This window comes from Wyeomyia smithii, chromosome 3 (assembly GCF_029784165.1).
Source record: "Wyeomyia smithii strain HCP4-BCI-WySm-NY-G18 chromosome 3, ASM2978416v1, whole genome shotgun sequence".
Lineage (NCBI taxonomy): Eukaryota > Metazoa > Arthropoda > Insecta > Diptera > Culicidae > Wyeomyia > Wyeomyia smithii.
The window spans coordinates 219,754,588-219,998,380 of NC_073696.1; the positions used below are offsets into that span (position 1 = coordinate 219,754,588).

Here is a 243,793-nt window from a genome sequence, read left to right on the forward strand (position 1 = left end):
TTATCCAATATTCTGGCCGGTCTTACATCACCTCCCTGGTGTCTCATTGTTGAGGTTTGCAGGAAATTATACGCAGTCGAGACCGGAAGATTTTCTCCTTCAAAATGGTTTACCGTGAACCGTGAATTTTTATGCAGTTCAGTTAGAACTATACAATGTGCTTGCGCAACGTCCTGTTCCGACGGCATTTACGCCATAGAACTGTGCATGTATGTACAACAGAGAGAGAGAGAGAGAGAGAGAGAGAGAGAGAGATAGAGAGAGAGTGAGAGAGAGAGATAGGGAGAGAGAGAGATAGGGAGAGAGAGAGAGAGAGAGAGAGAGAGAGAGAGAGAGAGAGAGAGAGAGAGAGAGAGAGTGAGAGAGAGAGAAGAGTCAATCTCTGTTTATTAAAATAGTTTAGATGCGGGGAGTTTGGCGGCCATTTATTTTTATCCAGAAAATCCGTCCAATTGTCTCTTCACCAGCTTGGAACGAAGTTCGCCTTATGCGCTCATGCACCGTCTCGCTGGAACACATAGCGGTAATCGCCGAAGAGTTTTCGAGGACTTGGAGTAACAATTTTCTCCAAAGCTCCCAGTTTCTAATAAACAGCCTTGAGGTGTAACGTTGTTGCCGATGAAAACCAGTGGAAGCTTACCTCGCTTACAAACCGGTCCTAAACTATCACTGAAGCTGCACTGTGGAATCAAGGAACACTCCATTGGGACTCCGAAATATTGTCTCTTACTGCTGCACCCAATCGATTATTTTGTGCATTGTACAGGGTGACAAAAAAGTCCGGTCACACAGGAAAATCTCAATATTTCAAAGAACAAGAAGATAATCTAAATCTGGCTTTCATAGCTTTATTCAGTAACTCATAAAGATACTTCACAGACGATATCTCGGAAATACTCCACCTTTCTCTGATCGAACCAGCTTCAGACGTCTCGGAAAGTCGTCGCAAGCGGCGCGCACGTGCTCCATCGGCATCTCGTCCCAGATTTTCGTGATAACTCGCTTGAATTGCTCCAAATTTGTTAATTTACAGTCGTTCAGCTTCGACATCATGTATCCCCACACGTAATAATCCAGTGGATTCAGATCCGGAGACGACGGAGGCCATTCACTCTTCGAAATGAAATCGGTCAAGTTTTCCTCACACCACGCCTGAAAAACCCTTGCGGTGTGATGGGGCGCCATCTTGCTGGAAGCAGTAGTAATCGTCTCTAAACAATAGTTCAGCTTGAGACAGAACATTTTTATTCAAAACCGTGTCCAGGTAGTACGCTGCGTTGATTTTGATCCCTTTATCGATAAAAATAACAGGCAGTTTACCTCTCTTGCAAATAGCTCCCCAAACCATCACTGACGTCTTATTTTGAAACCGGGAAACGTTCAGCTTGTCCGCAGGAGCTTGCTGGAGGCTCACACTCCAAACTCGATCATTTTGGCGATTGACTGTTTGCTCCAAAACGAACAGCTTCTCGTCCGAAAAAATAATCTCGTCATCTGCGCGCCAACCGAGCAACTCCCGCAACTGTTGGTACCTCTTGTCCTTTGTAGCTTTGGTAACCCCATGAGCCACCTGTTTTTTGTACGGTGTAAGTTTTAAATCCTTGCGCAGAAGCAGGCGGATTGATTCTCGGTTCATTTTAAGGTTCCTGGCCAGCTTCCGTGCAGATTGGGCGGGATTCCGGCGAATCCGGTCTCGTATAATCTTTTTCAGCCTTGGAGTTCTCACAGACCTTGGTCGTCCAGATCGTGCCTTGTCTCGGTGCCTCCGGTCTCTAGGTGCCGATTTATGGTCCGGTACACGAGTTTCCGGTTGATTCCGAGCGGTTTTAGGTGTTTGAATATGTGTTCGGGTTTGTACCCTTTCACATATTCAGCGATAACAGCTGCTCTTAACTCTGCCATGGTTCACAACTCAATGTAAACAAACTGCACAGAAACGAAACTCTGCCACTTTGGCAGCAAAGTTAACCCTTTCATTTGACATATAGATGGCACCAGAGAGATGCAACGTGTAGGCTACAGGCGACCCCAAAAAAGTGTGACCGGACTTTTTTGTCACCGTGTATGTACGTCCAGGACAAATAGTTTCTCATCAGGAAAATTAACTCGCGTCCAGTGTGCCGTGAAAGTATCATTTTCGGTCTATCGCAGGTCTTTTTCTGAGAGGACTTGAAAACGCTGTGAACTTTACGCCAGTTGCCAAAATATTGTGGTCAAATAGATATATTCAGATCGGTGGCAAGTTTTCGAACTGAACGTTGCCTTTTCGCCGGGTACTCTCCCTCACAACTTTTACGACTTCAGGTGTCCTTGCAGATCGTGCTCGACCGGTTCTTTTAGAGTCATCCAAAAAGGATGTTTGTTGGTACCTTTTTATCGTTTTATGTACGAAATATCGCTTCCCACACGGTTTCAAACGTGTAGCTGGCCCACAGGCCGCGATGTGTTTCCGTCTACTAAATACCTTCCAGGACGTATAAACGAGTAGCTTAAGCGCCACCTCCAGAGAGGGCTACTCGTCGTGTTAAATTTTGCCCAGCACGAAACCTAAACCTCAGGGCAGGTTGTGGAAGAATTGTCCCGAAACGACATAAAGAAACGGTAGCAATTGTTGAATGAAGAATTACTCCGCCGCGCGTACGATGAAACCACTACTCCGCTTAGCCAAAAACAACCGTCTTATCGAAACACGGAAAACACGAGTGTCCGAAAAATAAGCGTTATCATCACAGGCGGAACACCAAAACCAAATCTTTCTGTTCGATTCAGCGGCAATAGTGGGGCTGTTTCCCGAGAGCCACCCGGAGTAAAATAAGAACGAACAACGACAAAAAACTACACGTACGCGAATGTGAGAATTCTCCTAGACAAGATTTACCTGTTTGGGAAGCATAAAATCGAGCATAGTATATAGTATTTACAACGATTTACATTTATTGTATGAAGCGGGATTTACTTAAGTCTAACGGGTTAGTGGCGTGTACAGTCAATTATCACATTTTATTTCCTCGCTTCTGTGCGCTTCCCTACTTTACTCCTACAGTGCGGTTAAAAGAACTCGTCCAACAGACGGCTGGACGGCGAAAGCTTTCTATCAAGAAGGGTTTTTTTGTGTGTCTTTATCGGGCCCGGCTCATAGAGCTATTTTTACTCACGGTAGATAAAGAAGTCCCGTCGGTGCTATTAATAGCCCTACCGTCGATGACTTGTTGCGTCCACTGCTGTTCTGCTTGGCGTCGTTGGCGTCGATCGATGAGCTGCGATGGCGTCACTCGATGATAAGCGATGGCGTCGATCAATGGGACGGGATGGCGTCGATCGGACGGTATCGACGGCGTTGTTTGCCGGCTGATCTCAAGGGCCGACGTTTAACCAGAGCAGCAACTTCCAATTCCGTCGTGGGTCAGCAGCGTGAGGGTGGCAGCGTCGCGCTGGTGCAGCGGCTAGTAAAGGGCGAAAAGAAAGCCCAAAAAAGAAGCCGACAACGGCTGATTTGGGTTTTCAGCATTTTCTGTCGTACACACATTTAAAACCTCTTACCTTCTTTTTGTAACAATAACGCACGAAAAAGCGTCCGTAGACCGCACTTCTAACTTAACCGCACTAGCTAAACCCTAACGAAACGGAAAAACTTGACTAAAAAGGACACTCACATTTAACAAAAGACTTACTATAAAACGCACGCGAAATAAACTAATCGCACTGCTGCCTCGTTCACGATCAGAATTGAAATGGACGAGTAGTAGTTCCGAAAACCCTCAGATAAGTTGCGCGGTATTCGGTTTCCGCGATCGGAAGTAATGAACCACTTCAACACGATCATTTATGGCTTAAGCGTGAATGATTTTATCTCCTTCTTTCTTCCGTTCTTCCAATCGCAGATTTGCTTCCCCACCCGCTTCGGTATTTAGTGAGACGGAAAATTCTAAGAAAAGGGAATTTGAAACTGCTGAATTCAATATAGTGGAGCATTGTATACAAGCGTCTGATTTTCAATTCTATCATGCAACATTGAACAGTGAAACTAAGTGAAATTGAATGATTTAAATTCGTATAACAGTAACCATGCTACAAACGTTTCAATGTTGTCACCGGCCAAAAACCGCTTTGTTATTTATGCTATTTATGAGTGCATACATAGAGTTAGAACTCTCACTATACTTTCATATAACATACGAAAGGAATGGGAAAGACAACCGATTTCTGATCGTTCTTAAAAAACTTACCTGGTAACAGAATTGTTTTCTTTTCCCGAAAATTACAGAAAAAAAAAAACGCAAAAACACAAGATTACATCAAGAGCGTTAATTGGTATTTAATTAGTTCAATCGTTTCAAGGTCTAGTCGTGATCAAAAAAGTTGGTTTGAGAAACTACTCTGCTAGCTTTTCACTAGGTTTTTCAAAATTTTTAGCATTAAAAATAATAAAGAAAAATAATTCGCAGTACAAAAAAAAACATTTTAAAATTTAAATGAATATTATTGTCATTAACTCTCTGGTGCCCAGTGCTGCCTTTAGACGGCCTTCATCGGAAACTTAATATCACTTCATCAAAACCTCTGTTCATACTTTTTTCTCATAAAATGAACTGACATCACTTTTTTCTATGTTTATATGTGGTTTCATGATCATCCGAATCGCATGATAGCAACCATCAAACTTTTAATGTGCATAAATGACCAAATCGGGAAAATTAATTATTTTGTGCTTTACCCTGCAGTGATATTTCAAATAGAAAGATTATTAGTGAGAAATTTGATTCAAAATAATTATGAGTGGCTATTCAATTGCTTTATATTTCAGGTTTATATAAGTTATGTTTCTATTCAACTTTAGAATATTGAAATATTACCAAAAAAGCGCTGCCGACATAAAAAATTTTCGCTGATGTCAAACCATGTTTTTTTGATCTGTTTTTTGTTCAGTCATGAAACGACGATAGGAATCGAAATTTTCATCGTTTTCTGACCGACAGATTACTGAGCTGATGATGCAGAAGCTTGACAGTGATAAGTATCTGAGATAGAAAATTTTGTTGAAGACGCGAATTTGCCGGAACGTTTTGGGTCAGAATTCGTGAAACGGATCACTGAAAATCGCGATGTCTAATTTCTTCAAATAGGTAATAAAAACTTCGAGAGTTTCACTCGGGAAGTTGATTTTCCAATTTTTATTGAATTTGAGTAAGTTTTCAAGTTTTTAATGCCATTTGAAATTTAGGTCAAAATTGTTTTTAAACAGACATAGCTTCAAAAATATTGCATCGAATTTGATGAAATTTTCACAGCAGATGCAGTTTACGAAAATATTTTTTTTGGAGGAATTTTTTTTTCAATAGTAACTATTTAGAACAATATGTTGAAAATCTATGTTCTGGGGCACTGAAAAATCTGAAAAAAATCACATTTATTTTTGACGAAATTTCGCAACTACCCTGAAAATTTCGTGGTGGTGTTATATTTTCATCTAAAGATATGGGCTTTCAAAGTTAGTGCCGAACGCATTTTCAAGCGAGAAGCGAGTGAGCAGTACTACTATTGGCAATCCCAGTTTCAGTTATATGCAAAAATTCTGTAAGGTTTGTAAAATTAGTTTAATAGAAATGATTTTTAGTCGCAAAACAGTCAAAATATGCTTAGTCTGTTACCCAACTTAATGATAAAGACAGTATACTTTATGCCCTTAACAACTCGCAAGCCTACCTAAACATTTTACTAAAATGCAAAATTCAGTTAGGGGACAACCGTACAGAACGCATCAGCGGGGAAAGATCACCCGTGTTATTACTTTTAGACATTATGGTGCACCTTTTGGTATGAGAACTGAAGAAAACTGGGTTTAGGAGCATTTCTCGCTTGAAAATGCGTTGCGGCATCAACTTTGAAGGCCCATATCTTTTGATTAAAAAATAACACCACGGCGAAATTTTCAGGGTAGTTTCGAAATTTCGTCAAAAATACTTGTGATTTTTTTCAGATTTTTCAGTGCCCCAGAACATAGATTTTCAGCATATTGTTTTAAATAGTTACTATTGAAAAAATATTTTTTTCTCCAAAAAAAATATTTTCGTAAACTACAACTTAGAATGCATCTGCTGTGAAAATTTCATCAAAATCGATGCAATGTTTTTGAAGTTATGTCTGTTTAAAAACAATTTTGACTTAAATTGCAAATGACAATAACAACTTGAAAACTTACTCAAATTCAATAAAAATTGGAACATCAACTTCCCGAGTGAAACTCTTGATGTTTTTAATACCTATTTAAAAAAATTAGACATCGCGATTTTTAGTGATCCGTTTCACGAATCCTGACCCTTTTATATTTTACGGTGGCAGGGTCAATTTTTGTATAATAGGCAGATAAAGGTGATAGGTAATATAAAACTAGTAATGTAGAAGCAGTGGAGGTCAAAATCAATCAATAAAATGCACGGAAGTTTACGAGATTTGGAGTTTGACTAGGTGAGACCCTATTAAAACTTTGTTCTTATAGTTTTTTTTAATGTATGTCATATTCAGGACAATCGGAGGAATATAAATGAAGCATAATTCAGGAAATTAATCGACATGGGAATAAGGAAGCTGTAACGATAAACACCCATGTCTTATTCACTTTCGAATTTTTCTATCAAAACCGTAAAACCCGTAAAAACAAAACCAAGGAGTGGAAAAGGTCAAAATGCTGGACGAAAAAAGATGTTGTTGTTCCAAAATAGTTTATTTAATAAAAAAATATATAGAGTTGAGAAACCAAAATCATCATTCAACTTAAAAAAAAACCTTCACATTTTACTTATTCCTAATCGATTGGACCTATTTAAGAATTATATTCATTCACAGTAAATTCCTAATGTTGAAAATAATTATCGATTCATTCATCACCCGATTACAAGAACGACCTGGGTTCTCAAGAATTCCGTTTCAGATTATCTACAGATTATACTGGCCGAAATCTAATTATCTACTGCTACCACAACCAGTGTTATGAAAACGACTGCAAGACAATGACGGCAAATTTTCAACCAATCCGGCTCTCATTGTATTGCACAGCTTTTTCTGCTCCCCACACGTTCGGTAAACAGTCCGACAGCCACTGACAACAGCACACATGCAACTCCTAACGGCCTGTTATTATAATTATCATCTCCTTATGAATGTTGGTTCTTCCAAGCTGTCGCAAATGACAGTCTATAATCTTCCTTCAGCACGAATCCGAGCGGGACGTCAGGTGATTATGATTCACGACAGTAAGGCCGATGAAAGAATGAAAGTGAGATGGTGCGAAGCACGTTTTTTCTTACGTGGGGAATAATTTCAACAATGGAAACGGTTTGCTTTGTATTCAATATGCCACCGGCCTGTGAAAAAGGAGAAACGAAAAAATGCGAGTCGATGACAGCCGCAGCCGATCGTTTTTCTAATAAAAGTTACTTTTTTACAATGAAAAGTAATTTTGTTACGATGAACAGTTTGTAATTTACTTACGTTCTACTTCCTCGAACTCAAAAACTGAAAACAGCACCTATTATAGTTAACATTATTATTTTATCGACTTGAAGCGGAAACGAATATGAATGGACTGTTGTTATATGAAAATTTGCTAGCTGTCACTTAGCGACCTTTCGTCTCCATCCCTCCAGCGCAAAAAAAACTACCTCACCGCGCGCCTAGTATTTGATCAAACCGTAACATCATGTTCTACTCATCATGAGCAAAGCCTTGGTGCTGAGTTATCCTAGCCAGGGTTGATAATTGTTGACACTCTTGAGTGAAAGTGAAAAAAAGCATTCATAAAAGTTATTTTTTTACAATCCTTTCAGAGTTCTCCCTTCCCGCTTCTTGCATGGAAGTGAACTGACAAAACACCTCATTACATTTCATGCGATGAAAGCAAGACAACAAAATCAGTTTATCAGTTAACGAAGATTGTCAAGGCATCGGTCAGTGACAGTGAAAAAGTGTTTCGGTGAGGTTAATTTGGTTGAGTGGACTATTTGTTTTTCTTTTTCGCTTTGAAGTGAAGATCATTTGGTTGGATTTGTCGTCAAATTTTATTCCGTAATCGTGAACGATGTGTGCGATCTATTTCATCTGAGTATAACAGCACGTTACAAGGACGAAAATCTAGTGTATCTGAAAGAGTGCTGCGATCATTGGAAGTGAAAATTGAAAATGATTGGCTGTAATTTTCGAAGAATTTTGCTGGGGAAAATGGCTTTTATCAGCACTGATCCTAGCATTCGTTAAAATTGGATTGAGTATGCATTAGAAGTAGCGAACCTATACATGAGAGAAATGACAAGACACTCACCGTTGAGGCAACTGTCAACATCAAAACGGATTACGGCAATGCAAAATGATACAACTCGCCCGTTTTGATGTTGACAGTTGCCTTAACGGTGAGTGTCTTGTCATTTCTCTAATGTATAGGTTCGCTAATTAGAAGCAATCCAAGAAACCATGCCGAAATATCGTTTCGAGCAATATATTTAAATATCAGCTTTAACGACAAGCGTGCAGTTTCTAGTGAAGCACCTTCTGGATACGATAAGCTATAAAAAATCGACCAATAATTAACTATTTCAACCAAACCTTGCATTCAGTTCCAATGAAGCAGCACCGTCAATTAGCAGTTGTGCTCCACCCGGAATGAAACCTTTTTGAAACAATGTATGCCAGACAAAATACATAAATGGGACATAAAATCCTGCAAATCCTTTTACAATTTGTACGAAATTCAGTGCCAGATTGAGAAATGTGACAAGGACAATCATTTTTATCAATAGTGATATGTCTGCCAAGAGCAGCGTTGCCAAGTCGATTTCGTTGATATCTGGAAAAAAACCTGGCAGTCATTTTTTGGATGAGTTTCTTGAGGTACGCAGAAACTTGGAACCTATATAAGGAGCCTAAAAACGTTTGCGTAACGTTGATTTCTACAATGAGTTCTGGTTAATAACAAGGTATTGAACAGATTGTGCTTATTTAGAATCCGGAACAAATGGAGTAGCTCTATCTTGGAGTTGGTTGGATCATTTTCTGCACACAAACCTGGTTCATCTCAGCGGCAAGTTTCTTCCGATTTCTCACCATTTGTGCAGTAATCTGCATCACCTTTCCAATCTTCTTCATATTACTCTTGATTATGGTCCAGTTTTTCGTTTGAGCGAAATTGGGAATGAAAAGGTGGGTTGATATCCTTTGTGATGAAATGCACCTTGTTGTCATGGTACCATTAAACTAACTGCCGGTTGTAGTGGCAGCTTGCCAATCTGGCCAAAACCTAACAGGGCCTTTGCGTGCCCTAATAAACGGTAGAACTTGGTCTCTAGGGCACTTTTGTTTGTATACCGTTGAGTCTTGTTTATGATAAAAACCTTAGTTTTCCGTTTATAGATGCACCTCAACGAAAACAAACTAGAACTTGGCGAGGATTTCTCCCCTTGCTGTGGCGATGTCAAATTTCAAAAAAAGCTGTCCAAAATCCATGTTCACTAGGGTGCCAGTTACTTGGATGGGCAAAAACTGATCGGAAATTTAAAAAAAAACCTAAATTAATCCACCTAGCGGTCAGACCCAGCCTTTCTCATTCAAACTTTTATTTGTAAAAATAGATTTACATGAACGCTTCAATCCAATAAGGCGTCGTACACAAATTACGTAACGATAAAAATCTAGATTTCAGACTCCCTCCCCCCCTATGTAACGATAGGTAACGTTTGACATGACTCCCCCCTAAAATTACGTAACGCTGATCAGCCTGACCCCCCTCCGAAGTTTTCAATTTCGAGCAAACATCACAGTTACGTAACTGTCTCCACTACCCCCCCCCCCTCTCCCCCCTACGTAACAATAAGTAACGCAGACTCAACCCCCCTCCCCCCCTTACATGCGTTACGTAATTTGTGTACGACGCCTAAATGTATATTCACTCTTTAGGTTCTAAAATATTGATGTTGTAATCTACACCGATCGTCGTGAAAATTTGTATGTAGGGGTTTTTGGTCCCGATAAAGGTACCTATGATAGTTTGAGACCCCTCCCTCTTCTGGAAAGGAGGGGTCCAATACAAATGAAACATACATTTCTGCACTTCGAGGAACAAACCAAACAAATGAAACCGAATTTGGCATGTGGATGTTTTAAAGGGTAATAAATATGTCCATAACGGTTCGACGCCCCTCCCTCTTATGGAAGCACATGTTTCTGCACAAATTTCTGCACATCTCGTGAACCAATCAACTAAATGGAACCATATTTGGCAGATCAATGTTTTTAGTGGTAACAAATATGTTCCATAATCGACCTCAGGCAACATTTTGGATTGTAAGATGGCAACTTCCGGTTTCTGGAAAACAGCCAAAAATGGACGATTTCCACCCAATATAATAATATCCGGATACAGAAAGAAACACAGGAGTTAAATTCGACCACAGATACCATTTTGAATTCTGAGATGGTGACTTCCGGTTTCGGAAAAACAGCGGCAAACGACCAAATACCTCCCAATATGGGTATTTTCGGAATCGTAATGATGCACTGGAGCCACAAATCGACTTCAGACACCATTATGAATTGTGGAATGGCAACTTGTGGTTTCTGGAAAACAGCCAAAAATGGCCGATTTCCGTCTAACATGAGTATCTCCGGATCTAGAATGATACACAGCAGCTGAAATCGACCACAGAACCAATTTTGGATTCTTGGTTGGCGACTTCCGGTTCCTGGGAAACAGCGGAAAATGATCGAATTACACCCAATATGGGTGTTTCTTCAACCAGAATGACGCTCAGAGGCCAGAAATTATTTTAAATACCATTTTGAAATCCATGATGGCGACTTCCGGTTTGTGAAAAACAGCCTAAAATAACCAAATACCATCCAATATGAGTATCTCTGGAACCAGAATGATGCAATGAGCTAACAATTGACCTCAGGCACCATTTTGAATCGCTAAATGGCAACTTATAGGAAACAGTCGAAAATGACCAAATAATACTCAACATGGATATTTCCGTAATCGAGATGATGCATAGAAACCAAACATTGACCCTTGACACCATTTTGAATTTAAAGACGACGTTTCTGGAAAACAACCAAAATAACTAAATACCTCCCAATATGAGTATTTCCGGTGTCAGATTGATGCCAGAAAATTTGCTGAAAATGACCGAATACCACCCAATATGAATATATTCAGAATTAGGGCGATGTACAGAAGCCAAAAGTCGAGGATGTTGTCATTTGGATAAAACCAATCATTTCAAACGATTTGTCTTTTGACTTTGATCATATCCATTGGCCATAAGTCATCAGTTAACCCTTAACTAGCCCGCTTATTTGATAACAATATCGATCAAATCGGTTGTGTAGTTTCTGAGATAATGAAGTTTCGTGATTTTCACATTTTGGTACTTTACAGACGAAGTTACAGTCCGATTACAGTAAAATTCAGTAGGGTGTTACGAGGCAGCTAGACTTATTAGTTGACACTAATTTTGTGGAAATCGGGGATCTTTATGACGTTTTATGCATTCTAAAGGGCAAACTTCAATTGCTTTGAGTCACCCTATTTTAGGTCCGACTGAGCCGAAGTTTTGCACAGAGTGTTTTTTACGGGCAGGTAACCATTTTTTTTATAAAGTTCACATAAGTCTCGTCGTCCATAAGCAAGCATTCTTCGAACTTCGTCAGAACCTAATGTAAGAACTTTAATGTCAATTTGGTTTCTCTCTGCTGGCGAGTTTTGTTAGTAATCGCCCGAAGTGTCCGACTGGAAAAAAAAAATTCAGTCACTAAATGAAAATGAGGTTTTAGTGGAGGAGTCGACTTACCGACAAACCGTTTTACTAAGTTTACTATTTCTTGTGTTTTCGCTGTTGCTTAAAGTAATGGGTAATAGTCCCAATGACCATAAATATTTTTGTCCTAAGGATAATCATAGTCATTTGGATGGAAATACAGACAATAGGACTAGTCGTGGGCATTTTATGTAAAAGATGAAAGTAATAGAGGATATAACTGGTAAAGAGAATAGAAACTCGCTTCTGGCAGGTTACCTAAGAGAAAATAAACGTAACCTAAACGAAACATTTAGAAATTGAGGAATTAAAACTAGTTTTTAATATAATTTTAAAACGTTTTTATTATTTCTACTGAATCGTGAAGCAGCAAAGGCAGCTTCACGCTACCGAAGAAAAAACCTCTATTCTCAACACATAAGCTGACGCTCTTGAAACGAATAGTATGAACAACAGTATCGGGAAACCAGCGATTCCGGTATCAATTAAAAATTAATTATATGGCGAAAATGACTCCACGCTTCTGCCAACCCGTGATCACTGTCGTTTTAGTCAATTCGGTGATTACCGTGCTCAGCAGCATTCGCATTGCATTCCTACAAAGTATCGTTATAACACACAGAAAACCGTCCGACTGCAAGTACGATGCTAGGAGAGCCAGAAAGCCAAACTGCAGTGCAGCAACCACCCAGTCTGCAAGGCCAGACCAGACCAGGCCAGGACCAGAGTGTGTGTTTGCTGCTGAATCCGTGTTGTTTGTATTTACGCCTGCGTGATCATCCTATTTTATTGACAGGTCCAAGTGGGAAACAGGATTTCGATTACATTTGTGATTAGAAGTGGATTGTGTTGTGTGCTAGCACTAGCACATTCCGCACTGTTGGTTCAAATGGAAATTGTACTAAATGGGGAAACCTTTGGGCTGGCTGGGGTCTGGGCGGGGCCGAGCAAGGAAGTGCAGGTGCCGCTTTGCTGCGGCAATGCTCGGTTTGAATGCGCGGTCGGAGCACTTCGATTTAATTACGTTGAACGTTCTCAGCCCGTGTGAGGAGACGGAATATGTCACTTGTTTTATGATGCGTCGGAATGAAGTAGTATTTTTCCGGTTTGTTTCAGCGAATTACGAACGGAACTGCATTCTAACCTCTTCATGGAAAGTGTTTTTTTTTTTCATTACGTAACCAGATGATGTCATTCATGTTTAGATTTTTTCTAGAATGTTAGCTATAGGCTTACTAATAAAAATTTAATTCCACATTGACACACAATGGCCAACGACCAAACAACACTAGATATTATTTCTAAACGTCCGATAAATTGAACATTGAACAGCAAATTACATTTACTTTGAACTTTGATAAGTATTGACGCTCCAAACGAACCTGAAATATAGGAGGTATTTTTTTCAATAAACATTTATGCTTAACAAAACTGAAACGTAAAATGTTCGTAAAAGTTAAGCTCAATATTTGAATACGTCAATTTTGATTCGAACTTTTTCAGAAGCGTGTGAGATTTGTTTGCAACTCATTGATGTGTTTATGTACATGAGTAGTAGTAAAGTTTTACTTCGGATATGAGGTTGAGGTGCATTGATCAATAATTTGGAGATAGAGAGTTATCATCCTTTCATTTTGTTTCAAGTTTTGAATCACACTGGAGCATAGAAAAATAACCATCATCTGACCAATCTTTTGGACCACAATTCTAGGTTTTGAGGCATTTTCATAATAATATTGGAGAGGATTTGAATGTTTTCTTTAGGTTTTCACAGCTGTCCAGAAATCGGAAGTCGCCATCTTGTATATCAAAATGGCATCAGACTGCGATTTTTACTCAATTGTCAATTCGAGAACAACATTAGAATTGTTGTTTAACGCATGTGCCAATGGAAATCGACTTTTCGAATTTCGGTTTGTGAAAGGTCTCAAGGTTTCGCTTCCTCGAAAAAAGTCCCAATGCGAAATTCCAGCTCAATCGTGAAGCAGCTTTTTTTCCAGATCCAGATATAGATACAAACTTCAATTTTCACAGAAAGACAAACATACGATGCAAGTGAATGGAAATATGACTGACGCCGCTACAACGGTAGTGTTGGCAGAAAAATTGATTTTCTGCATTTAATTTGATATTCTTCACTTGGAACAGTTATAACACTTTTGAGGACATGCTAGTATATAATAGTGTAATTCCACTCATGAGAAACTTTTGATTGCACTTTACTGAACATTTTTGACATTCAAAATGAGTTTGTATTTTGTCCGTTTTGTTTGCAGGCCGCCACAGTGCGACAGGTAAAGTACTCTAAACTGAACGACTCAAGAGGAACATACAGGCTGAAAGAATTCCGTATGAAAATATTTTGATACCTGACAGTAGGTTCCTGGTAATATAGATTTAAGAAACTTATAACTACAATCCTTCGATAGCAAAACGATCGAACGTGATAAAAATAAAGCCCCATAAATCAACGCAGTTTCCATTATCTATCAACGGCATTTGACTTCACTGTTATGTGCTTTTCCGAAGACATTTATTGTGTTTCAAACCGACAGAGGAAAATATCCTCTAATCGTCTTCAATGGGTCAAAGTGGCACTTGTTACGTTGAATTCTTGAGCACGCCAAAACAGACAGTAACTTTCTGTTTCTTTGCGTTACTCGAGCAAGACGAAAGTCCAGTCTTTCAAACCATCGTTAGAAACAAAAACTTGCTCCTTTATGTGGCATACGAGGGAGTGAAGCCCACCTGATACCCAGTCCTTTTTCCCTTTGATGGGATTCTATCGCTGCCAAAAGGTTCGAACATTATTATCTGTTCGCAGCAAAAGGCAGGAGTGTCGAGTCGGGTCGGGTTGAGCCTGTTCGGGCCAAAGAACGAAACGATAGACAACCGACCCACAATTTTTGTGCCAGCATAACATTTAATAATTCATCCGGACTAAGCCACATCATAGCCAAAACCGACCCACAAATATATACATATGCATATCAGCACTATTGCCTTCACATCGATAGGATCGCAGCTCAGACCATTCATAGCCCTAGCACAGACAGGGTGATGGCAGAGTCAAAAAAGGGTAGCGGGTTAAAATTATGTCAGATGTATCGATTCGTGCGGACGGTGGAATATTCGTTCGTCCGGATGGCCGCAATCCTCCAACTCACCATTAGTGGGGGTCTAGGGAGTACAAATACATTATTCAATTTCCTCGAAAGACGATGGAGGATGAAAACAAAAAGCTACGAGTGCGAGGATATCCTGCATGATGGAGTGATCGCTAATGAAACAATTCTTTCAGCGTTTTTTTTTTTCGGCTATTGATAACAAGCGACACGCGAAAAATATAAAAGCATAAAAAGATAATTTATTTTATGTTCGTTCACTGCGTGCTCGGCTACCAAGTATAGATTTATTGTTTTTCTTTCTCGAACAACACTGTCATAAAAATAGCCTAGAATGATTCCGATTTTTCAATACCTTTTTTTGCTTACTAAGTGTACACGTTCGCTCTTTTTTTGCCTTACAAATACTAGTGAAACTAAACCGTTCGCCCTCATAACATTGAAAACATTGTACGTAGATTATGTTTATGCAAATCGATTGGGGCTCTGGACATCGCTTTCTGGCTGCAAAGGCGAAACTGGTGGACAACAAAGTTTTATTGCTAATAACAAGGCGTGTTTATATTTATATCGGAGAAAGTTTGTTTGAAATTCATGGCCGAATCACTATGGGAATGCCATTCGTAGAATTAATTTTATCCTGTTCAGGAGGATTTGTTTTTAATTTATTTTCTGTTGGCTTGCTATATTTTCTAGCACATTCTACATGCAATACTGTTGGGTATAACTCTCAGGGTATAACTACTCTGCAATCTATTTTTTTTGTGATGAGAGTATAATGAAGAATTTTTTATCACTAAAACTAAATAACTCTTTCGTTTTTTTTTGCTTTGACTTCTCTGTTTTCAAATGTCAACCCTAATTTTGTTTTGAACGATTTGGCTTTGGCTGACTCCAAATATATTAGGATACAAAAAAAAGAACATTTTTTGGTTTAATTTACTTTGTTATGATGCAAGGTGCTTGCCTTTCAGGGCGATTCAACTTTTCAATATCATTTCGGTGGCCTCAAAATTGGTTTGGTGATTACTTTCTCATCAGTGCTTTTTCCAGCGAGCATCCTTTTGAGGTATGAGAACTAAAAAATCGCTTGCAGCCGCATCATGGAAATAAATTGCATGGAGATGCAATATGAGCGTGTGGAATCTTTTTTTATCTACTCCGTCAAGCAAATGAAAACTACATACAATATTTCATTACATTTGTTACTAACTTATAATGTTTACGATGTTTTTCTTGTGTGCTAAGCATTATTTCTAATGTAGGTATTTTAGACAGTTGTCGATTTGTTCTTTTGATGCCAATGGTTTCGCAATGTAGATTATACTGACGCATCATGCGATTTATTGGACATCTGTAATGTTTTTCCGAAAAAATTCTTCTTTTAAGATACCGTCAGGATGGATATAAAAGCTAAGTTGTGAGAATAATGCAGCTGAGTTTATACGATTTGAAATAATTTCATTGACGAAGAATAGCATTGAAAATATGCAGTGCTGTTTGAGTGTTTGCAAAAGAAAGCTTGGTGTCTAGGATCACCCCTATGTCCCTAACAATCTTGCCTTTTTCTACAGTTTCATTTCCTAGAGATGTTAAAATATGTGGTGTTTAATTTTTTTGACTAAATATTATTGCGTTATATTTTTTGACATTGAGTTGGACCTTCATTGCACCAAGTGTAGAAAAAATTGACTATTTCCTGGAATTTTTCTGCGTCGCTAGAGTCGGTGATTTCTATGAAAATCACAATATTTTTAAGTATGAGAGAAATGTCATTTACTTACAAAACGAAAAGAAGTGGATCCAAATGCGAAATCTGGGGCACCCTAGAGGTGGTTTAAAAGGGTTTTGAGAGTTTGTTTTGAAAGCGTACTATTTTTTACGATTTGCTAGATTTCACTGGGACCAACACAGAAGTTGAGAAGCCAATCCAATTTTTTGTAGTTTGAAGAGTAATAATGGTATGTCGATTTAGTAAAATGCTTCACTAAAGTCAGTGTAAAAGGCTTCTACGTGCCTATCATTATCCATTGTGTTGAAAATAAAAGTTACAAACTCCAAAAGATTCGAGGTTTTCGAAGCCATGCTGTTTACTAGTGATACGGTTTTTTACTTGCAGAACAATTTTATCATTCACAAATGATTCAAAAAGTTTGGAATGCAAGAGATAATGGCATTTCCACCATAGTTACGATAGTCAGATTTCGCACCCGATTTAAAAATTGGCACGAAATAAGAACATTTCCAGGTTTCGGAGAGTTTCCCATGTTTCATAGATACATTGGAAAGGTGTTCTAATGGGACTGTAAGTTCTTCAGAAAGATTCTTCAAAAACATGAGAGTAATTCCGGCAAATCCAGGCCTTTTTGATGCGCCTAAGCTTTAAAGTATTTTCAAGACTTATCGCTTCTCGGCCTTAAGGCTAAGATCAAAGTGTAGTATCTGTTCTTATCAGCTTAACTTTCAAGACTTCGTGTTGAGAAATTTGATTGACAGATACATGGTTAGAAATTTCGGGAATATACACAAAGCAGTAACGGTCGCGGTCTTTTTCGGAGAATATAATATAAACTTTCTGAAAGAAATTCGTAAAAAGATTATAAATCTCGGATGAGTTTTCACCTAAATTGTTAAACACAATGTTCTAGCCGAAGAGCCACTTCACAGGAAAATGGTCCTCTCGGTAATGATATATTTTATGTGTATAATTTACCTGTTTCTAAAAAAAAATTAGTCTTAATTCACTTGTTGAGCCTCGATAAAGAATATAGATTATATATATTTTTTTGATATTCCAGACAATCGAGTCCGACCTGTAGTTTAGTGTGCTGTGTTCTTCTTCTTCTTTTCATTGGTACAGTTTCTGAAATTATGTTCTGCAGAATTGTATGAAATTTAGCTACCTCAATGTCGACATTTCTTTCAGTATTAGCTGCATTCTGCAAATTTATTGTGAAAGCCCCCTTTTTTGTTCATAGTCTGCTTTACCGAGTTGCACGGAAGATCAATTTTATCTATTTTTAATACTTCAATTTTCCATATAGATGATAATGACGTGCACACACAGAAGTCATCCGTACAGTTTGTAAATAAGAGGTCCAGATATAAATTTGTTGATTTTTACATGGTTCATTTCATGTAGACCAAAAAGTAAAGTTTTATCTAAGAGAATAGTAAAGTTTCGTTCTCTCCTACGAATGGGAGTGTTTTTTTGAAGTAGAATACTTCTCTCAGGAAGTTCGGCTACATAGGGATGTGAAATGAAAATCTAAAACCGAAAAAAGTGAAAAATATGTCCAATTTCAAATGCTAATAAATCGGTTAGTATTCGATGGATTTCCTTCGTTCTTGCAGCAATAGATTGGAAAATCTTCTAAGATTCTTCCCAAAAGAAGACAATTGTAATTTTATTATTCACACTATTGTACTATTGAAAATAGTGGAGCCTTGGAGTGGAGTCAAAACGGAAAATTCGACCTCTGATTGGTCGTTATATGATTGCTTCCCAAGCACGGTCGACAGAATCATATCATGCTATTTGGCCTATATAAGAGCCTGTTTCAGCCGAAGCCGCTCATAATAGTTCTAGACAGCGACAACAGCAGTCGTCCTTCCTTAGCAGCAGCACTAGCCCTGTGGTTGGTCACCACGTCTCAGGGCATCGCGGTTCTTCTCAGCGTGTGTCGCCAGACTGCCATTATTCCCCCCGTGTTGGGGCAGCATGAAGATTGCCATCAGGAAATCCAATTTTGAACAGCAAAATGCCTTTTTCAAGGCAAATAAACAAGTCATTGAAAGTTAATAATTTTTGACAACGCAAGCAAGCATTCTGTGTTGGATCTTAGCAATTTAACTCTGTCGCACCCTTCTAATGTACTGAATGTGAAATAGCTTACACAGTGCATGTTGTCCGTGTATCTTAATTCCCCCACTGTTAGGGCAGCTCAAAGGTTGCGATCAGCCAGATGAACCGCAAAGTGCCTTTTTCAAGGCAAATAAACAAGTAATTGAAGGTTAATAATTTTCTGGCATCAACACAAGCAGACATTCTGTGCGGGATGCAATCAAATTCTGTTGTAGTTGTCTAATTTTTACTTTATTTAGTAAACACCCCGCTGTGGAGACAGCGCGAAGGCTGTGATCAGCATAACCGACTTTGAATAACAAACTGCCCTGTTAGAACGCATTCACAAAGACAGTTAGGTCTCTGCCATGGTGAATGCGAACGCGAGCGATGGGGCGAGAAACTTGCTGTAGGTAAATAAACGACTCTCTTTACGGCTGTTCGGCATTCGGGATTTTGGCAATCAAAACTTCTGCTGACTGTCTGATTTTCAGTGTGAAAACAGCCTTCACCTTTGTTATCAGAGTGCCTGACTACGATTTGGTAATATTGTTTGAGTTAAATGTTCACAAAATTTTACAATATTCCTGTTTCTCCCATTTAATAAAACAGGTAATACGATGCCTTTAGAGCGGGGGCCTAGTGTGGTTGGTAACGTCTCCGCCAACCACGCTCGACGCCTGGGTTCGAATCCCACCGCCGACATAGGTGTCGATGGTTGTGAGGTGGCGTGATCCACTCACAACCAACCTAACTGGTCTAGATTCAATCCTAGCCGACACCGGGAGATTTTCTGAGGCGAAAAATCTCTGGGATCACGCCTTCCATCGCATGAGGAAGTAAAGCCGTTGGCGCCGGTCCGTTAATAATAAACGGGTGGTGAGTTAGGGTCCTGGGTGTGGAGTCGTCTCCCTGGGCGTCGGTGATTGGCCACAACAGTGGCGGAACTAGACCGACGGAAAATAAGCGAGAATAAAAAAAAAATACGATGCCTTCGTTTCAACTTGCGTACCCACAACTCCCGCTATCGGTGTAACACAGAGATGCAATCAGCGTCATATCCGATTTTAAATTCAACAACAAACTGTCTTTTTCAGGACAACCAAACAAATTAATTGAAGATTTAATATTTTCTCGTTCTGAGCTTCAACCAAAAGTTAATTATCTTAATTTGAATTCACATGTACATATACTCTGACTGTTGAAACTTGTTTGCGCCGCAAAGAGTTTCAGTGAGGTCGCATTTATATGTGCAAACTTAAATTGAGTAGTACTTCAACTTCATTTGCACAGAATTTTCAATACTGCCAATGAGCGGTCAACATTTATTTGCTTGGAAAAATGACTGACACGCAAGCAGCCGGGTTATCTTTCTTGTAAAAGTACTCTACTTCAACCTTACGGTCGTGGCTTTGCACTCAACCCTCTTGTGATTTTTCATCCTAGATTACTTTCCGTCGATCTAGTTCCGTCATTCCACCCAGGACCCTAACTTACGACCCGTTGATTAACAGACTGGCGCCAACGGCTTTACTTCCTCATGTAAAGGAAGGCGTGAGATATTTTGCTTCAGAAAATTTCCCAGTGAAAGTTGGATTAAATCTAGGGCAGTGGGATTGGTTGTGAGAGGATCACGCCACCCTTCAACGACTGGGAGTTATAAAGATTCGTTCTGAACGTCTGGGATGAAGTCAGTATTTTTTTTTTATTAAAGTCGCCGTATCTGTGTAGCTTAACTTCTGGTTCCATACTGGATACAACAGTTTCGGCGATTTGAGGGAATAATTCGAAAGATTGTACGTCAGCATGTTCCGGTGGAAACTAAGGCCTGTACTCGAAAAACCTAAATCAATCCACCTAGCGGTCAGACCCAGTCTTTCTCATTCAAACTTATTATTTGTATAGATAGATTAACATGAACGCTTCAATCCAATAAATGTGTATTCACTTTTTGGGTTCTAAAATAATGATGTTGTAATTGAAGTATAAAATATGAAATTTGAAGTAATGTTAATGCTCAAGCAATAGCGAAATAAAAGAAATGACTCCTAATTTGGAACAATTCAATCACGAGCGATACCTGGAACATTCAAATGGTACGATACCACATTTAAATTATATTGAGGCCACATATATTCATCAAAGCAGGTATAGTTTAAAATAGCCTTTAATTTTCTTTTCTTTCCATAACTTTTGAACCACATATCAAATTGTTATGAAGAATGTTATTTGTAAGTTTGAGAGATGACTCGTTCGTATGACACAAGTTATGTTCAAATAAGTCGTGTAAACTTTGAGATAATAGACTTTCGTTGTTTTATTAACAATTTAATACATAACGGTTGCTTAGTTCGATTATAATCAAATGAAATGGGAACGTATAGGGCAGCCAAACTTTGAAACCACGTGTTAAATCATAATTCATCAGTTAACCCTTAACTAGCCCGTTCATCTGATAATACTATTGATCAAATCGGTTGTGTACTTCTGAGATAATGAAGTTTCGTGATTTTCACAATTCGGTACATTACAGACGAAGTTATAGTTCGGTTACAGCAAAATTCAATAGGGTGTCATGAGGCAGCTGGACCTTTCATTCGACACTAATATCGTGAAAATCGGTTCAGCCATCTCTGAGAAAAAAGAGTGAGTTTATGTGATCTTCGGAATATGTTTCTCTTCATAGCTAGGTTTCACATTTTTGAACATAACAGGCAAAGTAATAGTCCGATTGCAAAAAAATCAATAGGGTCTTATGGGGTAACCAGACCTTTCATATGACACTGATTTTGTGGAAATCGGTCCAGCCATCTCTGAGAAACATGAGTGAGATTAACCAGTCTTCAGAACACGTTTCTTTTCATAATTTTTGAACCACATGTTCAATCTATATAAAATTCAAAAGTTAAGGGTTTTTAAGATAGCACGTTCATTTGATACCAATTTTTTTAAAATCGGTTGTGTGGTTTCTGAGATATTGATGTTTCGTGATTTTTACATTTTTAAACATAACCTCTAAAATAAAAATCCAATTACAATGAAATTCAATACTGTCTTATGGGGCAACTATAACTTTCATTTGCATATAATTTCATTAAAATCCAGCCGGTCCAGCCATCTCTGAGAAAAGTGAGTGAAAATAAAAATCTGCACACACACACACACACACACATACATACAGAAAATGCTCAGCTCATCGAACTGAGTCGAGTGACATATGCCATTCGGCCTTTTGGAGCACTTTCATTCCTTCGGTTTCGGTTTTTGGTTTTTTGATTGCTATACCTTTCTAGGAGAAAGCTTAAAAGTTAAAAAAATTTTAATTAGTAGTAAAATATTTGTGCTGAGGAAATAGCGAAATAAAAGAAACGACTATGAATTTCGTACACTTAAATCACGAGCAATACCGGGAACGTACGAATAGCACAATACCAAATTTAAATTTTGTTGAGGCCATATGTTTCGATCAAAGCAGTTACAGTTTCAAATAGTCTTTGAATTTCGTTTCTTTTCATAACTTTTGAACCATATATCAAATTGCTATGAAATTTCTTACTTGTGAGTTTGACAGACAACCCGTTCAAATGACACTTGATATGTTCAAATAAGTCGTGTGATCTTTGAGATAATAAACTTTCGTTGTTTTTATAATTTAATACATAACGGTTGGAATAAAAATACGATTATAGTCAAATAAAATGGGAACCTATAGGAAAGCCAAACTTTTCATTTGACACTAAGATTGTTGAAGTCCAGCCATTTTTGGGAAAGCGAGTAAATTTGAAAAGTCAGCGAAACATGTTTCTTTTCACAATTTTTGAACCACGTGTTTAATCACTATAAAATTCATCAATTAACCTTTATCTAGCCCGTTTATTTGATACCAATACTGTTCAAATCGGTTGTGTACTTTCTGAGATAATGAAGTTTCGTGATTTTCATATTTTAATACATTACAGACAAAGTAACAGACCGATTACAGCAAAATTCAATAGGGTGTTATGAAGCAGCTAGACCTCTCATTTGACACTAATTTAGTAGAAATCGGTTCAACCATCTCTGAGAAAAGTGAGTGAGTTTATGTAGTCTTCGGAATATGTTCCTTTTCATAGCTGGATTTCACATTTTAAACATAACAGGCAAAGTAATAATCCGTTTGCAAAAAAAATCAATAGGATCTTATGGGGTAATTGGACCTTCCAAATGACACAGGTTTTGTGGAAATCGGTTCAGCCATCTCTGAGAAACATGAGTGAGATTAAACACTCTCCAGAACACGTTTCTTCAAATAACTTCTGAACCACACGTTCAATCTTCATGAAACTCAAAAGTTAAGGGTGTTTTAAGAGGTTCGTTCATTTAAAACCAATTTTTTTAAAATCGGTTGTGTAGTTTCTGAGATAATGATGTTTCGTGATTTTCACATTTTTAAACATAACCTCTAAACTTAAAATCCGATTGCAATGAAATTTAATTGGGTCTTATGGGGCAACTAGACCTCTCATTTGCAATTAATTTAATGAAGATCGGTCCAGCCATCTCTGAGAAAATCGAGTGAGATTGGGAGAGCGTTACACACACACACACATAAACACACACATACGCACACACACACATACAGAAAATGCTCGGCTTGTCAAACTAAGTCGATTGATATACGAGATTCGACCCTTTGGAGCACTTTTATACCTTTGGTTTTTCCAGTGATTGCTATACCTTCCTAGTAGAAAGGCAAAAATCACTCATACAACTGTGTCTCGGATGGTAGAGTCGTTTATGGAGTCCCAGACGACCGAGCGGCGGGCTGGAAGTGGAAGAAAATCGAAAACAGCTGACCCTGTGAAGGCCCGGAAGGTGTTGGATTATTTCAAGCATAATCTGAACCTTACGATTCACGACGCAGCTCTAAAGGCAGAGTGATCCGCCTGGTTCGTTCAGCAAACCATGAAACGAGCTGGGCCTTGTATATTCAGGGTCCGGAAGGCACCAAACCGGCGTGAAACCTATTTCAAGGCAGACGCAAAGCAGATACCGGGGCTAGAGTTTGTAACTCTCTATTTCCTCCCTCCCTACGCTCACGGGTTAAATGTAGTGAGAGCGATCTCGAGGTCGTTCTTCATATGCTAGCGGGACAAACCACAGACGGCGTTATAAACAGATACGCAAAGAGTGAGGTCGAAAACTCCAAGTGAACCGTCGAATCGAGGCTCCAAGTGTGTAAAGTAAACAAACTCATGTGTGTTACTTTTTGTACAGAATGTGTGTTCAACTTTTTATGTAATATAAATTCTCATAATATAAATTCTCATCAGCTACTCTTGTTGGAGGCCAGGATCAGAAGAAAGACATCTCCCCTTAGGCCAAGCTTAAGAAACTAAAAGTTATTAGATGGGAGCTTACCTCGACAGCAAAACCGAAGTTTGACATTTCCTCCGCATCCGCTGATGTGAAACGGGTTCCGGGGGACGCGGTTAGAGAATGTCCCTTGAGATATTTCGGGGTATGTTCACACCAACCAGTAGGAGCAGGTATGACAGTTGGTACGCAGCCTTAGAAGTATACCGCTATCAATCATTTGGCAGTGGTAGTATTTCTGTTGCTACTCGGATCGAACTGTCAGCATGATTCACAGGGCTGAACGCAGGAGAACGACTGTCATAAGTAAATTTGACCAATTTCTTGGGTTGGAGACCCAAGACAATTTTTTTTGGAACCGGTGGTTACAAGCTCTACGTTGCCAAAGCACGGAGGCGAGACATTATTTTGGCCGAACCTGGAATCATGCCTAACGCGTGATTGACGTTGGATTGGTACAGAGACAATAACGGTATGAGCATGATGAACACATTTTTCGTTAAAACCATAATTGCACGTGATTTACAGAATCCATCGCAGAAAACCCGCCAACCCTCAAAATTCACCAGAGATTCGTCCGGTGGGAAGATTCTGAGCCATGTTGAAAGATTCATAGCAATGATCAAAGTTCGAAAATCGTCCATGGTGTTTAAGAACGAGTTGGAGTTGAAGAAAGAATGGATGAAAGTGATCGAAAAGGTCGGCTCCATTGCACAAAATGTAATGAGGGGTCTTATAGTGAAACGGTATTGAAGCAAAAAATGGCCGACTTTGAGTCACCACTTCGAATTTTCCGGAGCACAAGACTCGGGAATACCTCTCTATTTTTAGAGCGTACCTTTGTAGGGCAGCAATCAAGGTAAGTTTGTTGAATCAAATTTGATAGATGTTTGGAGAATTCTTCCAACTCTCAGTATGATGTGGAACATCCTTCGAAGCTGTTCAAAGCAACCATTAGCTTTGAACTATTAAGCTCCCAGTCTGTTTTCCTGGGATCTCTTATGAACTCAGTGCGTTCTTGAATAGCTTCATAATCAAATAAGATTTGCTTGTGGTCAGATAAAGATTGTTCATCTGATACGTGCCATTTTTTTATTCTGCTGGAGATCACCAGACTACATAGTGTTAAGTCAAGAACTTCTTGTTGTTCATCCCTTTTATTACATATACCTTATCTATGTGATGATATAAAGTCTAAAAAGTACTCACCTCTTTTGTTGATGTCTGTGCTGGCCCAAATCGTGCGATGAGCGTTTTGTTCCTTACAATAAGAAACCAATCTGGTGGAGGAAATTTTCCCAAGTCACCTGGAAAATATGCTGATGCAATACAAATTTCAGTTTTGCCGTGGATTGTTGGTGTCTCCAATGTGATCGCTGTCAAGTCTCTCGAAATGAATTCTGTAATTGGAAAAAAATAGCTCTCCCGTTTACTAGGATTGCAGCTCTCGGCGAGGGCTGGCAATCGTCATTAATTAGCTTACATACATTTGAAGGAAACTCTTGTATCCTACTCAGGCATGCCAATGGCACACTGTTTTTTTAACTGTCTGCTAAGGGGTTTCTTCCCTGTTGTTGTTTGTTCGTGATACCTTCAGTGCTGGCAGTCCGATAGTTATATTGAGAACGTATTGGCAACAGAGCATCACAAAAGGAAACGAAAAATGTACTCCATGTTTCGATTCGGCATTATTTGAAGGATGTCTTCGGGATTGCGAATGTAGAAAAAAAAAGAAGCTGTTTTTTATACAGACGGTCGTGTCCATACTACACAAACAGCGCGTGTCGGTAACAGCCCGAATTCACCGGAGACATTTTCCCTCTCTTTTTTTATTTGCCTATGTGGATGTCGGGTGACGGCTTTTTAAAAAAGGCTGTGGAAAGAGAAGCGTAAGGACTGCTCGGCACCTTGCCTTCGTGCAAAGAAAAGCAAACTCGACAATCGAGCGTCTGTGCACTGAAGGATGTGTGTATCGCATATCGAATGTTATATGCAACCATACATGCTATCGTCGACATGGGAATAAGGCCTCTGCCATGGTGAACGCGAACGCGAGCGATGAGGCGAGAAACTTGCCGTAAGTAAATGAACAGCCGTAAAGAGAGCTGTTTATTTACCTACGGCAAGTTTCTTGCCCCATCGCTCGCGTTCGCGTTCACCATGACAGAGGCCTAAGCCGAACAGCAAAGAAAAAAACATTCGTGTATGGGGTGTAGTTTGCATTTTGTGTGGTACGATCGGTTTGCTCCGAGTTACGTCTCATGGCTTAACTCCAGTTGGTCCTGGGCTTTGGCTTTGAACGTATATTTGTCCCAGCATCTCCAGTTTCCTTGTGGGTTTTTACGATAATGAGACCGCTCGTGAGCTCAGGCCGTGAGTAAAGTCCTTTGTCCTAGCGCACACATGTTCGAATTCTTTGTGCTTGGTTGTCAAAAGACTTTTTGAGATGTATGTAAGTTATGGTAGTTTGCAAACTCGCACAAAACTAGCACTGTATAGGACGCTGATACTCCCGGTGGCCCTTTACGGACATGAAGCATGGACGCTGAAGGAAGCTGATCGACGACTGCTCGGAGTTTTTGAGCGTAAAGTTCTGCGATCGATACTTGGCGGTAAACTAGAAGATGGTGTCTGGCGTAGACGCATGAACCACGAGTTGTACCAAGTATACAAACATGCTGATATAGTGAAGGTAATACAGCGGGGCAGGCTTCAGTGGGCTGGACATGTGGCCAGAATGCCTGACGAGAGAGCCGCCAAAACTACTCCGTGGTAGACCTCGCACGCGGTGGATGTGCGCGGTGGAAGAAGATGCACGATCTGCTGGTGTACGAGGAGACTGAAGAACGGCTGCCCAAGACAGAAGAAGCTGGACATCTCTAATTCGTTCGGCCCTAGACCGGTGAACCGGTCCGTTAGCCAACAAAGTAAAAGTAAGTAAGTAAGTTATGGTCGTACCAGAATACATTGAAATTATTTCAATTATATTCATTTCTTTATATTTTTGAAGGCGGATGACAATCCACTTAAGTTAGAAAATGTAGCCATCTTTTTTGGATGATTTGTGGCGTGGTGCATATTTTTTATCAAACGGCAATTTTTCTTCGATCTATCGCTCAAACAAAGTCGGGTAGTTTTTTCTTTTACGGGAGTACAATTTGGTGCGAATCCTAGCAGACCCAAGTCCTGTCCATATTCTCTATCGCCGGGATCTTTTCAGCCCAATTCTCCATTTTATTTCAGATCCATTTAAATTTAAATATTTTTATACAGTCAATTTAATTTAATTTAATTCTTAACATTTTTTGAATTTTTGTAACAAAAACTTTTCGATTGTTAGTACCTACGTAGATTCCAATTGAAGGTACCTACGTGAAATCCATCATTATATCAAGCACGGACAAAGTGAAGCGGTGATGTCTCAGAAGCTGTTTTCGTTTCGATATCCGCATTCCACTTACATTTGACATATAGATGGCACTTGAGAGATGCAACGTGTAGGCTACAGGCGACATGCTAACTTTAATTGGTCGGCGTGCGACCAGACCGAGCCAAGCGCCATTTTCTTTAAAATTGAGTTATTAGCACCAGTGGATGTGCAAACTGATAATCTATGTTCCATTAAAGAATGAAATCATTTGAACAGTTTTTAGGCGTGTTATAATAAAAAAAATCTCTGTAGCACTTTGTGAAAAGAACGAAATTGCGTTCGACCAGAGTGAACCGCAAACCTAGACATGGCATCTAAAGAAAGTGATTGTTTGTGATTTGAACGCAAACTTCGCGATTTATTTCAACCAGTAACTTATTTCTCCGCTCCGGACAGCTCGTTAGTACGACTGTCATCAGAACAGCCAGGTGGTTTTCGTAGAGCCGAACTTCGTCTCGATGGGCACATCACTATTTTTCAAGATCTTGTTGAGCCAGACCGAACCAAGTGCATTTTTCAAATTTATTTTATTTTTCAAATAAAATTAAATTTTTTCTTGTAACAAACGTCAGGACTGGGTTAATATGCGTTAAATCAATAAAATTAGATAATACCCGCTTCAAAATACCAGAGCATTTCATATTGATACTATCTTAACAATTACCACTTGGTGCGCTTTGGTACCAGCTTAATAAAGCTTTGCTTGTCTATCAGTTGTATAATTTTTGATATAGATTGGACTGAGAGTTAAAGCAGCGTTGGTATCTATGTATTACATTTGACTAGTGAGAAATTATTAGCTTGTTTAATAGTCAAGTTGATATGTTGTAGTAAATACGTTGGACCAGACCGAACTGAAGAACATTTTTTAAAATTTTTGTTCGACCAGAGGGAACTGAGTGCATAAGTGTCAAAAATAAAAACCAAATATTTTATCAATTATTGCTATTTTTCGTGTGTTTATGATAACAGGACGTTCATTAGGCCAAAAAAAAAACAAAAACAAAAGAAAACCATCAAGGACAACGAAAGGAACCAGCTCTTTCCAGTCAATTATGAGTCATTTCACACGCACTGAGTGTGACAAAGCAATCTAACGGGAAGACATTTTTCGAACTAATGATGATCGTTTGTTGTGTAAAGTAATCAAGTCAGACAATAGCTTTAAAAGGAACTGAAAAAAACAAGTGAAGTGGAATGTCCATTTTTTTATGTTCTTCCTTGAATAGCACAACAAACAGAGTTACCTCAACCACCCAAAGTGAATTACGAATGCCCACCGAGAAGGACAGGAAGTAGGTGCCGACGCTACACCACTTACCTTCCTATCTACGAGAAAAAGGTTCCGAATGCCTTCGACTTATCTTCTTAGCATTACGGCGGCGGCGGCGTGATTGCGCTTCTGATACCGCCGGGCTTCGCTTTGTTGCCCTACTTCTGTTGCTCTATAGCAGCAGATAAAGTTGTAATAGTTGCCCATAATAAATGTCCCAATAGAGACACATACGATTTAAACATTCGCTGCCTCTGATACGTTGTTCCGCAGGCTGCTGGTATTGCTCGCTTGGCACAAGCTTTCATAGTTGGTAGTGGAAAGTTTGCTTTTGTAATTCATGTAGGTATTCAAGTTAGATACAGGAAAACTGCCCTTTTCAAACTGGTTAAATTTTAATTGTAATTACGGCAGTTTGTTTTATCGTCTCGCAAATAAGGCATCGATATTTCAAACAAATCATGAACTCAACAGTAAGAATAGCTTCTATACTGTTGGCTTACCGTGAACAAGAAAACCTGTACCTTCTTGTTCATTCTTTATATTAGTCTGTTTCCCCTTGCACTAATGAGTGCATCATGAAATCATTCATGATTAACAATGCAGCATCTTCACTCTAAATAGTAGGAGGGTGGTATTCAAGACACGACCGCATGACGTTGACTACCGTATTCTTATATTCCATTGAAGCAAATAGTAGAGGGAATTGCAACGCTTCTTTTACAAAACTTCTGTAACAAAATTTCGAGGCACCAAAAGGTACCAGTTGCCGATTATTCTCGTTTACTGGTTAGTCCGTCCAGAATTCCAGCCATTTTAGTATTTTGCAGTAGCCATTTATTACTAACAGCCACCAGCATAACGGGTGAAACCGGCACGAGATGACCGGTACTATTTTGTCTTTCCTCCTTTCAGCTGCTAACACCTAGCGCTGTCGTGAAATTAACATCAACACAAACATGCATTTTTGCAAGGTTTTTTCCGCTAGCAGCATCATTTTGTAAAACAGAAAATTCAACTAACCGCTTCTATTATAAAACTGCGAGGCACCAAAAGGTGCCAGTTGCCGATTTCTTGTTTACTGGTTTCCGTCCAGAATTCCAGCCATTTTAGTATTTTGCAGTAGCCACCAGCATTACGGGTGAAACCGGCACGAGATGACCGGTACTATTTTGTTTTTCCTCCTTTTAGCTGCTAACACCGAGCGTTCGTATGTATCCGGTACGGTTTAATAATGAAACTGATGGGGTGAAATGTTCGAACGATACGTTTTATACCAAGGCTTCGTCAGATAATTAGAAAGAAGGAGGGGCTACATAAATGATGGAATGGTAGAGACAAATGTTTCTTGAAAGCTGCGCCGGCCGCTGTCATAACGTGAAATGAACATCAACACAAACATGCATTTTTGCAAGGTTTTTTCCGCTAGCAGCAGCATTTGGTAAAACAGAAAATTCAATTAGCCGCTTCTGTACCAAAATTTCGAGGCACCAAAAGGTGCCAGTTGCCGATTATAGTTTCCCGGTTAGTCCGTCCAGAATTCCAGCCATTTAAGTGTTTTGCAGTAGCCATTTACTATTAAAGCCACCAGCATTACGGGTGAAACCGGCACGAGATGAGCGGTACTCTTTTGTATTTCCTCCTTTCAGCTGCTATCACCTAGCGTCCGCATGTCACTGGTGCGTTTTGGAATCATAATGATGGGGCGCCGGCCGCTGTCGTAAAATTAACACCAACAAAAAGATGCATATTTGCAAGGTTTTTTCCGCTAGCAGCAGTATAAACATCGGAAACAGAAATTGACAACAACAATAACAACAAAGTCAGATCGATTGTATCCGTTAGTGTCGACTGTGCTTGGGAAGAGAGGTAGTGATTGGCTGCGCGGTATGATTTAGACAATCGATATTAATAACCAATTTTTCAATAGTGTATCTCAAACAATAGTTTGTTTTTGTTACATAAATTTAACCGTGAAAGAATTTCTGATCGTTTAATGCCAAAACCTCGAAAACCTGATTATAGATGACTGCAAAATAAGCGCTCAAAACCTGACCACTTTTCTCTGGTTTTCGCTGGTTGAAATACTAGATTTTCAAATTCAGGGGCCTAACTTCGATATAGATGTTAGTCAACGTCAAAAAACTTTATAGCCAATTTGGCAGTATCAGTTTCAAGCCACGCGTTAAGCAACGCGTTCAATTTGCGGCCTCTTCTTGGCACATTAGTGGTACGCCGATGGTCTTAGATTTGATAGAATGTCACAAGTAGAATCTTACCGACTTTCTTTTCAAACTTTTGAGATATTATTATTTGATGGCACAAGTGAGTTTATCGGTGACAATCGTTACAGAGCGCACGCACGCAAAAACCTGACTGTGCATTTTTTAATCTTTATCTTTTGTTTGAGAGTGAAATTTTCATAAATTACCGTCTGCCGGGGTGGGATAAAGCCACGGGGGTGAGATTGAGCCAAAACGGGAAATGTTTGTATGTTAAATTAATTGAGATTTCTAAAACCTAATACCTCAAATTCAATACTTTATGACACATATTTATTCACAACTTCAAATGGAATATAGACAATATCAGTGAACTCTTTAACTTAAATAATGTTTCAAAGTACAGGGTGAAAAACATGCGTTAATAACGTTATCCAAAAATTTCCCAGCCAAACCAATCCGATCAAGAAATCACATCAACTTACTACTGAGTTGGTACGTCAGGATGTCGTCTCTAATGTGTTGAGGAAATATTATGCATTAAACTTGTATTGGCTCAGAAAATATTGTTTTTTCAAACTGTACACTTTTCGAGCCCTTTTGGGGTGAGATTGTGCCAAGCTATAATGAATGGTACAGTGTGTGGAATTCACATTCACGACAAATTTATATCAGTATACACCAAAACACTTGCATTGTTTACATAGGGTGTGTTGTCTAGCTATGGTATTATTTGAAATAATGACTAAAAGCATGAGAACAGTAAGCTAACAACTGTTAGAAGGAAGTTTACTGTGATTGATATTACTTATGGTTACTTATGGAATGTAACGAAATTTTGTACACTTATTGTATATAATCTAATGACGTTTAAAGCGAGGAATGAGGGTTGTGGGTACGTTCACAGCGGTTTTGAGATCAGATTTGAGAATATACAGTGGTCAATGACATAAAATAATTGAAACGAAAAATCTTCTCAGGCTGTATGTTCTAACGTTTTCCCTTTCTAAGCTACCTGGAGACGCCACTATGTATATAGAGACTGTCTATAAGCCACGTTCTCATAACTGGTTACTCCAGATATCGATTTGATCCAGTCATACATTTTTCTATATTTCATATGAAACGTAGTTTCTGGTCAACCCCCTACATCCCTTTAATAGTCCACGTTGTTTATGGTCGTCCCTATACTTACTGTTTTATCATGTTATTCATGTGAATTATTCGTAGATACACTACTGTTCATTTAACAGGTATTAAATTCAACTTTTTGTTTTTGGCACAATCTCACCCCATAGAAGGGGTGAGATTAGGACAAAGTTCATTTAATTTTAGCAAAATTATAGTTTATTGTAACTTAACCATATTTGCGGCAGTCGTTAACTGAACATTTTAGTGTGCATTGATGTGATTTGGATCACATGTGTGGATCAAATGTGTGCATTACAAGCTAAGGAACAAAAACGTATCCTTTTTTGGTACAATCTCACCCCGGCAGACGGTACATTCATTGTCCTACAACTATTTTTAATCGTATTTTTGATTCAAATTGCATTTTAAAAAAAATGATACGTTTTTCTTCTCCTTTTGTGAAGTTGGTTTTGATGGAAATTAAAAAAAATGATTGGAAAATTCAACCCCGGATTTTTCTATTAACACGGTTTTGGAACCAAAAACGTCTAATTGTTTTTGAAATAAAAGAAATACACCGGATTGGGGTTAATCAATTTAATGGTGTGAAGCGGTAAACTTCAGGGATAATTCTCTTTCAACTCTCATATTTTGAAAATTGATTTGGGGGAGAATTATGGGGAGGAAACTAATAGAATAGTTCATTTAAATATTTTACAATATTTTTTTTGCACAGCCACACTGCGAAATAATAAAAAAAAGATACAGATGAAGAATAAATAAGGATGATCAACATGGCATGTTTTTATTGTTTGATGATAAGTATTATTGGTTGTTGCTCAGACTCTTGAATTTCAATTATCCTTTAGTGCTTTGCTTATTATCTCTACCCTGCCACAGATTATTTATCTCAACCTGCTTGTAACGCGCCGCTCCTGTAATAAGGAACCTGCCTAATACGCGTCTTTCTGAAATTTCAAAACAGGCACAGATAACCTTTAGCTTAGCTGTACGTTTTCTAAAAGCCTGAAGGTTCATACATCAGGAAAGTTACCACGCGGTATGCCAGTTGGGTCTTGTGTGTATTTAGGGAATATAACCTCTATCAGACAACGGTGAAATATCGCGCAAACACGCTTTGTTCTGTTCTGCACACCATCGCATTCTTTGGCTAATGCAATCAGCTTTGTCCTACGCCTCGGTGATTATTCCACTGACAAGCAGACTACACTCTACGCGAAATCCTCGCCGTATCACGCCGCACCATCAAAGCATGGGACGACGGGACACTTTCGCCCGTGATGGGGCTCTGTTTGCTTCTTTGCCCCCTATTCTCCCTTGAGCTCACATGTGTGTGACACATGCGGCACTAAGGTGGAAGTGATTAAAACAACAGCAGCGCTGCATACGGTGTGCCCCAGGTTTTGCTGTTAGTCTGCGGTAATTTGGATTTGCACCTTGCAAGATAAACACCGGGGGAGCACTTTGAACAGACAATCACTGCATCGTGTTCACTTGCATTTGTTGGTTTGCCTACGCCAGAGACAATGTTGCAATGAGCATCTCCAGACATTTTTCTTGAAAAGTTTTGTCCAAACTTTGAAGTTAGAACAGAATACGTTCGAATAGTAATATTGTCATTTTGACACTATAGAGAGAAATGGATTATTTTGTATTTATGAAATAGTTAATCTTATTCACATGTTTCAATTTGCAGTCATGGTTTCAAATAAAACTGTTAAAGTCACGTCGGCTTGTCAGTGAATGTACATTAGGGTGGGGAAAAATGATCGATTTTCCAGAATCAAGCTTTTTTGGTTTCTTATGGAGCCCCAAACAACCCTAAACTTACCGGAAGTCAATTGGTTTTGTCTCCGCTTGGCGCATTGCATTTCAAATTTGTATGGAAATTTATATGGGAAAACCTACTTTTTTGCATTTACCTTTTTAGAGAGCTCAACAACACTCTAATAATGCACTACATTATGTTAAAGTATAGTATTTTAGATGCCTAACAACTTTGCCGAAGACACTGAAGAGCTATAGCTGTTCAAAGTTGAGTATGTCGATTTAAATGCAGAAAATCTTCTTTTCTGCCAACATTACCAATGTACCGGTGTCAGCAGGATTCCCATCAGAAGTAACCTGTCGTAACGAGTTTATACACTCAGCTGGATCAAGCAAACAAATTTAGGTCAACATTCTAGGCGTAGGTAGAATCTACAACGTGTTTCTGAGGTCACTTCTGATGGAAATTTGACTGACGCCGGTACACGGGCAGTGTTGGCAGAAAAAATGATTTGCAACATAAATTTCGACATACTCAACTTTGAACAGCTCTAGTATTTTTTTGGGACACCCTAGCTCTTTAGTGTCTTTGGCCAAGTTGTTAGGCATCGAAAAACCTACCATATGAAGTCATGAAACCTTTGGTTTGAGCCATTTAGAGCTCTTTAGAATGGAAAATGCAAAAAAGTTGGTTTTTCCATACAAATCTTCATATAAATTTAAAATGCAATGCGCCAAGCGGAGACAAAACCAATCGACTTTCGATAAATTTAGGATTGTTGGAGGCCCCAAAAAGAACAAAAAAACTTGGTTCTGGCCTTCTGCTATCAAGTTTCGTTTTTTCCATATAACGATTCCCCACCCTAATGTACATCCTTAAAAAACGAACTTGGTGACTGGATGGTTTTCACATAGTTCCGGTTCCTCTGGATTGTAGTTATCTTATATGAGTTATGCAACTACATATTTGACATACGAGTATGTAAAACTTCTGGAGTGCACATTTCTTTTGCTTACAAATCCCATGAAACATTTTAGGTCTCCGATAATTGAGCCGTTGCGGAACAGAGTGGCCTAAAGACCATTATTTTCAAAAATTAGTTTTTTACATAAACCGCATCTACTGAAGAAGCTAGAGAAAAATTTTGAAAAATCGAACTTTAAAGCTGATATACCTTGTTGAAATTTCGTCCGAAACAGAATGGCCATTCTGTTTCGGAACAGAGTGGTCTATGTACATAAATCGAGGTAATACCATCATGTAACATGTGACATGCAATATATTACATGTGAGATGTAACTTGTCATTTGTCCTATAACATATTACACGTGGTTTGTAACATGTTACACGTAATGTAACACGAAAAATTTAACATGTCAAATATCATGTAATATGTAACATGTTGTGTTACATGTAATGTTACACGTCACTTGTTACATGAGACATGCCATGTACATCATATATCATGTGACACTAGCCATTTTATACGAGTTAACGTCATTTTTATTTATGTTTATGTACATAGGTTTTGGACGAGAAGAACGTAGCGCGGGCAACAATGCTGCGTAGAGCCACCCGTCAAAATGTGAAGCGATATAGACTGAAACGGAGGCAGCAAGTCCAACTCTTCAAGGAAAAAAAGCGTCGCCAGGAAGAGGAGGAATGTGAAGAACTCGAGCAGCTGCACCGCACACACGAAACACGAAAGTTCTACCAAAAACTCAACGCATCCTGCAGAGGCTTTGTCCCACGAGCCGAAATGTGTAGGGATATGAATGGAGGCATTTTGACGGATGATCGTGAGGTGATCGAAAGGTGGAAGCAGCACTACGATGAACACCTGAATGGCGTGCAAGCATGAGACCACAACAGGAGCGGAGAAGACGTGGTCGGTGCAACGAACGACGAAGATGTGCCACCCCCAACAATAAGCGAAGTTAAGGATGCAATCCGGCAGCTCAAGAGCAACAAAGCGGCCGGAAAAGACGGCATCGGAGCTGAGCTTATTAAGATGGACCCCGACAAACTGGCTAACTCGCTGCATCGGCTGATCGTCGAGATCTGTGAAACAGAGCAGCTACCGGAGGAGTGGAAAGAAGGGGTTATCTGCCCCATATACAAAAAGGGCGACAAACTAGACTGCGAGAACTATCGAGCGGTCACAGTCCTGAATGCCGTCTGCAAAGTGTTTTCCCAGGTCATCCTCCAACGCCTAGAGGATGGGTCTACGACTACGTCTACGAGGGACGGTCTACGACCGACCAAATCTTTACACTGCAGCAGATCCTCCAAAAGTGCCGCGAGTTTAGAGTCCCTACACACCATCTTTTCGTCGATTTTTAAGCCGCATACGATACAATAAACCGACAAGAGCTATGGAAAATTTTCGACGAAAACGGCTTCCCGGGGAAGCTGACAAGACTGATTAAGGCTACGATGGAGGATGTGAAGTGTTGTGTGAGAATTTCGGGTGGAACGTCGGACCCATTCGAGTCTCACAGGGGGCTCCGACAAGGTGTTGGTCTCTCCTGCTTATTGTTTAACGTCGCGCTAGAGGGTGTTATGAGACAAGAAGGGTTTGACATGCGGGGCACGATTTTCAACAGATCAGGTCGATTTATTTGCTTTGCAGATGACGTGGATATTGTCGGCAGAAAATTTGAGACGGTGGCAGACCAGTATACCCGACTGAAACGTGAAGCAGATAGGATCGGACTGAAGACTAATACGTCAAAAACTAAGTATATGCTTGGTCCGAGCACGACAGGGCACGCCTAGGCAATACGGTAACAATCGACGGGGATGAGTTCGAGGTGGTCGACGAGTTTGTGTACCTCGGCTCTCTGGTAACTGAGAACAACGATACCAGCCGGGAGATAAGGAGACGTATTATCAGTGGAAGTCGTGCCTACTATGGGCTCCATAAAAAACTACGCACCAAGTGTATCCTGTACAAAACGCTAATAAGACCGGTCGTTCTCTACGGGCATGAGACGTGGACAATGCTCGAGGAGGACTTGAGAGCACTCGGAGTGTTTGAACGTCGGGTGTTAAGAACCATCTTTGGCGGTGTGCAGGAGAACGGAGTGTGGAGGCGTAGGATGAACCACGAGCTTGCGCGCCTCTACGGTGAACCCAGTATTCAGAAAGTGGCTAAAGCTGGAAGGATACGCTGGCAGGGCATGTAGCTAGAATGCCGGATAGCTACCCTGCAAAATTGGTGTTCGCTTCAAATCCGGCGGGAACGAGAAGGCGAGGGGCGCAACGAGCGAGATGGGTGGACCAGATGGAGCACGATCTGCAGAGTACCGGGTGCCCGCGCAACTGGAGGCAGGCAGCCATGGACCGAGTAAATTGGCGGAACCACGTTATGCAGGCCATGTCTTAGGACGTACGGCCATCTAAGTAAGTAAGTAAGTCTTGTTCAAAAAAATTCACAGTTTTTTGTTGTTAATACTGAAAATTTAATATAATAATATTGCATTTTGGCCTTTCGACTAACCATTATCATAATCAATGTTTAAACGTTTTGGGACAGTCTTGGTTTGGGGATCATGTGCTTCAGTCCATCTAACGTTACGAACGAGACTGATTTTTCACCAGTTATCCGCACGTCACGCCACTCAGTTTAATTAGTTTTGTCGGGAAACCGTGTTCCAGCATAGTCTGCCACAGCAGACGTTATACTCCCGGAACTCATCGAGGATCTGTTGAAGGGTGAAAATTTGATCCATCGTGGAACGCTCCTGTCGAAAACCAGCCTGGTATTCACCGATACGAGAGAGCACTTTTTATGCGCAACGTAATGCCTCGATAGTTGCAACAATCCGGTCGATGTGCATTCTTGAAGATTGAGCATATGACTCCTCCCAACCAGTGTTCGGGATTTGTTTATCCATCCAGAACCTCAGCATGATATGGTGTATCGCACAATATAACCGCTCGCTTTCCGCACTATTAGAAATTCGGCCGTGGATATCATGCTTCCCAGTTGGCCTTGCTATTTTTTAGCTCAATAATCGCCTTTTTTAGTTCCTCCTTTGTTGGTGGTTACACAGCTTCCAGAGTTGCCATGTTCACAGATTTTTCTGTGAAATCACAGATTTTTTTCCTTTTACAAGTCACAGAATCTGTGATCACAGACGATCATAGATTTTCACAGACTTTTCCCATAAATGCCGGAAATAAAAAATTACTTACATTTTTTCTACAGGTCAAACTCATTAATTCGAAGGTACGATTTTCCGGAAGCTCGAATAATCATCCGTAGAAATTAGTTCGGCTATCCGGAGTCATTCTTCTCTCAAATTTCGAATTCGTTTACAATTCGGACATTTGCCTTTTTATCGATTCCATCTAGGAATGCTAGTCTCAGTTAACTCAATGAAGTGTGAAGAGAGGTGACCTGATTGAATCACTTCATTATGAAGCATTTCAATCAATCTCGTTTTGTCTTTAACAAATATTCATATCCCAGATATGATCACAGATTTTTTTTCTCTGGTCACAGATTTCCACAGATTTTTGTCGTCAAAACACAGATTTCGAAACGGCAACTCTGCTGTTCCTCGCTCATAATTCACATCCTTTTCCTGTTTCGCTCGTCCTGCTCCTCACCGCTAGTGCCTGAAAGTGCTCCTTCAACCTGCAATCGTCGGTTCATTCGTAAGCAGGTCGCCGTCCTTGTCGTTACACATCACTAGCACAGGGAAATTCCTGCTTCTGACTCCGCTAACTGTTCTATAGAAGCTTCGAATGTCGTTTCCAGTAAAGTTATCGCCTACGCTGGTCATCAGCATCTGTTCCTCGTGCTTGCGCTTCTTCCGACGGTGGACTCTATTTTCGGCAGCTCTTGCATTCCTGTATCTATCTTGTAAGCTGCTCTGCGTTGCTGTTCGCGGACTGCGGAACCATTTCGCCTAAAAAAATAGCAAGAAACAAAAAAATAAGTGTTTCGGTTAGTTTATGTAGGAATAGGATTATGGGAAGCAAAGAAGGGATAATTTAAGGAATGAAATAAAGGAAAAATTTAAGCTACTTACCTGAAAGCATACCGTCATGATGCCGTTCAGTTCACTATTAAACACGAACGGGGAAGTCAAAACAAACCAGCAATCAATGAAAGATGGCCGACGATCGATCGATACTTAGATCACTTTCAAACTATCCGTCTTGCTCGAAATGAACCCAGTCGATGAAGGTTGAGAGGAAGTTAAAAGGAGATAACTGCTGATAACGCATACACCGCTTGGCACAATGGAAATTGATGGTTAAAGAGTAATCCCTGATTTCAGCTCTGAAAGAGTTTCCGTTTTGAAATTTGAATGCGAAAAAGAAGAGATTGGCGCTATATAAGCGATTGGAAAGCGTCGTCGTTTTTTTTTGGAGAAACTGAAGTCTAAAGCTGGCGGATGCAAAAGTATAGCCAATCAAGTAAACAAAAAATATATTTTTTGAAAGTCTGTGGAACGTAGAAGGGAGAAGTGTATCTCAAATAGAAGTTTGATAGTAAGGTGTGAAGTAATTGAATATCAAAATTTAAACCAACATCTAAAGGCAGTGTATCCCACAGGACGGGAGGTTTTGGTATTGTTGCTGGAGTTGAGCGTCATCGCTGCGATCCCGGTGAGTCAAGCTTGATGCGGATAGTGTGTGCACATACTGCGACGAGGGAAATTGATGCATAAGAAGATTCGCGAATTGTACAAATTGTAAATAATGTAAATAGTAGTCTTAGGAATTAGAAATTATAGAAATTAGGAATTAGAACTAACGATATATTATTTTTTCTTTGCGTAAGTTGATAAGTCCCTGGGTTCCTATTCTCGGGGTGGTTCCAAGGGATCGATTAAATTTAGACGCGCACCGAATCCCTGAGATTCAAAGGGGGAGTCTTATTCTCGTAACCTTATAATCTTTGCTCTGACGCGTTGCCTCAATAAGCATGCGGCTCCTGGCACGGTTCTTCTCTTTCGTCGCGCTCTGACACGCACGTCGTACCTACTACTCCACAGCCCATTCATATTTTCCACTCGTTCTTCCTGTTCTGCGATGCGTTGATGCAGCTGTCTTGCGTAATATTCTGCCACGTCTTAGCTTTAAACCGCTGGGCATCGTCCTCTCTGTGCGAGATTTTAATTCGACAACCATGCGCGAATCTTACAAACGACGAGATAATGGTCAGAGTCCATCTTTGGTTCCCGAAAAGACATAAGTAACATCCAAAAAGTGCCGACTGTGAATCAATACGTGATCGATCTGGGAGTAGGCTCCATTTCTTCATTTGGATGTCTCCAGGTGTGTTTCCGAATATTCAAAAGTGGAAATAGGAGTTAAGTTCGGCCACTCCTCTAGCCGCGGCAAAATGTATCAGGTCGTTTTCATTGGTTCTCACGAGTGAAGACTATACCTTCTAATGATGGGACGGAAGAATTACTTTGTCCCCAATCAGTGCGTTTTCATCACCGATGACGACTTTTACTTCGTGTTTTGGGCACTCGTGTCCAAGCTTTTCATGGAACTCATCCTTGACGTCATCGGATTAGATTAAACTGTAGTTGAAGAATTTGCCTTTAATGCTCAACACGCATATACGGTCATCTACGGGCCTCCACCGGATGACTCTTGTTTTCTGATTTCCCAGCGCCCCGAAATTGACGCCCCGTTCCGCTGCTTTGCTGCCACGGTAGTAGATAAGGTACTTGGAAGAGGTGTGTGCAAGAGGGTCTACTGTACGAAATTTCTTTTTTTTCGGTTTGCCGCTTATTCCATTCTGTATATGTTCGAGTCAGACGTTGTTGTAACCACCCCTAACATGGGGACGCAAGCACGTACAATTTCCTTTCCCAGCAAGCAAGCGAACAAAGTTTTTACCTGGAGTTGGTAACCCGACCTCCGCAGCTAAGCTTACTCGCATCCCGGTTCTGCACCTCGTAGAGGTTGGGATAGGAGTTGCTGGACAGAGGTTAACGTGTGCAGCCATTTACCATTTAGGTTATATCCGAGCTTAAAATTTTTTCTCAACTTTCACCACTTGCCAAGCAAGTGAAAGTGATGATAACTGTCATATCATTAAAATCTCGTACATCTTAACTATCCAACGACGGATGAATTATTACAATCGGTACAGTTGTATTTAAATTTTCCACCTCAAATGGCACATGAACGTTGCTGTTTTTACTGAATTTAACCTAATGTAAGGAAAAGAGACGTAGTGTTATGTCAAAACCTTTGAGCTCATAAGCTAGTTTATTTTTGCCGAAAAATACTTTTTTTTTAGTCTTATCTGAACAATCATTTTGAATATGTTTCGTTTTGCCACTCGTGAGTTTTCAACTTTTTTGCGCAAATACAGACCCGGATTTAAGGGGGGCAAATGCCCAGGGCCTTTCGACACGAGGGGCCGAGTCCTGGACCGGGCGTGACGTCCACGTAACCTTCCAGGGAAGCGGTAAATCATTTCAAAGTTTAAAATTTTCTTACCTCTAATTTTTTTTCAAGGAAAGAGAGCCTCATGAAAATATCTGCCCCGGGCCCCCAAGCAGCCGGATTCAACCCTGCGCGAATTATCTTTGTTTCTACTCATAATACCAAAGATACATTTATCAATCTCTTCCTACTCTTTTAATTGTAGTGAGGAGTCATGGACGATGAGACGTACATTGAAGCGGACGCAAAGACCTCTGCCTGGAGTTTTTCTTGGGCATGTCCGGATGTTCCGGAGAAGTTCTGGGCGATCTGTGGGTGTGGTGATTTTAGCAAACCGTACATAAAGACCGGCATCATCAACGGCCAAATATATAAAGATGAAAGCCTTCAGAATCGTCTGCTGGTCTTCACATAGGCCACACTGTTTTGGCTGGAACTGGCATTCTTCCATTGCGCGAAATCGGTGATGGAGTGGTACGAAGTCAACGATGTTGTTTTTGTGCCGAAGAAGGCAAATCCGACAAACTTGCCAAAACTACAACCAATAGAAAAATGTTTGGTGATCATGAAAGGCAAATTTCCGAAAAACAGGAAAGGTTTTCAAAAACGACTAGAATTTGAAGAAAGAGTGCATGAAGGTGAGTAAGAACGGTGGTGCAAGTGTTTAACAAAATTTTATGGGTAGCGTTAAGTCCAAGGTGTGGCCATTTAGCCTAGGAAAGGAGACTGAATAAAGCAATTTTGCAAAAACATAGCTAATATGAGGTTATTAATTCCCTGAGAGTTTCAAAAGTATCAAAATGAATTTTTGGTGATTATTTTTCTGCTGCTTTTTTGAATTCGGCTACTTGTGTTTTTTTTTTTGTGAACAAGAAGTTCTTTCATTGGAATGAGTGTAACAAAGGACAAATTTTAGTCAGAACTTGATTACATAAACGTTTACATACATAAATTAGACCATGAAAATCTAGTTAAAAATGTAACCACATGGTATAGAAACCACCGTTATCTGTTGACAGGAATTCCAACATATTCTCATTTCATCGAGTTCACAATATTTTCAATTAAAAGCTATTACATGACTTGTTGTACGGTAATCGTTGCATCATTGCAAAAGATGCTACCTGGGATGCTAATTGCAAAATTCTTCTACTGCAATCTATTTATATTTTCATTCCAAATAACCGTTCGCGATTTCGCTGTTGTTCGGTCGTACCTCCAAAGCACTTTCCACAGCGAAAAGCTGGATGATTGAATGAAATTTTCGATCCAAATTGCTACTATGTGTACTGCAGCGAGCTCACGAGACCCCGTTGTTCTAGCTTTCTGTTAGTTACCGCCAGTCCTTGCATCCTTAGGGATTCATAGCCGTACTACGGGCGGTCAAAACCGCAACGAAACTGTACACTGCTGGTACGTTGGAAAATCAAATTGTGGGGTAATTGCTAGGAAGGCGAGTCAGAAGGCACGGTTTCGATTGCAATGTAGATTCGCGATTTATCATCGAGCCGAATCCGTCATTTGAACGTCAATTTGCAGTATTATTTTGCGAGTTTTGATATGTGGTTTCGCGAAAGAGCTCTCGTCATGCTGATGGAAAACCATCTCGATTTTTATTTGATTTTCCCTTCATTCCATTTGAAATTCTCGTTTCATAATTTAATTTCGTTCTAGTGCCTAAGCGTATTGTCCGGTATAACGAAGTAAAGCGATTAAAAACGCAATTTTCCAGTGCTTCCCTAATCCACATCTCGCCTTTCACGGAATGCGCGTTAAAACGGTGCCATATTTCACTTCAATGATCTGAGCGATAATTCTTCTTGCACGAAAGTTTAAAACCTTTTGCTAAACCGTCTTCCGGCCATAATTTATCTTACTTCCTCTAACTTGTTCTGACAGCTGTTTACGGAACCATTTAGGATAATCAACACAATGGAGAGCGTTCGGTTGGCTGGATTTCGGACGCAAAACACGCGCAGGAGAAAAAAACGCACTCGGCCGTCCTCAAAACATTTTCCCAAGTAATCTACCCCATTGCAACTTTTCCTCCACCTCCTAATTCATCTCAGGGATAAACTTTATAATTCGACCGTAACGTGATCCTTTTTGGGGAGCGCGAATGACCACAAGTCAGACCGCACTGAAGATAGGCAACCAGCCAGTGTCTTAACTCCACTGCTTTGGTAGCCACGCGCATTCTCATATTTTATTATTTTATTCAAGAAACGTACGAAAATAACCGGCGGACTATTTTCAGATGATGTCTTTCATTTTTGAGGCTCATCTTGTGACTTCACAGTCGACCACAGTCGGTTCTTTACTTTCCAACAGTTATTGCGTTGAGAAGCACGATAAGACAGGTTATGCGGCGATGACTAACGAACTAGTTCGTAGCTTTATGGCTCTTGATGGTTTTCCGACAGTCAGTCAAGACAGATAGTGAACATGCTTCTGTGCTTACAATTCCATCCCATGCCGTATGGATACACGTGAAATCAAACAAGCACAGTCACAGTTTTCGGAGATCCGTGATTCATCGTCAACTTAGGATCAGAGGGGAAGTGCGGCACGAAATGCAGCCCCGGTATGCTATCGCATAGGTACCTTAGCTATCAAACTGTCTGTCTGTTCTCCGTCTATCTGTCTGCACATACATTTGACAGAAAGTCGAAAATTAGGTTATCACACATTATACGTCCTAGTTCTGGCCATAACCATTATATTCATGTTTGTCACAGGAGCGATTCCGGAATCTGATATAGAGAAATATATTTTAGGAAGGCAATGCACGAGAGGTGTTCATGTGTTTTTTCGGTTCAAATTTCAGTAAAAATATATAGAAACCTGAGTTTATCAATCATGAATATTGTTCCTGGAGAACATTCGGCTTTTTTCCTGACATGAAATTTTTTTCTAAACCCAAATGCATTCTACAAAAGACTAGCCACTAATCTCCTTGTGATACAAAAATGAAACCTGCATCCTCGACCATCCCTATTCCTAGTTTAGCGGTAAAGAACCGGAGACAAATCCGCATTCCGCATTCGCCAGACAAGCGAACACAGCAGGAGACAGAAATACGTACGTTTGTTGCTCCATTTCAACCACCTTGGGTTTGGCCGGCTTCCTAGCAGGCATCGCGCTGCCGCTGGCCACTACGATGTGGAAACGAAACGACAGGCAGCAAAAGTTTATCCTCTGATCCCAAATCCGCTGCGTTTCATTGTCCTTTCTTGGCTCCTCGTAGCATACCCGCGCCACGCCACTCGCCGCACTAGTTTTGAACCGGAATGTGACTTTATCTTTCTAATAGAGACATCGTTAGGCACATTTCGGAGCTAAATGAAATTTGAACTGCGGTTTTCGGTTGTTTTTCTATATTTTTTCCTTCAGTTACCTATCCTTGTTTCAATCCAGCAATAAATACATTCCAACTGGGGTTTTCACATAGATGGAATTGCTTTGGAAAAACGAACTCGGAACGTTTCTGCTAAGGGGTGGGGAGGTAATTGTTTTGAGAAAATCATTCGCCCGGCATTAGGAGATGAAGATTGTGAAGTGGATTAATACGAACCTCAACACATTTTTATAACGTTAACGATATCCCCAATTTGAATGGAATGGCTGAACTGTAAAATTTAAGCATGAACACAATTTGCAAATTGAAACATAACTTTTGTTCATTTATTAATGCTTTGCTTTCATATCTGCTTTTCTGCATTTCTCTTTCGATTTAGACACATAGTTGAAGCAAATAACAAAAGTTTACTGAAATAATCTGTAACTTATCCAGCCTGTGATTTTGCTGGCTTTTGATATCGCCGAGTTATGGCCTTTCCCCAGCTAACAATTTGGTCCGTATATTTCAGCTTTTCTTGAGATATAAGCACCCTTGTACAATCTGATAAAGTTGTATATAACGTTCTATATGAGCTTATAAGTACCAAAGTGGAGGCAATATACGTACCAAAATAGTTCGCGCAGTAAAAGATATACAACTTTTTATTTCATTTTTTACAATTCAATAACAATTACCTTTTGCTTTAAATCTAGGGTATGAACAACTCTGTTTGTAACTTTGTACAATTTTTATTGCCATAATTTAAGCATACATACAATTCCGTTTCACCCGTATTATGATTCTACTACTATGCTCTACGAACTAAAACGCAGCAGTGTGTAACATGTACCGCGAATAAATTTTGCATTATATACAACCTAAATTTTCCAAATAATAAAAAACATAGAATTTGTGTAGCAACAATTTCATTTATAATTTTTTCTCAATGACAAGTACGCGTTTACTTTAGTACAGTCTTTGGTATGTCATAATCATTGTGGTTGGATGCGGCATTTTTCTTTATTATATTTTACGAGGCTGTGTTCAGCCTTGAACCCCCAACTTTCCGATCACTGCTCCTATCCTCTATCCTCAGAGTCATTTTACGATGCTGCGTGTCATCGAATTTTATCTAGTACTGTTGAACGCCTTAAATCGTATGAACCTTTAAATCGTATATGATGTCACTTATCTCAATGTTGACCCAAATCTATTTATAGACTCTGATGTCAATATGTAACTCAATATTGCCTCATATACGAAGGAATAATAACATGTGATCCGCATTGACCATCTTTTCAACTGTTGGGCAATTCAAGCAACTAAAATCAGCAAACATGAAAAAAATCTTTCAAGGCGTTGCCCATGTTTTTGTAAAACCCGACTGTATATGCCATTTTTTTGATGATTTTTCTTTTAGTCAAAACTGCAGTGTTCATGTTCAATACCTATTTTTTTTAATCTTTCAGGAACTAGATTAAATCAGAGTTGCTGAAAGGAAAATTTAAATTTGAATTAAATTCGACATAAATATGGTATTATTCTTTACCACTCTAGGATTTCTTGTTCAAAATAGACGATTTAACTGTCACGAAAAAGTAAATTGTATTTCATTCATTATGCAATCCTCCTACAACTCTTATAGGAGTTTTCAAGGAATATCAATGTCAACGTGGATCACACAAATTGGAGATTCTACAGTTTTGCACTGCAATTAGGCTTAGCACTGTAGGCAACACTACTGCGATGAAACCTGATTTTTTTGTGCGTTTATACGAGGAACAATATGCAGTCATATATCACGGACTGTACGACCCATTTATGATGAAAAATAACTTGAACTGGTAATAACATGAACTTTATACAATTTCAATTGAAACTAGATGTTTATACAATTTTGTATTGCCATTTTTATACGATTTCTGGTTATCTGGGTCCGTAGAATATTTCTACCTTTTTTAGCTTATTCACGTTATTCACAGTATCGTAGAAGTACTGCTTCATTGTTGAAACAGTTTGTAAAAAAAAATCTGGCAGCAAAATTGCCAGAAGAATAGAGCAATTCCTTAAAGAATGTTGCACAGGTGTTCTTTTGGGCTTAAGCTGTCATTTTGGGCTATTGGTGTTTTTTTACATATTTTTAGAGCCAGAACGTTTTGTTTGATTGTTGTGACATCTGAAAAAAAGATATAGACAATTATTTAGTCTTTCCTAAAATAATATACACCGTAGAAAAATACTTTTGTTCAACAAAAAAAAAAGTTAAAAAATGATTATCTTGAAAAGCTTAATTTCTGTATGTGTATGTGTATGTGCTTTTCATTCTCACTCACTTTTCTCAGAGATGGCTGGACCGATTTTCATGAAATTAATGGCAAATGAATGGTCTAGATGCCCCATAAAATCCTGTTGAATATAATTGTAATCGGATTTTTAGTTTATAAGTTATGTATCAAAATGTAAGAATCACGAAACATTATTATCTCAGAAACCACACAACCGATTTGAACAAAATTTGATTCAAATGAACGGGCTTCCCAAAAAACCTTTAACTTTTTAATTTTATAAAGATTGAAAACGTAGTTTCAAAGTTATGGAAAAATAACGTGTTCTGCAGACTGTTTGACCTGACTCATGTTTCTCAGAGATGGACCGATTTTCACAAAATTAGTGTCATATGAAAGATCTAGTAGCCCCATAAGACCTTATTGATTTTTTTGTAATCGGACTATTACTTTTACTGTTATCTTAAAAAAATGTGAAATCCAGCATTGAAAAGGAACTGGTGCTGGTGTTTTGACTGCTACAATACATGTTTATTCTACCTGCAGAATATATGTTTATTCTACGTACGTATCTTTTACCTATTGTATCTGTTGTGATATGTATGCACGTTACGAACCTGTTTAAAAGCTTGATAAAATAACAACGCTACTCAATCAACTTATAGCAATTATTGTGAAGAGAAGTTCGACTAAGTTTTGTTATCATGGATCAAAAGGATATATCACGGCTGAAATATTCGAAATGCTGTGCAAATGTTGGCAATAAGAAGTGCAGCCGTAAGGGTTCACGCAGTTTATCTTCAACGATAATAGAAAAAATACGGTCCATGGGTTATGACCAAAAACTGGATGAATCGCTGCACACTTGTGTTTCTTGTCAAGCTGTAATATCGCATAGCAGAAGTGTTCCACAAAAAAGCGACGAACGGATGAATACGAAGCAACGCAAGATTTCGAAGATCAACAACCATAAACAAGTAAAAGTCTGCAAGAATCAACATGTGAAAATCCGCAACCACCAACAATTGATGCTGAGCAGCCATTAACAAGTTGTGAAGAGATTATTGACATGCTAGGTAAGAACGTTATTACTTTAAAAAAAATAATTACAAATGCAATAAGTTAATTTTTAACGCACCATAATATGCACGTATTATTATATAAATATTTTTTAAACTCATTTTTTGCAGAAGCAGTACCGTCAGTTCCATTATTACAGTTAATCGCGTCAATGGATCAGCTGCAGGGTTCGTACAATGTGGAAAAAATGAAACAGAAAATTATTTTCTCAAAAATTTTTTTTATGTCAGATGGAGCAGCTGCTCATTATAAAAACAAAAAAAAATTGCGAGCCTGTGTGATTTCAATTTAAGGCATAAATTAGAAGCAGAGTGGCACTTTTTCGCAACATCACATGGGAAAGGACCCTGTGACGCAATCGGAGGTACTCTCAAACGAATGGCAAAGAGAGCAAGTCTTGCCCGAGATTACGGAAATACAATTAAAACTCCAAGAGAACCTTACGACTGGGCAGTTCAACAAACAGACAAATGTATAACTAAATTAAATATCTGCTACATATGCAAAGAACAGTACACAAAAATGTCAGAAGAACTAGAAGAACTATTCAGTCAAGTAAAACCTATACATAGAACACAAAAATTTCATAGTTTTGTATCTTTAAGTAATAATCAAATAGCAGTTAAAAGATATTCTAGTTCAGAAGATGACCCAAAAATATTTACTGTATTTAGTAGTGGTAAGAAATAGATGCTAAATGTTTATGTTTGAAAATAAAACATTTGAATTATAAAGTAAAAAAATCGATGTTTTCTTCCACATTAACACCATTTTCATAGGTAAATTTATCAGGTAGGTTCATAAAATGTGAGAAGCATTCGCATCTGTAATACCATGAACTTTAGGTACATGCATACACATAATATATTGAAATTAGGCATTGAGTTTTACTTGTTTTAAATTTTTTTAAATTAAAATAATTAAAACATAACAAGTATTACATTCTATCAGGTTGTTTTACACTGAAAAAAAAATACTTAAGTTTTAGTTTGCATTTTAATTTTTTATTTTTGAGAATAACTTTTTTTCCTTAAATATGCTCAAGTTGCGATGTATGAACAATATGTAGCCAACAATGTTGTCTCTCACCAAAAAAATTTTCAGCCAGTTCGGAGATGACCATTTTTTTTAAATCGATGTTTTGTGTTTAAATTGCATTTTTTTTTCAGTGTAGGACTTAATATATAATTTATTCAATATTTTTTAATGAAAATTCAGACAATTTCCTAAAAGTTACTTTTAGAACACTTTTTTGTGGAATTTACCGTTTTTGAATTAAATTGATTTACAAAAAATCGGCAAAAAAAGTATCGCCCTTTTCAGAAGACAGTCTAGTCTCATTTTGGAAAAAGTAAGTATGCAGAGATGCTTAATTAGATGATGTCTTCACACCCAAAAAGTTTCAACCAATTCGGAGAGGGTGCTGCCAATCCTTGAGACGATTTGGGATGAAATCCGTCATTTTATACATCAATTATTACTTTAAATACAGCATCAATATTCTAAAACCCAAGAATGAATCTACCTTTATTGGATTGTAATTGGCAATTTTAGGAAGTTATAGGATTTGGCAACTATAGGATGAATGAAAATTAGAAAAAAACCTTAAAAAAATCTACGTCATTTATGGATGTTTCCATACTCCTTTTACCGATAATTTACGGTACTTAAAAAAACCTGTTTTGATTTAAATGAAATTTCTAGCAAATAAGTGTTGGTCATTCATCGGCAGTATTTTTTTCTTGATGAATAAATATTGGCTGTAGAAGTTTAAATCGCTCCTGCACAGTCCAATTATTCAACCGTGTTCGTTTAGGCGTTCCAATATTCTTAATGAAGTGTTAATAAATAAATGAGATAATACTGAATCTTGGAATAATACCCACTATAGCTACCCACACACGTGCTACATACATACGAACGAATAAGAAATTTAACTCGAAGGCATGCGCTTCCAAAAGTGACCAACATTTGCTACTCCAGAAAGAACTGGCCGCTTTGCCGGCCAACGCAAAAATGAAAAATTCAATTCAAAGCTGTGCGCTTTTGTAAGCGACCAATATATGCCACCACCAGCTTTCCACCGGTATGATTTAGGCAATAGATGTTATTTAACAATTTTTCAATAGTGTATCTCAAACAATAGGTTGTTTTTGTTACATAAATTTAACCGTTAAAATTTTTTTTGATCGGTTGATGCCAAAACCTCGATATTCTGAACCTGACCACTTTTCCCTGGTTTTCCCTGATTGAATTACTAGATTTTCAAATTCAGGTGCCTAACTTCAATATAGACGTTAGTCCAACGTCAAAAAAAAATTCAAAAATATTTGAAAATAAATAAAAAAAAAAAAAATAGATAGGTAGTTCTCTCTTATTTATTATAAAATTTTCTAATTTCATAAATCAATTAGGGAATGTCCATTGAATACGCAGAACAAAAATACATATTTTAGAAATCCTCTTCTCGTGTATTGACCCTCAAAAAAATTTGCATGGGTTGCAACACTTTGTCAGAAAGCTTTACGTCCCTTCTCCTCAAGCGTTACGTATTTTATGGACATTTCCTTACGACATTTCAGCTTTAGATAAGCCATATTTGAAATAGAAAAAAAGTCCTACTATAAATAGTGGAATCTAAAATCATAAATAATCGAGTCCAACCCATATATAAGTACAGTGACGTTTCGATTATACCACGATAAAAAAAATCGCGTCATAAATTTCAAACATATTTATTTCATGTTATTTGCATGTGTATGTGGTAGTGTATGTTCATGTGTGTGAATGTTATGTTTAAAATGTTCGGTACAGTTGTGCTTTTGGCTACCAGAAATTCGTTATTTAGAGTAAAAAATAAATCCAGCAGAAATTATCAATGTGTATTTTTCTTCTATAAGATGAGGTGTTCGTGGAAATCTATTAAAACAAATAATAGGCACGGTTGAGAAAAAATGAGCCTTACCGCTAGGTGGATTAATTTGGGTTTTTTATTTTTATTTTTATTTGCCATGCAAAATACAAAAGATTAGATTAACATTTATGGTTGTCTGATCACAAAGAAATAAGAAACAACAGAGTTCAATTTTTCTTAGTGCCCCGAAATCATATTTTGATGTAGTTTTTTTCTGCCACTCGTCAAAACGTTGCGAATGGAAAATGACAAAGAAATGTTTCGTTTTATTTTCCATAACACCGTCTGCGAAGCTCCGCCTCCACTGAGAGTTTCGCTTGATATTCGGATTTGTTTTCAGCTCTGATTGGTCGAAATATGCGTTCCATAAGGCCGTACATTTTTCAATAGAACGATTGTTAAGGTGCCGCCACGGACGCTAATACACCACTGCAATAGTTTCTAAGCCATAGTTGATCGCATAAAGTAATTTTTCATCGTGAACCGATTAGTTCAGAGTCTCTATGTTTCAGCTTTTGACAGTACAATCCCGCGCTATACCGTTACAACGCATACTTTTGAGCCATAGGTGTCATAGGTAACTATGTCATAGTTTTCGTGCTTCGTGTGGTAGCACCTTTAGCACCATAAAATTTTATTTTTTTTGAATTTTTCAATTGACTGTTGCAAAAAATCCGATGAAAACTGACTCAATTCGTACCTCAGTATGTAACCGCAAGACGTAATTCTACGCCAAAATTTGAGGCAGAACGGTTTGTTTGATTGGTAGAATGTCTTCGGTAAAGCTTCATACAGTACATAGTTTTGTCCTTCCAGAAAAAATATACACCGTAAGACAAGAAAAAAATATAGAAAAAACCTAAATTAATCCACCAGCGGTCAGACTCAGCCTTTCTCATTCAAACTTGTTATTTGTAAAAATAGATTTACACGAATGCTTAAATCCAATAAAGGTACATTCACCCATTGGGTTCTAAAATATTGATGTTGTAATTGGAGTATAAAATATGGAATTTGGCGTAATGTTAGTGCTCAAGAAATAGCGAAATAAAAGAAATGACTCTTAATTTCGAACAATTTAATCACGAGCGATACTGGGAACGTTCAAATAGTACGATATCACATTTAAATGATGTTGAGGCCATATATATTGATCAAAGCAGGTATAGTTGTGAATAGCCTTTGATTTTTTTTCCAAAACGTTTGAACCACACAGCAAATTGATATGAAGTTTGTTATTTGTAAGTTTGAGAGATGACGCGTTCGTGTGACACTAGTTATTGGGGTGGGGAATCGTTATATGGAAAAAACGAAATTTGATAGCAGAAAGCCAGAACCAAGTTTTTTTGTTCTATTTGGAGCCCCAAACAATCCTGAATTTATTGGAAGTCGATTGGTTTTGTCTCCGCTTGGCGCATTGCATTTTAAATTCATATGGAGATTTGTATGGAAAAACCAACTGTTTTGCATTTTTCATTCTAAAGATCTCAAAATGGCTCAAACCATAGGTTTCATGACTTCATATGGTAGGTTTTTTGATGCCTAACAACTTGGCCGAAGACACTAAAGAGCTAGGGTGTGCCAAAAAATACTAGAGCTATTCAAAGTTGAGTATGTCGAAATTTATGTTGCAAATCATTTTTCTGCCAACACTGCCAGTGTACCTGCGTCAGTCAGATTTCCATCATAAGTATCCTCTGAAACACGTTGTAGATTCTATTTACGCCTAGAATATTGACCTAAATTTGTTTGCTTGTTCCAGCTGAGTGTATAAACTCGTTACGACAGGGTACTTCTGGTGGGAATCCAACTGTCGCCGGTACATTGGTAATGTTGGCAGAAAACAAGATTTTTTGCGTTTAAATCGACATACTCAACTTTGAACAGCTATGGCTCTTCTTAGGGACATTCTAGCTCTTCAGTGTCTTTTGCAAAGTTGTTAGGCATCTAAAATACTATACTTTAACATAATGTAGTGCATTATTAGGGCATTATTGAGCTCTCTAGAAAGGTAAATGCAAAAAAGTAGGTTTTCTCATACGAATTTTCATACAAATTTGAAATGCAATGCGCCAAGCGGAGACAAAACCAATCGACTTCAAGTAAGTTTGGGGTTGTATGGGACCCCAAAAGAAACCAAAAAAACTTGGTTCTGGAAAATCGATCATTTTCCCCCACCCTACTAGTTTTGTTCAAATAAGTCGTGTAATACTTGAGATAATAGGCTTCCGTTGTTTTAACAATTTAATGCATAACGGTTGCTTTAGTTCGATTGTAATCAAATGAAAAGGGAACGTATAGGGCAACCAAACTTTGAAACCACGTGTTCAATGATAATTCATCAGTTAAACCTTAACTAGCCCGTCCATCTGATATCAAAATTGTTCAAATCGGTTGTGTAGTTTCTGAAATAATGAAGTTTCGTGATTTTCACATTTCGATACATCACAGACGAAGTTACAGTCCGATTGCAGCAAAATTCAATGGGGTGTTATGAAGCAGCTAGACCTCTCATTTGACACTAATTTTGTAGAAATCGGTTCAACCATCTCTGAGAAAAGTGAGTGAGTTTATGTAGTCTTCGGAATATGTTTCTTTTCATAGCTGGATTTCACATTTTAAACATAACAGGCAAAGTAATAATCCGTTTGCAGAGAAAATCAATAGGATCTTATGGGGCAACAAGACCTTCCATATGACACTGATTTTATGAAAATCGGTCCAGTCATCTCTGAGAAACATGACTGAGATTAAATAGTCTCCAGAACACGTTTCTTTCTATAACTTCTGAACCACAAGTTCAATCTTCATGAAATTCAAAAGTTGAGGGTTTTTAAGGTAGCCCGTTCATTTGAAATCTATTTTGTTCAAATCGGTTGTGTAATTTCTGAGATATTGATGTTCCAAGATATTTATATTTTGATACATAACCTCTCAACTAAAAATCCGATTACAATAAAATTCATTAGGGTCTTATGGGGCAACTAGACCTTTCATTTGCAATTAATTTCATTGAAATCGGTTCAGCCATCTCTGAGAAAATCGAGTGAGATTGGGAGAGCGTTACACCCACACATACAAACACACACACACATACACACACACATACACACACACATAGACACACACATACACACACATACACACACACACATACAGAAAATGCTCAGCTCGTCGAACTGAGTCGAGTGATATACGGCATTCGGCCCTTTTGAGCACTTTTATACCCTTAGTTTTTGCAGTGATTGCTATACCTTTCTAGGAGAAAGGCAAAACAACGCAAAATATAATTATAATTTAAATGTCTCAAAAAACTCATTTTTCAAAAATCTGAAACTCCACACTGTATGCTACCCAATTTTTGTTTTTACCTTTGATGAACCTGCCTTATTCTGTACCGCAATATACTTACATGACTAATAATCGAACTGCTTAACCACTCATTGTTCTACAATGTGTATTACTGCTGAATAATAAATTAAGTTTAGAGTTTATATTAACGTAAGCCGCCATCTATCCTAACCGTCGAGTGAAAATTTTCCATCCGCATAAAGCTCCATAATTTTCACAACACTTTTTCCCTGTTGTTCTAAATTGATGTGTCATGGAGAGACGATTATATGAATAGTACAATAGCACAATCGCCTCATTGTACTGGTATAATCCTCGTGAACCATGCGTAAGATACATAACCGTATAATATCCAGTGTTCTGAATAGAATTTTTTGCGTGATACCAGCGGCACTTGTTTCAGTAATCTTTCCCCCGCTCAGTACAGTTGCTCCGAGTTTGCGGTTTGGGCATACCAACATTCATTAGTTTTATGCTGTTCTATACCAGACCGGACCACCACGATATTGTTTTGCAAATATGTAGTTTCGCCGTCAGGACAAAGTTAATGCGACTGGGTGTTTGTGGCTAGAGTTGGCCTTCAGTAACAAATGGACGGATGGGAAGGCATAGCAAAGAGGGTCCTGTAAACTCATCAAAACAATGGAACAGGTTTTTTTCATAAAAATTATTTAGCAAATGTGTAATGTGACAAAACCGTGTGTTGGAAATCACCTCGAAAACTCGAGAATTTGATAAGTGTAAAACAAACCGCAGTAAAAAGCTTTTATGTGATTGATATTGTTCAAGTCAGTAAAATAGACTAAAATAATGCAAAAACCTATTCTACCAAAGCGCCCATGTGATATCAGCAAAACTCAGCCTAATGGCATCTCTAGAATTGAAATGAATGAAAACCTTACATGCTGCTGCTGTTTCTCGACCTACATATTCCAGTCGCTTTTAATTGCTTTTCTGAATTGTTGTTGTTTATGCTAAGGGAGGCACGAAACGATGAGGTAATAAAAACTCTGTTCCTAATCTTTCTGCAATGACCCAACAAAAAACATAATAAATACATTCGAGAGTTTGCGTGGATATGAAATTGTAGATTGATTCGATATGTTTTACTCGTACAGGTGTTTCAGATAACAATTACGAAGCTTCTTTTGGGAAAACTAACCTGTTCATACTGTTTCGTGCACTTACGTCAGTTTATCTTGAAGCAGCTGTTATTTTCAAAGCCTGCAGCCGATTGTAGCCGGGTTGCTTTGGGGAAAATAATTGCTCACGACTATGATTGATTATTCCGAACATTAGGCAATGCGCTTATGGAAAATTAATCGTCCCAAATTTCCCCTATTATTATTATCTCGAATATTGTTGCGAACACTATCGTTGAGATAGTTGACGTTCGCAGGAAAGGGGTCATTTCTAAACCACGCGGTTACTAAGAAGTTGAGTGTAGGGTGGACGAACCAGACATGTGCACCAGTTATGGTATAGCCGCATAAGCGCAGTGGTATCATGGATTTATTCCATTGGAACTTTATAGGCCCTAACTGGTCATTTTTAGGTCTTATTTGAATGGTAAATGGCTGGACGCGTGTCACTTGAAATCCTATTGTGGACATCCACCTCGGTTTATTTAATATAGTTTATTTTATCACATGGTTAGTAATGTTATAAGGGGCCATCCGCATACCACGTGGACAGCCTTGGGGGGGTGGTATGTGTAATGTCCACATACAAAATTTTTTAGAATTTATATGAGCAGTTGTCCACGGGGGGGGGGAGGGGGGTGGGGGTATCAAAATAGTTTAAAATCTGTCCACGTGGTATGTGGATGGCCCCTAAAACAAAATTAATTTTCTAGACTTGAAACAAAGTCTATGATGATGAGCTCATCTACATCAAAACTACCGTTAACATTTATATTTACACTAGCTGAATGTACTCGGCCTTTCTCGTGTAAAAATTTCTGCTTTTTCTATAATTTTCGATATTTCATATATTTTTTTCAACCCATCATTTCAAATCATATTTCTATTTTAGTTATAAACTTGCTTATATTGGTATTTGTTGTTGATTAACAATCGATGCGGAGGCATTTCAGCTGGGTCGAGTGAGTTCAAAAATTCCGTTGGAAAATGGATTGTCTCATCAGCATCTTCGACGGTATCGATTAACTTACAATAAACTCAAATTAGACTGAAATTACATAATCAATAGCCTAAGCTCACCTCTGATAATTATAATTATTGCTTGCTATGTCCTCTCGTTTCACTTTTTCGTGTAAGCAATATCAATATCATCCTTATAGTTGAACATCAGTCTTCATGAATTAATTAACAATTTGGAGATACGGAGACTATCTCCACATTTTCCTCAAGTTTTGAATAACTTCCAATGAAGAAAAACAACCCTCACTGTATCAATCGTTCGGACACCAATTTTCGGTTTGGGGAGACAGCTCTTACCTATGAACCTGATATCAGGGAGTATTTGAATATTTTTCTTCTTGAATTTGAAAATAAAGTTGGACGCCCGTTGTCATTTTCTGATCATAGTTCTCTGTCTAGAAATATTGACATTATTTAACCATTTTACTCAGTTTTACATAGCTTAACAGAAAGCAGAAATCGCGGAATTAATTTCAAAACAACGTTTCAATATTACGTCCAAGCCTTCTTCTCTATTTTAGTAACCTTTCCAGAAAATGTAAGTCGCCATGTACGATTTAAAAATTTGAGCCGGACATGAAGATTTGGATTGTGGACGTCATCTTGATATCGGAAATATACATATTGCAGAGCATATATTCGTTTTCCACAAAATTCTGAAACCGGAAGTCGCCATATTGAATTTGAAAAATGTCATTGGACTTTTATTTCTGGTTTCTAAAGGTCATCCTGGTTCCGGAAATACCAATGTTTGGAGGTTTGTAAACGTTTTCTACAGTTGTATACAGCTTTCCAGAAACCAAAAGTCGCCATTTTTGTTTTAGAAAAACATCGGACATCATATTCCGGTCCCTAGACATCAACTTCTGGCCATGACCGACCGAGGGCATGAAAGTTATCGTACTTTTTCAAAAAGTTCCCACTAAAAGACCTGACTTTTTTATAAATTAGGACCCCCTCCCTCTTTGATAGCTGCCCTTTTCTTTTTTCGTCATCATGTTTCGGTCTCTGGAAATCAATTTCCGGTCTCCAGACATGACCAAAGGCCTAAAAACTATCGTATTCGTTCAGAAAGTTCCCATAATGCATGAAAAAACTTGATTTTCTGACCAATTAAGACCCCCTCCTCCTTTGGGATTTGCTCCTTCCTCTTCCCAATATTTCAAGTTTGGTTGAAACCAGAACAGTCATTCGAGAGTTATACTGGAACATACATCCAAAACCTTTTTTTTAATAAATAGCTGAATTTTAGAAGCTCTTAACTAATTAATCGATGCTCTTAATCATATTTTAATTCGGTAATAGTTGAGCTCCACCAACTTTTCCAAACTTTTTTTTTATCCAAAATTTTAATTGAACTCTCCGTTATCAAATTATGCAAGAAATATGTCAAGAAATCATTCCAAAAACGGATCAAATCAGGTTGAATGTTTTGAAACACTTCTCTAGAAACATTTGCAAGAAAGCCGATTTTCGGCTGCAAACAGACGTCACTACGTTTCAAAAAAGGCCAATATTTGGAAATATATGATCGATTTTCGTATGACGACGTCATTCCGATACCAAAAATAGTCATATTGCCGCGTATATTATTCAATTATTAATTTTCGCAGATTTCCAGCAACCGGAAATCGGCAACCCAAGTTCCAAAGTATCGTCAGACACCGATAACCGGTTTTTAAGAGTCATTTTTGCTCCGAAAATACCAACATTGGGAGGTTTGTGAGCGTTTTCCACTGTTTTAAATGGCTTCCCAGAAACCGGAAGTCGCCATCTTGGATTGAAAATAGCATCGAACATCATGTTTCGGTCTCTGGACATCAACTTCCGGCCTCCAAATATGACCAAAAACCCGAAAATCATCAAATTTCAATGGAAGGTTTTCATTATGTAGGAAAATTCATTACTTTTGACCCCCTACTTCTTTAAGGGTGACCCCTCCCTCTATACAATATTTCTATGACCACTTCCTTTGTACAAAGAACAAGTATGCCAAGTTTGGTTGAAATCGGTCCAGGCCTTCGAAAGTTATGCTGGAATATACATATATACATACATACAAAACTTCTCTTTTATATAAATAGAAGATAGAAGATAGATAGATAGATAGATAGATAGATAGATAGATAGAAGATAGTTGATGTTCATTAGTTTCCAGTGTTCCGTCTTCTCATTCACAAGTAGGCAGAGGTTAATGCGTTGGCCCGATGTTAGTCATTTGGAAGAGACTTTCTCCAGATATACTCCCAGTCAATGCCTGTTCAGCAACTCCTATCCCAACCTCCACGAGGTGCTGACCGGAAAACTTTGATCATTTCCTGACTGGTAAGAGGGGCCGTTTTAACTCCGCCTGTGACGGTTCTCTTTAGTTTAGTGTAGCCTGTACGAATAGACTTAAATTATTGAGAACTGGCGCAGAGGGTCCAAAGCCCCTGGAAAGGAGGATGGTTGTAACAGCTCTTAACCATGGCTGTTACGTAAAATAATGGTTAAACCCCTAAGCTAAGGTGTGACGCGACCCGTGCCGAGAGATGAATGGTGGGGGGGGGGGGTTTATAAATTCCCAGCCGCTAACGGAGCCTGTGGAATACCTGGCGCCCTTCCACAGTAACCTAGCCTTCTGCGTTAGGCTATCGTGACACGCAGATGACCCCTTCTTTCGTGGCAAACTCGTGGGACTAAAAACTGGAGTTTAACAAATTTTCAAAAAAGGGCCCCGGCAACCTCAACCTGTCGGAACAAATGGAGCCAACACACTCCATGGCGTGCAGCCCCACAAGGCTGCACGCTACAGGCAGAACCGAGGAGATGGAACTGGAGATGGATTTCAACCTCGACAGCGAATCGCTGGACGAAGGACCTTCAGTTTCATCACTAATCCTCGGTTCGCCAAGCGGGAAAGAAGAGAGCCCGACGGACAGTCTTCCCGATCCGGAGACACAGCCGATTGACAAGGGGAAACCTAAGTCACCTCGTGCTGATGTCAAACGGCTCTCCCAATCGCAACGGCGGCGTCTTAAAAGACTGCTAAGCCTGGGTCACTCACGCGAGGAGGCCATAGGCATAGTTCGTCAACCAGTCGACCAAGCTGACCGCTCAGGTCAGGTCGCAACCAAGCTACAGCGGTCGACTGAGACAGCGTCGCCAAACACAAGCGCTAAGGGCCCGAGCAGCAAAAAGCCCCGGGACTTGGCTTGCGCGGAGCCCCCTGCACCGCGACAAACGTCAGGGGTAACATATAGGGAGATGCTGGAGGCCACGAGCCTGTCTATCACAACGATAGACTATCCAGCCTCCCTACTTACCCCTGAACAGTTAAAAACTGTTCGAGATGCCATTCTGGACTGCATTGCGGACCAGGAGTCACCGGCCATCAGGCCCAAGTTTAGGAGCTGCCGCCTAAAAAACGGTACCCTACAACTTGACTGTGCCGACAACGACACAGTTAGATGGCTGGAGACCACGGCGTCTTCTCTCATACCGTGGGAGGGAGCACACCTTAGTGTCTTTCGCACGAAGGACCTGCCGAAGGCCCTAAAATTTGTAGGGTACTTCCAGGACAGTGTGGACACCACAAATGAGAGAATTCTCCGTCTTCTCCAAAATCAGAACGACGGTTTCTCCACACGTGCATGGCGAGTATGTCATCGCAACGTTACTGGAAAGACTGTCGAATTGATGGTGGAGCTGGACCAACAGTCTGCTAACCTCATAGCGGCACAGAGCTTCCTGCTGAACTACAAGTACGGCAAAGCACGCATGCGGCAGGTTGGCAGAAAGTCCTCAAACACAGGCGCGAAAGGTTCTGGTGCGAAGGCAGGAGACTTCGGTACGTTCGGAGACTCCCTCAGGGAGTGTACCGCTACCACCTGCTCGACGCACTCCCGCGATAGCGAAGAAGGTTCCGCCGAAAAATCGAAAGAGGAGTAAGCGTGAGCATCTGAACAGTCGCGACCCTCAGGGCCAAATTCCGCCGCCTAAACGTGAGAGTAGCACTTCTGTCGCCTACTGTCTGCTGCAACGGGAGCCTGTTGCTGAGGGTATGCAGACTACCCATCCCAGCGTCACCGCTGATGGCAACCGTCCGCCAATCGTATCTCAACCAGATCCGACGAAGGACGCGCTGCCAACAAAATGAGCAGCATACGCTGCGTTCAGGTGAACCTCCATCACGCAAAGGGCGCCTCTGGTGTTCTTTGCCGGAGGTTCACCATGGATCAGCTATCTGTGGCGCTGATCCAGGAACCATGGGTCCACGACACCAGGATCCTTGGCTTAGCCAACACAAACAGTAAGTTGGTCTATTGTAATCAACAGTCAAATCCCAGGACTGCAATTCTACTGAACAGAAACATTAAATTTGTTCCCATTACAGAGTTCATCCAACGGGATTTGGTTGCCATTGCGGTGGAAGTCCCGACAACCAACGGCACTCAAGAAGTGGTTGATGCCTCCGCTTACTTCCCGGGGGACGAGGACGATATACCGCCATCCGAAGTCGCAGCACTTGTGCGATACTGCCGAAGCATCAACAAGCCACTCATCGTCGGCTGCGATGCCAACGCGCATCACACAGTCTGGGGCAGCTCGGATGTCAACACTCGAGGTGAGTACCTACTTGAATACCTTACTTCTAACAATGTTAATGTATGCAATGTGGGAAACGAGCCAACTTTCAGTAATGCTATTAGACAAGAGGTCCTAGATCTCACTCTATGTAGCGCCTCGATAACGGAGAAAGTCAAGAACTGGCATGTCTCTGATGAACCCAGTTTATCAGACCATAGACACATCAGATTTGACGTCGAGGCTACTCCTCTGAGAAGAGAACATTTCAGGAATCCTAAGAAAACCAACTGGAACTCTTTGAAGAAACATTTGGTCAATTCGAGAACATCCTGCCACCAAAATATTCGAACTCCAGGTGAACTGGACATCGCAGCAAGTGACCTACAGCACAGGATCACGGAAGCTTTTATGTCAAACTGTCCGTTAACAAATCGAACAGTCTGCCGTGATGTGCCCTGGTGGAATGAAACTCTCAGCAACCTTCGTCGGGAAGCTAGACGCTTGTTCAACAGGGCTAAAATCACGTCCAACTGGGAAGCCTATAGAGCATCCCTTACAAAATACAACGCTGAGCTACTCAAAGCCAAACGGAGGTCTAGAATTCGATTCTGTGAAGACATTCAGACTCTACCTGAGGCAACGCGACTGCAAAAAGCGATGTCCAAAGATCACACGAATGGTCTTGGGCAGTTGAAAAAGGAAGATGGTAGTCTGACTGTCACCACCAAGGAAACGCTGGATGTTCTTATGAACATTCACTTTCCTGGATCGACAGCAATCTCCGGTTCGAACGTCGAAGAGTTACAGAGCCTCGAATCCAGACGCATAACGTCACGTGACACCGCAGCGCTCGCTCGTAGAATTTTCACGGAGACTTCTATCAACTGGGCACTAAGCTCTTTTGAGCCTATGAAGTCACCAGGACCGGATGGCATTCTACCAATCTTTCTACAAAAATCGGACGGAGTCGTTATGTCCGAACTCATCAGCCTCTTTTGAGCCAGCCATACTATGGGACATATCCCGGTCAACTGGCGGAACGGTGATTATACCAAAGCCGGGCAAAAAAGACAAAACATTGCCCAAAGCTTTCAGACCTATAAGTCTGACGTCAACTCTTCTCAAGTTGATGGAGAAAATTACGGACAACTACATCCGCAGTGAGTTTCTGAAGGAGTTACCCTTACACAAGCATCAATATGCTTATCAACAGGGTAAATCTACTGAAACCGTTTTGCATTGCCTAGTGACGAAGATCGAGAAGTCCTTGAAATATAAAGAGACAGCGGTCTGCGCTTTTCTTGATATTGAGAGAGCTTTCGATAACACGTCCTTTGCATCAATTTACACGGCTCTACAAAATAAAAGAGTCGATGATAATACAATGAGCTGGATCCAAGCAATGCTTTCGAGCAGGAAGATCACAGCTGCATTGGGGGATACGTCTGTCACAGTAGGGGCAGTGAAAGAGTGTCCTCAAGGAGGAGTTCTCTCTCCACTGCTATGGTCACTGGTGGTAGACGTTCTCCTAACCAAGCTATCACAGCTGGACTTCGAAGTCATTGGATATGCTGATGATATAGTCCTTATTGTTCGTGGAAAATGTGATGCAACTCTATCTAGTCGTATGCAAACGGCACTTAACACCACCTCTCAGTGGTGCTCAGAAGAAGGGCTGAACATTAACCCCGCTAAAACGGTCATTATACCATTTACCAAGCGAAGAATGCACACAATCATTCCTCCGCTACTGAATGGGGTAAGACTATGTTTCAGCAATGAGACCAAATATCTTGGAATCATTCTGGATAAGAAGCTGAACTGGACTGCTCACCTAGACTACGCTATCAAGAAGGCAACTTCAGCTATCTGGGCTTGCAGTACACTGTTTGGCAAGACCTGGGGGCTAAAACCACAATTAGCGCTCTGGTCTTACATCACCATTGCTCGGCCACGTATAACCTACGCAGCCCTCGCATGGTGGCCTAAAGTAAATGAAAAGACAGCTCAGGCGAAACTTACCAAAGTCCAACGATTGGCCTGTCTCTCAGTTACCAGTGCCCTGCGCACAACACCGACAGCAGCCTTGGAGGCTTTGCTTTGCTTACTTCCTCTACATCTCCATGTGAAGAAGGAAGCAGAGCTTGGCGCACTAAGGCTGCAAAGAAATACAACGATGCTCGAAGGTGACCTAACGGGTCACCTAAGCATCCTAAAGGAGTTTAAGCTGACACCTTTAGTAACAACAGTCTCGGACTGGATGGAAGCGAAGCCAAACATGGACGTTCCATATATAGTGATCGACACAGATCGCTCCATGTGGAACAATGGAGGGCCGAGTCTTCCATCGGGCACAATCTGCTTCTACACGGATGGCTCAAAAATCGGACCCCAGACTGGTTCAGGGATCTACGGACCAGGTATAAAGGCCACTATCTCAATGGGTAAGTGGCCAACCGTCTTTCAGGCGGAGGTATACGCAATATATATCTGTGCTATAACATGTCTACATCGCAAATATAGACATGCGAAAATCGGAATCTTTTCGGACAGTCAGGCGGCACTAAAGGCATTAAAGTCTGCTACATGTGTCTCCAGACTAGTCTGGGAGTGCATCGCAACACTCAGGGAACTCTCCCGCCTCAAAAAAGTTATGCTACTTTGGGTACCCGGTCACTGCGGAATCGAGGGAAATGAACATGCCGACAGCCTCGCAAGACAAGGATCTGCTCAGCAATTCATTGGACCGGAACCGTTTTTGGGTACTTCCACATCCGCCATTAAAGGCGAACTAAGTACATGGGAAAAGCTAAAGATAGCATCTCAATGGCAACATGCGCAGGGTTGCTGGCAAGCTAAACAGTTTATCTACCCTAACCCTACGGTTACCAAACGGCTACTTAGTTTAACTCGTAGTGAACTACGCATCATCACGGGACTTCTCACTGGACACTGTCCTGCTCTTTATCATTTAAAGAAAATCGGCAAAGTCCTAACCGACTATTGTCGCTTTTGCAACGCTGAACCTGAGAGCTCAGCGCATTTGCTTTGCTTTTGCGGGGCTCTTGCTTCATCGAGGTTTAACTTCTTTGGAAGTTACCTCTCAACTCCATACCAGGTATGGAGCACCAATCCCAAAACGGTCACAGGTTTCATCAACCATGTAGTTCCGGATTGGGGCACAGGCTTACAACCAACTAGCTCAACTCCATCAATGAGTTCGAGCATCTTGTAATCTGTGTAAAGTAATCTGGACCAGCCACAAAAGACAAACATTCCTGTCGCAGTGGCGCTTTCTACCCAATGCCCTTCATGCATACAAAAAAAGAGGGGCCGTACGCGACTGTTTCCCCATATCAGAGGCGGCGTACAACAGCGTCTGACCCAGAGCGGGCGGCTGAATCATTAAATGCGGTGCCTCGCCAGCTATATCTAGGACGGTGGCCCTGTCGCGAGACTGAGACGTACAACGAGTGCCCAGGACACGACATCAAGATCGTCATCGGGGCTGCAAATGCGCAGGTCGGGCAGAAGAACTTCTTCCGCCACATAATTGGTGGAGGCAGCTTCCACTCTACTACGAACGATAATGGCCTGAGGTTCATCAATTTGACTGCAGCCAGAGGCATCTTTATCTGTAGCACTTATTTTGCACGCCGGAACACTCGGAAGCACACATAGATGCACCCAAATGGGGTAGACTGCTCTCAAATCGACCATGTTCTAATCGGTGTTCTGCAATTTTCAGACGTTATAGACGCAAGGTCGTTCAGAGGACCAAATGATGACTTGGAGCAATATCTCGTGATATGCAAGATCCGCGCCCGATGGTTTTTTTTTTTTTTTTTTTTTTTTTTTTTTTTTTTTTTTTAAAGGTGGCGGGGAAATCTGCAAACAGACACCTGAGAAGAGAACTCAGGGTGTGGGGATGAGACTAGGGGAGAGATGCTGGGGTAGTTACACTCCCCCAGACACCTACTTATCCCTGTCCCGACCCACTAAAACCCCTCCAGTCTCCAGCCCTGGTCTTCCCGGAACGACGGTTAAGTATTACGTCGGGAAGTGGCTTTTGTGCGTGATGCACCCTCTTTACTCTTATAACCTCCTAGCTAACTACCTGGAGACTGGTAATTAGCTACCACTGGCGTGTTGGTGGTTGACCCGCCACACACGTTGCAGCTCCAGAACAATCTGAGAGGCGGCCGCACAGACCGCGTTCCAGATGTCCGGGTCGTCGCACATCCTCCGGACTAGATTGTCCGGAGTAGTGCCAGGCCCGCTCACAGCCATCATGTTGCTCCTCGCTCTTACGAAACGGGGGCATACGAAGAAGACGTGCTCAGCAGTCTCCTCCTCCTCCACGCACTCGGGACACATGGGGGACACCGCGTGTCCGAACCTGTGCAGATATTGCCTGAAACAACCATGGCCTGACAGGATTTGTGTCAGGTGGAAGTTCACTTCGCCATGTCGTCTCCCGACCCAGCCGGATATCTCCGGTATGAGTCGGTGCGTCCATCTGCCCTTTGTGGAATTAGACCATTCCCTCTGCCAACGGAGCATCGAGAATGACCTTCTGGTACCTCGTATGCCCCTTGTGTCACGTTGGTCGAAACACTCTCTGTCCTCCTTGATGGCGATGCTGATAGGCATCATGCCGGACAAGACACATATTGCATCGTATGACACCGTACGATACGCACTCGCAACTCTCAGGCACATGAGCCTGTAGGTACTTTCCAGTTTGCCACGGTAACTGTTAGTACCTAGCGCTCTGGACCACACTGGCCCACCATACCTAAGTATGGACGAAACCACGCTGGCAAGAAGTCTTCGCTTGCTGCCATAAACCGCTGAGCTATTGGACATCATACGAGATAGTGCTGCAATAGCCGATGAGGCCCTCTTACAGGCATAGTCGACGTGACTCCCGAACGTGAGCTTGTCGTCCACCATAACCCCCAAGAGCTTCAGGGATCGCTTCGAGGTGATGGTGCAGTCTCCGACTCTGACCACCGCCTGTTGCTCCGATTTACGGTTGTTCACAACCATGACCTCCGTCTTATGATGCGCGAGCTCCAGTTTCCTGGAGCGCATCCAGTCCTCGACCTTGCGTATACAGTGCGCGGCCGTCAACTCGACCTCCTCGATAGACTCGCCGTAAACCTCCAGCGTTATGTCGTCTGCAAAGCCGACGATCACAACCCCTACAGGGAACTTGAGTTTTAACACTCCGTCATACATGACATTCCACAACACCGGGCCCAGGATAGAACCTTGCGGGACTCCTGCGGTAATTGGGACGCACTTCTGACCCTCCTCTGTGTCGTAAACAAGTACTCGATTCTGGAAATAATTTTCCAGAATCTTGTACAGCGACACCGGTACATGGATGCTCCTGAGCGCGAGCGCTATGGAGTCCCAACTGGCACTATTGAACGCATTCTTCACGTCGAGCGTGACGATTGCGCAGTAGCGTATTCCCCTTCTCTTGCGCTGGATTGCTACCTCCGCCGTCTTGATGACGGAAGAGATTGCGTCCAGCGTGGACCTGCCCTTCCGGAAGCCGAACTGGTTACTTGCCAGACCGTGTACACCCTCCGTGTACCTCACCAGTCTGTTGAGGATGATCCTCTCAAGCACCTTGCCCGCGGTGTCCAGCAGGCAGATAGGCCTATATGCCGATGGGTCCCCTGGCGGTTTCCCAGCCTTCGGCAATAAGACCAGTCTCTGCCGCTTCCACCTGTCCGGAAAGAGACAGTCATCCAGGCACCTCTGCATGACTGCCCTGAACAGCCCGGGGGCCGTTTTTATCGCCAGCCTGATCGCCAGGTTAGGGATACCATCCGGTCCCGGTGCCTTGCTCACCTTTAGGGATTTGGCGATCACGATGAGTTCCTCATTCGTAACCCTTGCCTCCTCCCCTGCCTCGACACGGCTGTCGTCGCTCACGGATTGGATGCTCGGCAGGTTGGCCGACCATCTCTGGTCTATGTCTGAGATACTGGAACGTCGGACGTGAGACTCGACCGCCGGAGGCCAAGGACTTGGCTCGTGGCGTGGAAAGAGTCCCTCGATGATACGCTCCAGCATCGCTGGTGATCGCTCTGCAGGCGCCAGCGCGCCTTTAGTCTTGGCCATTACGATCCTGTAGGCGTCACCCCACGGATTTGTATTGGCACTCGCACATAGCCTATCGAAGCAGGCCCTCTTGCTGGCCTTTATCGCACTCTTTAGCATCGATCTTGCCGAACTGAATGCTGCGCGGCGCTCTGTCCTCTCTTCTTCGTTTCGCGCACGCTGCATCCTCCGTCTTGCACGGAGGCACGCACTGCGAAGGTCGGCTATCGCGTCCGTCCACCAGTAGACCGGTGGCTTTCCATTCCTAGGTTGGCGAGTCCTAGGCATGGTGGCGTCGCACGCCCGCGATAGCATAGCAACTAGTTGGTCAGCAGTCGGGCGAAGCCAACTGCCCCCCTCGCGCTCCCTTCTCATTGCCTCTTCGAATACCTCGGCATCAAAGTGCGATGTCTTCCACCCGCGAACGGTCGGAGTGTTGGCTCTACCCGTCGCTTGCCCCCTCTCGTTGTTGTCTACACTAAAACAGACCGCCTGGTGGTCGCTATTAGTGTAGCCATCGTCTACCCTCCAGTTCTTGATCAGTCCTGGGCTGGAGAACGTCACGTCGATGATCGACTCCGCACCATTTCTGCTAAATGTACTTTTGTTCCCAACGTTGGCCAGATCTAGGTTGAGCTTTGCAAAAGCCTCCAACAGGATCTGGCCCCTCTGGTTTGTGAAGCAACTTCCCCACTCAACAGCCCAAGCGTTGAAGTCGCCCGCCACCACCAACGGCGTTAGGCCCGTTAGCTCCATGGATAGGAGGTCGACCATCCGGATGAACCTTTCGGTAGACCAACGTGGCGGAGCATAGCAACTGCAGTAGAACACTCCGTTCACCTTAGCAACTACGTACCCTTCTTCTGAGGTTGAGACAACCTCCTGAACCGGGAACTTGCTCGTCGTACATATGGCCGCCAATCTGGACTCATCCGCAACCCAGTTACCGTTTCCGGGAGGGATGCGGTAGGGGTCCGATATGACGGCGATGTCCGACAACGACTCAGTGGCTGCTTGGTGTAGCAGCTGCTGAGCCGCGAAGCAATGGTTCAGGTTCAGTTGCGTCACCCTTACGCCCGTGGTTTCGCAGCCGGCTTACCGGCTGGGCACCTGGGGCCTCCCATAAAGTGTTTGGCGTCCCGTTTCCCGGAACATACCATGCACTTGGGAGACTCCCCACAGTCCTTTGCTTTATGGCCTGCACCTCCACATCGCCTGCACAGCTGGCTCCTATCGGGCCCCTTGCAGGTCCAGGACTTATGTCCGCCCTCGAAGCACCGGAAGCAAATGTCTGGTTGCTGTAGTATGCCCAGAGGACATACCGACCAGCCGACCTTCAACTTGCCCTCTTTCAGGGCCAGGTTAGCGTCCGCCGACGGTAGTCGGAAGGTAGCTACCTGGGTCCCCGCCGGACCTTTGCGGAGGCGGATTGACTCCTTAGCCACCTCCACCCCGCACTTTGCTTTAAGGGCTTGTGCAATGTCGCACCCCTCAGTGATTTCGTCCAGGTTTTTAAGCTGGAGAGTCACTTCTGAGGTGAGTGCCCGCACTTGCACCTCCTTCCCTAGGACCTTTTCGGCTACCGTTTTGTAGGTAGCCCCCTTGTTCTTGGCGTCCTTCCGGAGCTCAAGTATCATCTCGCCAGTGCGAGATCGGCGGATACTCCGCACATCCGCCCCCAGATCCTTGAGCTGGGTTTCCCCCCTCATCTTCTTCAAGACTTCTGAGTACTTCGACCCATCCGTCTTGAGTATGAGGGCATCACCCCTACTCCGCGCCTTTTTGACCTTTTTTGGTCCTCTGGCTGCTCCGCCATCATGACGCGTCGCACCTTCCCGACGCTTCCTACCCTCTACGGTAGTCCAAGGATTGCCCGTAGCCTCCACCTGTGCCTTTTCCGCGGTGGACCTTGAACCGGTTGGCGTGTGTTCCCGTGGGAGTAGCACGACCAATCGTTTCTTGGTGTTCCCGGGGGCCGTTTCCCCCGGGGACTGCCTCGTTCGCTTAGCGACCTGCCCCGTGGAGCAGACCGACGCGAACGAGGGGGCGTCTGTCTGCACCTCTTTAGATGCAGTCGCCCTCCCGGTCCTGGCCGCTTTCTCGGCCGCCTTCACCCGAGCTACGAGTTCTTCGTGCTCCTTTCTGGCTTCATCAATGGTGCTCCGAAGCAGGAGGAGGCTCTGCTTCAGGTCGCCAGCGATGTTTCGCCTATTCGCCGAGAACTCGATTATGGCATCGAGTTGTTCAGACAGCGCCGCCACTCTTGGCCGCGTGTCCATGCACCTTTCGACGGCCTTGACTAGCAAGGGACCGTCCACCGAGATGTCTGGTGTGGACACCGACGGATTCGCCGTTTTTCCACCTCCAGACTTCGCCGCATTCGTCTCCGCCTTCTTCTGCGGAGACCGCTGGATGCCACCTCGTGCGAAGGGATTTGGTAACCCCTCCGCACCCGTCTCTTTTTGGTTCTTCGAGCTCATTTTTGTTAATTGGGTCCCCCTTCCAGCCGCTATCCTTGTCCATAGATGAGAAGTCGCTTGTATGGTCCCATGGTAATCTATGCCGAAGCAGTGAGGCCATGGGTAAGGGGGGTCGCCATAGTACCTTATGAGCACTATCACGCCCCCGCCCGCGTAAGTCAGGAAAGGGGCATCTTGTCCTAGGACTAGTTCCCCCCCATCTGATCCTTCTCTGCCTGATTCCCACCAGGCAATGGACGCGGAACGTACTGGAAGGCCTGCCAGGTTTTACGGGACGGAGACCCCTGCACCGGGTACCATCTCGCCGTTTCAAGCCGCTGTCACGCGACTTTACTAAGGGAGCTCGATGCAGGTGCCAGCCCTTGGTCTTGGTTCCTTAGCGTATCCGACTCGAATCCGTTTCGTTCGCTGCCAGTTGCCATAATTGGGACCTTACTGGTGTCGGCCCCAATGGGCGGGGGAGTGCATTTGGTTGATGGGAGCGGCACTACTCGCTCCGTCAGAGATGCTTCCGGGTAATTGTGGCATTTACGAGGAGTCGACGGCCCAGTGTCCGACCCTCACCACCCCTAAGCAATCTCCCGCTGCTGGTCCAGGGCTGTTAGGTACTGTCAGCGGTCGCCCTCATATAACGTGACCTCGGCGGTCGCCACGCGCCGACCCGTGGTGGCATGCAGCTCTGCAAGCGCCCGATGGTTTAACATATTGGATTAGCTGCATAGTACTTCCAGAAAGTGAATGTGATGTGAGCAAGTTGTAGGGTGTCTGAACTGATTAGCACCCCAGCGTGAGAAGTGTTGGGTACAACTGCGACTGACAGGAAGCCGCTGAAATGGTTAATGATTGGATCGAAAGTGCAAAACAGTTTCCATTAGTGATTCTCAGCCTTTCAGCTATCAAACCGCTACCTTTTCGCCGTACCAACTGATGCGTGAGTAACTAGTGGAAAGACAGGGTAATCAACCCCGGTGGGATTGCTGGTCACAGGCTGACAGGGGGCGGGGCTCCTTCCTCGAAAGGTAATTTCTTGAGATCGACACCGATGGAAGCGTTATAAGTAAAACAGTGTTTATCCCATGTCCTGATAGTGCCCGAGACTTTAAACAATGGCACTACGATGGTCCTCCTGCGACATGCTGGGGTTGGTCGCTGGCCTTGCAAGCCTGCACCGTTGAAAAACAACAGCAACGAACGCAAAAACGATTGGATACTTGAAACATGGAACTACCGATTTCTCAACTTTCTAGGAAGTACCCGCGTGCTTTCCAAGGAATTAAAGATCCGCAAGTTCAACATCGTAGCGCTGCAAGAGGTATGCTGGAAAGGGACGTTGTTGCGTACGTACAGGAATGGTCATACCATCTACCAGAGTTGCGGAAGCATACATGATCTGGAAACGGCTTTTATAGTGATGGGCGAGATGCAGAAGCGAGTGTCCGGGTGGTGGCCGATCAGTCCTGGAATGTGCAGGTTGAGGATTAAAGGCCGTTACTTGAACATTAGCATTCTTAACGTGCATTGCCCACACCTCGGAAGTACCGATGACGACAAAGACGAATTTTACGCGCAGTTGGAGAGTGAATTCAACCGCTTCCCGAAACATGATGTTAAGATCATTATCGGGGACTATAATGCTCAGGTAGCCAGGAGTAGGAGTATTGTATTAACCGGTGTGCGGACGTTTTAGTGCATACCAACTGACGAATAAAAATGGCCTCAGCCTAATCGACTTTGCGACCTTCAAGCACATGGCTATACGTAGCACCTTCTTCCAGCATAGCCTCCGCTATAGATTCACGTCTTGATAGATGATCGGCTCTTCTCGGACATTATCAACGTCAGAGCACATCGAGACACTGACATCGATCCGAACCACTATCTAGTGGTGGTCTAGATACGCCAAAAACTATTCGTTATAAATAGCATACGGTACTTTTGCTCACCAAAGTAAAATTTTCGCGCGACTGAAGCAACACAACGTAGCAGCACAGTACGCGTCATCACTCAAAGCTGCGCTGCCAGAAGGGGGTGAACCTGAAGAAGCCCCTCCAGATGATCGCTGGAACGCCGTTAAAACAGCTATCAGCAGTGCCGCAGACGACACGTGCAACCGAATCGACGTAACTGTGGTTTGGCGTAAAGCCACCAGTCAAAATGTGGAGCGATATAAACTGAAACGGAGGCTGCAAGCAAGTCCAATTTTTCAACGAACAAAAGCGCCGCCAAGAAGAGGAGGAATGCACCGAACACACGAAACACGCAAAGTCTACCAAAAACTCAACGCATCCCGCCGAGGCTTTGTCTCATGAGCCGAGGATGGAAGAATTTTGATCGTGAGGTGATCGAAAGGTGGAATCAGCACTACGATGAACAACTGAGCGCCGTGCAAGCAGGAGACCACAACAGAAGCGGAGGCGACGTGGTCGGTGCAACGAACATCGAAGATGTACCAAACCTAACAATAAGTGAAGTTAAGGATGAGATCCGGCAGCTCAAGAACAACAAATCTGCCGGAAAAAGGACGGTGTCAGAGAGGAACTTATAAAAATGGGCCCCGACAAATCGGCCAGCTCGCTGCATTGGCTGATCGTCGAGATCTGGGAGACAGAACAGCTACCGGAGGAGTGGAAAGAAAATGGGTTATCTACCCCATCTACAAAATGGGCGTCAAATTAGACTACGAAAACTATCAAGTGATCACAGTCCTAAATCCCACCTACAAAATGTTCTCCCAGGTCATCTTCTAACGCCTACAATCATTAGCCAGCAGATTTGTAGGAAGTTACCAGGCCGGCTTTATGGAAGGACGGTCTACGAATAACCAAATCTTTACACTGCGGCAGATCCTCAAGAAGTACCGCGACTTTAGAGTCCCTACACACCATCTTTTCGTCGTATTTAAAGCCGCATACAGCCGACCGACAAGAGCCATGGAAAATTCTTGACGAAAACGGCTTTCCGGGAGAAGCTGACAAGACTGATTGTAGCTACGATGAAAATTTTTAAGTGTTGTGTGAGGATTTCGGGTGGGACGTCGGACTTCTTCGAGTCCCACAGGGGGCTTCGACAAGGTGCTGGTTTTTCCTGCCTAATGTTTGAGGTCGCGCTGGAGGATGCTATGGGACGGGCGGGGTTTGACATGCGGGGCACGATTTTCAAAAGATCAGGTCAATTTGCTTGCTTTGCGGATGTCGCTGATATTTTCAGTAGAAAATTTGATACAGTGGCAGACCAGTAAAGGGTGTCCACGATGAAATTGCCACACACAAAATTGATTCGCCAAATTCGAGTTTTCATCCGATTGCCATCAAATTTTCAGGAATTGAAAAATAACTATTAAACTTCATTTTACTATTTTACTCGTATTTTATTTACAGTCCATACGCAAATGCCCGCACCTTGGCCTTAACCCCGGCCATAAGATTGTGCACAACCTGTGAATCAACCGTTTTTTGCATGTAAACCCATACTTTCTTCAGTTCCTCGACTGTCTTCACTACCTTAGGTTGTTTAAGAAGGTGCTGCTTCATAATCGCCTAGTACTTTTCGATGGGGCGGAGCTCCGGAGTGTTGGGAGGGTTGAACATTTTTGGCACGAAATCGACCTTATTTTCCGCATACCACTTCAGTACGTCCTTGGAGTAGTGGCATGAGGCCAAATCCGGCCAGAAGATTGTTGGGACGTTGTGGACCTTTAGGAGAGGAAGCAGCCGCTTTTGGAGGCATTCTTTCATGTACACCTGTCCGTTCATCGTGTCCCGGGTCACGAAAGGTGCACTCTGCTTCCCGCACGTGCAGATGGCTTGCCAAACCAGGAATTTCTTCGCAAATTTGGACATCTTTTGAGTGCGGACATGCTTTGGAACGCTGAACTTATCCTTGGCCGTGAATAACAGGTTGCCGGGGATCTGTTTGAAGTCGGCCTTCACATATGTTTCGTCGTCCATGATGCAGCATTCAACTTTCGTCAGCATGTTGAGGTACAACTTCCTGGCACGGGTTTTGGTGGACTTGTTCTGTTTCTCGTCGCGATTAGGGGCCTTTATACCTTGAACGTTCGAAGCCCAGCCTTAGTTTTGGCCTTCTGGACAAAACTTCGGCTTAGGTGCAGCTTTTTAGCCACATCCCGAACGGAGGCGTTCGGGTTTCGGTTGAAGGCCCCAACTACGCGGTTGTGATTTTTGGTGTTGTACGGAATACTTTTTCCTTCACTTTTGGGCTTCCGATCGGTGGTCAATCGTTCCTCGAACCGCTTAATCACTCGCGACACCGTGGAATTCGCGATTCCCAACGTTTAAGCGATGGAAAGATGCGAGAGATCCTTGTTCTCGTGATGAACGCGCAAGATTTTATCACGCACGAGCTGTTCTTTCGACTCCATTTCCGCGAGTTTTGATCACAGGACTTTAAAACATGCAGGAAGTAAATAATGCACTATGAACTAAATCCACCCAAATTTCCATTAAATTCTACCCAACGGTTAAAAAGTTAGAGCAATGTCATGGTGTGGCAATTTCATTGTGGACACCCTTTATACCCGACTAAAATGTGAAGCAGATAGGATCGGATTGAAGATTAATACGTCTAAAATAAAGTATATGCTTGTGAGCGAGTCCGAGCACTACAGGACACGACTAGACAATACGGCAATAATCGACGAGGATGAGTTCGAGGTAGTCAACGAGTCTGTGTACCCCGGCTCTCTGGTAACTAAGAACAACGATACCAGAGGGGGGATAAAAAGGTGTATTATCAAAGGAAGTCGTGCGTGGGATCCATGAAAAAATACGGTCGCGAAATGTGGGTCTCCACACCAAGCGTGCTTTGTACAAAACGCTAATAAGACCGGTCGTTCTCAACGGGCTTGAGACGTAACAATGCTCGAGGAGGACTTGCAAGCGCTCGGAATTTTTGAACGTCAGGTGCAAAAAACCATTTTTGGCGGTAAGCAGAGAAGCATTTTCTAAGTCGGGAGCGAACAGCTGTATCGTGCAAACCATCGGATCATGCTGGAAGTGGGGGCTGACGAACAATTGTCCTCGGACTGGTAAGAGGGTCTCCCGCGTAAAAAGTGACTTTAGTGTACCAATGTGGCTTTCGAGGGGATTGCTCCACTACGGACAAAATGTTCACCTTGCGATAAACCCTCTATAAATTTCGAGAATTCAACTTGCAGACTCTTTCTGTTCATAGACTTCAGGGCAGCGTGCGACTCAGTGATTATAAATGAGTTATGGCAGATAAAGTTCGAACATGGTTTTCCAACAAAACAAATTAGACTGATCCGTGCCACCCTTGATAGTTACCAACTGAGGATTGTTGGTGTTTTTGAGCGTAAAATCTTTCTTTCAATCCTAGGCGGCAAACTGGAAAATGGTGTTTGGCGCAGAGGAACGAACCATAAAGTTTACCAGGTATATAAATAGCTGGAGAAACGAGAAATGCTGAAGAATGTGTACTGTCGACGAGCGTAATACGTGTGGAGAATAGCAGCCTAAGACCGAATGACACGGCGATGTATTCTGGATTCGCCACTGCATCGATAGTCGGTATGTCGCCGCAGACGTGAGTAAAAGTATATTAAACATGGTTGGCGTGGTGGCCAAGTTGTTTAGAGAGCGAACCCCATGGTCTTCTTTTTCTTGACTAGCTGCAAATTGAATACTTAAAATGAAATATGGGACTCAGAAAAAATGCGACACTTTGTTCTGGGTGTAACTTTTTATCGCGTGAGTAAGAATTAACGAAATTTTGAGTAATACTAGTTCAGAGTGTTATGTTTATGTGTGCAAAATTTTATCGCGATCTGTCAAATAGTTTGCGAGATTCATGCAAAACAAGAAGAGCTACACCAGAAATCTTGACCGATAATCCTGGTCATTCGCACAGATGGTTCGGTGAAAGGCTTAGAATCTACCATTCCACAGTGTCCCGCAATGTAAAGGGAGACGGAGATCATCGGGCGGCGCGCCGGAAGCGGATGAAAACCGAAAACGGAATACCCAGAGAATGCGCGGAAGATAAGGCAGTACCAAACCTTTCCACCAGAGACGTGGCCCAAAAGGTCAATTCGTCGAAGTGTTTCGTCCAAAGATGGACAAATTCGCAAAGCCTCACCCAAGATTCCATGAGCAGTGTCAAGAGAAATGTACGAGCATTCAGCTTGGGGAAGAAAATTCAATAAATAAATTATGCAAAAACATAGCTAATATATAGTTATTTAATCCCTCAAAATTTGAGAAGTATCTGATTTGAACTAAATTTTTGGTGATCATTTTTGTGTGTCTCATTTTTTCGAGTCCAATCTTTATGGGATTTCTATATGAACATGAATTATCGGCAGCATCTTCCAATCAATTTCATCTTTGTTCTGCATGTTTCGCTTTTATTTTAACTAAATATTAAGAATTTTAACAATACTCGGACTCTTTCGATGGCTCCTTCAGCTTGACGCTAGTTGTAGATTTGATCAGATTTGTTTTTGTTTTTTTTTTCACACAACATTTATTTGACACGGCACAATACAATCAGATTTGTTTTGTTACCCTTTTTAACGTTATTTTTTGAGTAAAAATTAAGTGAGAATCACGAAATATGAGTGCAGTTTCATTCAGATCGGAGACCGTCATGTCCAGTCATCTCACCATTGATATCTGCTCTTACACAATTTTTTAACATCACAAAAGATCAACTGTTTTTCAATGTTAAAGCTCATGCAACAACATTTACTTCATTCATAGCGAGAAGCCGGCAGTTATTTTTATTTTTAGACTGCATGTCATATGATACATGCTGATGAATATACAAGTGGGAGTACGTTTTCCATTCTCGTCCTGTTTTTGTGCTCGTTTTTCTCCTTCTAAGAAAAGTTTTTTTAAACTTTACATTGAAAAATAAAAACTGCCGCTGCCGAAATGAGCAATTGCACGTCAAATCGACAGATCAATAAACTTAATCAGCATATGAAGATTATCGTTAGTTATGGTTTAGTTATATGCTTCAGTTCGAATACCTCTAGCCGTAAAAACGCTAGACAGCGAGTTGTGGGCGACGGTTATAATTTAGGAACGACCCCATTAGCTTAAACCTTTGTTCTACCGACGTCCGACGTAAAAGGGATGTAAAAAGCGTGGTAGGTATAAGGGCTATTCCCACTGCTTCCGTTCCGGGACCGGGCCGGACCCGGGCTCGTCCGGGACTTTTCATGCATTCACACTGCGCCGTGCTTGAACCGTGCCTGCGCTGCGCTCTGGCTGAGAAATGTTGATGTGTGTATGTGAAAGAACGTCTTTCTCTTTTTTTCATACCGCAGCTCACTCCGCGCGAAATATGTCACTACAACATACACGCATCCACCCGAGTGCCTTCCGTGCACTCTCCGGCCAACACAAAGTATCGTCGGCAACGATAGTTTTTCTCTCGCACTGCGGCAGCACGACGGCAACTCAACGCTGCCCCGGTCGGGGCACGGCGCGTCGGTGTGAATGCGTTCATAAGAACGCATGCAATCAATCTCAAACGAGCCCGGACGACACGCGGAACAGCCACGGCCCGGTCCCGGCCCGGTCCCGGAACGGAAGCAGTGGGAATAGCCCTATAATCCTGCACCGTGTTTTGCAGAACTTCTGCCGCACAGTCTACATCATAAAATTATTATCTTCGAGAAAGAAAAAAAGTGTAATAGTTAAATAACGTTAATCTCCGTATGCAAATAGGTGGACAGAGGCAGGTTTTTACTAAGGAAAGGCAGCTAGAAATAGTTCAACAAAAAACTTTGGTTATTGAACATAAACAAATATACTTTTTCGTTCCTAAACACCTAAACATAAAAAAAGGAAAAAAAACTTCACAAATTTTCTCCGATATAATTCCTCTTGAATCACTCCCCTGGTCTGGTATTTTTATATCTGAGCCCCGCATTTAATAACACATTTCTTGGTTCTTTTGTTTTGTGTGATTAGATCAGATTCCGAGCATTTTTCTCTATAATCAGTTTCTTGTTCCACCATTAAATCTGCTGCTTGCATCCGTGGAGTGAAAGCGAGAATCTTTCCTTTCTTTTGTATTCGAGGATGTTCAACGTCGTGCAGCTATCCGCGTAATCGCCCAGCACCCGGCTCGGCCAGGGATACGCAGGTTAGTGTGATCCCCTTATTCTAACGCGGGATACCGGAGTGGAGCAGCTGCAACGGCATCCAGCAATCATTCCGTATACCTTTCCCTTTCTTCTCGAATCGTACTTCTGCTGTCCAAGTTGGCCGACGTCGGTATAAAGCATCATTTTTCCGTCTTTTAATTTTCCTCCGTACTCCATCATTCCACAGTGACTAACCGACCGACCGACCATGCAGCGCGCTGTATCCGTGCCCGTGTGCTGACACCGTTGTAATGCTCCATTCCCTCTTTCCCCTAGAGTAAACCGTTTCCCCTTTCTCCGCAAGAAACCTTTTTTTCGTCCCCATACATCCATTCCGGTGAATCCGGACCCGTAAGCTTGTAGCATCCAGTTTTTTTTTGTCTCTGTATTCGCGTGATTTTTTTGCTATGTGTTTGTTAACCAGAGTACTGAGAGAGGTTCATAAAGAGTATCATTTTCATTTTTTACATCCCTTCTTTTTTGTTTAATTTAATTTCATTTTCCAGTTGTATTTAATACGAGCCGGTCTCTACCTTAACCCTGCGATGCCCGCAGGCCGGAAGCCTCGGTTTGTGCTCATATGTTGGACAAGGGTTAAGGCTTGTTCTACAAAGTGGTTATCTAAATCAATTATAAAGCAGGAGTACCTTTATAAACCTCAACAACAATGCAAGAAATTATAATCCTACTTTTGAATTTTACATTTCGAGGATGCTGCTATTAGCGAGGCTATTAGCGTTCAAACGTTCAAATCTTCCACTGATCCACCGTCATCAATGTTCCACTGATTTCTACATAAAATGTCTCATTATAGTGGAGAAAGACGTATTTATGCGCTAAAACTTCATTCGACGATTTCGAAATTCAATTTATTGGAATTAAGGACCACCAGAAATTCAAGATTGTAGCTGAAACTCTGATATGTTTTCCAAAACAAATAAAACCAAACATTGACAGGAAAAGAAACAGCCATGCCAATGAAAAAGTTTAAGTTACACATTTTTGCAATTAAATTTGAAAGCTCAGTTCTACTGCTAGTTACTTTTCTCGAAGAAAATAAAAGAATAATAATATAAGAATTGTGAAAAAGTATTCTAAAGTACAAATAATTTCAAGCAAAGCAACTGCTCAAACTGACAGGAACCTCTTATTTTTCGATTTTTTACCTAAAGTAGGTACATTGCGTTCGAAGATTGATGCAAAAATCAAAGCTCAAAAAATAAAACGGATGGAACCGCAAGTTATTCATTTCACGACACAATGAAGTGAAAAGCAGGTCCACTCTCGATATATGTTTCTTTTCATGCTACAAATTCAAGATCAAAAAATGATGTATTTGAATAAATTTACCGATATATGTTTCTTTTCATGGTACAAATTCAAGATCAAAAAATGATGTATTTGAATAAATTTACCATCGCATAAGCCATTTTTTCATTGCGCTGAAATTCTGGATCGTAGTTGGACTATTTTTAACGTCGCAGGTAGTGCCTAAATGGTAAATACCTACCCGAAAAAGTTTCGTCACAGTGAAACAGTTTTGTACGTTAACAGCTTATTTTTATAAAATATTTTGGGAGCTATAACCCCTTTCAAACAAAAATCTTGTCCGCGGGTATGCAGTGTGCTAAGCCCGTTTTAGTTTTATACATTGTACACGTACAGTTGACTGCGAGGTCTGGGTAAAATGAAGGTAACCTTTTGTTGAAGCGGCAACCACGCGACGATTGGGAACTGAAGGGTTAACTCTGCCGCTGCACGGGATTCATCTTGGTACTCGCCCAGCCGCACAGGTGAAGGATTGCGATGATGTGCACAGGGGGAAAATTCCGGCTGAATCTCGTGTGCATTAGTTACCGCGACTTTCTGCTTTTTATTGTGGAATAAATATTTAGTGCGACTAAATTACGAACATTCACATTTGTAAAGTACAAGCGCACACACTGCACCGCCGCTCGCAGCGGAGGCATGCAAATCTGGTTTACCTCCGCACGTAGCGGTGAAATCCACGGATAAATTTCGAGGCGAGATAGCAGGATAATTTTACACAGCGAATTGCATCAGTCTTCTGTGTGCGCTGCTTTCATTATCACACACCATAAAATGACGTCAGTGAACTGAGCTGAGCACACGATTAGCCAGCATTTGCCGCCATCCCATTGAGGAGAAAGAGGGTCACCATGGATTGGGATAATTTACAGACCCGCGTAGAATTGGGTACTCACACCGTAAGCACCTATCTGCCGGCGGAATGGATTATTCGCATCGGGCGTTCAAGGCATGGCGCATTGGCGCATTCATGCGGTTGGTAATTGAGTCATATAAATAAATTGACTAGCTGAATTGCGTCTAGCGAGTGGCTGCTAATTGGCTGATTTTTAATATTATTCTTTACGATATTATCGTTTGAAAGATAAAATCAACAGGGTCTTTTTTCTATACAGCAGCGCTCATAACCAATAGATTCAACTTAACGGTTGACTTGAAAAGCTAGTTTTGGTTTATCTAATGGTTGACGCCAGAGAGGAAAAAGCTTAGTGTCTACATTTTAAAAATTCATTATCCAACTGGTAAGAATCTGATAGACAACGGTACCTATTCTTGACTATATAATATTTTATTTTGGCTGGGCTTATAAAACAAGGAATCCTTGTTTAACATAATTTTATGCATATATAACTAAAGCCTTTTCTACGCGGGGAATACGTAGCGTGTGATAAAACCTCGTTGATTCCGAAATCTGCAGACCGAGTAAATTCTGAAATCCGAGTAAAAAACTTTATTTGCTAAAAGGTTTCTAATCATTTCTGCTAAAAACGTTCGTAAAAGATTCAATAACGGTTCTATTTACACCTGAGAATCAATCTGAAAATCAAGAAAAAATATGAAAAAGTTAGGCCAAATCAGTGAATATTCAGTAATTGGATTGAGTAAATTTATCGAACACTCTAAATCAGCGGTTCTCAACCTTTTTTTGTTCGCGTACCCCTTGGAGATATTTTTCAATCGGTTGTACCCCCTGGCTTGGAATGTTTTCGCAGAGTGGGAGAGAGTAGTGGTAGATCATGTTGTGGTAGTTTTGTTTAGGTTTCAAATTAAATTATGGTTTGTTTGATTGCTGCAGTCAGGTTTTAAGAGCAAGATTGAAAACAAACGAAGTATTTTAGATAAAAATTGCTTTGTCCGCCATTACCGATTTTTCTTTCGCGTACCCCCTGAGGGCTTTCGAGTACCCCCAGGGGTACGCGTACCCCAGGTTGAGAACCGCTGCTCTAAATAAACGATTTGAAACTGAAAGACCAATGAAAACATGCCGCGTGACAAACGACATCTGGGAAATCCGCGTAAATTTCAAAATCCGCGCAAGTAACTACCCACTAGAGTGGTCTTTTTTGCAACATCATGCGATTTCGATGAGCGCCGAGCGGAAAAAGTTTAATTTTTACTACAATAATAAGCAATGAAAATTTGAAGTTTATCCATGGCCATTTAATGGGCCCACAAAACGCTTATATTTGAAAAAATTGAATCTCATAAAAAATGCTGGTTTTTTACCACTTTTTGCAGTTTTTTGCCTTTGTTTCTTAAAATAGTTGTATAGTTTGCGTCGAAAAACTCTTTAATTATAAAAGTATATGATCAGGGACATTCACATATTACGTAACGGAAAATTTTGACAATTTTGAGTACCTCCCACCCCTAAGAAACGTAATTTTGCATGGGGGCCCCGGCAATCGAACGCTTCGTTGAATTCCTGCCTCGTTATGTTACGTGATAAATGAATGATCTCTTATACACGTTAGAGGGTTTGAAGCTGCCATTCAGTGATTATACTCTAAATCGTACTTCATTGCAGCAAATCCGTGAAGTGAACCGTTAAAATCGAAATGGTGAAGCAAATTTTTACTTCATTGGCAATGTAGTATGCTGGAAATTATTATTTGGAACTTTTCGTATAAAACTAATGTTATTCTATTTCATAAGGACGGTAAAATTGTAACAAATATAGTCGGTCGACCTTACGTTAATCGAATTGCAATTCTTGTGAGTTACGATGGAACAGCAAAGCTCTTGGGCGCGCTTAAAATTGATTCAAGCTCCGACAAAAACATCTCCAAGGTAGTTCATAATACGCTAGTGGATTGAAGTATTTCGGACAAGTTTGTGTTGCTGTTTTCTTTTAAGTGATTTGTTCGGTCGAAAGCTAACCAATCTTACTCGTCTTCTTCATATCTATGAACTTACATGCAATAATATAATATAATATACGGCAAAAGCAGCAACCCTTAAATACTTGTCTTCAACCGTTTTACAAAAGCATCAAACGAAACCAATTCATTCATAGCCAATCAATTATCCAATAGTTCGCTTAAACCGGCTCAAACGCAATCAAGTTCGCGGCGATTATAAAGAGCTATTTTTTCTATATGGACCCCCGCACTGCGACCAGAATAGTTGACCTATTCTGAGATATACCCGGGTACCTGCTGTATCCTGCACTTCTGTTATTAGCAATACCGCTATTGAGAGGTGGCATGCTTATTTTAATTTTATCCCTGCTTGTGTGTAAAGATTTTACCCGCTGACTTGCTGTAATATACCAAGCCTCGTTCCTCCTGTCAAATATCACCAATTATAATTCCCTGGAGAAGTTTCATTGTGCGTCCTTCTGGTTAGTTTGTTATGAGAGGGACTTATTTCGTTCAATAATAAAATAAACCCAACTGTTGGAGACAAAACAGCCTGAACAACCCTGCCAATAGTCGGTATATGCCATCACCGTCTTATGAATCCATTGAACTGAATTCGGCTGTCACCCCGGCATATCAACAAGGCGGAACGTCAATGCCAATGAGAAGACAAATTCATCCAGATCAGTGCGCGTGTGAAAATTAAAACTACAGCAGGAGATTAACCTGAAATTTATTAATTTGCTACTGAATTGATAAGTAATTACAGCCTAAGAGCGATAGCTTGTAAGTAAATACAAAATCTCTTGAAATGTTTTATTGAAATTTGCCTAAAATAAATGCAGGAAAAGATAGCTTAGAAGGGAGAGAAAGAGAAGTTGGATAGCGTCAATAAGCAGAAGAAAACTTGAAAATTTGTAAGTAATATTAATACTAAACCTTAACCTAAACTTAATGAATAAAATTTGCAGTTGAGCTGCATAGATCGTGCTGCTACAAAAACCGAGTTTTCATAACAACATTCTCAAAAATTGTCAATGCCAATAATCCGCACACCGCCGAATCCTAACCTCAATAGTGAGGAGAGCAACTGTGTTGCCGGCAAGCGGCCAGATACCGCAGACGATTTCGTCCAGTGTGACGCTTGTGATGCCTGGTGGCATTATTCTTGTGCGGGAGTCACCGATTCAATTGCTGAACGGGCTTGGACGTGTGCCAATTGCTCTGCTGTTCCGAGTGTGACCTCCAGAAGTACCGTGTCGGGACGTGCGTCTTTGTTACGAGACACTATGAATCGGTTGAAGGAGAAGCAGGAGCTAGAAAAGCAGCGGATGGAATTAGAATTGCAACGGAAATTCCTGCATGAACAGCAAGAACTCTGGAATGCGACCCTGGCCGATGATAATAGAAGCCAGAGAAGTCGCGTGAGCTGGCGTGACGCATTAAAGCGTGTGAATGAATGGCTGGGACCAGAAGAAGGCACGGTGGGTAACCTTGGTGGACCACCAGCGGCCTCTCAGATCCAACAGAATTCTACAAAGCCAACGGCGAGTACACCATTGCTCGGAAATGCATCCGATCCACTGAAACTGCTAGAAGAAAAGCTGGATATCTGCAAGACCAGCCGGCGCCGTCGCGTGAGGATATTATCCAGCTGCAACATCAACTACAACAGTGCAAAGAGATGCTAGCAGAAATGCGTATATCAAGTACGGCTACAAGACCAACCGGAACTATTCCCAAACATCGACCGGAAGTTATTGATACAGGTAAGCGTCATGCCAATACGATGAATAATGATCGCGATCTGCAATTCAATTGATAATAGAATCGAGCAGCAGCGTAACAATAACGCGCGCTCTGATCAAGTTACCGTTAATGAAAATTATTTTTTACGATCCCTTTACCCGTCCGATACGCAACAAAAACAAGATGGTCCCGTAAAGACTGTGCCAGTGGCACAGTTAAATAGGTAAATCACCCTTATTCCGATCAGTTCTTACAGCAATTACCTCCAGTGAATCACGTATCGAGTCCGCCTACCAATAGTATCAATCCGCAGTATATACCTTTAGCAAACCGAAAGGGTACTCAACAGCAAGAATGTCCCGGTCATGCGGTCTCAGATCAACATGTTTTAGCACCGAATCAGCAGCAGGTAGTGTCGGTTAACCACGGTCCAACTCCACAGCAGCTTTCAGCCCGACAGTCATTGGGTCGCGATCTACCGTGTTTCTCAGGAAACCCGCCTGAGTGGCCGATATTTATTTCGAACTACGAGAACACGACAGCCGCGTGTGGGTACACTAACGGCGAGAACATGCTGCGGCTTCAGCGATGTTTAAAGGGGCAAGCGATGGAAACCGTCCGCAGTCGGTTGGTGCTGCCACAAGCGGTACCCCACATCATAGAAACGCTTCGTATGAGATATGGGCGACCGGAGCTGCTTATCAATGCTATGTTACGTGACGTGAGAGCGATGCCGATTCTTAGATCTGAGAAGCTCGAAGGTCTTATTGAGTACGGACTGGCGGTGCAGGGCTTGTGTGATCACATTATAGCAGCAAATGAGCAGGCTCATCTCACTAATCCCACACTGTTGCAAGAGCTGGTTGGAAAGCTGCCTGAGAATCAGAAACTTATGTGGGCCGGTTTCAAGCGAAATGTTCCGAATGCTGATCTGAGCGCGTTTTGCGAATATATGGCTGGTATTGTGCGCGATGCATCGACTGTCGTGGTCAGTGAGCCTGAGGAAAGAAAGGTAATGAATAAAGAAAGACGAGCAAAGGCCTATGTGAATTCGCATACTCCTGTAGGTGATGCAACCTCACTGCCGTCGAAAGAGGTGAAATCGTTTCGCTGTCTATTTTGTGATAGGCCTGGTCATCGTATGCGTGAGTGTGCGGCGTTTCAAAACCTCAGCGTTGAGGATCGGTGGCGAAAGGTACGTTCACTTGGGCTCTGCCAAAATTGTCTCTTCGGTCATGGTAGGCGTTCCTGTCGCAGCAGTAGCCGATGTGGAATTGAGGGGTGTCAGTATCGTCATCATTCTCTACTACACAACCCAAAAAGGGTGCAGTATGAATCCAAGCTCGACAGTGCAGAGAACCACGCTCATGATTACCTGGGCTCGTGCGTTTTATTCAGAATTTTTCCGGTAACCATCTACGGTGAGTCTGGCAAAGCTGATGTCTATGCGTTTTTGGATGAAGGGTCTTCACTTACGCTAGTGGAACGTGATCTTGCGGCACAAATTGGTCTAAAGGGCTCACCGCAACCACTGTGTTTGTATTGGACTGGCAACACATCCAGAACGGAGGAAACATCGCAGAAGGTGTCTTTCGATATAGCGGGTGTGGGAAAGAGCCGTCGCTACAAAGTTGAAGGAGCACGAACGGTTGCAAAACTCAATTTACCCAGTCAGAGTTTCAAGGCGGAAACAGCAGTGCAGCGTTTCGAACACCTGCAGAATTTACCTGTGCATGGCTACGAGAACGCTGTTCCAAAACTTTTTATAGGAGTAGACAATCTGCATTTGGCAGTACCATTAAAAACGAAGGAAGGTGAAGCCGGTCCCGTAGCCGTTAAAACTCGTCTTGGATGGTGCGTGTATGGCAAACAGCGTGACAATACTTGCAACGCGTATAGTTTCCACATTTGTGAGTGTACGACGTATGAACAGTTGCATGAGACGATGAAGCAGTTTTTTGCACTTGAGCAAGCGAGCATCGGGCCTGCCGTCGTTGTTTCGGAAGAGGAAGAGCGAGCACAGAGAATCCTGGAGAGCACAACAAGACGCATAGGAGACCGCTTCGAAACAGGATTACTGTGGAAACAAGACGACATCACATTGCCGGACAGCTACGGTATGGCAGTCCGACGGCTGGAATGCCTCGAGCGGAGAATGGTTCGAAATCCAGAGCTCAAAGAAAATCTCCACCGCCAAATTGCAGAGTATGAGGCTAAAGGATACGCGCATAAGGCAACAGAAGCGGAGATGGAGAATGCCGACCCACGTAGGATTTGATATCTCCCATTAGGAGCGGTCACCAACGCGAAGAAGCCGGGGAAAGTGCGTGTCATTTGGGATGCTGCGGCAAAGGTCGATGGTGTGTGTCTGAATTCGGTACTACTGAAAGGCCCCGATCAGTTAAGCTCCCTCCCTGGTGTACTTTTCCGATTCCGTCGATTCCAGGTGGCAGTGAATGCGGACATTCGAGAGATGTTTCATCAGATCCGCATTCGTGAGGCTGACAAACATTCGCAGCGGTTTTTGTGGCGCCCCAATCCATCGAAACAACCAGAGGTTTACCAGAGGATGTTGCAACATTCGGCTCCACCTGCTCACCGGCATCCGCTCAATATGTCAAGAATTTGAACGCAAGGAATCACTCACAAATATATCCTCGCGCCGCGCAAGGTATCATCGACTGTCATTACGTCGATGACTATTTAGACACCTTTGGGAGTTCGGCGGAAGCACAGCAAGTTGCAAAAGAAGTGCGTTTAGTACACAGTAAAGGGGGATTTACTCTGCGTGGCTGGCGTTCTAACAGTCGTCGTGTGCTCAAGGAACTGGGAGAATCCGATATCGTAACATGCAAAAGCCTGGCCCTGGGAAGTGATGATCGTACCGAACGAGTTTTAGGGATGCTCTGGACCCCGCATACAGACGAACTCAGTTTTTCGACACAGATGAGCACTGAAGTACAAACGTTACTCCTCAGAAAGAATCGGCCAACGAAGCGGCAAACACTGCGCTGCGTTATGACCCTGTTCGATCCACTAGGACTGCTGTCACCGTTCGTAGTACATGGGAAAATACTCATACAAAACCTTTGGCGGACAGGAGCGGAGTGGGATAAGGAGGTTGATGATAATTCGTTCGACCTTTGGCAGAAGTGGATCAAGATGATAGGTTTCATTGGTACTGTTCGTATTCCGAGGTGCTATTTCACTCGAGCTACTGCTGAGACTTACAATGCTGCGCAAATGCACGTCTTTGTTGACGCCAGCGAGAAAGTTTATGCGTGTGCTGTGTACATCCGCACCATGAATAACAGTGCCAAAGGTCAGTGCGCTTTGCTGGCAGGTAAAGCTAGAGTAGCGCCAGTTAAACCGATGTCAGTGCTCGGGTTGGAGCTCAAAGGATGTGTGATTGGGGCGAGGCTAGCAAAGCACGTTCAGGAACATCACCGTATTCCGATCGACAGGCGCTTCTATTGGACAGATTCGACCACAGCGTTGTCGTGGATCCGAGGTGACCCACGCAACTATCGACCATACGTTGCCCACCGAATTGGGGAAATTCTGGAGGTGTCCAGCGTAGCCGAATGGAGATGGGTTCCATCAAAACTTAACCCAGCAGATGAAGCCACCAAATGGGGTAAAGGACCGTATTTTAGCGATGAGAGCAAATGGTTTGCTGGGCCAACTTTCCTGCAGCTGCCCGAAGAAGAGTGGCCACATCAAGTAGAGGCAACTGTAGCTACAACTGAAGAAGTCCGAATGACAGTTCTACTTCATACGACTAAAAAATTTACGGTTTTCTGTGAGCCGTTCAGCCATTGGGAAAGTTTACTTGGAGTAATACGATGCGTGCTTCGCTTTATCAACAACATTCGGCGTGGACGTACAAGGTTTGCTGAACAACTGGAGCAAAACGAACTGCGAGCTGCCAGAGATGCAGTCTTCAACCAAGTACAATACGAAATATATACCGAAGAGATAATGGTTCTGGCCAAAATCGACACACTGCCTTCAACCACCCAGGAACGATCAATAAGGACAGTAGCCTGTACCAATTTATGCCGGTTATAGACGATAACGGGGTGATTCGACAAGGTAGTCGCGCAAGGAAGGCAGAGCATTTACCTTTCGACACAAGATACCCCATATTGCTCCCAAGAGACCATCCCGCTACGAGACTGCTTATCGATTATTACCATCGTATGCCAATGCCAATCCTGAAACGGTGGTCAATGAAATGCGACAGCTATATCCTAGCTAAGATCCCAAGACTTCGGACGATGGTGGAATTGGTATCACGAACGTGTCAATTCTGCAAACTACGCAGAGCTAAGCCTCAAATACCACCAATGGCACCGCTGCCATCGGCACGTCTGGCGCACCATGTCCGCCCCTTCAGTTACGTGGGGATTGATTATTTTGGCCCAGTACTGGTAAAAGTGGGTAGATCGAACGTAAAACGGTGGATTGCTCTGTTCACTTGTTTAACAGTTCGAGCAGTGCATCTGGAAGTAGCATATAGCTTATCAACAGCTTCTTGCATTTCGTGCGTTAGAAGATTTGTCAGCCGCAGAGGGTCTCCGGTGGAATTCTACAGTGACAACGGGACAAACTTCCAGGGTGCAGATCGGATTCTTCGCGAGCAAATTAACCAAGGACTTTCGGCGACCTTTACTAACGCAGAAACTAAATGGAACTCCAATCCACCTGAAGCTCCACACATGGGAGGAGCGTGGGAGCGTTTAGTTCGATCCGTTAAAGCCGCGATGGGGGAAGCGTATTCGGACGGGAAGTTGGACGATGAAGGGTTGCAAACTTTGGTCGTGGAGGCGGAGAGCTTGGTAAACTCGAGGCCTCTGACGTATCTACCACTAGACTCTGAAGAGTCCGAAGCGCTCACTCCGAACCATTTTTTGCTTGGTAGCTCGGGAGGAGTGAAGCAACCTGTGTCCGTTATCGATTCTGCCAAACCGCAATTTTTGAAAGCTTCGTGGGAGCAGATCCAGAAGCAGCTCACCGTCTTTTGGAAGCGCTGGCTGGACGAATATTTGCCGTTTATTCGCAGACAGCCAAAATGGTTTGACGAGAGTCGGCCATTGAGAGAAGGGGATTTGGTTTTGATCGTGGATGAAAGAAAGCGCAGTTGGTGGACACGAGGCCGAATTGTCGAGGTGATGCCAGACGGAGAAGGGAGGGTCCGTCAAGCGCTTGTGCAAACAACGAGCGGTTTGATACGACGTCCGACGACGAAATTAGCACTTTTAGACGTAGGAGAAGGTGCAGTCTTGGCCAACAGCAAGATGCACTGGGGAGAGGATGTTGGAGACAAAACAGTCTGAACTACCCTGCCAATAGTCGGTATATGCCATCACCGTCTTATGAATCCATTGAACTGAATTCGGCTGTCACCCCGGCATATCAACAAGGCGAAACGTCAATGCCAATGAGAAGACAAATTCATCCAGATCAGTGCGCGTGTGAAAATTAAAACTACAGCAGGAGATTAACCTTAAATTTAATAATTTGCTACTGAATTGATAAGTAATTACAGCCTAAGAGCGATAGCTTGTAAGTAAATACAGAATCTCTTGAAATGTTTTATTAAAAATTGCCTAAAATAAATGCAGGAAAAGATAGCTTAGAAGGGAGAGAAAGAGAAGTTGGATAGCGTCAATAAGCAGAAGAAAACTTGAAAATTTGTAAGTAATATTAATACTAAACCTAAACCTAAACTTAATGAATAAAATTTGCAGTTGAGCTGCATAGATCGTGCTGCTACAAAACCGAGTTTTCATAACAACACCAACCTTAAGTCCTTTGTGACAACGAAAGGCCAGATTCTACTAGGATTCGAACCTACGATCATTCGCTTGGCAAATCGGACTCTGTAAACTTGCAGCCACGCAGCTCTCTTAAAGAGCTCATGGAGTTGGCATTCATATTTCTTGGTTGTAAAGCGACCCCTTTTCACTCATCCTACGCAATATTCATAGCAACAAACGTTTATCGCCTGAAAATAAATTTGCTCTGATCATTGACCACAGAAGAATTAAATTGCATTTCTGTTTCATTTCTGTTTAACATTTCAGTTTTTATAGTCAAACTTTACATTCAGGTACTTTTCCGATGTACGAAGCCTTTTCAGTGTCCTAATCGAGCTACGAATTTTCTACATGATTCTTTCGCATGTGCCGAGATTAATAAAGTAGTTTCAGACGCTGTAACTGAAATGATGAGGAATCACTTGAGGTATTTTATCCCAGGATAAGTTGGATTGGCTTTTTTAGACTCAGATGTCCCGCTTGAAATCAAAAGAAAAATGATCAGGCGATTGAAAGCGAGGGATCCTTTTGTAGTTTTTGTCGTGTATCTCAAGCATTCAAATCTTGAACCGTTACTAGTATGTGATCCCATCTCGTTTCATACAAAACCGATGATTTCTTTCCGAGTTTTGAACTAAATATTGATTTTTTAGACCATAACCCAGCCAAAAGAAAAATAATAAGGAATAACAAACTTCTGTCAAAAAATTACTCGATGTAAATTATGAAAGATTATAACCGTGTTTTGATACATAATGGATTCATACCGAAAAAATATCCATCTCATTCAAAATTCGCACTTTTTAACAAACATCAAAAGTTTTAGATTATTTTAAACTTAAGAATAACAAAATTATTATTTTATAAAAAATATAAGTATTTTTGAATACGTTTGCCGAGAGATATGCTAAAAAAATTTAAAAAAAAACCGTACAAGTTTCATGTAAATCGATTTCTAAACTATAAGCGCTTTGTGGGTCTATTAAATAAACTCCGATCAACTTCAAACTTTCATGGCTTATTGTAGAGGTCAAAAGGAAACTTTTTCAGCCCGGCGCTCTTCGAGATCGATAGTTTCAAAAACGGCCATATAAAATATGGCCACTCTACTACACACGTTAAGAAAACAATACCCAAGACCAACATTTACACTGCGAGGCCTTATTCAGTAAAATTTTTATTTATCCAAAAATTAACTAAATCAAGTGGTGAAGATTGGTACTTAAACCGTCAGAACTCTATTTGGACCGGCACTCATGGACATATTGTGTTCCATTTCTCTATCCTGAATTTTTACCAAAAGTTTTGTTATAACATCTAATTTATTTTAAAAAAAGGAACAAACCTAACTCAATTTTTTGTGAACAATATTTTTTGGTATTTTGAACGAATATTGTAGTAAAAAAATCTTTTTTGAAAAAATTATTTATACAACCTTACCTTACTAATCAGACGAGGTTTTAGGCTGGGTTTCACCAGTTCTTCAGACGTCTCTTAACCCATAAGTCTCCTTAAATCTGGTCGAGCCACCATTCACGCTGCGCCCCTCTATTTCTGGTGCCGGCAGAGTTGCTGAAAAGAAGTGATTTCACAGAGCTGTCGTCCGGCATCTTTACGAGGTGACCGGCCCTCCGCAACCTATTGACTTCCGGCAAGTGTGCAATGGAGTTCTCTCCAAGTGCCACGTGCAGCTCGTGGTTCATGCGCCGTTGCCAGTCTCCGTCGTCCGTCTATACTCCACCGTAGATAACCTACAGCACCTTCCGTTCGAAAACTTAAGGTCCTCAGCGAGAAGCATTGTTGTCTCGATTCCGTAGAGGACTACCGGTCTTAGCTGGGTTTTGTACAGCGTCAACTTCGTGTGTCGTCGCACTCGACTCGATCGAAGTGTTTTCTGGAGTGAAAAGTAGGCACGATTTCCAGCCTGGATGGGTCTCTGGATCTCTTTGCTGGTGTTTTTGCCAGTGGTCACCAGTGACCCCAAATACACGAACTCGTCGACCACCTTAAACTCATCTACAGAGACTTGAGACGCATTTAGTCGCAGTCCGATTCTTCTGACTTCGGCTTCCAGTCGGGCGTAAGTTTTCTCCGTCGTCGTAAAGTTACGTGTTATGGTGTCAAAGTCATCCGCGAAGCCTAGAAGCTAAACAGACCTAGACCGCTGTGAAGTCGATGAAGATGTGATGTGTGGGCACGTTGTACTCACGATATGTCTGTAAGAGTTTACATTTCGTAAAGTGACAAAGCTATTCTTTTGTGATATTTACCTGCGTATAGTAAAGTGTACCTGTTAAATTACCCGAACGTTGTGAAATATCGTTGAATCACTAGTTTGCTGCCACCAACGAACAATTGTATTGTGTGGATTAAGATAATAAGCCTTCTTCCTCCATGGGCTATTTCGCAGCTACGTGCACTAAAGCGTATACGTAATGCTTGGCAGCGTAAATACCGAATCATTAAAACAAATGAGACAAAAAGTAATTTTAAACGAGCAAGTACAGATTTTCGTCGATTGAACGCCAGATTATACAAAAGCTATGTAATTCGGGTACAAACTGATCTCCGTCGAAACCCTAAACAGAACTGTAACTGAGAACTTCGTAAATTCGAAAGTGTTCGGTAATTCCTTCTAATGTTTACCTCGATGGAACAGAAGCAACATGTTTCCTGGATTCATATGAGTTGTTTGCTAAATTTTTCGCTTCTGTTTTCGCCGACAGCACTGCTTCCGAATCGGATGCTGAGATTGCTTCGGCAGATGTACCGCTAAAGTTAGTTGATCTAAGTACATTTGTAATTACTGCGGATATGATACTGGGAGCTGCGAAAAGACTTAATACTTCATTTTCTGTGGGGCCCGATGGAATCCCAGCAGTAGTCTATACCCGTTGTGCAACCGTTTTAGCTGAACCCTTATCTCGCTTTTTCAATCGATCATTTGAGCAAGGAAAATTCCCGCAGATTTGGAAGCAGTCGCACATGTTTCTTGTATTTAAAAGTGGAGATCGGCGTAACATTAGGAATTATCGGGGCATTACCAGTCTTTCTGCCTCGTCTAAATTGTTTGAAATTGTGGTTAGCTCGAGAATCTTATCTTGCCCGAAAAACTACATTTCTAGCGAACAACACGGGTTCATGCCAGGACGTTCTGTTACCATAAATCTATTGGACTTCACTACGACTTGCATATCGCACATGAAGCAAAAGGCCCAGATCGACGTCATATACACTGATTTAAAGGCAGCTTTTGACCGAATTGATCACCGCATACTTTTACGAAAGCTTTTGAGACTTGGTGCGTCGCATCAATTTGTTGGTTGGCTAAGATCCTACTTATGCGGTTGGACACTATGCGTGATGTTGAGCTCCTGTTTATCCTCCACGTTCTCCAATACATCTGAAATACCACAAGGTAGTAATATAGGGCCGCTCCTTTTCTTACTTTATTTAGACGATGTGACATTGCTATTAGGTGCTGGATGTAAGCTGGTGTATGCTGATGATCTGAAGCTGTATTTGGCTGTGCCATTGATGATTGTCGTGAGTTACAAAGATTGTTGGGTATTTTTAGAAGTTGGTGCCGCAGAAACTGGCTCATAGTCAGTATTGCGAAATGTCAGATCATGACATTCCATCGTATTGCGAATCCTGTCCTGTTCGACTATAAGATTGATGGTCATGTGATCGAAAGAGTGGATCAAGTAAACGACCTTGGTGTTTTACTCGATGCCAAGCTCAACTTTAATCTGAACCGCTCATTTATCATTTCTAAGGCAACTCGACAACTCGGCTTCATTGGTAAATAGGACGTGATTTTAATGATCCATACTGTTTGAAGGCTTTATACTGTTCACCCGTGAGACCAATATTGGAAAATGCGTGTTTGATTTGGTCTCCTTATCAGCTTAGTTGGATTCTGAGGATTGAACGAGTACAAAAAAGATTTATCCGCTTAGCTTTGAGAAATCTTCCCTGGCGTGATCCCGCTAACCTACCACCGTATTACGAGCGGTGTCGCCTTGTTGGCCTTGACACGCTTGTACGACGCAGGAGAATCCAGCAAGCCGGATTTGTGGCCAAGTTATTGAATGGCGAAATTGACTCACCGAAAACCCTATCTTTGATGAATTTTCGCGCTCCGCAACGCTCACTAAGGTCCGCTGGATTGCTACAATCCAGAGTGCATCGCACAATGTTCGGTTACAATGAACCTGTCACTGCATGTGTTCGAGCATTCACTACAGTTGAAGAGATCTTCGAATTCGGTGAACCGTCGAACAAATTCCTCCGAAAAGTGACTATGTCTAATATTTTTTAATTGACCATATAGAATAATATTAGGACCTATGTTTTATATGCTGACTCGGGGAAACCCAATGTATTATTTGTTGAATTTAATGTTAGTTCGTAATGTTTGTAGTTTTATTATTGACAAATTGTAAATGTGTAATATTGTAGATGTGTAAAATTGTAAATGTGTAAAATTGTAAATGTATTCCTAACAAAAGATGATGGGGTTTTTATGCCTCCATGACGATGGCCTCAAAAGGCTTTTCCCCATCCACTAACTTTCATGGAGACCAATATGGTCAGATGAAAATAGATAATAAATAAATTAATAAATAAATAAATAAATAAATCTGTCGGATTGAGAAGATCTGGTCCGCGGTGGCACGGGCTCCCATGAAGCCCGCTCGGTATTGGCCCACGAATCTCCTGGTTAAAGGTGATAGACGACGGAACAGGATCTGTTAAAGTGTTTTGTAGGCGGCATTGATAAGTGAGATACCGCGGTAGTTACGACACACCAGCTTGTCGTCCTTCTTGTAGATAGGGTAGACGACTCCCTCCATCCACTAGCCTGTCAGTCCCACTGCAGCGCTCTCGCCAGCGCCTCTCTCCCATGTTTGAAGAGCTTGCTCGGCAGTCCGTCTCTGCCTGCGGCTTTGTTGTTCTTCAGCTTCCCGATCTCACAAAAAGCTTCATGAACATCGGGGGCTGGTACTCGGTCATCTGCTGCTGGTACATCTGGGTCAGTTCCTGCTCCACTTCTGTTTACTGTATCGCCAATCAGGTGTCCATCAAAGTACTCCTTTCACCTATCGACCACCTTCGCTGGCATCCGGGAGAAATGTCCCATCCGCGTCGTTGCACATGTCGGCTTGCGGCACGTAACCTCAGCGAGACTGGTTTACCTTCTCATAGAACTTCCGCGTCTCTCTGGCACGGTACAGCTGTTCCAGCTTTCTATGTTCACGATCCTCTTGCTGGCGCTTCTTTTGTCTGAGAATCGTGGTCATGTCGTTCCGTGCCCGTTTGTAATTGACCTTGTTCTCTCTAGTTGACCTGCCCAGGTATATCGCACAGGTCAGGTTCTTTTCATTCACCGTTGCCTTGTACTCCCCGTTATATCAGTCGTTTTTGCCACTCGGTGCTTCCACTCCGTCTCGAGTGGCGATGCGCCAGGCCCCTCCGCCTTGTGTAGTACCGCTTCGAGCTGTTGCGCGTATTCCTCCGCAGCCTGGAGGTCCCGGAGCTGCTTGATGTTGAGCCGCGGGGTTCGGCGATGTCGGGCGTGGTATACGGTTGACAGTTTTGAGCGCAGAGATCCACAACTAGGTAATAGTCCCAGGCAATATCCGCACAGCGTTTGGTTCGTACGTTTGTAATGTCTGAGCAGAACCAGCCGTCGATGAAAACATGATCAATTTGGTTTGCTGTACGTTGATAAGGTGATCTCCAGGTGGTTTTGTGGATGCCTGTATTTTTTAGGAAAGAAGGTACTTCGAAATGCCAGTCCTCGGGTAGCTGCGAAGCTGACGCATCGCTAGCCATTGTCGTTCGTAACAGTGTGCAGCCTGTACGGGCCGATCATCGGCTTGTATATGGCTTCCCTACCGATCTCATGTCCCCGATGACGATCTTGATGTCTCTACGCGAGCAGCTATCGTAGAGTTTCTTCTACTGTGCGTAGAACGCTCCTTTCTCTACATCGGGTCTTCATTCGTAAGCAGTGCACATTGAACCGGCCTTTTATTCTCAACAAACACAATCTGTCGCTGATCGCCTACCACTTGATCACACGACTGTGCATCCTGCCCAGCACTATAATTCTGGGACCCAAATCATTGGTTGTACCGCCGCTCTGGTAGTACTGGACCCTGCGGCCACAAATCCTTGTCTCCTTTCCGGCAAAGCTCCTGGAGCGCAACGATGTCGAAGTGGCAGGGTTCTTGCAGAAACCGGTCGCCACCCGGGACCTTTAGCGATCTACAGTTCCATGTGAGCTTCCAATCGTCGTCCTTATCTCGTCGCCTAGGTCGTTGCCGATTCTTCCGTTTCGTATTCATTTCTTGATTATTCGTAGTATTTCAATTTTTCGGCATGTAGACTTACTACGGCTGTGGATGCCTTGTCTCGCGACAGAGCTGCCTTCTTGGGTGTAGCTGGCGAGACACCGCATTTCATAATTCAGCCGGATCAGATGCTGTTTGAGCCACCCCTAACATGGGAAACAGACGCTCAGGCGAGCTGCCCTCCTAGGAGAACAGCTCCCCCTTCTCTGTCAGCATACGTCCAAGTTCTCACTGGTTCACCGATCTTCCTTGGTTGTTCGTATCCCAGTTGGTACCACTTGGAGGTAGGGATAGGAGTTGCTGGGCATTCTGCTTTGGACCACACTGGGGTCTATTTTATGCTAACTAGTATGGGTGTACTGCAGAGCCGTAGCTACTCCGTTTCGCGTTGCAGAGAATTTTTATTTAATAAAACGTTATTTTTTGTGGAGTAAGCAGTTTGAAACCGTTATGTGCTCGACAAAAAAGGATCTTTACGCGTACAACGGAGTTCTCGGGTACTCACAAATTAAAATTCTTATACCGTTTGCAGTTTTCGTCCCATTTCGATTGCTTTAGCACCTAAAGATTCAGAAGCTCATTTATTTTCAAATAAGAGTTAGGGGTGTCCCGTCACATCCATGTCACGAACGTCATTCCCATACATTTTGCTTGAAGCCAATTTTCTCTGGCTCTCTGGCTCGATTTTACGTCAAAAGGCTGTCAGTGCTTTCGAAACAGCCGATTAAGCTTCGTTCATGCGAGATCAGCTTTTGCTGCAAGTAGTGTGTAGAAATGTAAAAAGCGAAGAACGTTTTTTTTTTGTTTCGTTAGTTCTCTAGATGTTGTGCAGGACATAAATGAATATGTCCAGACATGTTTCAACACGTTCTGGACCATAAATTCAATATTCATATTGATATGTATTCATTAGAACTTTTCACGCAAAAAAAAACGTGCAACAGCCTATGCGGCACAATGAACGGAGCTTAAGACCATATCATTAACAGTAGCGCCATCATCATCGGTGGCGGCTTCAGGAAACAGTCGCCGTGACATGGGTCTGTGTCCCGTAAGAATTTTCTTATTCCCGAAAATCCGGTTTTCCGGGTTTATATTCCCGGAATTTCCCGGAAATAAAGCAGGGATATAAACTTTATCATTTCTGTCTTAAAGTGGCGAGCCAGCTTGTGGTAAAAAACCTCCTTATTAAAGAAAAATAAAAACTACAAATTGTTAACTTAAATGAGCAGGTTTACATTGTGTAATTGAGTTTCAGAGGACCAATTTTTTACGCAGGTTCAGCTAGTTTTACTCTAACTGAGTAAGAGCTTCGTACATTTACTTCATATTCATATCGAGCTTGTATTCAAATACCCAGCCGTAAAAAAACTCACCTCAATTGACGAGTAATGGAAGATATACAGTAGGGCGCCAGTGAGTGTATGAAAAAAGGTCATTCGAATATCGTTTAGCGATAGGGTTCAAAAGTCCTCATGCAAAATTTCAGCTTAATCGGCCTTTGGGAACACGTCCCTCAAAGCGATCAATGTTTCAACTTTCTGACTGATAAAATGCACAGGTAAAAGTTCATGATATCGTCGGTATCGAATTTTTTTATGCCAAATGTCTAAAAGACGCATGAAACGTCGAGATCTGGTGTACCTTATCGGAAAAAAAATGTTGTGGATGATTTTTTTCGAGAAGACGAATCTTTTGAGCCCTATCGTTAAACGAAATTAAAATAAATCCAGCTTCGAGAGTCGCCGACCGATGTCAACCAACGATACTGAGAGAATCTATTCGCGAAGAAATACTGAGAGAATGGAGCGATTCAACGTCAGCCCAAATTTTAAATTTTACGATAGGCTTTGTTTGATCAGTGTTTACCATCAGACCAGGTAGAGTGTGGAATGCCTAGTTCAAAGTCCGGTCAGTCTACAATTTTTATTGTCTGATTTTATTTCGGACCGAACCGGAACAGAGTTGTTCGGGCCAGGTAACGGTCTGGGTTATGCTTCCGAGATGTGGAAAAGTCTGGCCAAAATATATTGAACTGAACATGAACATGAGTCACAAGATCATGTTGCAGGAAGTTAGGATACTGGCTCACAAAAAAATTAAAGAACTTATCCTTTTTGGCATATTTGCTCGACCAAAAAAATTGACTGATACCGTTAACATTAAAAAAAACTGGTGACTATTCAATAATGCTTATTGCTAATATTTCAGATTTTTCTTTTGGATTTTTTCACCTAATATCAATCACATAGGGTATCGAACGTCTTCGTCAGTGGTTTTCTTCGGCCCCCTTTTGCATAAGATTGCTGCAGAAAAACTGCCGAAGAAAACCACTGACGAAGACGTTCGATACCCTACATGAGAAAATTGCGTGGTGGGGCAATACAAACGCGTGAGGGGGCTTATCCCCTCCTAGCCCCCCCGGTACCTACGGGCCTGGTGTACTGCTGGTACGCACTGCCCAGCCATTTACCAACCTTTAGTTTTTCATGGCATCAATTGTAGGGATACAATACATTCTGGGACAGTTTTTCTATGCAACTGAGGGTTTTAGAACTGCAATGCCTTGAATAAAGTCCATGTCAAAATGCATACGCCGTTCTAGAAAATCTCTCTCGAATATAGAAAACTGTTTCCACCCATGGAAAATACTCAGTTTACTAAGTCGAACACATGTTCAAAATTTCGAATGAAAAATGGTCGGATAAATTTCTTTCATTTTGTTTTCATTTTTCTCATATTCTTTCATTGAAATGCTGAAATGTTGGTTACTCTGTCCCCGACCCTTACAACCCCAGATTCGGTCCTGCTGTCCTCCAAGTGCCTAATATGTTCCGGAAAACGGGACGCAACTCAAGCAGCCTCTGAGTCGTAGTCGGACATCTTCATTGTATCAGACCCCTTGGCCTCCGGCGGTCGAGTCTCATGTCCGACGCACCAGTATCTCAGGCATAGAGCAGGGATAGTCGGCCGACCTGCCGACGCGGTTGTCTAGATTGAGAAGCAGGCAAGAGTTACGCATGAGGAACTCATCGCGATCGCCAACTCCCTAAAGATGAGCAAAGTACCGGGAATTTACCTAACCTGGCAATCAGGATGGCGATAAAAACTACCCGCGGGCTGTTTCGGATAGTCATGCAGAGGTGCCTGGATAACTGCCTCTTCTCGGATAGGTGAAAGCGACAGAAATTGGCCTTACTGCCGAAGTTTGGGAAATCGTCAAGGAAACCATCGGCGTATAGGCCTATTATACTCAACCGACTGGTTAAGTACACGGAGGGTGTAAACGGTCTGGCGAGTAACCAGTTTGGTTTCCTATTGCGAAATGGTCCAATTCCACGAAGAGTAGATGAACGCACCGACTTAGCACGTCTTCTACCTAAGTCCACGTTTTGTAAGTACGAGGAGCGACATGATGGCAGTGAGCGGGCCAGGTCAACCTAGTCCGGAGAATTTGCGACGACCCGAACTTCTGAAGCGCGGTTTGCGCAGCCACCTCTCAGATTGTCCTGAATCTACAACGTGTGTGGCGGGCCAACCACCATACGCCAGTGATAGCTAATTACCAGTTCCCAGGTAGTTAGCTAGGAGGTTCTAAGAGTAAATGGGGGGAGCTGCGTAGCCGCAAGGTTACAGAGTCCGCTTTGTCAAGCGGATGGTCGAGGGTTTGAATCTTAGTAGAATCAGGCCATTCGATGTCAAAAAGCACTATAAGTATGAGTTTATTCTCAGCCTCCCCACCACTTACCCTTGCTTTACGCTGAATTCTATAATACCTTTGCGTGACTTCCTCTTAACAAACATAAGTCCCTCTTATCAATAAAACTGGCCAGAAGGACGCACGAAGAAACTTCTCCAGGGAATTATAATTGGCGATTTTTGGCAGGAGGAAGGAGGCTCGGTATAGAAGAACAGGGTAAGCGTGTAAAACGAGGGGAAGTACATTACTCACAAGCACTGATCAAAAATAATAATAAGCATGCCACTTCTCAATAGCGGTATTGCTAAAAATAGAAGCGCGGGATACAGCAGACACCCGGGCATATCTTACAATAGATCAACGATTCTGGTCGCAGTGAAGAGTCCATACAGGAAAAAAAACAAAATTAGAGTAAATGGGGTGCATCAAGCACAAAAACTAGGACTGGAAACTGAAGGAGTTTCACTGGGTCCGGAATAGGCCGAGTAGGTGTCTGTGGGAGTGTAATTACTCCAGTATAACTCTTATATTTTCATCCCCACACCCTGAGTTCTCTTCTCTATTATCAGATTTCCCCACCACCTTGGAAAAAACACCTTTTGACTGTTACAGTGTTTTAGTTCAAAACAGTGATAGAAATAACTGATATTTTCTGATCTTTTATCAGTGAATTTATTATTTTAAATTATTATTTTTGAAAAAAAAACGACAGGTATCTTAAAAATGGTTGTAGGTGAATCTGAAGCAAAATCGATTGTAAAGGTTCAGTCGATAATTATCGTATTGTATTGTAATAATTCCTTTTCGTCCTTCGTCTTTCCTTTCTGTCTTTCAAAGTTCACGCTTCATCATATAGCCAAAGTGGTCTCGATCGGACAGAGTTTCAGACAGTGGGTGGGTTTATGTCCTTCGGTACAAAAACCGTGTAATTAGTGTAGTTCAAAAGCACGCGTAATGTCAGCACTATGCTGACTTTCATCTCGTTTTAGGAAGCTCTACACCTTTCTAGTTTTCAATCCAAATTCATTTGAAATCGGTCATTTGCTATTGGCAATAAATACAACACAAGATATTATGTTTGAACAGTTTATTTATTCAGTATGAAATTCAAATAGTTTCCTTGAATAAATCATTGATTCTCTTTGAGATTTTTGCATTTATAAAGTAAGTTAAGCGAAGGTCAGCGTGGCATAAAATTGCTTTACGTGACAATATTTTTCTCGAATATTTGATTTTCGTCAGAGGACTGTTGTACCTTTCGTCGTAACGGAATCTTGATAGCGGCTATTTGCTGATGTTCTACTGCACAACGTTCTGCACCTGCTGCCAAGTGCATTATTTAGTGCATTACATCTACATGATTTATGTATTGTCAAATTAAGCTTAAAAAATTAAACCAACCCCCTTTTTGATAACTGCCACTAATCTACTTATTAAGTTGCTTAATTTTACATCAGCATTGCAGCCATTCGACTGATTGTTTGCATACCATCAATCGTACGTTTCAAACTCCTTTTAAGTCGCTGACACTAAAGCAAACTAATCCTTCTTTTTGTCATATTCAACCTTGATGCTGCCGTGTTTGAGTGACGTCGTCTTCATACGTTCTAGAACTTCACTGTAAGCCGGAGCCAGAGGCTTTTGTACGACATCTCGATACTCGTAGTCTTTCTCAGGATCCAGCTAGAAGTGAATTTTAAAGCGTAAAAAATAAGCTCAAATCACGCGCGTTAAAGCTCAACTTACATTCAAACTGTAAGACATGTCGGAATCAAAGCAACGCAAATCACCGCACACGATGAATGGGATAATAGAGCGGTTAACTTCCGACTCGGTTTCGGTAGCGATTTTCTGCACATCGTCCAGCATTGGATTTATCATCTGCGGGATGTACCCTTCGGGTGGTTTATAGTTCTGACAGACGACGAACGCCTCAATACTGGAATTTCGAGAGCTGGCTGGCTTGGCAATGGAAACTTTTTCGAAAAAGATTCTCAACTGCGAATACAGTAAGGTAGTGTCTTTTCCGCGGAAAATTTTAGCTACAAAAGTGCCACCGAGTGTGAGAACGTGCGTGGTTATATTAAGAGCGGCTAGCAGTAGTTGAGACTGGATGTATTCATCAATATCGTGCAAACCTGTTACATCCGGTGCACCGTCACAGATTACAAGCTGAGCTTTCTGTCCATTTCCAAATTGCTCGATAATAGCATTGGCTGTGCTTGTTTTAGTGATATCTCCCTGAAGCTGTGTTACACCCGGCAGGGGAGCCATAGCTTGCAAATCTACGGCAATTATTTTTACATCGTCAGCTTCCTTATCCCGGTTCTCGTAAAGCTTTTTAGACAAGACTTGGCTCCAGCTGCCCGGTGCCGCACACAAATCTACTGCCCTGGTTACACCTGTATGAAGATTAGGAATCGTATAAAAGAAGCGCTCGATTGAAAAGTACACACGTAAATATTACCTTCGAAAATATTGAATACCTCATTGATATGGATTAGTTTAAAGGCGCTCCTTGCTCGCCAACCTTCCTCCTTAGCCAACCGGTAGTAGACATCACGTTTGTCCTTACTTGTTTTGCCCATTTAGTGAATTTTAAACTTTTTCCAAAATATTCATTAAACAGGAGGAAAATGCCAGTGCCTGCGTGTGCGTTGTTTTGGTTTGATATTGATTTTTTGACATTTTCCCTTTGCATTATTCGTGCTCAGAGATGCCAGATTGTCTTGTAACAGAAATTTGTCAGGAGCTGCTCGAAACGTGAAAATAAATATGTATTACACTGTTTTCTTATTTGATATGTCAGCTTAATAGTGTAATTTTCTGAGTAAAACGTCATTGGTAAAATATATCGTTGTCCTTCGATTTTTAGATCGAGAATAAAAATTGTTCGAAATCTGTTGAATCACAGTTGGTGCATGGAGAAGAGTGAATTTTTAACCTACACACACTAGTAAACTAGGGAAAAAATGACGAGACACTCACCGTTAAGGCAACTGTCAACATCAAAACGGGCGAGCTGTATAATTTTGCATTGCCGTTATCCGTTTCGATGTTGACAGTTGCCTTAACGGTGAGTGTCTTGTCATTTCTCTAATATACAGGTTCCCTATAGTAAACGTGTAAGGCCGTGTAAAGTTGCTTTCGTTTCCTCCAAACTGTAATTCATCGCCTCTCGTTGTATTAGTTAGCCTATACACCAGAGAGACGCCGAGACACTCACCGTTAAGGCAACTGTCAACATCAAAACGGGCGATCTGTATAATTTTGCATTGCCGTTATCCGTTTTGATGTTGACAGTTGCCTTAACGGTGAGTGTATTGTCATTTCTCTAATATATAGGTTCCCTACGTTGTATCGACTTTTTATCACTTTTTGCATTTTTGGACGATTAGGTTCCGCAGCTTCTGCCGATTACTGGTCACAAATGAGAAGTTTATTCAAAACCAAGTTTAAAACATACACTCAAAATATTTTTCACGTTATTGTTACGTAAAAAACCCTGTAATGGTTCATTTTCTGTCATTTTGCATGATTTATGTGACAAACATAACATCTACGTGAAAATCACATGCATAATATGTCTATCACATGCCATCTACGTGAACTTGACAACGTCAAACAAAATGTTCTAGAAGAAGTACCGCGTCAATTCTCTGTGCGAAAATATCCAGAAATCAAAATGGCGTAGTCTGATACAGTTTCAGAAGATGAAACAGAAGTTCTCGTTGATATGTCAATAAGTGAGTTTCTGGAAAACCATATTAATTTGATATCGAGTTTCGAGCTTACAGATTCAACAGAGATTCAGTCCAGGAGACGAGAAATTACCTAAACATGCAGCTAACAATAATTATCGCCAGCAAATGCCATTCTATCTACCAGTTTTTACATCGTTCAATTTATTTACGAATTGACGAATTTACATACCTGGTCGATTTATTATGCAAAATATTCGATAATTTCTGAAAACCATGGGCGCAACTACGGGGGGGGGCTAAGGGGGGCTACAGCCCCCCTAGCAAGTTTTAAGCCCCCCTAGAATTTCCCAGAGAATAATTGTGGTCAATATAAATACATCCCACACTTCCTATCAGAGCATCAAAATCAACACAAATTGGCTGAGAACTAGTACTGTGCCCAGGATCGATTCTCAAACCTAGCTTTTTTACTTTCCTTACTAATAAGACGAGTGCCGTGGTGGCTCGTGCTGTATCAAGGAGTTGTTGCCATGCTGCTCGGTTTTGGGCTGTGTTTCGCCAGTTCCTCAGACGTCTCATCACCCGCAAGTCTCTTTCGATCTGGTCGAGCCATCGCGCACGCTGCGCCCCCTAGTCCACAGGGTTGCTGAAGAGAAGTGATTTCACAGGATCATCGTCCGGCATCCTTACGACACGACCGGCCCACCGCAACCTATTGACTTTCACCAGCTGTGCAACGGGGTTCTCTCCAAGCAGCGAGTGCAGCTCATGGTTCATGCACTGTCGCCATTATCCATCGTCTGTCTGTACTCCACAATAGATAGTCCGCAGCACCTTCTTTTCGAAAACTCCAAGAGCGTTGAGGCCAGAAGCGTTGATGTATCGATTCCGTAGAGAACTACCGGTCGTATCAGCTACATCGTCAACTTTTTACTACGTCGCACTAGACTCGATCGAAGTGGTCATGCCAATATCCCCACCACAATTGGTGCGTACGTTTGTATGTCTGAGAAAAAAGAGTCGTCGATTAGAACATGGTCAATTTGGTGTGTTGTACGTTGGTCAGGTGATCTCCAGTAGTTTCGTGGATGTCTTTTTGGGGAAAGCAGGTTCTTCGGACTGCAAGTCTGCGGGGAGCTGCGAAGTGCTTATATATGTTTTCCCTACCGACCTGAGCGTTCATGTCCCCAATGACGATCTTGATGTCTCTACGCGAGCAGCTATCGTGAAGTTTCCCCAGCTGTGCGTAGAGCGTTTCTTTCTCTATATCGGGACGTCCTTCGAGAGAGCAGTAGGCATTGAGGATAGTGTAGTTGTAGAACCGGCCTTTTATTCTCAACAAACACAACGTGTCGCTGAACGCCTGCCAGTTGATCGCACGACTCTGCATCCTGCCCAGCACTATAAAACCGGTACCCAGCTCATTGTTTGTGCCGCCGCTCTGGTAAAATTGTGCCCTGCGGCCGCAAATTCCGTACCTTCTCTCCTTTTCGGTAAATCTCCTGGAGCGTAACGATGCCGAACTGGTGAAGTTCTAGCTGATCCAGCAGGATCCGGTCGGCATCCGAGGCGTTCAGCGATCTACTGTTACATTTACCGTGCTTCTGATCGTCGTCCTTATTTCGTCACTAGATCATTGCGGGTAATTCCGGTTCGTTTTCAATTCTTGATTGTTCGTAGTATGTTTATTTTGGCATGCTGCTTTACTAGGGCTGCGATACCTAGTCTCGCGACGGGGCCGCCGTCTTGGGTGTAGAGGCGAGACACCGCATTTCATAGTTCACCGTCCACTTCGGATCAGTCGCTGTTCGAGCCGCCCCCATCCTGGAAAACAGACGCTCAGACAAGCTGCTCTCCAAGGAGAACAACTACCGCTTCCCTGTCAGCATACGACCAAGTTCCCACCGGTTCCCCAATCTTCTCATGGTTGCTCGTATTCCAGTCGGTTCCACGTGGAGTTAAGAATATGGCATTATGCCTTGGACCACACTGGGATCTATTTTATGCCGACTAGCACGGATGTACTGCTGGTATGCACTGCCCAGCCGTTTACCAAACCTAGTTCGCCTCAATATCGAAACAGTGTCAGCTGAAAGAGATGGTCAAGATATTCAATACATCTTCGGAGATTTATTCCCGGTTGAAGTGATTTTGTCTTCTATTACGACACTACTTTATGCGTTTTTAAATTGGCGCATTGTAACTCTTTTTCCTATTTTTTTAAATGAAGTGTATGAAAACTAGCACCCCTAGAAATTTTCCTTAGTTGCGCCCATGCTGAAAACCATCTCCTGTATCTTAAAAATTAGAAAAATTATACGTTGTATAGAACTTTATAGATATAAGATACTAAAATGCTTTACACTTTACCGGTAGGTAAATTCTACGTGAAACTCACATGAAATGCATATGTCAATTGCATAAAATTCACAGGACAATTCATCTAACCAGGCCATGATGAACTCAAATGAAAATGAGTTTACTTGAAAATGACAGTGGAAAATATTCACATAACTTTTCCGGTAACTATAACGTGAAAATTATTTTGAGTATAGAATAAGGTCGGTACAATTTTTTTTCCATTTTATGTCATCCCTCCCCACTCTCTAAATGGGTCTTAAAGCTATACCAGTTTTTATATCTCATTTGAAAAAGTCGCGTTTTCTGAGCAAAATGTGATTTTTAAAAAATGTTTATCGTTTTCCTTCGATTTTAAAATGGAGAGTAAAAAAACTGCTCGAAAGGTCTAAGTTGACGTTTCGCCCATGTACGGTATACAGGGGGCTCTTGTGGCTGTCGAACTCCATACATTTTCCATCTACCACTCATTGATTCTGGTACCAGCGTTTCTGGTACCCACTTTTTGGTTGGTTTGCCCTAAAACAAGTGAAATAGAGTAAACGTCCCATTTTTTCGGTAGTCTTATTCTTGAGTAAATGTCGTTTTAGATGGAAAAAACAAGAATTCAACATTTGTTTTCAGTAAAATGTGCACTTTCAATGAATAAGATAAGTTTTGTAAGTATTTGAAATGAAATATCACCGCCGTGATGAATATATGATTGGTAGGCAAAATGTTGACGTTTATAGGCCCCTGACGGTATATGAGAGAACTGTCATTTAAGGCATTTCGAGCAGTTTTTTATTTTTCATTTAAAAATCGAAGGGAAACGATAAAAAAGTTTTAAAAATCACGTATTGCTCAGAAAATTGCACTCTTTCAGCTGATATATAAAAATCAGAAAACCATTTTAAACTTTAGGACCCAATTGGGTTGTTTAGCTATTCAGGAATTTCCGATTTTTATATATCATCTGAAAGAGTGTAATTTTCAGGGTAAAACGTGATTTTTTAAAACTTTATCTCATCATCCTTCGATTTTCAAATGGAGAATAAAAATTCGTTCTAAATCGCTACAATGACAGTTGGTATATGTACGAACCTTGAAGCCTTAAAGCATTCTGACAACGGGATTCACCCACCTCTATTTCGCCTTAAAGCATTCTGACAACGAGATACGCCCACATTTCTTTCGCCTTGTTTTTATTTTTTCTTCATTTGCGCCTCGTCATATGCGCCTTTATTTTTAAAACAATGTTGATCGGCCCTTTACTGTCGCCTGTTTACGAAATATTTCGCAAATAAGCCCGTTGCTTCAAAACGATGTAAAGGACCTAGTTCCAAAGTATCTTATGTTTTGGATAAACTGTTTTGTCGCCCTTCACTAAAAGCTCGATTTAAATAATTTTATCGATTTATACAAAAGAAAGAAAGTTTGGCCATGATTTTTATAAGTCTTTTCAAAACCAATGGTATAATTAAACGATTCATTTACATTTTGTTAGTTGCGCCTTAATCCGGAGTTTAAAATCATGATAAAAACAAAGCACAACGTTAAAATTACCCGAAAAAAATAACATCAAAAAACCCATAAAAGTTGCTGTGATAGTTACATAGTAATACTATAATTTAACTATATTCTCCATTGTAAATACATCAATTTTACATTGAATATTATTGTCCAAAACAATAAAAAACATTTTTTTTTGAAGGGGGGATTTGTTAGTAGCTTAAGAATTTATGATAAATATTAGTAAATAATGAGTTTGTGTGTCCAATCACAAATGGTGACTTCTCAACACTGTTAGTAATTTGTAATTTTAATTGTTAGGATTTGTTTGCTTTCGCAATTAGGACTTATCATTCGTAGGGATTTAAACCTACTTGTCAGAAAAGGGAAAGTAAACTTACAACTAATTTATTTGCTAACTTATTGGCTATAAAGAGAGCTTATCGTAGCAATTGAGGATTGCAACGATTTTTGTCGAAAATTGTTAATAATTTTATTTGACATAGCTTCTAATGGTTCAACACCAGTAAGTCTATGTAATTCGAGTGTACCAAACCAAGGAGGACGCTTCAAAATCATTTTCAGAATTTTATTCTGAATCCTTTGGAGCGTTTTCTTCCTTGTTGAACAGCAACTTGACCAGATCGGTACAGCATAAAGCATTGCTGGTCTAAAAATTTGTTTGTAAATCAAAAGTTTGTTCTTTAAACAAAGTTTAGAATTCCTGTTAATGAGAGGATATAAACATCTCGTATATTTGATGCACTTGGCTTGTATACTCTCAATGTGCTCTTTGAAAATAAGTTTTTTATCATAAATTAGTCCCAAGTACTTAACCTTGTCGGACCAACTTAAAATAACCCCATTCATTTTGACAACGTGATTATTGTTTGGATTGAGGAAAGAAGCCCTAGGCTTATGCGGAAAAATTATCATTTGAGTTTTAGAAGCATTGGGAGAGATTTTCCACTTTTGCAAGTAGAAGGAAAAAATATCTAAACTTTTCTGCAATCGACTGCATATGACACGAAGACTTTTTCCTTTTACGGAAATGCTTGTGCCATCGCAGAACAATGTCTTTGTGCATCCTGGAGGCAAATCAGGAAGATCTGAAGTGAATAGGTTGTACAGGACTGAACCTTGAGGTGCACCTGCTCTGACAGGAAATCTATCAGATTTTGAATTCTGATAGACAACCTGCAGAGTTCGATCAGTAAGATAATTTTTTAAAATTTTGATTAGGAAAATAGGAAAATTAAAAGTTTGCAATTTCGCAATCAAACCTTCATGCCAAACACTGTCGAATGCTTTTTCTATGTCTAAAAGAGCAGCTCCAGCGGAATAACCTTCAGATTTGTTAGCTCGTATCATATTAGTAACTCTGAGCAATTGATGAGTTGTGGAATGCCCATGGCGAAATCCAAACTGTTCATTTGCAAAAATTGAATTTTCGTTGATGTGTGACATCATTCTGTTAAGCATAATTCTCTCAAACAGTTTACTTATTGAAGAAAGCAAACTGATTGGTCGATAACTTGAAACTTCAGCTGGGTTCTTATCCGGTTTTAAAATTGGAGTAATTTTTGCATTTTTCCATAATTTGGGAAAATATGCAATTTTGAAGCAGCAATTGGAAATTTTCACTAAAAATTCCATTGTGCTCTCAGGAAGATGTTTGATTAGTATATTAAAGATTCCATCGTCACCAGGTGCTTTCATATTTTTGAAATTTTTAATAATTGATTTAATCTCATTCAAGTTAGTTTCAATTATTTCTGCAGGTAAAAAATTCTGGGAAGAAATTAAATCAAATTGACGTGTGACTTCATTTTCAATTGGACTCACAAAATTCAAATTTGAGTTATGAACACTCTCAAACTGCTGAGCAAGTCTTTGAGCCTTTTGTTCATTGGATACAAGAAAACGTTCACCATCTTTTGAAACTGGAATAGGCTTTGAAGGTTTCTTAAGAATCTTCGACAGCTTCCAAAAAGGTTTTGAATATGGTTTCAATTTTTCAACTTTAGTCTCAAAATTTTGACTTCTCAGAAGAGTCAATCTATGTTTAATCTCTTTCTGTAAATCTTTATAAATAGTTTTAAAAACAGGGTCGCGAGAACGTTGATATTGACGTCTGTGGACATTTTTCAAACGAATTAGAAGTTGAAGATTTTCGTCAATTATTGGTGAATCAAATTTCATTTGTGCCTTTGGAACAGAATAATTCCTGGCATCAACAGTTGCACATTTTAATGCTTCCAAAGCGGAATCAATATTCACTTCGTTTTGCAAATCAAGCTCATTATTGAAATTTCTCTCAATATGAGTTTTGTATCTTTCCCAATTAGCCTTGTTATAATTAAAAACAGAGCTCATAGGGTTTAAAACTGATTTATGTGATAAAGAAAAAGTTATTGGAAGATGGTCAGAATCAAAGTCAGCATGTGTGATCAAATCACTACATACATGACTTTGATCTGTTAGCACCAAATCAATTGTTGAAGGGTTTCTTACAGAAGAAAAGCATGTAGGACTATTCGGAGACAAAATAGATTAGTATCCAGAAGAACAATCATTGAATAAAATGTTGCCATTGGAATTAATTTGAGAATTATTCCATGAACGATGTTTAGCGTTAAAATCGCCGATTATAAAAAATTTCGAACGATTTCTGGTGAGTGTTTGTAAATCACCTTTAAAATAATTTTTGTGCTCGCGTGTGCATTGAAATGGTAAATATGCTGCGGCAATAAATAACATCCCAAGTTCAGTTCGAACTTCAATTCCCAAAGTTTCAATAACTTCCGTCTCAAGATGGGGAAGAGCACGATGTTTGATTCGGCGATGAAGAACAATTGCAACTCCACCGCCGGAACCCTGAATCCTATCATATCTATGAACCACGTAATTGGGATCATATTTTAATTTTATGTTAGGTTTCAAAAATGTTTTAGTAATAATTGCAATATGCACATTATTTACTGTTAAAAAATTAAAAAGCTCATTCTCATTGGCCTTCAATGAGCGAGCATTCCAATCTAATATTTTAATTGTTTTATTTAAAACCATTGCTAAATTTTAATTTAGAAACAATTTTAATAGTAAAATTTGTGCCTATTTGAATGGCTTCAAACATTAATTTTGCCTGCAACATGGCGTTCATAAGATCGAACATTGCCAGTTGCAAAAAAGAAAGTTTACCTGCCGTAATAGGCCCCAGGCAGTTAACATTAGAAAAAATATTTTCGGCAGCAATATTAGCTGGAGTAATAGGTGTACAATTATTTTCTAGCGAGTTTTGCTTACCCATAGTAACGGTCATTTTCGAACTACCAACACTAGGCGGTATAATGTTCGAACTACCTGTAACCTGTGCATAAGATAAACGGGTATGCAAAGGAGTAGCTAAACTATGCGTCACTGGTACGCTTGGAGAATTTTGTTTTGAATTTTGTTTATCTTGCCTTGCCTTAACAATTGCTAAACAGGCTGGGCATTGATAAAAATTCGACATATGGTTGCCGTTACAATTCGCACAGCGAAAATTTTTACTCTCTTTCACAGGACATGTGTCCTTTTTGTGAGAAGAGTCTCCACAAATGAGGCATTTTTGGTCCGTGTTACAAAACTTTGAACCATGGCCATAACGTTGGCAAACGCGGCATTGGGTGATATGCTTTTCACCTCCGCCAAACTTTCGATATGATTCCCATTTTACACGCACGTTATATAAAGCAATTGCTTTTTCAAAAAATTTTAAGTTATTAACCTCACTGCGGTTAAAATGAATTAAATAATTCACAAGGGAAATTCCAGTTCGCGGACTGTATTCGCCTCGTGATTTTTGTTTCATCAGAATTACTTGGGTAGGGGCTATGCCAAGTAATTCTGTCAAAGTAATTTTGATCTCATCAACAGTTTGATCGTTGGTGAGACCTTTCAATACGACCTTGAACGGCTTGGCGCTCTTCGTATCGTATGTAATTAATTTATACATCTTTTCAGTTAAATACTGAATAAGACGATTCTAATCTTTCAAAGTTTGGGCCAGTAAACGGCATTCGCCTCTTCGGCCAATTTGATAAGTAACTTTGACGTCGGAGAGAAACGTAGAAAGTTCTCTTTTAAAAATATTAAATTCAGAAGCAATAGTTACCACAATAGGTGGAACTTTCTCCTTTTTTTACAGAAATTTCACTTTGAATAGTTTTACTTTCGAACATTTCAATTTCGCCGGCTTCTTGCTCAGGCAGAATATCATATAAATTTTCACTGCATAAGCTAGTTTCAGAAAGAAATGCCTCTCTTTTCCTCCCCGTAGCTATGCGTGGTTTCTTTTTTCGTCCTGCCATTTCAGGTGATACGAAAAAAGTTCAAAAATAATATCAAATTGCAAGTATTGAGAAAGGAAGAAATAGGTAGTCTTGAGAAAGACTGATGTAAGTTAACTTCCAGGTAATCTTTAAAAGACACACTGACAAAACACAAACTTTGAAGCTATCGGCAGTCAAAGACCAGTCCACAAGCAACCGAAAATACGTCTGATCTGTCGGGCAGCTCAAGACGCACTCCAATAAAAAACATTGTTTTTATCATTTTTACCATGAAAAAGGGGTGTTGTTATGTATCTTATTAGCATTTTTTCAGGCATTTTCCCCATACATTCAGAAGTCACTGACAAGGTTTTTCATGGTAAAATTATTGTCGGTGGAAAGTTCAACAACAAAAAAGGATGTTAAAACATGATAATGACAATAACCGTTTGCAAGCTTACAGTAGAAATATCATGTTTTTATGGTTACAATAATTTATTGTTCTCACTGCGAAATACATCGTAAATTTTTTCGGGTAGTAACAACATACCATGCGAATTTCGCCAGACTATAGTAATACAGTGGCTATAATGAGAACTGCTTTATCGACTTTTATCATTTTGTGCATCTGACATTTCGCCTATCAGCTGTTCTTTGTTGTTTTTTGGACAAAAGTATCAATAGCTTTGTACCGTTGCAGCGACGTTGTTTAGTATGTAATTGTTTTTGTTACTCATCCAGCTTTATTTTTTCAATACAAAATTCGTTGAAAATGGACACAAATAATGTATCATTCACTAAGGAAATGCGTTTAGCTACAAGAGAAATCCACAACATTAGTGATGCACTGGTTAATGCTAAATTGGCATTTGGTAAGTTCAAAGCCGTGAATTTGTTTGTTAAAGATTCTAGTTAAAGTAACATATCTTTCAGCTCTTTATGATAATAGCGTGTGGGCAGAAGGTTTACTGATATTCTACGAAATTTTCAAGTTCCTAGAGCAAAATGTTAGTCATGAATATCTCCCAGAAGAATTCCATCGAACGCACCAGTTCGAACTGGATCTGCAGTTTTATTTAGGTAATAGCTGGAACCAAAATTACCAACCACGGAAGGAAGTTCGGAGTTATTTAGAACATTTGACCAAGATACAGCGGGAAAAGCCCATTTTGCTAGTGGCTTATGTCTATCACCTCTACATGGGTCTATTATCCGGAGGGCAAATTCTACAGAAACGGAAAAATATTTCTCGAAAGCTAAACCCTTTTGCCGGTAAAGGTAGCACCGAAGGTGCTGCATTAACTACATTCGAGGGGCACAGTATACATCAGTTGAAAAAAACTATGAGGAAACTTATTGATGAGCTTGGGGATCGATTGGACGATGAAACCCGACAGCAGATGGTGGTCGAGAGTAGAAAAGTTTTTGACTTGAATAACGGCGTTATTCGTACCGTTAGTGGTGTAAATCGGGCTAATGTCAAAATAGTTATTTTCGTGCTTATGGTCATACTGGCTTATTTTGCCTTGAGGATCGTGTTTTAATGTATGATACGGATGGAGCCGTTTTGCATGTAGACATAGTGCTTTTAAGATAATAGACTGTAAAACAACTACTGCTGCTTATCATTTATTTTAAAAAAGAATATCAATGGTATAGCTCGCGTCTTGTGGTTCTAAAGAAAGAATTTTTGGTTCTTATACACAAAGGGGATTATTGGGATGAAAGTTATATTACTACAAACTACGAACGAGCTGGAATGTGCCGAGCTGGAGTGAAAGCATTTCGGGCAATCTCAATTCCGTTATCGAAAACATATTGAATCGACCCTAGCACCACATCCCAGTAGGACCAAAAAAACCATAGCAACAACGCGTAGAATATGATCTGCGTTATTTTATCGAGAATGTATAACCTGAAACGAGCGACAAATATATAAACATTGGAACGATGCGGTAATGAGCTATGACTCCTACTTCTGCAATAGTCTACGAGCTTTTGGCAGTGATTCCGGTGGTTCCTTCAGCACGTAGTGTCGAACGCCTAGAAAGTAGTTGGCGAAGTACGTTGGCCAGTGGATATGGGACATGTCAAAGTAAAACTTCGTACGGTCTTCTTCGGACAGTCTGCTGTACATTGCCCGCATGTTATCATTTTTGAAAACCCACACTTTGGTAGTATAGTACTGCAGGATTTCTATCCCTTGTGTTATTCGCTTTTGAACTTTTACCATGCTGTTGAGAGAAATAAAATTAGTCAACTATTAACCATAAACGAGAATCATCCTTACTTACAATGGCTTTTTTCGTAGTACAATAAGCAGAAAGTCAATCAGAAAAGCTGGTAAATATTGAAATAATATCACGCACAGCATGTGATAGTAATAGCTGGTCTTCAACGATCCGTCTGGATACCACAATGCGAAACACAGTGGAGCCTTAAAAAGCTGCTTCCTTCCGGTCTCCAGTGCGGTTCCCCATGTAAGCGGATTAGTATTCGAATTGGACACGTTGCAAAACATAACTTCTCGGTTGGTGCTGTTGATACGTTCTGCCGCTAGCACAATTATTGCGTTCATTGTTATATCGACCGGCACGAGTTCGGCGTCGTATTCTGGGTTGCAGTGCATACTGCGAATGACACCTCGAGCAGCGCCAATCATTAGTCCCGTTGGACCGTTGGTCCCTTCGACCCATCCGGGGATAGGCTCTTTGCAAGCAGCAACTACGATCGTGGGACGGGCGATAGCAATCGGAAACCGGTCTTGGTAGCTGCACACCAGATCCTCCGTTAGAGCCTTTGTGTAGGCATAAGTGTTGGGTAGATTACACAGCAAACTAGAAAAAAGAAAAAAAAAATGCAGTTCAAATGTACCTGACTCAATTCAAGTAATCTTACCTCGGAGTAACAAGTCCTAGAACGTCACTGTTGATCAACTCGGTGAGCTTGGAAATCCCCAAGGGATTGTGCGGAGCTGGATAATATTTCTCTTCCACCACCTCCTCGTTGCACTGGCAGTACGAGGTGGACACGTGCACGAAGGCTACCAGTCGCTTCATTTGCTCGGCCAGACCCAACACTCGCATCGCTCCATTGGTGTTGAAATTTACTGCCTGTTTTAGTTCCATATCAAACCGCACATTCGCGGCACAATGGAACACTACCTCGACCTTGTCCACCAGTAGGGCTCGGTCCTCGTCACTTATGCCCAATCCGTCGCTTAAAATATCCCCTCGGATACACTTGATCTTATCCAGTTGAGCCTTGTTTGTTTCACGCACACGATCGAAGACGGTGTGCCGGAGATAGTCGTCTCGCCGCTGGCCGGCATCCACGCCCTTTTTCGTACGAATCAAGAGGTAAATACACTTGATTTCACCACAATCGCGAAGCAGCTTTTCCACAAGGACTTTGCCCATGAAACCCGTCGCACCGGTTATAAATAGAGTCCGGTTGGCATACGTATCCGCTACGCTGCGGTAAGGCGGGGAGAAGCGTTGTGAAGATGAAATCGATTCCATGACCGTTTCGTGTTGCGGTGGTAGGAGCTAAAGTAGTGCGCGATTTAAAAGTAGGTCACCACACAAGGACGAGTGCTGCAAGCAGAGATAGTAAAGAAAAATGGTATCATTACCCTTACTGAAAGTTTGAAAGTAAATGCGGCTTCAAGTTCACGCACTGGATTGAAACTTCTCTGGGCGTGGGGGAGCTGCATGTCTTCGTTTATTGGCCTGATCGTAACTGAGTTTTCATTCCAAGGATGCGATGTAATGACGATTTGAATGGTTTTTAAATCGAAATTAACTATAGCATGTCACATATCATAACTTACAAATGGTTGCAGTAGTATTTATATTATGCATAAGTATTTGATACGATCTGTTTTAATGAGCACGTAAAGCATACATTTTTTCATTCGATGTGAATTTCTTTTCTTACTCATTTATTATTGTTGATTTGATTTTCATTTATTGCTCAATTAGCGTCTATTGTGCCCATATTTATCCAAAAAATAAGAATTTCTCTATTGAAAATTCTTCTAATTATATCTGCGTATCGATCATAAGTTATTATGAGGTTGATTCATAGCTATCTGATCTGTTGAAACGCTGATACGTTGACGAGTAAAATTACCGCGAACATGTAAATAGGTTCACATATCAACGGACTCGATCCAATAGACAGAAAAAAGGAAAGTTACACATTTCGCTGAAGAAAATTTGTATGTACCTATACAGATTTCGCGACTAACTGTTAAGTGTGCAACAGGACAACAATTGCGAGGCTAGGTATCATTCTCATACTGCGTAGGGCGCTCAGGGCAAAGAGTGGCTGGTTATACTGCGCGAGGCCACCATACAAAACTGTGTTACGTGGAATTGGGGACTATTGGAATTTGCCAAATTCCACGTTACGTAATATATCAATGTTCGCCTAGGGCGCATCATGATTATTTATTATAACAGCTGTTCAAATTTGTTTAACGATGGCCTTGTGCTTAGAGATTTCGCTCGCAGTATTTTTACTTTGCCAATACATCTCGAGTGAATAATTCAGCCTCTAGAGAAAAAATACCAACGCAAAATTAGTACAAAATTATTAGAATTAGGTTGATTTAAGAACATGTGCATCAGTGCGCCTTGAGCTGTTCTTCAGATCAGACGTATTTTCAATTGCTTGTGGATTGATCTTGAACTAACTATAGCTTCGGAGCTTGTGATTTGTGGCAGTGTGTCTTATAGAAACTAACTGAAAGTTGGTTTACATCAGTCTTTCTCAAGAAAACCTATTTGCAATTTGACATTAATTGTCAACTTTTTTCGTATCACCTGAAATGCATGGCGAAAAAAGAAACCACGCATCGCTACGAAAGGGAAACACCTTTTTCAGACACTAGTGTATGAAGTGAGAATTTATTTGATATTCTGCTTGAGCAAGAAGCCGGAGAACTTCCAACGTTTGATTCCGACGTTAAAGATACCTATCGAGTTAACCGAAGAGGCGAATGTCGCTTACTGGCCAAAACATTGAGGGGTTAGATCGCAGTATTTAACTCAGTAATCAACTGAAAAGATGTACGAAAAGGTCTCACTAACGATCAAACTTACTTTAACCGAATTACTTGGCAAAGCCCCTACCCAAATTATTCTAATGAAACAAAAATAACTAGGCGAAAACAGTCAGAGAACTGGAATTCCCCTTGTTGATTATCTGATTTATTTTAACCGCACTGAATTGAACAATTTTTTTTTTTTTAAAAAAAGCACATGCTATCTATGAAGTGCGGGTAAAGTGAGAGTTGTATACGAAATTTGGCGGCGGTGAAAAGCATATCACTCAATGCCGTGTTTTCCAACGATATGGCCATGGATCTAAATTCTGTAACATGAACCAGAAATGCCTTATTTGTGGAAACTCTCCTCACAAAAAGAACACAAGTCCTGTGAAAGAGATAGAAATTCTCGCTGTACCAATTGTGACCATATGTCAATTTATTACCGATTCCCACTCTGTTTAGCAAGGCAAGGTAGACAAAATTCAATTCTCAAATCAGAGCATATTGCTGATTCACCAATTGTACCGCCAAATTTTTCTACTCATTTAGAGGAGCGTCTATCATCTGCAAAGGTTTTAGGTAGTTCGAACGTAACGCCTGCAACTCCGCCTGCTTGGATCCTATAGTGCTCGTACGAATGGATTTGAACCAAAGCAGGACTCCAAAGCTCCTGTAAAGGAGGATGGTAGTAATAGCTACTATCCATGGCTATTACATAAAAAGAATGGATAAACCCCTAATCTAAGGTGTCATGCGACCCGTGGCAAGAGATTATTAGAAAAGGACAAGGGGTGGGGGGGGGGGGGTTAACAAATTATGCCCTAGCCGCAAACGGAGCCAGTGGGGTACCAGGGGACCCTCCACTGTACCTCTGCCCTTACTGCGTTAGGCGGGGCTCTGACCCGCGGACCTATATTTCCTTAGCTTCTCGTGGGATTCACATGGACCATATTAACAATACAAATAATTTCGACTAAAACAGTCAACAGAAGTCGAAGGAAGTGGTCGAACGAACACTTTTTGATCAGGAAATGGAGGCAGGATTTAACCTTGAGAGTGTTTCGCTACAAGGATGCTCATCTGCCCGCTCTATGATCCTCGATTTACCAGAAGAAACAGAAGCAAACGCACCTTCTAGTCTGCCTGCTCATCATAAGGAAGGTACATGCAGAACGATCAGTTCAGTCATCACCGCACCTGCTCAATGCAAACCTACAATTGAAGCTAAAGTTCAGCAGTCCCCATTTGCAACCCCGCGAGTGAAAACAAGGTTCGGCAGAAAACTCCAAGGAGCTCACTGTCTCAACCATCTTCAGCTCACAAACCTAGAAACCTCCTTCTTCTCAGAACACACCTTCCGGTTCTTGGCCCCGCGGACTACAAAGGGAGGTTAATCTACTCCAACACTCAGCCTAAACCTAGAACTGCACTTCTGTTGAGCAGAGTAATCAAATGCACTCCATTTGAAGAACGTAACGTCGATGCATTAATAGCGAAAGTCCCGACTACCATCGGGAAACAAGACATCGTCATCATATTCGCTTACTTCCCCGGTGACCTGGACGATATTCCGCCTCCCTAGGTCGTGCAGTACTGCAAAGCAGTCAATGAGCCGTTCATCATCGAATCATGAATACCAACCACACGCTCGGATACCAACAACAGGGGTGAGTACCTTCTTGATCTTACCTCCAACGAGGTCAATATATGCAATACAGGGAATAGCCTCACTTTTACTAACACCATTAGAGACGAGGTCCTCGATTTCACTCTCTGCAGCGCAAACACTGCCGAGAAAGTCAAAAAGGCATGTCTCTGACGAACCAAGCTTGTCATATCACCGATATATTTTCTTTGACATCGAAGCTGATCCTTTGAAAAGCGAAAAATTCAGGGAGACTAACTGGTCCTCGTTCAGGGAACACTTAGTCAACTCCCGGTCTTCCTACTCAATCGATATACGCACACCCGACGATCTGGATATTGCACGATCACGTGACACGTGATCTTGAATGCAGGACCACTGATGCCTACATGGCCAACTGTCCCTTAAAGGAGAGGTTTGTGTGTAGTGACGTGTCCTGGTGGAATGAAAGGCTGAGCGTCACTCACCAAGTACAACGCTTGTAAGATCAAGTTCAACGAGGGCATCCAAATGATGCCCGAAGTCACACTACTCTAGAAAGCGATGTCCATAGACCACACCAACGGCCTAGGGCTGCTAAAAAAAGAGAACGGCAGTCTCACCGTTGCACCCACATGTATAACCGAACAACCAACGTCGAAGCAACAGGGTCCGAGGCCAAGGCGAACAGCGCCCAACGATTCAATTCTGCTCTCTCAAAGGTAGTTCACGGAAGCTTCAATCAATTGGGCATGAAGCTCCCTTGAATCAATAAAGTCTCCAGGACCAGATGGCATTCTACCCATCTTTATACAAAAATCAGATTACCTACTCCTAGCCTTCAGGCTCATAAGCCTCACATCTACACTCCTTAAGGTAATGGAGAAAATTTCAGATAGTCATATTCGCACTGAGTTCCTCAAAGACTCGCCACTACTCGCCGCAGGCTTGCCAACCTAGTGAATCGACGGAAAATGCTCTGCATAGTGACTCTTATTGAAAAGTCGCTGAAGTATCAAGAGACGGCGCTATGCGCCTTTCTTGATATAGAAGGCGCTTTTGACATTACATCCTATGGTCTCCTGAAGAGGAGAGTTGATAACTGAATTCAGAACATGCTTTCGAGCAAAGAAGACAAAGATACTTTGGGTCATGCTTCAATCACCGTCCCAGCGACAAAAAGCTGCCAAAAAAATTATTTCTAAATTGTTTGAGCTTGTTGTTATGACTCCTTTGCTGTCGCACTGCAAACAATACCTGAGCGAGGATCAACACGGTTTCGTCTCGGGTAGATCAACAGCTTCAAATCTCTTGTGTCTCACATCGTATGTTGCGGAAAGCATGGCAGATAGCGCTCAAACGGACGTCATTTACACTGATTTGTCCGCGGCATTTGACAAAATCAATCACGCTATTACGATTGCCAAACTCGAAAGACTCGGCATCAGTGGCTGTATATTACGTTGGTGCCATTCCTACCTTGTCGGTCGGAAACTGATTGTGACAATTGATGATTTTCAGGCGAATGCTTTTTTGGCCTCATCCGGTATCCCACAAGGAAGCCACCTGGGACCGTTAATCTTCTTGTTGTACTTCAATGATGTTAACTACGTACTTAAATGCCCTCGCTTATCCTTCGCTGACGATTTGAAGATTTACATGAAAATCCGTTCCATGGTGGATGCAATTTGCCTCCAGTGTGAATTTGACGCCTTCATAAATTGGTGCAACCTTAACTGTATGGTTGTTAATCCTGAGAAATGTTCTGTAATTTCCTTCGCTCGCATTCGCCATCCTGTCATCTTCAACTATAAGCTCTGTGGTACCGAAATTCAACGTGTCAACCATGTTAAGGATCTCGGCCTTATCTTGGATAGCCAACTATCGTTTAAACGGCAGGTCTCATACATCGCAAAGGACTTTACGAGCGTGTATTGCCTCAAGGCATTATATTGTTCGCTCGTCCGTTCCACTCTCGAATACTGTTCCGTTGTCTGGCACCCATATTACCAAAACGGGATGGTAAGGATTGAATCGATTCAACGGCGCTTTTTACGCTTTGCTTTGCGTCGGCTACCTTGGCAAAACCAGTATCGTTTACCGGATTATGAGAGCCGATGCCGACTGATTCACTTGGAGACTCTCCACGCACGAAGAAACATCGCAAGGGCTTTGTTTGCTGCCGATATGTTGCAGGGAAAAATCGATTGCCCTGCTATTCTGAGGGAAATCAATTTGAACGTACGACCTAGGGCACTGCGGAATAATGCTATGCACTAACTACGCACAAAACAGCGCTATAGTCGGTATACAGCGAGCCTTCAACAGAGTAGCGGCCGTCTTTGATTTTAATTTATCACGTGTTGCAATCCGCCGTCATTTTTCTGTGTTTTTTACTACTAACGACGACTAAGAGAATTGTTATTGTAATATTGTGTATTGTATTGTATTGTATTGTATTGTATTGTATTGTATTAAAGCGATCGTGACTGTATTTAGTTTAAGATAATTAGCCATCATTGGGACATTTGTTGTCTGTTGATGTAGATTATAATGAATAAATGAATAAAGGGGACTCTCCCCCTGCTTTGGTCGTTGACAAGCTAACCCAGCTTGGCTATGAGATTCTTGGCTAAGCAGATGAAGTAGTCCTCTTAGTTCGCGGAAAATGTGACGCAACAATATCGAACCGCTTTCAGACGGCACTAGACACTAGCCTTAACATAAATCCCGCTAAAACAGTCATTGCACCCTTCACCAAACGGAGGAAACACACTATGTCTCCTCCTTCACTGAATGGGTGTTAACTGACCTTTCGTATAGAAGTTAAATACCTGGGAGTTATTCTGGACGGTTAGCTGAATTGGACGCAAACAAAAAACTATATCGGCAACTTGGGCTTGCAGCACACTATTTGGCAAAATCTGGGGATTGAAGCCACTATTGGATTCCTGGTCCTATGTAACCATTGCACGGCCAAAAATGACCTACGCCACTCTCGTGTGGTGGTCAAACGTAAATGAAGTGACAGCCCAAGCAAAGCAAAGTGAAGAACCCGGGTTTTCGAACGGGTGGTGCTGCGTACGATCTACGGTGGGGTGGAGATGGAAGATGGGATGTGGAGACGATGAATGAACATAGTCCATACGGCTAAAATCGATGGGCTGGGCATGTCATAAGGATGACGGACGTAAGCCCAGTCATAATGGTTCTGGATAACGACCCAACAGAACGCGGCGTCGTGGCGCGCAACGTACACAGTGCATCGACTAATTGTAGGAGACCTTAGTGGTCTACGCAGAGTAGCGACGAGAAGCCATGGATCGAGTACAATGATGTCGGTTCTTAGATACAGCAAAGGCCGCACATGCCTTCGTCTGATTGGTAAGGTAAGAAGGATCACGAGGTAAAATGATTCTAACAAGTCTGTAGTCGTATGTTCAAAACTCGGCTGGCAGCGATCATTAGCATCAAATAAGGATCGTAGCACTAGCCCGACAATTGACTTCCAAAGTAGTCTGTGTCGAAATTTCAAAACGGAGGATAGGTAGCACCAGGACAGGAGACAAACAAAAATATGCTAATTTGTTCACTGGGCACCCATTAAAAATGAATATATAAAACACATATCGCTTCATTTCATTTCTCCTGAGAGCGAACAACGTACGAGCAAAGCTTTTGATTCGGTAAACATATCGTCAAGGCTACGCGTGCCCCCAATTTGTATAAGATAACGATTGGCTTAGTGAAATTAATAATATAAAACTCCAAAAGAGGAACTTCATCCAGACAGATATTTCAGCCCTATAGAATAAGACAGAAGATGTTAGTTTCATCATCTATGGTCGTAATAATATCCACTTAATTATACCTCATGTTCATGGTGAGAATGAAAGGTGACATACGAAGCGATGTCACACAACCGTTAAATTGGCATGTTATTGCGATGATATATTTTTAGTCAACAGCTTCATCAAACTAATACGAAAACGTGAAAAAAATATTAGCATGATTAGTCTCTAGGTCTACTGACAAAACTAATCACCTTGGAGAGAATCCTAGCACCAGAGCGCTGTTTTTTTTGGCTATCGTTGACCTTTTTAGCCAGCAACTGATTTACTGCATTCGGCGTAAAATCATAAAATCGTCACTTTTTCGCATTAATTTCAATATTTGATTAGGTAAGTAGCGATATTCAATCAGTATAAAGATGTTGATACGAGTTCGTGTTGACATACTTAGAAATTATTGTTTAGTTAATCAGTTAATCATCTCGCAAAAATTTTCAAAATGCTACACGAAGGGTAATATAAATGAAAATTTTAAAAAAACAGAACCACGAAGATTAGGAGTGGACAAATTTCTAAAGCAATCGTAGCTAGTAGAGATTTGCAATTTTGATTGGATAGTTTCAGGTCACTGCGAGAAGGTACGAATTCTTAAACCGGGTTCCTCACACTTCAAGTTTTGGTGTCTGACAATCATTTCTCATCACTTTAAAATATTGCAACGTTGATCAGAAACCCGAAAACTAGAATAGAAGGTGATCACAGTTACAAACTTAAAGTTAAAAAAAAGTTGAGCGCCGGCGGGTTGTAATCTGATTAATGAATACTGCCAAACACCATTTGGAAACCGTTTTGTTTTTTGCATTTTGTGATGACAATCGAAGACAAATGAAGAACACGATCGTTTAGTGGGCCGAAATGGAAGATTGAATTAATTAACTATTAATCGGCTTTATGCTAAATAAACGGTACCGCTTACAATCTGTAACGAACCAAAATCTGCCTATAGACCAGTTAATCCCCGTGTGAAGGGTGGGGTATTTGGAAATGAGGCAATATGATGATCAGGACTTCCTGAGGGCTCACTAACTGCCTCATGATAGGTGGAAATAAAATAGCCTTTTTAGTTGTTGGGAGCTGGTTCAAAACTTGATAAGTTATTATTTAACTTTTTTTTCCAGATATTTAAGCTCTCTTAACGAAGTTGATATTTTTTTTCACAAACTGTCTGGGCGCTTATCTAGTAAACACGATTTTTTTATGAACGGATAATTTACGGAAAATTTTGTTGATGAAAAATTTGCGTATTGCTGCAATGGATATTGAATCATTGCTTACATAACTGAAATTATTTTCCGAAATCTGTAGCGCTTAATATTTTTTGACCGAATACTGTATTTTTGCAACTGGTCTCACATGTTAATTTAAAAGTTCACTCACACGCACTGAACTTCTCAGATCGTCCCAGCATTCAATTGTACTTAATACTCGTTACTGGCAAATACCTTTCAAATCAATTATTAGATGAATAAATTGGTGACAGTATTCGGCAACAATTGCTTCGTTACAACCATGCTTTATCTGCTTTTTATCAAACCACTATTAACCATGGCTCCACTCGCGGATATTATGTCCCTTAATCAATAGAAGAACGGCCTGCTATCGAACCAAACGAAACTACTTCGAACGTCTTGTCGCCAAGACGTACGACACAAACTGGTCAAATCTAGGCGATTAATCCCTAACAGATAACCCACACAGAGGCGGTTTCGGCAGCTTTCTAATTTTGCAAAATAATATATCACTTCTATATAGTTTTTTCTTCGAATTTTGCCTGCATACACAATGTTGTGGCGCGTATTCACTGATTTCTATCATGACTAACTAATATGTTGATACGGCACCACGTGTTCTATCTAAAAAAACCTAAATTAATCCACCTATCGGTCAGACTCAGCCTTTCTCATTCAAACTTATTATTTGTAAAAATAGATTTACATAAATGCTTAAATCCAAAAGGTATATTCACTCTTTGGGTTCTTAAATATTGATGTTGTAATTAAAGTATAAAATATGAAATTTGACGTAATGTTAGTGCTTCAGAAATAGCGAAATATAAGAAATGACTCTTAATTTCGAACAATATAATCACGAGCGATACCGGGAACGTTCAAATAGTACGATACCACATTTAAATCATGTTTAGGCCATTTATATTGATCAAAGCAGCTATAGTATTGAATAGTCTTTGAATTTCTTTTCTTTACAAAACTTTTGAACAGTATATCAATTTTTTATGAAGTTTGTTATTTGTAAGTTTGAGAGATGACTCGTTTGTATGACACTAGTTATGTTCAAATAAGTCGTGTAATTCTTGAGATAATAGACTTTCGTTGTTTTACAAATTAAAACATAACGGTTGCTTAAATTTGATTACAATCAAATGAAAAGGGAACGTATGGGGGAGCCAAACTTTGAAACCAAGTGTTCAATCATAATTCATCAGTTAACTCTTAACTATCCCGTTCATTCGATATCAATATTGTTCAAATCTGTTGTGTAGTTTCTAAGATAATGAAGTTTAGTGATTTGTTTATGATTGATATGTTTCTTTTCATAGCTGGATTTCACATTTTTAAACATAACAGGAAAAGTAATAATCCGTTCGCAAAAAAAGTCATTAGGATCTTATGGGCCAACAAGACTTTCCATATGACACTGATTTTATGAAAATCGGTCCAGCCATCTCTGAGAAACATGAGTGAGATAGAACACGTTTCTTTCTGTAACTTCTGAACCATATATTCAAATTTCATAAAGTTCAAAAGTTGAGGGTTTTTAGGTAGCCCGTTCATTTGGAACCAATTTTGTTCAAATCGGTTGTGTAGTTTCTGAGATATTGATGTTTCGTGATTTTTACATTTTGATACATAACCTCTAAACTAGAAATCAGATTACAATAAAATTCAATAGAGTCTTATAGAGCAACTAGATCTTTCATTTGCAATTGATTTCATTGAAATCGATTCAGCCATCTCTGAGAAAATCGAGTGAGATTGGGAGAGCGTTACACACAAACATACAGAAAATGCTCAGCTCGTCGAACTGAGTCGAGTGGTATACGACATTCGGCCCTTTTGAGCACTTTTATACCTCTAGTTTTTGCAGTGATTGCTATACCTTTCTAGGAGAAAGGCAAAAAGTGAAATGATAGAAATGACTTTTAATTTCAACTTCAATCCCGAGTAAGGCCGCAAACATTAAAATAGTACAATATTAAATTTGAATGATGTTGAGGCCACATATTTTGATCGTAGCTATAGTTTTAAACAGCCTGCGGGTTTCGTTTCTTTCTATAACTTTCAAACCACATGTTTAAACATTATGAAATTCATTGTTTAAGGGTTTGAAAGCCCATTTATTTGAATTCGACTATGCTCATAGCTTCTGAGATATAAGAGCGTTTTTCACATTCTGACGCAGCGCCAAAACTAAAAGTTTGATTACAATGAAATTCAATAGCAACCTAAGCGGCAAATAGACCCTTCATTTGACACCAAGATAGAAAGAATCGGTCAGACCATCTCTGAGAAAAGTGAGTGCGAAAGAAAGGTGCACATACACACGTACACACCCACACACAAACATATACACCTATACATGCATATATGCAGAAAATGCTCGATTCGTCGAACTGAGTTGAGTAGTATATGACATTCGGCCATTTCAATCATTTTTCTACCTTTTAATTAGCCAGTGATCGTTAGGAGAAAGTCAATATGTTTACTTTCATTATGTGATTTCACATTTTTATGAACAACGGACACAGTTGCAATCCGATTGCAATGAAATTCAATCGCAACCTATGGGGCAACTAGACCTTTCATTTGACACTGATTTTGTGAAAATCGGTTCAGCCATCACTGAGAAAAATGAGTGAGTTTAAACAACCTCAGGATAACTTTTCTTTACATAACTTTTGAACCATATGTTCAATCATAACGAAATTCAAAAGTTAAGGGTTCTGGAGACAGCCCAATCATTTGAAACCAGTTTTATTGAAATCGGTTGTGTGGTTTCTGAGATATTGATGTTTCGTGATTTTTACATTTTGATACATAACCTCTAAACTAAAAATACGATTACAATGAAATTCAATAGCAACCTATGGCGCAACTAGACCTTTCATTTGCAATTAATTTCATGGAAATCGGTCCAGTCATCTCTGAGAAAAGTGAGTGAGAAAAAAAAGTTGCACATACACACACACATACACACATACATACATACATACAGAAAATGCTCAGTTCGTCGAAAGGGGTCGAGTGGTATATGACATTCGGCCATTGGGACCACTTTTATACCTTCGGTTTTTCCAGTGGTTGCTATACCTTTCTAGGAGAAAGGCAAAAAGTTTAAAACTAGGTACATTTTTCTAATTAGAAAAAAAAATTATTTCAAGTTGTCTGATTTCAATTACCTTTGCATATATATTTGAAAAATTGAGTATTTTCCACTCGTTAGTAATAATTTAAATTTTGGCGGAGCCCGAGGGCCGGGAATGTCTTTTTTAATTCGATGATGTAATATGATTCTAGTGGTCATTCAAAATCATTAGCAAATGGCGAGCAACTCTTAAATATTATCTCGAGTTATTTTAAAAACCCTAAATATTCGAGTTATTTTAAAAACCCTAAATATTCGAGTTATTTTAAAAACCCTAAATATACAATAATTTGTGATTTTTCTGCAACAATCGTAAGTTCATTGAACTGTTGAACTTTCCGTATTCTATTATACACTCTTTGGCAGTAGGCAGTGGGTGGATAGTTTACATGAAATAGTGTTCAATGAGTAAAATGATAATTTATTTAAATTTTTTAAATTATTATTGTTTATATTCCAGCACATATTAAATGATGATATGGATCTTTTCATTGAACTCGCCCAAGCAGCAAAATTTGTTTCGTTAATGCACTTTGTGCATCTCAGCAACAAATTCTTATGCGAAATTAAGTTGCAGTTACATCTCAGTTTCATACACAATGACAAAAAAAGCGCAGGAGGTGGAGCCAATTGCAACATTTTCGTTGTTTCAACACAAGTTTCAAGAATGAAACCGCAATGTGTATGAACTTATGCATGGAATTTGATAACAACATGGTAAATGCTGCATTGCAAGTTCATGGCTCAGTTTTAAATATTGCTTCCCTTATCATGCCAATGCAATGGTCATTACCAGTTTTTAATTTTGCTTCTTCAATCCATCAGTACCTTAGCGTGATAATGAAATTCATAGCAATTTATCATATCGTTTAGAGACCCACACTTTTTGGACGACTTCTAGTCCAAGCACCCAAGAGTTACAACGCAGTGAATAACCTCATCTCAAAAACAAATATAAGGCGAACGATTGAGCAAAAGTTGCTGTTACATGGCTTCAGAACATGACAGCAACTTTTAGAAGTATTTTTGTGTGTTTGTTTTTTGAAACTCGCAAGCATCACGTTGGCAACATGTATGCTCCACCCACTAGATCTATTCAGTGAAGGTTAGGTTTTCAAATGCCATTTATACGTTTCAACAACAAATCTAACCTCGCGAATTACGTTGTTGGTGTGAAGATTTTTTAAGCAGCGATGCAACTTTAGTTGTTGCTTGTTTCTTTACAATTTCATCGTAGTAACAAAAAATGTTTCTTAAAACCTCGGAATTTCATTAGTGCAACAATTGATCACAATTTATTTTTTTATTATGTTTCAATTGTTGCTTATATACCGATATACCGTTGATTCTAGATATACCGATATACCGTTGACTTCTAGCATGCGTGCGCCAAATTGTGGTTTTGAATGCAAAATAATCTTGTCATAGCCTTTCGCCTGATCATCTTATCTGCGACAAAAAAAATGGTATTGGTGGTATTCAAGACACGACCGCATGACGTTGGACTACGGTATTCTTATTTTCCATTAAAACAAATAATAGAGAGAATTGCAACTCTAGTATTTGCTGCAATTTTATCTAGTGCATTTCTGAATGCTGAGACGTTAAAACGTTATAAATAATAATATATAGGGTAGGGAACGGCTTAAGCAGTAGCACCTATTTTAATCAGTCGAAGAAAACAGGCCTCAAACTCCTGCATTTCGACCACTATCGACAATTTCAATGATGGAAACGAAAACTTTGATTGTCTAGCTGTCTTACGAACATAAGAAATACCGTTAATCACAAAGAAATCTGTGAACAATTGCAATTGAAACAAATCGACCTATATTGCAGCCATTCAGGAGCCACTTCAGGCGCTGAAAAAAAAACGCCTGCAAAACAGAAGGAAACTGCTTAAAATAGGTTCGGGGTGATTGGAATAGTGTCCCTCGATTGGTAACTTTGATTGATGATTGTCAAAGTTTGCTAACTTAGTTTTACAATCCGAAAACAAGTTCTGACAGAGGAAACGATAGAGAGCTGATTGATATACTACTGTTTGAGTTCCACCCAGCACATTTCGAGTATTTCGTCTGAATACACAGGCGGTTCCTAAAGCTGCTTAGAATATGTTTCCTACCCTACTAAAAGAATGGATATCTTTTATTTAATCGCTGTCATTTCATACATATTCGAATCAAACCTTTGTTCGTAGCTGCACCAGCAAGACAATCATTTAATTGAGCGAATTGGTAAAATTTTCCTATCTAAGCAAAAAGCAAACTTAACGAAACTATCTGAAATTGGAGCCCAGAACGATTCAAACGAAAATTTTAAATTTAAAAATTGTTTGACATTAAATTGGTAAAACTCATGCTCGGTTAGCTCCAGCCCAGCATATAACTTCCTGTATTTAAACAAAAAATACGTTTATTTCAATAACTTAATACAGCAAGAGCTCAATTACACGTTTTTCGGTAGTTGTTATCAAGGTTTTGGCGAGTGACAGGAAAATATCTTAACTTCTTCAATTGTGATTTAGAGCATTTCTAATTGTTTTGTTATTTTTCACGATAGCGACAAGTTTGTTACTTTCTCTGTGTGCGAGAAACAAAATCAAAACCGCGGACCGAGAAACAAAAATGAAAATTTAATGAATGCTTTTTGAGAAAACTTGCAACTCTTTTTACCAATAATTTATGACACTCAAAAGAACCTGTTTTGATCTAAATGAAATTTTTAGTAAATAAGTGTTGATCATTCATAGGCAGTAATTTTTTCTCGATGACTAAAGACTGGCTGAAGAAGTTAAAATCGCTGCTGTAAAATCAAATTCACAACTGTGTTCGTTAAGACGTTTTAATATTTTTAATGACAATAATAATCTTCGATAAACACCCGCTATAGTTATCCACACACATGCTATAACTATCTATACACACGTTAAAACTATTCATACACACGCTGTAGCTATAGTTTTTTATACAAACATGCTAAAGTTATCCATACACACGCTATTCCTATCCATACATCCGATACAACTATCTATAAACACGCATAAGCTATCCAACCATGTGCTATTACTATCCATACATACGCCATAAGTAATCATTACACACGCAGCAGCTATCCACACACACGCTATAACTATCCGTACACACGCTGAAGATATATATACACGCTATAGCCATAATATGCTACACATGCTATATCTTACACACGCTATAGCTAGCCATACACACGCAACAGCTCTAGCTATCGAACAGAATGAAGAAATGCAGCTGCCCACTACCTCCGCCGCTGCTGCCTGATACCACCGCTCTGGTTCTGCAGCAGCTCAGTTTCGCCACTGGAATCAGCCACCGCTGCTGATTATTCAAGACCGTTCTAGTGGCCTCCCACTTGTTGACTGATGACTACTATGAGACGACGCAGGTTATTATATAGCCCAAAGCAAAAATTCATTCGCGAGCAAAGGGGAAGCGAGCTTGTGATTGGTTGAATGTGCACGACTTTTAACACAACTTTTAGCTAGTTTAGTATCGAAAACATATTTAAATTAGTATATGACAATCTTGCGCAATATTTCCCCTATCAATCAAGCCATTCCTGTTTAGAATCTGTTCAGTGGTAATGATAAAAGAAGCATTTTAAAATGGTGTTGAAACACCTGTTGCAGCTACCGAAAGCGAGCTCGTTATTGGTTGAAAGCTGCGAGACTGTTTACAAAGTCAGATCGGTTGTATCCGTTAGTGTCGACTGTGCTTGTGAAGAGAGGTGGTGATTGGTTGCTCGGTATGATTTAGACAATCGATGTGATTTATCAATTTTTCAATAGTGTATCTCGAACAATAGGTTATTTTTGTTACATAAATTCAACCGTAAAAGAATTTCTGATCGGTTGATGCCAAAACCTCGAAATTCTGAAAAGTAATGACTGATATATAAGCGCTCAAAACCTGACCACTCAGAATCGTCCAGTCAACGGTGAGTCGTGTGGTTAAACGTTACTACGAAACCCTGAGCATCGAACAGAAAGAGAAATGCGATCAGAATATATGTTCATTTAGTGATCAGAATTACAAACGTGTTACGAAAGCGTTTATGCAGAATCCTATTGCTTCGGTCATGGATAGGTGGTCAAGTAGTGGAATCTGTCCAAGTTTTTCGATCAGAAAGCCAACGACCGGGCGGGACTGCTTAAGTACAAAGTGCAGGAGCACCGAATCGTGACGAACAGCAAAAAAAATGTGTGAATGCCACGGGCCCGAAAACTGTAAACCCAGATGCTGACAAAGCCTCATTATCGTTGTCATGATCAAGGCGGACTTTCGGCAGCTTCTGGGGCTACTGTTTTTCAGTGCCCAGTACAAGTATGATGTTTCGAAGGAAATAAGGAAGCAGAAACTTTCAAAGTATGCCAAGAAATACCTGCTTTGGCAAGCGATCTGCTCATGGGCCAGAAGGAGTGCGTGTTCGTGACTACCGGGACTGTAAACGAGGAGATCTACCTCAAAGAGTGTCAACAGAAGCGTCTGCTTTCTCTGTTGAAGATCTATAAATCTCTGGCTAAATCTAGCTGTTGAGAGATCTATAATCTTCTGGCCGGTTCTAGCTTCGTTCCACAATTCAAATTATGTCCTGGAGTGGTACGAAGCCAACGGGGTCACTTTCGTACCCAAGGACATGAACCCCCCGAAACACCGGAACGACGTTGGATTGGTACAGAGGCATTAACGTTGTTTGTGTACAAAAAACCGCCAAATTCACCAGAGATTCGTCCGGTGGAAAGATTTTGGGCCATAATGAAGGCCAAAGTTCGAAAATTGTCCAAGGTATTCAATAACGAGTTCAAGTTGAAGAAAGAATGGATGATTGTGACCAAAAAGGTCGGCTCCACCATTGCACAAAATGTGAAAATTTTAGGAAATCTTGGAACTATATTTAAGGGGATTAGTTGATCTAAGTTTTGGAGTAAGGTACCACCGCTTTGGACCCCTCCCTGTTTTTGTGAAACGCAAATATGTCTGTGTTTTTTCTACTTTTTCAAACAGATCAAGCAAATGCCGGGAATTTTCATACGAATCAATTGTTTCATATATCAAATATTTTTGTACAAAATCCCGAAACTACGTATTTAAAAAAAAATCAATAAACATAGTCGTCCTTGAAATTTTTAGTTCTACATTTTTAGAACGAGGTTTCCTGAATCTCTACACGATGAAATATTTATTGTAGCATGTACAGATTTTGAGAAAAATGAGTTTGATTTTACTAAAGAACGAGTTTTTATGAAAAATTGATTTTCGAAAAAACTGTGCATGCAAGAATAAATATTTCATCCTGTATGGATTCAGAAAACCTTATTCTAAAAATATAGAACTAAAAGCTATAAAGACGACCATGTTTTTTGATTTATTTTGAAAATACGTAGTTCGGTGATATTGTACTGAAATAAATCTGGAAACTTCAAAATTCACTCTGATTTATCATATTTCATCTATCTGAAATGACTTGATACATGGAGCAATTGATGTGTATGAAAATTCTCATCATTTGCCCAATCTGTTTGGAAACGTAGAAAAAGCACAGATATATTTGCGTTTCACGATAACGGGGAGGGGTCCAGAGGGATGGTATCTTTATCAAAACTTAGAGCAACTATTCCCCTTCAATAATATTCCAAGTTTTCCCAAATCGACCGCGCCAGTGCAAACAACGACTATTTTCAAAAAGTTCCGTCTCGCGGGTTAATTTGGAATCGCATACAAAGAACTGCCTCCATCGCTATGATAGAAAATTCCATAATATTTCACGCAAATTTATGTGATATTGCACACAATGATCAAACGAAATCGTGGTTTACGCCAGAAGCAATTGAAATTTAAATAATATCGCACATAATTTTCAAACAAAATCATGGTTCAAGGGAAGATATTGAACGTAACGTGTAAAATTCAGATTTTTTTACTGTGCAGACTATATGCACTCACAAAACGCATTGGGTTGTGTCAGTTTTGTTTTCGATGCGCAATTAAGCAATTTCGAGAGGTGGCAGTGAAGCGGTTTTTGGCTGGAGACCGCCCTTGTACAATATTCAACCGCCTGAAATCGTGTGGGATTGAACGAGATTTTGTTAAAAAAAACTATCAAAAAGTACAAGGGACATCATCTTTGGAGAACCGTAGAGGTTCCGGTCGCTCACGATCTGCAAGGATACCGTTAAACTTGTAAGGGGAACAGGCAACGATCTATTCGAAAACTTGCCATCGATTTTAATATATTTTGGATCTGCCCACAATATTTTGGCAGCTGACCTTGGAAGGCCTACAAGAAGTGCGAAGTTCAAGGCGTTTTCAAGTCCTCAGAAAAACGCTGGCCATGAGTTATTTTTTTTCTAATGAGAAACTTTTTGTCCTGAAAAAAAAAAGCTTTTACTTCATCGACAAAGGCGTTAAAGTCAGTGCTATTTATTATAGTAACAATAGTTTTGGAGAACATTGTTGCCGTCTGCGAAAATTCTTTGGAGACGACCACTATGTGCTCCAAAAAGACCAGCGCATATTGCGAACTTGGTTCAAGACAGGTGTAAGGACAATTTGACGGATTTTCTGAGTGGAAATGAAGGGTCGTCAAGCTCCCCAGATCTAAGGCCAAGGATTTTCTGTATGGCCCTACAAAGCTTACTAATTAAAAGATCTCCAACTTGGAACACTTCGAAGCGTTTATCCAGAAAATCTACGAGAAATACCCATGGATAGTTTCAAAAAGCATTTCAAGTCAGTGGAGGTCACTTATTCCAAAATATCTGCTGTAGATGTTCATTCCCAACTGCCGTCGATTGAATGTTACTGCAAAGTTGTAAAGAGCGTTTCCATGCCAAATGATCAGCAAATACGCAGAAAAAAAAATTCACCATTTTTTCACGTAGACTTAACAAATTGAGTATTTTCCGCAGGTGGACAATTTTTTCAGACTCCAGAGTACTTTTCTATAAGGGTGTAAGCATTTTTGCATAAGTTTCATTCAAAGCATTGTAGCTCAGAAACCTTTGGTTGTACAAAACGATTGTCTGGGAATGAATTGTAGAAAACTTTTCCAATCCTACTTTTGAAATATCACAAATACAAATGCGTCCAGAAAGTTAGTCACTAAGAGCCTTATGATTTGAAATGGCTATTAGAATCATATTGCTTCATTGAAATGTTGTTATTCTTTTAAAAGTTGAAATTGAAAAAAATCTTTAAACCATAATTTATAAGTAAAAAATTGTCTTACATTTCTCCATCCTGCACTTTTTACCAAAAGTTATAAACCAAAAAACATACAGATCAGAAGGAAGCTGTTTGATCAGATTATTTGTATACAGGAGCATCAAACGACTCGAGGGAACTGACACGGTTGTCCCCAAGTAGAAACCGGACACAAAACGGAGTGTGCGGACTGCAGCGGTGATCAAAGCGGTAGAAGAAAGTATCCGACGGAATCCAGCCCGGTCAGCAAGAAAAATGGATCGTAAAATAAATTTAAAACTGCCAAATTTCGCCGTACGTAACATACGAATGTTCCATTGTGATAATTTTGAAAAGTGTTTGCGGGCCGTAATCAAATGCAAAGGCGAAAGATTTGAATTAAACTGATTCAACGGTAACTTTACTACTCTACCATAATAATAAAAAAACCAGAGAAGAAATATTTGTTGATTTCATGGCGAAAAGTGTATCACTTTCACGGTGACACCCTGTACAACCTAAGGTATCTTAGCTACAGAGAAAAAAACTATGCTAAAATGCTTAAGCCCCTCTAGAAAATTACTCTTGAGTCTGAAAAATTGGTCCGCCCTTGGAAAACACTCAGTTTGCTAAATAAAACACGTGTGCGAAGTACCATACAAATAAAAAATCGATATTCGACGATAGATCATTTGGTATGAAAACGCTCTATAGCGCACCAAAAAGAAAAGTACAGTATCCCGGGAATTGGCAGACTTCAAGAAGAGGTCAGCACTAAGACTACTGTGCAGAGTTTGATGAAAGACGACTAGTTTTCGACTACTTTTCGTGACACTCCTCAATTCTTTAAGTAATTCCATTGGTAAAATTTTGATTAATGATTGTTTCGTGTTTTAGAAGTAGAATACTTCTCTCAGGAAGTTTGGCTACTCAGGGATGTGAAAAGAAAATCTAAAACCGAAAAAAGTGAAAAATATGTCCAATTTCAAATGCTAATAAATCGGCTAAAATTCGATGGATTTCCTTCGTTCTTGCAGCAATATATTGGAAAATCTTCTAAGATTCTCCCCAAATGAAGATAATTGTAATTTTATTATTCAAACTATTGTACTATTGAAAATAGTCAAGCCTTGTCAAAACGAAAAAAACGACCTCTGATTGGTCGTTATATGATTGCTTCCAAAGCACGGTCGACAGAATAATATACTTTGCAATTGAAAATATGCTATTTGGCCTATATAAGAGCCTGTTTCAGCCGGAGCCGCTCATAATAGTTCTAGACAGCGACAACGGTAGTCATCCCTTAGCAGCAGCAGTAGCAGTGCAGTGGATACTAGCGATAGCGGGCCAGCTGTGGCGTAGCAATGGATAGCGCACTAGTTGCAGCGGATCTCAGCATCGATAGCAGCTGGGCCAGCTGATGCAAGGACAGCGGATAACAATGGCAGCAAATAGCGGCCACAACTGTGGCATGGCTACGAATAGCGTAGCAGTTGCCGCGGGTATATCTGACCATGAAGCATTTGTGCAATAACTGATTGAAAATTGCAATCGCAGCAATCGGCCTTTTTCAAGGCTACTAAATGTTTTTGGAAGAGCATAATGAATGGTTATTAATAAACTGCAACTGAGGTTTGATGCTGCAAATACACAGCAGTGTGATGTTTATTACGATTTGTTGATACTGTACATAACAAGCGGTATAGATATACGAAACAAATTCGATTTCAAACAGAAAAGTTCGGCACGTTCTGCTCACGATGCTGAGTCTGTTTTAGAAAATTCACAACACTTCATTAACAAGGATGTAACGCCTTGAAGACGGTTATGGTTAGACATCACAGCAGAATTTCGACCTTCATACTCATGTCTACCGTCGTCGGCAATATCAAACACGCAACAATCAGCTTCCATGCGACACAGGGATGGGAACATTTTTTCTTTCCAAGCCGCGCAACACGACACAATAAATGTTATTTCGTTGCCCTTCGGTCCGGCTCGACAGAATGTTCACAAGAAATCATTTTTGTACATCCGTGTAACGAAACTGAGAAAATCTGTAGGAACTAAAAATAAATGTGGGGTTTATCGAAAGATCGCTCTGAGCCAGAATGAGTGAGATGTATTTTTCGTACATTAGTATTACGAAATACGATATAAAATTTTTCGAACGTTGTAAAATGGTATAACTGGAAATAATTCAGTCACACCTATTTTTCCAGTTATTCCATTCCACAACGTTCGAAAAATTTCTTATGTCAGAGCGGATATCGCGCGCTATCTGACCATGAAGCATTTATGCGATAATTGAATGAAAATTGCAATTGCAGCAACCAGCCTTTTTCTAAATGTATTTAGAAGAGCATAATGAATGGTTATTACTGGACCGCAACTGTGGTTTGATGCTGCTGCAATTGCGCAGCAGTGTGATGTTTATTACGATTCGTTGATACTGTGCATCACAAGCGGTATATATGAAACAAATCCGATTTCAAACAGAAAAGTTCGGCAGGTTTCGCTCACGGTGGTGAGTCCGTTTTAGAAAATTTATAACACTTCATGAACAAGGATGTAACGTCTCGAAGAAGACGGTTATACACTGTTCGTTCGCTAACTGGGCTGAGGGCCTAGCCCAGTTATCGAATGTCGCTCGCTAACTGGGCTGACATTTCAAATGTCGTCAAATACCGAGGGGGATTTCGATGTATTGGCGCTAGGCAAAACTCCCTCAGCGAATATTGGAAAATGTTTTAAAACAAATACACTAAAAATTCTGATTGATGAACAGTAACTGAGAAATAATAAATTGTCTTTAGCTATGCGTGTGCTTTATTTGCACTAACCGTTGCTTGGAAACATTTTCTTCCAACAAAATATTTATTTGACCTGGAAACGAGTAGATGGATATCTGGTGGATCGCATGTGTGATGACAACCAAAATCCATTGAACTGAAAAAATCAATTTCAATTTACTATTCATGTGCCCCTATCTCGTTTTGACATCGATATGCCAAACGCTGATTTTTGACGTTCATCTGCTTTTTAACTGGGCTATAGCCCAGTTAGCGAACGCCCAGTTAAAAAGCAGCCCAGTTAAACAGCACCCAGTTAGCGAACAGTTACTGTAGTTAGACATCACTGCAGAATTTCCACCTTCATACTAATGTCTACCGTCGGCAATATCAAACACGCAACAATTTGCTTCCATGCGACACGGGGACCGGAACATTTTCTTCTTTCAAGCCGCGCAACACGACACAATACATGTTATTTTGTTGCCTTAATGAGTTCTCTAAATGAATCGAAGATTTGATATTTTCTCGTTTTGAGCTTTAAACAACAGTTAATTATCTTAATTTGAATTCACATGTATACTCTGACTGTTGAAACTTGTTTGCGCCGCAAAGAGTTTGTTCTTTTCCTGTTCAATGAGGTCGTATTTATATGTGCAAACTGAAATTAAGTAGTACTTCAACTTCATTTGCACAGATTTTTCAATACTGCCAATGAACGGTCAACATTTATTTACTAGGAAAAATGACTAACACGCAAGCAGCGGTCGTTGCCTTGCACACAACCCTCCTGTTATTTCTGTAAGAAATTCATTTATGATCGATTCAATATTAATATATCAAAGAAATATATGCAGTAAATTAATCACACATGTTGATTTTGATTGCGAGCATCCTTTTATAACATTCTCTATATCTCAGTAATCAGTTTTAAACACTAAAATTCATATAAGGAATAACTTTTAAAGTTAGTAAGATTTACGAAATGAAGTCTAATACCAAAAATTTACGAGTGTCTCGAGTAATTGGAGATGCTGATCAGTTTTCTTGTATCTAATACATGTTGTAACCAGCGATGGAAAAAAATCACTTCTAGCGATTTTGAATACATATAAAGCAGGCCTAAGATGCGTTGAGATCGTTGTCAGTATGCGAATAACAAAGTATCGGTGTTGGTTCACTCTCTTTGCTTTCCTTTTTACGATATATTGCTTGTCGTTAGTGTACACCACAACATATGGTTCTCAATGTGCACAACTCGGTGTATGAAGTTATTCGTCTCTGTTACACAGAGCGATCAGATCTTGTTATGTTCTTACCCATGAATATGATTTTTTGTCAGAAAAAGAAAGAAAATGACAATGTATGCTCTCCTACTCTCGCTCATGTCAACCGCTGCCACTGCCCTTCCCCCACACTTTCCCTCTCACCGCACCACACCTCTGCTGCTGCTCAGGCGACATGATATTCTTCTGCTGCTATTCTTTGTTCCCCTAACGACCGGCATATGGAGAGACAAACGCAACGAGCGAATCGCTTCTCAGAGCAGATGTAGTCTAGTCATGTGTTTATTTTCTCCCAGAAACCTACGCACCATATCATCATTTCATTATGTGTTGAGAGGATTCAAGTTTAGTCGCGGTCTGTACACTTCATGATGTGTACATGTGGAGATTAAACGATGATTGCATCATATTCATTTCGTTTCCATCACTGGTTGTAACGCCATTGGATTAGATGAACAGTTTGGATTTCGCTCAGAGTTATAAAAATGATACGGGCTAACAAACCTGAAAGCGTTTCATTGGAGTGCCTCTATTAGATAAAAAAACGCATTTGACAATTTCGCTTAAAAATTTGATTGCAAAACTTCCTACTTCAAATTTTCTAAATTTTAAAAACAAAGTTTTCTCCGCCGGTTGTCTACTCAGAATTTATAATCTTATAGTTTTCATGTCAGGCACGCTTCAAGGTTCACCAAATGATTAAATGATAAAACACCAAATATTCACGAAATCATTGAACAAATAAACAAAATACGCTTGCGTGCTCTTATGGAATCGTTCAGCATTGTATATTAAGTAAACTTAGCCATATTTATCCTGTATTTTGTGAAACAAACCATTTTTCACAACGCTCCCATATCCATCTCAAAACTTAAATCACTGCTCAAATTATTCATCTCATGGCGCCCCCATATTCATCACACTGTTAATCATGAATGAATAACATTATCATGAATGAACGTAGCGGCAGCCCGTCGTAGTAGGTACCTAGATATCCGCTGTAGTTGTTTACGAGCAAAATTGGTAACCTAGGTTATCATTGCAGTGCTGTCGATTTATGTCAATTATGTCGCAATAATTTGACATTTTGGTATGATTTTTTCGTATTAACAGAAACTGATTTGGCAACTTTGATTTTCTTGAAAACAGATGAAGATACATTCATTTGAAATTTAGGAATTGTAGAAATTCATCTCATATATTTCTACTAATTCTAGCTTGTTCTAGGGAATTTGACGTGAACATTTAAAATATTAAAGTATTTTTAGTGTAGTGAGTGATTGTGTTTAGTGATTAACAAAATTGGTTCGCCAGTGATGAAAAAAACTTTGGTTGGCTGCTGAACGAGTCCCGTTGTAGCCGTATGGAACGATGCGCGGATTTGGTTTTTTGAGGTAGGTGATTGAATTAAATGAGTTTTCGCGTGCAGATGCCCGGCTATAATATCAAATTCAGAGCTTTTAAGTGAGTTTTTGAGGATTCTACTTTATGAGAAATCTTAAGTGAACTAAGAAGAATCTATTCCATTCAATTGTGTTTTCATGTAGGTACCTCCAAATGAACAAAGTGATTCGTGTAAAAGGAAAAAGTTTTCGTCTCATATGTTTTCATTTCTTATTTGCGAGAATGGAATTCTTTTTCGGATGCTTTTGAAATTCAATTGGTCATCATTCCTCATAAGCCTAGAGAGATTGTTTCTAGACTGGTCTAACAAGGTTGAATATATGAGACATGAGTTTATATGTTCTCGTTAAAGAATCAATTATTTTTGATTTACGAATAAGTTTGAGATCGATCTGGTCAAGGTGTTGTTTACAAGGAAACAAGCGCTTCAAAAGATTTAAAATAAAATTCTTAAAATGATTTTAAAGCGCCTCGATTAACATAGGCTTACTAGTTGAATAAAAAAAAACAAGTTAATTTCAAACAATCCAAAAGCATGCCCAACATTCCTTTGCAACTCATAGTTCACGTATCTGTTGGTAAATTACTCAAATCGTGAAAGCTTCAAATCTGTGACAGTCTGTACAATAATTACCTACCCAACCGACACAGTTCCCGCTTTCATCTGCAAAAATGTGTCGCAATTTATTGCACTGTGCTTTGAATCATTCCATTGCATCGGTCATCAAGAAGCGACTGTTAGCATCTAGGAGCAGAAAAAAAACTCTGTGCTTGTGGTGGACGTGCAAAAATCTTCACCAAGGGCCACAGTGCCAATACTGCACACCGTACCCGCTGCTCTCGTACGCTTTTGCAATCGCATCTGAATGTTATTAAATTTTAACCCCAATATGACGATGATGGTGGATGCCGTCGACGGCGGCTGCAACTCATCACTGCAAACTGCAGCGCTGCACTACTGCTACAAATATGCAGTAAAGTCTGTCGTGGGTGCATTTTAATCCCCTCCGTGTCGCCGTAAAACAAAACACAAAAAAACGAGAATATACGTACCCTCGGTAGACACTGGCAGGGGTCCTAGGGCCACGGTAAATCGTATGCTGCATGTAGGTCACCGTTTTAATAACTTACTCATGCATTCTCGCCTCCGGCGGTTGCAATTGTAGTTTAACGAATACATATCAGTGTAAACTACTAGTTTACAACGTATAAAGGCCAAAAACGATCGTCTTTAAAATACGCAGTATAAAATTTTTGAGGTCTTCAACGTAAATCAAAACCCTTAACATATGACAGAAATTAATTGGAATTCTATGGGATTTGTGTGTCGAAATCCATAACGAATCCTGTTTTGTTAAAACTTCCAATCTCGTGTATCAAGAGTAAAGTAGTTGAAAAATAAACCCAAATAAATAGCAACTTGAGAAGATATCTCACCCAACTGCCGTGAGATGACATTGTGACGTAGATCCAAGTGATCAGTTTTTCAGTACGGCCCAAAAACGAAACAATTCTTCGTCACTTTTGTATGGAAATGTGTGCCAACGTCACTTTGTTTTTTTGATTTTATGCAACGTACAAATAAGTAACAACGGAAAGGAAGATACCAAAAGATAGGTCTTCGAATAATGAACAAATTGGTATCAAAAACTCATATTCGAGAAAGTGGCACTTACGTCACTTTGTCATCTCACGGTAGCCAAGTTGACATTCAAATGCCACTTTAGTCATTTATCTGTGCTTTTATAGTAATTGTTTCTGCGAAGTTTTTGTGTGCAACGATACCGGTCGTGTGCTTTTTAAGAGACAATCTTGGCTGAAAGTCGAGATATGATGGGGATTCAGCAAAAAAATTGATATTAAACTGAAATTCTACTGTGCGAGTTTGTGATTTTAAGTAGTTGAACTGCTGTCTGATCTATTTAGTAACAAATCTAGAGAAGCTTGTTTTTATTTAACTCTTTTAGCGGTGTTATTGCAGCTAGAAACTTATTGTCAACTTGAGACTTAGAATAAAATTCATCCAACCTGAATTTGAAAAGTTTTCTGAGCAAACACTTTTTAAGAACACGTTTTCAAAAAAATAATATCTTTGGACAACTTTAATTCAATAACTAAAAATTTAATTAAATACAGATAAACCTAATGACCAATAATTATTTTTACCAATAAAAAACGCATAGAAATTTGAATGTGTTATGGAAAATCTAAAAATGAATATTTATTTAAAAATTCCACGGATCACGGATGTCTGCTTGAAACTTTATCAAAAGACGTTTTTAACAATTTTTCATTCAGTAAAACGATGCCTTGTCCAGTTTTCATCTATAAAGTGTTCTACCGTTAAGGTTATTTTATGTGCTAAACATACAATATGGAATTGGCTCTAGTCACTCAGACGCACTTTATTTCGAACTTCATTAATACCACAAAAATTCGAAAACGTAATTTCGAAATTATAACCGATGAGTTATAAAACTGCTTCAAGTAATTTATTAAAAAAATACGCGCGCACGCTCCACTGGAAAAAAAAGTTCTGCATCTTGTAGTGTCGTGTGTAAAATAGCTTAAGACGCAGAGATATTTTGATAGCCATCTGTACTCGCCTTATAACGTGTATTAAAGTGACATTCAAAGACCGTAATTGCGATGACAGCAGCAACTGATTTACATCCCATAAGTTTGAGAAAAAAACATCAACGAAGTAGTAGACTTTTTTACGATCAGCCAAACTTATTGTTTCAAAAAAGGTAAGAATTTAGTCATTCTTTACCATAAAATCCGAAAAAAAAAATAGTTGAATACCCTTTTCGGTAACAGCAAAGGCCACTTGTTCAAATGAAAAAGTATGTGAATAAATTTTTATACGCCACTTCTCCATTCGTCACATCGTTATAACAGAAAGTCACTTATTCATAATCGCTTTTGCCTGAACACATTCTTTAATAAATTACGTGATTAACATTTAAATCATAACTCGAGTTAATTATTACTGGTTCCCCATACAAAACCGTTCCACTCAACGTGATGTGAATTGATATTACATTCATCGTGATTAACAAAAACGTCACCGGTGCAGTAGAATGTGATAGTTAACTTATTTCTTCTGAAGTGCAAATATCTTTTAAAATTATTTAAAAAAAAAAAACAAACAACACTATTTCCAGAAAACACTCACTTTGTACTAGTCCCCGAGGAACCTGCTATCCGCAAAAGGCCTTGCGGCAAACCACGTGCACCACTTGCTGATTAAGTAATCCCGACAAAACAAACAGCCCAATAACGGTCGCCTCCAGCGTTGTACCCTCGGGAGAAGGTCTGCCAGATGCACAGTCACAATTGTTTACCGTAGATCCCCGCGTCCGCGTCGCTCGAAAGATGATCACCGACTGAATATCGACTTAGTACAACGGCTGCCTTACTTAGTATGATTAAAATCTGCCTGGCCCCGCGCAAGTCTGTCTGTCTAGCTGTCTGTTCGACCCGAACTTGTTGTTCATTGAAAGTTCCTTCCATACGTACTTAGCTTGCAATGCAAGTGAGCCACTGTCTTCATCATCGCGTGTTTCGTCGGCATTCTACCGGTGTGGTGAGAACCGCGGTGCACGCTTGCAAGCAGTGGGAAGTGAGTTGCTTGCTGCTGCTGCACGCTATGAGAAGACAATCCGCGACCGTGCAGAGAGCGTTTGGTTATGTTTATGGAGACGCCTTGTAATCGATCGTTCCCGATGAAACAGGCGGTCTTTTATAAAATTATCTAGAATTTTTCTTATTTTTATCGACTATAATGCAAGTCAGTTTTTTTTAATTTCTATTTCAAGCAGTAAATGTGGAGTTGACGATTGAAAAATATACTAACTGGGGGAATAATTGATTAGAGATTTTCGAAAAATATAGTTCAGCAGGTGAGACTTGAACCCACAACTTCTAATCAACTCCATATTTACTGCTTGCAATGGAAATTATCTGGAATGCTAGATCAGTGACGTATCTACCTAGGTTCTTCGTTTACACATTAGTCACCACTATGACGGAAGTGGTATGTGGAATAATTATACGTTGTATGGGAATTTGGTTGTATCAAAAATGGCAACGTAGAATCATTGTTGCCAAATAATATTCTGTCTATACGAAACAGATAGTGTCATGTCATGGAATTCGCAATCGACGTATTAATCTATTCGCCATAAGTACCAACGACAGGCAGATTTTATTTGGATGTAAAGCCTAGGATATAATATTAAAAGTTTCATTTATAGATTGAAGTTCAAGTTTCAGCGAAATTGGCAGTGTATTTAATGTTTGTTAGACAGTTGGTTAAATTTAGCTAATCAAGATTAACAATTTTATCAAAGATTTCAACAATCTGAATTCAGACAAATGCCTACTTGGTCGTAATCACGTGTTTCTGTCTCATCAAACAGAGAATATTTAAAACCATTCCTAATTATTTATCTCAATCTGAAAATATACCTCTATGCTCCGTTTTGCTGATTGAAAAGACCCTACAAAATTTTGAGTCCAAAATCTGCTGAAAACGAAAAAAAACTGTAACTTTGATTGCACTCAATTGATTTCTTTCAGAATTGACATATTGGGTTGGGGGAAAAGAAATGTCGTATTTCTGATCGAAGTTTGACGCTTTATTTCACATACCTAGAATTATCCGATTTAAGTCAAATATGCGCCATTTTGTTCGCAAACTTGTTGCCATTTAGAAAGCAACTTCATCATTCCCCCTTTATAACCCCCTCCCTCCTTATTTGCAAAAAAAACTCAGACAGCCAGTTTTCGCAAGCCTCTTTTGAGGCCAACTTAGAAGGCCTGGCCATAGTTGAGCAGTTCATAGTGGATTCCCTTCCAATCCCATCAAACACACAGCAAAACTTTCCTGGCCGTCAATCCGGGCTTGGCGATGGTTTGGGCCGGATCACCGCACTTCGACCACGATTTTTTTCGCTTGAAGTTGTTGTACGTGATCCACTTTTCATCACCAGACGCCATCCGCTTCAAAAATGGGTCGAGTTCGTTCCGTTTCAGCAGTGCATCGCAAGCGTTGATTCGGTTTAAGAGGTTTTTTTGCGTCAACTCGTGTGGCACCCAAACATCCAGCTTTTTTTGGAATCCAATCTTCTGCAAATGGTTTCAAACAATTTTATGGCCTATATCCAGTTCCTGGCCAATGGAGCGAATGCTCACATGCCGGTCTACTTGGATGATTTCCACGATTTTATCGGTTTCTAAGACGATTGTCCTACCAGTACGGGGTGTATCTTCGACAGCCACTACACCAGGACGAAATCGATCATACCAACGCTGTGCTGTGCGAATCGCGACAATATCGAACCCATAAACTTCACAATTTTTTTTGGTAGCCTTCGTTGCATTTTTACCTCTCAGGTAGTAAAAACGTAAAACATGACGATTTTCTTGCTTGGTGGACGTACGATCAAAAAAAAAAATGTTTTCTCGGTCATTTTTAAAACGGCGCATTTTTTTAATTCGTCAAATGGAAGCTCTTGAGTTGCTCTATGAAACGTATCGTTCAGATTTGAGACCTAGTGCTATTGACAAGAGAAAAAATGCTCTAAAAATCAATTTGTTCATTGACATGACATTTTGTTCTTTGTATAGGATAGAAACACCATATTAGTTTTTAGAGAAATCGATTGGGTGTACTCAAAGCAATAGCACAAAAACAACAAATTTTGTGCAGAAGGGTCTTTTTTACCTCACTTAACCTTTTTATAAAATGTTAAATTACGCAAAACATTGTTCCATGATATCAAAAAACAAATCCTAAATGTTTCAGTACGATCGGAGCCCATTAATAACCCTTCATAGTCTCGAAACATGTTATTTATTCCCAATTTCAATACCTTTCAAACTACAAAAAAAATCCGAAAAAAAAATATTCTCAACCCGCCGATAGAACATTTAAATTTTGGTAGCATATCAAAGGGGCACCTTAAGCTTTCGAATGAGGAGTATTAGAGCAAGACTAACTTTATTGACATAAGATCCTCCACCAGAGACACCGTGAAGTGTAGAGCAACATGTCAAAAGGATCTATCTGCTTTGATCGATTTTTTGATCTTTTTTTTAGAGGGGGATTTGTTAGTAGCTTAAGTATTTATGATAAATATTAGTAAATAATGAGTATGTGTGTCCAATCACAAATGGTGACTTCTCAACACTGTTAGAAATTTGTAATTTTAATTGTTAGGATTTGTTTGCTTTCGCAATTAGGACTTATCATTCGTAGGGATTTAAACCTAATTGTCAGAAAAGGGGAAGTAAATTTATAACTAACTTAATTGCCAACTTATTTGCTATAAAGAGAGCTTATCGTAGCAATTGAGGATTGCAACGATTTTCGTCAAAAATTGTTAATAATTTTATTTGACATAGCCTCTAATGGTTCAACACCAGTAAGTCCATGTAATTCGAGTGTACCAAACCAAGGAGGACGCTTCAAAATCATTTTTAGAATTTTATTCTGAATCCTTTGGAGCGTTTTCTTCCTTGTTTAACAGCAACTTGACCAGATCAGTACTGCATAAAGCATCAGAACAATGACTTTGTGCATCCTGGAGGCAAATCAGGAAGATCTGAAGTGAATATGTTGAACATGACTGCGTCCAATACTGAACCTTGGGGCACACCTGCTCTGACAGGAAATCTATCAGATTTTGTATTCTGATAGACAACCTGCAGAGTTCGATCAGTAAGATAATTTTTCAAAATTTTGATTAGGAAAATTGGAAAATTAAATGTTTGCAATTTCGCAGTCAAACCTTTATGCCAAACACTGTCGAATGCTTTTTCTATGTCTAAAAGAGCAGCTCCAGTGGAATAACCTTCAGATTTGTTAGCTCGTATCACATTAAGAAATCCAAACTGTTCATCTGCAAAAATTGAATTTTCGTTGATGTGTGACATCATTCTGTTAAGAATAATTCTCTCAAACAGTTTACTTATTGAAGAAAGCAAACTGATTGGTCGATAACTTGAAACTTCAGCTGGATTCTTATCCGGCTTTAAAATTAGAGTTATTTTTGCATTTTTCCATAATTTGGGAAAATATGCAATTTTGAAGCAGCAATTGAAAATTTTCACTAAAAATTCCATTGTGCTCTCAGGAAGATGTTTGATTAATATATTGAAGATTCCATCGTCACCAGGTGCTTTCATATTCTTGAAATTTTTAATAATTGATTTAATCTCATTCAAGTTAGTTTCAATTATTTCTGCAGGTAAAAAATTCTGGGAAAAAATTAAATCAAATTGACGTGTGACTTCATTTTCAATTGGACTCACAAAATTCAAATTTGAGTTATGAACACTCTCAAACTGCTGAGCAAGTCTTTGAGCCTTTTGTTCATTGGATACAAGAAAACGTTCACCATCTTTTAAAACTGGAATGGGCTTTGAAGGTTTCTTAAGAATCTTCGACAGCTTCCAGAATGGTTTTGAATATGGTTTCAATTTTTCAACTTTAGTCTCAAAATTTTGATTTCTCAGAAGAGTAAATCTATGTTTAATCTCTTTCTGTAAATCTTTATAAATAGTTTTAAAAACAGGGTCACGAGAACGTTGATATTGACGTCTGTGGAATTTTTCAAACGAATTAGAAGTTGAAGATTTTCGTCAATTATTGGTGAATCAAATTTCACTTGAGCCTTTGGAACAGAATAATTCCTGGCATCAACAATTGCACATTTTATTGCTTCCAAAGCGGAATCAATATTAACTTCGTTTTGCAAATCAAGCTCATTATTGAAATTTCTCTCAATATGAGTTTTGTATCTTTCCCAATTAGCCTTGTTATAATTAAAAACAGAGCTCATAGGGTTTAAAACTGATTCATGTGATAAAGAAAAAGTTATTGGAAAATGGTCAGAATCAAAGTCAGCTTGTGTGATTAAATCACTACATACATGACTTTGATCTTACTTACCTTACCAGTCAGCTCCAGGCCGAAGTGTCCCTTGCTGTTCGAAGAAGTCGTCTCCATTCAACTCGGTCCATGGCTGCAGCTCGCCAGCCATGTCGTCTGCGGAGGCCCCGCAAGTCGTCTTCCACTTGATCGAGCCACCTTGCTCGCTGCGCACCTCGTCGCCTTGTTCCAGTCGGGTTGTTATCAAGAACCATTTTCACCGGGTTGTCGTCCGACATCCTAACGACATGCCCAGCCCACCGTAGTCTCCCGATTTTCGCCGTTTGAACGATGAGTGGTTCTCCCAGCAGCTGATGCAGCTCGTGGTTCATCCGCCTCTGCCATGATCCATCTTCCATCTGCACTCCACCACAGATGGTACGCAACACCTTTCGTTCGGAAACCCCAAGGGCGCGTTGGTCCTCCACGAGCATAGTCCAGGTTTCGTGGTAGTAGAGGACTACCGGTCTGATCAGTGTTTTGTAGATGGTTAACTTCGTGCGGCGGCGGGTTTTATTCGAGCGGAGTGTCCTCCGGAGTCCAAAGTAGGCACGATTTCCTGCCATAAGGCGTCGACGAATTTCTCTGCTGGCGTCGTTGTCAGCAGTCACCAGTGAGCCCAGGTACACGAACTCGTCTACCACCTCGATTTCATCACCGCTAATATGAATTCGTGGCGGGAGGTTGACACTCTCTTCTATGGAACCTGTTCCTCTCATGTACTTGGTCTTCGATGCGTTTATGGCCAGTCCAATTCGTCCGGCTCCAGCCTTCAGTCTGATGTACGTCTCCGTCATCTTTTCAAGGGTTCGTGCTACAATAGCAATGTCATCGGCGAAGCCAATGAGCTGAAAAGACCTTCTAAAAATCGTGCCACTAGGGTCGATACCAGCCCTACGTATCACACCTTCCAGAGCGATGTTGAATAGCAAGCACGATAATCCATCACCTTGCCGTAACCCTCTTCGAGATTCGAAGGGACTCGAGAGTGTCCCCGAAACACGAACTACGCACATCACCCGATCCATCGTCGACTTGACCAACCGTGTCAGTTTATCCGGAAAGCCGTAATCGTGCATAATCTGCCATAGCTGGTCTTGAACGATTGTGTCGTATGCCGATTTAAAATCGATGAACAAGTGATGTGTGGGCACGTGATACTCACGGCACTTCTGTAGGACCTGCCATACGTCGGATATTTGGTCCGTGGTGGCGCGGGCACCCATAAATCCCGCTTGGTATTGCCCCACGAATTTCCCTTGCAACCGGTGATAGTCGACGGCACAAAATTTGAGAGAGTACCTTGTAGGCGGCGTTCAGCAACGTGATTGCGCGGTAGTTGCAGCAATCCAACTTGTCGCCTTTTTTGTAGATGGGACACACTGTACCCTCCATCCACCCCTCCGGTACTACCTTCTCCTCCCAAAACTTGGCAATAACCCAGTGTAGCGGCTTAGCCTGTGATTCACCACCGTGTTTTAACAGCTCGCTGGGAGTTGGTCAGCTCCAGCGGCTTTATTGTTTTTCAGACGGCCGATCTCCTCTCTATCCTTCTGGAGGTCAGGGGCTGGGATTCTGTCGTCATCTGCGCGTACACCGAGATCTACTACCACTCCGTCGTCGTCCTCTGCTACATCGCCATTAAGGTGCTCATCGTAGTACTGCTTCCACCTGTCAATCACCTCACACTTGTTCGTGAGAAGGTTGTTGCCCAGGTCCCTGCACATGTCGGCTTGTGGCACATAGCCTTTGCGGGAACAGTTCAGCTTCTCGTAGAACTTTCGTGTGTCATTCGCACAGTACAGTGCCTCCATCGCCTCGCGATCTCGATCTTCCTCCTGGCGCTTCTTCTTCCGTAAGACCGAGTTTTGCCTGTTCCGTGCGCGTCGGTAGCGCTTCACGTTCGCCCTCGTTTTGTGTTGCAGCATTCTCGCTCGTGCTGCATTCTTCTCTTCCACTAACTGTTTGCACTCGTCGTCAAACCAGTCGTTTCTCCTGTTCGGAGCCATAGTACCAAACGCCGCTACAGCAGTACTACCTATGGCTGATCGAATGTCCCTCCAGCCATCTTCAAGAGTAGCTGCGCCAAGCTGCTCTTCCGTTGGTAATGCTGCTTCCAGCTGCTGCGCGTACTCCCGTGCAACCTCGGCGTCCCGTAGTTGCCCGATGTTTGGTCGCGGTGGGCGACTTTGACGCGTGTTTCGCAACGTCGAAAGTTTTGAGCGCATGCATACTGCAACAAGGTAATGGTCCGAATCAATATTCGTACTGCGGTAGGTGCGAACGTTGATGACGTCAGAGAAGAATTTACCATCGATTAGAACGTGGTCGATTTGGTTCTCCACTTGTAAGTCAGGTGATCTCCAGGTGGCTTTGTGGATGTCTTTGCGGGGAAGAAGGTACTTCTGACTACCATACCGCGGAAGGCATCGTTGGCCGTTATCATTTGATGCGGCGTGCAGGCTATTCGGCCCTATCACCGGTCTGTACATTGCCTCCCGTCCTATCTGAGCGTTCATATCACCGATGACGATCTTAACGTCCCGTTGCGGACAGCTATCATACACCTGCTCCAGCTGCGCATAAAACGCTTCTTTCTCATCGTCGGCTCTTCCTTCGTGAGGGACAGTGCACGTTAATGATGCTGTAGTTGAAGAACCGGCCCTTAATTCTCAACTTACACATCCTCGCACTGATCGGCTGCCACCCGATCACGCGTTGGCGCATCCTACCCAGCACTATAAAGCCCGTTCCAAGCTCGTTGGTAGTGCCACAGCTCTGATAAAAGGAAGCCTCTCGATGTCCGCTTCTCCATACCTTCTGTCCCGACCAGCAAAGTTCCTGCAGTGCTACGATTTCGAAGTTGCGAGGATTTAGTTCATGAAAGACTAACGATCTGCAGTTCCATGTCGGATGTCGGATGGCAGCCCGGTGAAAGTTGTTATCGAAAACGACCCGACTGGAACACGGCGACGAGGCGCGCAGCGAGCAGGGAGGCTCGATCAAGTGGATCGCAGACAGAATAGTAATCTCTTTCAAGCTCTTTCCGATGCCACCTGGAATGCGTTGGGGAGATCAGGTAACCAGCCTTACAACTTTTACTTACTTTTGCCGCATGCTTATTGAGAAAGAGGACATACGTATCTGTATACATATATTAGGGGCAGCGTAGTGCATCTACGCCACTGAATTCTGCGAATATGTTCTCGTCTTTCTTCCAGAGTGTACTTGTCACATTCATAACTCATATAACTCACCACCTTTGACTGAAACATACTTGACCAGTATTCCGCAGTTCGACTTAAATTTGCCTCGGATGAACTTTTCGCCCAATGATGTTCTGCTCAAACTTCAATCCATCGACGGATCAAAAGGCCCTGGACCCGATAAATTGCCACCATTCGTTGTCAAAAACTGTGCAAGTGCTCTAGCCTTGTTTGTAAGTATACTCTTCAACCGTTCTTTGAGTGAAAAATGCTCTCCCACCGTTTGGAAATCCGCTTCGATCATACCGATTCATAAATCAGGTTCGCTCAACGATGTAGAAAATTATCGCGGAATTTCTATATTAGGTTGTTTGCCGAAAGTTCTTGAAAGCATGGTACACGATGTGCTCTACCAATCTGTTAAACACGTTATCCCTGCTGATCAGCACGGATTTGTTCATAGGTGTTCTACTACGACAAATTTGATGAGTTATGTTTCGACCCTTGTAAATCGGATGGAGAAACGGCAGCAAATTGACGCGATTTACATTGACTTTGCCAAAGCATTCGACAAGGTGCCACATACTTCAGCTGTCGAAAAATTCAATGGATTTCGTCTTACCTTACCGGACGTAATTCTTCGGTGAAGGTAGGTGAAACGTATTCTACACCTTTTGAAATTCTTTCAGGAGTACCTCAAGGCAGTATTCTGGGCCCTATGTTGTTCATACTGTTTATAAACGATCTCTGCACGAAGCTGAAATCTCCAAAATTATTGTTCGCTGACGACCTCAAGTTTTACCGTGCGCTCCAAATAGATATTGACATGCTTCTGGAATGGTGTGGCTTGAACGGAATGGAAGTCAATGTGACCAAATGTTGCGTGATCTCATTCAGCCACTTGCGTGCACCGATTGTCTTCGAGTACAAAATGGCGTCAACGAGCTTGACCCGCACGACCACAGTAAAAGATTTGGGAGTGCTTGTCGATAGCAAATTAAGGTTTGCGGAGCACATTTCTGCAGTCACGGCTAAAGCTTACTCCCTATTGAGTTTTTTGACCCGAAATTCGAAATTCTTCGACAATATTTACACGCTAAAGATACTGTATTCCTCGTTCGTGCGCAGTGTCCTGGAATATGTGGTGCAAGTGTGGGTGCCGTATCATGCAATACACATCAACCGGTTAGAACAAGTTCAGTAACAATTTCTCCGATATGCTCTTCGATCTCTAAACATTAGGGACAGAACTAACCTACCATCGTATGAAAGCCGCTGTATGTTGATCGATTTGCCCACATTGTCGAGTAGACGAGTTTTCCTCCAATATTTGATGTGCTAACAGATCGAATAGATAGCACGGACATTCTTGGAAAATTGCGATTCAACACACTCCTTCGATTGCTACGTCAACCTGAGTTTTTCCGCCGACCAAATCACCGCACTCTCTATGGAATGAATAACCCATTGGATGTCTGTTGTAATTATTTTAATGATGTGATAAACATGTTTGATTCTGGTGTGTCGAAATATGTGTTTAGACTAAGAATTAGTACATAAGTTAAATTGTCTGTTCGATGTTTATGTCGAAGATGAAATATAATATATAACTACGTCTGACCTGAATTGGCCGGTTGAGTTGTAGATAATAATTTTGTCTCTAAAAAAGATATAGAAAAGAAAATTAAAAAAAAAACTCTAGAGTATTTTAATTACTTTGGTTTTTACTTCTCCAAGTTCAAACAACCACGAATGTTCAGCTAACATTGAGTAATTTTCATGGAAAGAAAATTTGATTTTTGAAAAGTTGGGGTTTTAAATAACATAAAACATTTTAGAGACATAACATAAACCAAACAAACCGTTCAGGCTCTTAAAAGGTATTTATTAGAAAAATGTCAATTTTGGGTTTTAAACAGCCAGCAATTTTTAGCTAACCTTTGCTAGATTTTAATACTATCTAAAACTTCAAAGATGTCACACTAATCAAACGAACCGTTCTGGCACTAACAATATTTTCAATCAACAAAATTTCAAACAGTTTCATCTGCTAGCTACTAGAATATATTATCATCAATAGTCTCTATTGTTTTTTCAGCTTTAAAACAATTATTAAAAAAAAGCGTAATGAATACAATCCTTACGTTTGATAGGGTTCTTGCAATTACAAGTGATGCATTACCCTTTTTTTCGAGTCTTGTGCCTTTGAAAATTCGAATTCGGTTATTTCTGGTTCCTATACCGTTTCACCTAGAAAATTATAAAATTGGCACATTTGTTTCGGAACTGGTCATTACAAGAATTCAAAGTATTTTGAAAAAAAAGGGGTATGATCTGAAATTGAACCACGTACGCAACATAAGTCAGGAAGTTAAGAGAGAAGCTGAATTGTTATTGTCATGTTTATGCGCATTATTACGAAGTAGCGATATAATCATAAAGGCACAATTTCAAGTCAAATTAGTGTTGGAAAATTGCTGTTATTTTCGGTGTATTAACATTAAATAAACTAGTGAACCAGTGTCTACTATTATCCCATCGAATATTTGATAAAAACTACTCTTTGCCTCTGTTCCATTTTGTTATCTTTAATCTGCAGGAGGAACAATTGCAACACGCCATGATTGAAAAAGTGGTTTAATACTTCGAATAGAGTTCTAGTCACGAAGCCCACTAATTACGATATCGTACTAGTGTGTAGTTTAGGTTAAACTTTCATGAGCAATATTCGAGCTAGTTACGAACATGCCGCTTGAACCGCTTGGAGAAAATGTAATAATGGGACTGAAACACGACATGACACCAAATCACCCGAACGCAAAACTTAAACAGCGACATTGACGATCGATAAGGCGAGAAACCTTGAGAGCAATTATATATTGTGCAAAAATACTCATTGTGGTGTATTACATTTATCGCCCGTTAAGGTACACTCTGTTGGGCAAATATCAACAGCCTACATTACCTTCGCTTAACCTGTCATAAAGCCGTCATGAACGTTAACAAAACCTATTGGTAGCCAAATGTTCCCAAGCGGCGGTAGGTGAAATCTGCTATCATCGAGTTGGAAGACAATTAAAACAGATTGTACCACGCGCACAGACCGCAAGACACAGACGGATGCAATTTGCACCGCGCGCAGGCACTTTTGTTATTTAATTATGTATGAGAAATTTATGCTTGTGTGAGGTTCTGTTTTGTTTTCATTTTTGCTAAACTGTGTTACCGTTGGTGCACGAGTTGTGATTAATAATAATTGCAAACCATAAAACAGTAACGACAAACGGCCTCTTGGTTGATGAGCCACGTGCGTACGCTGTGGGTTAAAATCCGACGGTGGTTGCTGTTGGGCTTTTACGCTGGCGCTAATGGAACAAATGAATGAAACTCTGCGGTAGCATAACGCAGGGCGCTGTTAAAGAGAAACGCGTCCGGTCGGCAACAATGTAAAACCTCAGTAAAGTTGGAATGGTAATAGTTGTATTTTTTTTTTAAATTTTTAGAACATTTTTTTTGAGAATTTATTTTCAAGAAAATTCACCAAACCGATAATCCATCATTGCACCGTTTGTTGCGCAAATCCACGAATCAAAAGTAAAAAAGCAAATAGCAATAGATAAAGACAGATGGGCGTGCATTCAGTCATTGCTGTAGCATGATTGTTTCCAAGACCTGGGCTGGGTGTAGAATTGCAACCATAACAAATCATTAGCATTTTGTGATCGCATCTAATCCACCTCCGCAAGTAACAGATGTTAATCAATGCATGGCAGTTGTTTTCGAATTTGTGCAGTTCGGAGAAATCATGTTTTGTGCGCTTATTGCCGTCGAGAGGTAATTGAGTGTCTTGAAACCAGTACCAGTCCAGCACCATGGGTACAGTGTTTCTTTTTTCTTTTTTCATGTGAATGTATGTATCACTTACGATGACTATTCGGAATTGCACTAAGCACGAGAGGCTTTGTTCCAGCCGCTAGAGATCGACCGATGACAGGTGTCGATTGTGTCATAACAGAACTAAACACTGTCAGACTTCATTTATTTATAAGTTAGTAATCGGTGATGGGGAATGTAGGTGGGAGTGGTAGGTTGTCGCTACCAGCTAGTGAACAGCGGTGAAATTGCAATATCGAGTTTTAGCTTCGCACTAGCCACTTGCAACCGGTTATGCGCCTCCATCCTGCTCTCGGGAGGATTCTGTCGCAATTCATTTTCTAGGTGCCGATCTTCTGATTCAAACGCGAGAATTGATTTTTAATGAGCGTGTGCAATTATACGTCATGTGCTGTATTGAAAACAAACACCTATAAACCTGTATACATTTTTTTTTGTTCGTATCATATGTAGCCTTTTTTTTTAAATTATCGGACTCATCAGAATCAAATCATTTGCAATATATATAAGCACTCAAAAGTGCTCGGATAGCAGCATTCATTCGTATTTGCCATCTGTCAGAAGTCTTCATTAAATGTTGCTTGCTTAAAAGTATTATTGATTAAAAATTAATTATTTTTTAGCGAGACAGCCATATAGGGTGACAACCGGAATAAAGGTATGTTGAGTTTCTGCAAGCAAATAAATCGTGGAATTTAATAGTATAATTCAGTTTTTTCTGCGTGGTACTGAATATTTAACAGAGCTAATGTTGGTTGTATTTGGACTAGTATTTACTGAATAGCATCGAACAAAATGTTCGAACATGCATTCGCTTGAAGTATGAATGAGATTGGCAAAAAATGTACTCAGTTACACAATTTTTTTATCGAACTCAGTAACCTTTTTATCGAGTTTTCATAAGCTCTGCCTCTAGTACCTAAGTGGTTTGGTAATTAGTTTGCTCAGAGCATTACCCACATTAAACAACAGAGAATCAATAGGCAGTGTCTGGCACTATCCCACTAATTAACGACAAGAAATTTCAGCGCAGATTTAGCGATTTAGCGAAACTCTCTCTAAACGAAATTTGAAGGTAAATTTTTCGTCATACATCCCATTGTCATCATAGAGCAGGAATTCCCAGATCTTACTTAAGCCAAAAAATTTTGTGGAACACCTGCGTTTTTGAATCAATGAGTAAATCGAGGAAGCCATTTTCATTGATTCAAAAATGTGAGTGCTTCGTTAAATATTTTGATTCACAAATGTGTTCCGCTAAGTAAAAGATCTAGAAAGCCGACAAAAAAATCTGTTTTCTTATGTTGGTCTATGTTTTTATGAAAAACGCCGCGGAGCACAATCTGGGAAACCTTGCCTTAGTGTATATAAACTGTTTGAAAGTGTTTTTTTTTTCTTCATCTATAATTTATTTGACACGGCACAAATACAATTTAATGTTTAACGGCGCCAATTATATCTGGTAACTTACTTTCTAAAGTATCTTAATAACTAAAAGCAAATTTTTTATCCTCGCTGCCGACTACGAGCTGAAACTAAATCTAACTTAAAGCTAGAATGTTTTGCATTAAAAGCACTGATTTGTTGTTTGATGGTTTTCCATCGCCATAGGTAAGCAGCATATTGAATATGTTCCGCTGCTGGGCCAAGATATTACGGACTGGCATATTGGGTTGCTGTTTCCGGATCCGGGGTCTTAACGTGTTCTTGTCGTTTGGTTGGATGTAGGCGGAAGGGAATAGGATTAAACTGGGGCGTGGATGGATTTCAGGAAAACGTATATAAGGGACATGTAGGATAGGTCACGGCTCGCCAAGACATCACGAACAGGAACAGCCGGCTGCCTACTTTCGGCCTGCAGGGAAGCTATTAATTTAGACCTGGCGTCACGGTGTACAGGGCATGACCAAACCACATGCTCTATGTCGTGATAACCCTCACCACAGGCACAGATACCACTTTCCCCGAGCCCAACACGACGGAGATGCGCGTCAAATCTATAGTGATTGGACATAAGCCGGTACATCACGCAAATGAAATCCCGACCTACATCCAACCCCTTGAACCACGGGTTCGTCGATACTTTGGGGATTATGGAATGTAACCACCTTCCCAATTCCCCTCTGGTCCAAGCATTTTGCCAACTGATGATCGTATTCTGACGTACAAGTGCGAAAAATTCATTAAAAGCAATTGGTCTTTCATAAATATCACCGTTTGTTGCGCCCACCTTAGCCAAAGAGTCCGCTTTCTCATTGCCCGGTATCGAGCAGTGAGAAGGGACCCACGCTAAGGTAATCTGAAACGATTTTTCGGATAAAGCACCCAGATGTTCCCGTATTTTCCCCAGGAAATACGGAGAGTGCTTAACATCTTTCATCGATCGGAGAGCCTCAATGGAACTGAGACTGTCCGTAAAGATGAAATAATGGTCCGTGGGCATTTTTTCGATAATCCCTAGGGTGTACTGAATTGCAGCCAATTCTGCGACGCAAACAGAAGCAGGATTATCGAGCTTATGGGAGACGGTTAAATTGTTATTGAAAATACCGAAGCCAGTGGACCCATCAAGAAGTGATCCGTCAGTGTAGAACATATTGTTGCAGTTGATGTTTCGATATTTATTGGAAAATTTTTTGGGGATCTGCTGCACGCGTAAATGATCCGGGATTCCACGAGTTTCTTCTATCATGGATGTATCGAAAAACACAGTAGAGTCAGAAGTATTTGATAAGTCGACACGATTTGGAATATTCGAAAAAGGGTTAATATTTTGGGACATGTGATGGAAATACAATGTAATAAAACGGGTTTGAGAATTAAGTTCGATTAACCTTTCAAAATTTTCAATCACGGGACGGTTCAAGACCTCACATTTGATAAGAATACGAGAAGACAGGCTCCAGAAGCGGTTTTTCCATGGTAGTACTCCAGCTAAGACCTCCAAACTCATCGTATGGGTCGACTGCATGCAACCTAAGGCGATACGCAAACAACGATATTGTATTCACTCCAGTTTGATCAGATGTGTGTTTGTTGCGGAGCGGAAGCAGAAACACCCGTATTCAATAACAGACAATATCGTTGTTTGGTAAAGCCTTATAAGGTCTCCTGGATGGGCTCCCCACCATTGTCCGGTTATTGTACGAAGAAAATTCACTCTTTGTTGACATTTTTTCATCAGATACCTCACGTGACAACCCCAGGTGCTTTTAGAGTCGAACTAGATACCAAGATAATTGTGTACCAAAACCTGAGAAATCGTTTTACCCATTAATTGTGTTTGTAGCTGAGCAGGTTCATGCTTCCTAGAAAAAACTACTATCTCAGTCTTCTCCGGAGAGAATTCGATACCTAGCTGTAAAGCCCAAGCAGACAAATTGTCCAAGGTATCTTGCAATGGTCCTTGCAAATCGGCAGCTTTGGCTTGTCTTGTCGTGCATGAATTTGCCAGACATTCGTCGATGTCATTTACATAAAAGTTGTAAAGAAAAGGGCTTAAACATGAGCCCTGGGGAAGACCCATGTAGCTAATGCGAAAAGTTGCTAAATCGCCGTGCGTAAAATGCATGTGCTTTTCGGACAACAAATTGTGCAAAAAATTGTTTAAAATTGGAGAAAATCCTTGTCGGTGAAGTTTGCCCGAAAGAATGTCAATAGAAACGGAATCAAAAGCCCCCTTAATGTTCAAGAACGCAGACGCCATTTGTTCTTTGCGAGCATACGCCAGCTGAATATCTGTTGAAAGCAGCGCAAGACAATCATTCGTCCCTTTGGCACGGCGGAAGCCAAATTGAGTATCCGATAGTAGGCCTTTTGATTCGACCCAATGGTCTAAACGACGGAGTATCATTTTTTCCATCAATTTCCGGATACAGGATAGCATTGCAATCGGCCTATAAGAGTTGTGATCAGAAGCTGGTTTCCCTGGTTTTTGGATGGCGATCACCTTCACTTGCCTCCAATCCTGCGGTACAATGTTTTGCTCCAGGAACTTATTGAACAAGTTCAACAAGCGCCTCTTGGCAATGCCGGGTAGATTCTTCAACAAGTTGAATTTGATTCTATCTAACCCAGGCGCGTTATTGTTACAGGATAGGAGGGCAACTGAAAATTCTGCCATCGTAAAAGGTGATTCTTTCGCGTCGTGGCCCGAAGACGCATCACGAACAATATTTTGCTCAGGAACAGAGTCCGGACATACTTTCCTGGCAAAATCATATATCCACCTACTTGAAGACTCCTCGCTTTCGTTGACCGTTACGCGATTCCGCATTCTTCGGGCTGTGTTCCAAAGAGTGCTCATCGATGTCTCCCTCGACGTCTCGTTCACGAACCGACGCCAATATCCGCGTTTTTTTGCTTTAGCCAAGCTTTAAAGCTTGGTATCAAGCTCCGAATACCGTAAATCAATCAATTTTTGGTAAAATACTTCTACAATTCCACTGTAAGACAGAGATAGAATCCTTCATATACGCAGTTGAATTAGGCATCGAAGGATACAATCGCTGCAAGGAGGGGCCATTGGGCAGTCAACTGCTTCAAAAATGATCTAACTGTTGGGAGAAATGCTGTAAGAAAAATTTTAATTGGATCGGGTACATTGAAAGTTTCAAAAATCCAGTCCACAATGTCAGAAAATTTCACTAATCCAGAGTTTGTTTCATCAACTGGATGTGCAAAAGGAACAACTGGGGTTTTAGATGTTCCTGGCAGTGCTGGGAACTCCTTCTGGGACTTTAAATTTGCAAGCCCAGGAGGAGTTTGATTTGGTTTTTCCGCAGCACTGTTTGGTTTGCTTGTAACTTTTATTTCACTTTGAGAAATCTTAGGACCTTTTCTGGGAAGTTTAGGAGAGGAAATATTTTTCCTCTTTCTAGACTCCCCAGGATTGGCGTAAGATGTTCCCGCTGGTGAATCGTCAGAATCAATTTCATCAGAGGACAACAGATCATAAGGGTTTGATGTAATGGGAGAAGTGGTAACGGTCTTCTTCAGCATCTCAGCGTAAGAACGCTTCGAACGCTCTTTGAGAGACCTCTTTATTTTATCCCTGCGCTGCATGTACACCGCACAAGTCGAGAGCTCATGCTGACTCTCCCCACAGTGAATGCATTTTTCAGCATTTTTAATGCAGGAATCATCTGCATGATTCTCCCCACACTTGCCACAACGTGCCTTATTGCAGCAGTAGGCGGCGGTGTGGCCTAACTGCTTACAATTCAGGCAGTTCATGACGCGAGGCACATATAATCGCACAGGGAGACGAACCCGGTGGATCGAGACGTGGCTTGGTAGCGCTGACCCGGCGAACGTAACTCGAAACGAGTCTGACGGGGTGTATACTGTTTTGCCACCGATGATCGATGCTGACCGCAATTGCTTGCAGTCGAGCACCTTTACATCGGGACAGGTTTTGTTTTTAAAGCACCCTTTGGCACTTTTCAGTATACACTCGACGGACAGACTCGAATCGGTTATGACACCGTCGATCTCCACGTCTCGTGCGGGTATGTAAACGCGATACTCGCGTGTGAAGAGCTCAGAGCAAGCTATATCGTTGGCCTCTTTCAGGATACTGACCACGACACGGTGCTTGTTAGGCCGGACCTTGGAAATTTCGGTCACGCCCTTGTACTCCCTCGTCAGGTCTTTAGAAATCTGCAAGAGGTTCAACTGTTTCGATTTCGGTCCCGCCTTTGGCCGAAAATAGACAGTATAGCTGCCCTGGGCTCCGTCTGGGTAAAGCCTGGGGCGAGGGGGGACTGAAGAATGAACAGGGGAGGGGGTAACAGAAGGGTCAGGGTCAGAGGGGTTCGGGGATGGTGGCGCGGGAGGCGAGGGATCTACATCCATCCCGCTAAGTCTAGCGCACTAGCGCCGACAAGAGCACGTACCTTTTTACTTCTCCCTTCCAGTAAGGTTGGTTGTCCGATCGTTCGAAGTTGCAGCCGTTACAGCCAGCAGCACCAATACAGCAGCACCAAACAGCCACCAGCAGCGAGCCAGGTGTGAGATCACTCCACACAGCGATACAACTCACTGTCAACTGATGGCTTCTTCTTTTTCCTCTTTTGTGTCTCGTCCACTGCTGTAGCACAATTCAGCCAGCAGCCAAATCGGCTTACGCACCAGCTGGTAGTCACGATGCGAAACAGTTGCACAAAGGCGCGACCTTGAACCCGGATTTATTTCACTCGACCAGGCAAACAATGCCAACACTTGTTCACACGTCTTTTGTTTTATATTCTATCGGAGCGATCACCGATCACACGTCCGATACTGATGCGTGTTCGGCACAGAACATTTTGAAAGTGGTTACAGCGAGGGTACCATCGAGAACGCATGTTTAATTCGAACCTTTTAATTCTTTTTCGCTGCCTGAAATTTGGCTGTTTACGAGGCAAGTGCAAGTTATGATCGTGCAACCACCGTATCGTGACGCTTGACAAACTTTTCGCGTCTTTTTCTATAATTACGTTCGCTGTAAAGTTAAGAGTGACGTCAAAACAAAATGATATTTGAGCTGCGGGAAGATAATATCAGCAAAAGTAGAAAAATAGTTTTTTTGGGTACAAATGACGCTATACAATGAACAGTGGAAATTTATACGGACATCAAATGTATGTTTTCATTTTTTCATTTCCAAAATAGCTGTGGTTGACAGTGGTTAAAATTATCAAATGAGTTTCACAACATTGCAACTTAGCTTTTCCGTCGTGTAGGTGATACATATTACCATGACAATCAGTTTCATTATCCGATAAGCGATGTAAACAAAAGTGTTCATCGTTACTTGACGTCTCAAAATGAATATAATACCCAGCAAGAACGAAACAGAAGATATTCGGATCGGTTCATCTATCAATTCAAAAACAGCAACCGTGAAAATGAAACTCAAAGGCAAAAAAATCAATTTTGATTTGAGGTACTGATATTTTTTGAAGTGCAGTTACATTTTTTTTACTTCGAAAATAATCTGAAATGGATAGCAATACCAACTGGAAGCTCTTCTCGTAATAGCGATATTATCAAAACTAGAAAGCTTTGTGCAGGTATGGTTATCGTCCATGTGTTTTCAACGTTCTAAAAAGTGCTTCAACATTAAAAATCTTCTTTTAGGGAAGCGTACGCTACAGGAAGTTGCTTTACCGCTAATTGCACGTGGGCGTTGTCAAATTGATGTTGGGAGCGAAAGCAAACATTCCTAAGTCGTTTTGTCATTCTTTTGAAGCGTGTGAGCATGGTTTATTCAAAGATGATGAAATTACACAGAAGAAACCAAGAATCATCACCAATAGACAGGTCGCTTTAGCTGATCAATTGTTCATGAATTCAAATAATAAGTTTGTGATTATGATTGAACTTATTTATGAGAAATATCATTTATTAGAATAAACGAATTAAACGTTATAACTTAAATAAATTATATGAATTATATACTATGATGACTGCTGTGATTACGTATGAACTGGTCTAGGTCAGTCGGTAGCTTGTCGATCCCCAGAAATTCAATATCGAATATTGCATCTGAGCTCAACGTAATACAAATATTCAGTACAAGTTACTGACACTGATATTCGTTTTTATTTCCGTGACGATGATAATGAATTTCAACTTTGACAATATATAAACGAATGTGAACTTTGACGGAGGAATGAATGCCAACAAATGTGTTCATCGAAAATCAACATTTCGATCTGTCTAGCGACCGTTGTCTAGCTACAGTTTATGTTTGTGCGTAGAAAAGATATTTGACGCTAAGGTTGGCTTGATATCAGTCTGTTTGAGTTTCTAGGTGGTGATTTTTCTCAGCACTGGTGGTTGATATTCTTCAGCTCAAACTTCAGCATTTGCCCTTCGATATGTACAATTAATACATATTTCCGATAGAATGTGCGAGTTTAATAGGCGATCAAGTTCACCCTTTTCATATCATAGGAGCTTAGAGAATTCTCGGATTGTTCCCTTTCAGTTAAAGTATACGATAGAAATTTGCCTGATGGCTATACTGCCGTGAGATGACATTGTGACGTAGATCCAAGTGATCAGTTTTTCAGTACGGCCCAAAAACGAAAGAATTTTTCGTCACTTTTGTATGGAAATGTGTGCCAACGTCACTTTGTTTTTTTGATTTTATGCAACGTACGAATAAGTAACAACGAAAAGAAAGATACCAAAAGATAGGTCTTAGAATAGTGAACAAATTGGCATGAAAAACTCATATTCGAGAAAGTGGCACTTACGTCACTTTGTCATCTCACGGCAGTATAGGGGTGTTCTTGGGCACATACCAGTACTCATTTTAAACCATTACAGTTTGGGGAAAAATCAATATGAACCGAATATCCAGAAAATGTTGTGAGAAGTTATCCATTTCACTCTAACCCATGGTATTCTATGTATATTTTTTTAGTTTTGTTGAAAATATCACTCATAAAGCGTCATACACAGGTTACGTAACGCCAAAATCTAGATTTTAGACCCCCTCTCCCCTATGTAACCATAAGTTAAATATTACTCCCCCTCTCTAAAATTATGGAACGCTGAACAACCTGCCCACCTTCCAAATTTTCAATTTTGAGCAAACATTACAGTTACGTAACTGTCTCAACTAGGAAAACTGCTCCATTATTCATCTCATTAAGCCGATATTCACGAAGAATGCATAGATAAAACAACAAATTTTCATGAAATCATTGAACAAATAAACAAAATACGCTAACGTGCTCTCATAGAATCGTTCAGTATTGTATATTTAGTAAACTTAGCTAGATTTATCCTGAATTTTGTAGAACAAACCATTTTGCACAACGCTCCCATATCCATCTCAAAACTTAAACCACTGCTCAATTATTCATCTTACGACGGCCCCATATTCATCACACTGCAGTGCACTGTTAATCATGAATGAATCACATTATCATGAATGAACGTAGCCGCAGCCCGTCGTAGTAGGTTACCTAGCTATCCGCTGTAGTTGTTTACGAGCAACATTGGTAACCTAGGTAACCACTGCAGTGCTGTCGACTTATGTCAATTATGTCGCAATAATATACCATTTTCAGTATGATTTGTTCGTATTAACAGAAACTGATTTGGCATCTTTTGATTTTCTTCAAGGCAGTGGAAACAGATGAAAATACATACAGTTGAAATTTAGGAATTGTAGAAATTCATCTCATATATTTCAGCTAATTCAAGCTGGTTTTTGGAAATTTGAGGTGAACGTTTCGAAGATTAAAGTATTCTCAGTGTAGTGAGTGATTTTGTTTAGTGATTAAAATAAAAAATGGTCCGCTAGTGATGAGAAAAACTTTGGTTGGCTGCTGAACGCGTCCCGTTGTAGTCGTACAGAACAATGCGCGGATTTTGTTTTCTGAAGTAGGTGATTGAAATAAATGAGTTTTCGCGTGCAGATGCCTGACTATTATATCAAATTTAGAGCTTTTAAATGATTTTTTGAGGATTCTACTTTATGAGAAATCTAAAGTGAACTAAGAAGAATCCATTCCATGGATTAGCAGATCGATTTAGTTAGAAAATATGCGTTTTTTTTCTGTTTTCAATTGTGTTTTCATGTTGTATGAGATGAATATATGGGCTGAGATGAATAATAGAGCAGTTCCCCTACCCGATACCTACCCGAACTTAACACGCCTCTTCAATTTGCTCAGCATAAGAGAAAAAAACTTCGTCGGATCACTAAAAATTGCGATGTCTAATTTTTTCAAATAAGTATTAAAAACTTCACGAGTTTCACTCGGGAAGTTGATTTTCCAATTTTTATTTAATTTGAGTAAGTTTTGGAGTTGTTATTGTCATTCGAAATTTAGGTCAATATACTTTTTAAATAGACATTTCTTTAAAACTATTGCATCGAATTGGATGAAATTTTCACAGCAGATGCACGGTAAGTTGTAGTTTATAAAAATATTTTTTTGGGGAAAACAAAATTATTTTCAATAGTAAATATTTAAAACAATATGTTGAAAAATTATGTTCTGGGGCCCTGAAAAATCTGAAAAAAATCACAAGTATTTTTGACGAAATTTCGAAACTCTCCTGAAAATTTCGAGATGGTGTTATTTTATTTTCAAAAGCTATGGGCTTTCAAAGTTGGTGCCGCAACGCATTTTCAAGCGAGAAACGAGGAAGCAGTACTACGATTGATAATCCCAGTTTTAGTTGTATGTAAACACTGTGTAAGGTTTGCAAATTTAGTTTGGAAGAAATGATTTTTAGCCGCAAGATGGGCGAAACATTCTTAGTCTGTTACCCAACTTAATTATGAAGACAGTATACTGCATGCCCCAAACTACTTGCAAATCTACCTGCACACTTTACTATAAAAACAATGCAAAATTTAGTTAAGGGACAACCGTACAGAACGCATCAGCAGGGTTAGAGCACATGCTATTTCTTTCAGTCGTTATGGTGCACTTTCTGGTATGAGAACTGAAGAAAGCTGGGTTTAGGAGCGTTTCTCGCTTAAGAATGCGTTGCGGCACTGAGTTTGAAAGCCCATAACTTTTGAACTCAAAATACCACCAACTTGTAATTTTCAGAAGAGTTTCGAAATTTTGCCTCACAGCCGGTATAAATTCGGAGCGTAACCAATCATTCCCATCTTCCGGCTCTAGGGGGCTAATTTTTCCTCTGCTGGTTGGGGATCCGTGTCTAGCATTACATCCGAAAATCCGTATCTTGTCTCAGTCCGGTTCTACGTTAATCCACTTCTCTGCAGGGGTTACGTTTTCAGCTAAAGCCACTGTGCGGCAACCATTCAGGAGGTAAAATGCCGTCAGAGAATCAACAGAATTAATCTTAGTTTTTCAACCAGCATTCGTTTGAAACATTCAGCTACCGCGTTTTGCTGTGGGATATGACCTGGAATTTCTTGATTCTAGTAGTAGCTGTATTGCTCCTTCGAAAAATATTACCGACTGCCTACTTCGACTACCGCATTAGCATATCCTTCCGCATTACCATATCCTTTCCGGTTTCTATGAACGACAATTTTTCTGCATCTCCCCGACCTTGCACAGCGATTGCGCTTGCTGGTAAACTGCTTCTGCTGCTTTTTCGTACCTCCGACTCAAGTCATCCGGGCAGTCTGTCTTTGTTTTCTCTCTCTTCGGCCAACAGCTGCTGCGTGGTCGTCGTTCTCCTCAAAGTTATCGTGTAAACTTGAACATAGTTGAGCTACCAAGTCACCTTCTTCCATTTTCGCTCCTGCGGTCTTGAATGGAATGCATGAAACTTTGCCAATTTTTGTACTCAGGGTGAGTTTTGCTCAACTGAATAGGATAGTGCGTGTAAGTTACAGGTGTTATTGCGAAGTGGGTTTATTCGGGAATGTTTGTTGTGTTGTGCTTGATGCGGAATATTCACTTAAGTTCCGTGAAGAATCATTGATGAACTGGCTGAATTGGCATATGGAATGGTACTACGCCACCGTAGTCTGCAGCGGGTTCTGTATTACTTCTCATGACTGTGTGGTTTGAAACTGACAACAAGGCTAGCTGGATAATGTGTGCGGTTTTGTTCTACGTGTGATTTTGGTGAAAAAGTTGTTTTCTTATTAGTGTAATTGGTCAAGTTTTTCGGTTCAGGTTCTACTGCTGCCCGGGAATGTGCAAAAAGAAGCCAGCGGATCGTCATGAAGCAGATAAGTGGCATTTTTATTCATAGTGTTTTTGAAATGCTTTGTTTTTTGTTTGTTTTGAAATCGCACTTGGAAGGAATTGAAGAGGGGTCGAAAAAGATCGTTTTTGGGATTGCGTCTTGGGCTTCCTAAAGAGCGCTCGAAGCGCCATCAACATCCAGATAGAGGAGCATTGTTATTTAGAAATGTCAGGTGAATGAGGTTCCGAAAGTCATAAGAAGTACTCGAAGCAAAGATAATTTCGTAGTTAGCGTCAAATGATATGATTCGTTATGCACGGAGGGGGAATGTAATCGTTAACATTTTGAGTGATATTTGTCGATGATTGACAACTTGAATTCAGGCGCATATGTGAGAGAAAGTCGTCCATGGCAGTCCTATTGAGGAAGTCATATACAAACGTGAACTGTTTTACAATTCAGTTTCACTTGCGATGTGCCCGTTCAGGAGGGTCGGATTCCGAGTCGAAATGTGGCACCAAGGCTTTGCTTTTTTCGATTTTCCTAAGTTGCATATAACTTAAAGCCGCGACCCAGATTCTCATGACTTAAGGGGTTATATACCTTTTTGGTCGAGAAAAATGAGGGAAGTTTGAATCTATTTTTAAGCGCATAGCATCATTTTCATTGCATCAATTTTTCTGAAAGTACAGTTTATCAACAACAAAAAAATACGTTCGATTTTGAGGACTATGGTGCAGTAATGATAGCCAAAATCTTATGCTTCACTTTTTCGATTTTTTAGCTTTTGGGCAGATGTTTTATATAATACGTTCCAATTATGACTGGTTCGGCATTTTGTTAATAAACTTGAGACTATATATTGGTCAATATGGATAACTTCGTTTTTAAATTATTAAGGCTTTGTATGCATGAAACTTTGCCAATTTTTCTATTAAATAGGTAACATTCACATCGAAATGTCGTATCCCCGAGCGTCTGCGTCGGTAGAAAGAAAAATAGCGGTCGTGCGTAATGCTTCGGTGTAAACCGCGTTTCCGGTTCGGGAGAGTTTTGCTCATATGAACGTTTTCGAAATTAAGTGATTTCGCGGAGTTTACCCAGATGCTTGTTCATGTTTCACCGAAGATTTCGTTCGGTCGATAAATATCGTGACTAACGAAAACGCGATGTATACCTTCCAAAGAATCGCGGCCAACGTGTACTCGAGATTGACAAATAGCTGGTTGCTACAAGTGGTAAAGGCTACTTCACGCGCGTCGTACGCAGAGGATCGCGGTGTAATAAGCGAACTCATGGTTCGTTTCCGTAATAAGCGCGCATCATTTTTATATTCCGTTTTTCAGGTGTGTTTTTCGCGGGATCGTTTTTTTAGAGCAGACGAAGTGAATACGAGAGACGTCGTTAGTCGATCTGTTATATAGAAAATATCCGGTTGACCGAACCTAGAGAGACTCCATGTTTATACATTTCAAGTGGCCTATTTTTAGATAGATCAACAACGCGCAATAGCTTTCGGTATAAAGAGGATCACCTTACGAGGAGATATCCGATCATTTGAAGTTGTCTCGATTCGGTCAAAGATCCAGTATCCTTGCATACGATTTATTGTTGCGGTGTTACATTTTCAAACTGAATAAGTTCGAATCGCATTATTAATATCGTGGCGGATGTAATGAACTCAATGGCGCGACACTTGTTGTAAAGAACCCGACGCTCGAAATCAGCGCATCGTTCACCAAAACGAACCCTGCTGTATACCTTGCCCTTTCTCCAACATCCCAGTGATTTCTCGTGGAAGTGCAGAGGTGTTCTCGGCTTCCATAAAGCGAGTATCACGTCAACATTTTCCTATACAAACTCCTTCTTTGACCTGCATTCGGATGCGGCCGGCGCTGGTATTGCCTGATAAATATATTAAGGTCACCAGTTTTTACACATTGAGGATGCATGTTGATCCCAAGCATCATCTATTGGTTCTCTGTGTAATTACTGCTGATCTGGCAATAACGGAGTAGCAACCGCGGGCGGTCAATCATGCTCATGCTCATGCTCATGCTCAGGGTGAATTTTGCTCAACTAGAAGTTTTCGGAGTGCACAGTGGGGAATCGCTGGCCATCAGCCAAAAAAATTTTTTTGTCGTTAGCTGTTTCATAGTATTTTTCCTTTATTGATATAACATTCAAGTGTCTAAATCCAAAATTTGGGCGCAATATCATGAAATCTGATTTTTTTATGACTTTTCAAAGCTTGGCGAACTGACGTTTTTTGTCTTTTTTTTTTGAAAAAAAGTACATTACTTTGAAACGCTCTGTAGCTTCAATGATAGCTTGGATTTTTTTGACGTCAAAGGAAAAGTTGTTGTAAATATTATGCAAAACAAACCGTTTTCATTAGATGTTGTAAAATTTGGTTATAGTAGGCCTGACGCTAAAAAAAATTAAAAAAACGTGATTTTTTGTAGAAAAGTAGCTTTAAAGTTTAGTTGCCGCAGTTTGCCACGGTTGTGACTACATTCAAAATTTAGGTAAAAACGTAAGCTTTCAAATGCTTACTGTCTGCTGTAGCGCAAAACTGCGCAAAAAAGCGATAGCAGATTTTTTTAGTTTTTATTTTCGATGTTGAAATTTCATCCAGGATTAATTTTCATCATAACCACGAACCCCATTAATGAAAATTTATGATATCGTACTCAGGCCGTCAGGATAAAGAAATAAATTTGGGCAAAAATCACAAAATTTATCAATGAAAAGTTATAAAATAAGTGGTAAACAAGAAAACAGTAAACAAGTCTTTATGAAATTTTAATTATGTCAAACTTTATCACTTTCTGCAAATTTAAAACAATAATAAAAACATTCAGCCCTTTTCAATTTACGATCATGAAGTTCGCTAAACTGATTGAAGTATCGAATACTAGCAGCAAATACATAGCATCAAACTCCGGCTAACAATAGCCCGTTTGAAGATTGCTTTTGCTTCGCACTCGTTTGCATACAAAAGTAAAGCACACATTTTGCTTTATGAGAAAAAAACCAAAGAACAGTCGTCGCCCTCTGCATCTTTTCGTATTCATTTAGAACGTTCGTTGAATTTTATTATGGAGCCTTCAACTTCAGCGGCACCACCTAATTCAATGTCTAGTAAGTTGTCAATTCATGGTGTTATACATGTATTTAAATGTCCTCTTTCAACCACAGAAACCGGATAAGGAAGTTAACATATATATGAAACAATGAAACATCGAAAATCACTAGCAGAAATGAAAATTGCAGCGAAAGAAATTTTTCCTGCTGATAAGTATAATAAGCTTCAAATTTTCTGGAAACAATTCAACACAAGATTTAAGCGATCACAGCGAAAGATGATGGTGATGACTTTTTCAATTTGTAATTAGTTTGTATTACTTACTTTGTTTTTGTTTATTTTAAAAAAACTTATATATTTAGGCAAAATTTGTTTAGTTTGAGGGGTCGTCCATGAATTACGTATTTTTCTTTCAATGGGAGGACGCCCGGTGGTACTACTTGTGGTCAAAGATCATATAATTCTATAAAAAAAAGGATAAAAGTGCCAAAAAATATCAAAAATTGGGTTCCGTGCTTTATGGACGGCCCCAAATAAAAAATGGATACCAAATTCGTGTTCAGCGCTCCAAAATTATGAAAATACCAAGTTTTTGTCGCATTTATCGATACTTTTTTTGCTTGGCCAGCCTTTGTATGGAGTCGCCCCACTGTGGAGTGTAGTGACTTTGCGAGTTGTATCAAAATGACTCACGGTGACCGTTTAGCCAGACCCTGCTCACTTGTTGGTTCTTTCTAAGCATGTTGCAAACCGGAGTAGATTCCGTTCGATCGATTAATATTGTGATCAATCTAATAATTACGTGATGTATATACCATTCAATGAACCGCGTTTACTTAAGTGTGTTTGCTTTCTCTTAGGTTTTCGGGATTGCTAATAGAAATTGATATAGATACATAGATGCTTCTGGTGGTAGATGATTTTGTACATCATTCGCAGAGAATCGCGGTGTTTGAATCTTTCGATCGTTTGTGTAATAAGCGTGCTTCGCGATTAACCTCGTTCAAATCTGTCACCACGGAGATATAACAGAACTGTCTCCTTCCGCCGTTTAGCCGGAGATTGCCACATTCGTTGCTTTTATGTAGGCGTGTTGAAAATCGGAGTAGGTCGCCGATAAATATCGTTATTGATCTAGTGGCTACGCAATATACCCTTTCACTTGCCTTCGTAATGAGTTAACTTCGCGCGCAACGTTGTTCGATTCGTCAACCCTGCCTTTCCGTCGCAGTCGTGGAGATGCAGAGGTAAACTCGGTCTCCAACAACAACGACTGTGACACCTTCTTTCTTTACAATCTCTTTCTTTACCCTAACGATCGTAAGGACGTGGCCGGCGCCGTTATGGATCTATACAAAGCGGAAGCTACTGAATTGTTGTACATTGAAGCTGATAATCTAATCCCAAGTTGTCATATACCCTGTGCAACTTCACAAGCTCAGATCCATCACGGAGGAGCAACTACAAAATGTGCGGTCGTCAAGCTCAAGCTCGCTCCTGTGGTCTTGAATTGCCGGACAAGACCATTAAATGCAATGAAGTGAGCTCGAATAGAGATTTCTTCTTTCTTCGAAATCGTGCCAAGAAAAGGAGGGGGGGGGTGCGCTTTTTTAGCGATATCATTATTGAGGGTAAGTGGCATGCTTATATTACTTTTACCCTTCCGTTTTATGTGTACTGCTCCGAGCCTCATTTCGCCTGCCAATATTATCTCGTGAATTATAATTCACTGGAGAAGTTTTAACTGAGTGTACTAGGTAGCCTGGCCAATTATTGTAAGAGGGATTTATGGTTGTCAAGAAAAAGTCATCGAGGTTTGGCTAAAATCTGCGGGAAGTCTGAGTACAATCCCATATTCAAGGGTCAAACTTACGTAACTTTTTTCATACTTGATCCACATAGACCCAATTTTGTACAGTTTCTCGTGAGAATTTTTGTGGTTACATCCGCTTAGCTTTGCAGTTGTCAATGAGATTCTGTTCGAAATAAGAGGAAATTAGCCAGCTGTTCGCGAAGCTCTAGGTAATCGCATCGCGAGTTGGAAAAAATTATAAATATACATCATTCAACCGTCTCAGGGATCCTCCAAAGGTTCCAGAAACGTATGGCAGTAAGCCACAAGCCAGGAGCTGGACGAAAACAGGGAATAATGCGCAAAAAAAATAGAAAGCACAGACTGTTTCTTAGTGCAATCAGGGCCGGTAAATGATGTGGGTAGTATGGGTAGTAGTAGCCACTCGTAAAATATCCTTGTAGGTAATTACCCACACGGAACTATCGGACAAAACCAAAAAAATATGTAATGTTTCCTATGTTCGAAATTTAAAATTTAATGAATATCATCGTGCGAGAGCTTATAAAGCTACAGATTTCATGCATTTTTAAGCGATTTGCTATCAAACAAAGTTTCGATTTCGCACTGCTACAGCTACTGAGCACACTTTGTGTCTTACCATAAGAGCCATGATAATAAAATAGACCAAATTTCGATCTTCCTTGTGGTAATTTTTACAACCTTATTTCCAAAAATCACGCTCTAATGCCAATTTTAAAAAATCGCTCATCCCAAATGTCCCGTGTTTTGAACTCATTTGTCCCGTTTTTGCTTTGAGAAAATCTGGTCAGTCTGAATATTATTATTATTATTCGTTTATTGATTCATCTGACAGCATTTTTCTACATGTACACATCGTTAAATTTTTTACAAATCGCTATAACAGGTTCATTTTTCCCGTAGTTAGTTCGTCTAAAGCTAAGTCTTAAACAGTAACAGATCTTAACGACACTACCGGTACATTCAGGTTGATTTGCCCCAGAAGGTTGGGAGAGTCGATGTTACCAAGCAATAACTTGGCAGCAAACAGTGCTCTAGCTGAATTCCGCCGACACTGCAGAGTTTCTATGTTATGTAGACGGCATCGATCCTCGTAGGGTGGTAAGTTCGTTGGATTACTCCAAGGAAGCAACCTTAATGCAAATTTCAAGAATCGCAACTGTATAGCTTCGATTCTAGTGGTCCAACCGTTTATGTAGAGGCTCCAAATACCGAGCGAACAAGGGCGTTGAACGGTGATCGCAGGCAGTAAGGGCCACGGAAACTTTTGGCAGCTCTAGTGATGAATATCATCTACAATATCTTGGCACTATTCGACAAGAATCAAAGCATCGAAAGAAAACCCAGTTTCAAACGGCCGACGACCCCAACCGATAAGAAGCTCCAAAGGATGCTGAAGAAGAAGACCGAAGAAAAAGTGGCTACATCGCTGCGTGCGCTTGGTCGGGAGGTCGGTGTCACCGGCTAAACTGTGAAAATTACCTGGCGAACATGCATGACAACGACTAGCAGGGCACTTTGTATTTTACTTACTCCACGCAGGAAGTGCTCCGCGGTGAAGTTCATTTGGCACACCAAGTTCCCCAAGAAGGCGCTGCAGTGGCTGACAATCAGCATGTCCACGCCGCTCTTCTTTCAATCCGGATTGCCCGTGAACGATTAAAATTTATAGTAAGAAGTGTCTGCCGAAAGTTGCGCGGTCATCGAAAAAAAAACCATAAGAGCGAAAACACGATGTACTGGCCCATTATTCGAAGCAATCGTTGGGAAGTAGAGCGTCCCCTAGGTGCGCCCTATCAAGAGTTTCTGAGCAAAATAAAACAAAGACAGAGCTCAAAAACATGCCTACACGCTTGTTTCCATCCGCCATGGCGATTGTTCCGGTTAACTACCGGAAGGCCACCCATGAACCTTCCATATTCCTTACTTCCCACTCGGGGAAATAGTGTGACACCGGTCGCAATCCAAACATTTCGACGTGGGTTTCGTCCAGAGGGCAACGATCTAAAGCTGCTAACAAAACACCGGTGCTGCGTCATTGATGATGAGACCTGCATGACGGCTGGTTTTAAGCAGTTGCCAGGACGGACATAATTCACAGGTAAGGACAAGTTTGATGTGTATCATCGTTTCAAACGGGAACAAACTTGTTTTGATCTTTTGCGGTAAGGAACCCAAGTTCCTTGTTTTGAATCATTCCCACAGCATGCATCCTTACTGAGCAATTCATCTAGTTCAGTTTTTTCGAAGGTTTTTGGCCTTACTTCACGCGGACTGTCGTCAACATTAAAATTATCGTCTTTAGGGCACCGGAACCAATCACGACACATTGTTTCACTTAAAGCAGCATTCCCGCAAACTGTTTTCAACTCTCGACGCACTTCAGCCGTCGTTTTTTTCGAATAAAAAAAGAAAAATACTTTATATTTGTTTGTGTTCAGCTAATCTGTCAAATAAAAATAGTTAAATAGCACCAGAGTTCAGTTGGTTGGTAATATCTAATGACATGCTTCGCCGAGAGTCGGTTACAAGTCAAATTTTACTATTTTTTTGACGTAGAGCTATGTCTCTCAGGAAAATGAAATTCTAAAAACGGAAAAAAGGATAAATATGTCCAATTTCAAATGCTAATAAGTCGGTTAGGTTTCAAAGGATTTCCTTCGTTCTTGCAGCAATGCAGAAAATCGTAAGTTGATCATTCGCACTAATGTACTATTGAAAATTGTTAAGCTTTGCTGAAAGGCAAATTACGACCTCTAATTGGTCGCCTGAAGCTTGTTTTCTCTAGCACGGTCAACAGCCTGCTTCTGCTGCCAATCAGTTTACTAGTGGATGACCACTAGGATGGTTTTAACTAAGCAGCAGTGGGTAGCACCAGTAGCGGTAGCGGGTACCAATAGTACCGGCATCGGATAACAGCGGGTACCAGCAGCAGTAGCTGCGGCGAGTTTCAGCAGCGGTAGTAGTAGCAGCGTCAGCGATAAGTGCAGCGAAACTACTAATTTCCCTAGTAAAAAGCTGCCTTTGTGCTATAGCGGCAACATCAACGGAAGCTGTATTGACTAGCATTTCTTCCAGTGAAAAGCTCTACCGTTTTTTGGTAACACACTCACGTCAACTTTTCGGTGTTAACAGCTCCCCACTGTGTTATCAGAAGACAAAAATGCGATGCATCATATCCGGTATTAAGTTAAACAACAAACTGTCCTTTTTAGTACAAATTAAATACTTAATTTGAAGAGTCAATTTTCACGTTCATTCATTACAACTCAACCACAATTTAACAGCATCAGCCGGCGGTGGTAAAATGTGCTGACAAATTTATGTGTTTTGTGATTCTAGAGGATATGAGAGTTTTACAAAATTTTGTTACCAATTAGCCTTTATGAACCTATGATCACGAAAAATCCGTAACTTATAAACCGTGAATTGTAGAACCAAATGTAATATAAAATAAATACTCAATAATTTTTTATGAGCATCGGTGTCGATATCCTTTATATCTGCTATTATTTTATGTATATTTTTTCATCGTCACATAATAGAGTTTCATTTTTTGTAAATACCCATTCGGTGATTAACATCAGTTAAAAAAATCACTGAGCTCAGACCAACTATACAAGATCAGAACATATTTATTATTTTAGTTAGATTTTAATCTTTCTCCATAACTATAATCATTGTCATATATGTTCTATCCTCTCATTTAAAGCTATTTGAGTTAATCATTTATGCGTAGAGTCAATGGGAGCGTGGTCAAATTTCCCACTGTTAAATTACTCATGAAACGCGATTAAACCTCCGGGTATCTAAAGGTTGTCCTTCTTCTAGCTTCCATTTCAATAGTTTTTTGTTGTCCCTAGCTTGCCAAGACATTAACTAACTCAAATAAAAATGTTAATGTTCCTAAGCGAATGGTTGATTCAACCAGCGGCTTAGTAATAATTGGTAAAACGTCATTCGTCTAATGATGGCTGTACAGAAGATCAATTGTCCATCTGTTGGTATATAATGTGCGCAAATTGAAGTAATTCATGCTGATGGGTGCACGATTGTAACAATGTCGGTTATGTTCAACATCGGCCCAAACGCAGAACCACTTTAAAGTTGTAACGAACGCAGCAAGCAACAAAGGAAAAATCATATCAAAACCTCTGTATGACGTACAACACAATAAATACATAATTCAAGACCCGCAAATGTTTCAAACAGTAGACTTCCAGCGATAGTGCTGTGACCAGCGTCAATGACGCAAAAGTAAACTTTTTTATGCTCTTGTAGTTTCAACGGTTCCTATGTGGTTTGGGGCAAAATTATTCGCCGTGCATAGCGACGATTGATCTCCAAAAACCAAAGAGAGTTTGAAAAAACGCGGAAAACGCCGAATCACATAATAATTCAAGGAGGTTTGGTACGGTGTATACTACCTGTGCGACTCTTATGAGTAACGAGTCAGTTGATCATCGTCGATCGCGGTGAACGGTTTTTGGGCTCATGCGCGCGCATCCTAAACAGTCCTAGATTGAATTGAGCTTGTTGTCTCTGTGAGTAGTGAAATTTTCCTTCGGTCGCAATGTCTTTGAAGTACAATGAGAAAAATTATCCCTACATTGAACTCGATGGAGGCTATCAAATTGTGATTCAGGAAGATCGCTGCAACCATGATGAGCCTTTTGCGACCAAAGCTCGCCAGGAAATTAATGACAACCCGGATCATATAGCACGTGCGGTGGAGGAAGTTCGCCATTTGGTTGCGGCCGATGAACGCTTCAATCTTCCGTTTCATGAAGATTGGTACGTTACCACATACCTACGGGCCGGTGCAAATGATCCGCAAGAGACTTACAAAATCCTTGCAGACACCGGATACCAAAAGTCTACGAACTGTGAGTACTTTTGCGATTTGGCTTCCATACGGCACGTGTTTGACGAGGGATTGGTGTGGATAGTTCCCGAACGCGACGAGGATGGCTCGGTAGTTATTGTTGTTGAATCAGGAAGTTAGTGTTAATAAATTTGAAGCTTATTGTGACAATTGTAATCATTGTTGGTTTGTTCCCCCCAGAGAAATGGAATCCATCGAAAGTATCACTGGTGCAATTGAATACCGCTTGCAATGCTGCCATTTCAGCTCTGATGCAAAGTGAGGAAGCGCAAATCCATGGTTACAAAATGATTATCGACGTGGAAGGACTTTCGATGACCCAGATATTACAGTTTACACCTCAATCTACCAAGATAATGTTGGATCAGTTGGACAAGTGTTCTCCTATTAGATTAAAAACTGTCCACACCGTCAATAATGGAATGGTTTACAACGTTCTGTTTTCAATCATGAAACCCTTAATGTCGAAAAGAATGCGCGAAAAGATGATGATCCACGGCAGAAACTGGAACGAACTTGGAAAACATATTAGCCTGAAGGTGCTACCGCCGCGTTTTGGCGGAACTTCCAAAGCCCCCGCTTACGATGGCCGGCTGTTCGGCGATTTGATGATGCATTTCAACGAATGGATGCAGAGTGAGTACTGATACTGTAATTGATTAACTAAATTTGAAACCGGAAGGTTTCATAGTTCACCTTACAAACACATTCCGGTTCGAAGTGACCTTGTATTTTATGTATGCGGAACTTGAGCTCGCTCAACATCAGTGACTCCACCTGCATATAATAAGCATAAAGGCCATTAGTTATTCATTCCCCATTCTTAACGAAATGTTGCTACTAGAACCAGTGAACCAAAGTGACAATATAGCATTTTAGCGACAGTTACTTTTTTATTTTTAGCATTTGTAATTTTTCTAGATAGTGTTTTTGCTCTTCTCTAATTCAAATTCGATTCAAATTTGAAATCAAGCGAAATCCCGAGCAAATCTTGAACCTATTAGATTTGCTTTAGACTTGGATTGAGTTTGAATATATTCATTCTACATCCAAAACAGAGTAAATTGAAATTTATGATGATTGGAATTCTTAGATGTCGTAATTCTCTATTATAAATAAAAGTCAATCAATGATTTGAATTATTAATGAATGATTTTGATGTAAAATGTAAATGATCTTGTAACCATGATGTAAAATGTGAAAATCACAAAATGCTTGCTTATATTAAGGTATGTTTTTCAAGACCCCTAAAGAAGCCCTACGACTATATCCTAGTTCATTAAAACAGTCAATAAGGAGATGGCCATAGTTAGTTACCAAGAACATCCGACAAACAAATTTGCAAATTTCGAATCACGCTTGTCCTTGGGAGAGAGAAGGGGGTTTTGATAATGGCCTCGTGGGCTCGATATTTTTTCCGCAAAAAAGGAAATCTGTCAAAAACCTATATATTGACCTATATAAAAAATCTACAAATATTCTGGTTTTAGAGTCGGTGTCAGAAAGTTTGACAGCTCATATAAGAAATTTTTAAAGTTAAAAAAAGAGCAAGGGGAGGGTCCTCGATATATCGAGGGAGGTGATTATTTGCGTTACGTAATTGATAGACCTTCTCTAATGGACCGTGTATGGCATTAACTCATCCAGAACATCTGGAAAATACTTGAAAGGAATTACTATGAGCTTGAGGATGTGTGTGCTCCATACATTTTTTTGTCCATACTAACATCGACTTCCATTGAAAAAAGCACTTCTATCTTGCTTGAGCTTTGATTCATAATTTACCGTTCATAAACAAACCGTTCTGAATCAAAAATTTTTCATTTTTTTTTGGGAAAATTTTACCTGTTTCGTTTCTTATTTCTTCGTGATCAGGCTATCATAAGTGTCTAAGTATATTTGTAACCATCAGTACCCTTTTTAATAAACCCTTAGCACTAATTAGTCGTTATTCAGAAAAAAGTAGGAGGGTGGTATCCAAGACACGACCGCAAGGTTGACGCAGCACTACGATAGTTTTATATTTCATTTCGAGACTACAGGCTATATTTGATTTGAGCACGTTTTGCTTTTGGCACGGTTCGATTTTGGTACACATGTGCCAAAAACGAGCGATTATGTTTAATCATATTTTTGAATTCACTTGTTTTTTTCTACAAATTTAAGCTCAACATCCTCCAACAGAAAGGTATTTTGATTCTCAGTATAAGAACCTCTAATCACTGGGGTAGTCATATCAACCTGTCCCCGTTGGGTTCCGGATATTCCCAAATTATTGAGCTAAAATTCATTAGGCGAGACCTCTAACGACTTGGAACTAAAACTAGTCGTCAAAGGCCACTTAAAAAGTAAAAAGTCATAAAAAGAGATCCGTTCATTTTTGGCAAAATTTTTTGGCGTGTTGCCAAAATCGAACTGTATTTTAATTATTCACACTCTATTTTAGGAGAAAAAATATTCTCTTCAACATTGATGAATACCTTTCATCCTTAAACAGTAAATTTTCTACAAAACACGAAAAGGCAACCTTTTATATAGATTTTTATTGAGTACGATTTAGTAGAGAGAAAACTTTCTTCTACATTAAATTGTCTTTTGAAAGATAGCTCACTCACCGATTCCAAAGCAGCTTTTTAACTTTAACTGTATGTATCTCACAAGGTTATGAAAGAATACAAATATAAGGTGGTAACCCTAATATCAAGATCCAACTAGGATTATCATATTGAATTAAATTTATTTAGAAAAATGTAATCATCAGTACAGCTCGTTAAACTACTTGTTCAAAGGTCTGTATAGAGCATTTTGATTTTCTATTGTCTTTCAAATACTTCATATTTAGTTAATTAAATAAATGAAGAAAAAAAAGAAAAACAGAGTGTAGGATTTAACAATAAACAACGAATTTTATGAAATCAAAAGAAATAATTATCGGTTTCCGTTAGAGTCTGGATCAGTCCACATAAGCACTGAGGATGACTGTATGTCACAGTCGAAATATATATTTGCGCGAACTGAATGTCAATATTTATTTCCCAAATTTCTAGTAGGGTCTAACGGAAACCGATAATTATTTCTTTTGATTTCATAAATCACTCTGCTAAGACGCTCATTATAGATTTTCCAAATTTAACGAATTTTATCTTTTATTTTATCCACGCGTTAGCCCAACACCCCCCCCCCCCCCATTGTTCGTCGACAGCGACAATGTAGTCTTCACTTGGCCTAGCTGCACACAAATGAATATCGAGTTCTACTGCAATGATAGTCGACGAGTGAATGAATATTCTTTATTCATACATAGTACTGTTGCCTGTGCCAGCATATTTTCCTTCAAGACATAAGTTTTAATAAAATTTTAACAGCAGATTGTTAATCTGTCTGATAAAGGAGGTGGTTACGAACTCTCTGAAAAGCCTCACCTTCAGGACATCAAAATAGTCTAGGCTCAGGAAAGCAAACATTAGTTGACCTATTGGGACGGGGAGATTCTGTAAAAAAAAATTTGCCTCTAATATAGAGGATATCGCAGCAGGCAGTTGGTGTCTACTCATGAAGTCTGTGCTAGGCGTGCTCGCATATGATTGGTATATTGTTCATGAAAATTCGACCTTGAAACTTTTATTCAATTTTCACTGCTAAGCAATGAAGTTATAATGAAAACTAAAGTATCAAAAATTGTTCATCATTTTATCAATCCAACGACATATTGATTATTGTGATCCATCATGGGGTTACATCAGTATTATCGTTTGAAATCTTTCATTCCAACGTTACACCTTGGTTTAGTTTCCGCAGAATGTATCCCGATATAGTGCGGTAAGACGTAGTCCTACGTCAAAAAATACAATTATTAGCAGAACATGACATCTTTAGCCAATTAGAACATCTGTGCAAATTTTCAGCCAGATCAACAATGTCAGTTATAATTACGACATTTTTTTTTAAATTGCTCTAGGCTTTTGAACATGCTTTTATACATGTCGGACTCGATTATATATAGACTCGATTTTATATGGTTCGATAATATATATGTAATTTTGGACTAAATTATATGAGGTAGTACTTTATTTTAAATTCAAATATGACGTATCTAGAACTAATATGTCGTAAAAGAACATCCATAAAATACGTAACGCTTGATGCAAAGGGTAGGGGGCTGTCTGAAAACTCATAAAGAAAATTTTGAAGATCTTTACAGTCCCTCCTTCTGTCTGTCGAAAATAGTTAGTTTTGTGCAACGTAATTAATGGACGTTCCCTAATTGATTCATAAATTTAAAAAAAAAAAAAGAGCAAAGCGAAGTCTTGGTGCTACATTCCGATTCGGAACTTGACCTTCTGTTTATGTATACACAGACTTCGCAGCCGACTATTTAGTGTACAGGACAATAGCGGGGCTAGCGCTACGATCCTACTGACACAAACAGTCTCTTCCGAGCCGAGACCCGAACCTACGACGACTGGCTTGTTAGGCCAGCATCGTACCTCGAGACCATCTGGGAGATGCTTAAAAAAATAGAAACAAACGTAAAAATTAAAAAAATATTCAAAAAAAATAAAATTAAAAAAATATTGAAGTTTTTCAAAATTTTAAAAGTTTAAAAAAACTAATTGACAAATAAATATACACTGATCCAAATTTTTCTTTACAGTTGATTGGAATTACAACAGAAATAACTACAAGATATAAAGGGGGTAGACAAAATGATTGAGACATGCAAAATTTTGTCAATTTTCAAAAGGTCAGAACTTTACGAAAAAAAATCACAAGAAGGTTGTATGCAAAGCCACGACCGCAAGGTTGAAGTAGAATACTTTTACAAGAAAGATAACCTGGCTGCTTGCGTGTCAGTCATTTTTTCTAGTAAATAAACGTTGACCGTTCATTGGCAGTATTGTAATTTATTTTGTCTGATATTTTGAATGAAGTTCATTGGATATTTTTAAATTTTGTGCAAATGAGAAGTTGAAGTGCTGCCGAATTGTAATATGCACATTTAATACGACATCATTAAACGGGAACGGAACAAAGGCTACGGTTATGCAGAACGCGAATGCCGGCGCAATGCGATTCGCCTTACCGTGGTGAAATGTACAGCTCTTTTTAAGGCGAATAGAGCTATACATTTCAACAGATTTCGTCTTGCCGAATCGCATCGCGCCGTTATTTGCGTTCTGCATGACCGTAGCCAAACACTTAGCGACGCAAACACGTAATAATAGTCAGAGTATGCATGTAGATGAAGATAATTAACTTTGGATTATAGTGCAAAACGAGAAAATATTAACTCTTTAAATAATCATTTGTGTTCTTCAAATTTCAGTTGTTCAATTTAATATCCGATGAAATGTTTGTTTATTATCTGATGAAGCTCTTATATTGGCCAAATGATGCATTCCCAACTTACTAGGTCCATAACTCTGCCGACCGTGCTTGGGAAAGCGCGGTACAACGATCAATCAGAGGTCGAATTTTGTGTTTTGACAAGGCTTAAGAGTTTTCAATAGTACAATAGTTCGAATGATAAAATTGCAATTTCACGCATTTGGTAGGAATCTTAGAAGATTTCCTAATCGATTGCTGCAAAAACGAAGGAAATCCATCGAAAACTAACCGATTTATTAGCATTTGAAATTTTTCTCACTTTTTTCAGTTTTAGATTTTCATTTTACATCCCTATGTAGCCGAACTTCCTGAGAGAAGTATTCTAATTCAAAATTAAATCTTCATTAATTCATTTGTTGTCCTTATAAGGACAATTGTTCAATTTATCATTGAAAGTGAGGACTAAGGCGCACGGTCAACACAATGAGAAAGGTGTTTGCACATTGAAAACTAGACACGGCTTTACTGGAGGAAGTGTTGGCAAATGCATCTACCGCTAATACCACCGCTATCATACGAAAGCGCGTCGTTTCATGTGGGGAATATCAACAACGAAAAATGACGCGCGTCTAGTCATAACCCGAACTGTTTCGCCGTGCTGCTCCCATTAACCTTTACATCGGCCTCAGGGAAGTACCGGCTGCATCTGCATCTACCGCTGAGGCTGTCACTATACTGCTATTGGTACCAAAAGCTATTAACTCTTCAAATAAGTGTGTTATTTGTTCTCAAAAGAACAATTGTTCAATTCAAAATCGGATTTACGCAATCGCATCTCTGTAATATTACCGACAATAATATTCTTCTGAACAAACTGATACAACTTTCCCATTAGGCCTCTGTCATAATAGACGCGAAAAGCGACGCGAACCGATTCGCTCAGCTGTAGGTTAATGTACAGCCATCAGTAGAGCTGTACATCAACCTACGGCCGAGCGAATCGGTTCGCGCCGCTTTTCGCGTCTACTATGGCAGAGGCCTTAGAGAAAGTCGCTGGCTGATGTATTCACTTCATGCAAGCCTGCTGCTGATGCTTCCCGCTACCACACTGAAACAGCATTTTAGTGAAGGGAGTGTCGTTGCATCAGCTGACCCTGCTACTATCGATGCTGATATACCCGCTGCAACAGCTACGCTATGCATAGCCATGCCACAGTTGTGGCCGCTATACGCTGGCCCAACTGCTGAGCATCTGCAACGCTATCCGTAGCCATGTCACAGTTGTGGCCGCTATCCGCAATCGATGGTACCCACTGCTCGCTCCCGCTGCTGCTAAGGGAGGACTGCTGTCGTCGCTGTTCAGAACTACTATGAGCGGCTTCGACTAAAACAGGCTCTTATATAAGGATGAAAATAGGAATGAATTATTTTACGTACGTGGTGGAATGATATAACTTGAAAAATATGTGTGACTTCATTCTGGTTCAGAGCGATCATTTGATAAGCTCCACCTCTTTTTTCAGTTTCTAAAGTTTTTCCTCAGTTTCATAGCACGGATGCACAAAAATGATTTCTTGTGAACATTCTGTCGAGCCGGACCGATAGCACTCTCATTGAAGCAACAAAATAACATGTTTTGTGTCGTGTTGTGCAGCTTGGTTGAAGAAAATGTTCCCGTCCCCATGTCGCATGTGAGCAGATTATTGCGTTCAGTAGACAGTAGATAGTGTATCCAGCGAATAAACACCGATGGTGCTCTCACACACGCAACGGTTTTAACCCGTATCTTATTGCGGTTTGTAACATCAAGCGATTTCGTTTGCTCGCTGTTGCGTGTTGCATCATGTTGCAACTTGGCAGCTGGGAGACGACGAAATTCTGTTAATGCTGATTGATTGAATCGACTTCATATTAGCTCTGCATAGTCGAACTAACTGCTTTTGTGAATGCGTACTAACAGTGCAGTTTATTATTCAATGTCGGTTATGCTGATCGCAGCCTTTGCGCTGCCCCTACAGTGGGGGGTTTACTAAATAAAGTGAAAATTAGACAACTACAACAGAATGTGATTGCATCCCGCACAGAATGTCTGCTTGTGTAGATGCCAGAAAATTATTAACCTTCAATTATTTTTTTATTTGCCTTGAAAAAAGCATGTTGCGGTTCAAAATCGGTTGCTAATTACAACCTTTGAGCTGCCCTAACATTGGGAGAATTAAGATACACGGACAACATGCACTGTGGAAGCTATTTCACATTCAAATTTAAATTGCTAGGATGCAACACAGAATACTTGCTTGCGTTGACAAAAATTATTAACTTTCAATGACTTGTTTATTTGCCTTCAAAAAGGCATTTTGATTTCGAAAATTGGATTTCCTGATGGCAATCTTCATGCTGCCCCAACACGGGGGGAATAATGGCTGTCTGGCGACACACGCTGAGAAAAACCGCGCTGCTCCTGAGACGTGGTGACCAACCACAGGGCTAGTGCTGCTGCTAAGGAAGGACGACTTGTCTCTGTCTAGAACTATTATGAGCGGCTCCGGCTGAAACAGGCTTTTATATAGGGATGAAAATAGGAATGAATTATTTTTCGTATGTGGTGGAATGACATAACTTGAAAAATATGTGTGACTTCATTCCGGCTCAGAGTGATCATTTGATAAGCTCCACCTCTTTTTTCAGTTTCTAAAGTTTTTCCTCAGTTTCGTAGCACGGATGCACAAAAATGATTTCTTGTCGAACCGGACCGATAGCACTCTCATTGAAGCAACAAAATAACATGTTTTGTGTCGTGTTGCGCAGCTTCGTTGAAGAGAATGTTCCCGTCCCCGTGTCGCATGTAAGCAGATTATTGCGTTCAGTAGACAGTAGATAGTGTATCCAGCGAATAAACACCGATGGTGCTCTCACACACGCAACGGTTTTAACCCGTAGGTATCTTATTGCGGTTTGTAACATCAAGCGATTTCGTTTGCTCGCTGTTGCGTGTTGCATCATGTGACAACTTGGCAGCTGGGAGACGACGAAATTCTGTTTACGCTGATTGATTGAATCGTCTTAATATGAGCTCTGCATAGTCGAACTAACTGCTTTTGTGAATGCGTTCTAACAGGGCAGTTTATTATTCAATGTCGGTTATGCTGATCGCAGCGTTTGCGCTGCCCCTACAGTGGGGAGTTTACTAAATAAAGTAAAAATTAGACAACTACAACAGAATTTGATTGCATCCCGCACAGAATGTCTGCTTGTGTTGATGCCAGAAAACTATTAACCTTCAATTATTTTTTTATTTGCCTTCAAAAAAGCATGTTGTGGTTCAAAATCGGTTGCTAATTACAACCTTTGAGCTGCCCTAACATTGGGAGAATTAAGATACACGGACAACATGCACTGTGGAAGCTATTTCACATTCAAATTTAAATTGCTAGGATGCAACACAGAATACTTGCTTGCGTTGACAAAAATTATTAACTTTCAATGACTTGTTAATTTGCCTTCAAAAAGGCATTTTGATTTCCAAAATTTGATTTCCTGATGGCAATCTTCATGCTGCCCCAACACGGGGGGAATAATGGCTGTCTGGCGACACACGCTGAGAAAAACCGCGCTGCTCCTGAGACGTGGTGACCAACCACAGGGCTAGTGCTGCTGCTAAGGAAGGACGACTGCTGTTGTCGCTGTACACACGCTGAGAAAAACCGCGCTGCTCCTGAGACGTGGTGACCAACCACAGAGCTAGTGCTGCTGCTAAGGAAGGACGACTGCTGTTGTCGCTGTCTAGAACTATTATGAGCGGCTCCGGCTGAAACAGGCTCTTATATAGGCCAAATAACATGTTTTCAATTGCAAGGTATATGATCCTGTCGACCGTGCTTGGGAAGCAAGCATATAACGACCAATCAGAGGTCGAATTTTTCGTTTTGACAAGGCTTGACTATTTTCAATAGTACAAAAGTGTGAATAATAAAATTACAATTATCTTATTTTGGGAAGAATCTTAGAAGATTTTCCAATCTATTGCTGCAAGAACGAAGGTAATCCATCGAATACTAACCGATTTATTAGCATTTGAAATTGGATATATTTTTCACTTTTTTCGGTTTTAGATTTTCATTTCACATCCCTATGTAGCCGAACTTCCTGAGAGAAGTATTCTACTTCAAAATGAATCAATTTTGACGAAACAGGTTTCATTTTACTGGAAAACTATCCTACTTTCCAAATATTATGTGAGGACTTAAGGCGGCCAATGGACACCGGAAATGTTCCGGATTTTAGCAGTATATGTCAAAATGTTCATTATTGCAACGCATAGAGCTTTTTATGACAGCTAATTTCTTGTAGGTTTATATGTTGCCAATAAACTAGAACTCATTCCGAGTTCATTGGTACCCAAAGGTTAAAAAATTTATAAGGAAGGAATGTTCAAATTTTCCTATAGGAAAAGAAGGTATACCTTCTCCTCTCCCCTTTAAGGTCTCATGTTATATATGGACCGCCCCTAATTTGTGAATGACGCCTAGTTTATGTTACCCTGCAATATGCACAATTCAAACAAAAAATATTTGAATTTAAAATGTGTTTAAAAAAGTGTGCATAAAACCGAATTTATGTGCGTAAAATCGAAGTACGTAAAATCAAGGGTGCAGACAACCGAGGTACACACGGAGAAAAAACAATAGTCAGAGCAATAATAATCGGGGTCGATTATTATTAATATTTTTTTGGCATTCCGTCATGATGTTTCTCCAATTCACTCGGTTATTGGCTACCGCTCTCCAATCCCTAGGATAACGTGTACTGTGTACCCGCCATATCTCGATCCACCAGGGATGAAAATAGGAATGAATTATTTTTCGTATGTGGTGGAATGACATAACTTGAAAAATATGTGTGACTTCATTCCGGCTCAGAGTGATCATTTGATAAGCTCCACCTCTTTTTTCAGTTTCTAAAGTTTTTCCTCAGTTTCGTAGCACGGATGCACAAAAATGATTTCTTGTCGAACCGGACCGATAGCACTCTCATTGAAGCAACAAAATAACATGTTTTGTGTCGTGTTGCGCAGCTTCGTTGAAGAGAATGTTCCCGTCCCCGTGTCGCATGTAAGCAGATTATTGCGTTCAGTAGACAGTAGATAGTGTATCCAGCGAATAAACACCGATGGTGCTCTCACACACGCAACGGTTTTAACCCGTAGGTATCTTATTGCGGTTTGTAACATCAAGCGATTTCGTTTGCTCGCTGTTGCGTGTTGCATCATGTGACAACTTGGCAGCTGGGAGACGACGAAATTCTGTTTACGCTGATTGATTGAATCGTCTTAATATGAGCTCTGCATAGTCGAACTAACTGCTTTTGTGAATGCGTTCTAACAGGGCAGTTTATTATTCAATGTCGGTTATGCTGATCGCAGCGTTTGCGCTGCCCCTACAGTGGGGAGTTTACTAAATAAAGTAAAAATTAGACAACTACAACAGAATTTGATTGCATCCCGCACAGAATGTCTGCTTGTGTTGATGCCAGAAAACTATTAACCTTCAATTATTTTTTTATTTGCCTTCAAAAAAGCATGTTGTGGTTCAAAATCGGTTGCTAATTACAACCTTTGAGCTGCCCTAACATTGGGAGAATTAAGATACACGGACAACATGCACTGTGGAAGCTATTTCACATTCAAATTTAAATTGCTAGGATGCAACACAGAATACTTGCTTGCGTTGACAAAAATTATTAACTTTCAATGACTTGTTAATTTGCCTTCAAAAAGGCATTTTGATTTCCAAAATTTGATTTCCTGATGGCAATCTTCATGCTGCCCCAACACGGGGGGAATAATGGCTGTCTGGCGACACACGCTGAGAAAAACCGCGCTGCTCCTGAGACGTGGTGACCAACCACAGGGCTAGTGCTGCTGCTAAGGAAGGACGACTGCTGTTGTCGCTGTACACACGCTGAGAAAAACCGCGCTGCTCCTGAGACGTGGTGACCAACCACAGAGCTAGTGCTGCTGCTAAGGAAGGACGACTGCTGTTGTCGCTGTCTAGAACTATTATGAGCGGCTCCGGCTGAAACAGGCTCTTATATAGGCCAAATAACATGTTTTCAATTGCAAGGTATATGATCCTGTCGACCGTGCTTGGGAAGCAAGCATATAACGACCAATCAGAGGTCGAATTTTTCGTTTTGACAAGGCTTGACTATTTTCAATAGTACAAAAGTGTGAATAATAAAATTACAATTATCTTATTTTGGGAAGAATCTTAGAAGATTTTCCAATCTATTGCTGCAAGAACGAAGGTAATCCATCGAATACTAACCGATTTATTAGCATTTGAAATTGGATATATTTTTCACTTTTTTCGGTTTTAGATTTTCATTTCACATCCCTATGTAGCCGAACTTCCTGAGAGAAGTATTCTACTTCAAAATGAATCAATTTTGACGAAACAGGTTTCATTTTACTGGAAAACTATCCTACTTTCCAAATATTATGTGAGGACTTAAGGCGGCCAATGGACACCGGAAATGTTCCGGATTTTAGCAGTATATGTCAAAATGTTCATTATTGCAACGCATAGAGCTTTTTATGACAGCTAATTTCTTGTAGGTTTATATGTTGCCAATAAACTAGAACTCATTCCGAGTTCATTGGTACCCAAAGGTTAAAAAATTTATAAGGAAGGAATGTTCAAATTTTCCTATAGGAAAAGAAGGTATACCTTCTCCTCTCCCCTTTAAGGTCTCATGTTATATATGGACCGCCCCTAATTTGTGAATGACGCCTAGTTTATGTTACCCTGCAATATGCACAATTCAAACAAAAAATATTTGAATTTAAAATGTGTTTAAAAAAGTGTGCATAAAACCGAATTTATGTGCGTAAAATCGAAGTACGTAAAATCAAGGGTGCAGACAACCGAGGTACACACGGAGAAAAAACAATAGTCAGAGCAATAATAATCGGGGTCGATTATTATTAATATTTTTTTGGCATTCCGTCATGATGTTTCTCCAATTCACTCGGTTATTGGCTACCGCTCTCCAATCCCTAGGATAACGTGTACTGTGTACCCGCCATATCTCGATCCACCTGGTCTACCCATCTTGCCCGCTGCGTCTCTGGTCGTCTTCTTTCTACCAGATTCGAGCCAAACACTATCTTCGCAAGGTAGTTGTCCGGCATTCTTGCAACATGCCCTGCTCAGTGTATTCGTCCAGCTTTTGAATACTGGGTTCGCTGGGTAGAGTTGAGCGAATTCATGGTTCATCCTCTGCCTCCATATTTCGTTCTCCTGCACGCCGCCAAAGATCGTCTTTAGTACCCGGCGTTCGAAAACTTCGAGCACTCGCAGGTCCTACTCGAGCATTATCCACGATTTATGCTCGTAGAGAACAAACGGTCTTATGAGCGTTTTGTACAGGTTACACTTTGTACTGGGGCTTTGTCTGTTCGACCGTAATTGCTTGTGGGCATGACTTCCGCTGATGAAACGCCTCCGGATCTCACGGCTGGTATTATTGTCCTCAGTTACATCCTCGCTGCTTTCCGTTTTAGTCTGATGTACTGTTAGGCCACCGCCTCAATAGTTCTGCCGACAATGTCCATGTCATCAGCAAAGCAAACGAATTGACTGGATTTGTTGAAAATCGTAACCCGCGTGTTGATGTCCGCTCGATTCATTACACCCTGTAGCGCAATGTTGAATAGCAGGCAGGAGAGACCATCACTCTATCGAAAACCCCTGCGGGTTTCAAATAGACCCGACAATCCACCCGAAATCCGCACACAGCACTGCGTAACCATTATCAGTCTAATCAGCTTCCTTGGAAAGCCTTTTTCGCCCATAACCTTCCATAGTTCTTCCCGGCCGATAGTGTCATACACGGCTTTGTAGTCGGTGTAGGTGGTGCGTGGGGGTTCTGTATTCAAGGCATTTCTGGGGGATCTGCCGTATAGTAAAGATTTGGTCCGACGTAGCCCGTCCTTCCACGTAGACGGCCTGATAGTTTCCCACAAATCTGTTGGCTAGCGGTGAGTCGGTGGAAAATGATTTGGGAAAACACTTTATAGGCGGCATACCAGACGGTGATCGTTCGATAGTTCCCATAGTCTAATTTGTCGTCTGACTTATAGATAGGGCAGATAACCCTATTTTCTTGCAATCAACTTGTGGCCAGCTATTCCGGGCCCTTCTCTATAACCTCTGCTCCGAGGTCATTCTTTCCAGATGATTTATTGTTTTTCAGCTGCTTGATGGCATCCTTAACTTCGCCTATCGTTGGGGCTGGCACGTCTTCTACGTTTGTCGCACTAACGGGATCGCTTATCCGCAATTCAGGCGTTCGTCGGAGTGCTGCCTCCAGTTTTCGGTCACCTCAGACCATCCAGGCACATTTCAGCTCGCGGCACAAAGCCTCTGCGTGATGCGTTGAGTTCTGGTTTCCTGAGAATAATGTAGCTGTTCCAGCTCTACATATGTACTTCTCCTCGTCCAGGAGGCGCTTTTGTCCCGCATCTTCTTTTGTCTGTGTCTTTCTACATTCTGACGAGTGGCACTGCGCAGCTTAACCGCCCGCGCAACGTTCTACTCATCCATCACCCTCCTACATTCGTCGTCGAATCACTAGTTTCGTTGGGTTCCTCCCACATGCCCGATGACGTTCTCCGTTACGCTGTGGATGGCTGTTTTGGTGGTGTTCCAACAGTCCTCGAGAGGAGCTTCCTTCAGGTGGTCCTCTCCAAAGCTTCGAGCGAATGCGCGTAGTTTTCGGTGACGCTAGGATGCCTCAGTCGCCCAAGATCTAACAGGGGCGGGCGTCGGTACCGAATGTTGTTAACAACGGAGAGTTTTGAGCGCATTTTGACTATCACCAGGTAGTGGTCCGAATCGACGTTAGCACTCCTATAGGATCTGACGTTGATGATGTCTGAGAAGTGCCAACAATCAATCAGAATGTGATCGATCTGTGTTTCTGTCTGATTTGGTGACCTCCAGGTGTACTTGTGTAGGAGGTTGTGCTAGAAGCAGGTACTACGAACGGCCATGTTCTAAAAGGCGGCAAAGTCGATAAGTCTCAGTTCCATTTCGTTGGTCAGCTGGTGAACGCTGAAGCTTCCAATCAACGGTGTGTATTTCTCCTCCTGGCCGACCTGAGCGTTGAAATCCCCGATGACGATCTTGATATTATGTTTTGGTCGAACTCACGTTCCAACTGCGCGTAGAATTCATCCTTGTCGTCTTCGATACTTCCGAAGTGAGAGCTGTGCACGTTTATGATGCCGTAGCTCTGGTAGATCGCCATCACGGAATGTATGTACCATTGACCCCTTCAGCACACTTCCCGCAGTGCTACGACGTCGAACCTGCGGGATTTCAGTACTTCGGAGAGCACTCGTTGGCTTCTTGGAAATCGAGAGATCGGCAGTTACACGTTCCGAGTTTCCAATCGTTTTTCCGTTTTTGTCGCGTGGGTCTGTGCCGATTGTTCTAATCCAAATTTCTCGTTCATTACTTGTGACTGTTTTACGGTGGCGGCTCGCCTGCGCATCAATCACTTGTCTAGCCGGAGGGCCATCGTGTATAACACTATTTAAAATCCCACGTTGACACGAGGACTGGAGAACAGACGTCGTTTCGAGCCGCTCCTAACGTTGAGTACAGACGCTCGGAGACTCAAATGAGCCCTCCAATCCCAGCCAGCAGACGATCAAGTTCCCACCAGGGTTGGTTACCCGATCTTCCCTTGATTGTTCGTATCCCAGCTGGCACTGCATGAAAGTCGAAACAGGGGTGGCTGGATAAGAGGCTACGGACCACGTGTGGGGTCTTTTTTATTCCTGAAGGAGCACTTGGCACCAAGGATCGCGAGTCTCTCAAAGATACAAACCTAGGTGCTACATTCCGATTCGGAACTTGAACTTCTGTTTATTTATACACAGACTTCGCAGTCGACTGTTTAGTGTACAGGACAATTGCAGGGCTAGCGCTACGATCCTACTAACACTAACGGTCTCTCCCGAGCCGAGACTCGAACCTACGACGACTGGCTTGTTGGGCCAGCATCGTACCTCGAGACCACCTGGAAGATCAAAGATACAGACGAATGCAATAAATATTATCGTGTTTGAATCATTCAGTCTCCTTCTATGGTATTTGAAACACTCAGAAGCGAAATACAATCATCAGCGTTTCTATGGAAAACTTGTACGCGAATGAAAATTATTGGACAATACCTGATGAATCAAAGAACACATTTGCATGAAATATTGCTAGTAGGGAAGCGAAAATTTCAAGGCTTACTTGGCACCGACGATACGCATTATTCTTCCGTTAACCAGCCAATTTTGTTTGGTAATCCACCTGAAATTAACAAACGAATGTTACTTTTTTCATTTTTTAATAATTGTTCGGCAAAGTTGTAGCTGATTCTTCAAAAAACAACTTAGTATATTTGCCTTTTTAAATAGACTTTTGTGAAGTTTCCTGTAGGCTGCTACTAAAAATCCCTTTTTTTGCAATGTAACATTTAATACTGATTTTCCACAATTTTTAGTTATTTTACAATGTTGTTTAGTAAACCGAAACAAACAATTTCATCAAAAAAAGCTTATTTTCATCTCTCACATTTCTTTGGTTCCCTCCCAGCTGGTCTTGAGGTACGATGTTGGCCCAACAAGCCAGTCGCCGTAGATTCAAGTCTCGACTCGGGAAAAACTGGTAGTGTCAGTAGGACCGTAGCGCTAGCCCCGCAATTGTCCTGTACACTTAACAGTTGGCTGCGAAGTCTGTGTATAGTAAACATAAGGTCGAGTTCCGAATCGGAATGTAGCACCAAGGCTGTTCTGCTGTATTTCTTTGGTTATTGACGACTTTTATTGAAGTAATGCTCAATTTACTAACAGATAACTACAAAATCTGCTAGTTTCTGTAGACAAACCCATTTCTATATTGCAGTCATTCAAACATGGGCACTTGACTCTCGCTGTCTCTCACATATTCTCTGTGTAAGTAAATTAGTGCATTATTTAAATAAAAATTTTCAATAACTAAATAAATATAAGATATAAAAATAAACTTTTTTCGGTGAACTTAAATATAAAAATAAAATTCGTTTCTCACTTCTAGGTAGATTAATCACAAAATTCCAACTTCTATAAAATGAAGGATAAGGCCGTTACAAATTTTATTTTCATTTTATGTCACCCCCCCCCCACCCTTCAAAAATCTTGAATGTTGGAAGGGTAAGAAAAAAAGCTCAAACCGTTTTGTTCATTTCATTGGTTTTCCGACAGCAAAATGCTCAATTTAGCAACAAACAAGTCAGGTAACAGCGAGAGTGTCGTAGAAAGGCAAGCGAAATAAATAATAATAATAATAAAGTGTTATTCTTCAACATTTATTTGAGTGCAAGTTACAAACGTCATAACTTGCACACAAACTTTGATCAAAGATATTTCTGTTTTTTTCGTCTCGGTGTTATTTATTTTTTGCCACCCCCTTTGCTAACTTTAATAATCTTGGACATAAAAAGAATTCGAAATTTGTATCAGCCTAATTATCAAAACAATATCGCTGAAAATACTACAAAATCAATTTTTTCAGTTAAAAGTAATTAGTGTTAATTAGTGCATCGTTAACAACTAAATGAAGAAAGTGAGATGAACATAAATTCCCTTCGGAGAAATTGTTTGTCTTCAACAAAGCGGTTTCTTTAAAAATGTGTCTCAACTTTGCCGAACAAAGTTGGACAAAGCTGAACAAAGGATTTTTATATTTCAAAATGAAGAAGTGAAATTCGCTTCATACTGTAGAGTGGATTAATTACAAAATTGCAACTTCTTTAACTTGCGGAATAATTGATGGAACAACTTTACTAAAGACACTGCGGCTCTAGAATCATTTTTTGGTTCAAACGTTTTTGTCGCTTTGAAAACAGTGTGTATCGTTTGGCTATTTTCTCTTTAAATTGTATTTTGAGGCCTATTTCTGGCGTTTAAAAGTGTTTTCAATCATTCATCAGGTCAGATCTCCGAGGTACGATGCTGACCTAACAAGCCAGTCGTCGTAGCTTTGAGTCTCGGCTCGGGAGAGACTGTTAGTGTCAGTAGGATCGTAGCGCTAGCCCCGCAATTGTCCTGTACACTAAACAGTTGGCTGCGAAGTCTGTGTATAACAAATAGAAGGTCAAATTCCGAATCGGAATGTAGCACCAAGGCTTTGCTTTTTTGCAATCATTCAGAGCATCATTTGTGATTATATTTCTTTCGTTTTTTTCTGAAGTATAAGTAGGTATTTAGAATTTTTTAAAGATTATTCCTCTAATCAAATTCAAATTTATTAAATTTTTTGCAATAACTAATATGAGATCAACATTTCAGCTCTTTCTTTCTTTTCTTTTTTCATTTGAAATCTTTTTTGTTTTTAGTCTCTTCCAACTTTGGAACGTTTACAGGAGATTTTAGAATTTATTTCAGCTTAGCCTTTTTCTGTTTTTCTTTTGCTGACATTTTTGTATCACTACAAAGAGGGAAGGGGGTTTGGTAAATGTCTACGATTGCCCACCGGGGTCGGGTAAATGACGATATTTCAGTCCACATGTAATGTTGATGTTGAACAATCAATATAAACATTTCTAATCAATTGGTATGCACTTTCCAACTTATTCTGAAGAGCTAACAATTCATTGAGATCGAAGTAAACCACGGACGCGATTTCTTCCTGTGTCACGATTTTCTCGTTGAATATTCCTTAATTAATTTATTGTTTTCGGATTGTGTTTCCATAAATGGAATCGTGAATCGAATCAAATCAAAGGTAAATTTGCCAGTTGAGCAAAAATAAGCCCCGCAAAAGAAAATTTCGCAGAAAATATTGAGATCTATTGAATACTGTAATCTGTTTGAACTTTTTTTATGCTTTTATTTTTTGATTTTTCAAGCTTTTGATTATGCATTGTATATGATGATCGAATTTTACTACAACGTACAACGTTTTTATGTATGATCGAATTTTACTACAACGTGATACGATTTCACGATAACGGTAGGGTAAATATGTTTAAAACCCCCCCCCCCCCCCTGGGGCATAACGCCCCAGTCCATTTATTCGGAAACACACAAAAAATAAGACATGAGACTATTGGGAATCCGTAGCGGGTCATAGGACCAACCTTCTGTACAAGTTTGATTATTGTCACTAGCTACTGCATGGGGCATATTATACTGCATCTAGGGCGTTTTGCCCCGGCAGATTGGAAAGCTTGCGATTTAATCATATTTTTTAATAAAATCATGGTGTTTCTGTGTAACAGTTATTACAAAACAAAATAAAAGCAGTGCATTACCAACTAAATAGTGTATCCAACTGCATGGAAGATTTGTTGTTTGTGATGAACATAGCTACAATATTGACGATGTTTCTTAGGGGGGGCGTATTATACCTGTTTACCCTACTATGACAAGTTCGGCAGTTTAACAATGAAGCTAAGAATATGTTTTGGCACACGCGTGTGTTAGCATTTTGGGCATTTTGTAATTCTGAAGCCTTTGGGTGCGTGAAATTTTGCCATTTTGTCACTTTTAATAGATAGATTTTACGCCAACAAATCCCTACATAACCCCCAATCCAATTCCGTAGTACTAACGAAAGAGTCAGTGCGTCGGTGGCCTTCCATTGAGTAAATACCACATCATCAATATCCTCTCTAATATCCCCAAGCTACGGTAAAGATGGTCGTGGCCAGCAATGATGACTATCGGGCCTACTTCATCTTCAGATTACTACAAATGTTACTCCCAAACATTTTTTTTTCTTCATCTATAGTCCCAAACATTGTTCTTTATACAATCTGAGTTGAAGTGATAGACATCAGTCTGCAATCTAAAAAAGATACCGTGCTTACGCTACGCTATTCTGAAGAGCTAACAATTCATTTAAGAATTTGATGATTGGTAATTGTAGAAATAAGATATACATATACACCTATATGACATGATCTAAACTCACTTATTCCCAGAATAATAACACTGGGCACATTCTGGAGAAAAAATGATTCCTGTGATTTTTTGGTGCCCGATGCATGTAGAAAAGTGCGTCAAAAAGCCGCCGAGCCAGGTTCTACAATTGCTTACGAAAAACTTCATTTAAGTCTCTGAAAGCATTTCGCACTTCAAGGCTGAAAACCTATACTCTTTCAAATATTTTTAGTATGTGGCTCTTTGGAAAACCTGTGGTGACAATTGGTCGACAAAAGCGAAACAAGTTTACCGTGGAGCTCAAACTAGAAAAAAATAAAAGATTATATCTTCTTAGTCATTCTTGTGAAGTTTGGTGCCCTGAACTAGATCAGAAGTGTGCAATACCTTCAGAGACTTAAACGCAGTTTTCCCGTGTGCAAACATAAGCAACGAACCCGGCGAGTAATTATTTTTCGGCCTTTTAACGCACTCCTATCCATGCTAGGGAGAACAGAAATTCACAAGAACGGTTGAACAGCTGTTATCTTTCTTTTTTTTAGTTGAGCTCGTGTATAAAATTTTGTTCCGCTTTTGTCGTCCAGCGTAATCGCTGGCTCAACAGTTCTGTTCAAAATTTATGTTCCAACGTGAAATGGAAGATGAACACTGATACTGATTCGATATTTTCTCAAGCTTCATCTAAAACTAGACAACCAACTTAGTTCATGCATATTTTCTCTGCTTACAGGAATGCACGGATTTGGATTCAAGCGGAAATACTACGTCAAGGGAGCTCAATAATGTGTTCTTAAGATTCATTATATGGGTTTTTAGGAATAAAATACGATGAGCAAGTATAAACGACATTTTTCTTACTTCCTTCTTGAAGCATCACTGTCCAGTGTCGAATCAACTTTTACAGCGATACGATTCTTCTGTAATGCATTTGACAACATTTGCGTTTGCAGTTGGTGTCTTCAAACTACCCTCTGTTTCAATTGCGTCTAGTGTACTTCTCGTGTAGCTCTTAAACCAAAAACAAACAATTTCAATGCAAATGTGCTACTTCGGTGTAGCTACATCGCAAAAACGAATTCGACAATAGTTGTAAAAAATACATTAGTGGTCTATCTTGTTGACACAAGAGAATTTCATTTTCGCTCACAAACAAAAACACTTTAAGACAAATATACGTGAAACTAAAACCATCAACCACGTAGATCGCGAGAAAAAGCGTGCATGTAGAGTCTGACGCATGGAAGCATGAAGGCCAGCACTGTTGTGGGAATCCAAACTGCCACCGGTCGCGTCATGTTATTATTTTGATTGTTCAGATGCGACGGTGTGCATTAGTAGGCAGGTAGCCTACGTAATGCGTGTGTGGTAGACCTGCTGAGCGGTCGTTGGTCATACGCGGATTGCCGAAAATAGCGTAATAGAGTAAAGTGGAGTGGGCTCTCGCACTGTTGCATTTTATGTAGCGCGAGATTCATCCGTTAAATACTCGACGGCCTAGCAGCAGTAATTGCAGAGATCTCCCATCCACCTTTACGAAGAGCATTGACCAGGTAGAAAGAGAACTAAACTTCAAATATTTTTTTTTGGAAGTCACCGCGTTAGAAACCGTTCAGCCTCGGTTCGAAGCGGACTTTACCAACTCCAGTTGGCATTCGTATAGTGAAGCTTTTTGTGTACAGATAGCTCAGGAATTAGGTGACTTGACTAACATTGGTGATTCGACTGAGTTCTAAGATGTCTATACGGGTCGATGAGAACAATCATCCCTACATAGAGTTGGGAAATGGTTTCACCATAAGATTCAATCGAGCAGCTTATGAGGAAGACAAACGATTAAGAGAGAAGGCTACAGTGTCAAAGGAAACGGAGGCGGCCTTGGCAGAGTTTCGACGGCTTGCGGAATCGAAACCGCGCTTTAACCTTGTGGTCGACCAGACCAACTGGACGGTGATGGTACATCTACTTTGTTACGAAAATGATGCACGTAAAGCTTTTGGCATGCTCGAGTACGGTTACTCTTTGCTGAGCAGGGAACCCGTCTATGTGATGCCTTATTCTAGGATTCGACATGTATATGAGGAGGGTTTTATCCGTTACTTGCCCGAGTGTGACGACGAGAAAGTTGTAATTATTATAATCGAAATGGGTGGTGAGTGAAACATGGTGCAGAGGTAGTTTCGCGCATATAGATATCAATAATCCACTATAATTTCTCAAACAGGTCGATGGGATCCGTCCAGAATACCCATAACCGAGTTCGTATCCGCCATCCGGATAAGCGGCATCCTCACGATGGTTCTACCGAACGCCCAGAAGCATGGTTACCGGATTATTTATGACGTCGAAGGATTGTCAATGCGCCAAATAGCGCATATTTCACCTAAAGTTTCCAGCGTTCTGTTCGATATGATGGAAAACTGTACCCCTATTGTAACAAAAGGAATGCATACCGTCAACAATGGTGTCATGTACAATGTTCTGTTTGCGATCTTCAAACAATTTATGAGCAAAGAAATGCGAGACAAGTGTTATATACATGGCAAAGACTGGCAATCACTGACTAAATTTATTAATCCGCGCTGTTTGCCACCCAAATACGGAGGAACGTCAACTGCCCCAGATTGTGATGGAAAGTTAATGGCGAAATACTTGGAAAATTACCAGGGTTACGTTGAAGGTAAGGAGTTGATCGAGCGTGTGGTTCTGACGAGTGCCTTTAACAATTATTGTCTTCCAGAGTACAACTCCTTTGGTTACACGGGCCCGCCAGTTCCCAAGTGATATAAGACTGACTAGAGAGCTGAACAAAGAAATACGTTAAATTACTATTATGGCTACAGTTAATTATAGTTACGGGTACATATGCACATACGTTTCATTTTAAAATTAGTTTATGAGCTTTGATGGTGTCGATGGTTTACAGAAAAAACTGCGTAGAAAAAATACTTTTTATGCTTTGAAAAACTTATAAGTCACAATTCTAAGTAACTCAAAATAAATTCAAACGTTCATTAATATTAAATTCAAATATAATTTTTCTTTTGAAGAAAACTACTGTTAAATTTTTGTCATTATACAGTAAAGCATATAGCATGAACAGATCAAAAACCATAAAAAAGGGTACAGCACATGATCATCTTCCTCCATGTCAACGTTTCATCTAGTACGTAGAGCCTGGCGCCTCCTTGTTGCTAATATCTATTCGCATTGATGGTTGTTGCGATTTTCCACGAAAAACAAGGCATAGTAACTTCGAATTATCCGACAGATGAAACAAATCATAACTAGAAGGAAAACATTCTTTTAGTCCCCCTTTTTTTTTTAGATTAAGGTTTTTTTTTTATTTCAGGTTAAGGACCTTGTTCTCATAGTCACCTCAACTAACAACTCCAACAGTAAGAACCATTCTTGTAGTCACTTGTGTGACTGTTTTTTAGATACCTAACGGTTTAAAGCCAAGTTTTATTTACTCGCGATGTGTGAGCACGCAGCAGACAACAGAGAGCCTACATCTATGTATTAAAGCAGTCCTATAATACTGTTGACTTTCGTGTACATATATGTATAGCTAGTATCGATTATTAGAACCAATCACGTAGCGAATGATTCTGTAATAAACAATCTCTCATCCACACAAAAGGAGAGCTAAACCCTAACTAAGCTTTTTGGAAATCATCGCATTAGAAACCACTCAGCCTCGGTTCGAAGCAGACCATACCAACGCCAGTTTACGTCGTATTTAGTAAATCGCATCTGCGAAGTGAAATTTTTTTGTGTACAAATAGCCCAATAATTCGGTGACTTGCTTAACTTTGGTGATTCGTCTCATCTCCAAGATGTCTATTCGAGTCGATGAGAACAATCGTCCATACATAGAGTTGGGAAATGGCTTCGCCATACGCCTCAATCGAGCAGCTTACGAGGAAGACAAACGGTTAAGAGTGAACGTTACTTTGCCGGAGGAAACGGCGGCAGCCTTCGCGGAGTTTCGACGACTTGCGGAATCGAAAACGACCTTGAACTATGTGGTCGATCTGAGCAACTATACAGCGATGGTACATTTGATTTGTTACGAAAATGATGCACGTAAAGCTTTCAACACGCTCGACCACGGTTACCGTTTGAGGTACAGGGAACCCACCTATGTGATGCCCTATGCTAAGATTCGACATGTGTACGAACAAGGTTTTATCCGTTACTTGCCCGAGTGTGACGACGAGAATGTTGTGATTGTGGTAGTTGAAATGGGCAGTGAGTAAATCATGGCTCAAAATCAACTTCACGCGTATAGATATCAAGTATTGTACTATAATTTCTCGAACAGGTCGATGGGATCCGTCCAGAATATCCATAGTCGAATTCGTTACTGCCATCCGGATCAGTGGCATCCTCATAATGCTTATTCCAAAGGCCCAGAAGTATGGTTACCGAGTTATATATGACGTCGATGGACTGTCAATGCGCCAAATAGCGCATTTTTCACCGAGAGTTTCCAACGTTCTGTTCGATCTGATCGAAAACTGTACCCCTGTTTCGATAGAAGGAATGCATACCGTCAACAACGGTGTCATGTATAATGTTCTGTTTGCGATCTTCAAACAGTTCATGAGTAAAGGGATGCGACAAAAGTGTTGCATGCATGGAAAAGACTGGCAATCACTGGCAAAATATATCAATCCGCGCTGTTTGCCACCCAGATATGGAGGAACGTCAGCAGCCCCGGATTGCGATGGAAAGCTTCTGGCCGAGTACTTGGATAACTATCAGGGTTACGTTGAAGGTATAGCGATTGGTTGAGAGTATGGTTTAGACGAGTGCTTTGAGCGATTATTCTTTTGCAGAATATAATTCATACGGCTATACGGGTCCACCAGATCCCAAGTGATACTAGACTGATGAGAGCTGAACAAAAAAAAATGATATATACATTTGATAGATTACTATTACGGGTAAACAATTGAGGATACGGCTAGTTTTGTTATGAAATGAATAATGATCAACGGTGCAAGTTCATAAAGATGGCATAAATGGGGTATTTTCCCAGTTTTCGGGAGTCTAAGCAGGTACCTAAGTTCTATTATCGGCCAGTCCATATCTGTTCTCGTCAATATTTGATTTTCTTCATCAATGGGAAAAAATAGGGAGCTTGTGAAACTACTTTTACTCAAATAAATTGAAAGAAAGTATACTTCATCACACCGTTGTTCAAAGTATGTATACCGTGGAATGGGGTAAAATTGGTTAGTGGGATGATATTGATGAATTTTGGTGCCCCTAGTAAATGCAAAGGTGCTTCAAAAGGCAGCATGGTAATTGTTCGCCAGGTTCGTCGCTTTTACGTTTGCCTACGAGAGAACTCTTTTAGGTCTCTGAAAAAGTTATCTTTGCCAGGGGCCACAATTTACAAGAATGGTTAAAAGGCTATAACTTTTCTTTTTTTTTGCAATTTCAGTTCTAGGGCAAAATCTGTGTTCACTAATGTAATGTTTATGTGTTCTAAAATCCATTTTTAACGAGACTCAAGTACCTGTGAAAGTTAACCTTTGAATGTCCTGGGCAATTCTGCAATTTTTTGTAAAATTTTCTAACTTCGTCGAAACTCACTCAAATTTGATCGAACAAAGCACCAAAAATTTATTAATTTTACTTCAAGAAAACTAAGTTTGCGATTAAATTGTTTGGGCTTCAAAATTAACGTAGTTTACGTTAATTTTGAAGCCCAAACAATTTACTATGACATGAGAGCAAAATTAGTAAGTTTCATCCCGCGAGTCAGAATGTAATAACGTTGTTTCGTAACCAAAATAGCTGGGATTGATATCTTTCAGTTCGAAAATTATCATTTAACGTTTGCATTAAAAAAATGGACAAAATTTGACGATTTTTCATGGGTTTACCTTTACACGCACTGACGAAACTATGCATGCAGTATCAATCATATTAACCCATAAGTCAGATGAAAAAATTTGACAGCTCTATCAGTCGAACTCTAACCGTGATGGCGAAAACAGTGAAGCTACTCCGTTTAGAAGTGTGCGCGTTCAAAGAACGGTACCTTGTCGCGTCGTAAAAGGACATCGTGCGACAGCTCCTGGGCACCGGATACACCCGGCGCGGCATTCACAATTACTACATCTTGGCACTATTAGACAACAACCAGAGCATTGAAAGGAAGCCCGGTTCCGGACGGCCGACGACCCTGAGCGACAAGAAGCTTCAAAGGATGCTGAAGAGGAAGACCGAGGGAAAACTGGTTACATCGCCGCGTGCTTGAAGTGTCTCGGGTCGGTGCCGCCGGCTAAACAGTGAAACAGTAGCTGGCGAACATTGACATACATGTTCAGCAAGCAACAGTCCCGTATCCCGTTCACTAGCCTCGAAGCAGGCAATGACGCAGCGTCAGCGCCTGAATAAGATGGTCAAATCGGTTTTCCTGGCAAAACACGACGTGGCGGTGGTGATAGACGACGAGACCTGTCTCACCCTGGATGGCAACGACTAGTAGGGCACTTCGTATTTTACCTCCCCCACGAAGGAAGTAAGCACCGAGGTGAAGTTTATTTCACATACCACGTTCCCCAAGAAGGTGCTGCTGTGGCTGACATTCAGCGAGAAAGGGATGTCAAAGTTGCTTTTCTTTCGCTTCGGACTGGCCGTGAACGGGGAAATTCATAGTACGAAGTGTCTGCCGGAAGTTGCGTCGTTCATCGAGAAATACCAAAAGGCCGAAGACGCCGGATCTGGCGTCGGCCTACTACTCAAAGCGATCGTTGGAGGAGATGTAGCTCCCCAAGTTGCGTCCCATCGAGGGTTTCTGGCCAAGGCTGAAGCGTAAGATCTACTCCAACAATTTTGTCGCTAAAACTGAGGAGGAATAGGTAAATATAACAACGAAAGAATTAAAAAACATGCTTACACGCATGTTTTCGTCCGCCATGGCGAATGTTTCGGTTAACTGCCGGAAGGCCGCACGCAAGGACGTAAATTTTTTTTTGCGAGGAAGCTAACATGATTACCTTCCATGAGAAATTTATCTAACTCAATTAGCTGTCTTAGTTATTTTTTCACCACCATCCGGAAAAGGTCCATTTTTTTAACGAATACGTTACCATGTCAGTATTGAAAAATATCACATTCCTAATCAGTCAAAAATATCAGGAATATAACAAATCTAGATAATTTTGTTACGAACTTTTTCTATCAACTTGTGTTCTAAACTTGGTCTCGTTAATAGTTAAAATATCAAATTCCTATCAAAATTACTTACTAATTATTACAAATTATAGTAAGTTTTGTATGGTTTCTGGCAGAAAAAGATCAGAATTAGTTAGAATGTATATTATTTTGTCGATTGAATAACAAATTTTGCTCTAAATATGCTTTAAAAAACACATTCTTGATCATTCAAGTGTATGATAACAGAATTTAGAATAATTCTGTACTTTTTATCATTCTGGCATATCAAGAATATTACAGGCTTTGTTGTTTCTATCAAGTTCAGATATATTTGTGTTGTCTGTTTGTTATAATCGTTTGATCAGGTTTCCATTAGAATCTTGGGCACATACCAGTACTCGTTTTTTTAAACTGTTTCGAAAAAAAAAACACCATAAAGCGAGTTATTTGGAAAATATGAGTCGGACTCAATTATCCGGGGTTTGATTGTACGGAGTCTTAGTAACTACTACTTTCGTCATATTTGTTACTATTTCTGTCCCTTTCGGCATGTTTGGGACACTAAGGTGTCTCCAAATCTGAAATAGTGAGGATTCACCCTTTAAATGATAGAAAATGGTGTTACGTACAAACTTTTCTTTTCGAAAGAACTCTAGAAAATGATCTTTTCAACTGGTCAAAAATCGATTCCACAGTAAAACGAATAAACGAAGTAAACGAATAAATCTGGTTGTTTTGAATCACACTGTCTTTGGCAAAATTTTTCTCCATGTAATTTCCCACTTTTTGAAGGTATTCAGCATTGGGTTTGATACTCACTTTTGACAATTGAACGTCAAAATGTGATTGAAAAATCTCCTTTTAAAGGATAAAAAACACAATTTAGCAAACTATCGTGATTATAAACAAACCGAAACAATTTTTCCTCATAGTTTGGACCCTACGGAACCTGCAAAATATATAAAAGCGTTAGTTTTCACGAAAAATTATACAACTAGACATGTTTTAAGGATTTAACAGAATCGTTTTTTTTTTTTTCAAGAAACTCATCGAGGCCAGTCGAAATCATCATTTCCTAGAGTTGCCGCCGAAGAGGTGGAGGGTGAGCCCTCAGAATTCCAGACTTGATGCAATTCTGGGACGCCCTACTGGGACATGTCCAAATTGAGTTATTGTTTCACCTCTATGTCCACTTTATTTATTTTTTGCTCCTCAGGACTTTACTCCTTCTGCCACAGAAATATTTTCTGGTTACAAGTAAAATAACAAAAGAAAATATTTATTTTACGTTCGTTGATTGCAAATTGAATTTTTTTTTGTGATTTTTCCGCACTATTCAAGGAATCTCATGTCATTTCTGTAGATGTGTAAGATGTGCGTTTCTTGCGTGAGCAGCTTTGTACTGAAACGCAAAATGTAGTAACCCATTTACTGGATGTAAGAGAATCCCATCATGAACTTCCCATAAAAGTGATTGACACAGGTCGTTCAACGTCTTCCACTGGGCACCATCCGTTTGTACACGGATGGCTCAAAAATCAGATCCCAGATCAGGGATCTACGGACCAGGTGTAAAGGCCATTATCTCTTTGGATAAGTGGTCAACCGCCTCTCAAGCTGAGGTATACGCAGCATACATCTGTGCTACGATATGTCTGAAGCGCAAAATTCAAATCTTTGCAGACAGTCAGGCTGCACTCCTGGCAATAAAGTATGCCAAATGTGTCTCCAGACTAGTCTAGGTTTCCCGCCTCAATAAAGTTATGCCACATGTCACTGCGAATTCGAGACAAATGAACATGTTGACAGCCTAAAGCTATGTCCTTCTAGAATCCGGAATAATAAAATCATCTGTATCTCGGTAACGGATTGACGTACAAATAATGAATTCATACAATACATCGAAACAAAGGTTTCCTTGTACTTCGAGGAAAAAATATCAATACAAATCATTTCTCTCCGTTTCTTATGAAAATTCGCACATTGTTTTTTATTTCTCCCATCAAACGCTGTACACCTCCGGAGTTAACTTCCTTAGCACATTAGTTCCACATTTTGGTCATCAGAGTCGCGTCCCGAGCCGTTTTTCCACCTTTCTTGAGCTTCCGCTTCATTATTGCCCAAAATCTCTCGATGGGCCGAAACTGCGGACAGTTGGGTTGATTTATGTTTTTATCGATGAAATCTTCCCGGCTGTAGTGGTGACTCGTCAAATCTGACCAAAACTTCACGGGACCATAATAGGCTTTAATGAAAAGTAGTACGGGACTTTTGAGGCATTCTTCTTCTTACAGCTTCGAATTCTTAGTCATATTTGTCACGAACACTTTGGCTGCATATACCTTGACAAATCAGTTTTTTGGCAAATTTGTCCATGAAAGCAAACAAACAGCAGGAACGAGAGAAATTTTTGGCCAAGAAGCAGTCCGAAATCTATTTTGACATAGGTTTCATCGTCAATAAGCAGGCATCCTTGGTACAACGTCGGAAACTGCTTGTACAAATTCGTCAAAACCAATGGTACAATTTAGTAACGAAGCTTTGCTTCAACGTTCTGTTTGGTTGCTTGCTGGCTACTACGAGTAGCAGCGTATTTTTGTACGATTTAATTATTTGATAGTCCAGAGTTTGCTCTGACGGTTCGCAACACCTTCTGATTCAGCTTGCAGTCATATGTTCCACTACGACGCTTACCTTGAGACACTCGATCCTCGCTCTCTCGCTATCTGAAACGTTTGAGCACATCATACACGATTGATTCGGCAACTTTCAACGTTTTTTTGCGATTTTTATTGCGGTCCACGTTGAGTTATCAGAATTCTTTGGCGTCTAGGTAAACAAAAGAATTCTGGCTGAGGTCACTTTCCGTACCACTGCAACACAACACAAGTGATTCCGATTCTAACTGGAAACTTTAGAACTTCAGCAAGACAAGAATCTGCCCAACTATTCATTATTCCCGAATCGTTTCTGGGTACCTCAACATCCGCAATTAAAGGCGAATTAAGTACATGGAAAAGCTAGAAATAACATCTCAATGGCTACTTGCGGAGGGTTGCAGATAAACTAAACAGTTTATCTACCCTAACCCTGCGGTTACTCGAAGCAAAGATAACTAGAACAAGATACCTAACTTCCATATTTTTCATAAATTTTGAACACGACCGCTTTCCGGCGGTTAGTGCTTTATGAGCTTAATTAGTGCGGTTAGGAGCAAAACCGATTTATCGTGCATAGTCCGTCATCGATCGTTGAGCTGATCAAGATTGTATATGAAAAAAGTATAACAGTTTGGTCAGCTCGACGCTTAGAGATAACATGCAGATTATTGATATTGTCATTTTTTGCACTTAATGCTATTGCCATATTTTTTGCACTTCAAAGTACGAAAGAAAAGTGTAAAATTGACTGTCAGAGTGGGGGTTTGTATTGAGGAGTTATATTTATTTTCAGGTCCCATTCTACCAAAACTTAAAGTTTGATATGTCGCAAGCCAGATTTCAGAACCATTGTGTAGGGACGAATGACCGTTTGAGGTTAAAGTTCCTTCAAAAGAAATCAATCAAGAACCATTGTGCATATGGTCGGGTTCACCGGGGCACCCGATTTTTGCTTTATAACTCTCGGCAAGAGTGGAAAACTTGGTTGTAAAGCGTGCTCATAGTAGTTATCAGGAGGTTCTGACGGTACGCTTTATTTTAAATGATGCGCCAATAATTCTTGATTCTTTCGGAAAGTTTCATGTTTGAGAACTAAACATTCGTACACATTGAATATCATTTTTCGGATGGCAGCACGGTACAGTCGTCCACATGGACACTGAAAAAATTGTTTCACCTTACAGCAGTCATATCTTGGCGTTGTCGTCAGTTGATTTTGACGTTAAGTATACATCTTATTAACAGTGTATAAATTGGTTCGACTTTTGCTCACGCGCAGCGACAATCATGTCCGATGAATTCTGCAAGAGTCAGGTATCTTGTTCTAGTTATCTTTGTTAAAAGACAACTCGGTTCACCAGCAGTCACTGTTGTATTAGGGAACGCGAGTTAAACTTGGCTGGTGACAGCGGCGTGACAGACGAGCTACTCATCCAAAACCCAGCCGACTCGCCATCTGCAATACCAAAATTAGTCAGACAATCAACTCGCTGCTCGCCTCGTCTTCTGTATTAAAGGCCTGTATTCAGTTTCTCAATCAAATCAAATTTATTCGGTTGATAGTACATGCAGCCTGACGAAGTCTTTAATTATTCTTTTACCCTATTAAACAAAAAAATGACTACACGCAAAAATTAAATCCTAATCAATCAATATGTCTTCTCCTTTCGCACAACTTTCGCTCTGATTTAACAAAACATTTGTGTGAAATCCATAACGCAGGCACTCATACGACGCGACGCGGGACAAAACACAACACTTATCGTTCTTACTACATTAAACATTTTAAAATTTTTACCTTAAAACTCAACCGGTTTCAGGCGTAATACCGCCCATCTTCAGGAGGAGAGTCTGACTGGTTACACTTATTCATACGTGGTTCGTACACGTCAAGGAGCAAAACTCTCTGCTTTGTTCTGTTAAATAGGCAGGATGTGATAGGGGGATCGTCTTCGTTCATCAGCGGTTCTGCCGAATTACTGAAGTGAAGCGATTCCCAAGCATTGCAGTGAGACGTTTTCCTTACGATTTTCATAATTTTCGCATTTTTCCAGTCTATTTGGTGGTCTAAAGCTACGGTGTGGGCGGCTACACTTGATTCACAGGACTTTGCATTATCAACGGCATGTTTATGTTCTTTAATTCGCACTTTCACCTTGCGTCGAGTTTGCTCGATATACACCGAGGGGCAATTCTGGCATGGAATCCGGTATATTGCGGGATGCTCATCTGGGGGAACTTTGTCCTTTAAATTGCATAGCAAATCTCGCAATGTGTGCTCGCTTTTGTGCACGATTTGAACATTAAGTCTTCTCAGTGTATTTTTTATTGGATTAGTAACTTTGGGATAGAATATTAAACTGATCCTTTTTATTTATTTACTTTCGAGCAATAGTGTGGTGATTTGTTGTTTTTCTTGCTTACGTTTGAGTTTCCTTAGGATTTTGTCCACGAATCTTCTGTCTTAGCCATTTATTTCTGCTGCTTTGTAAATTTGTTGCTGTTCTTTGGCAAACTCCTCGGCTTCCATTGGCACATCGAACAGCCATGGAATGAAAGGCTGCTTGGTTTTGTCCCCCAAAGTGCTTGGAGTCGGACGTTATATAACGGTCAGTAGACGTCGGTTTTCTGTAGATCCCAAACTTCAATGTGCCATCTTCCTTTCGGGTGATCATCAGGTTCAGGAAGGGCAATTTACCCTCAACTTCCCGCTCTACCGTAAATTTGATTGAGTTGTGACGGGAGTTGAGCAGATCTTATTCAGGGGATAGGTAGCGTTCTTTCACCGGAGCAAGAACATAATCCACGTATCTTTTCCATACTCGTGGGAAATAATCCTCTTTTCCAGCGGCATCTTCGAAATCGCTCATGTAAATGTTGGCTAACAGCGGTGAAAGTTCACAGCCCATACTTAGGCCAAACGTCTATTTGAAGCATTTCTCTCTAAAAGTGAAGTAGTTTTGGTTCATACATACCTCAGCAATTCAAAGGTAAGCCTCCATGTGGTGATGTGGCACGATACCATAATTTCCACTCGCTTAATTTTGAACCCTTCTAGTTGCTGAACCAATTCTACAGAATTTTTCACACTTTTTCCGTGAGTTATCGGGTACTTTTTCATTTCTTCCACCAACCACGCTGCCATTTTCTCGGTTGGTGTGCGAATGTTGGAGGAAATCGGTCTCATTCCAACTGGATTTTTGTGGATCTTCGGCAGGCAATATAGCGAAGCCACCATCGGGTTGGGGACGGAAAATTTCCTCTCGAGTCTCTCTTCACCCATCAAATGTTCTATTTTGTATGGAGAAGGCGTCATTACTCTGTGTATGTAACTGGGCGTTAAAATTTTAGTTAAAACAATATCGCACGCTTAGCCTTGGGGCTAATAGCGACCTCGATCAACTAGATTAGTTGAGAGAATTCGTTATCGATATTGTTTTCGGCACATTTTGCATGTGTAGGATAAGTACAACGATACACCGTGCCCCAGTGCTGAGTCGAGAAAATTTCCAGCTCGAAAAGATCCTCGACTCGATCGAAAATCGAACCCGGTATCACAACCGTGTGGGAGAGCTAGCCGACCGACATCACTAACCACAGAGCCACGGGGACCAAAAGTAAAATTTTAGTTGTCACCCGTTATTCTTCACACAGGTTGTGTAGATACTGTAGTGTAACGCTTGCTCAGTGCAACGCGGTAGCTATTTGATCTACGTTATTGAAGTACTACAATTACTATTAATTTGAGGTGTTTTAAAAATGATAGCGTATTTTAACTATCTATTGTCACACAAAAAATGGTCACCCTAAATCAACTAACATGTTAAATAATTTTTGCCATATAATGCCGTTTTTGTATTCGCAACATTTAATTGTGCGATGTCGTACATGTCGATGTTTGTACGTAGAGAATAGGAAAAAAGCATCTCATTCAACATTTTGCAGTTCAGTTGGATAAACGTACAGCAAGTGATTTGCATGGAATGGATACCCTCGAACGGCCACGGCATTCGAAGAAAAATTAAAAGTTGATGGCATTGCTTGATGAAAACCAAAGCCAAACACCTCTAGAGCTTGCTTTCTCAAAGCAATGAAAACTTATTTGGAAACGGTCAAACAAATACTCATATTCGCCAAATATACTCTTATCCGATTTCTACTCGTACTGGACAACTGCGAACGTACCAAGAATTGGATGGATATCAAAAACTATGTGAATTTGAGGTAGTTTTACTGGTTTTGGCTATTTTCGCATTTTTACGAAACTGCTCGGCTTCGTCGAAATTTAAGCCTTCGAAACGCTCAATCGCAAAGTTTCCAGTGGACCGGATAAAAAAATTATAAAAATTGTGGATTGTTGAAGGTGTACATCAACTGCCTCAAATCATAAACAGAGTGAGTCATGATGTTGTCTGTAATATTCCTCGCCGTAAGACGAGTCTGCACTTGATTGCAATCCGTTGGGTGAGATTTCAAGCGTATTTTTTCTATCTCAGTCGCTTTTTCACATAATAGGGTAACGGGGGTATTTTGGCCGACATGCATATTTTGGCCCACCCGGTAACATTTTACGCATTTTATCTGATAAATTCAATGAATATTAGAAAACTATGCATGCAACATTGAATAACACACCTAAGAATCATACTGCACTATAATTTTCGGCGAAAAACTGGCTTTAGGTAGTGTTATTTTGGAATTAGTTCATACATATTCAAAGTCATGGCTGAGTCAACCCAAAGTCAAGAGGAAGTGGTAATATACAAGTCAACGTCCGGAAGCTATTGTTACAAATATGTATGCTTTTGAAACAATTCGTTGTTGTAGTAACATCAATAAAATGCCAAAGAAACAGTTTGTATACTCTAACATGTTGGAAAAAATTGAAAAAGTGGTTAAACGCATGGCCGAAATATGTTTGCCTCTTTCTGAAGCAAACTGTGAATTTACAGAAATTCACAGCAAAAGGATATTCTCCTCAAACCCACTATTTTTGCTCTTAAAACACCGATGATGATCTTAAATATAATTAGTCCGAACTATTTCCATACACGTCTGTAGATATAAAGGTGGGCCATAGTAAAAATTTGGTGGACCAAAATATGTTTTTAGTACCTTGTAGAAATTTGAATATTTCTAGGATATTTTTCATTATATTGCATTGTTGAACGGTGTATATTAGAATAGACACTTAGCTTTTAACAATGGTATAATAGAGTAGGTATTTATGTTGAAGAATTGTGTTTGTTATTGATGAACTCTGCGAACACTTACCAAAGCTGGCCAAAAAACCCCCGTTACCCTAATCATTTTAAGTATGAATACACAAATACCGCTTTATGATTCACCATACCAACGCCGATGTACAACACAATTTGAGTCACGGGACAAATATGTTCAAAAAAGCAAGCAACATGTTGTGGTATTTCATCTGATATGGAGGCATTTAGCACGTCACGCAATCAACATAGGTCGTAACTTTGCTATTCTGCTATTATAATGAAAATGAACCAGAGAAGAAATAGTTAACTCTTAAGTTTAACAGCATATCTAAACTTAGTAACTTCCAATGTTGGAACCCTGCATATGATACTCCAGCAGCGTCAGATTGCCAGCCACGGAAAAGTGTCGAATCTCGAGTTACAACACTTTTTTTTTCGTAACAAACTTGATTTTCTTCGTCGGAATGCAAAAATGGATGAAATACAAGTTCATCTTTTTACACTGAAATGCAAACTTCGATCATCAAGAGTCTGCGAACAAGGTTATTATAGACTATATGTTTTAGCGAACGATGGTTGAAAATAAAAAAGAAAAACATATATCTATAGTGAATATGACATTGCACTAATGAAAACTACGTCACTCATACGTCTCACATTCGTACAGATGCGTACAAAACACAAAAACTAAAACGGTCAATCATCGATTGGTGTTAATTTCCGATATTGGGGTCGCTCTACCATTGATATCCAATTTTACTGTGATATTTACTGTATAATACTAACTAATTGATACAATAATTTTTATAATCGAATTATACCCATTCAGATACTGCAAATTTGCAAACCCTCTCAATCGAACAATCCAGCTTGGGACACGCCATTATAGGTGATGATCAACGTTTATGGAAATTTACAGTACCAATTGACCTACACGACGTCTTCTGTATTCTTCACTATCATTGGCGATGAAATCACCTTCCGAACTGGTCGTGCAGACATCCTGAATCAAGTTTTTTTCTCTTTTGCACTGCCTTTAGGTGCTTGACCTTGTAACAGTTTTGGCAAGCGAGTGCCTTCTCTCTGGCATTTTTAACATAGCGCTTATCTTGGTATATTGGTTTATTCACGCCCAGGGGCAGTTACAAGAATTGCAAACAAAGAAACGTACTCCGAAGAATACGCGTGGTTTCTAACACGACAGTTTTTAGTAGTTACACAATAGCGGTTAGTTTAGTCGGTGGTTACTGGAACCGTATAACGTCGCTAGTTGGATAATTTTTCTCGCGTTTACTACGCGTATCGTAGCTTCCTGATTGTGATCCATGTTGGTGAATGAATGGTCTTCCAGTAACCTCAATAACTCTGCTTTGAGCACTCTAAGAACCCACGTTCACAACTCGATCGTCAACATGTGTTGAATATGAATGAAAATGAAAGCAACCTTTATCGTAATATGGGCACTTTTATCATAACAAGAATTGTGTGTTGCACGATCGTATAGGAATTATCCGCTAAGTTGGAATGCACACACAGAAAAAGCAAAAGACCACTGTGTCAGTCTTGCCCTCGCTTGAAGGTGATTTACTTTCGCAGAACCAAGATAGCCGGCTGAAAAGTGCAATAGTGGAAACACCATTCGATTGAAAGGCTGTGATAAAAAGAGCCACAGTATGACTGTTTTTGCCTTTTTTCTTGTGACTGTCCCTGATCTACAAGCAGGGAGCCTTGCACTTTTGACTAGCAATACTCAGAGGGAGAGATATGCGAAGAGAGTGTTGTGAGCTAGGATTCCTAGGAAAAACTCTTCCGAAGATCGTGAGGCGCTGCGATGCTTGTAGAAAAAGTTATTCACCCCAAACTGATTGAATGTCTGACGAACGGCTCACCATTGAATTTTACCAGCAACACTGCTACAGCATGCTGCTTTTGCAAACTTATTTAGGAATGAGAAAAAAATTCGCGTGGAATTGAGCTTGAAATTGGGATTTTTGCTCATAGTATCTTCGAAGAAGCCTCCAAGATAAATTTTACGCGATATCTTTTCTTATCACATGGTTGAATCTGCAACAGCAGCATGCTGCAGCAGTATTGCTAGAAAAATTCCACGGTGAGCCGTTCGTCAGATATTCAATCAGTTTGAGGAAAAAAACTTTTTCTACAGGCATCGTAGCGCCTTACGGTCTTCGGAAGAGCTTTTCCCAGGAAAATTTCCCACAAATATCATGTATCGATATATTTTTAGGGGCCAACTAGACATCTTTAGAGACTAAGTTTTGAAAAAGTGAATTCTCCCATATAAAATCGTATGGAAACTTTAAAAATCGGGCGCAAAAATGTAGTTTCAGCGATCGATCTGCCAATTTATACCGTTGTTGTAGGACCCATAAGGAACACGAAAAGTGCATGGGAGCGAAAAAATAACACTATCGCTTTTTTCCCATATGACCGTGTCCCAGTCTAATAGCCATGCGTAAGAAAAAGCTTTTGAGGGTTCAAAGATACGGCCGAGTTATTGAAAATTTCAATTAATTTGCTTCTGGTATGGCCACGGACTCCTTCATTGATCAGTGTCAACAGTTAGAAATATTCAAAATTTATCAAGACACTATGAACAAGTAAATTACTCCTTTTAGGTAAAAAATCAATAGGTGGCTAACATTGAAACAATGACAGTTCTATCAAAGTATACCTTAGAAGAGAATTCGCTGGAGAATGCAGTTTTAAATTAAGCAATAATCATGGTACATCCAGTTTAAGAAAGTTATTAGAATGCTGGATTGTAAACTTGAGATCAGCAGGCGAAAATTTTTTCAATTCATTGGGCCGTTAATGTTTGTAGATTTGAAATAAAAATTACAAAAAACAAAACTTGAAACAAGTCGGAAACTCTAAAGCAAAAAAAAAATATCTTGACGCATGAAAAAAATTAAAATGAAATCAAATTTGAGATTAATTTTAGAATCAACCAATACAATTTGACGTCCTCTCAATTCGCTGTCTTTTAATAAAAAATCATTGAAACTGGAACAATACTCTCACAGTAAACAATTATTTTTATTAATAATATTGAATTTTATCAGTGTTGAGTAATATATAAAAATGCAGGGTTGGTAAATGACTAGGTACGTCTCACTTGAGACCCTTCATCCACCTGGTCATCCACCTCTGTTCAGGAACTCCTATCCCAACCTGCCGACCGAGATACGAGCAACTTTAGCGGGGATCGGGCAACACACGTGAATTCCGGGCAGATCCTATTGCAGACACTTCGTGTCATTGATGGAGGCCGATCAGTGACCGTAGAGGATTATTGACAAATTCTTCAACTACGGAAGACTTCTTCTGTCAAGTAACGGGTGACAACTAAAACTTTGGACTTTTTTACTCCACAACAAAGACGCTCAGAGAGAAGTAAGAGTTCGTATATGTAAGCTCTCTCTCTTCTCTTTATGCGAGTAATTGTTGTTGTGTTTTTGCATGCCGAGTTCTGCTTAAAATGGTGTCAAAACTAGGTGCATTCCGCAAGCGCATTGTACAGTTCGCTATGAACTGCACAACAACTTTGGTAAAAAGTTTACGGACTACTCTTTGGAAAGCGAAAATCTTTCGAATGTGTATAATTTCCTGCGTACCTCAACAATAATTCGCCAGAAAGGTAGTGGACATAAAAAAACTTTTTTCCTTTTTGTCTAAATTATGGTTCAAGTCTAGTGGTTCAGCTATCAATCAAGTTGTATAACAGAACGAAAGTTTGAGCAAAATTTTATTCTCATTTCTTCCGAAACACCACACCGATGAAAGGTATGTGTTTTGACCAGCTGAAATATCATCACATTACGTCAAAAAAAAAAAACACAAATATTCTTCGTTCGTAATGAATGTATCTTCATGAGAAACAAATCAGTTTCTCTTTATGTTCATCCACCTTTTTGTCAGTAGTAGAAAAAAATCCAAATTTTTAATTACCACTCGTTAATTAGTAGAGAAAGCTTCCACTCTTCTACGAACGATAATGGCCTGAGACTTAGCAATTGAGCTGCAGCCAGAGGCATGGCACTGGTTGTTCTGGTGGTTTCCAAGATCCGCACTCGGTTGTCCTATGTATTAAAATCAAGGACAACGAGGGAGATACGGTTGAACTTCGAGCGGTTATCAACTGGAGGAGTGGTTGCAGAGTACTCGCCGAAAGTTAATGAACGGATCGATGAGTAAGTTGGAAGGAAACTGAACGAAGAGTGGAGTCTTATCCGACGTAAATTAAAACACCGAACTACTTGAAAACATTTCCGATTACCGTTGTTCCTTAAAAAAAATACTGAGAAGTCGGAATCCGAACGTGTTTACCGAAATACAGTGAATTTAATTGCCGACAAAATTCCGTAGAACAGCAAGTTTCCGAGTTCAATGCACTAAATTACCGAAATTAGGAACTCTGACATCATTTATCCGAGATCTTTTCGAACAAAAGAAGCTCTTACTGAGATTCCGAAAAAAAACAGAACTGTCAAAATAACGAGTGCTTCACTATCAGTTTCGATGGTTTAGATGTGAAAGGAGCAGGTTTTGCGGTTGATTGTCATTATGGAGAAATCTGTAATATCCAGATTCACTTAAATAATGACCGAGTAGATACTATTTTTTCTTGTTTTTCCTTGCTGCCACTGAAATTTCGCAGAATACGTAAGTTTTACCAAAGCTCTCGTAATAATTTGACAGTTGAAATTTTCTAGTGTTCAGCATATTGAAACAAGTGGTGGAATTTTTTCATGAGTATCTCGGTAAAATATTTCCGAGAATCTCGTTGAAATTTGACAGATTTTCAATTGTTGGATTTACAGAATCTCGGTATTTTGATGTATTACCGAGATTCCAGATGTTGAAATCACGGTAATTTATTTTATCGTACTCGGTGGTAATATCTAAGTGTGGGGTGACAAAGAATTGCCCTCGGACTGAATGGAGGGTCTCATATGCCACCGCCTGTAGTGTAGTAACTAGCGGGGCATAACTCTCCTCATCAACAAAATTCTCTCGCGCATCCTGTTCCATCGACTGAGGCCGTTGCAAGAAATCTTTGTTGGCGAATACCATTGTGGTTTTCGAGGGGGCGTTCCACAACGAATAAAATGTTCAATTTGCGACAAACCATGTTCACACACTTCAGGACAGCGTACGACTCAGTTTAGAGAAATGAATTATGGCAGATAATGCGCGAGTATGGTTTTCCAACAAAACTGATTAGACTGATTCGTACCACCCTTGATGGTTCCATGTTGACGAACTTATTCACCTGGGTACATTGGTAACGGTGCTTATTACGGGAGTCACTTCACGGTGAAATATATTTCACTCTCACGCTCACTCCACTTTTTGAAACTTATTCTCGATTACACCTCAAGTGAGGTGACAAAAATTAGCTCCGTGAAGTGAGATTGACAGTGAAGTGAAAATGAGAATTGGACAAGTGAAATGAGGGAGTTTCCCAGCTCAAAAATTTTTAAGTTCCGGAAAGTCGATTGAGCTGAAATTTTGTATGAGGCCATTTTTCGACAAGAGGAAACTTTTGAGCTCTACCGCTGAACGAAATTCGAAGGTCAATTTTTCCCTTACGTTCCATTGGCCGCAGCTCAAAAATTTGTAAGTTTCAAAGAGACGATTTTTTTCACGAAAAAAAAAAAGATTCGCCTTGTTACTGGAAAATAAATTCCATATATATTATCATTAGATCACAAATCAACCGATTTTTAAACTTCTCTATCTTCGTGAAATCATTCAAACCGTTCAAAATGGTCGTGAAATAATTCCACGAGATACGTCGCTTTTTCCGTTTTCACTTCACTCATATGACACTCATAATAACCCAGATTTCACGTAGATGTCACTTTGCGACGTTTTTCTCACTTGCGTTAGTCCCGTAATAGGACTTCGGATCACTCTGATTCCACCGTGAAGTAACTCCCGTAATAAACACCAACGTGCGACAATGAGGTTAGCCGAAAGATAAAGAGGCGGATAGGGGCCGCAACCAGGGCCTTCTATGACTTGCGTAACCAGCGTTTGGCGCAGACGCATGAACCATGAAATGTACCAGACATACAAATCGGCGAATATAGTCAGCGGATCAAACACGGCTACACAGTGGTCCAATAAGGCAGAAAGTAGAACTTAATTCCATAGCGCCTTTAACCTTCATCCTAGCTTAAAAGTGTCTTCGGAACAATTGTTTGTATGAATGACCCGCATAATCGCAAATTGTCAAAAAGTATGAAAAGTTTACTATACTAAAAATAAAAAAAAATAACTTTTTTGTGTTGAGAGATAGAAGAAAAGTTTATTCAGCAAAGTTGTAGAAGATTCAAAAATATGAAACTTTGTTGAACAAATGAAAAACCTATCTTCTTTCGGTACAAAGTTATAAAGTATATTACATAAAACTAACTTAAAAGTTAGTTTTTTGTACTTAACTTTTGTTAGTTGTATTTTACACGAAAGTATTATTCATAGGAATTGTTCGGGCACACAAAACACACATTTTTGCCAAAGGTCATATATCTCCAGGACTTTTTCTTACAAAGTTATATCGTATTTTAGCTTATTTTTTCGATAACTTCAAGAACGTATAGGTTAAAAAGGGTAAGTGGAATCATGATATCAAAACTTTTCCTTGAAGTTAAGCTGAAGGTACTATAAGGTTCCAATCCACCCATATTAGAGTACGGCGAGCATATGTTACAGTAGGTTTTCATATATCCAAAACACTAACTTTTTCGTGTTAAGAGATAGAGGAACGGCTAATTCGGCAAAGTTTTAGAACGTGCAAAAATAGGAATCTTTGCTGAACAAACAAAATTCCTATCTTCATTGGTTACAGAGTTACAGAGTATTTTCTGTAAAAGTTACTTACAGAAACTTTTGCACTTAACTTTTGTTAGCTACATTTTACAAGAAAATGTTGAAGACCACACATCTCCAGGACTTTTCCTTACAAAGTTATAGCACATTTCAGCATATTTTTTCGTTAAATTTAACAACGTATTAATTAAAAAGGAGCAAGTAGAATCATGATGTTAATACTTTTTATCGAAGTTTAGCTCGATTGCTCAGAACTGTTATAAGTTCCATCTGTCCTAATCCACCTTATCTTTATTTTATATCGAAAAAATCGATACATTATACATGATACAAAATAGGAGCTGCTCAAAAACACGTGGTCATAAAGAGGGGGACGGAGATGTTTGTCAAAAGACCACGAAAGACCACGCACGGGGGTGGGGTATTAACGAAATGACCACGTGGTCTTTTTTCCCTGACTTATAATTTATTGTTGCCACCAAGTCAAAACTGAGAAGTTTGCATTTTTTCTCCGAAGTATATTATGTAGTGAAAGTTAAATAATAAAAATATAAAAATTTAAGTAAAATTTTGGCATTTTTGCCAAATGAAAGACCACGTGGTTAGAGTCGCAAGGGAGGGGGGGAGGGCTTGACGGAAAAACCACGGCACGGGGTACGGGGGATATAAAATATGATCAAAATATGACCACGCGGTTTCGGAATGGCTCCATACATGATTTGTATAGTGTGATTTCCTACAATATGGAAAACTAACAAAACATTTCACATTATCATACACGCTGTTTCTATGGAGTTTACTACGAACGTGCGACAACTATCGGTTGAACGAAAGTACGTTCATTGGTTGAATTTATCGGGTAATTGCTTCGAAGGCAACAGCCAGAGAAGCACGTCCCATAAAAAATCACCTATATTTTTGCTTAGAAGAAAATCAGGGTAGTTGTTTGCGTAAAGAAGCATTGCGTAATTCAGTCTCAGAACACGAAATGAAGCTGCCAGGATTGGTCGAGCTCACGAACCAGACGCGGCATTCTTTTTCCGCAAGTCAGCATTACCGACAAAAGACTGCGTGTTTGAGGCAAAAAAAAAACTTTACTCTATGAAAGTCTCGTGGGAGTGCAAAAAAATATAGTATGTATGCGAAATAAGCAAGCGACTTTTTTGTATGACTCACTTCGAAGAGTTCTTTTCGCTGCTTCTGCATATCTGGAACTCTGTAGAATTCAAAGGGTTTTAGGATAGAATGTTTTTATGTTAGAGTTTTTGAATTGCAGGCATGGCAGACACTCAAACTTTTGTTGGGAATGTTATAGATGAAGCCGAAAGATTCCAGAACGAAAATACAATTTTAAAAATCTGATTCAACAGTTTTCCGAAAAATAAATGTATTTTCTCAATATGGTCGAATATGACCTGCTCTAACAATTCATAGCTCATAAACCGTGCATCATATTATCAACTTTAGTATATAAATGTGCTTTGAAAGGGTCTCATCTTATTGATAAATATAAAATAATTGAATCCTACTTGCAAAAGTGGAAAATCTCTCCCAATGCTTCTAAAACTCAAATGATAATTTTTCCGCATAAGCCTAGGGCTTCTTTCCTCAAGCCAAACAATAATCACGTTGTCAAGATGAATGGGGTTATTTTAAGTTGGTCTGACAAGGTTAAGTATTTGGGACTAATTTATGATAAAAAACTTATTTTCAAAGAGCACATTGAGAGTATACAAGCCAAGTGCATCAAATATACGAGATGTTTATATCCTCTCATCAACAGGAATTCTAAACTTTGTTTAAAAAACAAACTTTTGATTTACAAACAAATTTTTAGACCAGCAATGCTTTATGCTGTACCGATCTGGTCAAGTTGCTGTTCAACAAGGGAGAAAACGCTCCAAAGGATTCAGAATAAAATTCTGAAAATGATTTTGAAGCGTCCTCCTTAGTTTGGTACACTCGAATTACATAGACTTACTGGTGTTGAACCATTAGAAGCAATGTCAAATAAAATTATTAACATTTTTCGACAAAAATCGTTGCAATCCTCAATTGCTACGATAAGCTCTCTTTATAGCCAATAAGTTAGCAATTAAGTTAGTTGTAAGTTTACTTCCCCTTTTCTGACAAGTAGGTTTAAATCCCTACGAATGATAAGTCCTAACTGCGAAAGCAAACAAATCCTAACAATTAAAATTACAAATTTCTTACAGTGTTGAGAAGTCACCATTTGTGATTGGACACACATACTCATTATTTACTAATATTTATCATAAATACTTAAGCTACTAACAAATCCCCCCTTAAAAAAAAAATAAATAAATAATTGAATTGTACATTTTTACGGAGAACATAAGCTGTAAGAAAAGGAATTTAGGAAAGGGACAATAATTTGGGAATGTTTATTTGTTTCTTACTAACCACGGGACATTCATCTTAGAATAAAAACTACTAAAATTGACCATTCTGACTGAAATGTTACCAATAACAGGCTAGAAATATTATTTTTTTGTATTTCGACTGAGACGGAATTTTCGTCTCAGATATTTTTTCGATGCACTGTTTTATGAGTCATGAATTTATAAATTATTCAATATTCGAGCAAATCGGGAATATATTCATTCAAAGTTTTGCCTGGAGATTGGCGACTTTTTTAAATTATATTAACTAGTTATAAACAAACATAACTTACCGATTTAGCGGAAAATTTCTGGAACAATCAATCATTTTTGGAATATGATATTCACTTGTAAGCGAAAGAAAAGCATATAAGTTTGCTTAAATCATACACTATTCATATTTCTAGCTTGGTGAACGAAGTAGTGTATCTAGGTAATTAGTTAACTAGTAGATCGTGAAGATGCTAGAAAATAACTGAATTTTGAACTTTGTCCTTGGTTGTCTTTGTACATCCCCTGCTTAACTATCTCTCAGGTCTCTATTGCCTTCAGCTGCCAAAACCTTTATAAACATTTTAAAATTGATCCGCATAAATAATGCAACCCTCACAGGGTATCCTTACGAAGTAGGAAACATACTTTAATAACGTGGGTCGACACTTGACACCGCTATTCTACAGTCTTCTAATGATGACCATGGTGACCATGGTGGTGAGGCATAGCTGACACAGTGCTCGCAGTGGTCGTAGGTCCCCCGTTGGTCAAAGCGGATGGTGTCGGTTGGCCGTTACCAGCTTCCAGGTTTTTCAACTGTTGATTCCACATGTCGGCGTACACACCCTGTTTCTCTAGTAGCTCTTCATGACGACCTTGTTCGACAATAACACCATCGTTCAGCACGAGAATATTATCCGCATGGATAATTGTCGAAAGACGATGGGCTATGATAAGAGTAGTCCGACTAGCGCAAACCTTGGCAAGTGCCGATTGGATGTTTCGCTCCGTTTGAGTATCTAGTGCACTGGTCGCTTCATCAAGCAAAACAATAAACGGTGACTTCAGGATCGTTCGGGCAATCGCAACTCGTTGTTTCTCACCCCCGCTCAATCGAAGACCACGTTCTCCGACTTGAGTGTCGTACTTCTCAGGGAAAGTGAGAATCTTGTCGTGGATATCAGCGCTTTTCGCAGCTAGTAACACATCTTCTTCTGGAGCATTCACGCGACCGTACTGAATATTATATTTTATGGTATTATTGAACAGTACGGTGTCTTGGGGAACCACACCGATTGCCTTCCGAAGCGAAGCCTGTTTGACTGTTTTGATGTTTTGACCGTCAATCGAAATAGAACCATTTTCGACATCGTAGAAGCGGAAAAGCAAACGCATAATTGTGCTCTTGCCAGCACCGGATGGACCGACAATGGCCACGGTTTTACCAGCCGGAACGGAAAATGTGACATTGCGCAAAACGAATCGCTCTGATGAATACCCGAAGGTAACATCGGAGAAATCAATTGATCCTCCTCGGATTACGGCCAGCTCACCAGCTCCCGGTGCATCGATCACTTCCTGTTCTTCTCGCATTAGGTCAAACATGTTTTCCATATCGACAAAGTTCTTTTGAATTGCCCTAAAGTGATACCGTTATTAGAGGTTTTAGAAGCAAGAAGTTTTAAATGAAGATTAATTACCGGTAGAACGTTCCAAACCAATTCAGGGGCACATATAGCTGAATAATGTAACTAGCAAACAAAACGTAATCACCAACCGTGAGACCTTCCTCGTACACCACCAAATAAGCACACAGCAATGATCCAGCCAATAAACCAGCGCATACGATGACGTTCTGCATCGTGTTCAGTATGTTTAGCGTGATTGAAGAACGCCACTCCTCAGCCTGAAAATCATCAAATGTAGATTTGTGACACGAGTACCGTGACGGAGTGAAGTACATACTTGAAATTTCAAAATCGCCTCCCGGTAACAGTCCACCTCATACTGTTCGGCACCGTAGTACTTAACCGTTTCGAAGTTCAACAGCGAATCGACACTGCGGGCCTTCTGTTCGTTATCGGCCAGGTTCATGCGCCGCTGGAATTTGGTACGCCACTCCGTAACCATGATAGTGGCAACTGGAAGATAGGAAAGATGAAATCATAGTTATTATTTCGTCACGAACTCAAGTTTTGGTTTGTGTTGGACTAAGAAGGCAGAATAGAATTATACTCTGATGATCTAGCTCTTTCAAAATGTTACAAGAAATTAGCATGAATTGAAACAATACGTGAAAAATTATTTGTTCGCTATTCAAAAACTTTTAAGAAGAGTCCTTTTTTCTAGAAAAACAGCCTATAGTCTAACGGAGATTTCCAAATAGAAGGTTTGTATATGATGATAAGGATAATTTATTTTAAGTCGTGATTTATATTTTTAGTATTATCAGTAATGTCAAAGTTGCGTTAGAACATGAATAGGTACATTTGCACATTTGCGAATAAATTGATAGAACAAAAATTTCATGGAAAAGCAAATGAAGAATCGTTAAAGAAGTTGCTTTGACTAGCATTTGCTAACGCGGGACTATTTTGTATACTAACTGAGCAATAAAGCAGTCACTTTTCTACATTGTAATTAATTGATAATACCAATCTCGAAACAATTGAAAGTGCCACTAAGCACACCAGGTCTCAGAACGATACTCACCAACATACAACGTCATTGTCACGAACACGATCAATCCAAACCACCAGTTGAAGGCAAGAATGAAGAACACGACCGCAATCAGAATGTCCACAATAGTCGGCGCAATCGAAAACAGTATATAATTCAGCAGGTTGTTAATGCTATCGGTACCACGATCCATCACGCGCAACACTTCACCAGTTTTTCGATTAAGATGCCACCGCAGCGATAAACCGTGCAGGTGCCGGAACAGCTCAACCTCGATCTCCCGCGTTGTGTACTGCTGAATGCGTATCCACAAAAAGCTGCGCAAATTGTTCAGCAGTCCCATCGAGCCCGTTCCACCACCTTGCAGAAATTTGAAAGCAACGTACAGGAGAATCCAATCCCAACGAAAGCTTATAGGTCGATCCGACAGACTATCGACTATCTTTTTGTTGTAGATCGGTACATATAAGTTGATTACACGACCAGACAGCAGCAAACCAAAGCAAAATAGTACTCGAAACTGTAACAGGAAGTCTTTCTTGGGCCACAAAAAGGGCATCAGTGTTCGCATCTTGTTCCATGCTCCTCGGAACGTGGACTGGGTTTCCTGATCCTGTGGTGTCAGCGTCTGATATACGTCGTCTAACCAAGTCGACGTTATGGCCGGTGCTTTTAGTCCAATAACAAAGATGAACAGCGTAGCAGTGTAACGCATAACAAACAGGGTGAACTCTACCTTGTCTTTCACCGAAGTTAGATGAAACCAGGCTTTCTCGTAGTTCAAATTAACAAACAAGATATTCTGGGCAATAAACAACAAGGTCCAAAACAGCAACAGTACTAAACCATGCCCGCGAGTTGGTAGCGAGGGTAGCAAATAGTAGCGTTCCTTCACCAGTAATAATATCGAATATGGATACATGAACAGGGTTATGCACAAGGACAGAATCATAAATCCGTATACTTGGGCATCCTCAAACACAAACCCTTCCAGAATAAAGCGCACCAACGCTAGCAACGGTAGAAGCACCAGCAGAAACAGCTGAAAGTTATACATTTTTGATCGTCCAATCTGGGTGGGATTGATTTCCGTTCCATAGCGCCGATACATTATCAGCTGTATAGTACCGAACAGCAGCAGAAAGCCACCAATGGTGGCAGATGACACCGTGTCCAGAAAGCATTGCGAGATACCGTGGTTGAACCAAACTACCGACATCGACACGTTGGTCGGACAGTATTGGAGTGGCTGCATTGTGTTGTCGCCGGCTCTGCCAGACCAAGTCTGCAAAAATATGTAGAAACAGATACTGTTTAAGTGCATCAACACAGGCAGATAAGGCTTATACGTGATTAAGATGATAGCATGTTATCTTGTGTACGCGTAAAAGCCTATCACTGGGTGAGGTGAAGGTGAGATGGTAAAATTTTGGATTTTCCTGTCTCTCGCGCATATTTTTTTATTTGGATAATCATGTTCCAGGAACTGACGTTTATGCTCCAAATCACGAATGATTCATATTTTTACAAAAACAGGACAGTTTCCTGCATGATACACGTAGAAGAAAATAACAGAAATTGATTACATCACGTCAATTAAAACGATTAGGAGCCTCTATCTATCCGAACCTGGACATCCGACATGTTTAATTTAAACTACATATTCGATCCGAAACACAATGTTCTATAAATCGAACGCTGGCTTGTTGCTTGCTTACCGAATTAAACCACCGCAAGGACAAGGCGCTAGCAAACGTCACTTGTTCTAGCAGTAGACTAATTTCATAACTAATTGCGATCTTACCTGGCTCACAGTCAAAAATAGTACAATTTACCAGCACGCAATTTCACACGTTCAAAGTCTGCAGCGAACTGGTAGTGAATGACTTGTTAGCCGAGTACTTCAATTTACCACTGTAATGATGAGCACTCCATTGCTTGTATTTGCGAAAAGTTTGCACACGATTAGCTGGTATAAAGGACACTTGATACAAATTTCACTCTACAAACGGCTACGCATGAAGCGAGAATGAGTTTTGTTTTTACATTGAGTTGGATGCATCGTAATAATGCACTTTCTTTACTTTTTTTAGTAGCGGCTTCGGGAAGTGACAACTGACAACGAGAAAATAATGAACCGGTTATTGTTGCACAGTGTTCTAAGCCATATATTCCAGTGGGCAAAATGGAAAGATGATCACGTTAAAAAAATCAATCAAATTGAATAAATTTTGGTTTGTTTTAATGAAAAGTTTGGATTATTTACTGACCAACAGGCAGTTTGTTTCAATAAAAGCATCTCATTAATTCAATAAAATCGTTCACTCCAAATTAAAACCAATAAAGGCTTTTATTTTAAATTTAACAGGGACGTCCTAGGGGCTAGATTTATTTATTTTCATAATATTACACGATATTGGTTGATATATTTTGATATTCATCGTTTATCTGTCCATTAACATCTTCCAACGATAATGTAACGGCATATCGCCTGCACGCCGGATATCACCTGATATCGCCAGATTATATCGGATATCTACACTACAGTGAGTGAGTGTTCACTACAGAAAAGAGAAGAAAACAAAAACAGGTGAAAACTAAAACAAGACAACAAGGGCAATGGGATCAGCTAGTTGGCTCGCACCAACGCGAACTCTCATATGCAATTGTCAAAATGTGCGGGATGGAAAGAGCAAAAATATTTCCTTCCTTTTTTCTCGCATGCAACGCGAATTGCGAAATTTGTATCGTTCCGTCAAATGTCTGTTGGCCGTGTTGCCAACTGCTGGAAATGTGGTTATTATTGGTTTTTGAACATGACATCCGCGATAGCATGTAGCCGAGTTGATATCCGTTGAGAGCTCGATTGTATGGGATACGGATGGTGATATGGCCTCGATAGCACGAATCGCCTGATATCAGGTGTTATGCGATGTAGTGTGAACGGGGTATAATTGTTATTTAGAAACATCGCTTTAGAATAGTAATCTGGCGAATTTTCAATGAAACTGACAATAAATGGTCGTTCAAAACCATTAAAAAAAACAACGGCAATTAGACCATTTTCATATGTGTGGCTAGACCGAACCGGTTCTTGGTGTACACCTTGACAGCAGAGATGCCAGATGTTTTTGAAAAATATCAGCAACTGCTTGAAAAACCGGAAAAATAAGCTCGAACCTGAAGAAAATCTCTCCGTGATTCGAGAAAATTTCGCTCGCGTAGGTAAAAGTCTGCAAAAATCTTTACACATTTAAGAAAGTTTGCTCAAATATAAGGAGACTCTGACAAAAATCTGTAGAGACTAAGAAAAAACTGTAAATATCTGTTAACCAATAAAAATCTGCACTTGGCAGACAAATCTGCCTATCTGGTACCCCTGCACCTTGATGCATGGTACATAATTTGAGAGTCTAACCGACTAAAAGTAAACAAATATTTACAAAGAGAGTAAAAAACCAAACATTACCATTACTTTTTATTTGTACTTTAGAATTGAATCAGTATTCTGTGTATTAATCAATTTGATCTGCAGTATTTAGAAAAGCATAACTCTTTATAGAATGGACGAAGATGTTGAGTTTCGTGATATGGTTTTAAAAAAGCTCGAAGAGAATGGATCATTGCTGGACATAAAGGTATACAAAAAAAGAATTCTATGTAAACGCATTTACGAAATCCGACTCATATTTTTAGGCTAAGCTTCGTGCATACCTCTACAGTATTATTGAAAACGACGGCAAACAATCTACTGAAACCCTACACGATAGCGATATAGTCTACAACGGTGACAAAACAGATTTTGACGATGAGGAAGATAAACCAGAGGAGCAGCCAGAGCCGACCAATCGAAACCTCTCGCTGAGCCTGGTGTTCGATTTGCTAGACTGCATGAAATTGTCTTACACAAAGCAAGTATTACTAGCGGAAGCTGGAGCTAAAAACCTCTTTCCACGAGAGCGTTTGTTGAAGGTGATGACGGTAGATTGTGACACCACCACCTCGAACGAGTCGGTAGAAAGCGAGCCTGTTCTCTATCAACTGATTGAGCGCAGTAAACCTTCGTTTTCATCTAGCGAAAGCGATGGTGCTCAAACGAGTAGAGATTGTTCTACGGGAGAAAAGACGGCAACCTAATTCACCATGACCAATCGTGAAGACAATAACATTCCCAGAATTTAGATTTAATACTTACTTTAGTGTCTTAAATGTGTCGTATTTTATTCTAAGTGCTTTTACATGTTTTACGATGTATTTCTTTACATTTCGACCTAGTTTAAATATCTACCCTTTGTACTGCTCCCGTTGTATGCGCTGGGTGTATGTTCGTGAAACCAAATTCCATGAATCCATGTACCTGTCCATACACATTGCGATGCATTTCTGAAACGTAACAACTATTGAAATCAACCATTTGGCAATGTGTTGAGGAAAGTTACCTGCTCGGAGCTATCCAATTCAGTACCAGGTTTACCTATGCACTTTTTGAAGCATTTTTCTGTCATTTTCTGCATTGCAAGTTATTTTGGTAAATATTAAAAGGTTTTGTACAAATGGAGGAATGAATACATACGGTCAGCAGTTCCTGTGCATTGGCTAAAGCAATCTGTTGTTTAACCTGACTCATTAGCTCATCCTTCTGAACGGATGAAAGATTATCTAGAGACATCTCCATGTCGTTTTTTGGCTTTTTTGAAAACACTAGTGGTACTATATAAACTGTGCTGTGCTGAGCTCGACTTACAATACAGTGTATTTTTCGGGAAATCCAATTGAATATATCTCATGTAAATGCCTCCGGTAGATTGTGTAATATGACAATGCTTATGCGATAGCAAACGAACGAGCCATGCGAGAAACATAATTTTACTGTCAAAAGTACAGAGTTGCCAGATGTGCATTGACTGTACTACTACACTGTACGGGTGTTCTGGAATATAGCACAGTTTTAGTTATAATCGAACAAAGTATCCTTACTCAGTCATGCCAAAATGAATCTCCAAAAACAACAATGTTTACAATTTTATAGACAATATCAATAAAAAAGCTTGCTTTACTTCTGCAATGTAAAACTTAGGAGAAATATATGGACTAGAAACAAATCTTCAACAAATATTTAAGTCTGGCATGACTGCGAAATACTCGTCGAACAGTAATATGGGGTGAATTCGATCGAATCGCTGGATGTAGAATTGGCCAAAATCTGCAAAAGTATCGATACTCGAGGATCGATTTTTTTTCAAGTCGCATCGATACCAGGTCAATATCAAACGCGGAGTATCGATTTCAGATGTATCGGTCAGTCAGAGATGGCAGATGTTTTCGAAGAAAGTTTGCAACTGCTCGAAAAACTGAAAAAATCTGCTTGAAATTCGAAAAAAAATCTGGCCGTGATTTGAAAACAAATGCGTTTGCGTAGGCAAAGGCTGCCGAAATCTGCAAAGATTTTGAAAAAGTCTGCGCAAGTATAAAGAAACTCTGACAAAACCACAGAAATTATGGAAAAACTGCAAATATTTGCGAATCAAAAATCTGAGTTTTGCAGACAAATCTGCACATTTGGTATCCCTGCGGCCAATAGACCTAATGGGAATTATATGTCACATACAAATCAGTGCAATAGCATAAGCGCGTCTGCGGCCTGATTTGAAATTTCGGGCAGCACAAAAGCTCTGGCGTTTTATGGCCTTGCAGTGTTAAGGAGATGACTTATTGAAGAAAGAAGATACAGTTTAACAATGTTAAGAAATTTTCAAATAGGGAACAAGAAACATTCTGCAGTGCTTCAAAACGGTACAAGACATCGACCTAATTTAAGTAAGGCTTCCGTTTTATGTTTAGAGTTATCCGTTTTACAAACAAATCACAATTTCTGGTGAAAAAGTTGCATTTTTGTCTTTAAACTGATCACTCTCTTTTGAATAAGCGAAAAGATTTTAGAACGGTTTACTTAGTAATCTTTTCAACTCAATTTAGTCATATTTTACGCGTTTTCATAAAAATTTGAGACGAAACCCCCGCATAAAAAGACTGCTGTATAACTATTGGAATACTAAGCCATTCACCACAAAATACTTGTCAGGTGAGTGACGCGGCGATTCCGGTTTTGCTCTGCATAGACAGTATTGTCAATTGCGAAGCAATTTTTCTCGCAAGAGGCATGAAAATCATCTTAGAAGTGCGCGGGTATATGCAATCTGTTGGTGACTTTTACAGAAAGAGTTAAATTTCCGCGCAGCTTGTTTAAGACATTCAGGCAATTGGTCGTATCCGTAATTTCTCCGATTTTATAGTTTCCCTCCAGTATGGAAAAAATATCGGGGCGAAAGTATCGATCCAGCTTAATATCAGCGTCAGTTGCATCGATAAAAAATTCGATTCCAATATTCAGGCCCCGCGGTATCGATACGGTATCGGCCAATGCTAGCTGGATGTCATTTGACATGCTGTAAGAGAGCTGTTCGAAAATTATGAAACAATACACACTTATCAATCCGAATCAACTAAAGCCCGAATTCATCCTACAAAATTCATATAGTTTAACGATATTATATACGTTCGCCCGAAAAAAAATTAACGATGTATTTTGCGGTAAGAACAGTAAACGGACAATGTGTTTTTTTGTAACCATAGAAAACACGGTATTTTTACTGTAAGCTTGCAAACGATTGTTGTCAGTACCATGTTTTAACAACGTTTTTTGTTGTTAAATCTGCCACCGACCATAATTTTATCATGAAAAACATTCCCAGTGACTTCTAAATATATGGGAAAAATGCCTGAAAAAATGCTGTTAAGATACATAACGACCCCCTTTTTCATGGTAAAAATGGCAAAAATGAAGTTTTTTTTTGTTCTGGAGAATGATATTTGATGTAAAATTGATGTATTTACAATGAAAAATATAGTTAAATTATGATATAACAATGTACAATTACAGCAACTTTCAAGATTTTTTTAATGTTATTTTTTTTCGGGAGGAAAGTTTGATAAAATTCCGAAACGTAAAATATATAACAGGATTTTACAACTTGTTCGCCCCAATACAATATCGTAGACAGACGTCCAAGCTGAGTTCCAAACTTGTGTAAAGTTTTTTGTAGTAGCAATCCGTAACCAGATAGTGCTACCAGTACCGCCAGCCTCGTACACCAGCGAAAAAAAATGTATTGTAGCGATAAGGTCACCAGGCGGCGCTAGTGTACAATTGATTTATAACGCATTTTACTTTGAAAATTTACACGGAAATTTTGATCAATGTTGTTCTTGCTTGGACGTCTGTCTGTGACAATATCTTTGATTTTTAATGCATGACGGGATCGGTGTATAGAGGATTTCCCCGGATTATAGAGTTTATGCAATCTGCTTATATAATTTGTTCAATTCAAGAAAAGAGATTTCCGTAAACATGCATTTTTGTTCTTTATGCTTCACCTACTGTAGCGAAGTGTTGCACTACGTGAGGCAACCATGCAAAATTATGTGGGGTGAGGAGTATTGAAAATTACAGAATTCCGCGTTACATAATATACAAATGCAGAAATGGAGTTTTTGTAATGATCATATATTGCAAATAAACAAAATGGTGTTCTTCGGCCCTTTTCAATTCTTGGTAATTTTTCACGTTCCATTTCATTGTTCCATTTAATCTAAAAAGCCTGCGATGATCTAATTCTATTTCATCTAAAAAGTCTGCGAAAAAACGGATCGTGAAAGCAATGCGTGCGAACTAGTCGACAGAGCAAACCAAAGATGTCACATGGATGATCGAGATTTTGACTAACAATTTTGACTAACATTATCATTATTGCAAAAGTTTACATCAATAGACAACGTAATTCTAATTCCCTAACGAAAAAAAATGATCTCAATTTTCAATCGCGACTTCTTCGTCCTTTCCGGTAGTGCTGTGCTGGCACAAAATGTACTCAGTAATAATAGAAACAAACCTGGCTGCTTGGAAACTTATTTTCCATCAAGGAAAATTTTAATACAAAGCTTTATTTAACAATTTTTCAAGGAGTATCCAAAAACAGTACAAAATGGCAAAAATACGGGACGGGTAAAAATAATCGAAAAAACGGAACTATCCCGTTCAAAACGTCTGCCCGTCTGGTCAACCTACATAAACAGAGAACAGACGTTCATCTTCTTTTCAAAAGATGTGTAAAAACTTGCAACCGTCATTTACCACTAAGTGGTAATGCTCCCGCTATGTGGCGCTTTTGTCGCTTACAAACCAAGCACTGATATCGATAAAATATCGATACAGTAATATTTATGCAGAGCAACTGGGGTACCACGAGACAGATGTCTTTAGTGTATTAACGTATTTTGATTCAAATTTTTACACACGATTTTCAAATTTCTTTATATGAACATGAATGTCTGTTCTCTGTGCTACATATATGATAATGGGAAATGCGTAAAAATTTACCCATCAATGGGTTTCGACCACCTCCCTGACACCGTAATCCCATTACCTATAGTTTGACAGTACCCCCATCATGACGAACCCCTCGATGCCGAGCCTCAAACAACAATGGCCGCAAAGGGAAGATATCTGCGTGCTCTTCACTCCCGTTCAGTGTTGCCTAATCTATCGATGTCGCTGTTTATAGCAAAGTGAAGCACAGCAGTGTAACATGCCATTTCATTCCCTCGTATACAAAAATACAGGCTACGAACGTGTCAGGGAGGTGGTTTTCACGGTTTCTACCGAGCCTTTGGCATCCCTATACCGAGTAACAGTGAATGACAATGAACTCATGTCCTGGGCTCAAATTAATTTGTGTCCGCTGTCAGCAGTAAGATAAAGATGTATGAAAAGAAGCGGTGATATGTTATCTCGTTTACACATATGTTGAGATGTTAGCCCTTGAAACATGGCGTGATGCCAAAGGGGTGGTTTCGACTTACCGTATCAGCCCCTCCTTGTTTGCAGTTTGGCACTCCGCCACTGTCGAATGTTCGAATGTCAGTTGACAGCAGCAGTTAAGAAAAAATCGATTTTGTTTACTCCTCATTGCAAAAGCTATTTCAAAGTGTGTGCTGCATTTTGCGTTCTCCAAATCAAGTGTTGAAAGGCCAGATAGTAATAACTATGATGCTGGAATATAATCAAAGTTGATTGAATTGAACGCAATCATGAACCAATTCTCCAACGGTTCAGTTTTTACACCGTCGGCAAGCGGTCCGTCTGGCACGAAAAGCACTACCACCGCCCATCAGCTGCCATTGTCTGATCTTGAGAAATCGTCCGCCCGTAAGGCCCGCAAGGAGGCGGAAAAGCAGAAAAAACAAGCGAAAAAATACGAAGAACAGCTGAAAAAGATCCGCGGTCCAAAAAGTCAGAAAATCCAGATCATCGATGAGAGCTTCCTGGAGAAGTACAATAATGCTCAATCGTTACCACCGGGACCGAGTCTGAAAACAAAGAAACGTTCCAAGAAAACACCCAGCGATGTGGTACAAATAAATTTATCCGATTGTATTCGGGATCGATTGTCACTGGCGGAAAGGGGTGATTGCAAACTGGGGGGCGAAACCAAGACTGTTGTTAAACCAGTAGTTCCGATTGCAATCACTCAACCGATTATTTTGCACAAAGGAAAGCAGCGAGAGGTGCCGAAGGAGAAAAAATTATCGAGATTGAAAAAAGAAATTATAAACAATCGGAAAATCAAGCAGGAATCTCCTACCGTCGGTGGAAGCGATCAACAGCCGGCAAACGGTGAACCAGAAGACTTGAAAGCCGTTGGTAATGTGCATCAAACAGTAGCGGTCTCCAACGATCACCAACCTGGACAGAAGGGCAACCTAAAGTTTGGAGTTTCGCCGTTTCTCAAGGCCATAGAGAGATGCTGTTCTAATGAGGACATGGTTCCACCGAGTGTCGGGTCTGAAGACTATCATAATGGATTTCCAGCTCTTAATGATACAGTTAAAAGTGTGGAAAAAATTCAACATTCCAGAGCATTTAGAGGGTATTTCCTAAAAAATATCAAGGGATGAAGCGTAAGTAATTAATTTTGGTGTTCCGTTTCAGGTACTGTGATCATCTAATCACGGACGAATTGCGCAACCATACCGAAGTGCTGGTAACTAAACTGTTCCAGTTTCAGGCAAGCGCTTACAGCAAAAATCCAATCAAAGCTGTAAGCAATAAAAGATATTGCGTCGGCTTCAACGAAATACTCAAATATTTGGAAACGCATAAAGTTAAGCTGGTGCTGATAGCACCGGATTTAGAATTGAATGACAGTATTGATCAGTTAGTTGAACGAGTCAAATCGATCTGCCGCCAGGGTCGAGTTCCCTACATATTTGGTCCGAAGCGTAGGAAGCTCGGCTTTTATCTCATGAAAAAGGTTCCGGTAAGTTGTTTGGGTGTGCTCAGCTATAGCGGAGCGGATGAAACGGTTAAACGAATGCTCGAAATAGTTGATCAAGAGCGCGTAAATTACAGGAATCTTACTGTTGAGACTCAATAGTGCACCGCAAATAGGTCACCTGAAAAGTGACCGTTCTTCGAGGCCAAAAGTGGAATTCTAGTCAAACTTCCATTACATTCCTATGACCTCTTCCTGTTTCGAATCTGTCTATGTGTGCAATATCAAATATACTACCCCCTCCCTCCTCCCAATGCTACCCTTCCAAACTTATCAGAATGATGCCATATAACTGTGTCTGGTGGTGTGTCGCTAATTTCAATTGATATTAACATGATTGCCTAATCATGTGTTTCTACACCTGCGGTTATATGCAATTCAAGGGATTCCGAATGTATCTGTGTTTAGGTGTTGTGCCACTGATACGGAAGTAAGCCAGTAAAGCAAAGTTGTTCAGTAAAGTATCAGTAATAAAAGTATCTAGTCATGTACCAAATGATTGAATCGAGCGAGTGATATTTGGTTTTGGTGACCGCCCGACAAAATCGAAATGAACTGAAAAGAAAAATTAAAAAAGGGTTAACTTATATCAAAGTTATATCTTTTTCACTTTTCTTCGGATTTCCGTTTATCAAAAATATGGAAAAATAAAAATCAATGTTGGCGCGAACCGACCCTACGTTGTGTTATATTTTAATCGGCGGTAAACTCGCGCGTTTTCCTAATGTCGTTGAAGCAATTAAGGCTCAGTTGGAACGGCAGCAGATGGGAAGCGGGAAGGTTTTCGGGCGATGAAAACTGAAGACACGCGTACTAACAATTACTACGAAATATATTTAACTTATTAATTTGTTTTCACGGACACGACGGCTACCGGCAGCGAGCCGGCTAGCACTACGGCCATAGGCCGACTGGTACAGCGGCCAGCTAACGACTAAACGACTATAGTAAAGTAACTGACTCTGGCGCTGCTGCGAAGAGCGCTTTTATACGCTGCCGGGCAGTGGGCAGCATTGTCGAGGAGCAAACAAAGCCGCAAATAAGCGCGCGCAGATCAACGTCGCTTGGGCCTCAGCTGGTAACTCACGGACGACAGTCATGCCCAACTGAGGCGGGAGTTTTGGCGCGAACAATCAACATTGTAAAATTTTATTTACGAATTTCCTGTTTAATATTGAAAATAATAAGACCAAGGAGAACTGCATGCTTGAAATGTTCTAGAATTTTTTTCGTAGAATCTTGTTTTAATATTTTTACAAAGATATGGGCATGGTGTAGACCAACATCTTGAAAAACTTAGCAGCGCTTGTTAAAATGAACTCTTTTCGCAAATGTGATAGCTTCGCATAAGCGGGCCCTCATTTAAATTATAAATATTTACAATGGTTTCAAAATAAGAATTTAAAAGCCCCGCAAATGTCCTGGCATTCACAGTTGGCTGCGGAGTCTGAGTCTAATGACAAGAAAGTCACTGTATCGTATGCCGCCCTAAAGTCTATAAACAGATGATGTGTCTGCAAGTTGTGTTTTCGAAACTTGTCGAGGATCTGTCTGAAGGTGAACATCTGGTCCGTTGTAGATCGTCCCGCTCGAAAAGCGCATTTGTATGCTTCAACAAAGGCTTCTTGCAACGGACCCAGTCACTGGAATAGGATACGGGAAAGAATTTTGTGAGTAGAATTGAGAACGGTCATGCCTTGATAATTACTGCAGTCGAGTCTGTATTCCTTCTTGTAGATAGGGTATATGAGTCCTTCCAACCAGTCCGTAGGTAGTTGTTCCTCAGTCCATACCCTTAAGATAATCTGGTGAATTGCACTACACAGCCGCTCGCTCCAGACTTCGCAAGCCGTCCTTCCCAGCGGCTTTGTGGTTCTTCAGCACTCTGCAAGCATTCTTCACCTCGTCCAATGTTCGAGGGTCCACAGCTGGTCCGTCCTTCCCACTGTCTATCCTGTTTCCCTCGACGACACTCCTACGTTCCTCACCGTTCAACACCACTTCAAAATGTTGCTTCCAACGCCTGGACACCTGCAATTTATTAGTAATCAGGTTCCCCTCCCTGTCATTACACATGGTAGGTACTGGCACGGTCCGGTTACTGATTCAGGGCTAGTAGCGAGTCACTTTTTAGTGACTTTGTCACTATTTTGAGCCTAGTCACTAAAAAGTCACTATTTACGCTAAAAAGTCACTAAAGTCACTATTTTACTACAAAATGGTCACTAAAGTCACTTTTTTAGCTTTAAATGAATAAATTAACTATTGTTGTATTGCAACATACTTTAGAAAGCTTGCTTCTCATTTACAGAATATGTGGACAGTTCGGTTTGTAAGGCATTTTTTGTTAGCTTTTCCATCATAGAAGTGTCATGCCAGGCAATGTTTTCAAATTTCTCATTGAAGTGAACAGTGCAGAATGATTACGAACGAATTGTCTGTCTAAGGAATGTAAAGGTTCATTCTACAAGCTACTCGCGTCTCTAATTAGTGTTGTGCGTGAAATTACGTTTGTAGTTTGATTTGCTTGTCTCAAATCAACTGTTTCTCCTGGTTGAAGTAGATTCAAAAATTTCGAGCTTATATTGTGCATAGTGGTGTTCAGGTCTCAATTCGTAGGGTTTTGCTTTCAATCATTCGAACCTACCGGTGTTTACCAGATTCTACGCATATTTGTCCCATGCTCCAGATCAAGCAAACGAGTGTTCAGTGGGACGAATTTGATTAGAAAATGTCAAGTGGGTTAAATAAGCGTGGAAAATCATTGATGGGACAAACAGGCTTAGTATTGTTTTTGCAGATTTTCGGAACGAACAATGCTATTTTTAATATAATTTGAAAAACCCCTCCCTTAGTTAGCTTAACCAACTCCAAACGGTTGTCGAAGCTGTCACAGGTTGCACGGATTCCCAGATTTCATCTCAGATTTTCTTGACAACCGCTTTACAAGTTGGAGATTTTATAAAAAAAATTTGAGTTGAGATCAGGTGAACTTAACGGCAATTTATTTCTATTCAAAAAGTCCCTCAAATTGTCCCTATACCAACCTTGAGTCAAGTTCGCAGTATGCGCTGATGCACCGTCTTGCTGGAACATATAGTAATTAGCTCTGAAGAGTTTTCGAAGACACGGGGTAACGTTTTTTTCCAAAACTACCGTTTTATAATAAACAGCATTAAATTCGACGTCTTTGTAAAGGAAAATCAGAGGAAGTTTACTCGCTTGCAAATTGCTCCCGAGAGTACAGCTTTAGTGTACTCTGCAATCGAGGAACACTCCTTTAGAACTGTGAAATGTTGTCTCTTGCTGCTGCCCATATTCGATTGTTTTGTGTAACCAGTCACACTCCAGGACAAATAGTTTCTTATCAGAAACAATGAACTAGCGAACAGCGAGTTGTGAAAGTATCATTCTCACTCTATCGAGCCTCTTTTTCTAAAAGAATCGGCTAAAATGTTGTGGTCCGATTCAATAGATATACTCAGATGGGTGGGAATTACAAACTGAACGTTATCATTTCGCCGGACACGCTTCCTCATAACAGTCACAATTTTACGACTTGCGGCATCCTTGCAGATCGTGGCCGACAGAATTTTCAAGGATCCCCCAAAGAGAATGTCTCCTTGTATTTTTCGATGGCTTAATAAACGAAATCTCGCCTAGCTTCAAACGATTTGAGATGTTTGAATATTGTGGAAGGGCAGTCACTGACCAAAAATCGTTTTACTACGACTTTCCGGACTTGTTACATCGCACATCAAGAACTTACTACAACTGACAGACCACCAACACACCAATGCGTGTTCGAGAGTGTATACATTCTTTACGTACTTTCATTACCACTTATAACTCGAAAACTTGTATTCGAATATATTGAACAAGGTGTTATTACAACCATTTCATTGTGAAATTATGTTACAGATTTTAGTTCGACTTTTTTTCTACGAGAACAAATCATTGCACATCCTATGTTCTAGAGACATAAATTTCAGATAAAATTTAATTTATTTATTGGTCAACAATAAATTTTAAAACCCTCTTTGGTTTATTTTTTGGTCACAATTTGGTCACTATTTAGTTTCTATTTGGTCACTATTTTAATGAAAAAAGGCACTAAAGTCACTATTATTTTACTCCAAGTTCGCTACTAACCCTGCTGATTCCATTAATCGTTCTATAGAAGCTCCTCGTGTCGTGCCTGGCGAAGCAATTTTCCGCCTCCGCGTGGAAGCGGTCGTAGTGCTCGCGTTTCTTATGGCGGTGAAGCCTCCTTTCGGCAGCTATTGTCTCCCGGTATTTCTCCCGCATCTGACGCGTCACACGGTTAGCTGCTACTAATGTGTTGGTGTAGGCCCGTTTCTTCTCTTCCGTCACCGTTACCGCGTGGTTCCCGTAGCCATGCTTATCACTTCTCGCGCTGTTTCGTCGACTGCATCATGGATGTGCTTCCACTGCTCGTTCAGGTCCACTACAGCTGGTTCATCAATCCGTCTATCAACTTTTCGAGTATACTCTGCAGCAAATCCTTCCCCTGATAAACTCAGGATGCCCAAACGTATCTCTCGCCGATCTAAATACGTTGGACAGCCGGGCGCGAATCTTGCCTACCACGAGATAGTGATCTGAGTCGACGTTTGACCCTCGAAAGGACCGCACATCTATGATGTCTGAAAAGCACCGGCCGTCGATCAGCATGTGATCGATCTGGAAGTAGGTCTCTCCACTGGGGTGTCTCCAGGTGTGCTTCCGAATATTCAGATGTGCAAAATGGGTACTACACTAACCTCAAGCCGTTGTCGTTGGTGGTAGAGTGAAGGCTTTCTCCACCTATAACGGGACGAAAGAGCTCCCTCCTCTCGTCCGACTTGTGCATTCTTATCTCCGATGACGATCTTTTTGTCGTTTTGTGGGCACTCTCCATACGTTCTCTAAAGGAGCTCATAAAACTTCGCTTTTACGTCGTCGGTTTTATCGTTTGTCGGCGCGTGCATGTTGATAAGGCTGTAATTAAAGAATCTACACTTGATCCTCAATACGCATAGACGGTCACTGATAGGCCTTCACCTAATGACACACTTCATTTGATTTCCTAGTACCACAAAACCGACACCTCGTTCCGCTCTGTCGCCGCCACTGTAGTAGATGTGGTATTAGAAAGAAGTGCCCGCGGTCGGATCAACCGCCCGGAATTCACGTCCTCTGTTTTTTGGCCGATGCACCTCTTGTATGGCTGCTACCTCAACTTTTTACTTCCGTAGCTCTCTGGCCAAGATGCCCGCGCGTTCGAGCAGAGTCCCAACATTTCAAGTGCCAAGTTTCCAATCGTTGTCCTTTTTCGTTTGCCTTAGTCTTCACCGATTGTTCCGATTCGCATCATTCTCTGGATTGTTCGTAGTATGTTTATTTTGGAATTCTGCCTTACTAGGGCTGCGATGCCTTGTCTCGCGACGGGGCTGCCCTCTTGGGTATAGCTGGCGAGATACTGCCTTTCATAGCTCAGTCGTCCACTCCGGATCAGTCGCTGTTTGAGCCGCCCCTGACTTGGGCAACAGACGCTAAGGCGAGCTGATTTTTAAGAACAACTCGCCCTTCTCTGTCAGCATGCCACCAAATTCCTACCGTTTTTCCTTCGGTTGCTTGTATCCCAGTCAGCACCACGTGGAGGTAGGGATACAGGCTCTGGAACACACTAGGGTCTAGTTTATGCCAACCAAATCGGATTGTGCTGCTGCTGGTACGCATTGTCCAGCCGTTTACCAACCAATTAAAAGAATAAAAAATGAAAATATTAGTTCATCTAGTTTTTCGAATATGAAATTTTTCGCAATAAGACATTTTCATTTGTTAATCATCAGACAGGAGTTTTTGGCGATACTTCCAAACATAGGTTTTTATAGTTTCAGAACTAAATTAACAAGTCTTGTAACTTGTTAATAACTGTAACTTGTTAAATCAGAAAGTTTGACACTTTAATAAAGAGAATATATATTTCCTCAATCAGATCCACCTTCTTCTCGGAAACGCAAATTCTGGTTAGCTTTTACCAAGCAGTATATAGTGGTGCTTATTACGGGAGTCACTTCACGGTGAAATATATGTCACTCTCACGCTCACTTCACTTTTTTAGACCTATTCTTTTTCAGACCTATTCCACCTCAAGTGAATTGCCAAAAATCACCTCCGTAGAGTGAGATCGACAGTGAAATGAGATTGTTTCCCAGCTCAAAAATTCCAGATTGATCTTTCGCACACTTTTATTATAGAAACACGCTTAATGTGACTTAGGAGAAATGAGCTCGTGAATGTTTGATTTTTTTAGGCCAATTATTATACCACGATCTTACCTAGTCCCAGAAAGTCGTTTTTTCCGTTTTTTTAGATAACACCAGATCTTGACGTGTTCTGCGTTTCTATGACATTCGGCATCAAAACAATGTTTTTTTTAGTATCGAAAATTTCCCGAACTAGTTTGCATTTTTTTAACGGGCAAAAAAATGAAAATTTGACCGCTTCAAGGCACGGATCAAATTCTGATTCGTTTGGTTACTGAAGAATAAATCCAATATTTACCATTAGATCACAAATCAATCAACTTAAAAAATTCGGGCATCTTCGTGGAATCATTTCACCGTTCAAAATGGTCGTGAAATAATTCCACGCGAAACGTCGCTTTTCTCCGTTCTCACTTCACTGATATGACACTCATAATAACCCAGATTCCGCGGCAGATGTCACACTGCATCGTTTTTCTCACTTACGTGAGTCCCGTAATAGGACTTTGTTCACTTCACTCTGATTTCACCGTGAAGTGACTCCCGTAATAAGCACCAGTGTTGCTTTACAGACATAAGCTATCGAATATCAGACCCTTTCACAGATAAATTAGCGCGTAAAATGTCTGAGGGGACCGCAACTGAGTCAAAACTTAATCCTAATTTCCTTATGTTATGTTGTAGAATGTATCATATATGTAGAATCGTAGTCGACTAAAAGTCTGTGTCCAATAAAAAAGAAAGGTCAAGTTTCGAAATCGAAATGTTAGTACCTAAGCTTTCCCAACAAACAAATTGGTTCATATAACTCGCGCTCAACACTGTTAAGTGAGCCTTTATTTGGTAAAAAATGACCATGTAAGATGCATGAAATGCGCCTTTGTGTACAAATCTGGAGGCCATATACGTGAATTGTAAAAAAAAAATAGTTACGATTTTGTATAACTTCGCATGCTCTCTTGAATGGCCTCATTTGAAACTTTGTATTGCATTGTATACGACTTAGAGGAATGACGCATTTTACAATTTTATATGACACGTTAAATGGCTTTGTATGTAACCTAATATTGCGTTTTATAGGATCTAAATTTTATACGATATAAACAAATTGAATGTTGCATCTTATGTAATTTCAAACTTGACATGCACATTTGAGCGACTAAGAATTAACATCCTTATACGACTTCTGGTTTGCTGGGTTGCTTTTTGTTAGTTCAATGTAACTATATTTTCATTATATATTATCATTGAGAGACCTGTTTTGCTGGTTCACCCTTAAGCCTTTTCAATCAAATAAACTAGATAATGAAATTCCCTGATTTTCCACTAAATATAACATTAATTTCCCCGATATTTTTCAGCGTTCAGCACAAAAAAATGCAACGTAGATGAACGCAACTCTGAAATCCCAGTGAAGGAATTGTTCGATCGGATATGAAACCAAACAACAAAGGTATTTTTTAATGGAGTTACATGATCTGTACAGTGCAAGTGTACACTATATTTTGACACTAGGGTGTTTTAGCGCAAATGTCACTCTTACTTTTTTCTCATTACTCAACTATTTACAAAAATTTGGTAAAATGTGCCCAGGAAGCTATACTTTACCATAGAGAAAAATAAATAGAGCGATTTTTTGAAAAATTAAAAGCTACCTATATAACCCCCTGTGTCTGTTGGAAAGGTATATCCAAACAGAGTTTTTATGATTTTTTGTGGGTTTATAATTTGCTCTAGTTGTGATTTGGTTGCACCCTATACATTCATTGATGAAAGTGTAGTGAAAGAGGTCTAGCTACAAAACAATCGTTATTCGTATTTACACAAAAAAAAATTTCTATCAAAAAAGAAGTGGCTTCGCACCATCAAACTTTTGCATGTATAAACCAGTGTTAGAACATAATTTTTATTTTGTGATCATTTTTTTCGCGAAAACTTATGTTATTTTTAAATGACCCGCTTTTTAGCAAACGATTAGACCATTGTATTCTTCAAATAACCCTAAAAGATTATGTTTATCCGATCTGTACCGCATACCTGGGTTGGTGGGTCACATCGAAAAACTCGTTAGGTTAATGGGCCAGAATTAATTATTAATGTTTCACCTGTCGCACTTGCAACAATGCCCAATCAAATGGTTTAGTACAAATTATCCACTGCACATCGGCAATTATCCAGTTGCATATCGTTCGTCACCAGCAGCATCGCCTAGGATGGCAGGAATTACCCGTACAAGTCTGTGGGACTCTATTAAAGTGCTCTTCTATGTATCCTCTATTCTGGGGCTTATTCCGTACTCACTGCGTGAGTACTTTTCGAATCATGTATTAAGAATTTCTATTATTGGCAATCTGTGGGTAATATTTAACATGTGTCTGTACTCGGTGGCCTACCATCTGGCTACGGATGATTATATCGGCGTGGGAGGAGGTGGACAAGGTAATCTTTTTGAATTGACGTTCAATTTTTTAAGGTATTTGGGAAATATCAATAATCTGAATGGTGGGTTCGATTCCGGGTTCAAAGTTTGATGCTGCCGTGTGAATATAAAGGTTCCTCTGATTTTCCCCAGGCACTCTGACCAATGCAATTGGCATCTTCATCATCTACATGGAACCGTTAATGATGTGCATCGATTTGATAGCGTCGATGATCAACCAAAAAATGCTCATTGAGTGTATGGATCGATTGGACAAGGTAGACCAGAAACTGGCTGGCGAGAATATCTCCATCGATAACCGACGGATTCAGCGGTACATAATGATACTCCTGGTAGCAGTTTTGATTTTCGAGCTTCTGTTGACTACCTACAATTTCGTAGTGTTTGTTGATGTCATTACTCTATGGTCATTGCTATGGTTTGTGACCGCTTTTCCTACCGGGATTAACTCGGCGAGTCGGATTTGGTTCGTGATTTTGGTTTTGGCCGTACGTCATCGTTTCCGCGCTATGAACAAACACATGGACGAATTGGCAGGATTATTGGAAGAGCACAACGAACGTTGGGAGGACGAGCTGGAAATTGAGAAACACAATATTCCGATGAACTATCTAGAGAAGGAAATTTTTACAATACGAAGCCACAGAGGGATAGGATTGCAGTCGAGGAAGTTGGGAGCTCCGGTTGGTACAAACATAATCAACGTTAGACCAATCGAGAAGCGGCTGGAGGACGAAAAGGCAATTGCTTTGAAGCAGTCGATGTTTGATTTTCTAACATTTGACAAGTATATGCGAATTGACGAGAAGCTGGACAAAAAAATGATCTTAATTTGTCGCACCCATGACGAGCTTTGTGAGATTGGAAAATCTGTCAATCACATGTTCAGCTTTCAGATGTTGGTCTCGATGGCTCACGGTTTCATGGCGATAACCGCTCAGTTTTATTTCCTCTACTGCGCTCTATCCGGTCAGGACGTTCCGATATTGTTTCGATCGGCGCAGGTGCCGCAAATTGCAGTGCTGTTAATTTTCTCTATTGCCGCTAAATGTGTAATTTGTATTTACGTCTGCTGGAAAACCAAAACCGAATCGCAACGTACCGGTATCTACATGCACCATCTGGCGAACATGGTTGATGAAACGCATTTCTATCAGATTGTGAACCATCTTTCACTAAAGCTGCTGAACCACCAGTTCACTTTCAGCGCGTGCGGGTTTTTCGACCTGGACATGACTACCCTATATGCGGTATGTAGTTGCTTCGTTTCTGAACGTAATTTAGGATTAAAATTTTGTTTTTCTTAACTTAATAGATCACGGGCGCTATAACCAGCTATTTGATAATATTGATCCAATTTAATTTGGCGGCCCTGCAGAAATCCGGTAATTCAACCAGTACTGCAACTGTTGCCAGCACCGTAGCTACATTACTGAACAGTACGGAAATTACCGCTTTGAGCACCTATGTTACTAAGCCTTAGACGGCGAACTCGTGGAACAGAGCACCGTCGTTGCAAGCATATACCCAATTTTACGATCTTGTGTGCTTTATCAATGTTTTCGAATCAATGTTCAATCAATGTTGATGTTGATAATAACAAACATTCAAAAGTGAAGTTAAATTAACAAATCTACCGATAGTGATAATCACAGTGATGCCAAAGATTTAGAAGTATGACGGATGACTCGTTCAGCGGAAAATAATCAGGTAGCAGAAGAAAAGAAAATCAAATATTTCCATCCAATGCAGTAAAAGGTAAGTTGTTTTCTTTGTTTTTTTTTTTATTAAGTTTACTGCCTGTGACCGCATAATTGTAACATTTGCAAAATTGGTTGTTCGAGCAAACGACACTTTTATATTTTGGCTTTAACTGCATTGTTCTTAATATATGTAGTAAATGGATGGTCAAACTAAACTCAATATTGTTACGTAAGCACTGCTTTATGCTATGTATACATTAAACATCCGTTTTGAAGTTAAATTTGATCATATTTTTGCAACGATACATTTATGCCGTTACTTTCAAGATGGATTTGGAATATATTCGCATATCAGTCACACTGCCTTCTTTGATTGAAAATCTGCGTTTTTTGCATCGCAAATCCCACGTATTGTGATTTGTGCTGCAACCGAACTGTCAAGATGTCTCTTGCTCTCCTGTTAATAAAAACGGCTTATGAAAGTGATGAAAATTCCGAAGAATATTCAGATATCGACCAGAATAACTTCCGAGTTCCAGTGGATGCTGATGTGGATTCTGATGGCAGCTTTTTTGAGTCTCCCGCTAATCCTGTTACCAGAAAACGCAAGCGATCAAAGAAAGAGCAACAACGTTTATTGAAGGCGAAGAAACGACGAATAATCCATGGTGTTAAGTTTGAGAGATGTGGATGCCGCATAGGCTGCTCAGAAGAGTTTACAAAAGATGAACGGATGCAGGAAAACCTGAAGTATTGGAATGACACCTCTGGGCAAGCAGCATTCGTACGCGAAAGAGTGCATCGTGTGGCAATCAAACGGCTTCAAAGGAACCGCCATACCAATGGAAGGTTCAAAATGTTCCGGTATGAATTCAACATTATGATGAACAATGGCGAGTTCAAAAATGTTTGTCGAAAGTTTTTTTTGAACACAATCGGATTCAAGGACACGTGCGGGTATGTTTCTCCGCAGAATGTGATTTTTCTGTTCTTAATCCGTTTTCTTTGTATACCTATATAGAAACGTTCTATATCGCTGCCTTACCAACGAGGTAGATGGAATGCCCAGAGA

At 40.4% G+C, this 243,793-nt stretch overlaps 13 protein-coding genes, 1 long non-coding RNA gene and 1 other non-coding gene across 16 annotated transcripts; 11 read left to right on the forward strand and 4 right to left on the reverse strand.

Annotated features, from left to right (window-relative positions):
- The first annotated feature begins 17,331 nt into the window (after positions 1-17,331).
- On the forward strand, positions 17,332-17,519 carry LOC129733476 (U2 spliceosomal RNA). The gene has a single exon (XR_008729561.1). It is a non-coding gene; the product is annotated as a U2 spliceosomal RNA (small nuclear RNA).
- A 30,018-nt stretch (positions 17,520-47,537) lies between these two features.
- On the forward strand, positions 47,538-48,762 carry LOC129730126 (uncharacterized). The gene is made up of 3 exons (XR_008728792.1): positions 47,538-48,102; positions 48,217-48,273; positions 48,337-48,762. It is a non-coding gene; the product is annotated as an uncharacterized LOC129730126 (long non-coding RNA).
- A 34,304-nt stretch (positions 48,763-83,066) lies between these two features.
- Positions 83,067-87,849, forward strand: LOC129729067 (uncharacterized). The gene is made up of 3 exons (XM_055687549.1): positions 83,067-83,666; positions 84,035-86,045; positions 86,297-87,849. The coding sequence occupies exons 1-3, from the start codon at positions 83,067-83,069 to the stop codon at positions 87,847-87,849; spliced, it is 4,164 nt and encodes a 1,387-aa protein (XP_055543524.1).
- A 209-nt stretch (positions 87,850-88,058) lies between these two features.
- On the forward strand, positions 88,059-89,117 carry LOC129729069 (uncharacterized). Its single transcript, XM_055687550.1, has one exon. It carries the CDS (start codon positions 88,059-88,061, stop codon positions 89,115-89,117), a length of 1,059 nt encoding a protein of 352 aa, XP_055543525.1.
- An 11,617-nt stretch (positions 89,118-100,734) lies between these two features.
- Positions 100,735-102,350, reverse strand: LOC129730119 (putative tRNA (cytidine(32)/guanosine(34)-2'-O)-methyltransferase). The gene is made up of 3 exons (XM_055689183.1): positions 102,130-102,350; positions 101,409-102,064; positions 100,735-101,345 (listed from the first exon to the last, which is right to left on the reverse strand). The coding sequence occupies exons 1-3, from the start codon at positions 102,248-102,250 to the stop codon at positions 101,202-101,204; spliced, it is 921 nt and encodes a 306-aa protein (XP_055545158.1). The 5' UTR covers positions 102,251-102,350; the 3' UTR covers positions 100,735-101,201.
- Positions 102,351-112,192: 9,842 nt separating this feature from the next.
- LOC129730124 (uncharacterized) lies at positions 112,193-113,143 on the forward strand. Its single transcript, XM_055689187.1, has 2 exons — positions 112,193-112,400; positions 112,462-113,143. The coding sequence occupies exons 1-2, from the start codon at positions 112,301-112,303 to the stop codon at positions 113,070-113,072; spliced, it is 711 nt and encodes a 236-aa protein (XP_055545162.1). The 5' UTR covers positions 112,193-112,300; the 3' UTR covers positions 113,073-113,143.
- LOC129730115 (putative fatty acyl-CoA reductase CG5065) lies at positions 113,142-219,609 on the reverse strand. 2 transcript variants are annotated; one of them, XM_055689177.1, is made up of 6 exons: positions 219,536-219,609; positions 191,254-191,313; positions 114,427-115,124; positions 113,823-114,365; positions 113,505-113,762; positions 113,142-113,443 (listed from the first exon to the last, which is right to left on the reverse strand). In XM_055689177.1, the coding sequence occupies exons 3-6, from the start codon at positions 115,047-115,049 to the stop codon at positions 113,272-113,274; spliced, it is 1,596 nt and encodes a 531-aa protein (XP_055545152.1). In that variant the 5' UTR covers positions 115,050-115,124; positions 191,254-191,313; positions 219,536-219,609; the 3' UTR covers positions 113,142-113,271. The 2 variants fall into 2 exon arrangements, with proteins under 2 accessions (XP_055545152.1, XP_055545151.1); XM_055689176.1 differs by lacking the exons at positions 191,254-191,313; positions 219,536-219,609 and adding an exon at positions 142,320-142,554.
- On the forward strand, positions 174,961-195,762 carry LOC129730117 (alpha-tocopherol transfer protein-like). Its single transcript, XM_055689179.1, has 3 exons — positions 174,961-175,730; positions 175,796-176,251; positions 195,658-195,762. Exons 1-3 carry the CDS (start codon positions 175,304-175,306, stop codon positions 195,708-195,710), a joined length of 936 nt encoding a protein of 311 aa, XP_055545154.1. The 5' UTR covers positions 174,961-175,303; the 3' UTR covers positions 195,711-195,762.
- On the forward strand, positions 196,306-197,860 carry LOC129730121 (alpha-tocopherol transfer protein-like). The gene is made up of 3 exons (XM_055689184.1): positions 196,306-197,076; positions 197,149-197,604; positions 197,665-197,860. The coding sequence occupies exons 1-3, from the start codon at positions 196,662-196,664 to the stop codon at positions 197,706-197,708; spliced, it is 915 nt and encodes a 304-aa protein (XP_055545159.1). The 5' UTR covers positions 196,306-196,661; the 3' UTR covers positions 197,709-197,860.
- LOC129730122 (alpha-tocopherol transfer protein-like) lies at positions 198,567-200,067 on the forward strand. Its single transcript, XM_055689185.1, has 3 exons — positions 198,567-199,178; positions 199,252-199,707; positions 199,769-200,067. Exons 1-3 carry the CDS (start codon positions 198,764-198,766, stop codon positions 199,810-199,812), a joined length of 915 nt encoding a protein of 304 aa, XP_055545160.1. The 5' UTR covers positions 198,567-198,763; the 3' UTR covers positions 199,813-200,067.
- A 3-nt stretch (positions 219,610-219,612) lies between the features above and the next one.
- LOC129730114 (ATP-binding cassette sub-family B member 6) lies at positions 219,613-224,035 on the reverse strand. The gene is made up of 5 exons (XM_055689175.1): positions 223,720-224,035; positions 221,949-223,200; positions 221,202-221,377; positions 220,937-221,142; positions 219,613-220,875 (listed from the first exon to the last, which is right to left on the reverse strand). The coding sequence occupies exons 2-5, from the start codon at positions 223,168-223,170 to the stop codon at positions 219,927-219,929; spliced, it is 2,553 nt and encodes an 850-aa protein (XP_055545150.1). The 5' UTR covers positions 223,171-223,200; positions 223,720-224,035; the 3' UTR covers positions 219,613-219,926.
- Positions 224,036-225,299: 1,264 nt separating this feature from the next.
- Positions 225,300-226,162, forward strand: LOC129731681 (uncharacterized). The gene is made up of 2 exons (XM_055691857.1): positions 225,300-225,553; positions 225,612-226,162. Exons 1-2 carry the CDS (start codon positions 225,479-225,481, stop codon positions 226,050-226,052), a joined length of 516 nt encoding a protein of 171 aa, XP_055547832.1. The 5' UTR covers positions 225,300-225,478; the 3' UTR covers positions 226,053-226,162.
- LOC129731682 (mitochondrial import inner membrane translocase subunit Tim13-like) lies at positions 226,111-226,794 on the reverse strand. Its single transcript, XM_055691858.1, has 3 exons — positions 226,489-226,794; positions 226,355-226,423; positions 226,111-226,298 (listed from the first exon to the last, which is right to left on the reverse strand). The coding sequence occupies exons 1-3, from the start codon at positions 226,588-226,590 to the stop codon at positions 226,200-226,202; spliced, it is 270 nt and encodes an 89-aa protein (XP_055547833.1). The 5' UTR covers positions 226,591-226,794; the 3' UTR covers positions 226,111-226,199.
- A 4,110-nt stretch (positions 226,795-230,904) lies between these two features.
- On the forward strand, positions 230,905-232,802 carry LOC129731680 (selenocysteine insertion sequence-binding protein 2). Its single transcript, XM_055691856.1, has 2 exons — positions 230,905-231,901; positions 231,964-232,802. The coding sequence occupies exons 1-2, from the start codon at positions 231,063-231,065 to the stop codon at positions 232,406-232,408; spliced, it is 1,284 nt and encodes a 427-aa protein (XP_055547831.1). The 5' UTR covers positions 230,905-231,062; the 3' UTR covers positions 232,409-232,802.
- A 7,965-nt stretch (positions 232,803-240,767) lies between these two features.
- Positions 240,768-242,537, forward strand: LOC129730841 (gustatory receptor for bitter taste 66a). The gene is made up of 3 exons (XM_055690428.1): positions 240,768-241,017; positions 241,151-242,268; positions 242,334-242,537. Exons 1-3 carry the CDS (start codon positions 240,792-240,794, stop codon positions 242,499-242,501), a joined length of 1,512 nt encoding a protein of 503 aa, XP_055546403.1. The 5' UTR covers positions 240,768-240,791; the 3' UTR covers positions 242,502-242,537.
- Positions 242,538-243,793: the final 1,256 nt, after the last annotated feature.

What these genes read in the sequence shown, in the direction of transcription:
- LOC129729067 (XM_055687549.1), top strand. Translation starts at nt 83,067, where the DNA reads ATGCCAATAATCCGCACACCGCCGAATCCTAACCTCAATAGTGAGGAG. An exon ending in AGACCAGCCGGCGCCGTCGC is followed by an intron (nt 83,667 to 84,034) that starts GTGAGGATATTA and finishes CAGTTCTTACAG; the next exon opens with CAATTACCTCCAGTGAATCA. An exon ending in GATGGAGAATGCCGACCCAC is followed by an intron (nt 86,046 to 86,296) that starts GTAGGATTTGAT and finishes AAACATTCGCAG; the next exon opens with CGGTTTTTGTGGCGCCCCAA.
- LOC129729069 (XM_055687550.1), top strand. Translation starts at nt 88,059, where the DNA reads ATGGTGGAATTGGTATCACGAACGTGTCAATTCTGCAAACTACGCAGA.
- LOC129730119 (XM_055689183.1), bottom strand. Translation starts at nt 102,250, where the DNA reads ATGGGCAAAACAAGTAAGGACAAACGTGATGTCTACTACCGGTTGGCT. An exon ending in GGTATTCAATATTTTCGAAG is followed by an intron (nt 102,065 to 102,129) that starts GTAATATTTACG and finishes ATCTTCATACAG; the next exon opens with GTGTAACCAGGGCAGTAGAT. An exon ending in ACATGTCTTACAGTTTGAAT is followed by an intron (nt 101,346 to 101,408) that starts GTAAGTTGAGCT and finishes ATTCACTTCTAG; the next exon opens with CTGGATCCTGAGAAAGACTA.
- LOC129730124 (XM_055689187.1), top strand. Translation starts at nt 112,301, where the DNA reads ATGGACACAAATAATGTATCATTCACTAAGGAAATGCGTTTAGCTACA. An exon ending in TAATGCTAAATTGGCATTTG is followed by an intron (nt 112,401 to 112,461) that starts GTAAGTTCAAAG and finishes CATATCTTTCAG; the next exon opens with CTCTTTATGATAATAGCGTG.
- LOC129730115 (XM_055689177.1), bottom strand. Translation starts at nt 115,049, where the DNA reads ATGGAATCGATTTCATCTTCACAACGCTTCTCCCCGCCTTACCGCAGC. An exon ending in GTACTACGAAAAAAGCCATT is followed by an intron (nt 113,763 to 113,822) that starts GTAAGTAAGGAT and finishes TTCTCTCAACAG; the next exon opens with CATGGTAAAAGTTCAAAAGC. An exon ending in GCTCGTAGACTATTGCAGAA is followed by an intron (nt 113,444 to 113,504) that starts GTAGGAGTCATA and finishes CGCTCGTTTCAG; the next exon opens with GTTATACATTCTCGATAAAA.
- LOC129730117 (XM_055689179.1), top strand. Translation starts at nt 175,304, where the DNA reads ATGTCTTTGAAGTACAATGAGAAAAATTATCCCTACATTGAACTCGAT. An exon ending in TATTGTTGTTGAATCAGGAA is followed by an intron (nt 175,731 to 175,795) that starts GTTAGTGTTAAT and finishes TGTTCCCCCCAG; the next exon opens with AGAAATGGAATCCATCGAAA. An exon ending in TTTCAACGAATGGATGCAGA is followed by an intron (nt 176,252 to 195,657) that starts GTGAGTACTGAT and finishes CTCTGCTTACAG; the next exon opens with GAATGCACGGATTTGGATTC.
- LOC129730121 (XM_055689184.1), top strand. Translation starts at nt 196,662, where the DNA reads ATGTCTATACGGGTCGATGAGAACAATCATCCCTACATAGAGTTGGGA. An exon ending in TATTATAATCGAAATGGGTG is followed by an intron (nt 197,077 to 197,148) that starts GTGAGTGAAACA and finishes TTTCTCAAACAG; the next exon opens with GTCGATGGGATCCGTCCAGA. An exon ending in TTACCAGGGTTACGTTGAAG is followed by an intron (nt 197,605 to 197,664) that starts GTAAGGAGTTGA and finishes ATTGTCTTCCAG; the next exon opens with AGTACAACTCCTTTGGTTAC.
- LOC129730122 (XM_055689185.1), top strand. Translation starts at nt 198,764, where the DNA reads ATGTCTATTCGAGTCGATGAGAACAATCGTCCATACATAGAGTTGGGA. An exon ending in TGTGGTAGTTGAAATGGGCA is followed by an intron (nt 199,179 to 199,251) that starts GTGAGTAAATCA and finishes TTTCTCGAACAG; the next exon opens with GTCGATGGGATCCGTCCAGA. An exon ending in CTATCAGGGTTACGTTGAAG is followed by an intron (nt 199,708 to 199,768) that starts GTATAGCGATTG and finishes ATTCTTTTGCAG; the next exon opens with AATATAATTCATACGGCTAT.
- LOC129730114 (XM_055689175.1), bottom strand. Translation starts at nt 223,170, where the DNA reads ATGCAGCCACTCCAATACTGTCCGACCAACGTGTCGATGTCGGTAGTT. An exon ending in AGGCGATTTTGAAATTTCAA is followed by an intron (nt 221,143 to 221,201) that starts GTATGTACTTCA and finishes GATGATTTTCAG; the next exon opens with GCTGAGGAGTGGCGTTCTTC. An exon ending in TGGTTTGGAACGTTCTACCG is followed by an intron (nt 220,876 to 220,936) that starts GTAATTAATCTT and finishes GTATCACTTTAG; the next exon opens with GGCAATTCAAAAGAACTTTG.
- LOC129731681 (XM_055691857.1), top strand. Translation starts at nt 225,479, where the DNA reads ATGGACGAAGATGTTGAGTTTCGTGATATGGTTTTAAAAAAGCTCGAA. An exon ending in GATCATTGCTGGACATAAAG is followed by an intron (nt 225,554 to 225,611) that starts GTATACAAAAAA and finishes TCATATTTTTAG; the next exon opens with GCTAAGCTTCGTGCATACCT.
- LOC129731682 (XM_055691858.1), bottom strand. Translation starts at nt 226,590, where the DNA reads ATGGAGATGTCTCTAGATAATCTTTCATCCGTTCAGAAGGATGAGCTA. An exon ending in ATGCACAGGAACTGCTGACC is followed by an intron (nt 226,424 to 226,488) that starts GTATGTATTCAT and finishes CTTGCAATGCAG; the next exon opens with AAAATGACAGAAAAATGCTT. An exon ending in AATTGGATAGCTCCGAGCAG is followed by an intron (nt 226,299 to 226,354) that starts GTAACTTTCCTC and finishes GTTACGTTTCAG; the next exon opens with AAATGCATCGCAATGTGTAT.
- LOC129731680 (XM_055691856.1), top strand. Translation starts at nt 231,063, where the DNA reads ATGAACCAATTCTCCAACGGTTCAGTTTTTACACCGTCGGCAAGCGGT. An exon ending in CATTCCAGAGCATTTAGAGG is followed by an intron (nt 231,902 to 231,963) that starts GTATTTCCTAAA and finishes GTTCCGTTTCAG; the next exon opens with GTACTGTGATCATCTAATCA.
- LOC129730841 (XM_055690428.1), top strand. Translation starts at nt 240,792, where the DNA reads ATGGCAGGAATTACCCGTACAAGTCTGTGGGACTCTATTAAAGTGCTC. An exon ending in CGTGGGAGGAGGTGGACAAG is followed by an intron (nt 241,018 to 241,150) that starts GTAATCTTTTTG and finishes GATTTTCCCCAG; the next exon opens with GCACTCTGACCAATGCAATT. An exon ending in ACATGACTACCCTATATGCG is followed by an intron (nt 242,269 to 242,333) that starts GTATGTAGTTGC and finishes TTAACTTAATAG; the next exon opens with ATCACGGGCGCTATAACCAG.